This window comes from Manacus candei, unplaced genomic scaffold (genome assembly GCF_025592945.1).
Source record: "Manacus candei isolate 608988 ecotype Guabito, Panama unplaced genomic scaffold, ASM2559294v1 h1tg000049l, whole genome shotgun sequence".
NCBI lineage: Eukaryota > Metazoa > Chordata > Aves > Passeriformes > Pipridae > Manacus > Manacus candei.
In genome coordinates, this window is record NW_026138097.1 from 19,338,445 (window position 1) to 19,593,654 (window position 255,210).

A 255,210-nucleotide genomic window follows, 5' to 3' on the forward strand; every position below is an offset into this window, starting at 1 on the left:
TAGAGTAAATTGACTTCCCCCCCCCCTCCAGAATTTCTACTCTCAAAGACAGCTCAGAGATGAGAAGACTTCTAGGAAAGGATTTGAAATGGAGACAACTCTTGTCCCAGTACAACAAGAGTCAGAGAAGAAAGCTTTAAATTGAGCACAAAACAGTCTTTGATTTCAAAGTTTTAATTTCTAGCTGGCATGGGACCAATAAAAGCAATCATTTCCTCTTTAGATTTTGTTTTCTACTAATTGAATGTCTGCTCTTGTAAAGCATGTTAGTGAGTGGCACACAGCGCTGGCTGCAACCCAGCTAGCTGAGCTCCTGAGTTTATCCACTTGGTAAAACACATAATTATGTGCATTGTGTTCACGGAGCCCAAGGTCCCACTGACTTTGACAGCTGATAAGATCTCATTTTAAGACCATCAGCATCTGTTCATAAGTTATTATTCCTCCCATTCAGATTTCAGTTACGTTATTTGCTGTGGCTGTTTATCCTTGTTGGCTAAGGATTTCAAAGCAGCTTCAGGGATTTAGATACATTTTCCATTTTGTGTCCATATTTACATTTCCTTGAAGAACCCCAGTTACCCTATTTATAGACCCTTGTTAAGCTCCATGGGCAAAGCAACCTCATGGACTTTGGACACAAAATTTATACGTTTCACTTAAGGATTGGTCAATGGGTGAAACAGGCTAAAATATGTATTCAAAGAGCACAGGAATAATATATTCTGTGTATATAGTGGCCTGAAAACAGGAATACAGGTTTGAACCAGGGCATCAGTGACCTAATTTAGACATTAGGAAGAATTACTTAGTGATAGAGAAGTAACATATTAAGACTATATTGCCATGGGATGCTGAAGTGTTTCCATCTTCAAAAGGAGCATGGCCAGCTTCTTTTGAAGCTGAAGGAAGGTGATTCTACCCCTGTACTCCACTCTGGTGAGACCCCACCTAGAGCATCCAGCTTTCGGGTCACCAGCACAGGAAGGACATGGACATGTTGGAGCGAGTCCAGAGGAGGGCCACCGAGTCTATTAGAGGGATGGAACACCTCTCCTATGAGGAAAGGCTGAGAGAGTTGGGGTTGTTCAGCCTGGAGAAGGCTTTGGGGTGACCTAATTGTGGCCTTTCAGTACCTGAAGGGAGTCTACAGGAAAGATGGAGAGAGACTTTTTACCAAGAGCATGCAGTGACAGGACAAGGGGGAATGAAATCAAACATAAAGAGGACAGGTTTAGTTTAGATATTAGGGAGAAATTCTTCACTGTGAGGGTGATGAGACATGGGATCTGGTTGCCCAGAGAAGCTGTGGATGCCCCATCCCTGAAAGTGTTCAAGGCCAGGTTGGATGGAGCTCTGAGCAACCTGGCCTAGTGGAAGGTGTCCCTGCCCACAGCACCGGGATTGGAACCAGATGATCTTTAAGGTCCCTTCCAACTCAAACCTTTCTACGGTTCTGTGGTTTTAAGGGCAGGTTAGGTTGTATGGTATTTCATGTGCAGCCGTGCCTCCTTCCAGGCTGGCTCTTCAGGATCCCTCTGGCTTTGTGGCTCTGCAGTCTCGCACTGCTCGTAGGGAGAGCGTTACCCGGGGCCCAAGTGAGGACTGCTGAGGGCGGTGGGGGCGTGAGGTAGCGCGTCAGAGCGGAGGGCTGCCGGTCGGGGCTGGCTGCCTGCGCCTCGCCTCGCTCGCCGTACAGCAAGCAGGCTCTCCCTCCTCGCTCTCCTGTTGGGAGGCCAGGAGAGGCCGTGCCCGGCGGGGACAGCAGCCCTCAGAGACAGCGGCTGGCGGCGAAACGCGCCTTCCCCTCCCGCCCTGCTCCGGGCGGGCCCCGCCGCCGTCCCCTCAGGGCACGGCTGCCCTGCGGCGCCACCGCGCGGCCCCGGGCGGCACAGGCGGGGCGGGGACGCGGCCGCGGCGCCGCCGGAGGGACCGCCGGGCTGGCCGACCCCAGCCTTGGATGTAGAGGTGTACACATCCAAACGTGGGCACGTATGCATGGCTGCTAAAGGCGTTACGTGTGCCTGCCCGATAGCAAACAGCGATCTGCTTATTCCCGTGCGGCGCTGTCAGCATCTTCTCCGATCTCTCGCGCTGTCAGGGATCCATAAGCTATCACGCGTGATGCTGGCACCGCTCAGGAGAGCCGGCATTCTTGGTGCACACTGGCGGCACGGAATAACACACCACGCTGGGACTCCTAAGTTTCCATTTTGATCACATTGCTCAAACATGATAATGACTCACCCACCATACCGAAAACCGTGACCTTTGTATTAGCACCAAAAAAGGAATGATAAGCTTAGGACAGGGAAAGAATACTAGAGAAAAGGGGAAAAAAAGCACATAAAATCCCCAAACCCAAGCATGTCTTTACTCTTTGAAGCATAGTCAGCTGCTGTTATTCAGATGCAGGCTAAAGAAGTTGTGGCTGTGATTGGGTTTGTTTGGCACGAACTCCAAGGGAATCAAGTCAGTGGCTCTGCAGTCCCTGAAGCAGGCATATTCTGGTCACAATAAAGCAGGGTGGGCTTTATAATAAAGCAAAATAAATGGGCTTTTTGTGCCCACTCATCCAGTAAAGGAACCATGTGAGATTTTTCAATTTGGAAAGAGACTCCATCTTTGATTTAGAGCAATCCTACCCTTCAGTCATCCCCAGAAACAAAAAGTAACAGAATCACAGAATATGTTGTGTTGGAAGGGACCCAAAAGGATCACCAAGTCCAACTCCTGGCCCTGCACAGGACCATCCCCAAGAATAACACCATGTGCCTGAGAGTATCGTCCAAATGCTTCTTGAACTCTGTCAGGCTTGGTGCTGTGACCACTTCCCTGGGAAGCCTGTTCCACTGCCCAACCACTCTCTGGGTGGAGAACCTTTTTCTGGTATCTAACCTAAACTTATGCTGTGAGGAACAAAATGCTGGCATTGAAGAGTGCTTACTGTCAAAGTAACGCAAACATGGAGATACAAAAGGAAACAAATCTTCAAGACTTTTAAAAATTGTTAATGGGACAGAATTCTTTATTGTGTTTTTCCATCTCCTCCCAAGGAAGAACAAAACCACTAAGCTAATTTCTAGTATTTTTGATCAACAGAGCACCAGTTGGAACAGTTACTACAATGCAGATAAAAGTGTAGTGTAGTGGCCATGAATGGGACCTGACAACATGACTTTGAAGAGAACAGACTCAAAGCATATCAACATTTAAATATAGTAGGCCAGCCTGACTGACAAAACCTAGGCACTCTAGTGGATTTTTTTATGTCTCTATCATACTTGGAGCATCCTTTCAGACAAAAGGGACAAAACCCTTGCAATGAATTTTTTGTAAGTGTGTAAGTGAAGAGAGTGAACTGGACAGGTTTCTAATGTATCCCTGAAGTGTTGCACATCCAGCAGACAAGTTGGATCCATGGAGTGAGGATGAAAAGAACAGGGGGTTCAGGAAACATTTATGAGTAGCCTGCTGAGATGATCATTAGAGCTGCTTGCATCCATCCCATTCTCCAATACATTAAAAAGGGTGTTCTCAGAAGGAAATGCATCCGTGCACCAGTGGGCAGCTGCATTTTTAAGTAGAAACCCCTGTTAAAGAAAATTTTTCTGTGTTATAGTATGAGCTCTACCATCTGTTGTCTAGCTCATTTATCACCAGCTAAGTTTGCAAAAAACCCAATGAGGAACTGAAATGGTGCAAAAGGCAAATGTCCTCGGGGAGACTGTTTTGTAATTCCCACAGGGAGCAAGAACATTTGTGCTTTAGCAGCACCTACAGCACGAAAAAGATAAATGAATATTAGAACTGAACAAAACCAGAGAGAATAAAGAAAGTAAGCTGCTTCATAAAGGCTATGTAATAGAGAACTGTAATGGCAAGCCTGCATGCTGAGAAACACCTTCTAAATCCTCATTTAAGATGCTTCAAATAATTGAGACTTTGTATAAATAGCTTTCCATTAAAATTCAGTGAAGATCAATAGGAACAGTCTATTAGGCCAGTAGTTTCTGCATTTGAAATGGTTTGTCCTTATGTGCTGCCTATGGCCAATTTCAGTCCATTTTGTATACAATGATTTTTTCTGAGAGACACACACACAGACCTGATTTCACATGCTGGAAACCCTGGATCAATTGCTGGCTGCTTCTTCCTTCCCCTATGGGAAAGAGAGGACCCAGGTCTCACTGGTAACACTTGGTGCAGGCCACTGGAAACAACAAAGCCTCCAGGATTCTGCTGCCCACCTTGCCTCCTCCAGAGGGGCAGGAGTCATATCCAGCAGCGGCAAGTTGCTGTCTTCTCCCCACATTTCCACAAGGCAGTGAGAACGGGGAGCACAGCCCTTACAGCCTCAGCTCCTCGCTCCAGCTCCAGCCTTGCTTCTCACCCTCCCCTTCCTACAGGCGAGAGGTTGGAAGGCCCATCCCCAGGCACAAGGTAAAGTTTTTAGACCTACAGCCAGACAAAGGCACAATAGCGGGGAACTGCGCGAAACGTTGGGGGTTTCTGTCATTTTAGAAACCAACTGGGGAAATGGCTCTATTAGAAAAAAGCTTCCAAGCTTTTGAGGAAAGACAAAAGATGGAAGACGAGGAGGGCTTATACTCCAAGTAAAAGAGCAACTTGAGGACATGGGCAAGAGGGCAGGTCAGCTAAGTGCCTTCAGGTCAAAATCAGAGGTGTCACCATCAAGGGATTGTGGTGGAACTTGTGGTAGGTGTCTGCTATAGAGGACCTGACAGGTCAAGAGAAACAACAGATAAAATCTTCTTCAAACCAATTGAAGACTGACAGTGGCAGCCTTGGTTGCACTGATAAGATTACCCTACGGAGTGTGAAGAAGGTGTGTAGAAGAATAAAGCCCCAGACCTTCATAGGAGGAGATTTCATCTTGCTCAGGGAGCTGTTAGAAGGTATCCCAGAAGAGTCTGTCTTGGAAGCCAAAGGTGACCAGCAGCATTAGGAGACTTTCAGAGACAGCATTCTCCAAGCACAAGAGCAGTCCATCCACCTAAGCAGGAAAAGGAGCAGGCACAGCAAGAAACCAGCTTGGTTGAACAGTGGGATACTGAGAGAACTGAGGTGCAAAAAAAGGAACATGAGAGTGATAGAAAGGGGAACAGGCTTCCAAAGCAGAATACAGAAATACCACTTAGGCATGCAGAAATGCAGAGAGTAAAGCCCAGCCATAGCCCAAACTGGCAAAAGATGTCAAGAACAGCAAGAAAGTACTAACATACTGCATGTATGTTAGCAAGCAGAAGGACAAGAAAAAGGTAGGTCCACTGTTAAATAGGGTTGGCAAGTTGAGGGGAGACAGAGGGAGACCTGAAGATTTTCCTTCATCCCTTCTTTGCCTTGATCTTCATGAGGAAGGTCATCCTCCCAAGTCTCTATGGAAGCAATGATGGAGCAAATAATAAATTGTTGACAGTGGAAGAAGGCTGAGTAGCTGAGGTATGTGTTGGCTTCTCCCAGTTGCCTTCTCCTTCATGCCTGGAAATAGCTTCCAAGAGTTCCATAATTTTTCAAGGTACTCAAGTGAGGTTGACTAATCTGTAATTTCCCAAATATTTCTTTTTCCTCTTTTTGTAGATGGGTGTAATATTTGTCCTTTTTCAGTCAGTTGTGACTTTTTCTGAACTCCATGACCTGTCAAAAGATGTTAAAGTGTGCAGTGATGTTGGCAAACCCTCTCAATAGCCTCACATGCATTCTGTCAAGTCCCATTGACTTTTATATGACCTGCTTGTACAGGTGGTCCCAAAAACTCCTGAGCTCCTTTGCTTTCCTTGGAAACCTTTCTAACACTTTCCCGTGAAGCTGAAATCAGGAGCAATTTCACACGTGGTCATCTGCATATATTGTATAGAAATGTGAGACCGTCAACAGAAATATGATGCAACAGACCTGCCAACTTTGATGTAAGTAAAAACTGGTGCAATGTCCGAGGATCAATGAAGTGGTCAGGCAAGCTAAGGAATGAACCAGAAGGGCTGTGGTAATCCTCAGCCAAAGCAAAGAAACCATAAGCCAGGTAGCCAAAAGAAAAAGAAGAAAGAAAAAAGAATGTTAGAAAGTGTTGGATCGGACACTCTGGCATGCTTGTCTACTGCATCATGGTTCCTTAATGCTATGCTGTCACTGCCTTGTTCATAAGCCAGAGAGAATTGTAATAAAACGGTTTTACCCTAAGTTCATGCTCATGTACGCTCACATTTTACAACACAACAGGTGTTGGACAATGTGAAAAGTGTGCTGGAGGGTCTGAAGGCAAGACTGGAACAAACCTTGCTGCAGAAAGGACACAATCAACTTGGAGGTCACAACCAACTTTGATGCTCACCAGAAAGACAAAACAAGCAACCACAGTAACAAAGTGAGAGCAATGGGAAACGCAGGCATATGCGAGGGTCTGCCAAGGTGCTGGCAGAAGTGTATTCTCCAATCATTGTAGATTATTTTTAAGGCTGGAGGGGGTGTGGGGTGGTGAGGGAGCACTGTTGCCTAATTTGAATGGAGGTATCTATAAAACTATAGCTCTATTAAATACCTGATTAGCACAAAGACATTCTTCAGCAGGGTTCTGTTTTATGATAGACACAGAGGTGTAATTGCTCAGATGCCATCAATATAATAAAAGGAAGGGAACTTGAATGGACAAGTGGAAATGACATTTTAGTCATGCTACTCCCAGGTATGCTGTAAGCCTTGCAGAGTTATTTCCAGTCTCTGTGTGAACATGTAGCAAAGTACACAGATTAACAGCAGTTACTATCTATATTGATCTTTAATGCCATAGTGTGTTCCATGGGGATAAGAAGGACTTGTCCAGTGCCCTCGAGCAAAAGACTGTTCCTGTTTTCCCATGGCTATGTGCAGAATTACTGCTGTCCTTCCAGGTCTGAAGTGGCTGTTTCAAGAACACCTAATATATTCACCATGGATAAGGCATGTGACTCCTCAGAGTAAAAGACTTGGAAAAATGCATGCTGTGCAGGAGGAAGTTTCAGCTGGAATCAGTGCCTAGTTCTCAGCAGTAAAGCATTACCACACGAGATCTATGAGAGCTCCTATTTGGTTCTGTGCATGAGTGGAATGTGCATTGTGGCACATACCGTGGATGGGAAGCACTTCTTGTTAAAACAATTCTACATACAAAAAATGTTACAAAAGCCTAACCAGGGATGTATTTATATTAATATTTTGCTCTTTTTTTTTTAATAGGCACAGGCATATAATAATGTCTTTTATTTTCCCCATTAATTGAAATAAAATCTTCACTTTTTCTCAAATAAATCTTTCAGATTTTTATTATCATTAATTATGTGTATTACAATAGCAGCCAGAAGCCTCCAAATTAGTGCCCAATGCATAGGTCCCTGTTGTACAAACAGATGTTAAAACCAGCCCCAGTTCCAAACTGATGAAAAAAGAAATCACAAGGATAAAGAAGTCCCTTTGGGATCCATGTCTAAGCAGTCAGGCAGAGACCCAGGGAGTATGCAGCATGCTGATGGCTGTGATATTGTTTCTTCACTTTTGAGTAGACTCTGGAGGAAGAAAAAGAATTGGACCTCTTGGCGCATCACATTTTCCATACAGGACCTTTTCTTCATGCTTGCTGATGATCCCAGTTTCAATCCTTGCTCAGTAGGAACCTGAAATTCAGTGAGTAAAAAATGTGTCCTCATTGAGGACACGTAGTAAATTCCCATTGTCTCCTCTCAAACCGGGATTTTGAGCTCTCTGGTCTCTGGTGGCGGATACAAACCAAAGGAAGAAAGAAGCTCCAGAGGGAGGAGAGACTTTCAGACAGGTAGTTTACCCAGAGATGAGCACAAGAATTCAGTCCCACCTGCCCTGTAAATGGGGCTGGTTGAATGCTTTCCAGCAGGACTGATGTCCTGGAGAATGCTTTCCAGGAAAATACAACTGAAAAAATTAAGATGAAGTGGGAAAATAGCTGCACCACCTTGCCTGAAGGTGGTTCTGCTGCCCTTGTCCCTGTTACACCAGTGCCTAGGGGATAGAGAGTTACTCCAGAGGAGGCTAGAAAGAGATTATAAAAGATCCAGCAGGAAAGACAAAAGAATACCACAGATAAGAGAGCCTCAGCCACAGGCCTTCAGAGAAGCAGAGGTAGCTTGGGCCATCACTGAATCTACCTGCCTGGCTAAGTCTAAGCTAGGGTAGTCTAGTTTTATGAAGGCCACACAGACTGGTTGCTCATGCACGCTTTTTGTCAGCCACCCAAGAGAGAGTCTTACCTTTATAATGAACTTTACATTCCAGGTATATAAGCAATGCAGAATTATTCTCCTGAGGGGTGAAGGTGGCTAAGTGCATCTTTTTGTTTTATGCATGAGAAGTTCATCATGACAGTGGTCACCTTGTCAGCTTTATAGGTACTCTTCCCTCATAGAGCAAATAGAGCAGCTATACAGTGAACCTCAGCTTTTAAACCTTCCTGGGGAGGAGTTCTCCCTACCAGAGACCTTTTCCACCAGGGAAGCCAAAACTACACTAGGTAAGAGATCCCTTTGCTGTCTGGCAGGAAACACAGCACTTGCCTTCCTGAAGGCTCAGGCTGCACATAGGTTCCTGCAGTGCTCATATATGCAGCATAATGTCAGAACATTTCCTCTTGTCAGAAAATCATTAAAAATCTTATACTTTTCTCTTGAGAGTTCCTTGAGACTCTGTTCCCTTCACCTTTTTCTCCACAGTGGCTGCTGGAGGAGGCTTAAGGATACTGGACCTGAACCAAAGCCGACTGAGTAGCTGACACTCCCTTCTAAACACAACTACTATTATTCTTTAATGCCAAACCTTTGGTCCCATTGCTCATTAGCTCTCAGTGTGACAGTGGCTACACTATGACTTCAGCTCATACAGGCCAAGTTCTGGCAATAGCTTCATGCTACCTAAATAAGTCTCTTCTTATTAATGAAAATATCAGAGGGAATGACAAAATTGTTTGAGCAGATGAAGGAACATGTGTTTGACCCTGATCAAATTCTCCATCTTTGGGTAACTCCTCCCTCTTCTGTCACTGAGGAAATACACACAGCTGGTTATCACAGACCCTTCCTACACCTGGTACCAGCAATGTGTCTTAAATATAGCAATGTTATTCCTGAAGCAGCATACCAGGCACGCATCACTCTCATCTCCAGAGGTTTGAACTCCACTGACAAAGTGCAATAAGGCAGAGGTGAATCAGGGTCACTATAAATGCTCTTTGCTTGAGATTAATCTGATACGCTTTTAAGGCATATCAGCTCTATTTTGCCTGTTATCATCTGCTTGTGGCAGCATCACACACACCTATTTATACCCACATGTTAATAAAGGGCAGATCAGGATCTTGGCTCTGGCACTGGTTTGAGACTGGAGCATCTGCTTCCTTGGGGAAAGATGGAAAGGGCTGATGTCACCAGCCAGATCACCACAGGGAGGCAAAGGCTGGCAGTGGCACCACAGCTTCCTTCCACCACCAGAGGCCCAAGACCCAACAAAATGGGTACAGCTTAGTTGCAAAAAGAAAACCCCAAGGCAGCGCTCAGGGTCCCCATGAGTCTGGTCCTCTGCCATGTTGTTCCCTCTCTGGGAGCACCCTGCACACCCGACCAGCAGTGTTCTCCTCCTCACAGAGTCCCTAGACCAAAGGATCTTAACTCCCTTTTGCCGCTTGCCAGGGAGAGGTGCCAGGGAATGAGGGTCAGGCAGGGAGCCCATCGCCCCATGGGGGAGAGGAGAAAGCTCTGCTGCTGCTTCTGCGATGTGCGGGCAGAGCGCCCAGCTTCACGTGTGCGCCTGTCCCCATCCGTCACCTCCTCAGTGAGAGCACCACCACCACTGGCATGTATGTCACAAGGGTCCTTTCCAGCTGTAAAATTTCCCAAGAGACACCAGGGGCAGCAACAGTCTCCCAGTCTGTCACGACACCTGGGATTTTGGCAGTGCGGCGGCAGCCCCACGCCCCGTCAGGGGCTGCCTGTCAGCGCCCTGGCCCGCAGTGAGGACACCGTTTCCCTTCAGTTCAACACCTTCTCCGAGAAGTGTCCCAGCTTCCCCTCCTCCTGCACGGGCTGTGAGGCTTGTCCACAGCAGGACGGGCCACGCTCCTGGGCCAGGGCTACACCAGGCCACCGTGGCCCCCCACTCCCTGGGGCTGGGCAGGCACCCTGCAGCTCTGCACACTTCTCCTTGTAGTGCTGGGCATTGCCGGCAAAAGTCTCGCAGCGGCTAAGGTTTTCTTCCTGCACGGGGCTACCCACGTTCTCCTCGTTCGGCCCAGAGGCCGTTGTCCCCTCCTGAGAGTTTTGGCTAAGGTAGACAACGATGATGTCGCCCTTGAAATTCATTACTTGTCCACTTGAGATAAAGGTGGAGTTACTGTTTCCAGTCACATTTCCTGGGGAAGGAGAGGGGAGAAAAGAAGACAGTCATGATTAATATTTTCCCCTCACAAGGTGGATGCTTGGCGCAGTGAACTTAATCTGCTGTGGTAGCTTTCCTCTTGTTCCACTGTTTTTTCCCCCGTGACATGAGGATGCTCTTAGAATCAATGCCTTCCATTGGGCCTTTTAATTATTTCCATTTTTGTCTCCTCAGGACAAAGACTGTCATATAAAGGAGCCTGTCTGGAAGGCTCGGAAATATTTTCTCTCTGAGCTGTGATCTGGGAAGCAAGAGAGAGTGGGAGGATCTCATGTTCCCTGTGCTGCCTGATGCACAGTCTGTGTCCAACTTACCTGTGGTTTGTGGTGTAATTATTTCTAATTATGAGATTTATTAGAGTCCCAGAAATCACACTGTTTAACAGAGGGGAAATAAAACCCCAATCAATCGCACAATGTGGGCTAGGTAGTAGGCTTACTGAAATACTGAAAGGCTTAGCGTCAGATCACACAGTCACACAGTGCCCAAATGACATGGAGCTTATATGATTATCTTATATTGTCCTGATCCTCTATGTAGGTACACTCTGATACTCACCTAGCACCCTCATGGATTTACCTGGATATATACCAATCCAAGTGAAGAGACTGAGTCTATATTATAGTAAACTAACAGAGTTATAGTTTCAGTCAGTCTGCCTGCGATTAGAGATTTTTCAGTATAAATTCAATCTTTCTGCTATTCAAGAGATGGGTCACTGATTCAAGTGACAGCAGGACCAGGCTCCAGGAATTAATAAACTCTCCACAGAGCAGAAAGAAAATAACTGGGAACAAACTTTCAACGTCAAACTAACAAGTTTGTTAAAGTTTGAAAATTAAAAAAACCAAAGGAACCAAGTAAACAAAATCTTCCTAGCCTGGGAACACTCTTCCTAACAAATGTTTTTCCGGCTGTGCTTCACTTAATCATGACTTGACTAGTCTGAGACCTTTTAGATGTTTTGTGCCTTTCCTCATTATATTCCTCAACACTTCAGACGTTCCCATTTTCATTGCAGCTAAGCGTAGCCCAGCCCAGTAAAATGCTGTTTTCCCAGTGGCCACGGGTGATGTTTGCACATCAGCAATGGACACTGGGCTCCAGCTGTGCAGAATTAGGACCTGTGCCTGCTCACAACTGAGTCTGGGTAGCACTTGGGCATCTCTCTAATTGGCCCCCCTAAGCAATCTTATTTCTTTCAGCTAAACCACTGCATTGCAAGCTCTCTGCTTTCTTTCCAAGTGTTGTTGATTAACAAGAGGTGTCCATAAGAGTTTTCTCTCCGGGAGTTTTTCTGTGCCGGTTGTTCCCCCTATGTTCAATTCAGTTTGGCTGTTTGCCATCAACAAAACTCTTGGGCATAATGGGAGTACAAAAATAACTGTTTGTCTTTAAACAGATTGCCTGTCACTAGCAAAAGGTGCTGTGAAGTTTACGAGTGCTCAGTACAAGATCAAGAATACAGAAATATATGTGGCAGTGGGGAGGGAAATAAAAAAAAAAAAGGTAGATTAACACATAACTTTTAGTTGAATGTGGCTGGCAAATCTTCAGTGCTTTCTGAAGACACCATGCTGAAACAAAAGAATATTTGAGGCCCAAAAGCACACAAAATGGACACATGAGTTTCCTGGACTGTACTAAGTGAAGTGGTTCCAACCTGAAAAGCTTAAGGGACACCTTCAGAGTAAAAGTGTCATTCTCTGCAGTGTTGCAGCCTTTTGATCTCTTCAGACTATCTGATGATATTAGTTACAATGACAGATTAATCTTTGTGGTAATTGTTCACTAAGAACTGGGACAACAGAGGTGAATAATTTTCTCTGAGACATTTGATGTCCTCTAGGTGGTAAGAACTGTTTGTTGCTGCCAAACCAGGCTGGTTTGGGATCTGGAAGTGAAAGGCTCTGCAAAACCATCTCTTACTGTGAGTCACCTAAGTCTTCCCGCACTCATGCGTTATGCTGTAGCCCTACACAGGACTTGAGGTGGGCATGAACCGACTCTTCACGTTCTGACTGCCTCCAGGCTTGTGAGGTTTGAAAGCGTGCTTGAAGGCTTACCTCTATCTCTTTACCTCTATCTACCTCAGTGGTGACCCCTGTAAATGGCACCTGTGCAAAGGTTCACTTTGGTCCTCTAGGGTTGTTTCACAGGAGGGACAGAGTTTGATGTTTCTGTTGTCATTTTAAGTGTTAGAGAACTAAAACCAAAACGTCATAGAATTTCGTCCCCATTTTCCATCGACCCTCTTTTGTATCATTCTGTCTTAGCAGGACTGTGTGCAAAGCCTGGTGGCTTCAGTTGCTTTGAGAAGCTTTACAGAAAGTTATTTTACAAGCACATTTATTCCATCTAGGCATTTCACAAGGCCTGGCAAAATGACCGATGCTGATGCAGCTCCACGTGCAGGCCCAGTGTGGTTGGGGTGCTCTGGTGTGGAATCTATGGCTAAGCCCTGTCCCAGTCCTTTTGCAACCACGTGTTGCCAGCAGGGCATAGCCATTCTGTGGACAGAAAAATTACTCAGCCAGCAAGCCACATTACCTACAGATTAACTAGCCCACATTCTGATACTGCCCACAGCTCAGTCAGTACCTTCCTACAGTCGTACCTAAAAAATGGCGGATTAGGAACACAGTATCTGTGCTCAGGTTTCACCAGATGGCACTAGAGCATGTACATATCTGAAAGCACAAACACAATTAAAATCCTATATAAAGAATTACGCTGCAGATCTAAGATGGCACTTTCTAGCATGTCGCTTAAATTCAAGCTCTCCCGTTTGCTCTATTGTCTTAATATTTTCCTTAATATTTTCTCTTTTTCTTTGTGTCAGATTTAGAAAGAAAAGCAGTATCAAATACAACTTTACTTTCAGTTTTATCTCAAGAGTCACCTTCCAACAATAACAAAAAAGATAATTTGTGTTCTCTTTATTTCTGCTGCATTTTGTACAGACCAGACAGCAACCACACAGTTTTAGGATTTCAGGAAACTGAAGCAGCAGAAAGAGTTTTTGCTCTTCAGAAGATGAACATTACACACTTTCAGACTCCCATATGGCATGCATGTTGAGAGAGGAAGGACCTTCAAGTGTGTTGTTTTGGGGCTTTGGCAGACTAACAAGAATGTCTCTGTAAGAAACTTTAAGGCACGACATGGTTTTAAAGAAGGACATCTTACAACTGCTGTGGGTATTACAGTAATACTTGGATGTCCTACTCAAAACTAAAGTCTCATTATGCTTGGCAGTGCATTGATAGAAATAAAAATAGAATATCTGACTTTAAGATTTATAATCTAAAATGACTAATAAGACATGACAGGTAGATTGCAGACTTTTATACCGAAAAAAAGTCTGAGGGAAGAAGGTTTCATCCAGAGAAGGCTCATAACTTCCCTTCTGCTGGTTTTGTTTTGGTGATTTTTTTCCCCTGTTTTCATTTGACAATTTTGATATATTTACTCGATAAATTGGTAGACAGTTAGCAAGCTGGCAGCAGTGTTTCAGAGTTGTTTAGGGGACAAAGCACGTGTGTATGGAGAAACAGTGCCTGTGTGAAACTATTTTTATGTGAATGCTTATATCCTAGTGAATTAAAATGAAAGAGCTAAAAGCAGAAAATTGTACATTATCTTTCACACCAGGTGCAGCCACCAGGTTACAGCTCCACCTGGAGTTTCACTGACCACTGGATTTAATCTATTAGCAAAAACATGCATGCAGACTGTTGAATGAAAAATATCTGTCTGAGCATTATGCACCCTTCCTTGACTCAGCCTCTACATCCCTATATTGTCTTATTTCTAAGTTTCCTCCAACACCCACACCTGCTAACAGAGCTGCCTGACCTCTGCAATGACAGCCAGAAGATGGGTTCTGCATTGCTGGTTAGATCAGGGCAGGACAATGGTCCCTCGCTGGGTTCATACTATTTGCAGAATTCACCATAAACCAAGTGGCCTTACTATTTCAGGTTTGTTTTTAAGATCAGCTTCAGTGCAATTAAGTGAAAAGGCATCATTTTATTTTTATCCTAAATCAGATCCTCTGAATTCTACTGATCTAGCACAGAGAATAATCCTACACAGCGGTGTACGGGTCAAGCCTAATGGGCTTACCAGATGCTGGAGGGAGGTCTGAAGTGCTGCTGTTTGTCCCTGAAGTGCTTCTGTGTGTCCCTGAAGTGCTTCTGTTTGTGTTTTGGTACTTCTTGTTGGTACTATCTGAAGATGCATCTTCCAAACCATGATCATTTCCTAAAGTGCTCTGACCAGCAGAGAGAAAATTCAAACCACAGGTGCACTGTGCACAGGAGCCAGTTTCTGGGGAGGTGAAGGTACTGTCAGCCACAGCACAACGAGGTTTGTTCCACTTTTGTGGAGATTCCCTGTATGAAATGCCACACCTCACACAGATCTTCTCTGAGTCACAGTTTGTTGCAAAGCCATCTGTCTCTTTGTTGCCCGTTTCCTTCAGGCAACTGTGGGCATGTTGGCAAGATTTCTGAAGAAGCTGGTCCTTGGCAATGTGTGCCCCATCTGTGTTGGATGGAGGGAGAAATTCTTGAGAGACTGATACGTCCTCTGTGCTCCCAATCCCTGAAAAGATGTCATTCTCCCCTGCCTCCATTGGTTCTGAAAATGATGACACGGTTTTACTGGCAGTCTGACTTAGTAAAGATAAATAATCAGTGTTATTGAGATCCTTATCTGTGTATTCATCTTCCGTGGGAACTGGTGGGAAATGGTAATCATCAGTCTCACTTCCCACAGAAAAATCTCCTGCCTCACATGGCTCTGTGTTGGGGCTCCCATCCCTGCATGGAGTGGGACCACTGGTGCAGCTTGAGTTTCCAGGGACAGGAGAGCCAGAGGGGCCCAGGAGACATGTGCCTTCAGAGATCTGGGGTACAGCAGCATTTGTGATGTTCACAGTAACAAACGCACCTCTAGGGGGCTCCTGAAAGAAATTCAAAGTAAAAAGGTCTTCAGTAAAGAGATCAGCAGAAAGTTATTTTCTAGACAAAGAAGGAAAAGGCAGATCATGGTTTTTCCTCTGTGTGGAGCTGCTGAGGTTGAGCAGCACTGCTATATTTGAGTGTAATTCTATTCTGCTGTGAAACTGTGACTAGTGAAGCTGGGTTCAGTGGGTGAGCTGGTAGTCCAGGGAGGGGGGCAATAACATTAAATTTTGTGAGACCACCATTCCTAGTTCTTATGAGGTCACTTAAGAAGAGTTAATAAGTCTAGAACAATTGTTGAATTCTGCTGTTCCTTATGGACCATCAGTAAGACCCATCTAACTACTGCTCATTAGATTTTGGAAACCCCCATGTGTCTGAAGAGCTGTTGGTCTGTGATGGTCTTATTGAGGGCTGAATCTTTAATATCATGATTGAAGAAAGAACCTGGGTTGATTCAGAAGGCCTGAGACAAGCTAAAACAAAAGAAGTCACACAGACGAGGTTGCTTTAACCCACAGAGTTAGGACAACAAATGCAAAGGCCCGTGACATCATGTTGTCAGTACTTGTCAAAGTAAAGCTGTATTTTTGGTTGCAGCTCCAAAAAAGGGATTGGGAAGTACTTCAAGGGTTTCCTTCAGTTCATGCCAGTTTTGCTTTAAAGACAAGTATTTGGGAACTGACACCTTTAATTTTTAGCGTCTCTTCAGCTCTTCCAGGATAGAAGAGAGAGCGTAAATGCTGCCAGCCACTAATTGCTGTTGATTCACTCCTCTGTCCCAGAGGATCTGAGCAGCTGCCAAGGCAGAAGTTTGCATGAACACTAATGAGACAGAAAAGGAACTGCCTGCTCGAAGAGGTGGGTTTGTTTGATATGGAGTTGTTTATTTTTTTAGCAGTGGAATTTGACTCTTTCAACAGCTAAGCTAAGCAGAGCTCCTAGAAGGGGTGGTGGGGAGAGTGTGCACGTTAAACACCTCAGTCCATACCCATGGTGTGAAGCAGGCTGTGCACATCAGCTTGGACCGGTGCCACCATCCGAGTGTTTCGGGATGGGATCTGGTGTTCTTCCAGAGCGAAAGCCTGGCATTCTTGGCATTGCCCCTAATCCAGGTTTCTTGCCTGTGATCACTCTGGTATGTAACAAGGGGTAAACTCAGCTGAAGCTTTTCCTGCTCTTAGGATTTAGAAAGGCTCTCTCCTAGGCAGAGTCTCCGGTGTTCAGCAAATGGTGGGCTCATGTTTAACTTTCTCCTAATAAATATTTAACAATCACAGAGACTCTTACCTCTGTTAAAACTGGCTGAAACCAGAGAGCAGGTTCAGAAGCTATTTGTGAACAGTGATTTCATATGCCTCATATTTACAGAAAACCAGACTAAAAAAGCCAAACCTGAAAGCATTTTTTGAGGAACTCAAAACTTGTTTTCTAGCCAAACATTACCATGGAGTCTACTTCAGAAGGGGTGTCAGGAATGCCATGAGCAAAACATAAAACAAAGAGAAAATGACAGTGCCTTTGACTTTACCTTTGTTCCTTTTATTTGGCTGCACACTTCATTAGCCCAGTTCTGTAGATCTACTGTAGGGAAAACAAAAAGAGTAGCTGTAACATATAGCAGGCACTGAAGTTAACCACAGACCTAAACACCCACAGTCATTCACAATCCACAATATCATATTAAATAAAACCAGTAAGCTGTTTTTACTGACTGTTAAAGTGTCCCAGCATCGGTCTAGCTGAGGATTCATTGTAACTGGAACAGGGATAATTTCTGTGGAACAAATGTTTCCAAGCTCCTAAAATAGACCACGGTTAAACTGTGTTCCACATCAAATGGGGTTTCTTTCCTGGTCATATGTCACACCAAGCTATGACTGGCCCAACAAGGACCCGCTCACAGCGGTATGGTCTATTTCAAGAGAAGTCACATGGATGGCCCAAAGGCCCTTCCCAGACAGGAGTGAGAAGCCTGGAGAGAAGAGGGTAAGCCACTGAAACCACAGCATGGCAAGCTCAAATACAGCATACTCTACTTAATCAGGGTATGTTTAATGGGGAAATTAATTCCAATTTCCTTGGAGTATCTCCCAAAGAAAAGCTTTAAGTCCAACATATTTTATGGCAACAGCTGCCACTAATAGAGTTAGCAATTCTGGTATTCTGTTTACACATTTAGGAGACTTTGTAGGGCTCAGGTCTCACATACATGTGAAGCTTACACTGGTTTTGTATGTCTGAAGATAGATCAGCTTTGTAGCCACTGCCAGTTCCCAGCAATGACTTTGTTCCTCTGATGTTGAAACTGCACGTTTACTGCCAGTATCCCCCCAAAAGCAGGTAGATCTTCTTCTTGAGCCTGCAATTCTCCCAGGCTTAGGTTAGCAGAATTCACCATGCAAAGGCAATGAGGGACTGTCACTGCAGAGCAGCAGGGCAACAGAAATGTCAAAGAAATTGCGTTCCCCCCTAACCTGCTCTACACAGTATTTGGTTTGTGAGGAGAGTCACCATTTCCTCCAGCCTGTTCCAGAAATTCCAGATTTAGCACAACCCATGTTTAGAGTGGCAGAGGCAGCCTATTTCTAAAACACAGGCTGAAATATACTTTACAAGAAGGGATTTCTGTCTTCCCTTCCACTGTTCCCAAAACATTTTAGAAGTTGTTAGCTCTTGGGAAAGGAGGTGATGGAAAGCTTTCCATCTTTAGGGGGAAAAAATAAAAAATGAACGTAACATTAGAGGTATGTCCTTCACTAAGGAGACCAAGGGCTTAACACAGAGTTGAGTAACTACTGAAAGTATTTCCACTCAATTAATAATAAACTCAGTATCCCACTGCTATCCAGTATGCCCTTGCTAGAATTTTCCTATTTTTTCTACTTTTACTGTTTATGCTATTTCCTTCTAGTATTTCTTCCTTATCTTATCAGAACTTTGGCCTCCAGCTAGAAACATTGCCTCCATTGTGTTTTCAAATACACATAAGGCCTTTGTCTTGAAATCCATATTTTAACCTGTCCAGATGTAGGTTTTTAAGTAGGAGGAGAAGAAGACAGGAGGTAGTGAAAGCCCCTATGTCTGTCCCTGACTCTCTTTGGCCAAGGAGTCTGCTGTGCCATGTGGTGTGGAGCAGCCATGCTGCCCTGAAAGCCTCCAGCACCACCCCTCCTCCTTCCACACCATGGTCGTGCCCACCTCCAGGGTGGTCACCCCATGGGTCAAGAGTAATACACTGCAATACACTGCCAGTAATATGCTGTAATACACTGTCTGCCTAGAGGAAGGGAATTTGAAGCCTGGCTTTGTGCTAGGTAAAGCATATCCATATGGACAGCCATGGAAATAGCACAAAACTTCTAGTATAATTCCTGAGCTTCTTAATCTAGGGGCTACGCATGAAATCGGAGTACACAGAGAGCCATAGCTGTGTCATTAGCTATCACGTACCTGTTAGCTTTTTCCCTCTATTCTTGTAGTACACAATGAAGACAACGATGCCAATTAGTGTCACAAAAAACAAGATGACAATCAACACATATAAGATCTTGTTTGTTCCTGCAGGATGTAAAAAAGACAGTGCCATCAACATGGAGCTTGGACTCAGCAGTATAACAAACTTGGCTCATTTCACCTGCTTTTCTAGGGGAGGGGTTTTTTTTTCCTTTCTATTTGATTTTTAGTTTCTGTAATAAGAACAGCTCCCTTACTGAAGGTCCCTGGTCCCAAGACATTTCCATAAAAACCAGAGCCTTGGTGTCTCAGAGAGGTGTGATTCGGTCTCTATGCCCCCCTGAATGTTGCCTTGCAAGCTGCCAGCAGACCATGGGCTGTGCTTGATCTCACTCAGGGAATAGGGGACATACATCTTAGAGACTATAGAATTCAGCTGGAAAACTCTGTCCTTTATCTCAGGTTATGATGAATCACTGCATGCCAGGCAAGCAGCCTCCCGGGTACCATACCTATGCTGGAGAAGGAAAAGGGCAGTGGGCAAGAAGGGCTTATCTGAGAGGGATTGAGCTGAGACTGTATCCATTGCTATAAAATAAGCATGGACACGAGCTGCTGGTCTTTATACAGATAATGTGTGTATGGCAATCAGCAGGCTGAAAAAATGAATGAGCTGTAAATGTGATGGAGGTCATAGGTATAACAGCAATGCTGCTTGCCATGCAGTTTTAGTGGGAGGTGTGAAACTCAGCTTAGTAGTGGACACAGGCCTTAGAGCCACCAGGCTTAAAGCAATTTTTAAGGGTGGGATTTTCCAAGAGCTCTGTCTTGGTCTACAGCTGCTCTCTCTAGGGTCACCCACAATGGGAATGGATTTAAGCCAGCCAAAACCTCTAGTAATAATATCCCTCCTCCTCCCTTCTACTTCTGAACAGATAACCTGTACAAGGACACACACCGTCTTCTGATGGCTCAGACATCTTCCGTTCTGTGCAAACTGCATCAGACTTGTCAGTCCCGGACATGATTTCTGTCATTCCTAAAGCTGTACAGCTAAAAAAGAAAGATAAAGAGGCTACATTCTCTAGAGGAAGCTTAATGTGGCTCCTAGCCTTATGCAGAGAAGTGCTGTCTATTGTAATGTACAACATTTCTCTACCCTTAAGAACATCAGGTATTTTCTTTATTTTCAGCTGTGCCAGCTCAGTGGTTACATTGTAACTGCTCTCTTGCTGCCCTCTAAGGAGAATTCAAGCTTCAGCATGAGGATGTTTCCACTGCTGTACAGCCAACAGAGATGCTCTGTGTAATCTGCGGGCAGCCTGGAACACCCCACTGAGAAATGCTTTCACCCAGGCTTCTCCCTGCCTTCTGGCTGGTGTGGCCCTTTTACAAGATACAGGGACTTACTTGGTCCAGGGTTTACACTCGTCGGTGGATGAAGACACCTTTGAGAAGTAGCCTCTGGGGCACGGTATGCACAATGTGTCCTTGTCTTGTTGCACTGTGTGTGGTAAAGGAAGAAAAATTTCATAGTTGAGTTTCTATGAATTCCTTTCAAGCGAGAGGAAGGTGACTATGCTCCCCATCCTCTTGCTCCATTCTCCCCCCGGCAATTCTCCTGAAAACTTTCCTGAAGAGTGGATCTTAGGTTACATTAGAGCAGCAATAGCAGTCACATGTCAGCAGTGAAAAGTACGCTTGTCTCATCTGAGCTCTTCTCTACAAGATCAAAATGAGAAATGACCAGGAGCCATTCTCAGTTTTTGTAGAAAAACACACAGCTGTTACATCCTTCCCCTTCTGATAATTCCCTCATGTCAATGCTACGCCACAGACAGTGATGCTGACTGGTATTGTCACCTCTATAAAGTCACCATAAACAAAATGCTATATCAGGATTTGTTAGGCTGGAACAGCAACTGTGCTCTAGGCCCGGGCTGCACTTCTTCCTCCATTACTCTATTATGTGCTGCTCTTTTGGGGTTCCTTAGGCTTGGTGCAGGTGTTCCCAGTGTTCACTACACCTCTGAGCTTGACTGTGTACTTTCCACCCACAAAACACTTGCATCCTGTTTTCAATCAGACTTAAGAGTGAAGGAAATGCCTGTAATAAATCTTTGCATTACTAGCCATCTAAAACAGAATACAGGCTAAAACAGAATACTTGTGCTATCTGAAACGTGTTAATCACTATTAACTTGCTTATAACATCATAAAATGGCAAAGAAAAGTCATTGGACAAAACCAGATTGCAAATCCAGCCTCAGGAACAACCCCCAAAGAGTGCTTCTCTTAATACCGGAGCAATGCATGACCTAGTGACTCACAGTCAAGACACCTCAGTAAACATTAGAAGTTTACTGAACACCTTGCAACTACTGCCATGTCCACATGATTGCTTGCAAAAGTCACTTGATCCAAGATAGTATTTAAGCTACAGAGGTAGAAGCCTTCAAAATGTAAATAGTCCAGGAAGGTTATATGCAGTAGTAATGACAACTCAGGTGTGCATCTTCTGTTGACAGTCATCTGAGAATCTAAAGTAACCTCTTTAATGTCAGAACCCATGCAATTCTGGCATCATCCAGTAGGCCTGAGCTGGACATTTCACTTCATACATTCCCTTTCTGTATCTTACCAGGAGGCTTGACTCCGAGTCCTGGAGCACACATGGTATTTCGCTGACAGCAGTCGCAGTCTTCATCCCAGTGGTAGCCCACTGTACAAGCACACTGCCGTTGGAATGTGCTGTTCCCTGGGTTCACTTCTCTCAAAGCTTTCCCTAAAAGAGAAAGTAGATGGGAGTAAAAATCTGTCTGATAATAAGCCTCAAGTTTCTGAGCCTCCTGTTCTACCTATTTGCTTTGCTTGAATGCGAGATGCAACACCATTCACTTTAGAGGAAATGCTGTCTTTCAGGACGCATGGGAGACCCTTCATCAGCACGGAGGTCCTCACCAATTGCACTCCTGAACAATACTCCTTGTAGCTGCTGTAGAAAATAAATGGAGCTTTTGCAAGGATGAGACAAACACATTAGGGGAAGTAAATGCACAGAATGCTGGGCAAAAGGACAGCCTTTAAGATCAACTCGCAGGAGGCAACGGCCCAAGTGCAGATAACCACTATCAGCAGCACAGACTATGGTCATGGTGCTCAGCACAGCACAGAATCTCTGCTGCCTGGGCACCTCACTTTCCACCAGGGTCTTCTGCAAGCCCAGCCTCCAGTGTTGGGTACCGGAACAAAGCAACTTCCCTAGATCCACTTTCCCACCTTCATGCTTCACGAATTTGGATTAAAGGTTCTGCAGTATGAACAGCTCACCTTGATCACATATTTTATGTAGTAAGCATTTATCTTCTTCATTCCAGACATCCATATACTCATTTGGGCCACACGGCTGGCACACGCTATCAGAAGTACCAGTGCATCTAGCAGACAAATACTTTCCTGTGATTGAGAAAAGGACAAGCAGGTCACCCAGAAGTTGCACAAAGCTGTCTAAGCTGTTTAGAGAAAAATAACAGGTTGGACTAACACTGAAGTACTGCTGTGAACAATCCCTGCACTTTTTCAGTTTGTCAATCTGGCCCCAATTAGTGTGGCACTGAAACATTCATGAAGTTGATGGCCTGGGAGCAGTCCTACCTACATGCTGCTTTCTGTCTCCTGCAGTGGTTAAGTGCTATCTCAACAAAATAGCTGCTGTGGCTTTTGCTGAGGCCAGCAGGACCACTCCTGCACTAGAAAGCACTGGTAAGCCTGAAATCATGCACCTGCAAGGGTATGCCAATAGATCAGCGGAGTCAAAAGAGCCAGCCACCTCACTGACCCATAGAGCAGTTTCTAGGCAGCTTTTCAGCTGTGCAGCTGGTACAGCCCAGTCAGTGCTCACATACCTGGCTCACACTTTGTGCAGCACCGTCCAGAGTATTCATAGTGTTGTTCGCTTTCACATGGCGGAGTGATTTGTAGTGACAGCTGGAGCAGAGAAGGAAAGAGAGGACATGAGAACCAGTACACCTGGAGAACTTCAGACCTACCTAGTCACAGTGCTGGCAGAGAGAAGGAAAACTTTTCTTCTGTGTGGCATTTTGGATAGCTAAGCAGTAAAAGTTACCCAACATTTATGACTTCAAAGGTGCTTTGTAGACATGCTAAGAATATGTACTTCACGCTGTACACACAGGGATTTGGAATAGAGCCAGCTGACAAATAAATAACACCTCTTGCAATTTGTTGTGAACTTTTGGCCTGCTATATAAGGTTTTCTAACAGGACTCCATTATTTGAAATCTATGACTTTAAAACAATTGTAAAGGAAAAAAAATGGCATAGAGATACTTCTGTAGTCTCTTTCACAGAAATGACCTCAGATCAAACAAGACCTGTGCAACTGACAGTTTTAATGCAGAGCATTAAGGAACCAAGCAAGGTGAATGATTTATACTCTCAGAAAAGAAGAAACACCCAGCTTCCCACTGGAATCCACAATACTCCTGGCTAGAAAATACTGGACTTGAATTTTGCAGCTTTTTATGTCTCCACTGTGTCCTGCAGAGGTGGTCTCACAGAACTGAGGCAGCCATCCAGAAAGGTGATCCAATTAAGCCAACAGCTTTTTGCGTCTCAAAAAACCAAAACAAAACCAACACAAACAACCCCTCCCCAAACCACCTGAAACTGGTACATGAGAGGGCATCTGCAATCTTGTCTCCAGCCCTCACTGGCCATTGCATCCCCTCCCTGCTCTCAGCTGCCTGTACACACTCTGGTCCCACCCACAGCCCAGCTCCCTCAGCCAGGCTTAGGGGCATAGCTTGTGGTGGGGATCCTGGCCAGCCAAGCACTTGCTGACCCTACTTTGGCTTCCCAGAGTCCTCCAGGCAAACCCAACACCTTACAACCAACTGTTGATCTTGCAATAGATAAAGTGATTTAAAATCTAGCCCATAGCAAGGAATCCTTCATTATTGGATACATTTGATAAAATCTCATTTAATTGGAGAAAGTTGCAATAAAGCTCCTATTGCTGTTTAGAGGGAACTTTTGCCATCTAATAGCACATAACAGCCCTGTGCCTACTGATAGTGGTTTCCATTCCTCTACTTACCATTCTCCCCTTGTTACCTCCAAGTCTTTACATCTCCTCTTTCCTCTTTCCTAATTTAAGCAATAGCAATCTCTTTAAAGAGAAAATAGTTTTCCATAAGCACTTTGTCCTCTTCTAATGCTGGGAAGGGTCTGGTAAATTAAAGATGACCAAAAAAAGTTTGAAATTTTTCTTTAAAAAACTACCTTTTGGCTTGGAGTTTGAGCCATGGGTTGGTGCATGATTTGTATTTATCAAAACAGTGCTAGCTATGTTTGGAACAGAAAAAGTAGCACAAGTCAGAGGTCTTGAGTTTTCATATTTTGAAGTTTATAAACAACTTACAGCTTTTTTATATACAATTACAACAATCCCAGGTCAAATTAAGAGTCTAGTCTTGCAAGAAATTTTCTGTTACCTCATAATTTCCTTCTCTCTTTCTTTACATTCATCAGCAGTACCTTGCCTGTGATTAGATTATGCATTTTTGGAATAAACATTGCATTCCATGTTTACACAGCAAAAGATAATGATCAGCTCTGGCAAGGTAAGAGGTGATCTAGGAAAAGGAACGCTGGGCCAGCCTGGCAGATAAACAGTGACATCACTTAAGTGTCCCTGGGGAAATGACAAAAACACTCCTGTACTCAACAGCTTAATTTCTGTAATGTAATTTAGGCATTATCTGCTAAAACACCAAGCTGTCCAGCAAGGGGTTCAGGTGATGTTGCAGGACCAAGCAGCAGAAAGAAAGTCTTGAGCAAATGATTCCCTACCCAGCCATGCGCAAAGGCAACAAAAATGATGAGACTAACAGCAGGTCCAGTCATTCTCTTTTTGTCACAGAACGTCCTCTTCTTCCTCATTTGCCACAGTTTAATAGTTCCTCTTTTAGACGAAAAGACTAAAAAATTACTGAAGTGTCAAACAAGGGCGAAGTCATCCTTTTTAGGGAAGGATATGCAAATCTGCTAAAGAGCATTCAGTTAAAGGGTCTGGAGTAATTTCTGAGAATCACAACTCAGCCTGAGGAGAAGCAGCAGAGCCTTGGTGCCAAAGTGAAGGGAGCTGAGTAATTGCTTGGACACCTTTCGGAAATTGTTTCATACACCCATGCTTTATCATATAATGTGGGCTATTGTTACGGTATAGTTCACAGCTCCAGCTGCAGAAATCTATTCCGTATGTCAATAAAAAGTCTCTTCTGTAATTGTGTCCTCCCCATTTTCACTCAAGCCAATGAATTCACAGAGCTGCAATATTCCCTCTTTTGATTTATGCCCAATGGCAGAAAGACAAGGCTCTCAGCACCCATGAGCGAGCGCAGCCTCCTTGCGAAGGTGAGGGATTTTGGACTGGTATGGACTGGCTGGACCTGCTGAGCATGAAAGCTGGAGGAAGAGAGGACAGGAAAGGAGATCAAAGCAACCTGGAGTTTTCTTAGGGTGGGAGCCAAACTTGGGCCTTTTTGCTAACACAGTCCCATTGATGTCAGGCTATCCCTTTTTTGTCCTTCTGCCAGGGGGCTGTATGTGTCTGTCCCAAACTGTACATCAACTTCCTTTGGGGGCTGAGAAGTGCTTGTGCTGCTGGCAGCACCATGACCTAATGCTTCGCCATCACCAGCACATTCCTGCCACTGTGTCCTTCTGAGACAGGGAAGTGTAATTAATTTTGCAGATGAGGAACTTGCACCCAGAGGCCAGTTGGCTTTACAGAGGTGACAGGAAACCAAACCATGTCTCCCAAGACTCAAGTTTGCTCCGTAACCCCTGGAACATCCTTCCTATCATCAGATGCTGGCCTGTGGGTCAGAGTGATTTGGACACCATCAAGCTCTTATCTAGGGATAGAACAGGCCTCAATGAATAAGAAGGTGCCAACCTCCTCTGAAGTGCTTAAAATGAGACAAACCCCAGCCTGGCTATTCCTTTAATGGTCTCGCTATTGATGAAATTGCCCATTAAATCCCAACACCACATGCAAATAAGCGCTTCAAAAAGCTCTAGGTATCCTATGTAAATCTAATTTGTCACTTCAAAAGTGTGCAAAGCACACAGATTTACCCCAGTTCCTAAGAAAGAGAGAGCTTTCCTGTTTGATTAACATTATCTCAGAACATGTATATCTGACAGGGAAATAGTCAAGGGCAAAAAGACAAACCTCCTCCAGGTTTGGTGGATCCAGTCCAGTAAAGCACACAAACACCTGCTTACCTTTAAGCTCATGGGTAGCACTATTGACTTCATGGGAAAAACAGGCATTCTCATGTCAAGGTTTGCAGAAAGATTGTATTTTGGCATTGAGCTGCAGGCAGCTTTTTCAGCTTCGGTTTTTCTTGCCTATTTGTTGAAAAGCATGCTAAGCAAGAGTGTGTCTGTGCTTTTAGGGCTGGAGAACATTGATGACAGCGCTAAAATCACTCGTGTTACTTGGACCTTAAAAAAACCCTCCACACAGGTGCTTCTAAAGGGGGAACCAGCCACATTCAGATTCCTGTCCTCAGGCTTAAGGGAATATTTATTCTTTGTGCCGTTGAGCAATCAGAGGGCAGCAGAAGTTGTGTGTCATGGATGCTAAAACTACTTCTTGCTCTTCACATTTCAGAAAAGATACAGTTGCATGGGCCTCTTTCCTTTAAAAGAAAAAAAATCTGGAAGAACAAGGTCGGGGGTTTCCACAGTCTTTTTCCCATGACACTTTTGAACAAGAACCTGAGACCTCAATGAGGATTGCTCATTAATGTTAATCTTAGTTTGGCAAAAATTGAGATGTAAAAAGACACGTCATGGGGTAACTATTTTTTAAGATGACACCTTCTTGCTCAGTGTAGTTGTTTCTGGAGGGTATTCAACTCATCTGTCATCATTTCACTGAGCAAAGCACATTTTTTTCTCCATTTATTATCTCAGCATCAAAGTACCCGTGGGAGAGAGAACTACAATCTGTCCCACCTTGCACACACCACTTGTTCTTTATACTTTGGAGCCCAGGTTTATTCAAACCACTTGCTTTTGAGGTCCTCAGTCTTGCCTGCTGTAGAACTAAAAAATTCCTGTGGATTTAGAGCAAAGGCTTTATTTGCCTTTGTCAAGAGGACTGAGCTTTGAGCAACATTTCCTGAACTGAAGTAGCCCCTGCAAGCACGGCACCCTGGTATCCAGCTAAGATGGCCTCTGCAGTCATCTGCTGCTGCTGCTTCAAATATGAGCCACTCTTCCAGGTACCGACTGTGTGCCTACACCCTTCCAGCTTCCTACCTGATTTGGGTCAGCAGTATCACCGACCAAACTCCAGATTTCTTCAGCCTATCACCAGTTTTAGGGGTTTGCCTAAAAAATTGCTTAAGGATAAAAACAGAATCTGGTTCTTGATGGGTGCTGTTCTGCGGCTGGTGCTCCCGGGCACTCTGTTGAGGTGCGTAATAGTACCGTGCACAATGAATGACTCTGGAAAATTTTTAAATTGTGGGTTTAGGGGGCAAACAAGGAGTCCTATTTTAAAGACTTAACTGTAATCACATTATATGCAAGAGTTCCTTCATAGACAGTCTTCACTGTTGATAAAAATTACATCAAAGCAGCACACAAGTCACAGCTTTGCAATTCCAGTTATTTGCTTGCAGGCCTGTAATTCATCACAAAAATCTCAGATTGTGAATGAAATGCTTTTGGTGATGTCAACTTTCCAGTGACCAGTAAACCACATCAGAGAACTACCACCACGTGGTAGAACAGAGCCGGGAAATGGCAACAGCTAAAACTAAATATTATTTCATTCTTAAAAATAGACTCTTGAAACCCTGCTAGAGCCTGAATACCTAAAGAGTCCAGAAAGAGTGTGAGGGATAAAACCGATAATGAAGAGGTAAAGAGAAAACTAATGTGAGACCAGGACATGGGCAAATGGTGGTAAAAGCCACTGACTACTCCCCTTGTCCCTCTGTTTTAGCGTGCGACAAAAAGCAAACACCTGAACAACTGGTGTTGCTCCACCGATGGGAAGGACCATTCATGAATCTCAAACCCACCAGAGCTATTTCTAGCCAGCAGGCTACGTGAAGGAGAAGTGCTGCACTGACCACTCTCAGCGAGGCGGTGGGGTATGGCAGACAGGAACCTCAGGTATATCAGATGGGAGACGATGGAGGCGGGAGATGGCAGGGCTGAAACGGCTACCAGCTGAACCTGTGAATCAGCCAGCTTGCTTCTGTGGACAGAAGACTTGTCATCACGTGCATGACATTTGTCATTCAGAGACCAAGTCACCTTCACATGACAGCCAGAGGGGTACACTTAACATTTTCAATGACTGGGCAGTCTGTAGTGCCTGCATGTTGCCCGCACTTTGGTGCAAAACCTCAGGCTTTAACCTACGTGCCCCCACTGCCACAGCAATTCAAAGACTAACAGCTACTAGGTAGAATATTTTGAAGATGAATCAGAGAGTAAGAACCCAAAAGATAACCAAATCAAAACATTTAACAAAACGTCTTGACAGCAAGACAAACAGTCCATAACAAGCAGAAACAGATTGCAGAATAATGACGCTATCAAAGCTAATACCCAGATGTGCTTGTGACAAAGGCAAATCTCTTCTAGATTGAACAGGTGCAACAGCAGCACTCCAAAGGAAAGCTTAGCAGCCTCACTGTTCCAGGTACAGTCTCAATGACTCACCATGAGTAACTCTACACCCATTCATGCTTAATTAAAATAATAAAAAAGACACTAAAGACACAATGATTTAGACACATGTGCCTCTTGCATTTTAGTTCAGTGCATCATTTTTCTATGCTTCATCAACTGAAGCTGAGATTTAGTGGAAGAAATGACCATTAGAGATTTCTTGGGCTTGATGCCAAATTAGGAGTTCAATGGGGACTTTCTATGCTTCATATCTATATGTTTATCTTCCCTTTCTTTCTACATGTCCACAGAGAGGAGCATAATGTATTAATCTCTTATGGGGTGAGGCGGGATCCCACAGTCATAGTTGAGCTGCCATGGAGAATGAGAAAGCTTGTAGAGAAGAGGGGAAGCTTGCTTTCACCTCCTGATGCTCTGCTTTGGCTTCCTTCTGGATTTTAGCATTGCCCAGGGAACAAATGCTGAATATTCTGCAGGCAGAAACATGAAGGACAGTGGTAGGGCTGCAGCCCTTGCTTCAGATGATGGCTGCATAGAGGGATGTAATATGTAACACCCACAGACTGTTCTGCTTTGGTGTGAGAGTAAGGATTGCATGATTGTATCTGCACCTTCTCCATCACGAAGGAATTGCTGCCTTCATTAAAGAGCTCAAGACTCAGCTGAGAATTGATTAATCCACTCTTTAGGTGTCATCAGGAGGAACCAGCTCTGCCAGTGACTGTGGCCCAGTCAAGTCAGTGGGAATATTCCTTCCTGATCTGAAGAGGCTCTGGCTCGTTTCCATAAGCAGCCTGTTTTACTACATGTGGTATTGCAGGGAAGAGGTTTTTTTCCCAGTGAGATCAGCTTCAAGGAACCATCTCTTTCTTGCTACTGAAAAATGAAAAGTTACTGAAGGACATGCTGCTCATAAGGCTGTAACAAAATAACATACTCAAAATAGATTTCCTTGTGTGCTACATAGTTTTAGGACTTCATATGAACCTAGTAGCACATTTTTCCCTATCTCTATTTCTGCATTCCAGATTAATGCGTTGCCTAACAAAACTTCACAGTATTTTTATTTCCATACAAGACTTTTTTTCTTTTCCCTCTACTTTGACCACTGACTAAATATATTCTGCACCCATCTGCAGTCACAAATGTTGTTCTTTGTCATTCTTGAACAGACCCTATATACTTTCTTTTTCTTTTGGAGTAGCCACAAAGTGGTAAGGGTGAATGACCTCATTTTTTTTTTCCCTCCTTGGCTAATTGGCTCTTGCAGGGTGGATTAAACTGGACAGCTTGGCTCTTTTACCAAAATGCAGCCTTTCCTGGTCACTTTTATCTAGATTTTAAGAGAGAGGCAGCCAGAGGGTTCTGCAGAGGTGAAAGGTAGCTCCTGGTCTCAGCTCTCTGCCTGCCCACTGTGTTGTCATCCTCTGTCACAGCCCCTGCTACAGTCTCTCCTTCTGGGACATTGAGGGGAGGCACCACAAACACATTTGGCCAAGTGGTATGGGGAATGTGCCTCTGCCATGGGGATGCTGGTGGGCTCATAGGCAGAAATGTATCCAGAGAACAAGGGTTGGATGCTGTAGCCTACGCAATGGCACTCAGCCAGGCTGAAATATCCACTCCCTTCCCAGGCCTGCGCAGGCAGACCTCCCTGTGACTTTGGTGGGAAATGGATGGGGTGCTATCCTGCGGTGATTAATGACTCTTTGGCTTTGTTTGCAGCCATGACATCCTAAGCACTGCACAAACACCAAAGAAAGCCAAGCCTTCGGCCCAGAGAACTCACACCCTGAAAAGGCAAACAAAAAAGGTAACCATGGGAAGCACTGTGCAGAGCAGCCTAGGTGGCTGCACAGGTATGGGACAAAAACCAGGATGTCCTGGAGTGCCAGGGTGATGTCAGCATCACTCCTCTTGTGCAGCACTGAGCCTTCCACAAGGCACTCAACTGCAAATGTGATAGCACACTGTGGTGACACACAGACAAGGAATAATCAGGAAACCTGCACTTCCCCAGTGCTGACACATGATGTCAAAGTTTGCTCCCACAGGGCAGACACAGCAGCAGACTGCCCTGAGTGCCAGTGCAGCCTGCAGAGCCAGATTCCCACCTGTAGCCCACCTTGCCGCTTCCAGCCATTGCTTGTAGAGTTTTTCTTTTATTCCATGAACTTTGGACCATTTTCAAAGGGTAAGTCATAAAAAGTGGCAAGTTCATGCAGGTAGCCTCTTGTGTTGTACAGACCAAGGCCTACCCAAGTCCAGAGTACAACCTGGTTAAACATCACTGAATTTTTATATTGCATTTATAACACACAAATATTTGCCTTTGCGCTTTGCATCACCAGTAGTGAGCCGTTCTCAGAGCAGCTGCTTCTCTGTGCAAGCAATGCTAACCAAGGCATCCTTAAACCAGGGGTTCGTGGCTGCAGCAGCGGCCAGAGCCATCTGGCAAGTTGAGTTTCCATGGAAAGGAAGGGGACAGTCTGTGTAAGTAGCACAGCTGCAGTTCAGGACATGAGGAACCAGCCATCTCTGTTCCCCTCTTCTCCCCACTGCCCACCTCCAGTAAGCTCAACCAGCACCTGAAGCAATCACCTCTTCCAAGTGTCCAGCAGCCTTTGCACTGCAGAACATACCCTGGCAGATCACGGGACAGGATGAAAGCAGGCCTGGATTCTGTGGTCACAGCACGTGGTGGCAGGAACCCTCCTCGCTCTGGTCACCACAAAAGACTTCCTGGAGACCTGGTCATACTGAGAGGAAGGGGGCAGGGAGAAGCAGGAGGACAGCCTTGCAGCAAGGATTACCTTTTTGGTGCATCTACGCATGTACCTGGTACAGGAGGGTCTTTCACCACTTTAACTCTGAGGGACAGATGGATAAACATAGTGAAGTGACTCAGATATGATTCCTCTAAATAATGTTAAGGTATAAATGCCAGAGGACACCACTTTGAGGTTTCCACGATTTTATACACTGTAGTTATGTACTCATCCTTTTTACCATCTGTACTGGTTCTTGCACAGCTGTCAAATTACATCCCGCTTTTCTGAGCTTGAGGGCAATAGACAGTAACGGGCAGTAGAATCAGATCCTTAGGGCCAAAGTTAATCTCTCTGCTTGACCTGCCTTTTTTTACCTCTTTTGGCACAGTATGAAGAAAGCCCTGTGCCCTAAATGACATAGGTCAGTACCCTCGAGATGTCTGACAAGCTTTGAGTTCTACTGACTTGTTAAATGTGGTAAGGGTTTGTTTTGGTACTGTTGGTGGGAAAGAAGAAATTACATCAGGCAGATGACGCTCAACATGAAAAAAGAAGTGGGAGAGGTTTCTTTAATTATGGATTGATGCAGTTTTATATGCATTATATTCCTTTCATACGAGGCGCTGTAAGATTTTTCATACATTCTGGGGTAAACTGCGAAGCAACTAAAAACTTTTCAGTGCTCCTCATAGGAACCATTCCCACAATGGAATTTTGAACTAATTGAATTATGGTAGCTTTGAAGCCCATGCTGCTAACAACAGAATAAATCCAGGAGTTTAGATTAGATATTGTAGATGTTTTGCTCTACTGAATGATTCCTTTGGCCCTGATCAGAGCAGGAATAATGAACCAGGAGAGCTCATGACATAACACAGTGTAGTCACTGTTACACTCTTTTTCCCTCTCTTATCATACAGACAGTGCATTTTAGGAAAGTGAAAGAAAAATCTGTATTTTGGACAAAATTTTTCTATATTACAAAGAATTCCAGATGCTTGCAATGAGTAAACTTTCCCTATAAAGTAAATATTACAGAGTAGTGGAAGAACCCATCCCATTGCCACAAGAGGGGAGAAGAATCTGCAGTGCAACTGGTTTATTGCATACTTGCAAATGCACATTCTCACAGACTTTGACTCCCACCTGATGGTAACACTGATGCTCTTTACTGGGGTTAAGCAAGGAAAGAAATGTGGCTATTCTGTACAAAGAAGTTGAGATGATCATGCCTCAGAAAGCAAAATACCTCCTACAGGCACCCAAACCAAAATCACTTGGAAAGATGATCTTGTGGCTGAAGCACAAGATAAGCAGGAGGGCGGAGTTCTGCTCCCAGAAGTTCTGCTCCATGCTCTGTGTGTGACCTACAGCAAGTCACGAATTCTCTGTTCCCATTTCCTCTTTGGTGAAAATGATGATGATGATGATGTCCATTCTCAGCAGAATTATGAGTGAGTACTCATGAACTTACATTTCCAAGTGCTTCTCATTCTTTGCAGGAAATACATTACAAATATCACTGTCCTAGCACTATTCCACTATATTATTGAGTCTAAACTAATACAAGTGCATCAGAAAAACCTCAGCCCTACCACGGATATTCTCACAATTTGTTCCATCAGAAAACAGCACTCTTCTAAGAAACCACTGTTAAATCAGTCAAACAAAGGAGAACCTGAAAGGCTAGCTGGGAGCAGCACCTCTCCAGGCTTGCCTTACTCTCACATTCTTGACTTGTAGGTTCTGCTCACTGTCGCAGGTAGAATGTTAAATTAACAATTAATATTTTAATCTTTGACAAATTGTGGCTTATCCTTATTCTTACACTACAACTTTCCTGGAGTGTCCTACAATTTTGTACTGTTACTTGTCCAGTAGCAACTTGAAAGTTTCACCCTGTACGACCACTTACAGACTCAGAATTAAGCATGTGTTGGATACAGTGGAAAGACTTTACACATCAGCCCAAAATAAATACAAGTTCCTTGTTTTGTGTCCTGCAAAAGGCTATGAATCAAGAGGTGAGAAATAATGAGGAGTTCCTCCTGGTTTCTACATGCTGGGAACTATAGCATGGAAATCCAAATTTTCAAGGTTTGGTCAAGAGCTGAGTAGGTTCCAGGAAATGAGCAGACGCCAAAGGGAAAAACTGCACTAAACCAAAATGACTCCAGAAGGAAGCAAGCATGTAATAGGTAGTGACCTGAAGCAAAGGTAAGAAGAACATTGAGGTCTGCTCTTCATGCTGCATTGAACAGTCCTGAACACCAGGACAGGAAAAAAGAGACAGACACAGAGGATACCAAGGAACAGGGCAAACCACCTGAAAGCTGTGATGAAAAATCACTTTTGAAATTTGCAGGCTCATTCATATACATATGGAGGACACCTGGAAAGCAGCAATTTAAGGGAAGCCTAAGAGTGAGGGTGGACAAAATGAAACGTATGTTTTAGAAGGGGAAAAAAAGGCCTGTGTGGTTTTAGGCAACATATTTAGGACCAGGGATCCAGAGGAAAGGCTCTCAGGACTATGTGGTCAGACACTAAATTGTAAGCTGTAGAGAGCAGAGGGTTTTTTGTTTTGGTTTGGGTTTTTTATCTTCTTTTTCTTGAAGCTGCACCTTACTCTCAGGGAACCCAGCCATGGTCCAGTTACAGTACTATGCTGAGGGGAGCACTTAAAATTACATAACTTATCAAGAATAATGAGATAGAGAAACACTAGAAGTTCAGATGAAAGAAATACAAATGGTAGTGAGACTGCCAAACATTGATTAATGGAGGAAAGTGCGATAGCATGGGATTTGTAAACAGCCTGCCAGTCTAGAAGGGTCTAAATAACTCGAAGGGAGAGGAATAATTTTAAGCTGTATAATTAGAAAAAGCAAAGCAAGATTCTGCAAAATCAAACCTCTGGAGGAAACCCGACGTATGCCATTCACAAGGCTCAGCAACAGCTGGCTGTGGAAAAAAGTCTTTCCGAAAGCCAGGGAAGACCAGCAACGATCCCAAGTGTAAAACACGCTGACCATCAGACACCTGGCATTGCACGAAGCTGCAACAAGAGCACGCTCTGTCTGCAAAAAACCGCAGAGCTCAGATCTTTCCCCTTCAGAGGAAAGGGCTGTCCTTTTGGGGCAGCTAACTCGCCATGGGGATTTGGCTCCCGGCTCTGTCACGAGCAGCACGTGAATAACTCCAAGTGAGTTATGTAGGGGGCACGAACCTCAGCCTCCCACCCGTGGGCCCGGGGTCACGACGCCGTCCCATCTCCCGCGGCCGCCCGGGGGCCGCCAACATTCGGGGCGCCGGGACGGTCAGAGCGCCAGGGGCTCTGTACCCCAGTGGGGGCGGCTGAAAAGCTGTATCTGGCCTGGGAAGACCGTACGCACTCGTCCCCCGTCTGAGGGACAAGTGTGCTCCCGCTCTCTCGAATAAATCTGTTCGGTAGGGTGGAGTCTGCCTTATTTTTACTCTACATGCAAATTATACCCCTCAACAACCTCGCTGCAAATATTTTCTGGTTTCTCACACCCTGCCCTGGGCAGAAGCAGGCTCTTTTCCCTGCAGATCCTCTGGCTTCCTTTGGAACTTTGGGTTCAGACTACTTTGATTTTAAAGAAGCGAGAAAAGCTTGTGAGACAGGATGAGTTGCTGGGATAAAACCAAAACCAAAACCCAAACAACCAGAGGGGAAAAAAGGCAGGCGAAGCTGTTCTGCTAAATCCCGCTCTCCCAGTGCCTTGAGCTCCGACCTCGTCGTCTCCTCCAAGAAAACCTCTCCGTGTGAGATGCGACACCCACTTTCCCCCTCCGCCGGCTCGCAGCCTTACCTGTTTGCCAGAGGCAGCGAGGCAAAGGAGAAGGAGCCAGCAGCCTGATGGGACGGGCATGTCTGGCTGTCCGTCTCTGCCTCCTCCCGTGGCTCCTTTTCCTGCCACCGAAGAGAAACTAGATCCTTCCAGCCAAGCCCCCGCGCCCCGGCAGCAGAGCGAGGCACATTTGAGCTAACTACTTCTCCTTCTTCCTTTCCTTCCTCTCAGCTACACGAGGGGAGAAGAGAGAAGAAGAAGAGAAAGAAAAAAAAAAGGCGCCTGGCTGTAGTTCCCACAGCATTTCCTCAGACTTGACATGCAGGGTTGTTTTTTTTTTCCCTCTTTTTGTCCCTCCCTTTCCTTTCTCCACCCCCTTTTACAAGAAGTGTAGTCACTATATCCATGGCCCTCCTCCTGCCGGTGGCGACTGCTTTCCCGGTCAGTCCTTCTCGGCAGGGCCACCCATCCACCTGCCCTCGCCCCCTGCTCTGTGCCCTCCCCTTCCAGCTCTCCTCTTACCCAGCACCTTCCCTCGCTGGCATCTGCCCTGGAATTGCTGCCTTCTCCTCACCACCCCTGGATATTGCCTGGCACTGTCAGAGGACATCTTGAGCCTCAGGCCGCCTCCCACCTCGCCCCCTGATCCATCCAGGCACAACCGCCCTCCTGCTCCCAGCATTGAGGAAAGCCTCCTTTCGCATCCCCTATCCCATCTCTTTGCCCATGCAGCAGCCTCGGCGTTCTGGCACAGCTCGAGGCCCCCCCCCCTACTCCTCCATGTACTTTACTTTGGCTGACGGCGGGAATTGGTGGACGCGAGTGTTGCCAGAGGGGAAGAAAAGCGGAAGATGGGCTTTGGGAGCTCTCCCAAAACAGTCCACACAGTGCACAGGGTCCGTCCCTGCGACCTGACTCGGAACAGTGCAGACTGCCCTCCTGACCCCCCAAAATTCCATCGCCATCACCACCAACCCTGCAGCAACTACCTTGCCAGCTGCAGCTGGTGGCTGCCGGGAACAGCCTACGATGCCCCTCCTCTCACAAGGGGAGCAGGAGTCCTCTGTGGTGAGGCAGGACAGGGCAGCACTGACTTACAGGGGCTGAGGATCCAGCAGAGCTGACTGTGTCAATACAAAACCTTCCTCGCTGCCCTGTGCTCACATGCTGTGAAATAAGTTGGTAGCATGATTATGACTTAGGCAAAGAAGGAAGTTGTTCTTTCACTTATGTGTTTAGTTAACTCTTGATCAGGAAAGAAAAAAGAGCTATTTATAAGTTTCTCTGTGTTTTCAAATAAATAAATACATTCAAGCACAAAAGATGAAGAGAATATTAACAAAACATCTTTCCTTGGTGGTGCTGTGGTCTGATTTCTGCTCAGAGGAGCGATACACTCAGGACAGAAAGGGCTGCTGGATTTCTCTCTTGTAGCTAGTGTGGAGGGCCTGCCTGCACAGCAAAATTAAGCTATGACCTTCACTTCACCTCTACATAGTTTCCAGAGGCCATAAAGCTTTTATAATCTTCCTAAAGTTCCTTTCAAGACTTGACACACTCACTGTCCTCTGCATTGGGCCCTGCCCGATCTGTGCTCAACCAGGTCTTGGTGCCCACATTCCCCTGCTGGTCTCTGGCACAATGTGGCTGTTTGGTGCTGGTTACCCCTATGTGTGATGCTCCACAGTGGGCTGTGGGGCAAAAGTACACTGCATGATGTGCCTGGCTTAGGGCCAGAGGCTGCTCCTGATGCCCTCGCTATCTGGAGATGAATGGGCAAGGGTCATGCTGATGAGTTTTAGCAAGCCATAGAGCTTGCAATTGCAGCATCAGAGCACTGTCAACCTGCCAAAGGAGTTGGGATCTCACCACGCTTGGGCTGGACAGGCTACAGCTCTGGCACCAAGCAGAAATTGAGTTGGCAATGAGGGGTACGAGGGATGACCACGGCACCTGACTTGCACGGTACGCAACAAATGCAAAGCCAACTTTATGGGGGGGCTTTGCAAGGGGGTAAAGTGCATGCCCAGCTGCTGGCAGTGGTGTTATTCTCTGTTGGTCCTGGAGGGAGCCCAGTGAGATGGAGGGGCAGCACTGGGGCGAGATCCTTCTGCCAGAGCCACATCCACACATTGCTGAAAACTCGCAGCCCTGTGCCAGCCAGGACATTTTAAAATGTTTGTATTTATGGTACAAGGAAATGTTGGTTTGTTTTTTTTTTAAACAGAAGTCTGTTAATTCTCTTCCCCTTTTCACATTTAGCACAGCACTGAAGCTATAGGCTCTGTTTATTTACCAGCTGCTCATTGTAACCACAGATTTACAAGAGCAAACTCACACTCTCATGAGCAATTAGATGTGTTACTGGCTCGCTTTGAAGGTGTAAAGGGTTTGAAGGCATTGAGTAAAGCCAAGCCCTGTGCAGCTCAGAGGAGCTCCAGACTACTCAGTATTGCATGTTAGCTTGATTACTTTTGCATTCTCACCCCTGATCCTGCCTGAAGTATTTCTTGTTCAGTCTGAAGTTTCTCTCATTTTCTACCACTATGTGAATACAGCCTCTTTTTGAAAGCACAGACATTTTCCTCTGAGTTAAATTTTATGCTTCTGAGCCAAAACCCACAGAAGCCACTACTGGGTGCTTTACAGTCTTAATTATGGATTGCAGTAGGTTGTTAGAAACTAAAATCTGAATGCTAGAAAATATGAACTAGGGAATGTATAGCACTGTCAATTCAGATTTATCACGTATTCATTCTATGTAGCACAAATAAAAGCAAAAAATTTACACCAAAACTGGTTTGTCAGTCTTTTCTAGAATTTCTTTTTTTTTTAATATTACAGAACATTAGTTTTTCAGCTACCTTTGCAAAGCACCTATTTTGAATAAAACCAAAATGCTTGAAATATTAAAGCTTCAAATGTAACGGTGATATTCGAGTGCCTCTTGTTTCTGTTCACCACTATGGCACGCAGGCCTAAACTGGAACTAGCCTTTGTGAAGCTGTTGTTAAAGAAGAGAGATGGAAAACCATGTGCAGCCTTAGAGGTGTGACAGAACCAAAATAATACCTTGGATAATTTCAGGATCCCTTCTTTGGCAAAGCCTGCCATGGAAAACAAACCGGGAGCCCGGCTGACCGCTTAGCAGGCCAACATGGATCTCTTCTTACCTCCTTCCTAGAGAGAGAAGGGTGGGTATTGCATGATAAATACTATTTTAAAAGAAGCACATCAATGTAATACTGCAAGTTTTGTAGCTGTTTGAAAATGCAACTCTTTCAGCATTAGTTCAAAAATGCCTCTTTTACAGGAGCTTACATAAATGGCAACTAACTCCCAATCAATCCCTGAATTTGACTCCCATCTTTTCAAAATGTTCAATCCAAAAAGCAAGCAAAGGTAAGGAATGGTTTGGTGGATACACCAGTCAACTAGGCATCTGAGCAGCACCCGTAGAGTCATGTCCATGTTCCCAGCTGTTCCTTCACTTTATCCATGCCATTGAACTCCCCTTCCCCGTGCACGGACACCAACCCCTCGTGATGCCCCATTTTCCCAGGAGGGAGAACTAGGAGGCTGCATGTTAAACCTGGGTAGAGAAGCAACACTGAAAGGCACATGGCTGCACCCCAGGATGCCTTTTCACATATGCAGGAAGGCTGTGAAGGAGCTTCCATTTCCTTGCCTCTCACATGCTGTTGAGGGATGGGGGATGAAATGAAAGGTTTTGATCAGTCAAGATCATTGTTTTTCTTTCACTACATGTCACAAACATTGTTTGGGGTTTCAAGCTCTGGACTAAATACAAGCTTTGTGAATACAAGCACCTGCCTCTCAGCAGGAGGAAGCCAGTGCATGTGCAAAGTCAGAGATCTAGGAAAGGTCCCTCTAAATCTTCCCGGGGGGGGGGATGCCATGGGTGACAGTGGGTCACAGTGCAGTTTCTAGAGTACCATGCACAGAGCCTGTCATGGGGCCAGGGAGAAAGGCTGCCTCCAGCTGCCTTATCACCTGCCACAGGGAGGTGCCACCCAATCTGTGGCCTAGAGAAAAAAAAAACAGAAAAATATCTGCACATTCTAGCACAGAGGGCTCTAGTTTTGTTCGAGACCTCCAGCTATTAAAATAAATCCATTTAAAAAATATAACTCTATTAATAAAAAACCCCAAACCATACACAAAACCATGCTGTCAACTTGAAACTATTTTCTTCCTGTGAAAAGCAAGTTTCCGCAGCAGACTTTTGCCCAGTCTCCTTGAAATTTTCAAATGCACAAATATTTTCCATGACAGAGCAACCATAATAAAGCTCCTTGGTCACAGTGGTGTGGTTTACACAACACACCTTTTACAATCCCACAAAAATGTAGCAGTGATAAATACATATAAAAACCCCTCAACTCTGTAGCATTCAAAAGAAAAAATCTCAAAACCAGCCACCGCTAGTACGTTAAATATTTGACGTACGTGCAAGCAGACACTGAACTGATAGGTTGTCACCAGCCACTGTGGTAATAACAATGCCTGCATAATTCTGGAAGCAAATATAATGTCATGGTGAATTTTTAACTTTGAATATTTGTTCGTGTTTATAAGAGATACCTGATGACCTCCTAGACTTGAGCCATATATTCATCCTGAGGACAAGAGCAATACTGGCACGGAAACTGAGGAGCTTGCTCTGCCCAGGATACACCTTAAGTTCTGTCCAGCCTGGAGGTGAGTCTTTACGGCTGGCAAACACCCACCAATCCCTCAGTGGGAGGACTGAGACCCAAATTAATTTGCAACACCCCATTACCAACTCCACAGAGTCACCCTGTCATTTTATCCAACAGCACACTTAACCATCTTGAACTTCTTTCAAAACTCACCAGAACATTGAGATGACTCATACTTAGATCAATAGAGTGCATTCATCTGTTAGCAAAGGATCAAATCTAAATGAACCCTTATTGCCTTTTAAAGGCTACGGCTGCTTCTTCCCCATCGCCACTTCCCTCTCCACTTGCACAATATTTAAAGGGGAGGTGCAACGTGCCTGACAGAACAACACACACATGATCCCACAAGGCACACGCTTTGCTACAGTCACTTCAGCAGGACTCCACCATACTGCCTCCACCTCCAAGAGAAGCTGAAGGGGTCTCTCAGGTGTTGGGGAATGGGAAATATCTCTGTGAAAGTGCAGGGTAAAGAGCAGCAGCACAAGACCACAATCACAGTTATTTTGGGAATGGCAATATTCATATACACTGCCAACAGCCCTATTTCCAAACAGACTATTTAAACGGTAGAATAAACAACCATCTGCCTCTGTGGGATGGTAAAGTTGGAGAGTAGGGTGCAGACTAGCCTGATATATGGTGACCGAGGGACGCAGTGACAAGCACGTGCAACACCATTGCTGGGAAAGGAACCAGACAGACCGTGCTGTGGTGTTGCCCCTTCACACCAACTGGTGAGTCACCTTTTCAAGTCACTGACTTCTACAGTAGAAGTGCTCATGTTTAAAGTTTCTAGGAAATTGAAATTTTCAGTCTAAGGAAGTCTTTCACCACATTGGAAGTGCGATGGACATTCAAGCTCAGCACATAGTCCAGATGCCTCCAAAGACAGAGGCTGTTTACCACTGACTTGCCTATTAGCAGAATCATCCTTTCCTACAGCTTCCCTATATGGATGAAACCTGACCAGCATTAAACCTAAAGGTAGAACGCCTTAGAAACAGCTTCTCTGGAAAAAACAATTACTTATACATGGTTACTCACCAAAACCAGTTAAAACACAATGCATTAGCATACATTACTAACAACCAGAACCTGAGCAGCCCACTTACTCAACAACCACACTCCTCTGTGCCTTTGTTGACCAGTTTCATAGACTAACCCAAATTAGCTACATATCTGAGTGTATTTGCTAGAAACATTAGCCAAATGCACTCAGAAAAACACCAAACTAGTTTCCTTTAAATCTTGTTGCCTGCATCCCATAATTCATCAGCATTTACAGCTGATGCATGAAATTCCATGATTCCACCTCAGATCAGTGCCATGCCAATCAGCTTGCCATATCAGCTACATCAATGACTTTCTGCTTCATGAACATTTGCTGGTGCTTTGTGGTTTACTTAAGTACCAATAATTACTTAAAACATTTTGAATTCACGATACCCACCATTATAAATGCACTGAAATGTAGGGCCATTGACCCCTTGAACATGGAGCCATTTACACTGCCAATAGAAATATTCCACGCTTCCGCTTTTCAGCACCTTTTTGGATCACCTTATCATCCACATGTAGCAATGAATTCCCACAATATATTACAAGAGCTCCTCCTTGTTCTTCACAACAGATGTTTTTCATGGATAATTTTTACCTTTCAATCCATAACTTCCTTGGGTTTTCTAGCCCTGTATCCACTCAAATATTGCTTTTAGTTCTCCTAACAAGAATATACTTTTATATACAGCAATAGCAGCATTTTTTTTCTTCTTGGTGCACAAGGGGAGTGGGAAGAATGACAGAAGACTGAGCTCCCTTTATTCAGCTTGATTAGAAGATGGGAAAAGAGCAATTTGCCTAATTTGTCATTTTAGAAAACAATCTCTTTCAGAACAAAATATAGGCATATAGATCAGTCAGCCTTATCTTTAATACTTAGATCAGGCAGCCAGGTACCTTCAGCCCACTGACTGCCTTTGCTTAAGAACACAAGAGTCAATATTTTAAATAAAGACACTGAAATTTCACTGAGGCAGCATGAGACCTTCAACATACTTCCTACTTCAAGTCAATAAGTTGAAGAACTTCAGGCAATGCAAATAAAGCCAACATTTTGTTTTTTTTACAAAACCTTTCTCAGGCAAAGTCATAAGCAATTGAAGATAACACTTTGGGGATGGATTGCTTTCCATGCTGCATAGCCAACTGCATTCTTTTAACAAAGCATTTTCTCCCAAAAGGTTCACATAACTTGTTTTCAATAATAATGGAAGAGGGAGAAAAAGTTAATTTAAAATATTCTGTTAATTCTTTTCTGTAAAGAGATCTCTCTTTCCCTTCCCAATTCTGAATGCTATAGTGCCATATCTAGGAGTAAAAAAAAGAAAAAAACCCAAATATCGCCAAACCCCACACAGAACAACTTCTTGCAATCTCCTTGAAAATTTTTCAATATCTGGCGAACTAATAAACATTTTAAAAAACTCCTGCAGCCAACATACACTAAGAGACTTGAAATTTAGGAGGCAAACCTGCTGAAGAGAACCTGCATTTTAAGTTTGCTGCCTAGACAGTAGTTTTTTCACCTCACTGGCTATTGTTCTGGTCTTCCTAGAATCCTCACTCAAATTCCTACAACTGGTATGAAGTAGAACACTGGCTAGCAGAAGCTACATTTTGCAAGGGGCTGGAGAGACTGGACCTAGTTGGGTGAAGAGGCTACATTTATACTAACAAATTAAAGAGTCTCATGCCACAATCATCCATAGTTAAACTGCTGTCACAGTTTTTTGACTTGCACTGATTCGCAAGTTTTCCAAACACTGGATGAAATTCAGTGTAGGTGAGCAGCAATTCTCACAGGCAGGTGGTCTGCTATGGAAAGTATATGTTTAACCATAGAGCAGTCATTTTGGTCTCATGACTACAAAGCTGTCTCTGGCACTGCAACTGCTGGAACAGATAGAAGAGAGAAAGAGGAAAAAAAAAAAAGAAGAAAAAAAAACTGTGGCACAGGAGACACAGGAGAGGAGGAGACCCTGCATGAAAATGGCAGTAAAGCCACACATCTAGAACTCAGGCACACAGAAATAGGAAATTTAGCAGGTTCAGTGCTATGCAAAAAGAGTTAAGACTAAAGAATTTCTGCACATTAGACCTCTCTTCTGTAACAGCTCTTTTGTTACAATAATCTTTGTTGCAGAAGACTAGAAGTAACAAGACAAGGCAGGTATACAAAACTTTTTATTGACAACAGAACAATAGAGAGGAACGTCACCACTTCCCATTCCTCAGGAATGTCTCCATTTCACAGTCAGTCTGCTAAAAGTATACTTTCATGGTAACAAGCAACACAAAGGCATGGAGCTGTCTGTAACCTCAAGAAAAATGTTTTATCAGTGCAGTGTAAAGGGACCGACAGTGTGCAGGTGTGCAGGCCCTGTCACAACACAAACATGGCAGGCAACAGTATATGCAGAGCCAACAGGCACAGACACAAAGCAGTCAGAGGCCTCAAGTTATCTCCATTATTTCCATCTAAGGGCAATACCTGACGTGCTGTTCCATCCGTGTTCTGTTCCAGAAGTGAATATGTTACTCCCTCACTCCTTTTGCTTCTCCTGTCCTCAAAGATGTTAATACTTCCAGCTGAATGGTACCATGTCAGAGAATGCCCGAGCTTTTATATTTTGCTACCTCATACCAGTTCATGCATGCACTTGAGTTTACTTTCAGAAGCTTACATTGACATAAAGAAGCGGGGGGGGGGGAAGTGCTGCAAAAAAGAAAAGTATTTAGTTGTTAATTCTTCCTTGTTAACAAAAATATTTGGTAGTTGTTGAATATACTCCTTGTAATGTTGTTTTCAAAAAGTACGTATGCAGTCTACTTAACATTTTAAGGAAACTGCACATCAAACTATCTCAACGTAATTTCGAATACTCAGAAATTAAATTTGAACCAAAATTCAATCTATACAACAAAATATCTCAGTTTTCAAAGTACACAGAACTGCACACTTAGTGCAAGATGAAAGCAGTCTCTCTTCTGTATTAAGCTTCCTCTGCCTGCAGAACTGTACCGGGGACCCTGTGTAGTAGCTTATACGTTTATTAACATTTATTATTTTAACATGTTTTTCCTTTACTTAATGGATGTGCCTCTGGATGTATAGACTGGTTGTTAAAGTGCTTTAACATAAAACAAAAACCCAACACAAGAAAACATCCCTCAAAAAACCATAAGAGATGAGAGAATTTTATCTGAAGGACTTTGTACAGCATTTACAATGTCAGCATAAAGCATCTGAAACATGAGCATTCCCTGCAGACTGATGCAGTGCAAGCAGTCTCATACATTAGATACTGCAATTCCTCTGGATTCAAGATGCACAATACTTACAAAAACAACCCTAGAAGCAGAGACAAATGCTGGTGGCTCTTCCTCTTCTTTTTAGAAACATAATTAAAAAATCTGCATTACTCTCTCATAATTTAAATACATAAGTAATCTCCACTTTTATTACTTCATGACAATGACTTCAAATTTACATTATTTTAAGTACCGTCAGAATAGCTCCATGTATAATACAGATATTTGCTGATATCCTGTCAGAAAATAAAAAAACCAAAACCTTCCACTATATAAAAAAAATAATGCTGGAAAGACAAGAACACAGAACAGGGACTCGGTACAGACTATGATTTCAGTTTTATATCAACCACAGTTAACCCAAAATTAACAGATACACAGCGATATTCAAAAGCAGTGCAAATATCTTTGGAGGTTAGAATAAAATTATACTACAAGAACATAAGACAGAAGAAATTAAAAGGCAAGTACTTCAAGTACAGGAACCAGTCTCTGTGAGGTCCATCTTAGTGTTAGCTGGGAGTTCCTCTTCCCATCTTACTTCTTCCTCTGGAACACATTAGCCAACATTGCACCTGATGTAGTCAGCTGGCCCATTTTGTTCAAAAACTTGGTCTTTGTATCTTCACTCACCAGACTCGCTGCAATTGACATTGAGCTAGGAAAATAAAAAATTTAGTGACATAAGACTACAAAGAAAAAAGAACATTATGCTGTTATTTATTAAACAACTAAAGTGTCTTTGCATTTTAGAGGTTTCAACATAAAAGACCAGACCATGAAGAACTGAAAAAATCATCACCACCTAGTGCAAATATACACTGTTAAATCGATTTTAATGTCCTCACAGTCCTTGTGAAAATGGTAAAATATTTTTGTCCACACTACTTTTTGGTACCTTTGGATGTCCCCACATTAGCATTTATTACGTATTCAGCAATTGCTCTAGTGACAAATACCTCTGTGAAAGATTGGTTTTACCTTCTCAGCAGAAATGTCAATCCTTAACTTTTTTTTAGTATAAGTATGACAGTACTGGTTCAGACATGGACCTACCTAGTCTGAGTATCCTGCCTCCAACAGTGACCACTAGCAGACATGTACAGAAGAGTAGAAGCAAGGCATGTACAAAACAAGCGACCTCTTGTCTTAATTTTTAACTGTCTTGTTTTCCAACTATTTCCAACCTGAGCAGAGTTTAAAACTGGGTGTAGATTGTCAATCTAGTAACTTCCAATAAAGCTTTATTTTTATTGATCAGCTTTCCTTTGATCTCCTTGTAAATGTCTTGTAAACCCCACCCTGAGTTATACTGGGTCAGCCCCTCGCTGGGTAAGGAGCATTCTCCTTCTGATTGTTGTGAATGTGGCTCCTACTACCCGTGCTTGAATGTTCCTGCTTCATACATACTAGATAGGACAATGAAGAGTCCACAGGTTTGCCACAAACTGGACTGGAAGGAGCAACCCAATCAGTGCTGAAGCTACAACATGCTACAACTTTGAACATGTTAAGAAATTATCCAAATGCTGTGAAATTAAGATTTTTGTTTTTAATTTACAACATATCAGTGAGCTCAACTTCAGATATATATAACTTACACATATATATATATATAAGCATAGTAGGAGTAATCTGTCTCAAGACAGAACAAATGTACAATAGCAGGAATACTAATAAATATTCCATACTTCCCATATTTGTAGGAAAACGTTTCCCATTTTAACAACATTAGATAGGGCCAATTTTAAAAACATTTCCAATTAAATTCTCCCTTGTAAGCTCAGCGTGGACTCTGCATTTCAAAATTATACATAAGACCACAAAATATGTCTTACTGGTATAAGCCAGATTCCAGGAACAGACTTTTCAGTTTGCAAGGTTATAAACAGTTCTGTTAGACACAGCTGCATCAAGGCAGGTCAAGTTGAAGTTAACTGCTTCAACAGAACTTGAATGATTTCTTCAAAGTGAGCAGGGATGCGCTTAGTACTTTTTCCCATTTCATACCACAAAAAAAGGTGCTTAGTGATAATGAATTCTGGTTCTTTTTAAAGTACCTTAAAAAACAAAAGGAAGCTTCTCACTAAAGCTGTACTGTAGATTTACAGATAGTTTAATTATAAACTTTTTAAGTCAAATATTTCTTTCAGGCACAATCAATATCTTTGGCTTGATTATACACCTCCCATCAAGTAATGAATCACCTATTTCCAGCTGATAAAACTTAGCAGGTAAATTACTGCTACTGTAAGATGCAATTTCCTTTGATTTCATGATAAAACAAGGCCATATAAATTACGTAAATAACAGTTTAGACTCGCTATCAGCTGGTTAAGGACAAGAAGCTATTCCTGACTGACGTATCCTAGAGTTGTGTGTAACTAGGAAAAATTATTTGGAAAATACTATACCTTCCAAGCATAAGCAGCACTGAGAAAATAAAACTGCCCACTTCAGAAAAGAAAGCCCATCAGCTGGTAACAAACCTGTAGTTTTCAAACAAACTGTGCTTTCATTATTCTAATATTCCTGAATAAGTTTGAGGAAACCCAGGAAATGTACTATTGACATTCAAAACAGTTTTGGGGGAATATCAGCCATCTGCTGTCAAAAATAAAAATTTAACAACTGGAGCGTCTAGGACTTCGTGTTTTCTATTACTATGTTACTGCAAATATAAATATAATCCACAGCACTCAGCAGACTTAAAATATGCCACCAAAGTACTTCTATTACTATGCAAATTGAACATTTAAACATATCAATAAAAATAATATGAAATCAAGTAATTTGAGTCTCACATCTTCAAAAAGTAATCAGAGATCCAAATAAGGCAGTAGCATATCTTGTTTGAAACAACTGGTCCTATAGAGAAGTCCTTGCATTTATTAATTATTTAAAAACCAAAGCAAAACCCAACCCACAAACAAAAAAAATGTGTAAATGTCAAATTTTTGACCAGTGTCTAGATGAATTACATGCTACATAGAGTTCTGCCTGTTTTATGGGAAAGCTCTAGGCCAAAACAAACATTCATGCTGGGCATTTTATAAAAATCAGCTTGTAACGTAAGTTCTTAGCCATGACTGAAATACCTTGTTGATTGCTAAAGAAAATGCTTAACAGAAGTGGCTCTCCAATATATAAAAATGCTAAGTTTAATCTTCTTTAAAAACTATTTCTTTGACCCCATATTATTTGACAAACCTTTTCTAACAGCAAGGGGGAAAGACAAGATTATCAGCAGCATCTTATGATTGCTTTTGTATCTGTTTTTATTTCTGTGCATGCATTCTCATGCTGTTAACAAAACCCAGTAATTTATATCCCAGTTGCATTTAAATCCTTTGTCAAATATATAATTGTCACTGAAATTAGGAACTGAAATTAGCAAGGGCTTAGGGAAAAAAAGGAGATATTTATGTATATGAAAAGGTCATTTCTTCAGTGGTAAAATATTTCTTGTTAATTTTGTACAGTAAAAGATCAGACCATAGTCTGATTTTTAGTAAAAAAGGGGAAGGCTAATTAAGGAAGAGAGGAACACACTGCAAAGACTTATCCTTTTCAAAACTTAAGTTTTCAGCAGTTGCATCCTAAAAGAAAATATACTAGATGTTGTATCAGGTTTGCATTTACTGGTTTCTGCAATGGCTTAATAGGACTAACTGTGATTTCAAAGTATTTACTACCAGCAATCCCTGAAATATCTTATTTGATGCATGAGAGACTGACCCTTTTTCCACACCACATTTCTTCTGTTCAATTCTTGTACAGCTTTCCTATTTTGGTAATTCTCAAACTACCAGTTGCTTCCAGGACCATGCCTGAGCTCTTTCAAGAAGTAAATTCTATCCACTTGTTACAGATATGGAAGTGTGACACAAACAAGCTTCAGTAACTCCCTCAATTCCCATGGCAAAGTATTGGGATTGAGGACAGATTTTCTCTTAAGATACCTACTGTTTCTTCTCAAACTCTTCCTGGCAACACCACTAAGGATTTATTAAGTTATATAATTATCCATGAGAAGTTACCTGTCAGGACGCCATTCCAAGCAACAAGCATGCAAAAGAGCACATACAACTCATCATAATGACACTAGGCTTTCCAAATCTCCATGTCCAGTGTGGGTCTGTTAGCTACCTTTCTTTTCAGGAAATTCACACAGGTAGCCCAATTTATACACTGGAGAAGCTGTTTTTGTGTTTACTAGTCACAGGCAAGCAAGGTCAGCAGCCTGGAGCAAGCCATTCTCAGGACCAGAACAATTCCCTCAGCCTGCAGGCTGCCCCCACCCAGGGTGGCAAGGTGTGTACCACATACCTTGCTCTAAGCACTTAGGCCAGACACCTCCTGCTTTCTCAGATTCAGGACAGAAATTTAAATACTGCTTTAAATGGATAAAAAATTAGGGACAAAGTAACACGGGAAAACAAGAAAGTCATTGCTATTGATACAAATAAATATTTCTTGTCCTGTCTTTTTCACTGGAGACAGAAACAACCACAAACTGTGTTAAAGTTCCTAAAATCTGTTTTCAAATACAGAATATGTCAGTATGGGATTTCTGGTCACAAACCTTGGACACCATTATGGAATACATTCTGCAGAACATTACTCTGGAGACATATAAAAAAAAGGAAGTGGAAGTCTTACCCTTGTGGTTCTTGGACGGTCTTGTTTTCCACTTTCTGTTCACACTCTTTTATCATGGAGCTCAAAATAACCTAAGGAAGAGAGATACATGACATTTGACATTTTTCCTTTTACGTTAACACTTCTTACGAAATGTACTCTGCAACTAATTCTGACATTAGCGGAACTGTTTGAAAAGTTTTTTTGTTCTCCAGTTACCTGATGTCTTGTGGCTAGAAACAACAAAAATGTTCAAAATACCTTAAGGAAGTAAATGTTTTTGAAACAGTTACAGGAGTTCCAGATGCCCTCCTGTTTCCCCTCATTTTCTGAAATAAAGTGAACTTGCTTCTATGACATACCATATCTTCATGAACATTATGCATGAAAGAAAAAGGAAGGGAAAAAAAAAGTATGATGGCATCCCGAGACAACACCTTAATGGAAAGGAATTGCTAAAGCAAACTTGGTATCCTTCCACTGGTGTCTTCCAGGGTTCCTATGAATCATGGCTTTTTTCCTTTATTTAAGCAACTGTAGTGTTAAAGGTTTCTGCAAAGTATTTAAGACTGAAAACACCTCCACACTGACATTTTCACATTTCTCCAAAAATAAGGAATGATTCCCAGGAGTAGGCTTTAAAAAAAAAAAAATACAGTTCATGGGACAGGTATATGGCTCCCTGCCCTGCTTACACAGTACTTAATGTGTACACACACATTAAGACAAAAAGCATTTGAAACACTTAGGCAAAACAGTTAGGCAAATGTGCATAATGCAAAATGTGAAACTATAAATATATATATGTATATGTACATGTATATATACACACACACACTGCATAAGTGGAAACTTACGCTGCTCACAGCTCAGGAGAAAGCGAAGCAATTTTTTTTGAGACACTAAACTTAAAATCTCAAAGCTACAAGCAATATAAATTAGTAGTGTCTTACCAAACCATAATATATACAATAAAGGAAAAAACCCCAATTTCAATCTTTAAAATATGGATCAGTCACTAATGGTTACTACCAGCTGGTAACTGTTTTTAAATGTATTTATACACATTAAGAAGCTGGTTTCTGTCAAGTTGCTTTGGACATCTGCAGCACAACCTTTAATTACACTGGTAAGAAGTGGCCTGGTCTACAGATCTGTGCCACCCCTCACTCTATTTCTCCAAAAATATTACTCCAGCATTTGAAACGTTTTAGGTAGCAGGTGTTATATACACTTGAATGTTTCAGAGAGCAGCATTCGAAAAGGACTACAACTCTTACTGCTAAATCTGCCGTCCTTCATTTGCATAAAACATTATACAAGGTACTTAAACTCAGTAGTACAGAGATACAAGACAAATACATTCAGAACTCCTGTGAAAAAGCAAGGTTTTTGTTCTGTATCAAAAAATCACCTGAAATTTATAAGCACAGTGGCCATAATTTTGGTTACTTAGCATTTCTACCTGTGCACTGGAGCTTTTCTACATTTTTGTACATCTATCTGAATGAAGATGTTCCAAACATCAACATCAAATATGAAGTCTTGATCGAAGGGGAGAAAAATTCACCAGGGACTCAGAATCATTTCAGTAACATGATGGAGTTGCTGGCCATTGCACACCTACTTCTGGGAAGGCTTTGTTAATTTTTGGATGAAGTGGAGCAATTCTTTCCTCTTTCCCAAATCAATTTATCTTAAAGTTCAGGGCAAAACAGAGGAAAGATATAAATATAATATCATATGGCAATTCTACATTATGGCTTTGCACATACTGCTCTGACCTGTTCCCTTGGGTTCTCTTTGTTTGATCCTAGGACTGATTATGAAATCATGTAGACCTCCTTTAAGAGAGAGATTTTAGAGTTGTAACTCTATATTTAAAGACATTTAAGAGATATAACATGTTTAAGTATTATAAACAATACTGCAGTATATGGACTAAATATTTTGATCAAGTACTGACCATATCTCATTATCATGCAACTCACAATCCAGTTATTTTGAAAATAAATAGAAGGCAAGTGGAGAAGAGGGAAGAAGGGACTTAACATTGAACTAGAGATGCTGGTAAAGTACCTGAAATGTTTGCACAAGGTGAAATGTTTCTTTTAAAGATGAGAAGGTCTGGCCTAAATGCCCAACTTACTCTTTTGTTTATATGAAAAAAGGAAAGCAAGTATGAGGGATAAGTGGTAAATGTTGCCCGACAGGATCACAAGCCAATTCCACAAATGTTACCTTTCCAAGATAAGCATAAACTCTGTACTGATGTTAGAGCCATAAAAACTAAGGCTCTGTAAATGAGAAAACCATAGAATCAGCTAGGTTGGAAAAGACCTCTGAAATGATCAAGGGTTGGACTTGATGCACTACCACCACAGTTAATAGACCATGGCACTAAGTGCCACATCCAGTCTTACCTTAAAACCTCCAGGGACAGAGAATCCACCACTTCCCTGGGCAGCCCATTCCAATGCCTCATTACCCTCTCCGTAAAGAATTAATTCCTAATATCTAACCTAAACCTCCCCTGGCAGAGCTTAAGACCATGCCCTCTTGTCTTACTGAGAGCTGCCTGGGAGAAGAGACCAACCCCCACCTGGCTACAACCTCCGTTCAGGGAGTTGTGGAGAGTGATGAGGTCTCCCCTGAGCCTCCCCTTCTCCAGGCTAAACAACTCCAGCTCCCTCAGCCTCTCCTCATAGGACTGGGGCTCGAGTCTCTTCACCAGCCTTGCTGCTCTTCTCTGGACCTGCTCCAGCACCTCAATATCCTTCCTGAACTGAGGGGCCCAGAACTGGACACAGCACTCCAGGTGTGGCCTCACCAGCGCTGAGTACAGGGAAGAATCACTTCCCTGGACCTGTTGGCCACACTGTTCCTGATCCAGACCAGGATGCCATTGGCCTTCTTGGCCACCTGGGCACACTGCTGACTCCTGTTCAGCTTCCTGTCAATCCAAACTCCCAGGTCCCTTTCTGCCTGGCTGCTCTCCAGCCACTCTGTGCCCAGCCTCTAACCCTGCATGGGGTTGTTGTGGCCAAAGTGCAGGACCCAGCACCTGAACCTCATCCTGCTGGAATCAGACCATCTCTCCAGCTTGTCCAGGTCCCTCTGAAGAGCCTTCCTGCCTTCCAGCAGATCAACACTCCCCCTCAACTTGGTATCATCTGCAAATTTGCTAATGGTACACTCAATCCCCTCATCCAGATCATCAGTAGAGACTGGGCCCAACACTGATCCCTGGGGGACACCACTAGTGACCGGCCGCCAACTGGATGCAGCTCCATTCACCACCACTCTCTGGGCCCGGCCCTCCAGCCAGTTCCTAACCCAGCAGAGAGTGCCCCTGTCCAAGCTGTGGGCTGCCAGCTTTTTCAGGAGCATGCTATAGTAGACAGTATCAAAGGCTTTGATGAAGTCCAGGTAGACACATCCACAGCCTTCCCCTCATCCATCAGGAGGGTCACCTGGTCATAAAAGGAGATCAGGTTGATCAGACAGGACCTGCCCTTCCTAAACCCATGTTGGCTGGGTTTGATCCCTTGTCCATCCTGTAGGTGCTGTGTGATTGCACTTAGGATGATCTGCTCCATAACCTTGCCAGGCACTGAGGTCAGGCTGACAGGACTCTAGTTTCCTGGGTCCTACTTCCAGTCCTTTTTGTGGATTGGTGTGACATTCGCCAACTTCCAATCATCTGTATTTTTTTAAGTCATATAACCATTCGAATCGTGAATAACACCAGAGTAACCAAAATACTGAGAAAAGGGTTAATTCTGTTTATGCAAATATCTAACTATTTGAGATAGTAAATGGCATTTATTTCAGAAAACTATTTTAAGACAGAAGGCTTCCAAGACAGACACTAGAACTAACCAGGCCTCAAAGCCTCTACCACAGTGCAAATATTTTTAATTTTATATTTCTCTCCAGTTAAAAAAACAAAGCACTTGGCATCATGCCTGAAGCCACTTAATCACAGTGATGCAAAATGTAGTAATGGAGGATTGAGAGTTGTCTTTCCTTATTGATTTATTTTTAATCCTATTCAAGTCCTCAGTTCCTTCTCTGACTAACAAGACAAACTCAGTCAAATAAGCTCTTTTGTTCTAATTCAGGGCATCTTTTGAACTGACTATGGCCTTAAACCTTAGAAGTTGCATTAACTACAAAAATGAAGTAAGTAGTATTTGTATCAGTTATCCCATTAGTGAAGGAAAATTAAACTTTTGCCTACTGCAGCTTTCAGATATATTCTTAAGACTTCCCAAACCACAATACATCTCCCAGGTCTCTCTGAACACAGTATCTATCACTGCCACATCTCCAGTGCTGCCTGTGGTAAAGAAGCACAATTCTGTTGCCTTTGACTGATGCTCAGTTTACTACTGTTCCTCCTGACTCACCCTTCTGAAGTCAGATTCTTTCCTTTTAGGTCGGAAAGTTCCTCAAATAATAATATACAGAAATTAAAAGAATGAGACTATTAGATTAAAAATGTAACTGGAAGAAGGAACTTTGTTACTGAATATAAGGACTTAGGACTCCTAGAGAATACAGTCATTTCAAGTAAGTCACTTTTGCAAACATAAGGAAAATAAAATTAATTTTCTCATGTACAATGTAATCCATGAAAGTGCAGTATTAACCTTCAAAGACCACAACAATGTTCCTTTGTACATTCTGATTAAATCTTTTTCTTCATCTCTTGAAATGTTTATCCTGCTAAGGTTTCCTCCAACATGCAACTAAACTATGTCTCTTGTTTTCAGCTACTGACTTAACATCTATGTGTTTCAATCAGATACTATTCATCTTCTTCAAGTATTTACAAAAAGTGCATATACCAAGATTACAAGTTTCTCAAGTTGGCTTCTCATTGTAATTCTTCTAGTTTGCTGCTTTCTGTAAGCTCCTCCTACCAGAGAAAATCATGTTTGCTTCTGTGTTGTCCTATCTGCTTATTTTAATCTGCTTTTTACAATTTACAGAATCACAGAGGGGTTGAGGTTGGAAGGGGCATCTGGAGATCATCTGGTCCAAGCCCTTGCTCAAGCAAGGCCACCTGGAGCCAGCTGCCTGTGGCACGGAGACTCCACTACCTGTTTGGTCAATCTGTGCCAGTGCTCGGTCACTCTCACAGTAAAAAAATCCTCTGCCAATGCCTCTGGTCCTGTCACTGGGCACCACTGAGAAGAACCTGGCTCAGCCCTCTTTGGACCCTCAGGTGTTTGTCTATATGCTGATGCCCCTGAGCATTCTCTTCTGTAGGCTGAGCAGTCCCAGCTCTCTCTGCCTCTCCTCCAGTCCGGTCATCATCTTCGTGGCCCTTCACTGGACTCTCCCCAGTAGATCCATGCTTCTGTACTGGGGAGCCCAGAACTGGACATAGTACTCCAGATATGAAGTACATTCCATGTATTTCAGGACTATACTTTCCTCATTTTTGATTTCTTTCCTAAACTCCACCAACTTTCATCTGTATTTCTTTGGATATATTGTAGCCATTCATTTTAGTGTATCCTTGTTTTGATGAAAAAGAAAGATGGTAAAAACATTAATTTTTCTTCAGTCTACAAAGATCTGTTTCAACATGAATTTCTGACAGTTGAATATTTCTCTGCAGAGATCTTCAGTTTAGAAATAAATGTAAAAAGCTTTTACTGTTTTTTAAATAATGTGACCTACTCCTTATAAAAAAACCCCTATGTTTTGATACACTTATGAGCAGTTCTCCTTAAATTCTGGTTTTAAATACCATTACATTTTAACTTTTTCTGCCACCTGCATCTCATACTCAGTAAACAGCTGCTCACCTCATGCTCCGGTGAGAGATGTTCCATGTCAGTTCGTAAACACTTCAGTCCTGGTAAAAAGTGATTGACCATTAAATCCTCTGAAATAACTAAAAACCAGGTTATTAAGGTATTATAAGGATTGAATTCTGAAATTATACAAGTTTTTGTCTGTCTTCCGATAATGTCATTCTGTGGAACACATAGACAGCAGCAAAACTAAGAAAATTTCATGATTAATAAAAAGCAAAAAGGATCTTAAACATATTTAACATCATATATTTCACACATCCATACCATTCATTTAGTATTGTTTCTTAATTTACTGGTCAAGATCAAGGGCTTTGATTTCGTAGCTTTGTTCTATTAAAAGTATCTATCAGTTCCACTGTATTGGGTTGGGCTGAGAGTGAGTTCACTTTCCCATAGGAGCTCTCACAGTCCTGTGCTTTACGCTGGTACCTGAAAGGCGTTGATAACACACCAGTGTTTTGGCTACTGCTGAGCACCACTGGCACAGCACCAGTGCTGTCTCTCCAACATTCCGCCCCTGACCAGCAGGCTGTGGGTTAGCAAGACCTTTAGAGGGGACACAGCCAGGACAGCTGACCCAAACTGACCAGAGGGATATTCCATACCATATGATGTCTGCTCAGATACAAAAGCTATGAGAAAGTAGAAGGGTCTGTGAGAGGCATTTGTTATTATGATGTTACTCTGCCAGAGCAACTGCTATGTGTGCTGAAGCTCTGCTTCCCGGGAAGTGGCCAGACATTGTTTGCTGGAGGAAAGCAGAGAATAAATTTTCAGTTTTCCTTTGTTTCCATGTATGGCTTTTGTTTATTAAACTGCCTTTATCTTGACCCATGAGTTTTTTCTCCATTTTATTTCCCCCCCACCTTCCCCCCCATCCTCCTGAGGAGGAGAGTAGTAGAATGGCTTGGTTGGCATCTGGTGTCCAACTAACCCACCAAATTTACCATCTGTGAAAACCTCTTCCTTATGCTGAATAGATCATGTTTTACCTCACATATTCAAAGACAAACTTAACTTATTTCTCAAGTATTAAACTTCCACCACCACCACAGAAGTAACAGCTAAAGTTCCCCCCAAAAAAGGATACAACAACAGGAAAGAGCACTGTAGGATTCAAACAGGTGGGTAGCGATATCCAGTCTCTTCGAATCCACAGACTGCTGGTTGTTGACCAAGGCTAACTTGTGCAAGTGTGGAATAACAACTGGAAAAGTAAATACGGGAATAAGTGTTTGAAATTGCTTTCCACAGACTTGTTTAGCATTAAACAGTTGCTATGTGGCAATTGCAGACACCTGTGTGCCTGCAGGCACACACAACAGTGTGGAAAAAGAACTGCAAATAATTGCTTTTGATGGCACTGCCCTTGCAGATTTAACTGATCAACTCAAACTTGAAATAAAGATTGTGGTAGCACCACTTGAAATAAAAATGTATCTCAGAGTACCTTTGAAATAGTAACAACTCATAGGAAAAAAAAAATCAATATAATCAGCATACCTATTAGCTTTTGGACAGAAAGAGCAAGACTGCATCTTCTCACAGATGCAACTTACATTCATCTCTAAATCTGGGCTCAGCATTAGGTCCAACTCTTCCAAATGTCTTTATGATTTCTGTATGTAAAGAATGTTGGTCTTGATATTGAGGGTCTTCCAGGAAAGATGCCAGCTGCATTTTTACTCTCTCCAGAAGCTTAAATATTCCCAGAGAAACAGAAAGAACACAAAAGAATGAAGATGTTAGAAATTGTTATGGTCAATTCAGAGTATGTTTATAATCTTCCATATTTCAGATGACAAATGTTGGACTTTCTTCTAATTTACTTTTTTTTTTTTCCTAACAGGATGTTCCAAACTCTTCAATGCAGCTTTATGCCTTAAAGACTGTTAACAGGGTTTTAATCTGATTTATCTTTTAACTACAGAGAGGTGCTTCCATAGAGCTGGTCTTTCCTCCTGAGGTTTCCTTGGGTTTGACACTCCCATTTTTTACCTATTAAAATTTCCCACTTGCTATTAATAACTATGGAGTTTTCTTGTTTAATTAGAACTTCATTAATGAGATTTTTTATAATGTAGCTCAATTAATAGGCTGAAAAATTTTCTGCAGAGGACAGAGATGCAAAAGTAACCATTATAAAATCAATGGAATTAAAAAGATTTCTTCAACTAAAGGTTAGAAAAATGGAAAATAAAATTACGTAAGTACTTTATTTGCGTTCATAGTTGAAAAAATAATATTTTATGATACATTTAGGAAGGTGCTATCACCTCTGTACTCTAAGGTTTGTTTTAATTAGTGCAATGGATACAGTAATTTCTGTGTGGTAACAAAACAATATTCTTCCCAACTGATTATAGGCATGCATTCCAAGCTACAAAATTCTAACTTTTCCATCTTCTGAGTGCTTGTGAGTCATCACTGACTTGACTCACATTACTCACATTTCCTCAAACACATTCTTTTAGAATATGTTGAAATTACGGGAAGAATGCAAGCTCTGCAAAAAGCTGCAAAGATTTTAAGAAGAAATTCAATTGTACAGTTGTTATATAAAATAAAATCCAGCATTTCTACTGCTTACAGCAGAATCCTGGGTGTCTTCAGAATTCTGATCTATTACCAAAGTCTCATCATTTAAAAAGAAGGAGGAATTGCATCTCTACATTATCCTCAAGGATTATTTTGGTAATGTCACTATGTCTTTTAGTGCCATCTTGAACATCAAGCAGATATGACTGGAACTACAAGAGACTTGTCCTCTCTTCTGAAATAGTTGGGAGCCAAGCAGGATATCCGAAAGCATCTAAAATGGTAGAATATACTTATGTGGAGGTAACTGACTTCCATCATGTCTTTTTGGTTAGCATTTTAAAATAAAGCTTTTTTATTTGGAAATAATGGAGTTAGATTTCACAACCATACCAGACAATGTTTTAACAAACATTTTGAGCATGGGATTTCCCATCTTCTAGCACAGGCCTCCCCTTTACTTATCCATCTCTCTTTGTTTATGTTTGGTTTGATATTTAGAAGGGAATGTTTTTATTAGTTAAGAATTTGTTTCCAAAAGAACAATAAAAAAAAAAAGGCTGTTGCAAAACCGGAAAGCATTTTGGAAGAGAATATGACAAAAAAGGAAATAATTTATAAGCTGCCCTTTCTTTTACTCTGGATTTATAAAAAAATTATCCATCTACTATGCTACAAAACCAGCAGCCTGACAACAGGTGTTTTACCTCTCTCTGAGTAACAGTTTCCATGATGGTCCCAAAAGCAGGAATTGTAGCAATCCTTACTGAACTACAATGGAAGAATAGAGTCTTTACAATGCATTCAACATTAAGAACAAAATTAATAAAAGCAAAATTAAAAAATTAGAACTTTTAAGTTACACATTAGTTTCTAGCAATGACACACACAAAAAAGAAAGCAGGCCAGGAAAAAGACAGACAGGATTAACTCAAGGTCTCAATCTGAAACTCACAATTCAGGATCACTGGACAAGGTAACAAGGGCCGGAGCAACCCGCTTGTCAACTAATGCTTCACTCATGCCTCGAAGAGTCAGCTGTAAACCAGTCAACATGCAATAAAAAACGGTTTGGTAAACTTGAAGAACTGGGTTAGCTGTGACTGAGGATGGGCAGGTAGACTCTTGGGGTTGTTCTTGGTTTAGTCACCCACACAAGACATTAAAGCGACTAAGACTCTATTCATGCTGTAGCATTTGTTAGTAACAACCTGTTAGTGAGATTAGCAAAAGCATCCCTCCTTAGCCTGAAAGAAATATCACATCAGAATGTCCAGGAAATGAAGTACCACAGTTGTCTATCAGAAATGAGGTATGGCCAAAACTACTTGGCATTTCATTAATGCAGGTGACACTTAATTTAGCAGTAGTAAAGCTGATAGCATTACAAAATATAGTAATATCCAGCTTTCTGCTAGAAATGATTTAAGCAATTTGAAAACTGAGAATATGATTAAATATAAAAACCCATAAAAATATATTAAACGGATCTAAGTTTTCTATTTAAATTTTATTCAGCAGTTTTATCCAGTTTAGTTCTAGGCATTGCAGTAAAACTTTTTATTTAAAAATAAGTGATTTAAAGGTTACATTTGCTTAAAAGTAATCCAATTTTTGTTCAGCTAGACTAAGAAACATAACTGATGGTTATTTCTTTTCAAGTATTAAGAGGGATGCTATGTATATAAGATAGTCAGGGAACTTACATTTCAGGGTCACTGGAGAGAGTAATGAGAGCAGGAACAACTCTCTGAGCTACCAGAGTTTCATGAACCCCCTTCACCAACAGCTGAATGGTCGGAGCAGGGGGATATCACAGGCGATGCACGGAAAGAGCGAGCACAGTATCATGGGAAGAAGAGTGGCACAACCAAGAGAGAGAAAGAAAAAACACAAAAAGCGAACCAAAATTAGAAGCTAAGCAAATACTGCTACACTAGTGCTTCATAAATGCAAAGGCATGAAGAAAGCTGAGGTGGTCTGGCAATCAGCACAAACATGACAAATTCAACAATACAATGTTTTCTCTATTTTCAGATATTTTAAAACTTGAACTCACAGCTTGAGCAATATAATGTAATTGAGTATTATAATTCAAATACTAATTATGTATTATAATTATAAATAAAATTATGTATAACTAAATTCTAAACCAATGCCAATCTGAGTTTGACAATTTATTCTAAATGCTGCTCCTAACTCAATACAATGGCATTTATCATAGTAGGTGGCTGTCACATGCAAAACAGATGTCTTGAGTAGGCCAAATGCGTAGTAGTTTTCCCACACTGACTGATACCTTTCACACCTTTTACAATGTGACAAACAGCACCTTCCCAGATGCCAAAAAGCTTTCCTGAAAGTCATTCAGGACTACTTTATATTTAACCACCATCCAAGCAGTATATATGCTGGTCTATGCAGGTAGGAAATGGAAAATCCTTGAAATATCCATGAAACGTACTTCATCAAGTCTTTTTGCAAACTAAGGAATAGATGTATTTTTTGCAATACATCCCGAATTTTAAAAACTTGAAATCGCAGTGGAATTTATTATCCATGAACATGAGAAAGTCGTTTGAATTCAGATGTTCCCAGGTGATCTGTTTTACATTACGTATGTAGCTATACATCAGCATTTACTGTATATGCTGCAGATGCCCTTTACATGTTTTCTACATACGAAAAGCTGCTAATTTTCAAAAATGACAAGCTGCACACTTTCTCCAGATATTCAACAAAACAGAGTGGTTTTGTCTTCATTAATAAAAAGAGGAAAGCCTAGATATTTCCATTTTGAATCTCATGTAAGGAAGTCTGCATGTATTTGCTGGTTTTAGGAGATAAACATAAAAAGCTAATCAGTAAGTTCATGTGAGAAATTTGAAATGTCTTTTTAATATTTAGCCATATTCTAACTACTCACATTACATAATAAGCACAAATTAAATTCTAAGTTTTTCCCCCAGCAGTGCAACAAGAGATCCACAGAGCATGGGGAAAGCAGTGGCTGTCAGTATATCAGTACTAAAATCAGGCAATATTTACACCCTCTAACTAGAGAAGATTTTATATTCTATTTGTTTGAGCATTCCTGCTTTACCAACTCTGAATATCAATTGAAGAAAGTTGTGAAAGATTGGAAGGAACCTGACTTTCCGGAAGCTTCTATACAAAGCAGTCATTTTTATTTAGCAATATTTGTGTGTGCATGTATGTGCATGCATGCAAGTGTGCACACAGACACGGAATACAGTGTGGCCTTAAGGTAGTAACTAGGGAAGGAAGAATGGGGAAAAGCTGTATAAGAACATATGCATTATTGCTGCAAAGCACCTGGAGGGAAAAATTTGCAGCTTCCTATACTTGTTACTCAGAAAGTATTAGGAATATCAGTTCAACTACAGCATTTTAACATTAATACATTTCACAATGAGTTAACACTGGTGACAACTTAAAGTGCTGATCTGTTGAGTTCATGGGCTACTCTTCGAACAGCTGTTAAGGACATAGCTCACTGGTTATGATGATCTTACTCTCAGATACAGATTTAACAATTTTCCATTTATTAAAAGAGAGAATGCTTCCTATTTTCAATCTTGGGCAAATAGGGACTCAAGTTTTCTTTACCAATCTTCATTTTGAGAAAGACCTAGCAGTGCTTTGAATAAAAAATGCTTGGGATTTGTGTAATTAGCAAACAATTTAGAATGATCTCAGCTTCATTACTATGTGGTCTACCACACTTCTAAGTATGGTAAAGCACAGTAAACAGAAAATAAAACATGCTTTATAACACAAGTGTCATTCTGAAGATAAGTGGTCCTAGTCTTGAACCTAAACAGACCAATAAAGCTTATATATAACTCAACTATGCACTTCATGTTCAAATCAGCAGCAATCAAATCCGTTTGCATCAATATTCAAACAGGAAACTACTGACTGAAAACATTAATATATAGAAGCGACAGAAACAGCTGGATGGACAAAGCCATGTTAGCAGCATGTAAGGTTGGAGGGAGACAGACGATGTAAATTTTTATCCTGTTTTAATTCCTCTAGATCATTAGTCATACATACTACACCTTAAAAATGGCAGCACAAAGCTGCCTGCCACCAAAGGAGTGAAGCAGTAGAATGGCTCCAAATCACTTCGGTGTCCTTCCAATCTTTAATGGACTGTAATGGTTGGGTAATGCAGATGGGCCTGTGGTTTCTGTGCTGCTCAGAATCTTTATTGTTCCCATACAGCTGTCCTGCAGGTCACATACTCTTTATCTTATTACCTAATTGCTGGCCTTTGCCATTCAGCAGCCTCTGAGGTGTCAGATTCCTTGAATGAGGAATCTTCCAATAGTAAAACCAACTATTACCACTTTACACAGATGACGTCCCAAATTTATGTACTGCCATGTATAAATATGTATGCTATGGCTATCAATAAAGTGACAATATGCTACTATTTTCGAGTGTCTAAAATAAAGCTGCCTGTGCTTTAGTAAAAATTGAAGTATGCTAGGAAACTATAAATCTAATAGAATGTATAGATCGCCTAAAAATAATCAACATGCAATTGAATTTGAAAAGAAACTGCAATCAAGGCAACAGCCTGTTGTAACTGAGGTCTTTCATATTTGGCTAACGCGTATTAAGAAAAGAACCCCTTGTTATTACAAATATGATACAAGAAATATTTTTGTTAGATTAAAAATACTCAAACATATTTTAAGGGTGTCCAAAAATCATCATCTTCTTTTTAAAGGGAGAAGAGGGGGAAAAAAGGTCTCAGGATAGTGCTTACTGTGGCTGTTTACTGTCTTATCTGCTATGAGTTCCAGAGTTGCAGTAAAGAATGCTAATGGATAAATTAAGTGCTCTTTTTTCAGAGGCAGACTTGAGATTTCTTTTTGCAAATGGATACAAAATGGCAGGTTCAGCTAGAGGTCCACTGCAGAGCTATTGAAATGAGTCAAATGTAGAAGAAACACAATAAAAAAAAAGAGTAATGCTGATTAGAAAAATGTGTTTCTAGCATGCAAAGGAAAAAAGTTTCTCTTTATTCAGCAAGTGGAGTATGTCTGAGTATGTCCTAGGGTTTTTGCATGAGCCTTTTAAAATGAACATGTGATGAAACAAAGGCATAAAGTGGAAATAAAAGCAAACTTATTAGCTATATGTATCAGTCTTTATTCTGACCAAAATTTACAGATGTTAGGGGAAAGATGGAGCTGTCATTATGAGGCGTGTAAAGTAACTGTAGATTATTTTAAATTATTTTCATTTTTACAAAAAATACAGAATTGGTTACATGTATGTCTTCACCACCTTATCTGGTACCAATGAAAACTAGTTTGAATTACAATACAAGTGTATTGTATGAATATACACAAAACCTACTGAAAAGGATAACTGTGAGTTAGATACTCATGATGGGTTGAGTAGTAGAAGTTAAAACTCAGAGATGCTTGATATGTTTAACTACGTACCTAGAGAGACGTGCTGTTGAACAGAAAACAGATACAGAAACAACTGCATGACAACCTTCTGCTCCATCACACAGTACACAGCTTATTTGTTTGTAATTATTAAGAATTACAACATTGTCTGAACCCCTGTTTTTAAAAGTAAACTCTAATTTTAAAGAGGTGCAAAAAAAGTTTGGATAACACTTACCTCAAACATTCTAGCAGCTGTACATCGAACAAGAGCAGAAGTATGGACAACTCCATACCATAAAACAGTTAAAAGCAGCTCATGATAAGCTGGGTTTGCACTAAAAGAAAATAGTTGGGCAATCAATCAAACAAAAATACTTCCAAACCCTGTTCTTTACCTGCAAAATGTAGTCTTAAGAATCCATTGTTCAACAAATCTAAAACTCCACCATTTATCCTTTCTGAAGGAAACAAAACATCTATCTCATTTTGAAGGACAAGCAACATGTTGCAGTCCAGAAAATATGTTGCATGTTCAAATAATTAAAAACCCCTACAACGTTAAGAACATAATTTTCAATAAATTATGATATTGAATGCAAATACATGAAAATAGTATGGTAAATACAAAATTAATTTCTATTGTATTCTCAATTAGTGATTTTTGTGGAAATTTTGTGTTTCCTTTTTACACGTCAGAATTACTTTTATCACTACATTTTTAATCCAGAGATTGCATTTGCACCAAGAAAAAAAAAAGCAAGTATACCCTTTATTCACCCAAAGCACTACAGTTATTAACATTACAGCCAGATTACCAGCTTTTAATAAAAGCTTCTAATGTATTTAGATCTAGTCAATACCAAGGTGTACTCTTTACCCTAGTTCCACAAAGGAAGCTTTCAGGCTATCAAGAGGAGCATGGGATAGTGAAAGCATGGTCATTACATCTTCTAGGAATCCAACTAACAGCTTGCGGTCTTCTTCCTGAAAGAAGAGAGTACAATGATGAATGTAGTAGAAGTGTTGTGATGACAACCTACAGGTACCAAAGAGACAAACTATGAATGAGAACAAACCAGATAAGCATCTAACGATTTCCTTAGGAACTTCAAGAATGTGGTTAAAAAACAAGAACCTTTCAAAGCAAACACTGAAGAGAAGGTATTTCATTAACTATGCCATATTTGTGCTTGAATTGCCCATATTGTTTTACTAAAGAAAGTTTTTAAGAACAGTATTTAAGCACACTTATTACTCCTGAAAGTTTCTAATTGCTCACAGTCCACTAAAAATTTGTAAGATAATGAAGAATTTTTTTTTTTCCTGTAAGATATGTCTATGCCAATCTGTAACTGCTGGTTGCTGGAGGATTAGGTAATCTTATTTATAGTGTGTTTATTTTAGTACTAGGTAACACTAACATTTTAAGACTCCAACTAGGCCCAATGTGGCAATTTACCTGCTTATCTGTTTTGCGAAATAATGTTTGCAGGGTTCATAGTTAAGTGGTCAAGAACCCATTTAAGGAATAACATTAATAGTGTTGATAGAGGGACATGGCAGCACGTGATCTAAATGTACATCACCACCTCACTGGAAAACTTTGCTTTTAAATGTGTTTACAGCTGCCCATTCATCTACCTATCTTAAAGCACAAGAACATTAAGTTTTCAGAGAAAACAGTAAGGTTTGTTGTTTTTTAAATAAATTTTACACACTATTATACATTTAATGAAGAAACAGAAAAACAAACTTACCTGAATATAACATGTAAGGACCCCTGTTGCATAGATGGGAACTGTGGCTTTTGTTAGCACTCCATTACCTGCTGTGGAATCTAATGAAACATAGTGAAAAATTTAGGTTTTACACATACATATGAGGGTGTATATAATGTGTATAATACATATACTATATACAGTATGCTTATATGTGTGTTTTTAAGTATTACAGATTTCATCACTTTTTTTATATAACCATAGAGAATTTATATACATGTATGCATATATACACACACATGCTAAAATAATGCTTAAGTGGTATTTGGATTTGATTCTTATTTTGTACCTTACACACATTCTACAACTTCAGTGTTCCATTCATATTAAGATTAGATTTTTCAACATTTCACAAAGATGACAAATTTGAGAACTGTGCTCTGAAAATGTTATTTGAACAAGAGATTGACATTTTTTTTGAAGTTGCAGTTAAGTTGAACTCATTTGAGTAAAAAGCTACTTACCTATGTTTTCCTCAGACAGTCTTAAGATTTCCTGGAACTGTGGTTTTACCTATGCAAAGGATGATGAATCTCATGTAAGAAAACCTGTTACCAGTGTCTATTAACTTAAAAAAAATATAAGAATTGAAAAATGAAACAAAAAAAATCCCCCCTCCCCCAAAAAAAGAACAACTCCCCCCCAAACCACAAAAAGGACTTTTGATGGTACAGAAAGAACAAAAATCTTTAAAAAGCATAGCCAGTTTTGGCAAAAATTGACAGTATGATATAAGAGAGGAAAAATTTCTAGTGAGTACCCACAACACAAGTAGCAGTATTTAGTACTTGTGACACAAAAAGTTGAAGTATGTAAAACAAAAAAAAAGTTTACGTTTTGTATCTTTGCTATCAATGACGGACTCTCTTCCAAATACAGCTATGATAATCAGTATCAGAACAATTTTATAGAAGCAATAGTTTTACAAATAACTTACAGAAAGGGCTTTCAAAGACCAGAGACTTTTTTTAATCTCCTCTCTGGAAGCAGCATGTAATGCTAACACACTTGTATAATTTTATCTTTAGGTAATCCTCTCATGTTTTATGATTTCCTTTTAATATATTTTTTTCATTATATTCAGAAGTTATTTTATGGAGAAAAATTATGTAATTCCCTGATAAAAATGTTTAGATGTCACCTACAGAAAATATTTCAGGTTGGGAAAGCATCAATTTTAAATATTCAATTAAGTACAGACTGGAGTACTTATGTACATCACAAACTGCTGCTGCTCTGAAGAAAGAAAATTGTTAAATCACCAAAATTACGATGATCTCTCCCACTCTCTCTGTCATTCACAAAGCAATATGAAGAATACAGTTTAAAAAACCGAATCATTCCTTGTTGGGCAAGATGAGGCAGCCATTCCAAAATGACTAAAACCAGAAAACGGAAATAGAACTTCAAAAATACCAGGTTTAAATGTACTTATGGAAAAGCATCAGTGTGACTTGAAAATATAAATGGTCACATAAGGTGTGAGTATTCAGACATACCATAAATATAGAGAACATATATTATCAAGGTACTCTGTATGTAGAATATTTAAGGTAATATCTTACCTTAGTGTTTGTAAAAATTTTCCCAAATGTCCTACAAAGTCTCCAGAAAAATCTAGAGAACTCATGGACACAGGCAGTTGATGCTACATTGATCTTGCCAACTATTTCTATAAGCTGTGGTAGCCTAAAAATCAGGAAACAAAAGGATATTAAACACTACTCTGATCTTTTGTTTCTCTCCAGTTACATTTGTATAGATTTACTGTTTATATTAATAAATACATGCACATACAGAGTACTACTGGTTCTAATAAAATTAACTACTTGTTCCATACAATTCCTGACCCATGAAGAAAGTAAGGGTTCAGGTGCCAGAAAAGTCTGACCTACATTTTCAAACACCTGTTACTATCATAAGATAGTCGGAATACAACAGTCTTCAGTTCAACAGAGAATCGACTATACCAGGAAAAAAAAAGAAAAAACCCAACCTTATCAGAGCAAGTAGCTACCTACATATTCTGTTAGATTGTTGATATTTTTTGAATAAAATCAAAGCCAATTCAGCATGAAAATTAAAATGCCTGAAATAAATCCAATGTTTTCCTCTTCGATAATTCTCAAAGACAATCACACTTAGTACTCTCTTATTCAGTAATTGTTAAACATGGTCATGCTTAAGAACTATTAATTTTGATACATTTTAAAATTAGGAATCCTAAGATACAAATTAACTCACAGTTGATTGACTACCCATAGCAGAGACTCCCAGCCTGTGGTACCCTCATGTTCTAGCTGATAGTCATAGAGTTGCAACAACACCGCTAACTGCTCGCGGCTCCCAATGATGATGGCCACATCCTGAAGCGGCGATATGGGTCGGGGGAATCTAGTGACTGTAACAGCAGAGAACAAGCAATCGTGAACAAAAGAAGACGATAACACCATGGAGGTGATGTCTGAAATGAGAGCCAAGAAAGCAGGAAAATCATTAGGTGTCTTCTGTATAAGGTTATCAATTTGTTTTTTAAAAAATTAGTGAGTTAAAATAATCTCTGAAGAGATTAGGTAACTCTCACTTAACACGAAGAAATGTTGATACAGGGAGATTATGCAATTATCATTGCCAGCATGGCTTCACCAAGGTCAAATCTTTCCTGAGCAACTTAGTGGCCTTCTGTGATGGAGTGACCACATCTGTGAACAAGGGAGGTTGTAAAGCCTTTGACAGTCTCCTGTAACATCCTTCTCTCTAAACTGTAGAGACATGAATTTGATGGATAGACTTTTCAGTGAATGAGGAACCGACAGGATGGTTAAATCCAGAGGGGAGTGGTCAACAGCTCAGTGCCCAGATAAACATCAGCAACAAGTGGTGTCCCTCATGCATCCATAATGGGACCAGTACTGTTCAATATCTACACCAATGACATGGACAGTGGGATCAACTGCACCCTCAGCAAGTTTGCAGGTGACATGTAGCTGTGTGCTGCAGCTGACATATCTGAGGGATGGGATGACATCCAGAGGGACCAGGACAAGCTTGAGACGTGGGTGAGACGTGGGCCCATGGGAACCTCATGAGGTTCAACAAGGCCAAGTAAAAGGTGCTGCACCTGGGTCAGGGCAACTCCCTGTACCTATACAGGCTGGGGGATATGAAGGGATTGAAAGTAGACTCTGGTTCAACTTCACCATGAGGCCATTGATTAATAGAATGGTTTGATTTGGAAGGGACCCTAAAGATGATCTAGTTCCAGCCCCCCTACCATGGGCAGGGACACCTTCCACTAGACAAGGTTGCTCAAAACTCCACCCAACCTGGTCTTGAGCACTTCACTTCTTCAGAAACCTTTAGGAAGTACAGTTAAAAATTGCTTTGCATTCTCAAAGTTTCTTATAAGAAGTAGAGAAGAATACAGAGATTGAATAAAAATTTTTGGTGATAATCAAGTCTCTCAAGCATAGTAAGAGGTGGAAAAAGGAAGCATTACTTAAGGATTTGCTAAGGGAGATCAATATGAAAAAAATCCATATCAGAAATTAATCATTTACCTTCTATTTGTGGTACTTCTCCCTGAAGTTTAGCCTTGCTTGTGAAAGGTGCATTCTGTAGCACCAGTGCAAACAGTGAAGGAATCAATGACTGCAGAGCAGACAGATACATGTGAAGCTTATGTTCATCCAAGCCATGTTCTCCTTCCTGAAACAAACAGGACATTTACTCAAAGTTGTCAGTTTGGATGATGTATTCATTGGCAAGAAATCAACACATCTGCGATGAGCTTCTACACAAAGACACTAATTATATAGTAATTTAGCCTAACCACAAACTTACTTTGTCTCATCATCCAAATCCCCTTGTCACCCTTAAGTCACCTCTACTCAAAAGATTCAGGCAATACATTTAGCAGTTCATGCTGATAAACAGATTGATATTTTGAAAGAACATTTTTTAGCACATTCTGGAAATGTGGAACCTTTGTCTCAGAGACCAAGGCACCTAAACTGAATAAACCAGTCGCCTGCACTGAGAAAGCAAGCATCTTGTTTCAGTCTGTTAGACAGTTATGAGGTACCCAATTTTTCTAGAACTTTTGAGATATCTACCAAATCAAGTGTGCAAACTGGATCATAATTGCAAATGACCTAACTAAGCCATTCAATTCTTCTTTGTTTGCTAATTTAATAAAAATTGCACTTTATTAAAAACTATAAAATTTAAATATTGGGCAAATGCTATTAGGCTATAAAGAAGAAGAGTATTAAAGAACAATATGTTTAGTTTTGGAGGGGTTGGTGGTTTTTCTTTTCTTTTTCCTCCTTCTTCCAGTGGACAAGTAAAAGAGTTACAACAAGCATGTCCAGAAAAATTTTCACTCATAGAACATTAAGCACCAACTATTTCAATTTTTGTATTTTTTTTAAAAAGTCTGCATATTTAATAAGAATATATAGAAAATTCTCCAATGTAGAAACAGCTGAACACATACCCTGAGCAATTTTTCAATTTTATTAAGCAGTGTAGGTATAAGATGGAACTGTAGATTTCCCAGTTCTGTTGTCCAGGCAGCATAAGCGGGTAAAAATACCTGATGTGTTGCACTAACCACACGTTCTGAAGGGTCTCCTAGAGCTGAAAGCAGCAATTCAAAGCCCTGGCAAAAGACAATGAAGAATGTACTTATTTCCCTAAAATTTATGTACACATTTTACCACTCTGCCTTCAAAAACTCGGAAGACAGAAGTACTTTATTTTCACTTCTGTGAAACATTATTAGGCAGCATTAAGTTGAACTACAGGTAGGCTTTGTTGTAGCAAATGAATTTGCTAGCAAGTGATGATATCAAAGTGCCTAACAGTATCAGGTGGGCAGTGAAATGGTATGTTCTTAAAGGTAAATTATGAATTATTAGAGAAGCTTTCGTATAAGGCTTACACCTGAAGTTTTAATGCTACCTGTAGTTTTTCTGTTTGGTCTTGGTGAAACAGTAAAATCGACATTCATATATTCATAATTTTTAAAAGTATCTGGAAAGATTTAATAAAAATACAGGAAATATGCATCCCCCTACTCATGAAGTATCTATAGAAAAAATTTTATACATACAGAACCCAAAACAAATTATACCTGTTGATATTTGTCTGGATCATCAATATAGCCCATAATGATGCCCAGGCTTTTGATCACAGCTTCTCGTACCAGATCTGCCTTATCTTCCATTAGCATTTGTTGCAGCATGGAAAGTACTAACGAACTACGAATTTCTTTCTGTTTTTAAATGAAAAACATATTTGTTAAATCCAATGAAACAAGAAATGTGGGTTTGTATCAATTTTTATAAATAATTTGCATTTCTGTTAGTGCTCACAAACAAAATCCCTTCCTCCAACCATAGATCCCTTTATGAATATTACATGTTCAGTTTTCACAAAAGAAGATGAACGAATATAAAATGTCAGTAGCTTCATTAGAGTGCCTTTTGTCCTACTAAGCACAGAACTCAAGTCCTTTAACTTGTATGGAACCAAAGATAACTAAAGCAATAAAACTACTACAGATTTAGACTTAAAACAGAATCTGTAATCACTGCATTACTAAATTGAAGAAGTGGCATTTTAATTTAGTTCTGAAGCTTCAAATTCTAGTTTGCCACTGACTTGTTCTTCTAACTGGCAGCACTCTTATTGTAACACTCCACAGTGTCTGAAGAACTCTATTATTGGGTGTCAGTTCTTTTTTTCACAGATTGTTTCCTTAATTGGTCAACTATCTTTTCTTAATTTTTACTGAAACAAGTATTTTGAAACAAGTATTTTTTCAGAACATACTGTTTTTAGAAACATTTTATACCTAGATTAATCTGTATTTCTTCATAATAAGCTATCTCCTTCTTAGTGTGATTTACTGAATCTCACATGTGTACATAAAGTAGAAGACAATGTGACTGTCTATGCACAACATACACACTTGTGAACATTTAAAATTATACAGGATGTTTACATTATGGAACAGATTTTCACCTTGCTTTTACTAGCGAGGTATTTGATGTCTATTAATACTTACTGGAAGGTAGGGTGCAAGAGCTCCACAGGATTCTGCTACCAGTAGCCGTCGCTCTGGGTATTTGTGGTTGATCTGGTAAAGACAAGCAGATTGGCTGTTTGCTTTGCAGTAACCCGTATTCAAATGTGGTTAGAACGCACTGCAACGGAGGAATGTGCCTGCGCGTCTTCAATAAACAGTGATGAATAAAGAGAAGGTGGAAAGCAGTGTATGGAATGAAGAATATGCATAACTCCTGATCTGGAATGTCATGAAATATTTTGTATTATGTAGCCCTTCAGGAGAGACGTTCCTCTAAGAACTACACAAGTGCCCTCTAGTGCTCTGAGCCAACCAGTGTAGAAGAGCTGCCTAGGTCTCACTGAACAATCAGGGTCAAAAGAAGGCACACATATTAAGCCAAAAAGCATTTGTATGCTGTTGAAATTCTGCTCTCAAGTCCTTCATAAAAATGTGGCTGAAAACAACTCTTACTGCTGAGAACCTCTGGATCCCATGCTACCTGCCCTTTCCACTCAAAAGTTGCTTGAAAATTCTGCCTTACAAATTTATATTGACACTTTGGAACCAAGTTTGCATCCTGGTAGAGTCAGATTTAAGAACCAGTGTAATGGCTGAACAATGAAACACAAAAAACTTTGCATATTAAAAATTTCATGGTAAAATGGTGAGAGGGAAATGTGAATATTTTGATGCTGTCAGATAAAATAGGATATGCAGCATGTGGTGCAACTATTTCTCTCTTGCTATGCAGTGTATAGCCTTGGTAAGACAACCATGTTACCACAGAGAAAACCGAGGTACTCGCTGCCTTCTTTGTCTCTGTCTTTCCTGGGAAGAATTGCTTTTAGTAGTCTGAGGTCCCTAAACCCCATGCCAAATTCTGGAGCACGAAAGATCTTTGGTAGAGAATTATCAGGTTAGGAAATATTCAAAGAAATTGGACATATGCTAGTCTGTTGCCCTGATGGGGATGCACTCATGAACACTCAGAGAGCTGGCTGATGTCATTCCAAGACCGCTCTTGACAATCAACAAAATGTTGTGGCAATGGGGGAGGTTCCTGAGGACTGGAAGAAAGTAAATGTCACTGCTACCTTCAGGAAGGGCAAGACAGAGGATCCAGTGAAACACAGGCGAGCCTGCGTCACATCAGTTCCTGGGAAAGTGTTGGAGCAATTCATCTTGGAAAGCATTTCCAAACATACGAAGGGCAAGAAGGGGGCTGGAAATAGCCAGTATATATTTATATAGGAAAAACCACACATGACCAACCTGACAGCTTTCTGAGATGACTGGCACAATGAACAAGGTGAGAGCAGTGAAAAGGTAGAAAATGATGCGTATACTTGAGTTCCTTCTACAAACTCAAGACCTGTGACAATGAGATTCAGCTGGCATTTGCTGAAGAAAATAATGACCTGGTTCCAACTTTGGCAAACTGCATTAAATAAATGCACTATGACACATGACTTGGCAGCTTGATATGCTGTACTGTTACAGTTGGACTCGTTTCTATTTTGCATCAGCAATTCGCAAGGAATGGATGACAAAGATGTGCTCTTACTGAGGTGAGACTGATTTTTTTAAGCACAATCTAAATTTCATGAGGACTAAGAAAACAAAATGTCGCTTATTTTATGTTCAACTTCTATTGTCATGAGAGCTTCATTTAAACAACAGATAGATCAGTCATACATACAAGCACAACTGCTGCATATAATACATACTTCTACTGTCAGAAAGCATTAAGGCCATTAAAGCTTGGACTTTATTGTGAGACACAGATTGCTGTGTTATGCAAGAAACAGTAGAAAATTACCAGACCAGAAAGACTGTGCCATCAAAGCAAGCATTACCACTCCGTCACGGCTTAGTTATTTGTTGTCTTTTGGTCAATGATGAACTCCCTTTTCTTCATTATAGAGGAAAAGTGCCATACATTTTCACCTGAACTCATGTTACTCTGTTTCTATGCCTCAGATGAAACAGTAAAAGCATTTCAGTTTGGTTGTTCAGTTATTTCTTTTAATTTATAGTATCTGTGGAAAAAGTCACTGTGATTCTAGAAGTCACATGTAAACTTCAGGCTGATCTCACAGGAGTAAAATCATGCCCATCTACAGGAGACTTACTTATGACTACTTTAATCTTTGATTTTTAAGAATTTAAACTAGCTGAAGTGTGGACACTACTCCAGGGATTTAACACAACACTAAAGAATCAGCAAATGAAATCTTTGAATGAAAACGGACTTCCAGCAGTCTGGAAATCACAGTCCAAATTATAAAGATACCTACCTAGCAATAGGTTAGGCAACATTGATGATGCATATGTGTATATCTACATTTCAATATAACAAACTTATTCTGGTATATGCAAGTAACTAGAATCTCTAGATAGTCTTTAACATGTTTTGCACATTTAAGTTTTTTTTAATGCTATATAGAAGTATATATAATGAGGACAACAACATCCAAATATCTTTCTGAAAAATACTTTGAACTGCCATTCATTGAAAAACAAAACCAAAACAACCTCCTAAAACAAACACCTATGAATTTTTAACTAATTTTCCAGTGCAAAGCACAAAATAATCAGTTACCTGCTCCCAACACTGTGGTAAAAGTTCAGCTTCTACACGTGTTGGTCCAACATGTCGGGCAAACGCCACACATCCAGTTAGTATCATCTGTCTGAAAACATAAATTTAAAGCTTTAATTTGTTTATAAAGTTCTATAATATATGAAATACATTCTTTAAGTTAAGAAAAGCAGATGCTGACAGGCAAATGGTAGTTGTCTATAGTCAAGATTTCACACCATATACACTGACTTAAAAGTCTAAATCTTAAATTGAAAGCCACCATTGTCCTTGCTCATTGCAAGGCAGGGATTTGCCCAGATGACCTTCAAACATCCCTTCCAATCCAAGCTTTTCTATGATTCTACCTTGTTTTGTATTTAAGAGGCCTTTTCCAGAATCTTGCAGATCCCAAACTCCACAAACCAGAACCTGAGAATCTCCGAAAACTTCTGTTTTCCTGTGTCTGAGATAGGGAGTCTCTGACTGAATCTCTCATTTAATTCTTAGTACTGAATACTATCATGCATCATGCAGTAAAAGGATCTAAATTACTTAATACTGTGTGCACACTGAAGTGCACATACTGGTTTTATTTAGTAGCATTTGCGAGATTTAATGGACTTTGTTCAAAGCGAGTAATTTAATTCTTTTGACATGGTTTTGCAATATTCTAACATGCAAGTTACTGTCATCTCTCCTAAAACACTGGACTTCACTCTTGTGAGAAGTCTTCTGAAGCCCACTACAAAATGGAAGCAATTAATCAACCAGTAGTATCTATGATCACCTGTTATTTGTATTCATATTCTTAGATTTTTTTATCTTTCTTCAAAGTTTGCAAGAAATTGCCATTGTTCTATCAAATTCATAGGCAGAGATATATTTAAAATGTCAGTAAGATTGTACTTATCTGTAATTTGTGGTACTTTAACTTATTTAATGAGTGTTTATCTTGCTAAGATTTTTTTACTTCTATTTCTCCTGTTAGTAGGATTGGAAAAATACCAACTTTGCATGCAATTCAACAGTTCTATTTACTTTTAGTACCTACATGAACTCTTAAATAACCAGTTTCAAATCACAACGCATAGACACAAGACACTCTTTTTATCACCTCCACAGTAAGATTAGGACACACTTATTATTACTTTGTGCAATCAAGTCAGAATGAACTTGTTACCATTTTAGTGTGGTGTCTAAACTCCTAAATATTTACTGTAGCTAACAGTATCCCCTTAAGGTTGAAAGGCAGAGATTCTGCTGGTTATTTCTTTAATAATTACAGAATATAGTCCATCAAAAAAAGACTCATTCACTTTCAGAATCTTTTTAGGAGGAAGAGTCTATAAAAAAAGATTTTTTTTTATCCCAGCATTCCTTAGGCCAACAATTAGAGCAAGCTCTTTGGTTTTGTGTTGTGGATCTTCGAGGGTTTTACCTCTCTACAATGTACGAAGAACTAGACCTTTGATCAAGATAAAAAGGATGAGGGAAAATGGAAATGAAATCATCCGATAAAACTCGAGAAAACAACATCTAATATGTGATAGCAATATGGAGACAAAAGCCTGTGGTAATTCTGAGTTCTACAGCAACCAAAATAGGCATTCAAACTACTATCTTTGGCTCTATACACTTCACCTAATCACAGAATGGGGAAGCAAAATATGCATTTTTAAGATATTAAAAAAAGATAATGGCAGAATACAGTCATCACTTGAAATCTTCTGCATTAGAAATGTGTTAAAATATATTTCTTTCTCAAATCAAACATTCTCAAAAGTGTTCCATGAAATCTCAAAATTAACTGGGATTTCCTTTTGCCTTGCCTATAAAGAAGTGAACTTCAAGAGCTTTCAAAAATATTAAAAGATAATGTTTGAAATATTTTACTGCAAGCATCTTAAAAGTATATGACAATAGCCTGTATTCCAGGGAAAGGCTGTAAGGATCTCAGCTACACGTGATTGAAACAAAAAATGTTAATATTAGCTGTTAAAAATACTGCAGTCCAGACTGGATATGAGAATAACTTCCAGGTTATGGACTTCTGATCCCTTAGGCAGGAATATGAAGAAAATCAGTGTGATTCAGCAGACATCAGTTTGCTTAATTGGTGCAGAAAACAATGTGAAATCAAGAATCAAACCAGAGGAACAAGGTAGAAGATACAGTAGAGCAGATATTATCTAGTATTTCTAAACTCTTTCTAGATGTTTTTAAAAGTGAATGTGTGCATTGGGAAATAGTTCAGTCTTATACTACAGAGTTCAGAGTTCTTTTGTCTCTTCTAAAGGCTATATTAAGAAATTACTTACTAGAGTTTTCCTTAATATGTCAGCACGTTATGTGTGTTCTGTAAGAAGTGGTATCATACGGCCAACAAAACATCAGAGTAGATATGATAAGCTTAATGTATTTTAGGTTCTTTTTGTTAAGAGTGCTGTTTCTGGATACATTACATAATAATCTTCAAGAGTTCACAGTCTGAACTATGTTTTAACCTTGTCCTAAAAGGCCTGAACATCAGTCTAACTTCTTCACAGCTCCTTAGCTTCCGAAACTAACATAATTGTACAAAAAGTAGTTTAGGTAAAGCTAACACATATTTGTTCCTTTGCAGAAGAAAATTCAATAGACATTCTGAAAAGTTGAATGGTACATTAATGATCAAAGCCTTGAGGACAAAAGTGGTCTTGTTAAATATAATGTTAGTATACAAGACTACAGCAATATGCTACACATCAAAAAGCCTTTCACATGGGCAAGAAGTATAATACAGGCTTTCCACATAATGGTTTATATACTTTAGATATTTGACCTTGTAAAGTAAATTACTTCTTTTAATGGTTTCATTCTTAGAAATGCAATATCACATATCAGTTTCTTGCATTTAGCAAATTAAAAATGTCAACTTATCAACCGCTACATTAATGTATAATGTAGGCCTGTGCAGTATAGCAGAAGGTAAACAAATAACACGAGATAACTAACACCAATTGTTCTGGGGACTAAATCTGAATGTTAAATTCACATGGCACAAGACTCTTAAAACATCATTTAAATGTATTTAAATAAAAACCAAGCATGCATAATACACTTCCATTACATAAGTATAAAAAACCCCCTGAAATTCTTAGTAAGTATTTTCTATCTCATTTCTATTCAGAGTGTCTTTTACTTGAATGGAATTTTAACTGTTCTTTCATCAGCTATTATGGCACCTCTAAAAGAGATTATGATGTTTATGTGTGTAAATGTATATTATGTTTTGTCCTGGAGTTTATGGCAGAATATTCTTCCCAAATTTCTGAAGAAAACAAGTTTTCTTATATACAAATCTTTAATTCACAACAAAGAATTAACAAGTTCAAGGAAAAAAGTTTGGATTTTATTCTTTCTTAGCTGCTGGAAAAGACACACCTAATGCACCTAAACAGGTATATGAAAAACCTACTTGACAGGCAATCAATCCTGTAACAAAAAAGACTCCAAGTGAGATGTAATTTCTTTTCCCCCTCAATCACAAATTAATTTTAGCTTCTCAATCCACATGGAACATTCGAAACAACTTAGACAGATATTTCAGAAGTAGATTTCTAACGAATCTGTAGCAGAACAAGGACTGCATCTTTTTGTAATTTCAATCCGCATGGTGCCACTATGCCACAAGTTGCTTTTATTTATTTAAGCTTTTTTTTGTCTCCAAAGCCATGGCTTTCAGTTATCCCTAATCTGTAAATTTTACTATGGGAATGGTTTAGAAAGATACTAGAACTGTTTTGGAGAATCTTCAAAAGAAATGCTTCCCATCTACTTCATAAAGTCTATTTTGTCTGAAGACAGACTAGAGCAACAATAGATACAGATGCTTTAGAAAACATCTCTAACGAAAATAATGGAAGAGCTACAGGTCAAACATGAAAAATCTTTCCACAGTTAGAGAGGGAAACATACCAGTTAAGAGTACTGTCTTTCAACCTTAAGGATATTCTCATCAAGATCGGTACAAAGTCAGATTTCCTGAGTACTAAGGAACAATTAATTTTATAGAATAAAAAGTATACGTTTTTTTAGAGTCTTAACCAAAATAAAACAAAGTTCTTAACACTTGTCAGACCTAAACCACTGCTGCAGTCTTCTGAATTTTTTATTGCTACCATAGTGAACCATAAATAGAAAGAGTACTATTTTCTCATGCTGTTTTCCCACATAAACATGGTAGTTACTTTACAAACATATAGATCACTAGGTCATGTTAAGACAGAGGTTTAAAAAAAAAAAAAAGTTGCTTTGATTTCTCTATCAACCATTGCTAAGAACTATGATCTTAAAGTTCATTTTAACAAAAGAGTTTCAAAAGAGTTTCAGTTCAACTTCAAACAAAAAAAGGAACTGAAATGTTACACTGCAGCTTACAAGCACATTCTTACATTTCAGTAACTAGAAAGTATAGGTCATGGAAATGGAAAGTCCTGATGTTTGCATAAATTTGTCAACACTGTACAAGCAAAATACCATCTTAAATGAAACTTGCCTAAAATCACCCAATAATACCCAACTTCTATTATTTCTGTTAATCTGACAGAGAAAAAAGTTCCTCCTTGTCCCGTAACACACAAACGCAAACACACCTTTGCTCATCATCTGGTCGTTTGATCAAATTGAACAGTATGTGTAGAAGTTGATCTCTCTCTTTGGGTTCAGGATGGAGGCAGGCTGTACACAGTATGAGTGGGATCAATTCCTAAAAGATTGTGGGTAGGGGAAAACCAAACAAAGTAAAAATGCTTTGGGCATATATTCATTAATGGCAAAAGAAACTAAGAAGACAAATCTAGTCATATAACATCAAAACAGTTTGAAAGGATGTTTTAGAGTCTTGATCTCTTATTAAGTGACCTGAAAAAAGTGAAGGTCTACAAAAGTTAGAACTATTTTCCTGCTAGGAAAAATCAGGGGAGAACCAGCACATAAAATGAAAAGCTCTGCAAATATTACAATTAACATATGCAGGTCATCTGTAACCAGAAGTAGAGGACAGTCATGATTTCATTGTCTTCACTACCCACTGAACTGAAGCAAGCTCCACAGACATCTATGGAACAAAGCTCCTATGGAAAAATGCCATGGAGTTAAAGATTACAATTTCCAATTAGGTATGCACACAGTTTTGTGCACAAGTTTGAGCAAGCATTGAGAAACACACATTGGTAAAGGTGACTGCAGACAGATATCCCCTATTTTGTGTTGACTGAGACCTATCAGATTTTTTTGAAGGTTTGTTGATGGGGTTTTTTTCCATAAAGAGGCAATATCTAAAGCTGAATTTTCTTTTTAGAGTGATCAAAAATCCCTTAAGGAACAAACTACAAAGAAAATACTGTGTAAAACATTAATTGACAGAATATATAAGGATGTTCACAATAGCTTAGACCTCCTCCTTTCTAAATAAGCCTTCAAAGCTCATGGTATTCATTCCCAGAAGAAACAAATGTTTCTAAAACATGGTCTGGAAGTTCCTTTCCTTGATCTTGTTGATATGAGCCTTTATTCCAACTGAATTTGGAAGCCACACAGTTTCTAGGTGATTTAATATCTTAGGGACAGAAATATCAGACTGGGAGGTCAGGGGAAAAGAACAAGACGGCCCAGGTGTCTGCAAAAAAAACCCCAAACAAACGTGGACAGGTAATCTGGACACTTCCTTGCACATGTGCCATGTACTTTTGAGCCATTCTCACCGGAGAAGCTTTCTGTGAATTAATAAACCGTGACAAACAAGCAGGTGATAGCGGGAAACACATCTAATGCTACTAGGAGAGATTATACAAAATCTGGGAAAATCTGTGGTTATTTGTAATGACTTTGAAAGGAGGTACAAATTTCTTCTTACAGACATTCACAGTGACCTAGTTACAATGTTCTTGAGAGTAAGCCTGTTAAACAAGGTGGACATGTGTAAACACCAGTAGCAACACCCTCACTGCACAACTTGTCTTTTCCTAAACAGCAAGTCCTATGTTGAAACAATACTCTATTTTAGAACAGTGTCTAAGATAGTCAACTCCTGACAAACTTCTTCATTTTACAAGAATTCTACACAATGTGCTATCTTCCACCCCTGAAGCTGACCAAGACACAATCTATTTTAACATTATGTGATTCTGGTACATATTTTGGCAATATTTAACTCAATAATGGTACAGATTAGGGAATTTATGACGGAGGAATGAATGTGGAAATATCCTACCCGCTGCTTAAAAAAATAATCTAAAAGGATAGAAAGAGAAATGAGAATTAAATTTGAGCAATTTGGACATTTCTATTTCTTAATACTTTTAAGTGAGTCAGTTTTGGGTGTTGTTTTTAAGTAAGTGTAGCATAACGCAAAGTAACATGAACTGAAAACCTGCATTAAAGAAACACTGCATGAAGAACTAAACTTTCTTCAGCTGAAAGCTCCTTTCCCTGCAGAATTTGCATGTTAGATGTTATTTTTTTGGATACTTAAAATTCAGTTTTTGCCCATTTAAAATTCTGAGAAGTCAGGGGGTTAATCTATTTACTTTTTTCTTGTACTTCACAGAAGAATTTTTTCTCCTGCAAATACTGCTTTAATTCAAAAAGATTTGTAAGAATATTACAAAAATAACACACCCACCCACCACACTACTTATACATTAAGCTAAGATCTTTTAATTATGAAATCATATTGCAATTTGCAGATACCCAACAAAATTCCTAACTTTACCATAAAGAATAAAGCTCATTGAAAAAAACTTTTAAAAAGGAACCTTCTGTTACTTTAGTGAGATCTAACTTTCTGAAATCTGCCCTAACTTCACACTGCCCAACTGCTCTTGCAAGTATCTTAAGCACTCCTATGAAAACCCTTTTTTAAAATGAATATACCCCATGAAATGGGACATATATGGGGGTTTTGTTTCATCTGATGAAACCATCACATTGACTTCACTTTCTCAGTATGTTCAAATATCTACTTAAAAATCTCAACTGCTCACTCAGAACTATTACTAGATTTCAAAACGGTGCCATGAGCTGCCTTTTTTTAAAGTTTCTTATGGAATTTAAGGAAGTTTAAGTTGCCTTCTTCCAGCTGAGTCTGCATGAAAGGAAAAAAACCTCAGAATATTCACCTAGAAACTACTACCTTGTGTCTGAAAAGCTAATGAGTAACCTAACACCATTGACACGGGGCAGATACAAGGCTGGTTCTTTACCTTGCAGAAAGCTGGTTATTATAGCTGACGGAATTAGCTGTATTTTCTTGTCCATTGGTCACATTCTCTCATGCATACTATGGGAGAAGAGAGTGTTCTCTGCATCGCTGCATCAGTGCTTCTACAGTTCCTTCTATTAAGGGGAGTGGAGAAATAGTGAGAAGTCTTGAACAGTGTTTTTTGTACTCCCTTATAGACCTAATGGATGGGAAGGTACAACTGCAGGTGAAGGGGACTTTCCATGGGACAAAAAGAAAAAAACTGCTTTCACAGATGGACAAAACAGATCAAGTGAAGTCTCTCAAAGACTTATAAGGGGCAGATTCTCCTTGGGATATGCAGTACAATGACGAACAAAGACCAACCTACAGCTCAGTTTGAGCTCATTCCTTCCTGCTGCTAAGGGTCATGTGTTAGATGTAGATTTGTTTAACAAATCTCAGATTTTTCATTCTCAAAACCAGCAGAGAATTTCTGTAGAAAGTAGTAATTTTTCAACAGGACACAGTAGTACCAGCATTTGGCTGTTCAAATTCAAGAGGAAAGTTCATGATATGGTTATAGAGACTTAAAATATTTATTAATAATCAAGGAGAGGACTTCCAATGCTTTTTGAAACACTCTGCCTTCCTTGGGAAGGAATACCACTTGTGTTACAGTCATAAAGCAAGAACGTAAGTTTCAAAAAAACCCAACAACGCTCCCTCTATTTAATTTGGGATCCTTCCTAAACATTCTGTTCATCCCCAAGTCCCTCTTTTCCCTTTTGCCTCCGAGTTTGGAATGTGAGTTTGGAAAATTCATGTTGGTAGTTCATATTAGTGTTAGTCAACAGGAGTGACTAGTGACTTCAGTGACTATACTAGAAGAAGTGGTACCAGAACTTTGATATGCTTTTCTCATTAGATTCCAAGCAGACTGACATTATAACATTGTCAGCACTTGCAACTTGATGAAATAAGACATCGTGTCAAAGGTTTCACCTCTACTACTGAAAGGACAAATTCATATCTGAAGCAGTTTATATCTGTAAGGTACCCAGATGTATAACAGAGAGAAAAAAGTTATTTTTACTGTGAGGTAACCTACAAACAGGTGAATGACAGACAATGCTATGAAAGTGGTCTAATGCACTGCACAGGAGAACTGAAACAACCTGTCTTCTCTCTGTTCTACTTCTGTGTAACTATTCACATAGGTCTCTCCAAAGAAAACCCCACATTTTTCTAACCATAGTATCTCTGAATGTTTTCCTAACGTATAACAACATGTTCTGTTATCTTCAAAGAGGATTCACTATTTGAGTTGATTAAAGTTCTCAATAAAGACAACATTTACATGGGCATATGGAGTAGCTCTTCATTATGGACAAAAGAAAGCGGTTTTTTAATAGTAAGTAGTATCACCTAAGCTATATGCAAGACAGTTCCTCCTGCATATGAAAAGTATTACAACAAAGTATTAAAGTCTGGGATTTTTTAAAGTGTATCGTATAGCAACCATCTTAGAAGGTAGCAAGGAATTTTCTGTCTGTGTTTTTTCCATCATTATAACTATTTTTTGCTAAGCATTCCAACAAGTCTTCCGCATCATAGTTTCACTCATTAAATACTGTCTTCTTGTTTGAGTGTTCCTTAGCAAATAATTATCTCAAAGAATAAATTTAATTAGTGTTAAGTGTCAAGACTGGTTACTTCAATAGGTTAGAATAAAAATATTTTATTATTTCAAATATTAATGTAATAATATTGCAAATAGGTGACAATGTATAAACCAGGATGACATTATGATCTATTTTTTTAATGTGTTCCTTTAATAGTAAATGCTTATATTGTAAACCAATGCCATGTAACTTAGCCTCTGACAACAAGTTAATAAAATAATCTTATTGGCAGCAACTGAAATACCTGCAGTTACTAACAAACTACTGATATGGACTGTCTTGTGCAAGACTGTATTTGAAGTTAAGAATTCACCTTTTGAGTTTTAAAGTGAAAAAATATTTAATCATAACATCAGTGCATGACTCAGAATATTGAGCTATTAATCTTATAAATATTAAAATCACAACTCTAATTGCCTTTCATGAGATGAGACTATTACTCCAGGGTCGAAATCAAGCCTATCATAGATCCCAAAGGGATGGTTTTACACAATAATCAATGCAGGTAAGGGTGTGAAAAAACTTTAAACTTCTTTGTCTATATGTACTGTTTATTTGGAAACCTGCATATAAAAGTTAGTGATACAACTAGTAACAATTAGCAATTCAGTTCCTAAACATCACATTCAACTCCTTGCATCCATGAATTATGTTAGGTTTAAAGACAGTGTTGAAAGACTTTCAGACTAGAGATAAAAAGGATACTCTATGACACTGAGCTATTTCATTCTTAGAAAACTACACCACCCCCTCACATCCAAGAGAAGGGAATTAAGGGACTTAATTTTTACTTTATGTCTGATGTTAGTGGAGCACTCCCATCCCCAGAAAAAAAAAAAACCCTGCAAACCAAAACTAACACGCCATGTAAGCCAAAAAAGGACCAGCAAACAGGCTGCGGTCAACACTATTCCTGTTTTTCAGACACACAGTTTTATAGAAGCCTACCACAATCTAAATTTTACAGAGTAAAAGAAAATATTGTAATATTGTTAATTTAAATTTCTCTGTTCTCCCATATTCTGTGAAATAGAAACAGTCATGTAGAAGATACTAATGGTGGACAAGTTTCATGCCCAGGACTAACACTGGAATAATAGGTGAGATAAAGGATGTAAGTAGTTAAAAGTTAAGTGTTTCTTGATTAAGAACAGGAGTAACAAAATATTAAGCCAAAAAGTATACTCTGGCCCAAACTCCATTAAAGGACTGCATACTGCATACTGCAGAGTGTTGAAGTTGTACATACAAACAGGATTACTTCTGTTTTCTGACAAAAAACATTGACTTTTACACCTTATAAAGGGTAAGAAATAGTATTGCACTGATTAGTTATCCCAAAAATTTTAAAAGATTGCTTTTCTCTAATTACAGTTTCGCCAAAGGAATTATTATGGTATACCTCTTGACAGATTTTGGTGGCTGATTTTACTTTTAGGTTTTTTACACCTTAAAATGTGTTTTACGTTTAAGCGGTAAAAAACAATTGAGAAAGCCGTTTACAATGTAGTTAAATTTCAGGCCATTATCCTGTGTTATTGATTTTACCCAGTTGAACCACTTTTTTAGAAACAACTAAAATGATCCCCTCAGTCACCCTACTCAATACTGTGTCTTTCCTTCTTTCTTACCTTCCACTGGAACCTAAAGTACAGACATGAAAGTTGCACCAATACAGAAGAATAAGAAATAATTTCAGAAATGTGTCAACTGTAGTATCTACTGGAACACTTACTACCAAGTTAGGTGGGCTGCTACTGACCTTAAGATGGCAAAAAGCATAGGAAAAATGGCTTCTGAATCTCTGCTAAGGGATAATAACTACTGAGAGGTTGTCAACCTCAGCAAACTCAGTTTCTCCAAAATAAAGATGCATAACGCAACATTTTCAGCTTAAGATTTTGCAACCAATTTCAACATAATGGATGCTTAAAGAACAAAGGTATTTCAAGGAGTCATCAAAAAATGATGTTTAACTCTCACGCCTAATGCACTGCCAGTGTAAGATCTTAAATACTACCACTCATCTTTTCAGAGCAGACTGGCAATCACTTTGCATTATAATCTGAACTCGTTACACGTGTCTCCAATTAGTGATCTTTAGGTATATTTTTACATCAATTCTCTGTAACATTGTGTAAAACTTGCATTATAACATTGGTTTTGGACAAGACTCAAAGTTATAACTTGCTGAAGAGAGCCTAGTTCTTAGGTTAGCTTTTCATAATATCAATATTAATAAATACTAACAGATAGTCTACCCAATTTTTCCTTCAAATTCCATGACTACATCTGAAAGAACATTACAATAGTTATAGCAAGGGGTGGCAAGTAAAACCAGGTATTTTTACAGCAAATTTCAATAGTTGGAAAATTAAGCATCCCATGCAATTCAGTTACCCAATTCTCACTTGTGGTTTTTCAAGTAAACTGAAACAGACAATTCATTTAAGGCAAAAATACATGTAATCATATGTAACTTCAACTGTAAAACTAAATAAGAAGGAAATAGGCTAAAAGGTCCCACAAATATTAAATGCATTACACAGATTATGCTACAAGCTTTGAAAAGAAGCTAAAATACCACATCCTGCCAAGCAGAAGGAAGGAAAGGAATAAATAAGAAATCAGAAATTAAGCACTGATCCATGAACATTCACAGAATTATTCTGAAAGACTATTAACAGAACCATTTCCAGAGCATCCAGTTAACATCCTCACTCCCTCAGCAAAAAAAAAGCCTTTTATGAACTTTCAAAACATGGCACATGTCTGAGGTTCACCATGTCAACCACCAATAATTACTTGTATGGTATAAAATTTTAGATTACAGGATCAGTACAAATTTCTTGAGGATTTTTCAAAGCCTTACAATGAATTTATGCAAACACACTACGAAGGCTACCATACTGTAGGTCCTGTCAACAAGGACTAAAACTTGCTCAACAAGCTATGTTACTTCAAACCCTTTATTTCAGTGTCAACTATAAGGCCACTGAATTTTTGTTTGATATGTTTTTTTGTTTTGTTTTTTTTTTTTCCACACATATGGGTAATGTGCAATATTTACAACAAAGCACACAAAACCAGTCACTTTTTTCCCCATCTTCAATCCCAGTCTTCCTTTCCTATGCTATGCAAGAATGACTATGCAAACCACCATCTTTAGTTACATTCAAAATACACATTACATTTTCATAATTTTTAGTTAGTTTCATTATAAAAGTAAGGAAAACATATGAGCAAGATTGTAAGAAAATGACCAAAGGACTATTCTTGATGAACCTTATCTTGGCTGATACATGGAGCTTCTAGAAAAAGACATTAAAATATTTTTTTTGTTCAAGTATATAGTGCTGCAAAAGAACCCAAACATCAATCCTTATTAAAATTAATAGTCAAAACAAACCAAATTTAATGTTTGAACTTATAGCCTCTGCTCTTTGTAATGCATATTAACATGATCTTCTCTAACAAAAATATCTGTGCTACCACAAAAGGATGGACCTACAGTAACAGTCTTGCTGAACACTAATGGGTGCCTTAAGCAGAGGAAGAAGTATTAGGATACCATGCAGGTTTACTGAACTCACCTGACAGAGGTGCAAAACCATTTTCTAGGAGCAGAGATGCATGCACAAAAGTAAGAACATGATTGCAAGTAACAGACTTTCACGAAATGACATACAACATCTTCAAAATGAACAAGAAAACATCCAGATAAAAATAAAATGTAAAATTTCAGGGTTCCTCACCTCTCGCTTTGCAAGTAGCACATTAGGAACAATGTGAGGCAGGCAGCGTCCCAACATTAACATGACACTTTTTTCACTGTCTGCAATCCGAGATACCTAGAAAACCAAGTTGTTTGTTTGCTTTTTTTAAAAGAAGCACAGAGACAGAAAAATATCCTTTCAGAGGACTAAGGGTTACAGCAGGCTGACCACTTACCAGAAAAATACTTCAATTACTCCCACATATTAAGCTGTAAGTTTTTGATCTATCAGTAACTTCAAAAGCATGAATCCACTGCTAGAGACTCAAACCTTCCCAGTAATTACATATCTATCACTAGATTCCATATTTAAGCTGAAATCTGAAATCACATCCTTATTTCTTAAGTTTCATGCACATAGATTCACCTCTCCATCTATGCTCATGTCTTGTTTCAAAGCAATTATTGATTGTTTAACTACTGCTACCATGCAAAATAGAGGCTCTTTTAGTTTACGTCAACTGGGAAATATACCTCTGATCCCAAACGGCTGTCTGCTGACATCCGACAGAAAGACAGTAGTGCTTGATGGAAAGCTGGTGACAATTTCCTGAAACATCATCAAAAAGGGAGTGGGGAAAAAAAAGCATAAATCAGAAAGTTGATAAAACAAGTCCTTTCATTCTTGTTTACTCGGCTAGGCAAAATGACGCTCGGAAAGCATGTTTTAAGTGAAGCATAATACAGAAGTTTTTGTTTAAAATCATTGTTGACTTTCAAGGTGTTTAGTTTGTAGCAAGACAAAAAACCCGTGTGTCCTAATTAAGAAGTTACTTTTAGTTCCGAAAAATGTAACATCTTTCAAACTGCTGCACAGACAAATATAGGACTAAAGCATGAAGAAAAGGAAGCTTTAGCAATACAAGAGGAAGCACACAATTATGCAAACAGAGGGGTGTGGGCACAGAAATCACAAGAAACAGTATTTTTTCTATTTTTGCCTAATGCTCTGATTCTGCACATTGCATAAAAGCATTTGAGTAGTCAGTCAACTTACAAGCTTCAGCATTATATAGAGATTGCTCAACCACCACTTTGGGATTGAAATGTTGGATTCAAAAGCATAGTCAGAAACTCACAATTAAATTTAAATTGCTATCTAAGCCCTCATACAATGTGTATCTGTAGAAGCACTGCCTCATGGCCACACACAGCACCAGCCAATGCAGCCGAGCTACTCAAAGCGTTAAGCATACATATAAAATCTGATAACAGTCTCAAAACACCCTTGTCCCAAGAGGATAATTTGGCAAAAATGTTCTCAGAAAACTGTTACTGACCATTACACTACACAGGCAAAGCAGCATCAGCATCCTATTTTTCCTCATAATAACAACTTCCTCTGCCTTATCTGAGGTCTGTACTTAGATGCTAATCTAATGCTGCTATATTTAAAGAGGAAAATCAACATTTGTCTTCCAAAACACATACAAAAAGTATCTCACTCTGTATCATCATCTGCTGTTTGAATCCTCTAATGACACTATATCAGCTTAAGAAAGGAGGCACAATTCCTATTTCTTATGTGGAAACTGGTATCATCTTTGAACTCTTAAAAATGCACCTGAGTGCACAAAATCCTACACACATCTAATTATGTCTATGGACATATATTTTTATCTAATAGATTGAAATATAACACTATAGTAAATACATTTTACCTTTGCTAACCAAAAAAATCACATTAAGAATCAAAGTTCCTACTTATAACTGTTTAATCCAGGAGGATACACATAAATACACCAGTTTTCCTCCTCTTACTATTTAGAAAATACGATCAGATTTTAAATTTACTACTTAGAATCAAGTTTCTTGACAGTACAGGGTTTTAAACCATATTTTAAATTTCAATGAAGGAAGTATGTTTTACTTCTAGTCAGCTTGGTTTTGTGCAAGGTTCATTTTAGAAAAGTTACTAAACTACTTAAATGCTAGCCAGTTGTAAAGAACTTCTGTTAAACAATAAGTTAGTCCCTATTCTGTAAAATATTCTTGACTGACAGATTTACAGGCTCTACTAAAGGCTTTACAGTTTTTTTACACTGGAAGAACAGGAGCAAGCCTTGCACTTGATGGCTATGCTGGACAGAAACAATGAAAGACCCAAGCCTCTTGCATACAAGTCAGTGGAAAGTCTCTTCAAGACGTCACTAGTGAAGATGTTCAAATATATGAAACTATGATGAATACAAAACCCAAGCATTACTATTCTATTCCGTATAACACCACCACAAGAGTGAATTTACTCAAAAAGCCAGGACTGCTAATATACAGACACCACCTTGTATTTGGTGCAAATTACCAAACACCTTAAATTAGTTGAATAAATACATGTGGTGTAGTCTATTTAAACTGCTGCTACTGCTTTCTACTGCAATCTGTTAGATGAGGCATTTTTCCAATGATGGCCATGTCCTCATTTGCCATCATGCACGCACAGCTGCTCTAAGTGCAGTCACACAAAGCAGGCTCACTTGCTCTTCTATTCTCTCTTCCCATCTGGGCAAGATTTATGCCAAGAATCCACTCTCTAGATACAGTAGTAACAATCTTGCCTTTTAGGATAGAGACTTAGTTTTTAATCTCTCTTAATACATTCTGAATAAATTGTTGTAATTGTCTCCTACAAATAACCACCCTTGGGTTGAAATCAATAAATATCCAGCACTTTTATTGTGCTGCTTCTTCCACAGATCTCAAAATACTTAACAAATAATGTATTTTTTAGTGAAAAATATTACTGTGTTATTAAAAACCTAGTGCATAATCCGGGAAAAAAATTTAGTACTACATACTGTTCTATAAAATTTTGTATCAAATATGGTTTCCTTTGACCCTTCGTTGAGGTGTTAAGCCCAAAGCAGAGTACAAAAATAGCTACATATTACACAGGCATTACTTATTTCTGCAGTGAACTGCATTTGAGGGGACTTCTGAAGTTAACTCAATGGGGATTCATGGCTTCATTGAACCACTTTTCAAATAAATCCATGTGCTGTTATATTTAAAACAGCTGTGAGCAGCGAAACAAATGCTGTTCTTCTAGACTCTACTGTCATAAATCCCACTGGAAATATGCAGTTCCTTCCTCAGTCAGTGATTTAATCCTATTTTGATACACATCCTCACTATCCCCAAACCATCAATCTAATATTCATGCACTTAATGCCACCCAGCACTCACCGTTACTCTGAGCAAACAAACTTGCAACAAGCCACAAATGAAAGTAGGCAGACAAGTATTTAGCAATCCATGTACAACAGATCTAAGTCTTGATTATTACCTAATCTAAATATTCAGCTAAGATACGAGAGAAATTTAAAAAGAAAACAAACTCTGGAAAGCTTAAATCAAACCACTGACCATTCTTCAGAAAAATCTAAGCTGTTTTATTTTCCTGTTAAACACCAGTATACTCAACTAAAAGAGAAGAAATTTGTCATGAGACTCTAAAGGACTGTATTAAAAAATCAGAACTCATTCCTCCTGTCCACTTCTAAAGTTGATATCCCTGAAAAAGTGCCCCGACCCTAGAAGTCAGTGCAAGAAGTTCAGAAAATCCAGAGAAAGCAGGATACTTAAGAGTTTACAAGAAAAGGTAATTACTAGCAGGGGTAGCAACTCCATTTTATAGGTATTCTTTTTCTTGCCTCCCAACAGCTTGCATTTATATTCCATCTGCAGAGAATGTCACACAGATTTCTACTTGGTATTTTCAGACAGAAGATATTTCTAGAAGCATATTACAGTATCAACACCAGCAAAAGAATGCTACATGAACTGACAAAATACAAAGCAAGATAGCTGCCTGCTTCCCTAGCAACAGCAACAATAAGATTGTAAGGTGATCTACTTGCACATCTTTGTCCACAATGGTAGTATTAAAAGCTGTACATACCCTCCTTAATTCTGTGGTACATGTTACTCCCGATGGCTACACAGTGGTTTATTCTACCACTTAACAAACAATTCACTTCCTCTCTTCACTATAAAAAGACTTTTATAGATTGGAGAGGCTTTCTCAAGAACTCTTAGACACACAAACTCAGTCTCCAAGGAATAACACCACATGAATACCTTATTTTAGTTAAAAGAATCATAGCTACCCAGTGAAGACTTGCCCCAAAATCAAACCTCAAAAAAGCAGAGTGCCATCAGATACCCTTTCTGATAATTCAAAAAATATATAAATAAAAATGTACTGCTCTCTTAGATACTCTGAGTTATACACATCTACATAGAAATAACAAAAATTTTTTTCAAACAACTCTTCAAGCAGAACAGAAGATAATCATGAAATTATAACTTAAAAGAGAATCTTGTTTTCCCATTCACTATTCTGATTTTATCTATTGCTGCAGCAAACAGGACTGGTTTTAGAAACAAGCAGAAGGCAAAAAGAAACGCTGAAACTTAATACTGAAACTGTAGGTTTGCCATGTGTACTCCCTCCTAAAAAGATTAGGAACAATATAAAAATATCAGTACTGTATCCTAGAGGTATGGTAAGTATTTTACTTGCATTCAAAACACACATGATCTATTCATGTGGCAGAATTTTACTGTTAGAAAAACATCTACTATCTTTACAAGAATTTTTAATTATAGCATGCCAGTTTACAACCTATCACTAACCTATTAGGTTTATCAAAGTGGACTGCAGTTTTAGATGATGGAGCACGTGAGGACAGTTTCTCTGTCTCTTTACAGGACACAGAATTTAGCATATCGTCTTTAGAAGTCCTTGAGTCCACTTCAGCAGATAAAGCAAGGTTTGTTTCCTCGGTGTTTCCATGTTTATTGTCATTCTCAGAGCTCTTGATATCCAAGTACCGTCCATTGTCCTCTGAGACCGTGAGAGGCACTTGTTTTAAAGGATGGGGAGCTACACCATAAACTGTTGACACAGCAAAGTTTTCATTCTTGAGAAGATCTATTTCACTGGAAAAGGAAAGGTAAATGAAATATTTCTGTAGCTTTCATAAGAATGCTGTTCAAATCACAAGACTGAAGCACAGAAATAAGGACAACGTACTGGAAAGAGCTCCCTCAACTCCAGTATGTGCACATCACAGTACTAAGGAGTTACAAAGCTAAGAGAAAAGAAAACCTATGCAAAATACATCAGATTATGTTTCAAAAAAATAAAGAAGTTACATTGAAAGAACAAAATTGATTACAAAATTAAATTATATGGGCAATAATAGATATAATCAGTTTGAAGTTTCTCCCTTTTTCTAATGAAATACCATGTATTGAAAAGGAAAGACTGCCCTGCCCTGAAGAATTCCTAGTAATTTCATACCTGTAAGTTGTATGTTTCCATATATGTGCTAGAAAAACACTGAGAAGTTATCCAACATTTATCAGCAGTTGAGTAGATTGGTAAGTACATACCTCTCAAGTCTTTGGATTTGTTCCATCAAAGACCATTTCTCACTGTTTAACACACTGATTTGATCTTCTAATTTTTGCACTATTAAACATTGCTAAATACAAGATAGAAAAAAAAGAGTTTAGTGCAATAAAGTAATATTGCAAACAGATGTAACATTTCTTCTGTACAGTCTTACTTCTATTGACTGTGGCGTTGTTTCAAATACAGGGACGGTCCCAAGTATAGGAGTATCAGCCTCTAACTCATCGTCTTCTACACCAACTGATGCATCCACCACATCTTTTGCAGTAACATGATGGTTTCCAAAGTCACGGTAGAGTTGTAACAGGTCAGGAGGTTTTGGAATGTTCAATCCTACATCATCCCAAAGTTCAAAATCCTTCAAAGGAATTAAAAAAAACTAAAGCATACAAAATACTTCCTTTTATTTTTGTTTCTCTTCCTCATTTGACCACAGGCCATACAACAGCAAAATAATTACATCAAGACTGCATTGTAGTAGAGCAGATGAAAGCTTAAATCAAATAGCAAGAAACAATAGCAGAGAAAGGATCCACTTCATGAAGCAATGCACTTTCATCCTAAAGGCAGCTCTAGGTAACATACTAAAGACAGGACCTTTCAAAACCACACAGATTACAATTTATCTTTTTTCTAGGACATGAACACTTTTTAGAATCAGAAACAACATTGCTCAAATTCTAGCAGAAGTCAGTGCAGCTGATAGAAGGTTTTCTACTGATAGAGGTATTGGTTTTGTTCCCATGTCAGCCACAAGTACAGGTGTAATTTCCCAGAGGCAGACTGTTACAGTACTGCAGAATCATTTAGAACATTAGACATAAAAGCAATCATCTTAGCTATGTTTGGAAAGATCTAAGATAACACCTTATGACAGAGAGTTTCTTCAGTGCTGTATTAAACGACACAGGGTCATTAAGTACACTCACATATATGCCCAGATCACAAACAACGAGTAAATTGTATATCCTGCACAAATCAACTGAGTATGATTTAAGGAAAAGATTATGTTCAAGATCCAGATCTGTCACATCAGAATCCAAGAAAGTATACAGGTACCCATAACTCACAGTAATTTGCTTCTTGTTTTGATTCCTTTAAAGAACACACTGTTTCCTTCCTATAATTTTTGGGAAAATACCCACAAACTGCTGTGTTTTCAAACCAAGTTTTATATATGAGAATGCTAACTAACATATTTAACTTTAAGAGTAATCATATATATATGAAGTGAACTACATGCTCAGGAGAAGTCATTGTAATTAACCTGAGTTTATGACAAGATCAGAATATGGCAAGCAAGCACGTAAAAAAAAAAACCCAATCACAAGCAAACTTTACCTGATCATGATTTTCATCTGAAAATGTTATTGATGTAAGCTTGTAACTATTCTTCAATAAAAATTCATTAACTAGGAAGTTTAGAGCTCTTTTCTCAAGAGGTCTGATTGGCTCCTGGAAAAAAAGAAAACAATACACTACATCTTTGGTTCATCTTTATTCCCGTCATAAAGTCCATGCAAAGCTCAGTTATCACCAGCCACCTACCTGAATTTCAGGACTTGATTTATAATTTTTTCGTTCCTGCAAAGGAACTTCATTTTCTGGGGAGGAAAAAAAAGTAACTGAATTTTACTCTCTCATAGAGGATGAGCTCAGCTACTTCTACATTGTTCAAAGTAGAGACTTAAGAAAAGGTTTATGTACACCACCTGCAGCCTGAGTCAGGTTGGCTCGAAGGGCCTGTATGGTCTCCTTGGCTTTCCGTAGTTCAAACTCCAGGACTGGACAGGGATTTGGATTAAACATACACAGGCATCCAACCAAGGCAAGGGAAACAAAAATAAAATATAAAAAGCAAGGATGGGTGTGAAAAAAAATATACTGTTTGTATTAAACAGAAAGCATGCAATCTTTATGGAACTTATGAACACATGCAGCAGAGTTGGTCTGAAAGCAAACTGGTGAAGGTTTTCCATAGTTTCATTGGCCTTAAGTTAGCTAAATCAAAATTTCAAGCTGTCTGACAAGGACTCGCTGTAGGGTTTTGGGATAGTATTTGGGAGTTGATCTTGTCAAATGTTTTGATTTCTTGGGGCAAGGGGAGTATACAGGCAATCAGAGCACAGATCTAAAGGAAGCAAATAGGTGCTGTCAGCAGAGGAAGCTGTCTCCATGTAGCAAAGCTTAAACCATGAAGTGAATGTACTGTCCCATTGAGACTACAGACTTCTGGAAAAAATTACACACTGAAATTTTAGTAGTTTAAAGGGGAGATTTTAAAACATACTTTATTTTACTGCACAAAACAGAGTAGTTTTAAATCTCTATTTAAAAATAGAAGAGTCTTAGGAATACCCTAGAGTTGATTAAGATTTTGCGTTCAATTGAACACATTGAAGAGATGCACAACCAAAAAAAAAAGCAAAAAAAGCAGCTCTTCTACAGTACTTATAAAGAAACCTGAAACAAAAAAAGCCTTTGCTCCATTATTCTTAAAAGTTTATAGTGATTCCAGACTCTACAACACTTTAAAAGATCTAGAGTCAGTTTTAGAGTCAAAAATATGTAATTCTAGCGGCTGCTATCACCTACTTCTCCTCTCCACTCCCCTGGTCACTGTTATGTGCTTCTCATGTTCCAGTGTTTCCTCCAAAAAGGGCCAGTGGTGCTTTGCTTGCACTGGGGTTTCATGTGTTTTGATGTTGAGGTCATGTATGGTGGCTTAAATTTTAAAACCCTGTACTTTTGCAAAACATAGAGCAAATGTTCCTTTAATAGCCATTTACAATTAGACCATCTAAGGGAACCTATTTAAGGAATTACCAGATAAATACATGCATTTAATTAATTCTCAGATTAATCTAATCACACTCAAAATATACAGTTACCAGAAAGAAGGACTCTTATACTTAACTAGAAAAGATGAGCACAAGACAGCTACAATACTGAACTGTTAGACAGCCTATTCAGAATATTTTAATGTCTACCTTATTCCCATGCAAAAAAAATCCATTGTAGCTGCTTTTAATAAGAAAATATCAATGATACCTTTAATCACTGCCTGGAAACAATTTAACACGGACTTTTGAAATATGTACATAGAGGACAATGCATTGCAGAATCACTGCATTGGCTCTAGATTGCATGAAATGCTACTGAAGGTTGCAAATAAAAATGTTTCCTCTTTCGAGCATCTGTTGCTAAGACTTCTGATAATTAGCACGCATGGAAAAAAGATTCACTCAGTTTGCAAATTATCCATAAAAACTGAAGGAGTAACTACAGTACACCACATTTGCTACATGAAAATAACTAGTTTGATGCACAGAATTTTACTGCAGCAATACAAAAGCGCAACTGAGGATACAATGAATAAAATATGTAAAATCTCTCTAGTATTCAGCAATGCTGATCTGCAAATACTTCTGTGCAACAAAGTTAGAAAATGCTCTCATAGTTAAGTACCTAATTTTAGCACTTCCTTGCATTTGAGTTACTTATTCACAGTTACAATTCTAAGTTGTAAACTACTAATTTGTTAGTTTTTGAAAATTGTAAAGAACTCAAATTGAGTAATTTTTCTGACAGAAATGACTATGTGTTAACATTTTACTCTTGTAAAATATTTTCAAAGACCAGAACAGTTGCAGATCAGGAGTGCCCTGCACTAGAATGATATAAATAATAAAAAAAGTTAGAAAAACAACACAAACTATAAAAACTCAGGAAATCCCATTAAGGAAAATAGGAATAAGACATGTCTGAAGGCGTGGAAAGCCAAAAAACTCATGTCAGACAAACCCATGTCAGACGGCAAGAATTAATTTTTAGTGAACTGTGATGATGCTGAAAATTCTTAGAAGCCATCAGGATTTTACCCATTCAACCTTAAAAGTAGATGACTCTGCTGCATGTTTTTCTGTTACACAGATTCTAGACATGGTATATTTGAGAAGTTGTCACTTTGCAGCTACACAGTTCTACTACAACACAGCATTGTTACAGTTGTACCTCATCTAGCCTTACTAATGCCACCATTATAATTGCCACCGTACAAACCTGGATGATTTCGAGTCGGTCACAAATTTAGCTTCTATTTGAAGAACTTTGTTTGTATTTTTGTTATATAAGCATAAATACTTGTAAGTATCTATAACATAATTTCAATCAAATGTTAAATTATGATAAAAAGGTCTTTATTTTAGAAGTTATACTGAAATGTGATCTTCTACCAAAATCTGTAATGATTTTTAACTCAGCACGTGTACTAATGAAATCAACACCGGAAATCCCTTAAATAAAAAGGCAACTTCTAACCCCGTTCTTTGTAACCATTATCAAGTACTGACTTTTAACATAATAATCTGATCTGTCTCCCCCTCTCCTTCTGTTAGGAAGCTGTCGTACCTTAGAGAAGTTACACCTTCAAAAGCATTGATAAAGCCAGCTAAAGTTTAACTTCATGCTCAAGTGAGCTGATAACATGTAGAACTCATTGCACCTGGTGAAGGAGCAGACACTCCTCAAATGATACACCAAAGCTTTGCTGCAGATAACTTAGGAAAGAACCCAAGTGACACCCCTCTACATCAGGAAAGCAGAGAACAGAAATTTGGAGCCTTGAGCTCAGTTTATCTTCCTGCCAGGAAAGGGCATTTCTGAACAATCTGGCTTGCCTTAGGGGAGACAAATTGAAATGGATCTCTTGCTTCTTATTTATAAAAGAACTCTAATCACTACATCTACCATTCTGAAAAAAAATTAGACTTACTCAAAAAGTGAATCTTTCAAGTGAGCAACCAGGCATTAGATAAAGTTTTTCAGATTAGCCATTTTTACATGATTCAGTTTTCAAGAAGCTAACCTAACACACCTTAAAAGAGAAGTGCATATCAGGAGTAGCTTGTCTGCTGAGCTTTGACATTTAAAAGTGAAGTTTCCTCAAGGATCTTATTCTATTCACTCATATTTGTTAATGACTTCATAAGTTTTTGGATCATAGGTTGAGAAGACAGCTATAAAAAACAATCTGAGATTTGGGATGGAACAAGTTGAAATCTACATGAACAGCAGTCTTGTGGGGCCAAGGCCAAAAAGCTGAAGAATTAAACAGTATTTCTAAATTTTTTTCAATACTAGCTTTTGTATAAGTAGTATTATTTCCAATTAAACCAGAATTTTACGTTTCACTTATGAAATATCTTGTTAGACTTTTGCATACTTCACTATGAAGTATTTCAGACAACAGGAGAAAGGTAGTTTTGTGTTGTGAAGCCACAAGACGGCATTCAGACATTTTCTTTTAAAAGTAGTTCTCCTCTGAAGTATCAAGGGCCCCTGTGCTTACCTAGTTTTCCTCAAACTTTCATACTGTTACAAGCTTTGTTGTTGGTTCCTTAACTGTTATTTTGAGATCTTCCTCCTTGCAAAGTAAATGTAGAACTCCAGATGTCCTAAATCATGCCCTTTAAAACATGTATGATATCCCATTACATTTATGGATTTGTATACACATTTTGAGTCAATCAGAAAAAAATTTAAATTCTCTGACAATAGTTAGCAATGAAGCCACTATCACAAACGTACTTAAGGTGTCCAAAGTCCCCCTTTCCTGAAACAAGCACTAAGAAGAAAAGCAACCTTATTTACAGTTGTTGTGAAACACTTCAGGACATAACACAAATAGACCTGAACCAGAAAGTTGCATTACAGCATGAGATATGACTACCACACTACAAAGCTTAAGACCAGCATGAGAGTTCATGAGCAAGATAATGGAGAACTTGTTGCCATAGTGGGAAGCCAACACTTGACTCGGCAACCTCATTAATGCTTTTGAGTTAATGAGACAGGACCAGATACAGAGAAAACCTCAACTACAGCAGACTTTTCTTCAGGTTCAACCCTTGGAGACAATCAACCTGGAACGAAATTTAAGAGGCTTACAACTGCTTCACAGGGCCTGAGACAGGAAATGGGAAGACAAAACCCGTTTTCAGGATAAACAAACTGTACACACAGTGTTCGCACATGACTGTTGTATTACAGATGCCTTTTGAGTTCTGGTTTTTTGGTTTTTGTTTGTCTGTTTTTTAAGATTTTCCTCTGATTTTGATTGTGCACAAGTAACAGTAATCATTAAAAAAAGAAAATAAAAAGGTCTATAAAAAGCAGAAACTGTGAACCCAAGTCTAGATAAATGAAATTCTCAAAAATAATCCAGTGGTTTTTGAGCTTGTCTCTTCCCTTCAAATCCTGACACAGACAGTATTTCATTCTGCTAATCAGAGATACATAGTCTAGCCAGAAATCGATGCTAACATCGGGAGATCTGAGAGCATAATTGATTGAAATGGAATTTGACTATGAGAATTAACTTTATTATCATGAAAAACAAAACCTGTTTTTAAAACTATCAGATTCTTAGAATAGTAGGTGTGAAAGGTAAGTTAGCAATAATAAGGATTCTGAATTATGGAAAGTAGGGGTTTTAGATCACAAGCATACTTGTGCACATGGTCAATTTAAGATGTGGCAGAAGATTCACTTCCTTAGACTGAATGTCAGATGACCTATTTAAAGCAAATGCTGTGAGTATTTGACTTCAAGTTAGGTATATTCTTATTCCACAGGAAGGGAATAGGTTTTCCATTCCCTTGTTGTTTTATGAAAATTAGTATTTGGAGGAGGTTTTTTAACCCTAATAAATCCTTCAGTACTGAGTTTATCTTAGCAGCATTTCAAGCACTGAATACATGAGTTCAGATTCAAGACTTATCAATCTTAGAGAACGAGTTATTTCCATCTAGTAAATTGTAAACTGTAAGGATGTAAGTATTTTTTTTGAACTCTTAGTGGATTACAAATGTATTATCCAAATTGTTAGAAAGCTCTCATTTTCATTAGGATTGGATAGATAATGAAGAATGTTTTCGAAAGTGCAGTTAGTTTTCTCATGCTTATCTACATCCTCAACTTGCATCTTTTTAGTCAAGCTCATAATATCACAGAAGAGACTCACTTCGCTTCCTTCGATCACACTTCCCAAAAGAAAAGTTTACACCAACTCTTCAAAACGTGTTTACTTCTATGCCAAATTTTGATTCTAATGCCAGATGGAATGAACTGGGCTAACAGTTTTGAAATACTGAAATAAATTTTAAAGTCCTTTTGACTTGGAACCAGTTTATGGGTTACATTTAGTGACTGATGTGCATTTATGTCCTATCTTTCATTTGACTAGTGAATTGATATGGAAATCCTGCATTCTGTCCAAACTGTAAAAAACAAAGATAGCAGCATGAGAAGGGCGCTTACAAAAAGAAACTACTCAAACCCCACTCTGAGAACTATCAAAAGGAAAATATGGCTATTAGATCATGGCCTCAAGCTTTCACAACAGATTACAATGTTATCTCCTAATCATCAAAGCTCTTCACAGTAAAGAAAGAATTTGAGAAGAAATAAGCAAAATGGACTTCCATTTAAGTTTCAAACTGCATTTGCAGCTAAGAACTACTTCAAAAGCAGAAGTTATAAGCCAGAGTTTGTTCTAAGAAGGCACTAGATATGCAAAGTTTTTGAAACCTCTGCTGTCATAATTTTTTCATGTGCAAATTAAATACTTATCCATTTTCTGAAGTTTATTTCTCAGAAAGATTGCTTTAAACAGAACTGAGGCAAAATATTTTAAGCAATTATGACTGAACCAGAATTTTAAGTAGAAATAGGATATTTTGGAAAACTTTGAGTCTTCATGAATATCCAGAAATAATATTCCAGTCTTGCTTTGTTCAAATTCTTATGATGTTTTTTGAAAACTCTGGGAAAAACATCTCCAAAGGGACATAGAAATGTAACGTAAATATCCAGACATATAATTTCTTTGTCGATTACATATGACAGCAGCCAATCAACTATACTGTAATTGTCCAAAATATTGATCTATTGTAGGATTACTTAATTAAATTTAATATTTATTTTTAGGGTATATTCATTTCATACTGGGAGCAATCATTATTTTGTTATTAATGTTCCATCAGAAGATTAATGGTTCTACTGGATGTCAATTCTGACTGGGAATATACTTTCTATAAGCACATCTAATCCAATTCAGGTACTAAAGACAGCACTAAGCACAGATCAAACTAGCTCTCTCCATAATACTATTGACAAGTAATACTGTCTAGAAACAGGAAAATCTACTAAGATGATGAAAATAAATAAAGTATTGGAAATTTGCTTGTTTCTTCCTTGTATTCCAGGACACAATTCACAAGCACTTGGGTTCCTAAAGCAATTTGCTTAGAAGATTAGTTGTCTATTTACAGCTATTGCCTCCTTGAAACAGACTACTTATATTGAAAAAGAGAGTAATTAGATAGTAATAAAAATCTGGAAGTTTCCATATAAATTGAAGAACACTAAGTCCCTATAGTTCTAGACCAGAGCACCAAATACCTGAAGTTGCTTCATGTTCATGAATTTAATCCAGTCCTTTAACTCAGTAACGCTGACTAGGTAAGAAAAATTAGATTTTCCTACCACTTTTGTTTCTTCTCTCTGGTTCAATACTGGTTGCCATTTCAGACTAACTGAGGGAGAAAAATTTCTGAGTCAAGATCCTTTTCAGAAGTGTTTCATCAGCCTTTTTGTTGCTTAAGAACATGACAGTGCTTCTGCTAGGAAGCTGGTGGTTCAGAGTACAGACAACAGCATGGAACAGAGACATAGCAGCTTGTATTATTTCAGGTTTCATAAAGCTTGACTATGTGAGCAGAAGTCCCAGCATCGACAACCTTCATGTACTTGTGATATTAAACAGCATTAAGTGACAAGAAGTAAACAGAGTTCTGCAGCAGTTTCTAGAGAGTTTTATTGGGTTTCTCTACAGAAGCCATGAATAACTTAACATCTGAACTTAGAAAAAAACCTGGACTAGAGAAATACGGTTCAAATGCAAAAGAGATTACTAAAATAATCTCAAATATAGAGAGAAGGTTCTGCCTTTGGTGAGATAAAAGATCCTGAAATTAAAAGTGCCAGAGGCCCCTAAGTTCAGAACAAGAGGCAAATAAAGCCACTTCCTTAAACCATTCTTACACAATCAAAGAATCAAATGGGAGAGAAAAGCACTACAGTTAAGATTTGTAGCAAAAAAGATTTACGGAACTAAGTAAATCCCAAATTTGCTCTGGGTTTGGAAATGCTTATTTGACTGATCTACATGAAAGCTATATTTAAGAGATGACTCGAAAGAAATTTTTATATCAGAAATCTATCATCCACGTAGTAGTCACAGAATACTATGTAGAATATTTTAGCATATGTTTCAGCTAGAGAGTAGTAGTCAGTAGACAATATCAAGATACAGTTCTATTGTCAAAAGCTGGTATATATTTAAGTATACTGCTTATTTCTACCCTAGCAATATCTGGAATCGTACAGAAGTACACCTGACTGAATATTTAGTTATTGTAGTAGAAATGTCTAAAACATGATATCATCAAGTGACTAGTTAAACCATTACAGTGAAGTCTTGTCATCTTCAGAAATGTTAATTTAAATACACTTATGCTAGAAACAAGTCCAACAGTAAAATTAACATTCTAAGATTCCTAAATCATACAGAAAACTTACCTGCTACTCTTTCATCTGTTTCCCTATTGCCATCATCAGAGTATCTTGCAAAATCTAAGGAATCAAGAGTACTGATGCTTCCAGCGCGATCTTAAAGGGGAGGAAAGAAAAAAAAAGATATCAGAAATAACCCTGAAGAGTTGCCTGTCTTTGACAGAGAAAGACAAAACACATTATAAATTGAAGGCTAAATAAGTTCTGCAAGACTGAATTTTACTGCATTTTCTAAAAGTGTCTCTAAGTAAAGACTACGTCAGAAAATTTGAACAAAAAATACAGCATTGCAACAAGTTCACTGAACAGCCTGTAAGAAATTCACTTTTTCTCCCCCTAAAAGGTGGTGTTTCTACCTTGTACACAGCAGGTGAGGAGCACTGTAGTGTAGCGCTTCCCCTTTCACACAAGGGCCAGGGACCTTGGCTTGGACATGCAGGTGAGCACTCACAAGAAACCAAAGAGGTACAAAGTGTTGTGCCACAGGTTCCAAGCAGTTCTGTTCCCATTCTACAGAAATTTTTAACTGCCCCAAATACACTACTTCGTTTTCCCATTTTTTGTATTTTGAGGCATGTTACCATGACCAAATACTTTTCTACATCTCCTGATCTGGCCACTAACTTCACTATATACCCACTTAATCAACGCTTACCAAGAAACATATTACCTAAGAAAAGCAAAGGAAGTACAGTTCATGCTACTGCAGGCATAACGTTCACATTCTAGAATTAAATTCTTAATTTAAAAAAAGAAAAATGAAAACATTCAAGAAATTCAGTAACAAACACAAGGTTTTGATCTGATCCTGACATTTTTCATTTCAGGGGAAGGAGAAAGAAAAATGATCAAGCAAAATGTAATTTTGATAATTTCAAGTCTGTTGATGCACACATTCACCTTTTTATCAGAAAAATGCATAAAATACTCAGTAACAGAACTCAAAATAAACTGAACATGTTCCTAACACAATTGAACATGCAGAAATTATATTAAGTACCTTAACATCTTTCCCCTCCCTTTGAAATTAATTTTTATGTAGCACTTCAGAAATAAATTTAATTACATTAGAGCTGTTGTCACATTAACAAAGAACAAACTCCATAGAGCTGTCAAGAAAACCTCCTAACTGTCAGTGGAAATAGAAGTAATTTCATCACTTGTCAGTCAAATTTTGTCATGACTAACATCTCTAAGTATTTAACCTCTCCTCTCATTCTGCATTATGTAAAAGAAGTTTTTTGAAGGATTATTTTTTTTATTAATTAGTTTCTTTTGTATATTTATGTCTAAGTTGTCTCATAAGGTCTTGTGACATCCTCTCTACATACAGACCAGCACTGGACTGAAAAAAGAACACCTGGATTAAGACTGATTAAAGCATCTACACTGAAAAGCTAGAGAGAACACTAAATTTGCCAACTCTAGCTGAGTGACACGGTACCAAACCAAAAGTGCCTGGCAACCCTAACTTGTTTGTTCCACGGACATAAAGTATATGACAGTATATAGTTTATATCTAATAACAGGGGTTTTTTTCCTATTACTATGCTTTCTCATCCAACTAAGGACTGTTGCTCCTCAATGATGTCTATTCAGTAATTGGTTTTAACCCTTATTTTTCATATGCAGATTCTGGTCTTTTCTACTGCATTTTTTCAAGACATTATTCTGATTTAATAATTCTCTCCAGGTTGTTCTATAGCACTTAGCAGCACAGTACAAACTCTTCTTTTTACGGCATCTTTGCAAAATGGACTGTTTTGAAAATAAACCAGTGGGGAACCACATTGAGTGGTTAAGTCAAAAGTAAACATGAACTTTGCATGCACAGCATGAAAGTCTTGAGAGCTGACTTTCAAAACACCCAACACCTTGATCAGTATGTATGGCTCCAAATTATTTCTTTGGGAGCTGCAAGATAATTTTTTGAAATCCAATTCAAGTCTTGAGTTAAAGAAAAAGAGATCCCAATGAAAAACTGATATTTAAGAAAAGTGAACCAGTCTCATATAGTATTGCTATGGCAAAAACAGAAATACAACTGTTTCCTCCTACAGTCTTGCCATGTTTGCAAGGTAACAATCAGAGAAACAATGCTCAAATTTTCAGGTAAAGTCAACCACATCATCATTACTGAAGCATCTAAAGCCATAGGTAACACTACCTTTTTTTCCTATGACTAATGGCCCACTTTTGAGGCAAGGGCTCTCTCCTGAAAAGTGATAAAACAAATCCAGCTATAAAATACAAATGTACTTGCCAAAGCAGCCAGAAAGTTCTTGAAAAAACCTCCAAAAAACAGGTGTCTAGAAAAATGCATGGGGCAATCACAATCTTTGTCAGGATGTATGAAATGGAAGCTGTTTAAGATGATACCAGTGGCTATGAATCCAACAATTTGCCGTATCAATTCGTTCTACAGCTTTAACAGTCCTAGAGAAACTGAACACCAAGGGTTTTTCACCATTTTAACACTCAGAAACAGCCTTATGCACCACATCTACATGCACAGCAGCAATTTGTAAGGTTGAATGTTCACCATTTAGGTTTCTCTTTATCACTATAGTGTTCACAATAACAGCAAACATTTGACACTTTTCATACAGGCTGATGTTACAAAGATTCAGATTGATTAAACAAAATGAAAGTCTGCTGAGGAACACCAGCCTCATGGCCTGTTTTCTGCTACGATCATTGCTCTCTCCCAGTAATGCTGATCCTCCTTCCTGTTACAAAAAAGCATAGCCCAGCTATCATCACCCCCCCAAGCATGCTGTCATTACTAGAACAAGCCAATTTGGGTGCTAGAAGTCATTATGTCCAGTGTTCAATCTGAAGATAAGGTTTAAAATGAAAAATGTCTTTATGTATTCCATTGGTGGAACCTGAATCTACACAGAGAACTACCTACAGCTATCCAAACAAACAGCTGAAGGAAATGAAACACTAACAAAGACAACCTATACACACATACAGGTTGAATGGTATCTTCTCAATTGAGTGTCCCACTAGATGATATATACTGCCAAATTTCAAGTTGTGAAATTATAACTTCCACAATGCAATGCCAACTAAATGGTCAGCTTGTAATGTATATGTAACATCTTATAATGCAGCTACACTTTTACCACTGCTTTGCTATAGGATACTGCCTTTAAAATAAGTGGTGTGGTTAAAGAAGTGCTTCTTCATGGCAAGAGGCCACCAGCGCTGAAGCACTTCAGCTGAGACACCTCCTGGGCAAAGGGGCTCCACAGGCATTAATGAACCATCAGTGCTAAGGCTATACCCTGCCAAGCCCCAGTGCAGGGAAAGCCCAGTCACAGCCACAGCTCCCACTGAGGCAGGTGCTTCAAGCAGTAGGAAAGGAAGCAATGCAGGAGCAGCTCCCTCTGCCTTCAGTGCTGGCACAGCTACTCATTTCTGCCTCCCACCACAGCCAGGCTGGGTGAGGTCCAAATGGCAGCTCCACCTCCTCATGCTCACACTGCAAAGCTTGTAGTGCCACATAGTCCTTGCCTGCCCTGGCTACTTCAAAGCTTCTGCCCGAGACAGCTGCGGTGGAGTCAGGGCTCAGGAAAGATCAGGCAGCAAAGGCGCCCTGCTGCTTCTTTCAAATGCCATGGCAGCACTAGTGACCTTCTGGAAGTAGGCAAGATGAATTTTGGGGCTGTAATTGCACAACAAAATGAAGCACCTCAAGGAAGAGCCAAGCATCACACAGGAACTCGCACCAGCGGGTTTACACAGCAAAGAGGGATTTATGATACTATGGTATCAGAGAACATGGGAGAACAAGGTGAGAAGGGAAAGCTAAACGAGACGAGAGAAAATATGACCCAGACCTGTCAGATCTATCATTATCAGTAGGGCCATAGCACACAGGTGCTGCCAGGCAGGGCAGTGCTGAGCAGTGCCCAAAGCTGAACAGCAGCAGGCCGGTCCCATCGCTGCACCTACCCAAAATGTCTCTGTGGGGTAACTCTATGAGGCCTCACTCCTAACCAATGTCTTTGTAGGCAGTCATCAGCTGAGGTTTAGCTCCTACAACTAATGCCATCATCCAGAAAATCACACAATAACATCTTATAATCTCAAATTTTACACTTCCATAAAGGATGCACCTGCTCAGCAAAGGATCAGAGGGTGGAAAAGGTACCTCCCTGATGCCAACTCAAGAGCCTTGTTTGCCAGGAAAATGGGAAGGGCTGTTTGAATGAGTGGAATTGGCAAGGGAAGGGCTATGCTCAGTCACGTAGCTCACCTGAGGAATGTGAAACATCACCATTTATCTGAAGTACTGACAATGGTACTCCACAGACTGAGTGGATGTATTTCAACCACAGTGTTCAGAAAAGAGTACTATTTTCTGAACTGAAAAGAGAAACTTAAAAAGGAAAAAAAAATTAATTTTTTAGAAGAAAACAACACATTTCTTCACTTTATTTTTTAATAAAAAATAAAAATCTTAGGTTTAAGTTACTTGGCCAATAATATCAAAGCATAATCTTTCTCCTGAAAAGGAGAAGTACACTTGGGCCGAATTGTGTTTCTTTCCCAGAAGGAAATCCAATGTGACACAGCAGTGGGAACTCATTTTGCTGTCTTGAGGTGTGCATTCTTACCAACAGTCCCCTGTGCATGGATTTTAGACTTCTTTCTCTGAATTAAAACACTTTTCAAGCAGCAATTAATTTTTGCTAAAAGCTTTCCTAGTGAATAGCGACAAAATAATTGCTGTCAGCTTCATGTTTCAGAAATGGTAAAGCAAAGTAACAAGAACAGTTTTGACAAGGAGGTATCAACACCTGCAGAACATGGATCACCTCAATACGGGACAAGAAAGTGCCATGGGTGTGTAGAGGAAAAGTGAAATAGGCTTAGGCTTTTCATAGTACGTACTAGTGAAAAGCCAGGAGAGAGACTGGGATAGTAAAGGAGAGCCTGTGTATAGTTCTTGTCTCCTACCTTTACCAGTGGAATAGGATGAACAAAGTCAGAATGCCAAGATTCATATTGGATACTCTAAGCTAAGAAGTTTTTTTTAATCCATTTGTTTAAAAATGCAATGTTTTTACTTTCATTTGTGAACTTAAAAATCAGGTTCAACACCACACTTTGCTTATTAACTTCTACAATCGTTTAAAATATTGCTTCACTCCAGAGGAATTTCACTTCTTTTCTTATTCCCAGAACTGTCACTAGTACGAAAAGTAGATTTTTGCTGACAGCTCGTGTTCCCTAGGCATATCCAGCTGTCACTGAAAATAGAGCATAACTATAGAAGTAGGAAAATATAAGATCTTGAAGTGATACATCCCCTTCTACTGACTTACACAATATGAAAAAAGTTAAGTTTCATTCACTCTGATGGTAAAATGAGATTATTTTTACCAGCTTACCTAAAGGGACACCAAGAGGGATCACATTAGCCATATTTTCATATTAGCCATATTTTCACAGTACATTAATAAAACAGAAGTTGCATTCTTCTACAAAACCACATTACATAATCTTTACATGAGCATTTACATTGTAAATCATCTAAAAACATAGACAAACTAAGTGATATTATTTATTGACAGGAAGGCTCAAGAAAAAATATTTTAAAAACTAAACTAACGTTTTACAAGCAATTTGAATTTATTTTGCAAACATCCAAATCGATTTTTAAAACTACTAGTTGATAAAGCAGCCAAGAAGCTGTCATATTTCCTCTAAGATTACAGGAAATCATATCACCATATACTAACAATCAACCAAACGGAACATATGAAGAGCAAGAACTCCATCTTTTTCCTTGAAATTAAAAGATAAGTCATGATACTATGCCTGTATAAGACAGATTCACTCTGCATCTCTAATGAAATGTTCACTTGTACTGAAAAATATCTATAACCCTGAAACCAGACTGTTGCCATATTTTAAAGTGCTGTGCAAAATAGCTGGCTAACCGCATTTTAAGGTGATCAGAGAAATAACTGGCTATCGGAAATTGGGGTTTGATTCACATACATATGGAACTAAAAGTGAATCCTTCCCAGTCAAGATCAGAGCAGCCTCGCACTGGATATTGCATATACTAGGAAAATACATTTCTCAGTTTAAGCCAAGTTTTACATGAATTACATGGTTATACATGGGATGAAACAGCTGTAGGTAAACAGCTCACACATATCACAGGAAGATACAACCTTTTTTTTGAGATATTAAAAGTCCAAAGTTAATTAGTCTGGATTATAATTTACACCTATCACGCTATGACAAAGCCATCATCTGGACTCCAATGTCCATCCTCATACATCACTATTTGGAGGAAAAAAACTAAATACCACTTTGCATTTAAAAAAACCAAACCAAACAAAGAACACTCTTTGAAGACCTACCTGATCACCTCATACAGTTCCATTTGTCATTTACTGTAGCATTACCAAATAAGAACATACAACATACCACAGGCTTAGAAAAAACTGTTATGGAACACTGCTCACTATACTGCATACTACAAAGGATTTATATAGAGAATTCTGCATACTCATCCAAGCAGAGCTCTGCTTCCAGGAACATGGAATTTTTAGTTCTCTTTTTTTTTTTTTTTTAGTTTAGTGTTTTAGCATTGGCATTAGAAGTATCACACGAGCAACCTAATCCACTAGTAGTAATTTTATTTTATATTAATACACTCTCTTCATTAAATTGAATTTTCCCTACACAGGATTTCACTATGGAGAAACTAACAAGTCTTCTCAGTTCAGTGTCAGATACAACCCTACTTAAAAGGCACCTCAGGTTAATGCCTTCCAGCTTCATCTGAATAAAACCAGATGTTGAAAGTTACATAAGTGAACGACTGAGGCCATCAAAAATTATTCCTTAACATCATCATCTTGATGGCTATTTCTAGAAAAGAAAAAACCCAATAGAATTCCAGGATGCACTTCTCTGCAGCAGTAGAAATAAGTTGCACTTCATACTTGAATTGGTCACTGACAATTTGTTTTGTAGAACAAAATTTTTAAAATAGGGAACTGCTAAGGTTTAGTTTTACTATGAATTTTAAAAAAATACAACAGGATAATTTAACCAACAAATATGATACAACTTAATATATGGCAGTAAATTAGACTCCAATGTTATGATCACAATACAAATACAGTTGTTGGGGATTTTATAAATGTCAGAAAACCATGCAATTACAGCTATATGTGAAAGAATTAAAGCAAAAATTTCTAATTCTGAGATACTCTTTCAGCTCTATGAAAAGTGAGAAGCTATAAAAGCCCCCTACTGCAATGTTTTGCAACTTACAACACATGGACTCTTCTTAAGACAAGCTTAAAAGAATCATGTAGTTCCATGTAACTTCAGAAAACATATAGAAGTTTTTCCTGATGAGTTGTGCTATTGCTTTGAATTAAGATCGCACTCCTTCCAATATAAAACCCTTCCTGCATGGAAGAACTGGTGGAAAATTCTCCATCCAAAAGAAAATTATGTCATAAAGAGATGAAAGCTGAAACTTTAAGGGGTCTGCAAATCAAAGGCTGGAAAAAAACTTCATATACATCTGGAAAGGACAACAGTATCTATATTTTATGGAGTACAGATTACCTTTACATTTAGGATGCCCAACCTAACTTTTAAATCCAAAAAGAGATACAGGCATATCAGCAAGTACTCTGATGACAGATCCCAATTGAGAAGTTTCTATGGAAACTACTCAGGTCTGCCACTTTTTTCCTTTTCCTCTATGCTACAAGTACAATGATAGAACTGTTCACTCCTAAGGAAATGTAGATGTATTAATATGTATTTTAGATCTGCTTCTGTTGACGGTAAAGAGGTCTGCAAACTAGGTATTTTACCTACCTTAAATATTCCAGACCTAGAGAAATTAGCCCCTACGGCCATGCAACAGATGGCCTACTCTCTTCTAGAGATACTGATCTAGAAAAGCGTGTCCTTGAATAACTTGCATTTTCCACTGTCCTGCACAATATCACAGGCAAAAACCAGCAGAAGCCAAGGAAACTGGGAACAGAGGCTATTTGAGAGAAAGAATAAACTTCCTCTTGTATTTATTGGTACATGCTTAAGCTTCCTATTAATACTGAACTCCACATACACATATGTGGATAAACCAAATGGCAAGAGAGATACGATTCACAGATGTGGGATAATGCAAAAACCTGAACAGTTTTAATGGTATTCTTTCTACATTAAATCAAAGAATCAAGACATCATGAACTCTTCAGCAAATGATCATCACTCCACAGTTTGTATTTGTTGCTACATTATATACCAACTGAAATATGTATGTTGTGCAATGCATATGAATAAATGAATTAAACTATTTAATTGCCCACAAATTATAGTTAAAATTTCTTTAAGCCTTACTGAATTTCATAAGACAACTCTTGAGTAATATTACTTTGAGAAGTCTTAAATGACTGCTGAGTTTAAAACTTCTGGTATGTTTCAACTTGTTCCTAGCTTACCAGTGCTGGATCAGTCAGCAAAGCAAACTTGATCCATGGCAGCAGATACCTGATCTAGCATAAAACCTTTACAGTAGAAACAGACTTACACAACAATTTTTTAAACCAATTTGAGTCTGCAGAGTAAATTTTACCAGACAAAGACATTCCACATTGCTATGGTAACTCTGGGATGGAATGAAGAACCTTGAAGTAATTCATTGCATCAGGCACTAAATTGCAAGCAGCTAACCTACCAACCTTGCTTTGCAACTGCAAGTGCCTCTTTTGCTCTCTCCCACATGTTCTTATTCAATAAGACCTGCAGAATTTCAAAGGTGGTATGCTCTGAAAAGACTTCAGACCTTTATCAAATGAAAGGGAAACTTAGTTAAGTAAAGCTACCAGAATAAAATTAACTTTCGAGCTGTCAGTGCAATCCACTTACAAATTACCTAGAACAGACATTCCATACTAGTCCATGATGGGCAATCCAGATTGAAAACAGATGATCAATACACTTATCTACTTCATATTAATAACAAGATATAAAAATTCATGGAACGTATATGAGGGTAAACCCCCTAAAGCTACTCGGAGAAAACTAATCTATGCTTGCTGGCCAAGGACAGGAAAAAAAACCAAAACAGCAAAACCCAAACAAACAAAAAACCCCAACCACCAGATATGTAAAACAAACACTTTGTAGATACATTGCAGTAAAGAACTATAAGCCTCACTACCACGACAGACACATTGCAGAACCTCAACAGAAAGATGAAATTATAAGTAGAACATAGATAGATCTTGCACCCTAGCACAGAAATAACACACTCACTGAACTGGGTTAAGATACAGGTCCACCTGGGCTGATCTCGTGGAGAGCCATACCAAAACCAGGATGCTGTTAGGGGGAGGCTTACTGCATAGACATTCTCAGACAGCATCCAAATTCAGAGTCTGAAATAATTAAGCTGGCCCTGCACAAAACCATTTGAATGTTGCTGCAGTGAACACTGAGGTCCAGAGGGATACAACCTTGGGGAAAGCATCAATCCCAGCCTGACTCCCTACACATGTGCTGCAGTGTGCTTGAGCTACCAGAGCTTCCCAAAACAGAACAGCTAAGGGAGAAGCATGGCACGGAGGTAGGTCTTCCAGCTCATGACCTCAGCTGGCTTCAGCAGAAATCAGAAAGCATCAACAGCATCAAATTAACTCCATTGCTTGATGCTGCAGAACGGCATTTTCTAAAATGTATCCGTTAACTTGCATTACAAAGATTTTTCCATTCTCCACAGTAACCCAGCTTTCTGTTATACTCTCTGACATGAAGCAAAATCATACCAATCTAGTCCTCAAATGGTTGCCCTTGTTGAGGGGCAACCATTTATAGTTTAAGTGTATAGATAATATCTATACTTTACCATCTACACTTTAAGGGTATAGATAATATCTATCTTCATTCACAAGCATTGTATTCCCTCAGTTTTCTTCATATTTAAATCCTAGTACGTTCTCCTTTGCCTACTTTCTACATTATCTCAGGACAGTCGTAAATTTTCCAGTTAAGTTTTAACATGTGTCCACATGGGTTCTACAGAAAATTTAAAAAAGAATAGAAATTAGCAACTAGACACCAAAGCCTCTCTGTTCAGTCTGAAGAAGAGCAGGCTCGGGGGAATTTCACAATGTGTATAAATAACTGAAGGGAAGGCGCAAAGAGGATGGAGTCAGGCTCCTCTCAGTGGTGACCTGTGACTACAGGCAATAGGAACAAAATCAAATACAGGAGGTTCCTCCAGAACATCAGGAAATACTTCTTCTACTGTAAGGGTGACTGAGCACTGGCATAATTGCCCAGAGGGGTGAGTCTTAAAAGCCACCAGGATGTGATCCCGGGAAAGCAGTGGCTCTGCTTGAGCAGGCTGGACCAGATGATTGCCAGAGGTCCCTTCCCATCCCAACCATGCTGGCATTCTGTGATTATTTTTGCCTTGATTTCTCTTACTCTAACAGGTTTTTTCAACTGACAAAACAGCTGATAGTTTTATCTCTCCTCTAACATCAAACTAAGATGAAAAAGTACTTGTTACATAAATAAGAAATTTTTGTTCTGTGACTTTTTATCTAACAGTATTTCCTTCAATTCAACAACAAAGTAATCAGTTGCATCACCATCATGGTACAATATACTGCAGGAAGGGAGGAAGAAAATTGCCTCTCCCCTATGGTGCACTGGGGGAAATAGGTCACTATTTCTCAAAGGCTTTTTCAGCTTTGTCCGTCTTTAAAACACAAACATTTTTAAAAAATATTTATCCCACAAACTCAATATACTTAGTGCCACATCTCAGGCATGCACATCACAAATAACAATATAAGGCCTACAACTTGTACTGAATCATTCAATGTTTTAGCCTATACTACAGGAGATTTCAACCCAGTTTCTCAAACTTGCATCTTTACAATACACTAGAATCCCAAATACAAGTAATACATTGAGGACAAAGAGTCGTAACTTTGAACTCAACAGCATAAGATTTTAGGAGTTATCTTTAAATACTAATAGAAAAGAGACTTGTGATGCTATATTTTAAAGAGCTCCATAGATTCAAATTACCTACATCAGATTTTGTAACAAATCTTAATTTAGTTGGAAAGTGTAAGAACTTCCTGAAAAAGATTATTTTTTCTGTATTTTCATTAATTTTGTGTTCATAGAACAAAGAAGTCCAGTATTTACAAGTTTTAAATTGGCAGAGGTGAGCTGCACACAGATGGGCTTCCAACATAGCTGGCATCAATACTTACTTGATACTGACTTACAAAATACCAGACAAATCTTTTTATATCAGGTAATAAAACTGGCATAAAATTTTCAGCAAGCATTCTCTCACTGAACAGAGTTTATGAGTCACATCTTCAGTCAAGAAAAAGGTAATTCTCAGAGGAAAATAAGGCACAGGAAATTCGATACAGCTTATACGGAACTGAAATTATGTATGGGAGAACTTAGACAAGTTGTCAGTGGTTGGTTCTGAAATCCAAAGCTCTAGCTCATCTTAATTCCCTTTCTCTCCCCCACTCAAAAAAATCTCTCCTTTCCCTAACAGCAAAACTATCAGAAGGATGGTGTGCTGCTTCAGCATAAATCCTGCTCATTAGGCTGAAGCTTTCAGCCAAAGGATGGTTAAACGCACACAGAACTGAACTAGCTACAAGTGCCTATAGATAGAGGGTTCACTTCTGCCTTCTCCAACATTGAAAAGTAACAGGAATTCTGGCACGGGAACAGAAAGCCAGGGCTAAAGCGATTAAATTCCCCATAGCATAGGTGTGAAGATCCTAAAAGAACAAAACCATGCACTGAGTTACAATAGGGTAAAATACAACATAATCATAGTCACTTGCTACTCAGCTGAGAACTTGATACTTGCCTGCCCAGTACTAGTGGCTTCTGGTCTGTCTTCCTTTGCCCATCATTGTCATGCTTATCTCATGCTACCTTATCTTGTTACTTCTTCGTGTAGTTATACACTTTTGGGACTAACCTGTCTCCTGAACAATCTACCATTACATCCCAAGTCACCTCAACACAGATATCAGCCAAAGCTTAAACTTCTCCATCAGGAACAGCTTCCAGCAGACCTGGTTTCACTCATTTGACAAGTCCAACAACTGCAAAAGCCTTAACCTAAGCAGCTCGTAAGCTATGAAGCGCATGTCACTGAAAACTTGTCAGAAATACCAGAGTCAGTAAAACGGAGGGGAGCTTAAAGCAGTCGCAACTGGAGAAAGTTCAACTGGCTTCTCTATCAGTAAAGCCAACATCAGAGCACTACAAAATCTCTGGTTTCATCCAGGCATTACTGTCTTTGGCAGGTCTGCAGGGAACTCGGCTTCCCTTTCCTTCAGTGTTACACAGAAACCTCTACTCTATCAACAGTTTTCTCTACTTCATTTGAAGAGACAACATTCAGTCTTTCCCATCTGTCGATACTAGCAGCTCTGAGTACCTATTTATCTGCACCTTTCCATCCTGTCCTTACTCAGGGGAGCACCTTTTCCAAATCAGACAGTAAAACCACTGTCTTATCCACAAGTTGTCAGTCTACATCCTGGTATCCGCAGAGATAGACAACAGGACTAGAGATATTTGCTTGCTTTCATAAAGTAACAAGCAAAAGACTTGAGCTGACAACAACAAAACACCTAACAACTAGTCATTAGAACAACAAAACTTATTTGTCATCTTCCTAATTTCCTTCTTATTCAGACTGCCATTTAAGCTGAGGTATTTATGAAGTGCTTTGAGGTAGCCCTGTTCTGCTGTATTTTCATTCAGAGCACAAATCTGGTGGAACACTGATGACAAAGTCTCTCACAAAATTACAATGTCTGTGACTCAGGATTGAGAGCTGTTACCAAGACACCTTCTTCTCACAGAAGTATAATCAATATGCTCTTCCCACGTGGATTTTTCCACTAGGATCCATTTGAATTTCAATGGCTACAAGGAAAAACAGAGTGATACTTCACAATATGAAAAGAAAAAAAAAAAAACCCAACCAAAACCCCAAGAACTGCAATTTGTAAACAAAGCCAGGAGCTTACTATGAAGAAGCAGTAATACTTAATATTTTTGTGCTCACAGATTTGCTTAATGTAACTGAAATCAAATCCCCAAAAAGTTATAAAAATTTTATTTTGGCAATAATTAAAAACAAATAATTTTCTGAAAACCACAAATGTAACATAAGTGTTTAAACCTCTTCTTTATGATTTTCATTAAAGCTAATTCAAATTTCAGGAATGTTGAGCTTTTGTAGCCATAAAGAAAAAAATAAATTGCAAATTTTAAGATTAAAGCTAGTTCTAACAGTGTAAGCTGCATCCCTTTTGGAAAGGGTATTCATCAGGTACAGTAACCAAAGGGCATCATATCAATCATATTACAAAAAAAAAAAAAGTTTCTTCATCCACTATCTCAAGCTTGAATTACTGTCATGGGTATATGGAAAAACATATGATTTACAGGAACTGGGATGAGACATTTGAGCCACAGTTTTATTTCTAAATTTCAAGTGTCTCAATTTGTACCGTACCTCCTCCAGCAAAAATGATAGGGACAAAAATTTAAATTTAATGTGTAGGTGCTAACTAAGGCCTTTAAAAGGCTTTACAGTAAAAAGGAGGGACTTCCAAAACATACCACTCACTGAGTAGCACTAGAAAAGCGGTTATCAAAATGGTCAGCAGATGTGGAGCTACTGCTATTGAAATCAGTGGAAGAAGCTCTCACAGAAGTTTGGGAAGATCTAGAAGAGACACGGGACATGAAGGATGACCATATGCAAGTAATGTACATCTAAAGGAATAGTGTTAATGCCTTCACAGCATGAATTTGCTTAAACTAGAAGAGCAAAGTTCCTACAGACGAGATTTTTCATTACAATATATCTTAATCTCTTTGCAGCTGTGACATTGCTGCTGCTGGAAAAGGGTGCTTTTGCAAAAAAAGAAAAAACAAAAAAAGAAATCCTAGTCATCTGACTGTCATTTGCTGTTGCAACCAAGCACTCTGAAGCATGGTTCAAAGACAAAACAGCTTCTAAGTCACTAGCTGACCACATGATGCTGGTTGTCTACATCCAACGCCACTTCATTAAAATCTCTTCATAGCAGTCTGTGAAGATGAAGAGAAGAAAAAAACCCACCAAAATAAATTCCAGCATGCACTCATAGTTTACATTGTCTAAAAGCATTCTGAAAAGTGCCAATGAACACTTGTACTGAAATTCTCCCATTCTGTACAGCAACACACAGTACAAAAGCTTTCCACTGCTCAGTGGAAATCCTCAGGCAGCATTCCAAACATACTTCACATTCAGTAAGAATTGCCAGTCGCACTTCTTTTTCATCCACTCAAATTATGAAAAATCTCAGTATAAAGCCACAGAAATTCATCTAACTTGGGAGCTGGGAGGAGCAGGTACAAAGCTAGCACTGAGAAGAAATTCTGATTTTAGAAATCAATAGAAATCAATAAACTTTTTTTAATGATACTATGATTTATTTTCAGTGAGGCATAAAATTCACATGACCTTGAAATGGCAATCATGTCAACCTGCACTACTTTCTGCATCAATAGCTTCTATTAAGAAAGCTATTGGTTTATTTTCAAATCCCTTTGGCATATTAAGGCAAGAGAAGGTACATGCATGACTCTGTGATGCATTCTCTGCAAGTCTCCCTGTGAGGATCCACAAACGCAGGTACAACAGACTGGGTCTCTCAACAAAACTGAACATTTTGACTAACCTAGGAACCTATTCAGACTTACTCTTAGATCTAAACTGCAGCACAGTCATCTACCTAAATCAAGTAATACCAGATGCTTAAGAAGGAAGTGAGGGAACTCTTTCAAAGGCTATGATTTTCAGCCCATCAGAGTCTTCTGCAGTCTACTTTTTAGTATTTGGAAAATGGCATAACTTCAGAGGCATGAGACTACAAGCTTTTGTGGAATCAGCATCAGTCTGAACAGCACTGTCACAATTTCTAGCTCAGTGCTAGACTCCTAACTGCAAGAAAGTCTGATGGCACTAAGTTAAAAATCTACTTGAGCTATACAAAAATATTTTTTCATTTGTTCTGCATCTGTCATCTTTCAATGTCACTCAGTGTGAACTGCTTTTTGAATCACTGTTGCGACAAAAAAAATCCTTTGAAAAGCAAACCTAACCTGCTGTAGATATCAGATTTCAAAATACTTACACTTAACCTTTAGCATAAAGTCTAGTGTGATATTTAACTTTAGCACACTTCAGTATTATTAAACTTGTCCAGAACAAGTGTTAGTCCCTCCTTCTCTCTCTCTCTCCTGCCTCCTCCCTCCTTTTTTTAATAGGGACATCCCACAGACATCTATCAATTAGCAGGTCAGCAAAATAATAATTAAGATGTTTTCACATAAATGCCCATTGGTCTAAGACTGCAAGAGGTCATTTTTTCGCATGCATAACAACACAGTTACACAGGCTACTGTTTTTCTAATTCTACTGGAGTATGCGCAGTATCAGTAACTGGAAAGAACATATTATGGTTACAAAGAAAAGAGAATGTTTAATCAATCAGGTGAATTGCCTGGAATCCCCAAGGAAGCAGCTTGGGGATGAAAGAGAAATTTACATCAGTTCAAAGCCTTGAAGCACAAGTTTTTCCAACATTCACTAATCATATCATGAAGAAGACCACAGTGAAGCTCTCAGCTGGACAAAGACAAGTATGAAATTCTAATTATTCATAAACAAGATAAGCAGAATATAAACAACACAGTAGGAATTTTTTAAAAAAGCCATTGATTTTTTTAAAGATCTTGAAATGCATTAACAAGTTGAAAATTTAGATGTTTCTGATTATCCCAGCCATCAAGATACTATTAGTTATTTCCAAATTTTAAGTGTAACTGCATGTCTTTGCAGCGTTAGGAACTTTTAAAGGAAACAAAAATACAGGACTATTTACAAAATGCCTTTAGGTATCTTAGAATACACATAAGTACATCTTTAACCTGTCTGCTGCCCACAACTCCTATCATTTCAAAACCTTCCCACGAGTTTATTAAGTCCTCAAAGGTCAGATGGCTGGGCAGCTTCTCTCTCTCAAAAGCCACTTCCACAGGCTGCCTCCTTTTTAGAACTCTACATTTTTTGACAGCAACATTGACAAGACACACAAGCAATTTTATCCTAAGCCATGTGGTCTACTATTAACACTCAAACGCTTTTATGGTCAGCTATGTGTTCGTCCCAATATCTGCATTGCTTTTGCTCCCTAAAGTTGTACTAACCAAATTCATTTACCGCTCCCCATCTCCAAATCCCAACATGGTGATCCAAAGACTGGAGGCACTTGGTAAACATGGCAGCATTAATTACAGGAAACACCGTATTAGTTTTGCAAGATCTGTGAAACTCAGATCTCTCTTTGGACGCATCAGCAGAAATAACATGCTGGCACCCGTTTTTATATCTCACACCCCATTTTTGACAGGTTTTAGACTTCAAATGCAGCAGTCACGGCTTAACAGCCCCCTCCTTCTCCTAGCGCCGTATGACTTATGTCTTGGCAATAGGCACTAAAGACACCGCTAAGAATCAAGGCTGAAATTACCATCCCTTAGCATTTCTTCCACATTTAGCAAACACTCGTGACGTTCACGGGCATACGGTACTCTAATTAAACCACGCCTGCGGGACCAGGGTAACGCCGGTTCTGGCAGCCCACCTCCTCACCCCCGGGCCGGCCCGCTCCTACAGCCTCCCCCAAACCCAGCTTACAGGGAGCAAGGAATGACTAGAAGGAGAAGCGATGCCAAACGCCTTTCCCGGCCGCCCAGCGGCACCGACAGCCATCCCCGCTCGGCCCCGTGCGCCCGCCGAGAGCCCCCCGCCCCCGAGCCGGGGTCACTTACTGAGCTGCCCGGCCCCGGGCTCCCTGCCGCCGGCTCCCCCGAGCCCGCTACCGCTGCCCAGGCTGCCCAGGGCCCCGCCGGCGGGCGGCGTGCCGCTCTGCCGCTCGAAGTTGCCCGGGTTGGAGAAGAAGTCGCGGAGCCGCGGCAACTCCCGGCCGCTCTCCAGCAGCTCCGTGTGCAGTTCCAGCGCTGTCAGCAGGAGCTGGTCCCGCAGCAGCTGCGCCGCTATCGCGTCCATCGGCACCCGCGGCGGCTCCCCCGCCCCCGTGGCGGCATCGCCCGGCGCCGCCGCTCGCAGCCCCGGCAGCTCCTCGGGGCTCCCCGCCGCCTCCGCCGGCGGCTGCGGGTACGCGGGCCCGCCCGGCTCGGTGCTGCTGCTGCTGCCGCCGCCGGCCCGCGCCTCCTCGGGCTCGTCCTCCTCGGAGTCGCTGAGGAAGGGGTTCACGCTGCCGCCCCCGCCCGCCGCCGCCGCCGCCATCTTACAGCCCGACGCGGCGCGACCGCTGCCGGGGTGATGCCGCGGCAAAGCCTGCGCGGGGCCGCCGCCGCCGCCGCCCCTCCTGGTGGGGCTGGGGCCGGGGCCGAGGCCGCTGCCGCTCCCCTGTGATGGTAGTGATGATGATGATGGTGGTGGTGGTGGTGGTGATGCTACTGCTGCTGCTGCTGCGGGCGCTGCCGCCACCGGCGGCCGCAGCGACTCCCCCCCGCCCGCCGCCTCCTCGGCCGCCTCCCACCAGCCCACTGCCGCTTCCGGATCGCAGCCTTCGCGAGAGCCCTCGCGGCCAACCGCGAGCGGCGCCCCGGCGGCCGGACCCGCCCCCTCCGCTGTGGGCGGGGCCCGAGGAGCGGGAGGGGCGGTGCCGAAGGGAGACGTAAAAATCAAGGGGCGGGGCTAAAAGGGAGGGGCGGGGCTTTCGGGCCACCTCCGAGTCGGGGCGTTGCCATTATAAGGGGCGGGGCCTCGTGACAGTTCTCGTTGGGGCGGGGTCGGAGGCGTGGCCCAGGGTCGGGCGGAAGCGGAAGTGTCCTGTGTTCCCGGCGGGGGAGAGCAGTGAGTGTTGGCGCCTGCGCGCTCCGCGGTTCCCCCGGGGAAGGGGCGGTGGATGCCCCGCTCGTCCCGGGGCCAGATCCTCGGGCACGGGGGTGAGCACGGGCTGTGTCTCACGGCCTCTGGAGAGCTTTGGCCGCTCCGCAGGCAGCACGGCGGCCGCACAGCCTGTTGCTGGGACGGGAGGGGTGCGGGACTCGGCTTGGCCCCGTGCCGGAGTTGTGTTGGCCGGGACAGCGTGGGGCTTCCCGGGGAAAGCAACGCCCTGCGAGGGCCCCCTGGCAGCTGCTTGGACATTGGAATGGGCCCAGGGAGGTGGTGGACTCACCGTCCCTGGAGGTGTTTAGGGAAGGACTGGATGTAGGACTTCGTGCCATGGGCTAGTTGACGTGATGGTGTTTGGTCATCGATTGGACTCGAAGATCTGAGAGGTCTTTTCTGACCTAATTGATTCAGTGGGTGTGTGAGCCGTCGCCCAGCGTCAGATGTGCCTCATGGGCCTGGGGTTAGGGAGGCCATTACTACTCAGGAGCACAGGTGGATAGTAAGTTTATGGCCTTTGGAAGAAGAGTCTGGCAACTTCGGAGTACTACAGGGATGTTGTGAGGTTATGCAGGGAGAAAATTAGAAGGGCCAGAACCCAATGAGAACTTAACTTGGCTACTGTTGTAAAAGACAACAAAACCTGTTTACATCTGTCACAAAAGGAGGACTAAGGAGGCTCTTCATCCTTTATGGGATGGAAGGGGAGACAGATGAGGAAAAGGCTGATGTACAGAATGCCTTCTTTACCTCAGTCTTTAATAATAAAGCCAGTTATCCTCAGGATACACAGACCCTTGAGGCAGAAAACAGGAACAGGCAGTAGAATCCTCCAGTAATCCAGGAGGAAATGTTTACTGACCTGCTACATTGCTTAGATACTCACAAGTCTATGGGCCCAGATGCGATCCACCCAAGGGTACTGAGGGATATGGCAGAAGAGCTCACCAAGTCACTCTGAATAATTTGTCACAGTCCTGACTAAGTGGACAAGTCCCAGGTGACTGGAGGTTGGCAAATGTGATGCCCATCTACAAGAAGGGCCAGAAGGAGTATCTGGGGAACTACAGGTGTGCCAGTCTGACCTTGGTGCCAGGGAGGGTCATGGAGCAGATCATCTTGGGTGCCATCACATGGCACATACAGGACAACCAGGGGATCAGGCCCAGCCAGCATGGATTTAGGAAAGGCAGATCTTGCTTGACCAGCCTGATCCCCTTTTATGACCAGGTGAACCTGCCTAGTGGATGAGGGAAGAACTTTGGATGTTGTCTACCTGGACTTTACTGAAGTCTTTGACCCTGTCTCTCATATGCTCTTGGAGAAACTGGCTGCTCATGGCTGGGACAGGTGCACTGTTCACTGTGTAAAAAACTGTCTGGATGACTGGGCCCAGAGAGTGGTCATGAATGGAGCTAAATCCCTGTGGTGGCGAGTCACAAGTGAAGTTCCTGAGGCCTTGGTTTTGAGGCCAGTCCTGTTTAATATCTTTATTGATGATCTGGGTGAGGAGATCAAGGGCACCCTCAGTCAGTTCACAGCTGACCCAAGTTGGGTGGGAGTGTTGATCTGCTGGAGGGTAGGAGGGCTCTGCAGAGGGATCTGGACAGGCTGGATCAATGGTCCAAGACAATTGTATGAGGTTCAACAAGGCCAAGTGCCAGGTCCTGCACTTGGGTCACAACAACCCCACAGAGCACTACAGGTGGAGGGACAGAGTGACTGGAAAGCTGCCCAGTGGAAAAGGACGTGGGGGTGCTAGTAGACAGCGGCTGAACATGAGCCAGCGATGTGGCCAAGAAGGCCAATGGCATCCTGGCTTGTATCAGAAATAGTGTGGCCAGCAGGACCAGGGCGGTGATCATCCCGTTGTACTTGGTGCTGGTGAGGCCGCATCTCAAGTCCTGTATTCAGTTCTGGGCCCCTCACTGCAAGAAAGACATTGAGGTACTGGAGCATGTCCAGAGAAGGGCAACAGAGCTGGTGAAGGATCTGGAGCACAAGTCTGATGAGGAGTGGCTGAGGAAGCTGGGGGTGTTTAGCCAGGAAAAAGAGTTTCAGGAAAGAGCTTATTGCTCTCTACAGCTACCTGAGAGGAGGTTGTAGCAAGGTGTGGGTTGGCCTCTTCTCCCGGGTAACAAGCAATAGGAGGAAAGGAAATGACTTCAAGCTGTGCCATTGAATTTTTTCATAACATCCATTAGACAGGATATTAGTAAAAGTTTATTGACTGAAAAGGTGGTTAGGCATTTAAGCAGGCTGCCCAGGGAAGTGGTGGGATCGCCATCCATGGAAGCATTCAGAAGATGTGTGAATGTGGCACTTAGGAACATGGTTTAGCAGTGGACTTGGCAGTGTGGAATTAATGGTTGGACTTGACGATCTTAGAGGTCTTTTCCAACCTTAGAGGCTCTATGATTCTATGAAGTCGTGCATCTGGAAGTGTGAAGTTCCCACTCTTGAAAAGATGATGTGGTTACTTTGTGTGTTGCCTGGTGAGAAACTGGAAGTCAGAGTGTAGCTACAGGTAATGTTTGCTGCTGAAGGAAATTCAGCTCATGAAAAACAATTCAGAACAAGGCCAGCATTGGTTTCTGGTTTGTTTCTTAAAAATAATGTTCCATTCCCACTAATGGGAGCTCTGTGTAAAGCTGATTCACTAGGAGTTACTTACTGGGGCTGAACTCTTGGTAGTAGAATAGTGGGAACGTTTTGCAGCAATATGGAGACCGAAAAGCACTGTTGAGTGCTGACTGCAAACTATTCCAATCATGCAGTGGTGTGCCATAAAACACCAGTGCTTTCCTTCTGGTTCAGATTTGCAGAATTTTTTCATAAATAGCATGATCAATTTTGTGTCCTGTCCCACAATAAACTTCGCATTTTGTCACTACCTTATTGTTTTATGTTGTTGATATACAGAAAGAGCGTTGACCAGCGGAGCAGGAACTGGTTGTAGCATAAAGTAAAATGGTGCTGTGTTGAAATTCGAGCGGGATCACAGTAAGAACAAAAACATTTTACTGTTGCTGCTCCGGTGGAATGAGGAACCCTTGAAGAAACCTTCTGCTTTTTCATTTCCGCTCTGGAGAGCTAAAGCGTGTTAAAAGCCGAGTCCGGTGTTGTGCCTCTTCCTTTGGGATGGAGGGAAAGCCCTGCCGGTGTCCTGCAGCGGCCTCTGGTGGCGGTGGATGGTGATCGCATGTAATTCGATTACAGGGAAGGGGCAGTGGTTACCGTGGGGGGAGTCCAAACGCTCAGTTCTGCTTTTCTTATAAGAAACTCATTTCTGCCGACTTCAGTGTGCTGCTACAGTAAGGACTAACTTTTTTTTCACTCTTCCTCACCGAAAATAATGTAAAAGCCTTCCACTGTTTCAGTACTTCGGAAGAGACTTGTTTGGGTTTATGAAACAACCAAAATATTTACACATGACACTCAGTTGTTCCAAAATAATTTACGGATGGCTGGGACAAATCTAACATAGCTAAAATGTGTATTCCAGAGTGTAAGTAGGAAAATGTACTTTTAACAACTTGCTTTGAACAGTTTCTTAGGTACCAAAGGGCTATTATTTTGAGAAACCTGAGAATAAAACCTATTAGTGTAGTACCTTGGAGGATGTCTGAGACAGAATAAGATGGATGAGTTCTGGAAACAGAGCATTATATAGGTCTACTTGAGGCAGACAACTGCAAATTAATTTTTTCTTAATTTATTCAGTAGTCATTCTGAGAAAAGCACATTGTTCATCAAGCTGATTTGTCTCTTACTGGAGTTGGTGTTTCCTTCTAACTTTCAAAGGATTTGAGTTCTGTGTCTGAAGAACAGCGTACCTAGATACATCATGGAAAACTGAGTATCCAAAATACAAGGGATTTATAGGAAAATATCTTAAGAGGTTTTTGGAAGAGGTGGTATATAAGCAATTTTTTCAGTCTGTGCATGTTGGGTTTTTTTTTAATGAATTTTTAAAGTTATGGTTCCTGAGATGGAAAGCAAGTAGAAAAAAATCAGCCTTTACTGTGTTGATTTTGATAGGAGTGTTAAATCTTGAGCTAATGGTTCAAAGTTTGATGAACTTAAACATGACCAGTTTCAGGTTCCCTCTGCTATTTGATGGGGTCATGGGTGTGTAAAGTGTGCTTTTTTTCTGTGCTACTGTGGTGCAGTGTCAGCTGCTCTCATGTGAGTGAACACACAGTTTAAGTCAAGCTATAAGGGGTTTTCTGTTTCAGTTTCTACAGGCAAGATTAATTTCTTTTAAAGTAATTCATTCTGTTAGGTACATATTGGTTTATTTCTGTGCTGAATACTTGAAATATATGAAATAATGTGTTGTAATGAATCCTACAGTGAAGTAGGGTAGCTTTTTTTTGTCTGATTTGGATCTCAATCAAGGCACGGGGAACAAAATAATGGAGGAAAATCTGAAGCAAATCTGATTTCTACTTTAAAATAATGCTGATCTGTGTGTTCTGCCAACTCTTGCTCAAGTTTTCTTCTAAAACTGAGCTTCCTGAAAGAATCTTTGTCTATACAAGTTTATTTAAGAGTAACTTTTACCCCCTTTCAAAAGAAACTTAAAGGAAGTTATGATTTTTATCTTTGCCTTCAGACATTAAAAATGAGCTTTGGTGCCTTGTAAACTCTCTAAGCTCAAAAATATTTTGATATTCTGCAGGATCTGAATAATGCAAATGTTGAGCTCATAATGTTGGTAACTTGTGCTTTAGGACCTCTGCCATTTCTCTGAAACTGTATCTGTCTGTTCCAGTTTTAAGGGTTTGTTTCTTAATGAGAGTAACCTATATCAGTAGCTAATAGTTACTTGTGGGTTATACACAAATGTAGCTTTACCCTGACAAACTGACTTTAAAAAGTGTTTGTTAAATTGGGATTTTAAGTAGAAGTAGTACAGCAATGTGAGGGGGCTCTCAGAAATATTTTCAGCCTCACCAAAAATGTGATAATGACCCATGAAATCAGATAAGAACCTGAATTAAACAAAACAAACTCCCCAAATCACTTTAAAATCAAGTTTGGCTGTGTTTTTCTATCTCCGAAACTGCTGTTTTGAAGCACTGCTGTGAACAGTGAATATTTGGAAGCCAACCTTCAAAACCAGAGTGAGCAAACACACTCAGAGCCTAACAGTTATTTTAGAAAACTTGTTCAAGCTTCATTATGCACGTATTTATGTTTTTGTGAGAATGAACAGATGGAAAAAATGCTGTTATGGTTGAGTGAGGAGACATAAATTGCAAATCAAAATGGGACCTTTTATGACATCATAAACACTTGAATGTTGAATTGCTTGGGCTTCACTCACCTTAGCCTGAAAGATGGAGTATGTGGTCTGAAATGTAGGCTGCCCAGAAAGCTCTTGCAGAGGGTAACAGACCTCTCTGAGATGTTGTGCTTTACCCTGCCTCACGGTGGTGAAGGACACTGTAGCTGGGGAAGGGAGATAGTGCACCAAGAGAAGTAGGAAATCAGTCACTATAAAGTTGATCTTGAGTTCTAGGGTCCAAAGGTACTAAGTTCAAATGACAAGCTGCTTTGCCTGAATTTGTTAAGGTGTCTTTTATTGAAACTTTGTGGAAGTCAAGACTTGACATTGAAAAGGTCTTATTGACCTTCCTATCACAGCAGAAACATGGGCCAACTTGCAGCAATGCTGCTATGCGAGCCCCATGCCACTGCTCTGTGCTTTTGGGGGTTGTCTGCTTCACATTATTCCTCTTCAATTTAGTACTTTCACAGTTTTGAAAAAAAAAAAATCCACCTATTTTTTTTATATGGCCTGCTGACTACAACTAGTGTGAGATGCAGGCTTCAGAGAATGAAGGAATCTGAGGACATGCTTTGAACATGCTGAGTTAGCACTGTTGGGAGGAGATGCAGTCCTGTCCTGGTGCCAACATAGAGGTTTGTTTTGGGAATTTGGGGAACTAAACTACAGCAAAGTCATCTTTACTCTTCCTTCCTTTTTTTTTTTCCTTTATGTTACTTTCAGTTGAATTCATTCTCTAGAATGCTTGACTACAAAGTTGTACAGATGGCTGTGCCAGGACCAAGGAAGCAGGCAGGAGCAGAAGAGGACAGGACAGCTGTCTGCAGCTGTACTGGCTTGGTTTTCCTTGCAGTATTTGTGACTGTGACGACCTCTTGTTCTTTTAACTGTTACTCCCATGACAGCCATTTTTGTGTAAAATACCTGATAAAACATATTTGCCTTGCTGGTCCTAAGTATTTTTGAAAATATGCTTTTAGTTACAAGCAGATTTCTATAAATGGTAGTGTAGAAGTGAAGAACCGATACACAGATAATGGATTTTTTTCTGTCACCTCAAGACTAGCTGCTTGTGTCCTTCCTGAGAGCAGATACTAAGATAGGTGGACTTCATGTTCTTGACATGAAGCTGGTTTTGGTACCTGTCTCACAATAGAATTGTCATCTCTTTGGAATCTTCTCTCTATCAGATCCACACCCCTCTTTTGCCAGTAGAGGAATCAGGCAACTACAAATGATTCTCCATTTTTGGAGGGTGGGGGGGAGATGTGGAGTAGAACCAGAGAGATATTGCCTACCTGTGTTCTCTAGGCTTCTAGGTCTCTCTCTAGCAGTTTTTGTCTTGCTCTCTAGGCTTTTTTTTTTTTTTTTTGTCCTACAATAAATCTACTGCCGTTCATTTGCCAAAACAGTTTGAGTGCTGCTTTAAATCAGCAAAGAGGCAGAATACTGATTGTTTTCAGGAATAATTTCCTGGCTCTAGTAATTATTAGAGTGAGTCAGCAGTAGAAAAGTAAAGGTGTCTTATACAAATGAAAAATGGCTTGGATTTGTCATAAAAACAAATGTAAGCTCACAGGGTTTCAGCAGAGAGTGCTTACAAGTTGATATATCATAAATGCTAATGAATGTTAATTACTTGGTTAGTAGAGGTTGATGTAGGAGCAAATAGAACTTTGTTCTAAAGTGAATATTAGGGTTTAAGGCTGCAGTAACTTGTAAGTTGTGTCTTATGGGAGCTTAGGAAAACACTTCCTATGTGAACAGCTTGCAACCATGGCTGCTGGTGGAAGAGTTAAAAGGAGGTGACTCCTTTGCTTAAAGATTTCTTGCTCGACCTCAAGATATCCTTGGACAAATATTGTATATACTTACATTACTGCTTGAGTACTTGAATGCTCTTTTGAAGTGGGTATAATCCATCCTTTTTAGCTCTTTTCTGCACGTTACAACTTGACTATTGCTATTCTATTTAATAGTTTATTTCGCTTGGTAATTAAAGGAATTGGAATTTTTTTTTTTTTTATCCCCTATTTCTTTATGTCGAAGAGGTACTTCCTGACAGCCTGTTTCGACGTTGGGATTTCCCAGGCACTGGGTCTGCCGTGGTGCCCGGAGCGATGCAGGACCATGGAGAGCGCCGGGCTGCGGGGGCTGCGGGCCCCGGGGGGCAGCGGCCACCGCCCCCTCCGCCCTTACACAGCCCCGAGCTGTGCCCATCCTGGGCTGTGGCATGTAATGCGTCTGCGATTGGGATTGCTTTCCTGCTGTGCCTTCACCTCAGGCCTTAAACGAGTTTTTGTTCTCAGTGGGAAACTTAACTTGCCTCTCTCTGTGTCAGCTTTGTTGTGAGCTGAAGTCTGGCAGGTATAGGTACATATAAAACAAAAATCATGCTAGCCAATTGAATAGTATTCAGCTATATACATTAGAACGCAAAAGTTCCAAAGTCCTTCTATTAAAAAAAAGAAAAGAAGCTTTTGAAAGGGTGGGAGTCTACAAATTGATTATTTGACTTCTGTATGCCTTTTATGAAAGTATTAGTGTATGCTTAGAAGGTTTCTTGTGGCCCTTTTTTTTTTCTTCTTTCAAACTGAAGCTATTGGCAAATTGACATTCAGAGGCTTATGTATAAGATTCAACAGATGTGGCTTGCTTCTACTTGACATGATTCATTTTGATTTGTAATGGTTTATATCAATAAGCAAATGTGACTTAATAAAGGAAAAACAGCTTCTGTCAGCTTTTTTAAACCCTTCTTATTCAGACTAGCTTCTGTGGAACATACTTTAAGCACTGTTTGGGGTGTTTTTTGTTCAAGAGTGGGGTTTTTTCTCTGTATGTATGCATAATATATTTGCAAACTGATTTTTGCAAAGCAATGCAGCTGAAAGTTGTTCTTTTTTCCATCCTCTTCCCTGTATGCTCTACATTAATATTTGTTGTATGACTTTAGAAAGTTTGACCCTTGCCCCTTTTATTGTTAAAGGGCAGAACTCTCCTGCTTGTATTGGCACTTGTGCTTTATTTCATAGTTTTATTGCAAATGTCTTTAAAAATATCTCAGGGGGCCTTCAGCCTTGGTTTGTCAGGGAGGGCTCCAATGAGACAGCAAGACTGCTGTGGCAAGCTATCATCCATGTACTTGTTTTCTCTTAAGTGCTGCTTGTCCCTTGACCCTGGCACCTGTGAAAATTGGTGGGATGGGTTCTGTTAAACACTCTCAGGCTGATGTTCTTTCTCCAAGAGTGTGCCATAAAACCTTTAATATGAAAGATCTGTCTACAAAATCTACAAACAGGGTAAGAAAAAGACAGTGACGGGAAAATTTTTTTTTTCCCCCACGAGAATAGAAAAAGCTGAGAAAATCTGCTACTTTTGGTAGCACAAAAAGGAATTAAACAGTCCATATTGAGATGAAAATACAGTGTTAAGGTGTAGAACAGTAGTGCTTGAAGAAGACTTGCTGGTAGAGTATTGCTGAATGACTCGGAAATCAAGCAATATGCAGGAGGATTTGCAAATACCTCCTGAGAACAAGCATAGGCCCCCCAAGTACTGTTACCCGGTGAAATAGCTAATTCACAGCAAGATCACTTAGAGTTTCTTGTTGTTGGGTTTTGCTTTTTCCGAGTTCTGAATTACTAGCTGCCTGCATACTGAGCAGATGTAATTTTACTGTATTTCTACTTTTAGTTCTGTCTCCACTTGGCTAACAAGTGGTACCAAAGGCTGATGCTCTTGTTTTCTCTTTCATACCTCAAAGTAGTCATAATTTCTTAAAGAAGTGCCCTTGTTCTCTTTATCAATTCTGTCCCATTGGCAGTGTTGTTCTCAGGTGTGGGGTTTTTTGCCTGGGAGACTTGTGGATACAATTTCCCATGTTTAAGGATAATTCAGAGAAAATGGCATAGGCTGACATTGGGGTGACTGATTTGCAGTATTTTCAAGTACTAGGACACGATGTTTTATTGGTGCTTTGCAGGCCCTAGTCAAATGGAAAGTTTTGGCAAAAAAGACTTTTCTAGGCAGGCATAGTAATTTTGATTATCAAGTGATGTTAAAAGAAAATTAAATATTCTTTGAGCTCTTTGCCTCAGGTTTGGATGTGCTTTACTGAACCATATTTAAAATTTAAAACAGATGTCATTTGTTATTATAATCTCTAAAATGCTCAGTGAAGATGTTGAACGTAAAATAATTTTAAAGAGATGGTGTGAATTACAAAAGCTACTTTAGTGCCAAAGCAAGTGGAAATACTGTAGTTGCAGTTTCATTGTCTGGCAGAGCATGTTGTGATTCAATAGAGAAAGAAAATGAAATTTTGGAGAAGAAGAAAAGGGACTTTATCATTTTCCCTCTTCATAGTATGATTGCACAATGAAGTCAAGATGAGAATTTTGGGTTTCCTACGTTTAGGAGGTGTGTAAAGATGTGAGAGAGAGTTGCTCAGAGACTGGCTGGCAAGTCTCTTGTATAAATTACGGTCAGTGTCTTATATGGTCTTGTATAAATTACGGTCTTGTGCAGTCAATAGGTGTGTATGCTGTGACAGAAGGAAGGACTTGGTTGCATTTCTTGACTAGTATAACTCTTTAAAAATCTTAATTAGTGAAAGCATAGGGTAGGGCCTGCTAACACCGTCTTAGATGTTGTATAGCTGCCGAATCATGCACGATACTGTCAGTTAGACCACACAACTTCCACTTTCCTCCTCTGCCCTAAGGAGAAGCATAATTTTTTATGTGTGGACGAATTGTGCAGTCACCACTTTGACAGTTTAAATTACAAAATAAACAACCCTGTTTAGTTGAAAAGTATATTAGTCAGACAGAAACACAGCAGCCATTCCTGTCTATTGCTCTTTGCTGTAAAAGATGCTTACCAAGGCCATTGATGCTTATTGAAAATGCGTTTCCAATGGATTTTCTTCATCTTAATCAACAGACTTGACAGTATTAGTGAAGCATGGTTCCTCTAAAAGAAATGACTAATGTATCTTGAGCTCCCTGTCTTGACACTTTATTGTCCTTAACAAAATATTCCTGCCAGTGGGGCATGTTCCATGAAGTATTTTGTGTATGTTTTATTGCGTATTTGGAGAAAGAAAAATATAAAAGGGAAATGTTACATTTCTTATGAAGAACTATATTGTATTGCAGTACAAGTCTGGTTTTCTTTGCTGAGAGATTATAACTTCAGAGAGGATGCATCTTAGATGTAGATTACTTAGGGAAACCGTGTGCTGCATTTAATTATGTCAGCCTTCCTGTTCAGCGCTGAGGGACCTGATCCAGCCTGGGGCTGTGGATGTAGTTTCTATGGTGTGAGTCAAAAAGAAGGTTAAAAAAAAAAAGTCTTAACAGCAAGTTACAGATCAACTTGAAAAGAGGGAAAAGCTCGTGTGAAGAAATAACCTGCCTACTTCTTGTCTGATGGTTGGGCTTAGGTGGCTCATTGCAGCTGTCTTGCTCCCCTGCCACCATCACAGTCTGGGTGTTTTAGTCCTTCCACTGACCCAGCTGTTGGTGAGGCACTCACAGCTGATAGGATTTTGGATGTTGTTTTGATAGGTGCAAATACAAAGACAGAAAGAGTCCCTTCGTCCTCTCTGCCACCAATTGGGAGCTGAACTTTCTCTCTGAGAGAATTCAGTATGATGGCAGGGTAGCACCAAAAAACCCTTCTCTAACCTGTGTATCACTTTATTCTGGAAAAGTAATTAATTGCAGTCAGAAGGTCCTTGCTGCTTTTCTTTCTTTCATCTCCTAGACTCTAAGAAGGGTGTTCTGGTTCTGCCTTGCTGTCTCTCGGTTCGATTGCTCCCCTGTGTCTTCTCGCTCTCCTCTCTGCTCGTGTTCAACATCCAATAAAGTGAGAAACTCTGAAGTCTGCTGAAGCCCCCGGCTTCACCAGGGCAGTGCTGATTTTCTACTTGATCTGTTCCTGTGAACAACTCACGTTTAACAGGCAATGAGAAGCTTAGTGGATCTTTAATACTTTCCTGTTAAGAATCTGAAAAGGGCCTTCATTTAAGAATCCACACCAACTTTGTGTTGTTGACTCCAAATTGTTTGAACAAAAGCTATTTTATTGGAATAGTTTAAGTTCTGATATACTGGAGGTTGGACAGAATCATTATTGGCTCTGTATTTGGTTTAAGATCTGGTGACAGAAGGTGAAAAATACAGAAAGAAAAGAATAAATCTGAGTCTGATATATAGCTTACTAGTTGGGCTGAATCTAAAGAGGAGGTGATTTGGCTGCCTGTATTAGGATTCTAGGATTCTGTTATAGCAAATGATGTATTTGGATGGACAGTAAGAAATGGCATGTGACAAATAGGTAGCAATGTGCTCTTTTTACCTACAAGACTAGGAGCTTCTCTGTCTCCTCTTGGTGTGATAGGCAATGGCTTACCAGAATTAAGTAGAATAATGCAGTTAAAATTTGAGCAAAGTTTGTGTTTTGCTTTGTGAAAATAAGGACTAAAGGTAGGTAGTGGACTAAATCATTTGCTAAGGGATTACCTGAGAAAATATCACAGAACACAAAAATATTGAGATATCCTTGGCTTAAGTTTTCTTGACAGAAAGATGTAAGATATATTTTCAAGTGACAGTTTGTTTATCCACATTTTGAATGGTTAGGCACCTGAGGGCAGAGATATTTTGGCACTAGTAATTAATGCATCTGGCTCCTCATCCTCAAAATTGTGTGTGTTTAATACATCTCTATTTTTCTTCTCTTGACAGGCTTTGGCTTTTGCTTTTCCTTATAAGCTAGTGCTTAATCCACTTTTCCCTTTTATCCTGGTTATTTTTTCCTTGTGAGGAAGAAATTGTTATTGAAATCGTTATCCTTGTTATTTCTATGCCTTGTGAGCTTTCTGCCTTAAACAGTCAAGCACTGGACTGTATGGAGAAATTTGCTCATTATGACCTCTGTAACAGAGGGAGGAGAAAGTCAAAGGACTTTCTTCTGTTGTGTATTATCCCATAGAAACTGGGTTTTATTTCTGTATCTCATGTGAGACACAGAGTAATAGTATATAGATAAGCATGTTTCCTGGTGGGACAGATACATACACAGTGGTAGCTCTGCTTTCTCTGTACCAAGATGGTTTGAGGAATGTCTGAGCACCCAATTTTTGCTGAGTTAGCTGCTTCCCAGCCAGAAAAACATGCCAGAAGGCCACTGGGCCCCAAGGAGTTTGATGCCAATGCTTCCTTCCATTTGCAGCTCCTGATGATGCTGACAGGCCTGTCAGAACACCTATGAGATCCTGTTCAGCTTCTGGATTCCATGCTGGACTGGCAGGCTCAGACTGCATTTCAAACTAGCCCGTCAAATGCTGATGCAAAAGCACAAAGGTGGAAGAAAAAGGTGCCTGGTCTTGGGTGTTTGTCCTACAGGGATAGAATGGCTGCTTTGGTTTGGAAGTCCCAGAGGAACCTGGGCAGTGATAAAGAACTTCCTTTTCCATTGAAAACCACATACTGGAGATATTTTGTTCTTCTCTGGTACTTTTGATGTCTGAAGAGGATATATTTCACGAAACAACTGTCTTAAATGAACTTGAAGCACTTTGGGCTGGCAAGGACCAAGTTTGGTTGTAACTTGATCAAGATAAAAGGGTGTAGAAGGTCGCTGGTGCCTCTCTACCCAGAGATGAGTGTTCCTTTGGAACACCTTAGTGACTTAGTAGTTTGAAAGCCAGACTTCCATTCGAAAAGGGTGTGAGGTGCCATTCTGACATTCAACTGAATGCAATTAGGAGCTTTCCAAGCCCTTTATATCTGTGGGAAAGTATTTGTAAGCCTGAAGATAGAATACTTTTCACAATGTTATGTCACAGTGATAACACACAAAGTCATGTATTAAAGGAACAATGTAAGCTAACCTTAGAGGCAGAAGGAGCAGCTGTGAGGGATGTGGCAAAAGCAGGGCTCTGGGAGCTGCTTGTCTGGAAACCATATGATGGTGGTGAGCAGTTGGATATGCTGGGCCCAGATGAATAGTCTAGTGTAATGTAGTCAAACTGGTTGCAAAAGAAAGTATTCTTTTTTTTTTTTTTAATTAATTTCATGGATACTATAGTCTAAGACAGCATTAAATTTGAATTGTGTTGACTGCACTCTTTTTGCTGCAAGCAAGGACTGAGGCTTGGGGAGAGTTAAAGCAAAGAGAAATAACTAGTGCAGAAAACAGATTATGTTACTAATACTTTAATTAGAAGAACATAGAATATGTTAAGCTATAGAACTGTAGCACTGGGAGTATGCAACAAGTACCTGATAGAATTTACTGTTTTGTTTAGTAGGGTGTTTAATATCATCAGTTTAAGGCGTGAGTAGTTTGGATTCTCTTGTCAAGCACAACTACATCAAAAGAAAAAACCCTATGGAAAATAAAACTGATTGAATAAAATGAAGTCTGGCATTGAACTTAGTGGTATTTCTGTGATTATAATTTCATATATTTAAATTGATGCAGGAACCCTGAATACTTGAAAATAAACAAACTGATATTTACAAGTCTCTCTTGGAATCTCACTTGTAGACATAGAAGCATGTAAGTTCCTGATTAACAAAAAGTTTTTGTTTGATCGCTTAAATGTAACTACTGAATATCTCTTTGAAATGTTGTATTAAGTTATCTCAATTTTGTTATGTGGTTTTCTCTCCAAATCTCTCAAATGAGAAATTACTATAGTAGTATTTCGAATTAGGGTTGGAGTTGTTGCATCTGTGTTTCAGTAAGGAAAATGGGTGGAATTAGAAGTTATAGTTAAGTCGTATACAGATCTGAACTTTCTTTTGAATAGTAAGTAATATTATATATTAACTTTCAAGTCATTAGTAGTATGTTTCTTTTTTCCTCTGGCTTTCTTGGCCTTTTAAAAAATTTCATTGTAATAAGAATCTTTCAGAGTTTTGGTCAGAGTTCAGGTTATTTGGTATTGAAGCCTTTTATCCTTATTTGATAAGAGTAATAGTCTTACCATATGGTGGCTGCCTGTCTCTGTTCAGCTACTGGAATTCTGTAAGTAACAAGATAAACTTAATATGAATATTGACATTTAGAAACACTAACTAGATTTTTAACAAAGTGTTTCTTTTAAAGAGAGGTGTGTATTTACATAGTTAATCTGAACCTTCCAGGCTGTTAGGAACATCTGTTTCTAAATTGATGAGTGGAGGTGTTGTTTTGTAGAGGTCGATAATTAGCTGATATTTAAATAACTAAGTTAGCAGCTTGGACAGCACTAATAGTACTTTGTCAGAACTAAGCCTCATTCCAGCTTAGATCCCACACTTACCTGAGCCAATATACATATTTACCTGCAGTAGGCATCACTTGAACTGCACAGTACACTTGGCAAACGTGCATTTCCAGCATACCTGTTATTCTAAGCGTATTTGTATCCCTAACCTGACATCAGAGGGTGACAGGGCAGAAAAAAAACATTCAAAAAGGGAATATAATTATCCTTGAAACATAATTCTGCAACTGTTGTGATTTTGTCACCTGTTTTAGAAGAGGAATAGCATTCTGTGCTCAGCACAGTGTCTTTGTTCTTTTAAAAGAAGGGTTCTGTTTCTACGCAGAATATAACAAACTCAGATTTGATAGCAAACTTGGGGAAAAAAAGCAGTATTGGATGGATGTTTGCTATAGGATGGCTTTCTCTAGCTGTCTGGCTTCTGGCTTGCATTTGCCAGACTTCAACTCTGTTGTGCAACTAGCCAGTAGAGGGTAGTATGTTCATGGAGACTTTGTGTTGTCTTGAGTCTTCTGTCACTGATGTAAGTCACAAAACAGACTGGTTTGATTCAGTGGTCTTTTGAAGCCATCTAATAAACCAGTAAAAACCAGGTGAGTTGCTGAGACATGATGGCTCTCTGAAAGTCTGAATTAGTCATGCAGTGGCTTTTGACTGGGGGAAAAAGCTTGTTGGAAACAGAAACTGATTATGGATCATGGGTGATGGCTGTGATTGTTGTATTGCCATTCTATAACAACTGAAATAAATACTGATTCTAATAAGTCTTCTCATTTGCCTCACTTTATTTTTCTCACTTTCTCTTAGTGTTGGACTTTGCCTTTGCCAGCCGGCTGTTGCCATGGATATACCAGTCTTCATACTTGCTGCTCTCCTTGTGCATTGTGTGTTCTTGGTCTCCATTTTTGACATCTACTTCAGCTCTCCCCTGGTCCATGGAATGACCCCTCAGCAGACTCCACTACCACCTCCAGCAAAACGTCTTGTACTCTTTGTTGCTGATGGTCTGCGAGCAGATTCACTCTATGAATTGAATAGCAATGGCACACCCCAGGCACCTTACCTGCGGTAAGTCCATCTGAAAACTCTACTGATCCACGAGATTTCGCTTCTGAAGGCAACTCTATGTAATGTCAAAAAGAGAACAAGAAGAACGACGGCAACTATGGTAGCTTGAATACTGCCTTCCCTCTGCCTTTGAAGTGACAAACTTTCAAGAGTTACACTCTGCATGAGTTTGGCTTGGTGTCCCTTGTCAGGAAAGCTGCTAAAGCAGTAACAGTGTAAATTGAGTCAGTATTGTCCCCTGCACACTACAGATAGCCAGTAACTGAGAGGAGCGTGAACTTTCTCCATTCACATCAGCATGGTATCAATTCTGAAGCCTGACAGGCGTTAATTTAACTGCTTCCTGGATGTTCAGTTTAAGAGTAGTAGTTCATTAACGTGCTTGTCTTCTAACTCTAAGCTTTTTAAGGAGTGATTAAGTGATGTCCTGAATGGATCTAACAGCAGGCTGCCACCTCCTCTTTGTTCCACCCTTCCTGCGTGCCTGACCTTGGTGCCTCTCCTGTGCTCCCTAGTGTGTCTGATTGCTTAAGGGGGTGATTTGGTTTAAGGTTGTGAAAAATAAATCCTGCCAAAAAGTCATAGCCTCACGTGCTTAGAACCAATTTTCATTAACTTTCCCAGTTTCCTTGTATCAAGATAATTAATTGGTTATAAGACAATTAATTTCTTAGACTAAAAAAACCAAGACATTTGTGTAATAGCACTGGTCTGGCTTGAATATCAGAACAAACCCAAGTAATCAAACATCTGAAGCTGTTAGGGCTTTCGCAGTCCACTACTGCAAAAGCAGTAAAGAAATCTGAGGGGTCCTTGCTACAGTGCTTGCCAGCTTATGTGAGCTTACTTATACCTGCTTCTGCTGCTGTTACTGTTTTTATAAGGTGCTCTTTGCCACTGGCAGATGTCTGACACATCAGACTTGTCTTTTAGCAGTGGACTTTACACTTACCTCAGAGCAGTTTCTTTTCTTAGCAGTAAAACTGTTGGTCTTTTCCAGCATCAGCCAACACCATCAAGGTACGAATGGTGTAATGTCCCCATCAGTAGGAGCAATGGTGGGTAGTGGCCAGGAAAGAGTTATAGTGTGTATTTTCGCCATTGAATGGTTTGAGTTTTTAAGTTTAAAATTCAGCATTAGCATGCCTATCTAGAAAAAAGTTAAACCATGTGTTGGCTTGTCTAATGCTGGAAAGTTGGCACTTTTGTTGTCTCTGCTTCACCTTGTTTTTTTAGTTAGAGACTTTCTCTTTCAAAACCTGTAGAAATAAAACATTGTCACCGGTGCTGAAGGTAACATGGGTGAATGGAGGGGAAGAACTGTCTTGTAACAAGATGCTGACAGGTCACTGAGTGGAAGAAAATGCCAATAGAGGTTTGAAGTGCCATCTATATTTTTCTTGTCTCTCCTTCTGCACAGAAGTACCTGAGTGTGAATGTGTTTGTGTGAGAGAGGATGAAAAGAAAAAAACATGTGGCATGTCGCACTTTCTGAAATGTGGTGGACCAGGCAGCCCAGAGCATACCTTCAGATCCATTGCATGAGCTGCCACAATTTTGAAGCAAGAGGCCCGGTGTTTTGTCACCAAACCTTTGAGCTACACAACTTCCATAAGTTAACTTTGTAAACAAGTTGACAAGATCAGATGTTGGTTTCTGGAAGTGTTTCCTTTTTTATTCTGCCAAGTTATTACTGTCTGAGCATTCCTTTTCCAATAATATTAACTCAAAGTATATGCAATTTAATATCAAGTTTACTTTTTTTGCACATTCATTGCTAAGTGTTCAGTCCCTTATCCACTTTATAGTAGTAGGCAACATAACATCCAGATTACTAATCTTATCCAGGTGGAGCACTTGGGGAGCTACTGTGTTGTTAATGCAGAAATATTTTCTTTAAAGGAGCAAGAACCCCTCTTGTAGCAATGTGCTATAAATAGAAGCAAAATTTTATTAGGTACATGAAATTAAAAATAAATATCCATTAGGCTTGAAGCAGATTGCTAGATGATATATGCCAAGTATCTACTCTTTTACAAATATTCTTGAAAAATCTGTTTTTCAGCAGTGTTGTGGTAGCTGTGAGCAATAGTAGGTGATCTGAATTGCTGTGGTGGTGATTTCAGGGAAGATATTTTCTTCCTTGCCTGTCATGTTTCAGCCATATTACTATATCATATTAATATCAATCATTGTTATTATGGGTAGCTAATGTTTATACTGCCAAGGAAATTAATTTTTTTTAGTGGTTCTTCTGAGTAAAAGGCTTTGAAATTATTCAAAATAGCTAAATGAATTCTGAACAGGTAAATTATGATATCTGGCTATATTTTTATCTATCTATTTATCTATCTATCTATCTATCTATACTTTTGCTTGATATACATTATTGTTGACTTGAGATCCTGAAGTCAATCCTGTTGTTGACAACAGTCCCACAAAAGCAAAGATAGAGGATTACTTTCCAATTCAATAGAAATCAAATTCTATTTAAAACAATTTCCTACCTGTTGTGACCATGAAGTATGAGAATAGCTGCACATGTTTTATTTTTGTCTTAAATCTTCCATGAATACTAGTGCAATACATCCTAGTCAGTCTTCAGTGAGAATAAACTGGAAACCACTTCAAGTAATACTTAAATTCTGTTTTTAAATTAGTACTTTTTTCAGTCCAACTTACCTTAAAACCTAGCTGAGATGAGAGCTAGAAATAACATGTCAGAGTGCTATGTCTCTGTGTGCTTTTGTATTTCTCACTAGTATTTGGGCTATTCCACGCAGTTCTGTGAGCTTTCAAGTAGGCCATGAGAATGTGGGGTCTAAAATGATTTTTAAAAAAAGCACAACAAGTAAACCATGAATGCTGCAAACTTAGAGTAGAGCCTGAAATTTTAGGCTGTAAGTCAATTCTTGCTTCATTAGTGAGAAATATATTTACAGCTGAGTATAGAGATCTTGTAACTAACAGTCGTATAAAATCTCTGTTAAAAACAAAGTTAGAAAGCATGAAATTAGAATTTATTTGGACTAAAACACATCTGATAAAAATATAGACAATTTTGTATCTTATATCATGAATAACAACAGTACAATTTTCCAGTAATTTGACTGTTAAAAACTGCTTTGAATTTGTTCAGAAGATTCTACTGTTTTATCCTAAAAATCAGTATAAGGAGTGTGCGGGTGTGTTTTGTTTTTTTTCTCCCCGTGCTCCAACAGTAAGCTGAATCTTTCTCTTCATCCAGAAGATGGAGACAAGAAAGCAGCATATGGTAATGCTCACCACTTGCTTTCTGGCAGGCCCCAGCTGTTCATTTCTTCAGCAGACAGGAACAGTTTATGAGGTTGTTTCTTACGGTTAGGTTTTGTCCCTGTTTTCTTTGCTTTTTGTCTCTTGTAACTATTGTTTGTGCATAAACCCTAGACAATTTGATGTATTTCTCTATGTGTGGTGAGAAGGTATTCTCCTTCACTGTGATGTAATTACAAAAGATAAAAGGTTTACTTAAATTTGCTTCTTGTTGCCAAAATTATTTGCACCTTAAATTTGCATGTGGTTCAAATTCTCTTCATGCTGGCTTCTGATATTCAGCACAGAAAAAGGCAGACATGGTCACAAGAACTAATTATAATTGAGCATATTTAATGAGTAAGATAAGATTTAACTAGACACTTTCTAGCTAAATGGAAATAACAAAAAAAGTAGCAGCGGGCAGAAACAATCTGTTGGGGGGGAAGCAAGCTAAAGTGAAAAACAGCAGAAAAAAATAGTATGTTAATTTGAAGTGTATTACAACACCAGCTAAACTCATCTGTTTGCAGTGCTGATGGGCCACAATAGTAATGTTCTCTGTGGGGTGTCATAATATAGAACTATTTGCAGGTTAATGTTCTGCTTGTTTTACTGCGCAGCAGGTGGTAGTGAAAATCTGGTTTAGTCTGTGTTCTGGGGGGTTTTTTTGGGGGGGGGTGTTTGTTTTTTTTTTTTTTTTTTGTGCATTTCCTGTCTCCCATCTACCTGTACTCTTTTTATTTGCAATTTGTTGGGCTTTCAAGAAGTCATGAGCATTAACTGCCTCGTATCCTTTTTTCAGGGGTATTCTAGAGAATAATGGCAGCTGGGGAATCTCTCATACCCGAGTCCCAACAGAATCCAGACCAGGGCACGTTGCACTTATAGCTGGATTTTATGAAGATGTCAGTGCTGTTGCTAAAGGTATGCTTGTCCTAAAGCTTTGAACACTGTCCTCTGAGATAAGGTGTTTCAGTGATGTGCTAGGCTTCTAGATGATTATTAATGCATAGTGGTTTATATACCAAGATTATGTGGAAAATAGTAATTTTGGATGGATTTTCCATTCTTAATATTGAAAAGCTGTGAAAATAGCTTACCTATGTTAATATTTTGTAACATGGTAAAATTTAGCACCCTGAGCCTAAAAGCAGAAGTATTTTATGGCCTCACCTCTTCATGTAACAGAGATTTTAATTATCATTTGGGATAACAGGAGGTGGCTAAGTAGGTGTTGAAACAAGTAATGTACTGTAGTGTCTTAGCTGAACTATTGCTGTCTTGAGTTGGAGAATCAGGAGGAAAATAAAGCAAAAGCCCCAAGCATGTATTTTGTCCAGAGCTGGCTGTCACTGCGTGCTTGGGGCTTAATTATGGGGAATAACATTTTGTGTTACTGACTTGGTCTTTTGTGTGGTCCTCTGCCTTCCCTCAGGCTTCCAGGCATGAACACTGCTAATACTGTGTGTTGGTTTTGGACAGGGGAGGTGAGAGGAGTTACTTGGTTTTATCCATGTTCCTAATCAAAAGCTTCTTCCTTCTGACAACTGCTACAAATCCAGGATTGGCAGGAATTGTTGAGAGATCTATGTATTTCTGCCAGCTGCCTTTTTGTGGAAACAGAAGATGTTGGAGGTTGTATTGTGATGAATGTGTGACTGCTGGAAATATGAAATGAGTGTGTAATTTATTGCCTGAAATGCCAAAAACTGAGTTCAGACAACAGGGGATGTAGAATTCAGGAGAATTTTAGCTGTTTAGAAGGTAAATCATCTGTGTGTTTTGCCTGTTTGAATCCCTGAATAATGAGATTGGCTTAGGTTTTCATCTCACTTCTTAATGAAGGGGAGACTAATTACAATAGAGGTTGAAATGGAGTTAAAACTAAGATTCACAAATTGGAGTTCATTGTGCAATAATATAAAGGAAAGTTATTAAAAATAACCCAAGCAACATTTTGCATGGACTATCAGTCTTGTCAATGAGATCTTCTGGCAACCACATTTAAATCCAGGTGTATTTGTTTAACAGGATGGAAGGAGAATCCAGTGGAATTTGACTCTGTTTTCAATGAAAGTAAATATACCTGGAGCTGGGGAAGCCCAGATATTTTGCCAATGTTTGCAAAAGGTAAGGCTTAAATTTTCCAAATCTTTAACACATAGTTATCAGGTAGTAAAATAGAGACACTTAAAAATTTTGAGTTAGAGAACAAGGTGAATGACATATTTCCAGTTTGTATATTTGTATATACCCTATACTTGGTTTCTAGTTTGTGAATTTGTGAGTTTGAGAGGGTGGAGGAAAAGAAGCAGGCTTTTAATGAGGATATCTCTATTTATTAGTCATCTGTTTAAATAGGCCTTACCTAGTTCTGTCAGCATACTAAAAGAAGCATGCCTTAAATTATAAGGACCTAGTATTTTTTTTCTTTGGTTGAGGTTTAAAGCTCTTGATTGCAAGCGTGCAGCTGGGGATTTTCTTCCTACGCATGCAGCTCCCACTGATTTGGGAGATAGAACTGCAACCATGCTTTTTGAGTGTCTGAGCTGTGAAGAAGCTTATTGTGAGTTCTCCTGCTTCTACTCTGAACAATAATATGTGAATGGAAGAACTGCATGCAAGCAGGAACTTGCTGAAGCTGAGGTCTTCTGCTCATGGTATGCAGTACATTCAAGTCTTGTCAACCCGGTGCAATTGGTCTTTGAGTGTGTAGAGATTGCTGAGTAACACGTCAAACAACTAAAGGTTTAATGTTGTTGTAACGAGGGCAGATACACCCTTTTGTGTACTCTCAGAATAAACAGACTGAAGTGAAAAGGAGACGAGCTAAAGGCATATGCTGCAGTTCTGTTCTAAGTATTGGTATTGACAAATGAGAAAAATGGGATAGGCAGAATAGGAGTGGAATATAATATTGGTTTAGAAAAAATGTATGTCATATTTCTCATGATGATTCTTGAACTTTTTCTGAACTCATGTCTCTTCCCTTTCTCATCCTGATATTCCCCCCACATCCCTCTTTTCTGTTCTTTGCTTGAGCCTCATAAATTTATGGTTTGCTGTAAAAATATCTCCTGATAATTTCCCATGACCTCAGATTACAGCTTGTATTTGGAAATCATGTCGTGGCAGCTGGGGAGAAGGGAAAGGTAGTTGCCCTTGCACAGATTATTTATATTTTTGGGGATATGTTCTTGGGAAAATATTTGAGGAATTCAAGAGTTTCCCAGAGCCTTGTCTTTCTACTGGTTTTGTTTGAGTAAGAGGAGCAACTTTGATGTTATCTGTAGAGATGTGCAAGGATAATACTCTCAATAAGGCTTGTTCTGAGTGGTATCAACAATGGAGTTTCCTTTTACAGGGGGTAGGGAAATCCCCCAAAGTTGGCAAAGGTTTAGTGCAGCAATGTATCTGAGAAGTAGTAGCTGTGTGGGAAAATGAATCATAGTTTATCATGATAGAGAGATAGATTAACTTCTTTTAGTTAGAAAAAGATATTTTTCTTCTTCCAAGGAGGAAGAGTTTTAGAATACAGAAGGAAGTGGGATTAAGTGTTTATTCTTTAACTTTACTTTTACAAAAAGCCAAGAGGGACATAGGGGAGCATAGCTTAATTTCTCTCCTTCTTTTCATGTTGCAAATTAATGAGGTCACAGCACTCTTCTTGTGTGTATTTTATCATGCTAAAATGTTCAGAATTTCATTAACTATTTCACCACTTCCATTGGATGATGAATAAAGACTATATAACACTTGCTGCTTTTTGGGAAGGACAGAAAAATCTTTTGTTTCCTGTCATTGTCTGTATTCCCTAGATACTTTTCTTGTAATAAATCTTTCAAGGAAATGATTGAGGATTCTATAGAGAAGGTAAATAAAATACTCACAGATCTTTTTCAATATCAGAATAGATATACATGAAATCTTAAAGTCTTAATCCTGTGTGATTAGTGTTTTATTCTGAGACAGTGTTTTAAGTGCCTTGTATCTTTAGCAGGATTAAAAGGTGTTTGTTTCTAATAGTTAAACTCATTTAAGATATGCAAGTTCAGTGTGCTAATTTTAACCTTATTTTCTATGATGCTTTTCGATTATACCCTTGAAATTATCTGAAAATAATGTGCTTTGAAAAAGCCTATTTTTCTTCCACAATGCTCCTTAAAATGTTGAGTTTCTCTTCTAGACTTGCCAGAATTTGAAGTTTGACCTGAAAGGTCCAGTCCTGTACTTTTGTCATGGTTCTGGGTTGGAGTATAATCTAGAGTATTAAATGTCACACGGAAAAAGGAGCTGCTTCCCTTAAGGGAAGTAGATACTAGTCTGTTGCACCCACAGTGCCATTTGTTCCACAGGTTCCCTTTCTCTTTCTTGGAAGCTTCCAGAAACTCTAGAGTCATTGTTTAAATTGAGTATGAAGAGGGGTATCAAGACCATGGGGACAACTGGGACAAACCATTGTTGGGGTTATTCTGGACAGACAGACATCTCGGTCTCCTGTTTTAGTTCCTTGTTGCTAAACAACACAAAATTTCTCACATTCCTCATGTGGCTGTGTTTGATGACAGCTCTCTGATGCCCACACTCTGTCCAGCTCAGTGTCTGACTGTCCTTGTGCATTCATTCTTCCTTCCCCTCTTTTGTACCTGCAAAATTTGCTAGCAAAGTCTCCTGCTGGTCTGGACTCTGATCCATGAAAAGCTTGTCAGACACAGAACTGCCTTACTGTAAATCTAAGTAAGGTGTGATAATTTGATCCATGATCCAAATATTTGGATATTGATGCTGAGGATGAGATAAAGTGTCGGACAAGGGAGCAAAAAGGTGGTAACTGGTTTGAGAGTTTCTGGCAACTTCAGTTATTTCCTGTAGTGTAATAGTTTAATCAAATCCAGTAGAGCTCTATGCTTGCTTTTAAAGGATGTTTTCATCCCTGGCTTCCTTCTGCTTCTCTATCCCATCTTTGCTTCCTCATCCTCAGACTTAAAGAGAAGTGTTGGTGTACTGTCACCTGGCACCTCTCAAATAACAGAAACAAAATAGTATCTTCTAACATTTTGCGTAGTAGGATTTCTTATTTAAAAAAAAAAAACAAACAAACAAAAGAAAGGTATATTTTATAAGCTATGCAGACACTCCAAAACTTTCTTAGTACGGCTTTATTTTGCTACCGTTTCTCTTTATAGCAGTGCTGAGTTGGGTGGGTTGATTTGTTTTGCTCTGGTAGAAATTAGAAATGGGTAAGTGGTAGATGTATTCCTTCACTTGGTCTGCAAACTATGTCCTGTCATTAGGCTTCTTTGATGTGGCACTTCTCAAAGAAGGTCTTCTCGGGTTTGCTGTGATATTGTGGAAAAACACTACAGCATTCTACCCTCTTAGATAGTGTTGGACAGGACTTATTTCTTCTTTTGATCTCATTTATCCACCAATCGGAACTTCTGAATTCACTTTTTAATGCCTGGCAGTATTTTCTTCCTTTTCTTTCAGACTGAGAACTACAGCAAGTGTTCTGTGTTATAAGTAGTTTTAACATCTCCTGGGGCGCAGGGGAGAGCTGCGCCAGAAAGTCTATGCCAGCTTTTATCTTCCTGGCTTGAAATACCTGCATCCCTTTGGGTGGGTTTGCGCATAATCTTGGCTAAGCAGCTCCCTTATACTGAGATGTTAGTTCATTCACAAGCCTGGAAGCTTACACAGTGGCATTATATAATTGTGACATCCAGCAAATCAGTTATATTCTTGCTGGTCATCAACCAATTGAAGAACATTTCACCCTCTGGGAGTTTACACTGTCACGGTATAAATGGCATCCCTGAGCTGTAACAGCTCTGCTGTTCACTGAGTTATTTAATTAAACTTCACCTAGCTTCAGATCTTCATAGGACTCCTAAAGTTTACTTTCTTCTAGGTCTCCCCCTCCAACCCCCTCTGCCTTTCTCTGCTTTACTCCCTTCACAGTGAGTAGGGAATGAAATCAGCTTGTCCAGATGCTTTGTTTGCACATCACTGGCCCTCGTGTTGTACTTTGTGAGTGAATATAGTTCAGTAGTTCTCCATTTTCTATTTTGGATGCATGTTTTGAAGATGCAGACTTTGAAAATTATCTTCCCGAAGTTGTCCACTGGGCTTTTGATAGCTAGAATTGATATACAGGAACCCTTCTGATGCCTTTATTATATGTGATATCTGATGTTTTCCTGTGTAAAAGACCTCATAGATAGGGCATTGTCTTGTATGATTCAGTTGAAAAACCAAAGCTGAATATATTTTTCTCAGTCTCCTCACAAAACACATGTTTAAATGAAGTTCTAAATATGTATCTTCTTTGATTAGAAGTTTCCTGGTGAAATTCTTTGTTTCAAAATGAAATGCTGTTTAATTTGCTTGTACTGGGATTTGTTTTAATACTATCTGCCTTTCCATACTTTATTTCCTCACCTGAGCATACTGGATAACATTGTTCCTCATTCCTCTGAGATGCTGATAACCTAATGAGTTAAAATGGTATCCAGGTTTCAGAAAACCATAAATTATGGGAAAGTTTAAAATAAGGATTATCATTCCTGATAAGTTTCTACTTCTGTGCATGAAAGTATTTTTGACTATGAAAAGAGAAAAAAACCTTTTCTCTTATCTCGTATGCCACCTATATTGTTTTTGCAGGTGCTACTGGAGATCACGTTTATACATTTTGTTACGCAGCAGAAAGTGAGGACTTTGGAGCACAAGATGCAGCCAAGCTTGACATATGGGTTTTTGATCATGTTAAGGTAAGCAGACAATCTTTTTATGCTAGCTGTTTATAAAAAGCACATGTTAGCTTTGTCTTAGAACATGTAAACCTTAACACAGAACTGAAAAGGAAGACATTTTTGGAAGATGTATCACATGGGGTCATAAGTACATATTACTTGAATCAACTTTCATGACTAGTGTAATGGGTGCTTAGAGGAAGCATTTGTCATTCTGTGCTGATTAAAAATCTAACACTAATAAAAGCACCCTTTAAAAACATTCTTGGCTTTTCTTTGTATTGTTTGCCTATAATCTGAAAGCCATGGAGTATTACAGACCCTTTAAGATCTTGAATGCTATTAGTCAAGGATTTTATAACAGGTGTTACAGCATGGCAGAAGTCGTAAGTCTTCTTCATGATAAAGAAATAGACAATATTATTGGCTTAATGTTTGTCAGGCTTGCACCCTGACTGTAATTGTTCAATGTGGCTTCTTCTGATACATGTAGCTGGCTTCTGATTATCTGCTGTGGTTCACACTGCTGTGGCAGATGAGTCAGAGGAGTCACAGTTAGTTTGGGGGGGAGAAAGGGGGAAGCAGGGGCAGCTTAGGCCCTGGAGCAGTATAATTTGTTGATGTGGTGCTCTGCTCAGCTGACTTGGGTCAGTGCTGGTTCATGACTGTTGTTTTCTCTGACTCTGTCACTGTAAGTATTAATAGTCCAAGACACATAATTTCTGAGTATTCGTTAGTTTCTATATTCCTGTTATTCCATGCTACCTCCCTTGTTCTGGATTAAGAAATGCTGATAGTGGGCACTGGTGTATGAATACCTGTATCAGTGAAGCAATTGAGTGAGTTATTTTCTGGATCTCATAACAATGTTAGTGGAGCTTAAGACTTCAAGCTTCTTCCACAAGATCTCTGGGCAGTATGCATTGGTATTAGTTAACCAGCATAAATCAAATCAAACAAAAAATTAAACCAAATAAATCAATAAACCAAATCAGCATCTATTTAGGAAGCCAAGCATGGTTCTGCTTTAAACAAGGGACATAGGGTGGAAAAAATTCATTATAGTTTGCTAATTCTCAAAGGATGTGATTTCCTGAGTTTGCAGGTGAAAAGATGTTTTTTCTAATGCCATCCTTTCCCTGAATGTGCACTTTGTGCCATGTTGTGTGTTGTAATGCATATGAATAATAATACAAATCAAATTGGGCTTTCAGTTACACTTGAATAGCTGTTGTCATGAAGTTGCACCCTGCTGTCATTTGGAGCTGCATAAGTATGTGAGGGTGGTGCTGCCTTTTGCTTCAGAACACCTAATGGCATTTCTCCTTTCAAACTCTAATGATGTGTTTAATATATATGTCATTACTGATTACTTTTTCCTCGGAACCAGCACCATTATTTTAAAGACATATTTTGCCCGTCTAAATTTCATACTGTGAATGGATAGGACTTGATTGACTGGCACAAACCACACATTCCATTAATCATGTCTCCAATAACGCATCAACGATTGCTTCAGAAGTGTGAAACTCGAGGCTTACTGAAACCAAGGTCACTCTGTTATTACAGGCAAACAACTTCCAGCTGTGCTAATGAGGTTACATATAAGTAGGAGCGGCAATACTCTTGGCCTACTCTTTTTATTCCTCCTTTGAGTTTTGTATCAAGGATTTAACAACATATTGTTTAATTCATATGTTGGCCAAGGTGGTCCCTGGATTTCTGCCTCTTTAGTAAGTAAAAGATGGTAACGTGCTCCTTCTCTACTGTGTAGTCTACAGGTCCCAAGTGTCATGAGGGCCACTCGTGCCTTCCTCTTCCCCCAAAAAAGGTGGGGATAAAATGAAAAATGGCTAACTGATGTTTGGGGTGCTAGTGCTGGCACTTTGAAATTGCTTGTTCTCTTAAAAAAACCCCTAACTAATAGTAACTTGGTCAGAAGATGGGTAACTCTCACTCGTTTTTATTTGTATGGCTCAGAAGCAGATTGCTTAAATCATGAGTGGAAGAAAAATTTATGATACTTGATAGTTCCTGTCATGTCTGCTCATGATCAAGGTGCTCCTAACCCTTTCTTGGGACAGAAAATTTAGCACAGACTAGGCTGTGGGCTTATTATCAGCAGCTGAATTAAAACTCAATAATTTTAATGTGCAACAATAGCTTGGAGTTCCAGATGGGCATGGAGTTGATTGACTGCGGTTTTTTTCTGGGTTTTGGGTTGGCTTCTTTGGGGTTTGATTTAGTTTTTTTAGAAGCTTTCCAAATAATTACGGGACTGAATATGATCTAGTGTGATGTGACCTGATGATTCTCAATTAAATAACCTTTACCTAAATCATACTCTGAGTCTGTGCTAAGAAAAATTAAGGAGCAAAATATTGGGAGTGTAGATTAACTAATGGGAAAAAAAAAGTCTTCCTAATGCATTTTTGATTTTTTGAAGTATTTTGTGGAAAACAGTTTTATAAGATTGAACTCTTTTTTAGGGTAAAAGGTTGAAAATTCCAGGAACTTGGTCTTGGAGATGAGTCCCAGTAATGGCCTAACCGCAATTTATTATGCTCCAGATACTCAGTTGGTGTCTTTTGACTTGAATGGACATGTAGATACAGATGACAAATATTTGGGGTTCTTTTCTTTTATTCCTTTCTCATTTTGAAAACAGTACTTCATTCTTGCTTTGACCCCTTTCTGCTGGAAGAAGGCCATCCAAGCCTTCAGACTGTCCCTTCCGTGCAGGGTGGCGGCCAGAGTCCAGAACTGAATTATGTTAAACTTTGAAGCTCTGCAGACAGTGCCATGACCTGATGTTTGTGCCAGTGGATTTCAATACAGATAGCTCTGCTCTAATTAGCAGTACAATGGTTGAATGATTTATTTTAAATACGTAGGCGTCTTGTGCATGATCATGCTCAGCAGATCCAAACCTGGCATATGTTTATCCTGCCTTTGTACATTTTACATCTGCAAATGGGCATAACTATTTAAACTCTCCCATTAACACAAATCAACATGCACAACTTTAAGCAACCAATTAAATTAAGTTGTCCTAGATTATGTATGAAGGAGCTGTGTGAAAAAAAAGTTTGTTTGGTCTCTCTCTTTGAACATGCATGCAGTCAGCAACAGTTTATCAGCCATATTAAAGGATCATGCTTCCATGGAAACTCTGTTTGAGGGAACAAAAGGTCCCCAACAACTTAGATGTTTAACATCTGTAAGTTCATATTCTATTCAGACATCTGTAAGTCATGTATTTGTTAGACTGCTAGGTAGTCTTTTTTTCTTCTTTACTTTCTCCCATCTGAGGAGGGAGATGATTAGATAAAGATTTCACATAGTTATAACCAAACTTCTGTTGTAATGTTTTAATGGGTGTTACATTATAATTAAGTTCACATCTTGCTGTAAATGTTTTAATGGGAAACTTATTGCTGATCTTATTAAACTGCATATCAGTTGTAGCCAGTGCATTATTTTGTTGTTAATTGACAGAAAATCATAGAAAAGTTGCCAGAACTATATAAAAATAAGTTTGGAAGAAAGCTGTAGTAATCATCGAGTCCAACTCCCGGCATGAAGGTGGTTCTCTTAGAGCGAACTGCTCAGGTCTTGCCCAATCAAGTTTTGAGCATCTTCAAGGACAAACCTTTTGAGAAGCTGTTCCAATGTCTGGATACACTTATGGTTTAAAAAAATAATTTTAAAGAGTCTCTTTGTCTTTCTGGAATTTCCCACATTTCAAATTGCGAGCTTTACCTTGTCCCATTTTTGAGGCCCTCTGACCAGTCTGGTTCAGTCTTCCCTTCACCCTCACAGTAGATGGTTGTAAGAGAAAAATGGAATCTCTCCTTAGGTGCTTTTTCTTGAGACTGGAGAAACTAAGTGCTCTTGGCCTTTTAGTTGTTTACTGCCCTCTCTGAAACTTCTTGGTGAGATTTGGCTTAAATATAAATGGAGGTAATATTACTGAATAGAGCAAATAAAAAGGAAGAAAAAAAAAGAGAAAGTTAAAGTTAACATAATGGTGGGTTGGGTGGGTTGGAAACTAGTGTAGAGTGGTGATAGGACTCAAGTTTTCTGAACACTGAGAACCAAAAAGAAGAGACATTTCATAGGCTACAAGAAGACAAAAAGATGGTTCTGGACAAACAGTTCAGCAACCTCCTGAGCAAGGTGAAGTGGTTTTTGCCCCTACTGTTCAGTATCCTGCTTACCAACTCACCACCTTTATCAGCCTAAGATCACTCCTTGTGGTGAGCTTCCTGTTTGGTTTTGGTTTGTTTAGTCAGTAAACCATTTTTAAAAAAGCTCCATGGGATAAAGTTTTCTATTTGTTCTGGGAAAAGGTGCCACATCTTAGGTTACACTTATCTTCTGTTTACCGTCTTCTTTTTAGTTAGCCAGAGTTTGGGCAAGCTCTTCTGACTGCTGCTGCTCTGGATTACAAGGTGGCTTAGGCTAGGGGAGTGGAGTGGTTTTGGTATGTCATGGGGACTAGTCTGGTGGGAGAGAGGAAACTCAGGCCTTGCCTTCCTCTGAATGGTTTCTTTCGCGCAGTCATTCTGTGATAGAAAAATATGTGCCTTCAAATATTGATCTACCATTTAGGATTTAATTTTTGTAGTTTCCTGTCTGTCTGTTTTGATATGTTGTTTCCTCTCATTTAATTAAAAATAAGAAAACAGAATTATACTGTATCCTGCAAATTACTGATGTGCTCTGGAAAACTTCTTCAATCTGTCGTCAAATATGTGTAGGTGAACGAATTTCTGTGGGAAATGGAAATTTTAAAAATAATTATATTGCTATTTAATGTAATCAGATTTTGTTCTTGTGTCTTTATTTAAAATATCTCTGGACTTTGGTCATGATTTTGTTTGGACAGGAGCTGAAGCTGAGAGTGTGCAAATGTTAGTCCATGCAGCTCGTGTATATTCAGGGAGTTAAAAAGGTGAAATTGCATACTGCCATGGTTTCCTGACTTAGCTTACTATGATACTATCACTGCCAGCTGAGTCTTCCTCTGGGTACAATGACTTTTGTTTACACAAGGTGTGAGCTTTGGTTTTTAAGAGCTCCACTGCTATCACAAGTGTGTGGTGGGCTACCCTGTTCTTTGGTGGCAGAAATGGTTCCCTGGCTATACAGCATTTTCCCTGGACTCTTGCATGAAATTTGAAAACACTCTCATTTATATTAGTGTACTGCAAGGTTCTCTAGATGCTCTTTGGACTAAAACCCTACCCAACTTTCTTTCCTTGGGCAGTGTTATTACTAAGGAGCTGATGTTGGAATAGCTGTCTGCCTGCATTTTGCATTGCTGTAATATAGCTGGTCTAACACAGAATAGCTGTGTCAAGACTCATTCCATCTGAGGGGAGAATCCTCCCCTGGCATCTGCCTCAGGGATGCATAAGTAGGACATGTGCAAGGCAGATGTATGTTCTGTACTTCATGTATTTACAAAACATGTCATGTTTCGTTCTGTTATTTTAGTTTCTGCAAACAAGTTGTAGCTTGGTATCTCAGTTCTGCAATACCTGCTTTCAAAGTGAGAATGTTTGAGACCTTTGCTTCCAGTGTAAATGCAGTAAATTAATGGAAATGTAAAGCTATAAGTGATGCTCAGGAATGGTTCTTGTTGTGTTTATACAGGAGGCAAAGAAGGGATGATATGCAATTAGCTGGTATTTCTGCCTTCACAAACTCAAAAAAACCCCACAAACAAAGCTGACAAAACCAAAACTAAAAAAAAACCCACAAGAAAAAGATCCCCCAAAACAACAAAAGACACCTCAACTTGAGTGTTGCCTTAGATAAGCTGAAATTGTGGACCAGCTATACTGATAGCTGTTATCTTCCAAGAAGTAAATTGGGAAGTCATTATTTTTTCTCTTTTTTTTAAACTCTAATAACTACTAGTATTTCTACATGAAAACAGCTGTGTTTTAATTTTAATAAGCTGCCTATCTTTTTCCATTTTACTCAGATTAATGTATTAATGGCTTATTCCATGCAGAGCTTCTTTAATTCTTCCAGAAGTAATCAAACATTGTTCTCTGCACTGAATGAGGAGAAAGTGGTTCTGTTCCTGCATTTGCTAGGCATAGACACAAATGGACATGCTCATCGGCCAAACTCAAGGTAATTGAGATATTAAGCATATCTTTCTTATTAGTTTTAAATGCAAGCAGTAACTTCTTTAATGGTGTTATATATCAAACCAGAAACAAGACTGATAGTGTTGTGGGTCATATGTGTCACCATGATTACCTGTGTTCTGAATTTTCTGGGTTATTTTGTTTTTTGAGGTCCCATCTGTAGAAGTCACAAATTATTACTATATATGGTATACCTGGTTATACTCCTCTACTCGAGTCTGATTTTTAGCAGATTATCTTAGTTATAGCCAACACATAGTCTAGAGGATATGTAGGAAATGGCAGTTTTAAACATAAAATGGATACAGTTTTCAGATTTCCCATTGCTGAAATTATATAGTTGAGTTTACAGGCAACAGTAAGCTCAACTATAATGGCTGCAAATTCCAACATTATGCTTTGGCTTTCCTTATGACTCTTGAACCAAGAAGAGTTTAGATTAACAATTCTCATCACCAATTTGTTTTGAAGTGCATTATTTGAGAACTTTCTTTTCACTTCTTCATGTGCTTTGAATGTAGGATTTTATGTCTTTCTCTTGATCCTTGCATACTTTCAAAATTCATTCTCTGATTCCCTACATCATTCCAAAGTTCATATTTGCTGTATCTCTCATGTTCATTTGTTATGATTTTTTTGAAGACAGAGTTTTAAAACTGACTTTAGCAACAACAGCAAAAAGAAAACTAGTTGCCTGAAAATTAATCATGGCCACTCCTTCTAAAAATATGAAGATTTTTTTATTTAGCCTCTATTCCACAAAACCCTAGGAGCTGTCCTGATCTATGAATCATCTCAAAACAGTGCCTGCATGGCAAGATCTTTCTTTGCTATTTAGTTACCGTCTTAAGGTAATTTTTGCAACTTACAATTTAAGGTGTTTGAGTTTTCCAGAATTTCTTAGTTTTGTTATTCTCCTTAACTTGCCTGATAGCTGGGAGTGATAAAATTATAGTCTTAAGTCAAGGACAGGTCATATTTGAAATATAAATCCATTTGAAACTGTGGTTTTGGGAGCCTTCAAACTGTGCTATGACAACTTAATATCTCACATAAGACTCAGAGGAGGAGAGATTTTACACCTAGGAAGCCTTTTGTTAGCTTGAGGATCTGTAGAGGATAAAGCTGTCTATAATAAAAGGACTGGGCATTATGACCATGGATAACTTGCTTTATGCCAAGTGTGAGAGCCCCCTTGAATCTAACATTTTTTCTTGTTTTTCAAGGGAATACAAGGAGAATATTAAAAAAGTTGATGAGGGTGTGAAAGAAATTGCTTCAATAATTGACCATTTCTATGGAAATGATGGAAAAACTGCATTTATTTTAACTTCTGACCATGGAATGACAGATTGGGGTGAGTCTTTTTAAATGCTGAGTCGGCTGAGATTTTGGGCATCTGGAGTGTGATTAGAGTTCTGTCCCATTAGGAGCTTTGAAGCCCCTGCTTTAATTTGATATCCTAATTGTTTCTTATGTATCAAGAAATGCAAATTGCTGTGACAGCTGTGTTCCATTTCTGGATAGAAAAAAGTAAGGTAAAGCTTAACTCCCTCAGTGGCTGCTAGTAGGGATAGAAAGACCTGAATACCTCCTCTGCAGAGAACTAACCCAAGCAGGAGAAGACTGTTATTTGGCTGCCAGAAGCAAAGTTGGTCTTGTTCCAGCCCATGTGGGAGATACAGTTTTCACTTTGGTGCTTTGAAACACCTGGAAAAGGTGGGAAATCTGTCCAGATGCTGGTGGAAAACTTGACAGGGGGGAGGGAACGGGGAGGGAAGAAAATCTTTTTGCTTATTTTGGCCTTTTAAGTGCAGCAGAAAGGATGGAATGGACTGCTGTATGATCTTTCTAGATGAGACTGGTGCTGGAGACTAGATGGAGGAGCTGAGGGTACAGAGAGGAAAGTGAGGCAGGGGTCAACCATGCAGATACCCACAAAGGGCACTTGTGAAACACCTGGCCACAGTGGCCAAATGCCCTGAGGCAATTTTGGCATAACTAGATTAAGGGCAGATGAGAAGAGTTTAAGATGGTGAGCTCATTTAGACTTTATTTTTCTTTTTTTGTTTTTTTTTTCCCAGAATCTTAAAAACACTCCTGTCCTTGTGTGCAGCCAGTGAAAGTGCTAAGTCTCTCTTCCAATGTGCATGTTTGTAACTATTGTGATATTTTTGAACCAAGACGGCTTCAGGCATGGTTGTGGGAAAATGCAACATCTTACTCTGTGTCTGAAATCCTAAACTTTTTCAATTGAAAGGATGCAGACTTTTTCTGTCATCAGAGGTGACAAAAATATTTGTATATTTATTCATAATCAGCCTAATTACTGCTCATTTGAAAAATAGTCCATTTTGTATATTTACTGCTCAACTTACTGTTGAGCTGACTGCCACTTGCAAAAAAATTTTAATTCTGCTATATTTTCTTTCTGTTTCAAGTAATCATTTAATAATTTTTTTATGAGGAAGGTGTGTACATATATTTTGTGTATATGTGATCATAGGGACCTCAGGAAGTCCAACCACCTACTCAAAGCAGGATTAGCTTTGGGATCAGACACAGATGCTAGGCTTTATTCAGCAGATCCTTTAAAACCTTGAAGGGATGGAGCCTATGCAACCCCTTTGGGCAGCCTGGTCTGCTGCTTGCCTGCCCTCATGGAGCGGGAAAGGTATTCTTTATCTGCAATCTGAACTTCTTTTGTTTAAACTTATGCCTGTTCTCTCCCATCCTCCCACAATGCACCACAGTGGCACCCTGGCTCCATCCTCTCTCAAACCTTCTCACAGTGGGGTACAGGCAAGATGCTCAGTTGTGTCCTCCCCAAAGCCATTACTTCTCTAGGCTGAACAAGTCCCAGTCCCTCAGCCTTTCCTCACAGGGCAAGTGCTCCTCACTGAGACCCTTCTAGGTGATGTATGTCTTCCTGTACCAAAGGAGCCCAAAACTGTCTAGATGTGGTCTCACAGGTACTTAATAGAGAAGGATAACCCCTTCTCTCTACCGTGCTCCTGTTAACACAGCCTGGGGTGCTGCTGGCCTTCCTCACTGCCAGAGTTTGCTGTAGGGGCGTTCTCATTTTGTACTGGATCCTTTGAAATGGGAATAAAAGGTGATAGGCGTAAGTCTTCAGGCTTTGAGAACCACTGGTCTGTCATAGTTTTCTCTCATCTCTTCCTGCCTCCAAGATAAAGCCTGATCCTCTGTCAGAAGTGTTAGTAACTTTAAAGCTGACTTTAGTGAGTCCGAGAGCAAACACAGAGATGCTGCTCAGGCTCATAGCAAGCAGTCTGAAGGCTAGTTCAGTAGCTTTTATTTGAGCTTGTAGTATACCAACTGCTGCAACCTTTCAGTGGTTATTTGCAGAATGGGATGTGCACCAGTTTTAAAACAAATTAAACATTAGAATGTCGGGGGGACCTTTTAGGGTAAAGAACACATTCTGGATTAGACATGATGAAGAATCTGTGGTTGCTGGCAAAGACCAATGAAGTCACTTGCTTTCTCTGTCTGACTCCATGATTTTGCTTTAAGCTGATGGCAGGTGGAACTGCTGACCACCAAGGTAGGCAGTTCCATACCCACCCTCACCTTACCCACTTCTTCCTGCTACCATCCTGGTACAAGTAGTACTGTGTGATACGCTGGATCAGAGAACAGAGAACTAAACAGCACCCTTTCGCTCCCTTTCTCATGGGCAGGTCCATTTGGAGGGTGCTGAGGGCTGGAACAGGGAACAGACCCAGATGAAAATAATTATTTTTCTTCCCCTCTTATAATTCAGATCAGGCTGAAACCTGGTTCTTATAAAAAGGAGAGAATGTATACAGCTGCCTGTCTCAGCTGTATCTGTCTTAAAGTATTCATAGAGGCAGAGTCTCAGTAAAATACTGATGGAGCTGGTGACTTGGCTAAAATGTAAGCTTACCAAAATTTCACTTTCCTCCTGCAACAGAAAGAAATAACTCATGCCTGGAAGATGGAGGATGTGCTCTCTCCATCAGCTCTTTTCCCAAATTCTGCAAAGAAGAGCAGTTGTTACTGCTTTTAAGCCCAGAGAGTGCCCTCCAAGGGATTTATGAACATCAGGAATCTGATTCCCAGACCTGTGTGTTCTTAAGCTTAGGGCTGTTTAAAGAAAGCAAAATTGGTTCTTCAGCTCTGCCAAAATGATTGTTTTAAGGACAGAATGGGGTATGAAATTGGGAATAACCTTGAGGCTGTACAACAGTGTGCTTTCTCTCTCCTTTGTATTTATTAAATATATATTTGTACACACAGGGAAGAGCATGTGTCTATGCAAATACAAGGAAAATGTATAATCTTGTAGACCATGCAGTGACCAACATAGGGTTTGCATAACAACGTTATTCCCTTTGAGGCTGGATTATCTCAGTGCTGTGGTACCTCACCCACTGGGTTTAATGACCAGCGTTCCTTTCAAGGTTGTGTGGCTCCTGCTTCTGTGCAACTGCTGCTGAGGTGTCATAGTTTTCAAGCTTCCTCCTTTTGGCTGCTGATACATTAATCTGGAGGGAATCAATTTCCCCAGGGAAGGAAATCATGTTTTATCAATTTTTAAGGAGTCTGCTCCTAGGCTTTAAAACCTTAAAAATGAACTTGTATCACAGTGGAAAGGATGACAGTTGCAATGCATATTGCTTCCTGATTTTGAAAAGGAAGTCTAATTCTTATTTAGGAACCAGAGATCAGTTCTATATGATTTTTTTTTTCCACACATGCCTAATTTTACTGAAATAAACCAATCATGGTTTTGGTGGGATGCTCAGGATAGTCATATGCACGTGTTTTGGGCAGGTAACTCCTCTATACCTTGAGGCTTTCAAATACTATGGCTTTAGTTTCTATATCTTAACAATTTGGGGATTTTAATATACAAAGTTCTATCTCTATAGATAGACTTAGTAGTTATTATAATGACTTAACTGGTACTGATTTCTCAACTTGCAACTTGAATTTAGTTGCTTTATTGTAACTTTAGTGTTAGTGGCATAAAAATAAGCTATGAAGCTGGAATAGATTTTCTGTAACAGGATTTTAGTATGTCTACTGTAACAAGAACTTAGTACATGTGTGTATTTTTTGTTGCATGTAGATTTTGTTTGGTTTTATGGCGCATGTCTTAAAGTTTATACTTTATTTATATTTGGTGTGTCTTAGGATCCCATGGAGCTGGTCATCCTTCAGAAACTTTAACACCACTGATTGTGTGGGGTGCTGGAATAAATTATCCACAGAAAGTTACATCCCAGTTCTTTGAAGACAATTTTTTGAAAGGTAGGTAAAATATAAAACTGACAGGGCATGCTGAAGCAGGATACTGCAAAATTGGATAGATAATATCAGAGTCAGTTTTCTTTTCTAATCATAGAATTGAAGACTTTCTCTCTCTGGGGACAGGAGACTATTCATGTTTGTGAAATTTAGTTCCAGAGGAGACTTAATTCTTAGGAAGACTCCCAGAGGTTAAAAGCTATTTGTACAGAAACATGATAAGTTGACAGGTTCAAAGACTTTTCTAGCTTCACAGTACAACCCTAGGGACTTTCCAGGGGCTGTTTTGTCTCACTTGCATCCTTGTAACTCTTGTGGAAATGTAAACAATTTTTCTCAATGAAAAACTAGGACTCTTTACTGGTAGTTTTCCCCTTTGTAATTTATTTAGGAATAATTAAAAAAAATTAAGTTTTATTATTTAAAATATATAATGCAATAAATATTGGCTTACTGAAATATCAATGGATTTAGAGAACCATGTGTGATTAAATTGTGCAAGCTCTTCCTCTTTCATGTGCCCCATTCTTGTAACCTGCTCTGTTTCTTAAGATGCTTTGAGTCTCGGGTTATTAATCACAATCAATAAGGTAATGACTTTTTATTTTATTGAATTGCTTGTCAAGCTACATTAGAGAAAACAGGTAAAAATTACTTCAACTCTGAGGTTTTAAGTCCGCCCTGCTCTTGAGAAGGTATTTGGTAACAGATTAAGCAAATGGGACTTATCAGATATAGACTATGCTAACATTTCACTCTTTGTGATTAACTGCTGCTATAAAAGTATGACACCTCTGATAAAATTAAAAATGAGTTGTGGCAAAAAAATAGAAAACAGAATAAACCAACCGATCTTGATGTCTGTGATGGCTGATCTGCTTGACTTTTAAGGACACTTGACATCTAAGGGTTGATCTGTAATAGTTGAATTTTACATCTGTCAGTTTCCTTGGTTCTCGGCATTTGACTTAAAGTTGATGAAAATGGTGTGAGAGCATTTCAAAAAAGATGAGTATTGAGCTGACTTCCAGGTGCACAATAGGGAAATGTTAGGAAATTTCTATTTTCTTAAAGGAGGGCATTGGTCTGCACCCTACTGTGCCTGCTTCATATTTTCCTTCTGATGGTTAAAAACAAACAAACAAAAAACAAACCAAACAACCAGACAAAAAACCAAGCACACCAAAGCAAACATCATAAACTCCTCTCTTTGTTGTGGACTTGCTCTGCAGCTTCCCAGCTGTCAATCATATTGTTGGTCTGTTTAGACACTATCTTTACAGATTCTTAATTGCCATGGATGATCTCTATTGGAGATTTGAGTCTCTCTGACTGTCTTGGGAGTTTGAATCTCTATGTGAGTAGCAAGAATCAATTATCACTTAAAAAGTGACTGTTCTCTCTATGGTTGTACATTATAGCTTAAAGTAGGTTGCATAGCTTAGAAGTAAAGAAAAATTGTTGAAATGGAACTTGGCACTTTCAGAGGTCAATACAGTTCAGCTACTCCATTAAGTTACAATACCAGATATTTTCACAAAGCTAACATGTGAAAGAAAAGATGCTTAAAAGAGTGCTCTTGAAATGTTCTTTGAATCTGCCTTTCCTGCTCTACACAAATGCAAGTGAGACTGTGTACAGGGAAGGAGAGTGTCCTCAAGACTGCTGTGACACTGGTGAATGCAGATATCAGGCTTACATTTGTAGTTGCATGCGCCAATGTTCAAATTCTTGCATCTATTGACAATTCTTCCTAATTTATCTGAGTTAAGAGTTCCTGGAAATATTGACAGAATATTTCTAATGCTGACAAACTTCTTATGCTCTGTTCAGTGCAAGCATACTGTGGGCAGCTCAGTGAATTGTCTCTCTTCTCATTATTGCCATTGAGAGTTTGTACCACCAAAGGCAGTGCCAACAGGCAGGACGTAGTCTGTCCAGTTTGTCATAGAAGGATGAATGTGCTCCTTGGATGGCCAGAAGGGCACAGAGTCTGCTCTGGGATGACAACCTTCTCCTCATCAGTTCCTTCACCTGTGCTCTGCCTTCCCTCAGGCCTGGTCAGGCAATCCTCTTGGAAAGATTTGTTATGGCAGCCCTGCATCCTGTGGGCGACGTGTAATATTACCCATTTGGCCATTGGTTTGAGCCTTCTTCAGAAAGAAAGAGAATACAGAGCTGCTCTTCAGCTCCTCATGGACTAATGGTTGGCCCTGGGGTGCAAGTCCAGAGAAGCTTGTAAGTGAAAGCACAGTCTTCTGCAGCTGGACAGCAGCAGAGCTGCAGCCACAGCTGAGGAAGTTCAAGTGCACCCCTCCACTGTTTTTGCTTCTGTGAAGTCTTTTGTGAGATTTTCTTCAATTCATGTAGCCTCATCCTCAACCTCTTGAACTGGTGCTTCCCTGCCCTGAGGCAAAAAAACCCTTTATCAGTTGGTTGGAAAACTGAGCACTGTATAAGAAACCTAGACAGTGAGCTGGAATTGTAAAACAGTGTGGGCAGCACATACAGCCAAGGCACTTCACTCCTGGAAGTACAGCCCAGACTGACCGGTCTGCAGGTTCACGGTATTTCTGTCCCAGTTCACGGTATTTCCTGGGCTCAATGTCCTACAGCTCCTGGTCCAATGCAGATGTTTTCAACTCTGCCTTTGGAAACATCTGAGTAGGGGAAGTGGAGATGAAAAAGCTTTTGACAAAGCTAGATGTTTTCTTTAGCAGAACTACAGTTTCTTCCTACCTTAAGCACATTTTGTGTGTGCATGTACAGTTTTTCAACATTTTTCTTTGGAAAATCTTATTTAAAGGAAAGCAAGCAATGCATTTATATAATAGAAATATGAGTGAGGGTCTGTTTCTAGAAATATAACCCCATTTCCCTTTTCTAGGAAGCAAAAGGAAGCAAACTTGTTCATTTTGGTGTGAATTTAGCACAATTCATGATTAATGCTGCTAATACCTTTTCTGTGTTGCCATAGGAACTTGCTGTAGCTGTATGTCTCACTACTGTTAGGGTACATGGCTGCTCTTCAGGGAGTTTTTGGGATCAAATAACAGTGGACCTATACTGAGATCCCCAAAGCTAGCAGTGGTATGAACTAATTGCTGAAAATAAGTTTGGTATATGCAATACTGTAAATGTATGAAAGAAAAAAACCAAAACCAGATCTTGCTAAACTCTGTTTTTAAATAATTCTCCACCCCCAAAGAAATTAGGGAATTTTCTCTTTATTTCCTTAGAGGCCAGCGGAGAGCAGGAAAATACACTTTTGAACCAGCTTTTTGTGTGATGCACCACAGCTTTAGGGTCTAATATGTTTGCACCACACTGTACCAGTACATTTGGGACCTTGAGTTAACCTTTTTTATAAACTACTGAAGAGATTTAACAGCCCGTCTCCTAAACCTCTTTTAGTTGGCACAGGAGGTAATACATCACTGTATTGAGAGAAAAAAACCAAAACCCTTGGCCTTCCTTCAACTGATCTAGGTCACAGATTTGCAAGCAGCAATTTATCCTACTGTATAAAAGAAAATGTGAACTGAAATGAATGCATTTTGTTGTTTCTGCCTGTTGAGTTCCATCTGTAACCTTCTTGAGCTAGGATCCTAAAGTCAAATTATATTTTTTTTTAGTACCAACAATTTACAGAAAATGGCAACAAGACATTAAATGTCAATGGAATTACCCCTTTCAAATCTGTGTAGATTAGCTGTTCATGTACTCTGTTATTTCTTGCAGAATGGAAGCTGGAGAACTTGAAGAGGCTTGATGTCAATCAGGTATCAAACATACCGAATTTAATAGTTCATAAATTTTCACCTTAAATGATTGATTTTGTGTGATTTAAGCTAATTTAATTTGAATACATGATCACACTGATATACAATTTCCCTAGAATGTGTTACTTTAAGAGTTGCAGGAACTGCACTCATACTGAACATAATGAGGATAAGTTTAAACTGCTTCTTGACACATGTGGCAGCAATATACAACTTCTCCTGAAGATACATTATTGCACCATTTTAGTTAAGTGATGGTACCCTTTGTAGAAAGGGTGCAGTACAATGTAACAGGTCCTCCTCAAACTCGTTGCCAGTTACCCAGAAGTAACTTGAACAGCATCTAGCAGGCTTGCAGAGTGGGAAGTAACTTGTGATGCTTTCCCTCTACTTTTTGTTTGGAAAATGCTCTGGAGCAGAACTTAAGCCTCCTTGGTATCTCCTATGAAGATGTCTAGCGAAATACAAAAAAGCGTGATCTGATAACGATTTTTCCCAAGTTTGTGAGCATCTGCCATGTGCTTTTTCCTACACTTGTTAGCCATGTGTATGTTTGGTTTATTTTTTCAGACCCATCTATTCAATGTCTGTATTTTGTCACTTTTTTTCAGATGTTACTGTTATTATTGAATCAAAACCATTTCTTGCTATAGTGTTAAACTGTGTTATTTTTCAATAGGATCTGTGATTATGGCCCAGGCACTTTGCAGTTGAGACAGTTAGTACTGTAAAGGAAGAAAAAAAGGTGGACAACTTATCCTTTGATACTAAATCAGCCAAGCTTTTTAAAATCTGGTTCTTCTTACTTCCTGTTGTCCTATGTAAACCGATACATGAATAACAGATTCCAAATCTGCTCAAACAAAGGAAATAAACTCATACTAGAAGGTTCAAGTTGGCAGTGTTCTGGATCAACTGCTTTCAGCAAAGCCATGGTATAAAACTAGAGACCAGTCTTCCTCTCAAGGTTGATAGGAGTTATGTCTGTGTTATTTTGAGACTGTATAGAAGAGTCTTGAGTGTTGCTTTGTCCTAGATAATGGAGTTCCCAAAGACAGAGCTTTTATCCTGTAGTATATGTGGAACTATGGGTAAAAATAGCACAGTAGACTTCTGACTACCATTACACTACATGTATATTGTTATCTACAAATGATGGTTCGGAGTCTGCACAGTAGATCCAAGGCTGGAGTAGTGCCCTGTTTTCAGTGTAGTTTCTTCAGATTTATGCTGAAGAAACAAAGAATTTTGGGCCTAGTTTTATATTAAAGGAAAATATAAACCTAGTGAGAGGGAGTGTTTATCATCATGAGTAGAATGTAATGGTAACTTATTTTATGAGATGCCTTGGTGTAGATTGAAGAGCCTTTCTGAGGGCTGACTGGACACAAATAAAAGTGCAGACACACTCTCTGAAGGGGAGAAAGTGAGTAATCAGCACTGTGGAAGCATGGGATAAGGAGTGTTGTGAAAAGCACTATATCCAGTGTACTGCTTAGAACTGTAAATATGAAATTAGTTCTTTCCATCATATAAATAGTCATAAAAATGTTATGCCTCTCTGAGTGCAGTGAAGGAGGTGCTGGATTCCTGTAAATAAATACTGGGGGAGGGGTTATATTTGCTTTTTATACCAGAAGTATTTTTGAAGGTTTATTGGTAGTGGAGCCTCACATTTTGAACCTAATCATGCCGTGACTTCTGGAAACTGCAAAAAAAAGAAAACCTACAAAGGAGAGTTGCGTGTTATAACTTTGCAGTATTACACCATTTTCTTTTGCAAATGCAGATATGTTAAAATTAAACTGAATTTATTAGCTCCAGAGGCTGAAATTGTATTAAAATAGGAATGCTTCTGCTTGCACAGGCTGATATTGCACCGTTGATGGCTTCCCTTATCGGTGTACCTTTTCCCCTGAATTCTGTGGTAAGAAGTACAAATGTTTTTACATATTATAAAAATCTGTTTACCATAGAGGAAGAAGTGTTGGGGCCAAGTCTCGAGGCATATGAAGGGCGAGATTGTAGATCTGTAAAAGTGCTACAGGATATGAAGACTGCTTGTAGTCTTAGGTTTATGTGTGTATCTTCAGTTTAGAGTACAACCTCAATCTTTTTATATATTGTATAGGGCTATCAATTGGAAAGGCAGCTGATCCTTTTGTCATCTGCAACTTTATACTCTTGAGTTGCATAAAGGTTTTTTATTATTTTGTTTTTAGGGTGGTAAAAATGTGATATGGCTTGAATAACACGATTTTCATCATGAAAGTGGAGCCTGTAAACAAGCTTGTTCCTGCAATTTAATGTTTAATTATTTCTTGATTAAACTTGAGTATTTTCTTCAGATGATGTCTTGTACCTCTAATTTAGTGAACAGTGAGATGGCTTGGCTTTTTCTTTTAATTTCTTTCATGTGTTATTACACAGTCCAAAAGTTGCCTCATAAATATCTAATCGACAATTAGCATTTCATTGGTGTGCTTTCACGCTGCTAGTTTCACATTTAACACACCTATTTGCAGCACATTTTTTGAAATATTTCTTCTGGAGACTCTGCCCCAGTTTCTGTTGCCCTGTTCTGCACTCATTGCTGGCTGTGCCCAGCATAGAGTGGCAGGGGAACTGCTCACCTTCCTATCACAGGTACTGGGTTGAGTCAGGCCCGGGCTGACTTCCTTCCAGGCTTTGGATAGAGGACTTTTAGGTATTTCATAAATGGCCTCTGATTAGAGGTCAAGGTTATATTATTTTATCATATATTGTTTAATAACAATTTCTGTTATTTATGTCTTTTGCATTCCTGTAAAAGCTGTTTTAAACGTTCCCTGTCATTTTGCAAAACTATGTGAGAAGAGTATTTTCAGTGGAATTACATTAGTTATTTCAGCAGTAATTTGTTCTATTCTTACTGCTCATTTGGCCAGCAATTCAGTCAGAGAAATTCCTGGTTTTTCATTTAAATTTTTATTTTTCTTCCTCAGGGAACTCTGCCTTTGGAATATCTGAACAATAGTGCTCATTTCAAAGCAGAGAGCATGTTTACCAACGCTGTTCAAATTCTTGAGCAATTTAAGGTACTAAACAAATTAAAAAAAATACTTATTTGAATAATAGTTGTTGCTACATGTAAAATAATTATAGGACATACCCTCTATATAGTATGCTGAATTCAAAGGAATAAAATTGAATGCATATACTGGGTGATGTTGATTGACTAGCTCTGAGCTATATCTGAAGGAGTTGGAAAGACTTTAATAAACGACCTTTATTAAGATTCAAGAAAAAAGTTATTCATTCTCTTTACAAAATAAAAAATGCTGATGTTTATTGATGTTGATATAAACCTGCTTGCACTATGGAGGTAGAATCTGAGTCCTGGTACCTGAGAAGGTACCTTTGCAACGAGGGCTAGGAGACAAGGCTCTAAGTCAGGATCAGTACACAAACAGGTCAAAAAGGTAATAGACTCCTGTCCATTAAAGAAATGAAATTAGTGGTCTAATTAACTTTTAGCTAATGCTGCTGTATCTGTTGTTTTGCTTTGTAAGTGTTCATTTCTGGCTTCTCTGTCTTGCTTCATTTAATATTGGATATTATATTTAGGAGGACATTTGAGTGGTCCAAACAAAAAAGGTTCTGTTTCGCTAGACAGTGGAATAAGAAACTGTCCAAAATCCCAAAATCACAGTTTTGGCGAGGCATAGAAATGCTCTGAGGGAAAATCATCCTCTCCGTAGATAGGAAACTGAGACACACAAGAACTGTTACCCTGTCAAGAAAACCACGTGATGATAGTGGAACAATAAACTAGCATGAGATGACCTGCAAGAGTTTAACACCTTCAACAGCTTCTGTCCCTTGAATGCTGGGTTCTCAAAAGTGTGGATCCTAGGGGGCAGTATCAGCAGCAGAGTCACTTTCAAATTTATGGTTGGAAGCTGCTATGAAACAGGGGAAGTGCTGGACTGGATGTGAAGGTGAAGCATGCTGATATCACCTCCACGGTTGAAAGACCTCTGCTTTAAGAATTAAGGATGTAACTCACGTCTTTTTCAGTTAAGTTGTTGTCTTGGACATTATTTAAAGAAAGAAGTAGTTCTACTTCTCCTTTCCTTTAAGTTTATTTTTAGTCTGTCGTTTTTTAGTGCTAGATTATCTTTTTTTTTTTTCTTAGCTTGTTTCTGGCATTGTTTTGCAATGATCCTGTATGAATTTCCTCTGTGTTTTTCTGCTGAAGTAGTGCACTGGCTTAGGCATGCCAATTGGGTTTTCGCTTTTCCTGTGGTGGACTGACCCAACCAGAATTTGTACTCCCTGGAGAAGATGGTGCCTTAAGTGGATAGGATGAGATGTGTGGGTTGCTACTTCAAGCTGTCAGGTTTTGGGAGCAGTGTGCTTAGGAAACTCCTGTCTGCGCATTATACCAACTGTCAGACTTGAGTCAGGCTGCTGCAGAAGGCTTTAAAGATGTTTTGGAGATCCTTGGGCAAAGTGGCTCTGATGGCATCAAAACCTGTTTTATCCATGTGCAGGTTAACTGATTTAACAGCACTGCTTTGGCAGTGTTTGCTGCAGTGTACTAGTTCCTGTCTGACATAAATAATACTAGTTTCATCCAGGGAGGTTGTCACTGAAACCTGGTAGCACTTCTAGCCATGTCTTCTTTTTATCCTGCAAACTGTAGAAGTCCTTCTGAGAAAATCAGTAGCTGGTGCATTGTTTATTTTATTTACTTCAGAGCAGGTCTGAGTTTCCAGGAACTCAGAGGAGTTGCGCATGCTGGAGTGTAACACCTAGTTTCCTGGACAGTATATTCACAGTGTAATTTCATTCCTTTTCCAAAGTCTTAGAAATTTCTGTGATTTTTTTTTAGTTTACCTCCTGATACAATTTTTAATTTTGCTGCAACTTGCATGTAATGGTTTAATGCTCTTTTATGCAGGTTAAGATGAGTCAGAAAAAGGAAAATACACTGTCATTTCTGTTCACACCGTTCAAGTAAGTGTCTGTAAAAGCTATATATATTTTATCCGACTGTTTGTTGTATCACTCATTTTGGTATTTCAGTGAGATGAAAGAACAAATTCAGTCTCGAATCTTTTTTTAAAATGATACTATCCGTATAGGGTTAGAATATGCAATTTGTTCTTGTTTTTATGTATATCTAAAAGTTGATCTAAGAATTGTTTCTTCTGTGATTTAAATTCTAATTAAAAATAAAAAAAATGCATTCCATCCAGAAAAAAACCTCAAAATCTTTAGAGTTGGTGTTGCCTAGTGTCAGTGTTTCCAGGGCTGTGAGGGAGTCTTTGTAGTGCTTTGTGTATCTGCGAACTCTGTGTTCTAGTGTATGGAACAGTTACCGACCCCCTTACCCTTCTGCCTTATCCAATTAAAGCTGCTTTTTCCTTTCTCCTCTAAAGGTTTTTAAAAGCTTTGCCTTTGGGTGCATGTGATAGTGTTCACTTCTGCTGTTGGTTTGTGGAGTGCTCAAAAAATGCTTTGTCACCGAGAGCAGCTGTTTTCCTTTGGGAAATAAAACTGATGTTAATTAAGATCTTTAAATCATAGCAGCAGTAAAAAGTACTTGAGTCGCTTCCTGTGAAGTATGTTTATTGCTAAAGATGATTGCTGTCTGTTTGAACAGACATTTACTGTGTTATTTTATACCGCTAGCTTCCTCAAAGAGAAAGTTCAAGGCAATCTCTGAGATATGAGTCAAGTCAATCTTTGGCACATAATGAATCTTTTAGATCAAATTCTGATTAAGAATGGCAGTTGCATTATCAAAGAATTTACTGATCTATATGAAATAAAACGCCATATGGAAAGGATGGTCGGTCATCTTTGATTCTGTGGGGATGACTATTAGTTTGATTTCACAGCTCTTTAAATTTTACCTTTCCTCGAGAAATAAGACTGATTCTATAAAATGGGATGTGCTTTTCTTAATGCTATATTTATCTCTAAAGGAACTAAGTATTACTGATTGTCTTATGGACTGGTGACTTTTCTTTTTTATGATATGTTGGATTGTTTTAAGTGGAAATGCCAGACACATTTATCACTTTGAAAATGCGACTAAAACTTGGTATGAAAAAGTTATTTGGTATGGTCTATTGCAAAAATAAATTTATTTTCTTTAGATATTCTTAAAACTTTTCTGAATCAATATCTGGATTAATGGTCCTTCCAAGAATGGTTTTTATATGACACCAAAATAATTCCTTCAGTGTGTGAATGTCACAGATGGAGTGATGCACCTCACTCATAAGAGAGAAGTAGCAACATGTTTATTGATATAAAACACGATTTAGGAAATTTTGATAGCAAATGCGACAGCTGTTAACAAAATTCAGTGGCAAGGTACACTTGATTATTTAGTGAATGGAGGACAGGGTCAGACAAAACTGTAACGGAGACCCTCCTGTTGAGTTGTGAGGTTCAGAAAGGACACTCTGGCGTTCTAAACTCCTTCTTAGAGGGAGTTTAGGTGTGGCTGAGTCCAGACTTAGTCCCAGTCTTGGTCAGTGGTTTATGTCTAAAGGATTATATGTGCTCAAACAGTCCTTTATATTATTTAGCTAAGATTTCCAAGTTAGCATGCTAATAATCACTTGCTGAGAATCTATTGTGGCAAGGAATCTCTCAGCTTCAAGAAGGAACCTAGAGGCATCTCTACTCAAGGGGGGATCCTCTTGTGCAGGAGAGCTCAACAGGTCCTGGACTGTCCACTAGTTATGGAGTAATTTGGTTGACTTATAGTCATACTTGTGTACCAGCTGTATTTCGGTTGGTGCAGCCCTCCAACCAGCCCTCTGCTGTTGAGCAAGATTTATAGCCCTTAGCAGCTACCATGTTGTTACCTGTTTCCCCCAAATCCAACTTGAGCCAGATGCAACCATCACGGCTGCCAGTGGTGGCTGTTGCTTAAGCAGAAGGCAGGGAGCCCACTGCCACAGTGAATTACTTAGCGGGAGGTGCCTATGCTTGCAAGGTGTATCGGTAAAGACTTTCTTTGAAACGCAGCTGTGAGTATCTGCTGATTTTGCAAGGCAAGGTGCACAACCTGTTCCCAAGGGAGCAGAATGGTACCCATTGCTGATATTGAATACTTATCTGCAGTTCCAGTTAGATATATGAAAGGATTTACTGTCTGAAATTTGTTTCCTTCCCCCTTCTTTTTTCTCCCTACCTTTTTTTTCCCAACTATGAAAGACATATTTTCGAAAACTATTTGCTTAGCAAAATCAGAGGCTTTTCTTATCAGATTTTGGATAGGAAAGGCACCATGCCTTGACCTTTATGTGTAAGAAAAGGAGGTGCCAAGTTACCAGATGCTTTGAAGGAAGAGAGAGGACAAATCTGAAGACTGCTGACAGAGGAAAACTGATGTCCAGGATAGTGAACTATCTTAGCTTTGTGACCATTTGATGTACCTTAAGGCAACTGCTGAGCTGGCACATCTCAAAGAAGAGTGTGCCAAGGGGCCAGATGATACCGTTGCAAAAACATTCCCAAGGTTGGCATCTTTAATCTGTGGAAGTAATCCTTCAGGAAGTATCAGAAGGACAGTGTAGTGAGGTGGGCAAATGGGGCATCAATATTGCCCTAAAATCCTCTTAAACAATTAATACAATTTGATTATCACAACAGGTACAGGAGATTTAACAAGTAAGTTGCACAACAGCACAGGAGTTCTTTTACGTATTCCCAGTGTATACAGTGCTTTCAGGAAGGGCTGTACTTCCAGCTGTTCCAGTTGTGATGTCTCACAGTAAGATGGCAAGAGCAGTAGTTAAAGAACCAAAATATACAAAAAAATCCAAGAGATGAGGAGCTAAATTTTAATCAGTGCTTGCTTTCCACTAGATGTGCTTTTTTATTGAATGTCTTTAAATTGATATCAATAAGAGCTGAGGGGTTTTTTTAACAGGAAATAACTTAAGTTTCTTATTTAACATCAAGTTTGTATCTTCTCATATGTGAAAAATCTCGTAGCACTTGATGCTGCATTTTTCAGGTAACCTAATTGTCTGAATACTACATTTTAATCATCCAAAATACTTATTTTTGTGTGTATAATCCAGCTATAACTTACATATTTATATAAAGAGTCACTGCATTTTTAATGTGCAGTGTGCAGCTAATGAATAAAAATGTACCCCTCTCTCTCACTGTATGAAAATGTAACTCTTTCCCTTTCTTCTACCCTGTAGTATAAATTAAGATATAACTCTCTTAAATATTTGGATGGATTTGGTGCAAGGAAGTATCAATCATGTAGAGACTGAGTCTTTCCACATAATTGCACGTCATGTATGTTGTCATAGTGATAGGAAAGGAAATAGAGTGTAGAGTGTCTTTGAAGATTATAGAAACTTAAAAAAAATACCTTTCTTTTCTTCCTTTCTCTGGTGACTGGAGTTACAGCACTACATTGTTGCCTCTGTCTGATGGCCTTTCAAAACTTTAATAATAGATATTTCTACAAAATTGACATTTGGATCAAAGTGAAGCAAGTGATTTTTTTTTTCCCCACCGTTGGGCGAGGCAGAGTTCCTTAAGATGTCAGTACATCCTTTGAAACATCCTATTCTTGCTTTGTTTAAATGAATTGCATTTATTTAAATAACTGGTAGTATGTAAGATATCCGTGATATGTGTGATAATGCATTGCAAGAACAAACGTTAAGGAATGAATGTCAAGAGAAAAGGCTGAAACTATTGAAGTAGGGAAGGATATTCTACTAGTGATTGCTCTCCCTGTCCATTTGTCTGAATACTTTGTGTCTTCAGAGGACCATTGATTTAGCAGAAGCACTGATTTATCTGCAGAGCCCCTTTATCCTGTGGTCAAGAGTGAGGGGCAGCAGCTTCTATCAATTTTTAGTGAACCCTGAAAAGGCAGCCAGCCTTTTCCTTTCTCCACTTTGTCCCTATTGTTTTATCAGGTGTGAATATAGACATAAGCTTGCTGCTGGGACTGCTGGCACAAACAGCCCAGTACGGGCATCTTTAGCCTGTTGGTGTCAGGGAGGTAGACTGGCAGCCCTCTCCCTTCCACCCTTGGCTTTAGGAACCTGTGCATCTACGTGTGAACAAAAAACAGAACTGCAGTGCTGTAGAGACAAAGGGATCGAATGAAAACAATGGTTTTTTATTATTTAAAAACCCCCTACTGATTAAATAGTATATGTATTGTCTCTCTAGGGAGAAATCAATGCTCGTGCTGTAAAATGCATGCTCTTTGGCAAAAATGTCAGCTGCTCTTTCACTGAATGGGCTGTGTCTGAAGCACTCTATTAAATGCTGCTCAGAGAGGAGGCAGTCCTCTTAGAAAGCAGGCATCCTGCTCTGGTCTTGAGTTTCAGCAGCACACTCAGGAGCTTTTAGTTTGTACATGAAAAGCTTACTGGTAGCAGCTTCTGTTCAAGAGGACCAGACATAATGGGATTTACTATCAAGTAGGGAATAGGTAAGGTCTTTAGAGGGGGTTAAAGGTTAGTGTATAAGATAAAATGCCATGAGATTAATGTATATTTCTCTATTTTCTTGGACTATAAATCCCTTTGGCCTTTTCTTGGAACTTGTGAGGCTTCATGCAGTGAGGGTGAGGGAGGACATACAGGCAGGTGGTAGGATGGGGTGGGCAGAGAATGTTCTGCTCTGGGGCATGAGGTAAGGGAGACTGTGCAAGGTTCTTTCTGGATCTCAGAAAGAAAGGCCCAGTAACAAACAGCTAAATAAAATAGCTGTTTTAATAAGAAAATAAATGGAAGAATACAGATAGCAAGTAATTCATACACCCCTTCAGATGCTGGGTACCCTTTGTTAGTGCAGCATCAGGTGGATTTTCTGGTGGTGCTGCACAGATGCTGGCCTTGGAGAAGTTCCCTGTTTTGGTCATTCAGGCTACTATATGATTTTCTATTAAGAAATCAATTCTGGTAGTCATTTCTACTGTCAGACAGAATGGAGGTTCACGTGAGAACTCCTTGCAGCACTTCTAGATAAACATGAGGGCGGGCAGGCAGTATAATCTCTGGTATGGAGTGGGAGATGCCTGCAGGCTCCTCAGTTATTGCCAGCTATTGGGTTTGTCCTGTGGCGAAGATATTTGAGCACCACAGGCCTGGACCTACTTAGGGTAACCGTCATGTGGATCACTGACTCCTTGATGTATGGTGGTCTCCTGGTCAGGATCAGTATGGATGGTCTCCCAGACTTTTGTTTCGGTGGCCATGGGGCCCTGCTAGTAGGTACTTACCCAAACACAGCCTTCTTTGGCTGCAACTGGTTGAAAAATGGTCACTAGAGTTTAGGACTGGCATATAGGATTGTGGAGCAGAAGAGGACCTGTGGCATAACACTACCTAGTCACAACACTGCAGATGTCTAGATCCAGTTCATTGTCATAAATCATTGATATAAATCATCATGCATCTTGCAGATGTGAGGGCTGACTTACAGCATTGGTAGGGTGTTGTTATTTAGAGTTAGCACACGTCCCTTCCTTGTAGTACTAAAATAGAAGAGACTTTAAAAGTGGTACATTTCCTTTACTCCAAGGAGCTTCCACCTCACCTAGGAAGCAGTTTTCCTTTCCTTTCCTTTCCTTGCAACATCATGTCCTGCTGTGGGTTTTTGGACAAACCTGCTGTCCCTCGAAGATCCCTGCATCCAGCTTCTCAGTTCCACTTTGAGGGAGCCAAAGGGACAGTTTTGGAGCGTGGCCTCCTTGCTCCTGGGCTCTGGTTGTCTGAAATTCTTGTCATAGTAGTTTACATGCAAAATATGCTGTCTGCAGCCTAGTTACCTTAATTGCTTCTCTGTTGTGATTTGGCAGCTGGCAGCTAACTTGTCTGCTCCTTTTTCTCTCATCTCTGCTATCGAAAGGATTTACATAAATATCCCAAGGCACTTTGCTGTTGAATATGCAAATATGCTACATCAGGGATGCTGATTTGTGGACATTAAAAAGCTATTTTAATTCCTGGGACTTGACAGTCCAGGATTAGACCATTAGCAGTCAGACCACTTGCTAGGGCTTCACTGATGTCCTGCTGTTTCCTCCTGTGCATGTTTGTAAATCTGAATACAAAAGCATACATGTATTGGTGGGTTTTTGCAGCGTGTCAGTAAAGATGCTTTTTGCTACCTTTGGCCTGTGGAAGTGTGTGTGTCCTCCCTTCATTTCATTATGCTTTAAAGAACAAAAACCTCAGAACTTAAAAACAGAAGCTTCTTACTGACTTTCTTACTCATTTTCTTTCTTTTGGAGTGCCAGTGGTGCTTTTTAATGCTTCTTAAAACAAAAAAAAGGTTGCAAAAATAACTGATTAGAACCCTACAGCTAGACTGTCTGACTTAAAATATAACACAGTAGTCAGAAAATCCAGAAACACAAAAACCTGCTTGAAATTTAGACACTCCTGGCAGTGAAACAGCAGGAGCAAAGAGAGTAGATCAAGTTGGAAGAGGGAATATTGAGGGTCTTGGGGCCTAAAAAGCTGTAATAAACCCATTAGTGTAGGTTATGTTGAGCAACTTTTCTTTAAAAAAGCACAGCTTTGGCACACTGAAAATGGGGCTGTAATTTTTTTGTCTGTAATCAACATGCATCTTGCTTCTGAATTATGAAAATTGGGTTTTGTTAGGACTTGCCTGTTTTAGCAGCTTACCTGAAAATATTTTAGTAAACAAGTAAGATTAAGGCCATTTAAGCAGATTAAGGATCACTGAGTTACCCACCCAGTCATTTAATCTTTGAAACTTCACTCTCTGATCAAAAGTAAAACATATGCAAAGGACTGTCTCTATATCTCATAGTATGTGCTTTCAGTCTGTCTTTGGCAGATACAGTAGAACAGTTCTTTCTTTTGAAAAGGCACATCTGAAGAACTGGAATTGAACACATTTTGAAAATGGAAAAATTCAGTTTCTGGCCATTAAAATTCACGTAAATAGGTAATTTGATGAGGCCAAAGAACTGGAACACATTCTTTTTTCCTGATCATTGCCCCTAGTAGCATCATGTACTCTGTACCATGCAGCAAGTTCAACAGAAAGTAAATATCATGGTTCCAGACTTTGATTTTTGAAATACTTATTCAGTCAATTTTTCCACATTTCCCTGAATGAACTCAAGACTTTACATCACTTCCCATGCACTGTTTTTCTTATTGTTCTCTGCTGTTGATGAAGTAGGAAGGTTTTATATTATGCTTTTTATTCTGCTCCTGAAAGACTGTGCACTGTACTTTCAAAAGAAACAATTGAATGATAAAATGAGGCTCATTTGTCTCTGCAATCATGGGTTGCTAATAGGGGACAAATTTGATATGGAGCAGGAATAAGCGTGCAGTCAGGTTTCTCCTACATTAATAGTGTTGAGTGCAAGATCTGTGTCTACTTTCCCATTACCCGTGTGATGCTTTCTGAGCTGCCATCTCTGTTGTGCACTGGGAGTGTTTTAAGGGAGCTTTCACGGGAGACTGACTTTGGTTTTTGAAGCCTGTTCCTACACTGGCTCGGCTACTTGTATAACTTTTGAATAGCAGCCTTGCAAAAAACATCGGGCCAGTCTTACGTCCACACTTTCAAGATGACATTTTGCCAGCAGTGGGAGTGTGGATCAAAGCAGTAATAGTGGGCCCTGTAAGTACTGTTTCAGCTGCTTGCAGAACTGACGGATTGGAAGCCATCTCTCCTCCATGGTATGGCCCTCTCACTGACGGATGAGTGGCAACAGAGTTTGAACCTGGTTCTGTTTCTGACAATTTTCTCCCATGGTGAGAGCAGAGATGCACTGGTGCCTGCCCCCAGCAGTATCAGAGTGGCAGAGGACAGGTGTGGGTGGCAGAGGCCTCAGCCGCTCTACAGAATGGATGGTGCCAGTGGAGATGGGCAACATTAACCTGGGCAATTTATTTCAGGTTGAAAGTCACTATGATACCAGGGATCTTCCTTCTGGAGAAGAGGACAAGAACCTGTAATTACTCAGCATTTTGGCAGAAGAGGTTGCTGGAGTTGTTTGGACAGTAGCACTCTAATGGCTCTTTTGCTGCCAACAATTTTGGAGTTAGAAATTTCATAGCAAAGCAAGTGAGAAGCTCTGATTTACGTGGTGTTCAGAAGAAGGCAACCCATACAAAATTCTAGTATGCTTTATTCAGAAGGCCTTGCTCCATCATGGGGCTATCACAAGGTTCAAGGGGTGTATATCCATAGCTTTTAGCTTTTTTAGTTTTGTATCAACAGGAGTTGGTCCTTTTCTCCCCATCCCCCAGACAGCCAATATGAAAAGTTTGAAGGCTGAAGTCTGCTGAGCAGCTACTTCTGATTTGCTGCTGGATATGGATCACAGAAATGTGACCACTATATCTTCTGCAAATCTTGCCACTCCTAAAGAGTTGTAGGATGCACAGTAGTTTTTTTTTTTCTGATAGGGAAGAGTGAGAAGGCAGTGGTAGAAGGGTGTAGATGTGTATGAACTGAACTGATATTTAGGTACATGGAGCTTGTGTGTATATGTAGTAAATATATGTAGTGAAACAGCTGAAATAAATTTGTTTTCATTTGACGGTGAACTAGGCAGAGATCTCAGTCTTTATCTTTGTATATGTCATCTACAGGTCTATGATGCTTCCTTGACTTTCATTATTAAATCTGCAGCATCTTAAGTGTTAAACTACTACAGATCCTAAGGGATTACTCTTTATAGCAGAATTCTGGAAAATTTACTATGCATTAAAATGACTATAAATCATTACCCAAATAACCAATTATAATAAAATTAACAAACTAGCAGTGGTGGATACAGATGTATTTGCAAGACATCTTCCTTTGTTCTGAGTTCTTTTATTTAGTGGTTTGACTGCAGCGTGCTACCTATGCCTTTGGGGATGGTAATTTCTGTAGTGTGATGATAAACAAGACTCGTTGGCCAAAGAGAGATCCCCTTGACATTGCTATGGTGAATGTACTTTGTCACAGTCTTGTTGAGAAGTGCTGTCAAGTAGCTTAGCTTATATGAAGCATGAATGATGTGTTGGAAAGATTAATTTTGTCAGGTATACCTATGACAAGGGTAGCTAACATCTCAGAAGGGAGACTTACAAGCCACTTGCATGATTAGGCCAATCATTTTGTTTTGTAATTAATTATGTTTATTCATGGATGAAGCTGTGATTTCTGTCTGGAACTAGAATTAATCTCTAATAGCCATAATGGAAAATAAAATTACTCTTCTAGAACAACCATGGTTTTCTGTAAGAATGTAGACTTAAATCTTTAGAATCCTGATGATATTGTGAATGTGTATGTTAATAGCATGCATGACCATGGAATTCTTGGTTTTTTTCTCAGAGAACTTCACTTTACAGTGAATGTGTTTTGCAATACTTTCAAGAAAAGAATAGGAGGATGGAATTGAATCTACTGAGTGGATTATCTTTGTGTGTATCTCTTAATAGGACAGGTATTTTTGTGTTATGGAAAAAGACTTTTGATTTTACTGGTCAAGTCTATTCATCTTGAATTTGGTAGAATTGGATTTTGGTGATGGGTAACTGGGAAAAGTGTGTATACACATACCTTTTTTTTTCCTTCTAGGGTTCAAAATCTTTCTAATAATGATCAATAAATTAACTTCATTACTACTAATATTAATTACATGGACATGTGCATTAAGTGATTTTGAAAATACATTGACATACTGCTAGTGCCTCTGGGATGTTGCATGCTCAAACATGGGGAAATGATTCTGATCAGTTTATTCTTTTCTAACACTATCTGTATTCTATTGGAAACCTTTTAAATAGTTTAAGTTAAAATTAAGTGGTGCTAAGCATAGTTCAAGCTTTTACTTCTCAGATTTAAATTTTCCTTGTGGTTTTGTTTTTCCTTTGTGAGTCTTGTAGGCTTTATAGAATCACCATTTCTAAAGTCCATGGCTTTCTTCTATAGGCAACTTTCCACTTCTGTTCATGGCTCGTCTTTGTCTGTTTTTGCTTTCTGCTACATCTAGCAAGGGGCTTCTTTTAAATCTCTTATCTGCTTTGTAGCTTCAGGAAGCAAATCAGTGTTCTCAATGGATGCTTATGCTGAGCAATACTTATTCTTTAATTAAGGGATAATCAGCATATTTGCTAACTCTTCTTTATAGGCTGGTGTAAGATACAAAAGTTCCCTAATCACTTTTTTGCCTTTTTCCTTAATACAGAGGAAAACTATCTTAAGATAATGATCAGACCTTGCATATTCATAGAAATTAATAAATTTTACAAAACCAGTTGTTAGACAATTGTAAGATCAGCCTCCTGAAAAGCGTATCTATGGAAATAAGCTAAAATGTGTGGTATGATGTTAGCTATTGAAAATTAACAATGCCCCTGCTAATGGTAGCCCCATTTGACAAAATAATTGTTCTGTGTTTGACTTACTTGAAACTTTAGTGTTTAAAAATCCCATTTATTCTGTTACACCATTCGTGTACAGACATCCCAGGTGCTATCCTCTTAAGAAGGAATAGGTGAAGACTATTGTTCGTTAATAATATAATGATTCATTGAGAGTGAAAAGATAATAAGGGAGTTATAGCTAAATGACTAAAGATATAAAGTAAAATACAATTTTACTTTATAAGGAGCTTGCATCGAATATGACAAGGATAAAATTCACAGAAAATAGTATGTGTAAGACAATAAAAATTAGACGGGGAACATAGGAACATCTTGGATGTATATTTAAGTCCTGAATAAAGCACCTGAATATTTATTCCAGATTTTCTTTTAAATCCTTACCTAAAAGCTGTCTTTTTTTTTTTCTCTCCTATTAATCTTCACACATGGTGAAAAGTCCCACCTCCGTTTGGTGTTTTGCCCCCTTTCCCCTACCAAACAACTTGGCAAAATTTGAGGGCCACAAGTTTCCTTGAGGCAGTATTTGGATCTGGTTTGCCTACTTTAAGAATTGATTCCAACTGTAGCCCTCAGGCTGTGGAGCTGTAATGTTGGCTTCCATTGGGTCATGAAGGTGCAGAAACAACCAATATTCACTTTGCTATTTTTCAACTCCGGTTTCTAAAATCCTCTGTTCTACCCCCAAAGTTAAGGTGATCAAACTCTTGCCATCACTTTGTCATCATCTTTTCCTCCCTTTTTCCTTTTCCATGGGACCTCTGTCTTCCTACTTGTTCATAGATACCATCCTTCAATTCTTTTCTAGCTTGAAAAGAGAAAAACATTTTTTTAATACAGTTACTCTTCTCAATACTAAGATTCATTGCTGCTCCTATTATCTAGTGTTTTGGAAGATTCCTGCACAATACTGCTGTGCTCTGAACTTAAGGAAAGAGCATCAAAATATACTAGGATGTTATTAATTATAACAATTCAGATTGTTCAGGCACAGAATACTTGCAATATATTTCATGGCTCAAAAGGTGGTATGTATGTATTGTTGATTACATATCAGCTGATGCTGGGCTACAGGCAAAAGAGGTTTACAAGTGTTTGGGAGCTGCAGGAATGAGCATTTCCATGCAGCAGCTGTGTAAGATCAAGACCTGCCCCTGTGGTTCAGCTGAGTGGGAGTGACCCAGGGCTGGTCCTGATTTGGCATTGCCTGAAACATGAAGTTGGTGATGGTGTATGCGGCATGTGAAGGAGCTTGTGCGAGGGAGGGAGGTGTGCAGCTGGGTCATCGTATGCTGGGGGTGCTGGGGAGGTGGTGCTGTGCCACGGTGATGTTGTGGAAAGTGTGCAAAACTGCTGTGTGTGTTCATTAGCTGTCAGAAAGCTGTGACCCAGGATAGTTTGTTGTGGTGGCCTAGAGCACCAGTGATTGTGCTTTGGCTTATAAGTTACCCAGGGCAAGCCTGGGATCCTCTGGCCTGCTCCTCTTCTTAACTTGGAAAGAAAATGGTACAGGAGAAACTGGTCCTTCCCCTTTCCTTTGGTGGAGTTTGATTGACTGGCTTGTTTGTCCTTGTTGCTACTTTCTGTAGCAGAGGAATTGTAGCAATTACTTAGGTTGATGATCAAATCCATTAAAATCAAAGAGATTTTTATCACTGACCTCAGTGTAGCCAGGTGACTGTGTTATCCCCTGCTCTTGGGACTCTGCTAATAGCTCCCTGTGTAACAGGAGACAAGCTTATAACTTTTCAAAGAGAAGATTGTTATGCATCATCTACTGTTAGTGTGGAACCTGAGCAAATCATCCTATGCTGTCAGGCTTACAAACTGCCTACAATATTTTCAAATCAGTTAAACTGCTTAGTTCTTGGATGTGCTATGCTTCTTGTCCAGGGCAACGGTCAATAATAATGCACAAGGGAGATAATTTTTGGCAGTATTAGATGGGATAAGCTACATAAAAGAAATGTCTCTTAATGCAAAAATCTTGAGATAGGTTAAACAGAAGCCATATTGACATGTGTAGGAATAGATGTAGAGGAATAGATTAGTCGCAATTACCTATTTGCCTCTAATGAAGTTCAGAATATTTTCGTTATGTTTCATTCCAGAGTAATTTTTTTATTGCAAAGTTTTTTTTTCTGCTCATGAAAAGAAGAGATGTTAATATCTCTTTATATTGTTGTACAGACCACTTTCTGAATCTGAACAAATAAACTTTTTAAAGAAAATAAGATTATATATTCAGCAGCAGAAGTACAATGAAGCGGTAAGTCTGTTTTTGTTATATGTAAATATTTAGATTTGTTTAAATTGAAATGAACTGAGAAATAAAACTCTTTCGTCTCCTATGATGCGTGTCTCATTAACACAAAAAAATTTCACTTTAAGTCTCAAAAATTTTGCATTTGGATACTAGTTCTAATCAATAATACTGACTTGCTGTATTTTTTCTCATACTTCTTAAACTATTACCATTCCATAGTATTCTGACACACCATATATTTTTGTTTTCCACTGTATAAAAGGGTAAATTGAGAGAGAAACTGAAGAATGTAATTCATGTTCACACTTCTTAGACTGCCAGTTGCATGAAAAAAAAGTGATATTTTGCTCCATCATAGGTCTTGGGGTTTTTTTTTGTTCTTTTACCTGAACCAGCTGTTCTTAGTTTTAATTTCACGTTTTCAGTTTGTCAGACTGGGAACCATATAGGAAATCATGCTTTCCAGTTCCAGTATTACTTTCCTAAGCATTTGCTTCCACTCACTGTTTGACAGGGTACTTGATGGGTGCAGTTCACCAGTGCTTGTATTCTGATGTTTACAGAAATAATTTGTAGAGTTAAATGATACCAAGAAGTCTTTCATTTTAACAGGTTTAGTTTGGTCATTGACTTCTGTGTTAAAAAGTACGTGAAAAAATTGAATATATAAGATTGCATTTAACCTGCCAGATGCATGGAAGAATAATTCCATTATGTATTAAGGTTCAGTTCTTTTTCCCTAATATGATTCTTGGGGCAATAAATTACTATTTTATGCACAGGACAGCTAAATCTATTTTATACCTTATGCCTTTTTATTTATTTTGTTGCAAATTGGAAACAGTTCAGTTTAAATAAATGGATCTATTTTGCTGTTGGAGCGAGTTTTCTTTTTGGTTTCCTAATACTTCTACTTGGCTGTCACGTCTACTTGTAGGAGACATTTTGTACCTTTCAGGAGTAGAACCTGCGATTTTGTGTTGTTGGTTATATGTAAGTTTTAGCCCTTGTTCGCTTGAATGCCCCAGGTGTTCAAGTTGACTCTTGATCACTGGTACATGAGACTTGCACTTGTACCCTGGTTGTCCTTAGCATCCTGTATTGCAATGCAGGAAGGTCAGTGCATTACCAGAAGCTGGGATGTGAATGATTCTTTGCCTCAGCTCTGTAGCTTTTTACACTGCAAATATACAGTCATAATTGTATCCTCTAGAATGCTGTCACTTGGGGTGAGTTTGCCCATTGGCAGACTTGTGATCTCTTCGGTTGTGGCCATACCTTTTTCTGTTGATTGTTGTTGTTAAGTCCCAACTGAATACCTGCACATATAAAGAAGCATCATCATGTATGTTCAACTTCTTATTCTACTCCTCCTTACGGATCTTTTAACCGCTAGGGAATCCTCTGTGACCACAAATAACACAGATGAGCTTCCCATCTTTGGGTAAATAAGAGGAGTCAACACATCTGAATGACACTCATGGTGGGAAAACCCATTGTTTTTATCATGATGTCTCCCTATTGGAGATACTGAGTAAGGGGGCCTGTGATTAGAGTAGATACAACCCTTCTTGTGTCCAGATGATTTACGTCCTGAGAACCCTAAGCAGCTGCTTTGTGAATGAAGCTGGGACTCCAGTGTAGTCTCTGAACCCCAGGAAGGAGGTGTTTAAGGCTGTGGAGAGTGACCATGTTTCAGCTGCATCTGTAATCTTCCTCCTGCATAAATGTGCCTTCAGAAGCACATGACTGTTTTTCAAGGGACTAACTTATTATGGAATATATATAGTCAAATGCTTATGGGGAAACCAGTGACATGCTTGGTAGTAGGTGGTGTTCAAGGTGTGCTCTCTGTGTAACTTTCACCATCTAACTGCTGTCATGGCCAGGGAGGATGGCTAAGGAGCCAAGCGATGGCTGATTTTATGTCCAACAGGAGTCCAAAAGAGTGCGTTCTCCAGCACCTGGTGCTGGCCAAAACACTGTAACTGAGTGTGGAGAGGACATGAGCACCAAGAGTGCTGGAGCTGCCTGAGCTCCAGTTGCTGTCAATTAGGTTGATCTGTGGAATGGGGAACTTACACTTATAAACTGTTGCTTATATGTTTGGTCCACCTCCAGGTATCCTTGTGCAAAACCCTGATTAACCTTGCTTTGGAAGGCTTGTCTTATTACCATACTTATGATAGATTATTCCTGGGTCTAAGTATTGCAATGAGTTTTGTGGGCTGGACAACTTACGTGATTTTGGTGATTATCAAGACCCATACCAATTTGACCAAGACTGTTCCAACTAATAATAAGGTAGGTTGAAAACATATAATTATTTTTTTCTATCAGTTTTCAGCATTATATCTGTGCTCAGTGACTCTGTGTGGGACAAACTGCACACCTTACACTTCTTCTGACTTCATGTGAAAAGTGGCAAGCTGTTGAGTTTCCCAGCTGCTGTAATCCTGTGTAGTGTTACTGTTTGGTCCATTTATTAGGATCAGTACTCCTAAGCCATGCAAGTCTGAATATGCAATACTGTGCTTCCTCAGTTTCTTCCTTCCTACGGGTTTGCATTTTACTAGATGCTAACGCAACTGTAAGCAAACGTAGTGGTTTAAACTGGTAAAGGATCTGTCTTGAATCAGGAGCCAATTTTCAGCATTAATTTTAGTAAAGTCAGCATTCTGTTGTAATAGTACTCTTTTGGAAGAATGGTCTTCCAGTTTGATTTTTGTTCTTTACTGTAAAAAAAATTTGCATGTAAATTATGGTTATTCCTGTCCTCTTTGGCAATTTTAAATCAGTTTTCAGAAACTGTGCAATCCAATCATGACATTTTTAAAATATATAACCCATTTTAATAAGTGAGTTGTGGTTTCACAGAGCAACCTACTCTCTTGCTCTTTATGATTTGCAAGGGTGCAGCAGAAGACATCAAAGATGAAGGAAGGTCTTTTTGACGAGGTTATTATGGTTTGATTTTTCACAAAGTAGAAAATCATAGGAAATTAATTTACTTTCAGTCATTCATCAGGAAAAAAGATACTTCAAAAAGGTGAACAGGCAAAAAGCTGGCATTTCACTAGAGAAGGATTAAAGCCCTAAATGGGGAAGGGAAGTTCTCCCAAACTTCAAGAATTTGTTTCAGAATAAAAGGAATTGTTTCATTTGGTAAGGTGAATGAGAATGAGCACTCAGTATCTTTACTGCCTTCAACACATTACTCTGAGAAAATTCCTATCATGCTATCTTGAGGTTTCTACTACTGGCTGAAATGAGATAGCCTTGGCCTTTAATGAAAATGATCAAACAGAATTAAAATGGAAAATATTAATAAGTGCTGTACAGCATGATTTAGGTTTTCTTTCATCAAATAACTGAGAGGAAATAATCCAAGATGCATGTTATGTTAGATATGAACAAAATGATTACAATAAATAGACTGAGGATCAGGCATATTAATAACTACATTAAGGAAAGTTTTGCATTTTTAGTTTTACATAGATTTTCATTTGGTATATTGATTTTATTTGTGGAAGGCATATTTTATGCTAGTAACACTGGCAGGAAAAAAAATAGGCTTCTTAGTTCTTTGTCTATAGAATTTCTCTTTCCTCACTTTTCTGGAGAAACCTTTTTTAGTGTTTAGTGTTAACCACAGTGTAAGGCTAATGCTTCATATATGGAAGTTATTTGGTTTATAGCTCATATTGGAGCTACTTAAAGAATTTTGCTGAGAAACTAATCTACTATTGACGAAGAGTCTCCTGCAAAGCACAGCCTTATAAAATCAAGGAGCCTCTGAATAATGAAACTGTATATCCTGTATATATCATCTTTAAAAGTTTTTCGTTTCTTATGCTGCATATGAAAGAAACTTCTTTTGGTGTAGTAGTGCTGTTTTGCTTAGCAAGAAGCATAGCCTTTTGATCTATTTTAAACATCCACAGAAAATGCAAATCTGGTTTCCATTTTCAATGCATGACCGACTCTATTGTACTCTGTAATATTTATATCCCTATATGGACTAAAATGTTGATTGTATGTGCTTACTCATTCAGTGATAAATTATATTGTGTGCCTATCATGTATACATATTCATTCTGTCTACATGTCAGCAAATGTACAATTTAAAACTCATAAAGCAAAATTGCACTGTCAGCTTTCCATAAGACATATCTTTTCTTAATTTAATGGCATATCTTAGGAGAAATTCTATTTTAAAAATCATTTAGAATTTACATTTACTGTCAGTTTAGATCAAGGCAGTTGTATGTCACAAGGAGGGTGTGGGAGAAAAGATGTTAATCCGTCTATGTGAACTGGTAATTGATTTTTCTTTTCAGCATATTTAGCTTGGTTGTTTGTCTGTCTACATAACTCTTCAAAGAAACTAGCATTTCTGTAGAAGAAAAGAGTGTCTTTGTCATTACCTACACAGTACACGAAGACTGCTCGGTCACTAAATCAGTCTTTGCTATATCAAGTTGCATTACGTACAGACAAAATTGTTTATTTAAAACTTGTACATAATCTAATTCTTCTCATGTCTGAATGTCCCTGAATAAGGAAGAGCAGTTCAATGACCAGATAAAAGGCAGATGCAGTGTGACTTTTTAATGCTCGTCTTTGCACAAACAAGAGATTGCTGCTATCTGATGATCGAGAACTGACCTACCAATCTTAGATAACTAATTTTAAAAATTTCCTTTTACTTTTTGATGTTCCTCCTTACAGTACTCTCAATCTGAGAATGTATTTCTTTGAGTACATAACGTTCTGATCCCACATCTGATTTATTTTTTTTTTAAGAAAAGCCCAAAGCAGGAGTTTCAAGTTAGGATTAAGTATATTAACAGTTATAGCTATGCTACCTTTCAGTGCTATGCAGTGCTAGTCCACTGTTGTATTTTGAAATTGTGGGTTCTTTGAGTAAGGCAGTTTCTCCTGTGGAAGGCTGGTCACAAGCCTCCTTCAGTAGCTGTTCCTAGATCCTGAATAGTTGTGGGTTTTTCCGGTAGGAGTTAATGCTTTGTATTTTAATTTAATTAGTTCTCTTACAAATGTCTCAAGTAGGAGAAGGAAACATCCTGATGGAATTTTCATTAAACCCTTTGACCGTAATGCTATGAACTTGAACTCCAAAGGCTGAACTCCAAGTCTGTTTTTAGAATCTAAACTTGAGAGTTCTTTTTTCCAAGACCCTTAGCATCTCTGACTGCAGATGGATTTCAAGTCTCCATGGAACATAAATAACATTGCATATATTGGGCTTCCAGTTTGTACAGATTTGCTTTTCCTGTGCAGATTTTACTGGAGGACCTTATGAAGAGATGTATTTAGAATTACATCTTCAAATCCTGCTGTTGGTTGGGTTTTTTTTTAATTTGGCTGACAACTTTGTTCAGAGCTGTGTACATAGCCACATGACAGCTTGTGTGGCTGTGTTAAAATAGCATTTGTTTTACTGTGTAACTAAAAAAATGGAAAATCGTGTGTAGTTTAAAATATATTATTGCTGTTTCAAGAATGTTTGTCCAACCATTTGTTTTTCAGAAATCTACTGTTCTCTTCTATGGTTTTGCCTTTGCTGGAATGATAATAGCTTTTTTCCTGTTGATTCAAACATGTCCTTGGACATACTATGTATACTGTCTCTTGCCAGTACCAGTATGGTATGCAGTTGTGAGAGAGTAAGTAAAGAATGCAATTTATGACTACTGTTTTACAAGACCAGGTCTGGGCTCCCTTATTGTTGAGAGTTAAATTTTTCCCATAACTTTGGGGAAAAAGTTAGATACAATTCTATTAAACTTCCTGAAATGTTTCCTAAGCCATTCCAAAGGACTCTGGTTTATATTTCAGTTGACATCGAGTAGTTTCCAAACTGACTGATACAGCTGCCAATTCTAGAAGATGCCTTTTCTATTATAAAAAATAAATTAAAGTATTTCCAAGACAAAATGTTTGTAGTACTCTTGTAACTCTAGTAAAAGAGTGCTAAAATCTTGGGCAAATACCTGTAGCAGCTGAGTTATTTTGTAAAATGGAACTGGTTGTTCCTTTTCTTCAGCAATTTTGAAATAGTCTGATCCTGCAAAGTGTCAAGTGTGCTGAACTCCAGCTGCTCTTGGAGAACCTGTTCCAGTCATGTTGAGGAATGTGCTCCCATATTGAAACAAATTTGTCTTCTTTGGGTCTCCTTTTACTCCAAACCCAAAAATACTTGTTACCTTCTGATTCCTATTACTTTCCTGATCTACTGGCAATTTGTAGATACCACTTCAGTATTATTCAGAGAAAATGAGACCAACTGCAGTTAGATAATGAGCTGTCTCATAAAACACTGGAAAAGCTAACAGGGAATTTTTTTTCTCTCTCTAAACCTTCTGAATGTTTCATCAGTTATGACAGACATTAAGCAAAACATAACCAAAAATATTCATAAACTCAGAGTGAATTTGGATGGAGAATAATCTGAAGCTTGTCCAAATACTGACAAAGATGTGCCAGAAATGGGAGGAAAAGAGCAGGAGGGTTTTATTTTTGATTTTGTATCAAGTAAAGCTGGACAGAAGGATCCTCTGACCATCACCCACTCCGTTTCTAAACAGCAGGCATGACCAACAATATCTGTAACTTCTTTTGTGCTCTGACCCCTTCCTTGCCCTTCAGAGGTAAAATTTATGTTATTTCTGTTTTTTAAAAAATAAATATTGTCTTGTTCCATCATTTTTAACAGAATTCCTGTTATTCAAGACCTGGCCACAAATGTCTTATCGCTTCGTATTGGTCAGTCTATAGGATTCCTCTTGGTTTGTATACTGGGAATTGAAATACTAGTAAGTATTTGATCCATATGTATCAACAGGGTATCTCATTTCTAGCATTCCAACTCTTTGAGAAATGAATGTCCCTGATTTTCAGTCTTCTGTTGGATTTTTTTTTTTTTTTAATTAGGTCTTCAGCTTTTTCTACCGCTCTGCACTTACTGTTGGTCTTCTTGTTTTTGCTGGCTGGCCAGTGATCACACAGCTCTGGGTTCAAGCAAAGGTACTGTATTGCTTTGCTTAAGCAGAGCATTTGAAACTGTGAACTGATGAATTACATCTTAGGATGTTGGAACTGGTCTCTTTGGAATGCTGCTTTAGGTTCCTGTTCAATTTATGCTTTTATTCTGATCCTGTCATGAGCAGCATGTAGCAAAGCAAGGAAATTTAATATGATCTGGAGAGGTCTGTAATACAACATAGATAATAAGACTGCTTAAGAATTTTGGGGTAGCTATGAATTAGCTATCAGTTTTCTGTTGTTAATAACAAAAAAATGCTTGACTTGATCATATGAAGTGCACATCATTTATCAAACTGTCACAATAACAATAATGTTGACATGTGCAATTGGTCACCATTTAAGTAATATGATCATTTATTAAAAAAAGAAAAAAAATTGAGGATAACTGAAAAACGCTTGTCAATTCATCATTGTCTGCAGTCAGCTTGCACACATTGTTCCTCACAGCCAGCTTTCTGTACTGTTTTTCCCAGGGAAAAAGCTCCATTTTCTTAGATATGGATGAGAAGTGGCACAATCTTTAAGATATTTAATTTTATTTAATTTCTTCCATTAGTTTATTCAATCATCTCTTTTTTCATGGGATACCTAAAACCTAGGGTTCTAGGGTGAAAAAAAAAAAAGGAGTCAAGTTGCTAAGTCTTGTTCTGCAGGAACTGTCGAAGTGGAGGCTTGGATTTGTTTACTTACAATTTTTGTTACAGTTGAGTAATCAAGTAACTTGTCTTAAAGCTGGGTATGCACAGAAGATGTTTTGCAGCACTGAAATTTCCTTTCAGGAATGCCAGTTTGACTTGAGCTTGAAAACTTTAAATGATCTAGCTCTTAATGTTTTTATTTAACTAAAATACCTGGGATAATGGTTTGAGTTTTTTTCCTCCTGGCAAAGGGTTTAGAGAACTGCTTAGATGATTATAGTGGTTAAATCAAATGGCACACAGATTCAAAGACTGGAAAATGTTACCATATTCTCAGAGTATTCTCTCTCAATGCTGATTAGTTAACTGCTGCAATCTTCTGAGGACATTAGTTTTATGTCTTTCTTCTGTTAGGTCACTCATCAGATTTCTGGCTCCTGCAATGTGTGTGAAGGCCACACTTTGAGAAAGTGCTTACAAGTGTAAACTTAGCTTAATTATCATTGTCTTTGATGGGATTTTGACAGCTGTGTAAATGAGATTCTTTTCTGTATTAAATTGAAGTGCTGTAATATCAATGATCCCTTTTTTAGTTAATTTTACTCTTGAGAGATGCGGGGGTTTTTGCTTGTGGGAGATGCAAGTAGCCATTAGTAGTTCACTGAATATTTCTTTATGATTAGACCATTGTCTGTTCACATGATCTCAAAAAAATCCCATTTGTTTTTCTTTTTTTTTAGACAAGAGCATTGATCTGGACTCTTCTGTGTGTGCTCCTTGCAATATTTCCATTAATGCCTATTGTAGGAAGAGAACCAAACATTCCTCTGGTGTAAGAATCTCATTTTGTTCTTTAAACTTTTTATTTCCCTCTTCGATATTCAAAATTGAGGCTGTCTTTTGATATGTGTGAGGAATTGTATTATTGAAAGCTGTCTGAGACAGGCGTTGAAATTCAGAATTTAAATAACATGACTATAGAGACCTCTGTTACTCACTAAGGTGAATGAGAATAGACTTAATTCTTTTGCCACATCCATTTGGTCTTTGTGTTAATCTGTAATTTCTTGTCAAGGGAAACATTTCTCACAACACAAAAATTTGCACATTTTACATGAAAATAAAGGTCCTCATTAAAGGAGGAGCTTCACTGGGGTGCAAACCTGGTAAATAGCGCTGACATGAATAAGAGCATTTAGCCAAAAGCAATTTATTTTTGATACCATCTTTCTGAATTTGTCCGTCTAATTTTGAATAATCTATCTTTGAATAACACTCTGTACCTAATGAGATATTCAGGGAAATAGAACAAACAGGATAGGCAGAGCTCTCTTCTTCCTCAGTGTCTCCTTTGTCTCTTCTTTTTCCACTTCTACTTCTCTGTTTTGACTTTTCCTTTATGGTGTTGCTTGTCTGATTTTTAACAGTTATTGATTTACATTTTCTTCTAGTGCATCTTTGTCATCTCTCCTTCTCCTCTTGTGAGCTACTCTTTGATCATACATACTCTCATATCTGGATGCAATCCGGGTAGTTGGTCTGAAGGGTTAGGCTTGTGGTGTCATTGTATTTACTGTCGATAGAGACTTGAATTGAATGGACTGCAATGGCTCCTGCTGTCTGCAGAAGATACTGTGCCCCACCAGAGCCAGGGTACCTGATCCTCAGTGAAATATGGGATTTGAGTAGTAATATATGATTACAGGTAGAGTTATGAGCCCAGATATTTCCAAGATTATTGACATTCTGCCTAATTTTTTTCACTGTGTTTTAAATCCATCTGTTGAAAACCCTTCTTAGTCTCGATCCTTGGGCACATTACAAATATTCAAGACAGATTTGCTTTGGCTGTATTACAGCTTCTCAACTGTATATACACATATATGTATTTCTGCTGGTCCAAACTGAGGTTTTGCTATTCTTTAAAACATTTGTGCACAGCTTAGAAATCACAATAGAATTAAATTACCTTCAGATCTTCCTCCCTGACATTTCTCTATATTCACCTTGCCCAGGCTTTCTATTTTTTCTTCTAATGAAACATTGCACCTCTGAAACACTTTGTGCTTGTCTGAATCTTTTCAAGGGAGTTTTGAAGCTGAAAAAGCTTGAAGCAACAATTAAAAATATATGTATATGTGACACTTCTAGATGTTGAAGATAAGTTGATTCTGGGAGAGAAGATACAGGAGGGAGAAATCAGAGTGCCAGTGAGAAACAGGTGCATCTGTTCTTGAGCAGTGGCACTATATGTCAGGTTAGAGCTTCTCAGTACATTAATAAAACTTGTATGGTAGGAACAGGGAGCTCCTGACTCAGCTCAGTCATAAAAAAGAAGTATATAGGAGGTGGAAGCAGGGTCAAATGATCCAGTAGGAACCTAGAGACACTGTCTGAGTATGCAGGATAGTTTAGGAAAGCCAAAGCTCTCCTGGGGTTGAATCTGGTGTGGGAAGTAAAGTGCAACAAGGCAGTGTACAGCAGCAAAAAAAAGACTTTTGATTATATTTGCTGGAATTTTATTGTTCTTTTGTTTGCTTTTGCAGAATAGCAGCTGGTTTGCTGACCCTCTTGATCTCTTGCTTCTCATTGGCAAATAAGTACAGAAATAATGAAGATCTGAAAGTATATTTTTATCAGGTCAGTTGCTACTTTTCAGTAATTCTCAAATTTTTACATGCAAATTTTTACTTACTTTCTAAGAGCATGTTCCTATCAAGGCCACAATTTTCAAGAAGAAAGTTATTGTTTCTAAGAGTTTCCCCCTTGACTATTTCAAGAGAACCATGTGCACGTGTGTAATTACCATCATGCTGTGTTCCCAAAAGCCCATCCTGTGTGTATTTATATTGATTGATATATAGATGTGTGTACATATTTTGATGCTTTGCTTGGAGAGTTTGAGAGTTTGTCCTGTCTTTGATCTGTGTACGTAAGTTCTAGCGACCTTTGCAGTAGTTGCATGTGCACACTAAGGACAGGCTTACTGGTTCAGGGGGCTGAACCAGTTCCAGTTTTTTGCTGTAGAATAACAGTGTGAGACTGATACTAAGCTGGCTTTCCATTGGTTAAGTCTTTCAGATGAAAAATAAGATTTTTATTTCTTTATAGCTTCATTGAATAAGTAGATTTTTTCAGAGTAGCTGCTAATTAAGTTCTAGAGAGCTTTAACATTCTAATAATAGCTTACATGCCTACTGTCCTCTTTTTTTTTTTTTCCTTTTCTACTCATTACAAGATAATGGTTTTATTTCAGGACCAGCTTTATTAGTTATGACTTTGTGTGTCCTGGAGTTTCTTATTGAGCTAAGCTATGCATTCATTATATCAGTGATTTAGGTATAGAGCTCAAATTGGTTGAAAGGAGGAGGGGAAACAGTAATGAATAGTTAAAATGCCTTTACCTGAGCATGAAGGCATGTAAAATGTGGTAGTGTTTTCTCTGAAATTTCACAGCTTACATGCAGAAAAGATATGTCAGTTCTTTTCCTAAGCATTTAGAACATATATTTCCAGTGTAGAATCGTCAATGGATTTCTCACCAGAGTGCCTGAAAACAGCTTGCACTGGATGAAGGAGGGAGGGAGCAGCTGGTTGGGCAGCTAGCTAACTCAACTCAGCACACAACTGCTGCAACATCTCGTGTGGTGTAACTTCGTGGAGGAGCTCAAAAGTTAAGATGATGAAGAAATAGATCTGTAGTAAAAAAGTAATGCCAGAGTACTCTTAGGCAAACTTAGAGAATCAGGAAATTCACTCACAGAGGCCTGAGGTACTTAAGTAGATGAAAATGTTCCACCTTCTTGTTCAGAAAGTAATGTCTTAATTTTTCTCCCAACATTTAAGAAGATCATAAAGTTCCTCAAATTGCCCCTCAATCGGAAGATACTTTACAACAGTGACATCTAATTACTAGTCTCTATTAGACTTTTGTTTCAGCACCTTACTTGGGAATGGAAAACATGGGCTCCACCATTCACACTTTGGGTAAGGAAAGGACTGAGAGGTGAGAAAAGGACATTACAGAGGCATTATACATGTTTCTAAATAAATACCTTGTTTTGAGTTTAGGTTGCATTTAGTTGCTTTGAAACATACAGGAATATGAAAGGAAAATGCTTGTCGGAATTGAAGTATTTCTAGGCAACAGAATTCCTTCATTCTCCTTGTATGTTTTCCTTTGAGTTGGACTTCTCAGTGGGAACAGGAAGGGGTAATTTTTAAAATGCTTGTTTAGAGCATTTGGAAATCTCGAGTTTTGATTTAAAACTCCCAGACGGTTTTAAGAGTGAGATGAGTCCTCTAGTCAAAGGAAACATACCTATTTTGCAGTGACAGACAGTAATCAGGGCACTGACATGCATATCCATAAGTGCACTCAATCAGGTTCTTGCTTTGCATCTGCCAAGGGGTTTTGTAAAAGTAGGTTTTTGCAGCTCCCCCACAGGTGGTGTTTGGAGGCAGTCATTGAAGGTTATGCTTTCCTCTCATAATATTGTTCCTTCCTAGAGAGGAAACTAAGATTGTTTCTTTGATGTTTCTTCATTTTGGGGAATGAGAAGATAGATGAATTCACTGTAGGTCTTTCTTCTCTGTGTTCCACTTTTTTCCAAGTATTGACTGAAGCAGAAGATGCAGTGTCCCTTACTCCTATGGTTTTTCTTGGGGATTTCCTTGACTGCTCTGCTAACACCTTTTATAGGTTCAGCTCTGACTAAAAGCCTTTGAATTACACAGTGGAAAAGGAATGGCTGGGGAGTCTAGCTGGTTTTGTGTATTTTTTCCATTTAGCAAAATGGAAGTTCTATTTTTCTGGCCAAACTTTTTTGCTGCTTTGATCAGGATCCCATGACTTCTTTTTGGCTTTGTTTGTTGGAGGTTTTTTGTTTGGTTTGTTTTGGTTTTTTGTTTTGGTTTGTTTTGGTTTTTAATAATTTTTCTCTTTGTTTTGGTGGTGTCTGTGTGCAAGAACCCTCTTTTAAATCTTTCATTTTACCTCACCTCAATTTTTTGCATCTGCTGATTGGGGATGAGATGCATTTTCTTACAAGAAATAAGATAATATTTCATAAAGGCTCAAGTAGTTCTTATTTGCCTGAGTTGTTCTTCACAAATTATTTTGGAATTACATCTGAATAAAGACACTTCCCTTTTCAGTTGTCTTCCTATTTCAATCACACAAAGAAAGGGATTCAGCATAGCCTAGGCTTTTTGTCATGCTATGATGAACTTTTTCTCTTCTGAAGAAAACTTTGTTCTTTTTTGTCCAAGTGAGCTTCCTTTTTCATCTGGGAATTAGCCTGTAGTGAAAATATCATGCCTTGTAAGGAACAAAGCTTGTTCCATTACAGTAATTGCTCTGCTTTTGGTCAAAAAGAAACCTGAGCTGGCAGATACCATCAGAGTAGGTGAAAAACCTGCCAGTTTGTGGGTAGTCCTTCATAGAAAAGATAATTCCCTCTGATGTGGTCCTGAACTGTGTTATTTTTGTGTTGGTTTCTCCATGGATGGGACAGAGTGTACACCTTAACAAACACCTGTATGAATCTAAGAGGCCACTTACAAGCTGCTCATTTATTCACTTTTTTTGTGCATACACACTGTAGATTTTCAACATAGATATTAGCCTTAAAGTAACAAAAAAGTCTTAGGCAACAAAACAGCATGATCAAAAAGATTTTTCATTAAAACTATCTAAATATGTAAATAGAGACATTTTTAAAGTAAAAATACTTGAGTATTGAGTAACTTCATAGGGTTACATTTACATTTCTGTTACAAAAACTTCAGTTATGTTTAGACCTAATTTTGAAGTTTTGATACATGTCACTGCTGGAGGTAGAAGGTACTAGTTACACCCTCACCATTTTTGAAAACTGCCAAGAGTTTGTCAGCTTTTCTTTTGAGATCATTAAAGAGGGAATAACATTTTTTTACTGAATTTTCTTTACTCTGGCAAGAAATTGCCTTTTGGTTAATTATCCTTCTGTCTTCTAGTGAAGTGGGTGTCGGTCTCTTCGCCCAAGTAACAAGTGATAGGACAAGAGGAAACGGCCTTAAGTCGCACCATGGGAGACTTAGATTGAATATTAGGAAAAAATTGTTCGCAGAAAGGGTTGTCAGGCATTGGAACAGGCTGCCTGGGGAAGTGGAGAAGTCTCCATTCCTGGAGGTATTTAAAAGACATGTAAATGTGGCACTTAGGGACATAGTTTAGTGGTGGAGTTGGCAGTGCTGTTCTTTGGGCTCACTGATTTAAACCTAAGGTAACGTAAACAATTCTTTGATTCTATGATCTCTGAGAGGTCACCAAGGCTTCAGGAATGATGAAAACAGGAGTCATTCATAATCCATCAGTAGGCTACTGCAGTGCTACTGTACAACTTAATTTTTTTGTTGGAGAGAGCACCAGTTTCTCTCTGCCAGCAGTTTCATGGGTGATGTCCAGTTTTTGCTGCACTACTGAAAACACTGCTGTTTCCATTGCTTGATAATGTTGGACCAAGTTATTATTCCTAGGAGGCTTGAACTTCATGTGTGTCCAAGGTGATCAGTTTATTAGTTTTCTCCTCTAAATTAGAATTATAGAATCATTTTGGTTGGAAAAAACCTGTAAGATTGAGTCCAACCATTAACCTAATGCTGCCAAGATCACCCCTAAACCATGTCCCTAAGTATAACATATACACATCTTTTGAATAGGGGGAGAAGTAAACAGAAGAAATCCATGTCATATTGTTGGAACCAGGGGAAGGAAGGGTCTTTTCAACCCACCTTGTACCCAGCTAATGATGCTGGTTCTTCTACCATTATGCCTGTGGGTTGTTTCCATGATATATGCTTAGGAAAACTCCCAGACAGAGCTGCTGACGGTATCGGGACTGCAGGTGTCATCCTTGGTTTCCCCATTCTAGCTGTGACCTACGGATGAGTGTGTCTCAGAGACCTGCTCTTAAGCTGTTCAAAAATAATCTCTGAGCTTCAGAGAAGGTTGTGAAGGATGAAGGAAGACAGTTTCTTAGCTGTTTGTTAACTGTTTCTGTCTCCATGTTGCTTCTACTCTGTTCGACAGAGATGTTGGTAAAAGCCAAGACTAATTTGAACATTATTTAAACTGTTTACACAGGATTCTTGAAAGCAGATGCAGAGCCCTTCTGTGGACACTGGTATAGATTTGCAGCAGTACACTGTGTTTACTAATGTGCCCAGGTCATCACAAGTCTTCCAAGGCACAAGATATGTTATGGGTCATGACACAAAGTGAGTGCAAAGTGACTGCACCAGTGTCTAGGGGGATAGCGGAGGGATTACCCGAGCTTGTGACACTAAAAGAACTTGAAAAGATGTATCAAAGGCCTGAATACAGCAAAAGTATCCAAAATTAATATCAGAGGACTAAAGAGTCCATTTCCTTGTGCTTTTGGATGCCTACTGTTTTGACCTTGGTTATTGATGTCACAGAGAAATACAAGGTACGTGTTCTTGTGGCCTCAAATTAAATAGAAGCAGCAGATATTGAGCACCTGTGAGACTGGCCAAAAATGAATGCTGACTGCTAAGTGTATCCTCTGGGCTGATACCTAGGTATCACTTCGTCTAGCAGAAAAATAGCAACTATTCATACGGCAAAAAGTGATGGATGTGAACACTGGGTAGTTGCTGCACACTGAAAAAGCCACAACAGCAATTACATCTTGTAATGCAGTTTTAAAGCACATGTTTGTGAAGTACTGTGCATGCTTGATTTGCCTTTTAGTGGAACTGCAGAGTTGTGAATAAATAGCAGTAATTGAAAACTTGGCTCAAGCATTTTCTTGCATAATTGTCACCTTTCAAAAGTAACTGACTCATGAAGTAATTTTCCTAAGGTTTTTTGCATGTACTTGGTGACTGAATGGTGTCTCTTGAATTAGTCAAGGAAAAAACCCTCTTCAGCTTCCCTGCTTCTCCAGGGCACAGGGCTCAAACAATTTAATTGGAGGGGGGAAAAGAAGCTTCTTTCCGTCCCTTAATCCAATCTCTTCTGCTGCTGCTTCTCTTCTTACTGGAGCAGTTTTGCCCATGCAAAGCTCTTACCTTGAGTACCCTTCCCCTTTGCCCTGTACCTGATACTGCAGCAGAGCCAGAGGTTCTACTTGTTCTTGGTGGTGGTTGTTTGAGGACAAGTGCACCTTTAAAAGCTGGGGGCATATGTTTGCTGTGGTTTGCATGAGTGTTTAAGTAGTTACTCTTGACAAAGAGCATGTCATGTCAAATCAGTGATCCAGGGTCCTTGTGTATGCTATTTTAAAGTAGCACAAATAAATAATAATAAGCATACTAATAAAAAATAAACTAGAAGGAAGTTTTAAAAAGCTCATAATTGCAAATTATAAAGAGTTAAAAATTCTTAACACTACATATCAGACTTCCTGTTTTTAAGGTGATCCAGAAGAGGTGTTTATGCAACTCTAAAGCATATTTATGTATTTAGTATGGGATGGAAGAGATCCATACATTAATGTTGTGTTTCATTTCTTCTTTCTAGATGTTGAGTATTGCTCTTTCAACATATGTTGTGAGCAGTACCCATGACAGTCTTAAGAAAAAACTGGGATTGCCTGTATTGAATCAAATTATTAGCTGGATGATTCTAGGTAAGAAAATCTTCCCTCTCAAACTTCTGTCTGACAGTTTGCAGAGTCTAGGGTTGGATGGGGGATGATGTTGCTTTTTCATTACCATTTTACTTTCCTTTATTTGACTCCCAGTAGTTCCTCTGTGTGTTTGCTTTCCTAAGTGAGTTTTTTTGAGGAATGTGTTAGTCTTCTAAAATTTTACTCCTTTGTATGTTTGTGATAAATTGCAAATACCTTTGATTTACAAGTAGCTTTATCTTTTGAGTATACAGAATATCTTGAAGACCCCTTTTAGAGATGGAATGGTATAAATTCCCTTTTTGTTTCACTTGGAGCATAAGCATATTTTCGTTGGGAGATAAGGGTGATCTGAGATGTTCTACAAGCAATCCAGTTAAGCATAGGGAAATGAGGAAAGATTGTTGCTGTATTTCAAGGCAAACTTGAAGTTGCAGCTGCTGGGAGAGACTCTTGAGGTGTGGAAGTGGTTTTGAGAGCTGCCTTGAAAAATACCTGTGAAATAATGATGCTAGTGTGTGATTGATATCTGTTAGAGCCTAGTTATTAAAGAAAAAAGCAACTCACAAGTCCATGGATTTTTCACCTCTCCATAGTAATCTTACTATGATTAAACAGAGCAAATGTAATTGTCACTGGGGTTGTGGAATACAGTAAAGCAATATCTTTCATATTTCAGCTATAAAATAATTTCTGTAGGGCTCCAGTAGAAAATGCTAAGCATAGTTTACCCTTAGTGATCTGAAATATGGAATTTGTTTTAGAGCTAAATGTATCCCATGCACAGTTTGATAGCAGCTCTTTGCTAGAAGTCAAGATCAGGAATTTAAACATAACTTAATTAAAGAATTATGACCCACGTTGTCTAGTTGCTGGATGTCTTGTATGCTCCTGTACTGGTGACATTGTTTTAACTTAAGCAGATCTTGTCAGTTTTAGCAATCCTGCTTCTGTTTGAGCAAACGGATTCAAGATTAATTCCAGTGATTGTGATCAGTGTGTGTATAGACAACGCTTCCTTAGTAGTGTGATTTTCTTTGGAGCATTTTCCTTTCCATCATGCTTTCCTAACCCTTTGAAGCCTGCTAAGCTAAATGGGGATCTCTGTGTGGATGAATTTCTTGCAGTTGTAAAGTCAATGAAATCAATGAAGTCCTGCTTGGCTTACTGGAGCAGGAATTGAACATAAAGGTTATATTTCTCTTCTGTGTAAGGATGAAAGAGAAACATTTTTCATCTAAGAGATGATTCAGTCAGAGAGGTTTGGAGTTATGAGAAAAAAGTATATTAGATATTCTCTTTGCTGTGGGTGATGATAAAAATAAAACTTAACAGTGAAGTAAACTGTAGGTACCAAACAGTCTACTTGCTGCCGCAGTAGTATTGAATATTTTAGCAAAGTCTTTCATACTGGAAGTAATCTTTCTAACTGAATATGATATACAAGGCAGGAGCTTTGTGTACTTGCTGAAATTGCTTTCCATAATTAAACACAGAAGTAAGCAGGTAAAACACTAAGCCATCCAACATGTCCTCAACACTCCTCTTGGAGAGAAGTGCCTTGACATTGCCATAACCACAACTAGCACCTGCCTTGTTCCTAGTGTGTACCACAAATTAAGGTACCAAAGTCAACTGTAGCTTTTCCAAGGTTGATGGTATTACAGGTGGTCAAACTCCTCTTCATCTTTTTGCTTACTTGTGGAAGAATAGCACTGTTACTTACTGAACTCTGATTTTACAACTCTCTGTGTATTTATAGAACCAGAAACACAGTTATCAGTATTTATTCATAATAATACTGATATTATTATCATGTCAGTATGATAATAAGACTTTTTGCCCCCTTCCCAGCTATTCGTTCTGATTAATATGAAGCCTATTTTGTTTAAATTTTAACTTAGATCTAAAATTAATTATTTTTAAGAAAGAATGGTATTTGGAGAATCAGGCAAATGATTCATGATAGATGGGTTCCTGCAGATCTGTGTCCAACTGGCTTTAGCTGTTACACCATATGATTCATGTAGTGTATGTTAACCACTAACATAGAGGTAAAACGGTAACGTATAAAGTTAATCCAGCTGCTATCCATGTTCTTCAGAACCATCTTTGTATTAGCAATATTTCTAAATTTATATTATATCTTAAAATTTTCATCAGTGGGAAACCTATATGTCTTTTTCTGGTTAATATCTGATGTGTCACATCAGAGATGGAAGGGAAAGGCTAATTATCACCTACCAGCCACTCATCTGTTCTCATCTATGATTGCACTCAGAGAGTGTTGCACGTCTGATATGTTGAGTGTCATTCACAGAGGCCAGTTGCCATGCTGAATTTACTTCCAGTTGTTCTGACTTGCAGTGAGGTCCCTGGAGTTCCTCCTTGAGTCAGGCCTTCTGGAACATCCTTGAAGTCACTTATTCTGTAATTGTAGCAGTGGCCAAGGCTGAAAGCCAGGAAATAAAACATACTGACCCACAGGATTTAGAAACCGCCTCATTTCTCTTTCATTGATTTGTTTACTGTAAATACTCATGTATACTTTGATTATAATAGTAAGGGAGCACTTTCCATATATTATAGTTTTATTCTGTTCCTTAGAGTGATTATTAATTATGACTTACTGTTGATGAAATCTTTGAATGATTCAATAATGTGAGGGTACTATACTGCAATGAAGAATCACATGAACGTTATTTGTCAGCATACTTCCTTATAAACATACAATTCTCATATAAAAAAAGATCATGTTTAAAGATTAAATCACAGCAATGCTTTTCCTTCTCCCTTTCCTTAAAGCACTGGCCACTTTTCCTCTGTTTTTCTTCCTCTTTAGTTGCTGTTGCAGTGTCCCATTTCCTCTCTTCCCAGTTGTCCTCACCTCTTGCAAACTGTTAGTCCCTATTCTGATCTGCAGAGGTTTCCCAGCTAGAGGAGTCTCTTTAGGGGCAGCATGGACTCTGCTAACAAGTGTTGACTGGGCAACTGAGCCATGGGCTGCACTAAGGAGTGACATGCTACTCTTAAGACCTCACATCTGCATTAGAGAAATGCATTATAAGTTGAAGGCAAGAGGTGTGAGTCATGACAGATATGTCCCTTGTAGGTCTTTAAATACTCCTGTTTTAAAACTTTCAAGTAGAGAAGCTAATAAGTTGATGGTTTCTGTATCTTTATTACCAGTATTTTCAGTTGCATCTCAGAATGTGGCAGGTTTCCTAATCTAATTACAAGGAATAGAAGGCCAGATTGGATGGGACTCTGAGCAATCTGGTCTAGTGGAAGGTGTCCCTGCCCGTGGGGGGTTGGAACTAGATGGTTTTTAAAGTCCTTTACAACCTAAGCTGTTCTATGACTGTAATCCAACGGAGCAGTGGCTCTGTCACTGCAGTTTTCAAGCTGCCAGAAGTCCTCAGGGCCATGGTAAGGGGCTCTCAGAGGAGTATTAAACAGTCAAGTTTGACTGGTTTTTAGGGTAGTACTTCTGCATTTTCTTACAGACCTATTAATATCAGTTCATGAGAATTATAAAGGCTGTGAGGTAGAAAGACAGGGAATTAAAATTATAGAGAACTAAAATTCCTTTTGATAAATGTGAAACGTTCCAAACATTGGTTTTTCTTTAGCTAAAGTGACTTCTGAAAATAGGGGATCATATATGACCTGTATTGAATTTCTGTACATGAAATGTCAAGATTTGAAGAATATTACTTTGCTACCAAGGAGGAAATGTTCTGCATGTTGTGACTGACAGATCTCTTCTTATTGTTGCAGTTTCTTCCCCAGTGTTGCTGTTACTGAGCCCCACGTTTCTCTTTCAGCGACTGTTCAGCATATTGCTCTCCCTGATGTCCACCTACCTGCTCCTCAGCACAGGGTACTTCACTCTTACTCTGTTTGGATTGGTTTTACATATAAAATCCAGGGCTGTATGTGAAGCTGCTTCATCTCATGCACAGTTCTGTTAGAGGTGTAACATTTGCTTCCAACTGTAGTCTCACCATTTATCTCCTTGTTTAGTTTACTAAATAAAATTTCTGGGGAACTTCCATATTCCTGCTTGTATTATAAACACTAGTTTGTTGACATTCCTTTCAACTAGACAAAGCAGTGGCTAGAAGGATATGTATTCAAGCCATCTTGCAGTAAAATAAGAAAGTCTGTTTTAGTTTATGTCCTTTGTTGTTTTGACATGTGCTTTTCTGCTTGCAAACAAAAGGAAATAGCTTCTCTCCTGGCTGCTCAGCACTGGTGTCTAGTTATGGCTTAAATGATGTGGGACAGGAAACAGGTAGTCCCAAAATGAGGGAAAATTTTATTCTGAGAGATTTTTGTGGAAATAATTTTTTTTCAAAGGGATGCTTGTTCCTATAAAGACTAGGTCTTGCTTCTTTTTGGATAAAAGTCAACTTCTCTGATGTTTTAAATGAAGAAAACACTATGTCAGCCCACCCTTTCTTTTCTTTCAGACTTGGTAGCTCTTAAGAGCATAATTAATGGGGAGTATAGTAACCATTCTTTCTGCTTTCCCTCCCACTTATCCTCTGGATTTAATTACACTGGAAAATTAAGTGGAATTAAATATCTTGCAGCAGACATTTTGCAATAGCTGCCTCCTGTGGATACTCTCATTTTGGTTGAAGCATCTCTTTTTTTCTTTTATCTTCTGCCTCCCCTTCCTCCCACTTCCCCATTAAGATTTTGATCCTAATGTTACTCCTGACTGCACACACATTCTTACACTCAACTTCTTAGCCTATGCTGGCTACCGGATAAAGCATGAATGTTGTTCCCTCTGAAGCTGGCAATCACCCTCTTTGTATTTTAGCCCTGCACCAGACCACGTAAACATTGACAGTTCTGGCAGTTCTCTGCTGTCTTCCTACAGTGTCCAAATAGACCAGAAAATTTTGGAATAAGCCTTAAGAAAGAAAACAAAAGCCAAAGTACTTGGTGCCAAAAGTATCCAGTGTTTCTCTCCTCAGGGTGCTCTTATACCATGTACTGATAACACCTCTCTGCACGTCTCTAGGTGCAGTCAGTGGAAGTATTGAAGCCAACTGAAGAGCATGGTTACATACAACCAGTTGTCACTGACTCAGTTGAAGGCATTTAATTCGTAGGCATTATGAGGATTGTAGGTACTTCTGTTTACTGACAACCCAGCTGTTGTTGTCTTTCTGTTTTAATTATCAGAATGACAAGATGTTAAACATGAATATCTATTCAAAATTTTTTGTTCCAGCTTGAAACTGCTCTGTAGCTGCACTAGTGGGGAGCCCAACAGGAACAATACTAAGATTAACTGCGATGATTTTCTTGTTTTCAGATAAACAAGTGTGTGTCTAAGGAGAAAAAAAATAAAAAGGAAAACATTTACAATCTTGTCAGTATTATTATCATAGTCAGTGTTAGTATTACAATTTTATCCTCAAAGAAAAAATTGAGATGTACCATGAAGTTCAACAGAGATGTAGAGGGCAAGGAGAAACTAAATATTATCCGATTACGATCTACACCACTATGTTATCTGTGGGTTTTAATGTCTCACGTAAGTGCACTCATACTTTGCTATTTGAGTGCTGTAGGAGCCAGAAGTACTCCTCTGAGATTGAGAGTGGAGCTAGGACAGCTTAGTGGCCATGGTTATAGTGTGACTTGGGGCTGCTGTTGTGAAGGATTGGTATATAGTGCTATAGCAGTATATTTCAGTTCGGTTAAATGTAATACTCTTTTTAGTATACACATGCCTCTTTCCTTGGAACCTCTCTCCTCAACAGAGTACTATCTTTTAGTATACAGATGCCTCTCTCTTCTCTCAGAACTAAACTGAGATCACCAGAATGAGTTTGTATGATTAGGTCCTAAAGAGATACAATGTAGAGTTGCTGTCTAAGTGGGATGTAACCCCTCGGTTCCAAGTAGCTCTTGTTACAAAATTTTCCATTTTGCAGAAAATGAATGTCAAATGTGATTCTTTTTCTTCTACTTCTTTTTAACTTTATTCCAGTTTTGTTAGAATTAAAAAGGGTGCTCATACAATGTTGCGGCAGCCATCAAATAAGAAAATGGGTGCAAAACACAACAAAGCTGAAGCACCCTCTATTTCTCATACTTTTACTGTTTAATTATTGTATGACCTTAAAATTCAACCAACCGTGGGTACTCAGAAATGGGGAGAGAAGGGAGAGAGTACCACTAGGTCTTGGTATAGTCTTTGTGTGAAGAAAAAAGAAAAGAAACATGTCAGCATTTGATGTTTAGTTGTTAGTGACTGCATTTACTATGATTATTACGTTACTCTTCAGATATGAAGCTCTTTTTCCACTGGTGCTATTTGGTTTGATGTTTGTGTGGATAAATATGGAGCAAGAAGCACTGCAGCGCTATGGTCTTTCACTCAAACCAAAGGTAAGAGCTCTTGATAGATATATCAGGTTAAGTAACAGCTTTATCTTTTTTTTTTTCTTTTGAGAATGAAATAAATATTCTGAGTGGTTTTCAGACAGCAACACTTTGCATTTCTTTAAGTTTGGGAAACCCTTATCAGCTGTTTCATGTGACCTTGTAAGGAAGATTTGTACTTTATGTTATTGAAAATACTGCACATAAGAGCCATTTCTAGGAATGCAGGAAGACAGTTTGACTTAGTAAGATATAGTGGTATGTTTTGTAGGCTACAAAGCTCTGTTCATCAAGTATAGTGCTAATTCAGCATAAGGTACAGTAACTCTTTAGAGTAAGTACAATGTGACTGTACTTTTTTTATTCTGGTCACAGAGTCACGAGTGAGAGGCTGAAAAAAAATAATTTGATTTCTGAGAAGACACATAAGAAATATTAGAAATCTTCATTTGACTTTCTTCTACTCTTTGTTCAGGGACGGAGATTTTTCTCTGTTTAGACAAACAAGGAGCTGGAGACTAGCCTGGAACTAGCACCTTCTCAGATTTACTTGGAGAGGGAGTTTTGTAATCAACACAACTTCTTTCACCTTAAAACTCAGTATATTGTCAACAATTTGCAGAGCCCATGCTGCTCATGCTGCAACTTAACTCTTAGGTTAGGTCAAGGGTTTAACAAACTGTGGCTATACCATTGTTTTGGTTAGATCCATGTGCTTGTTGCAGTTGTTTGGGTCCTTGGAGCCAGATAGGTGTGGAGCAGAGCTCTCTCCCACTCCTCCCGAATGAGCCCTCCTTGGTGCAGCTCACAGACAACCTGGTTACAGATGCATGGGAGTGGCCAGAGTCACTCGAAGAGAAGTGTTGTTACACATCTTTCCTTCCTTTTGCAGCTCATGATAATTAGGGAGATTAGAAGATTATTTTGCAATTGAAATCTGAGCCAAGTCAATCATCGGAATGAACCTGACACATACTGTGGTTTTGTAGTGCTCTTACAGGGAAGACAGTTTTGAAATTTGAGAGAGAGCAGGTTTTACCAATTCAAGGCTGAATATCAGAAATAAAAACAGGAATCACTTTTTATTTATGCTACATTTAGCTAGGATGATGAGTGTGAGCGTGTTTTGTGGCATCTTAAGTGATAGGGATGGAATCTGAATGTAAAAATGTACATTTAGCATGATGCCATGATTGCAACTAAAGGTGTCTGGGATCTCTGGGATGTACTTTCTCTTCCATTCTAGAACCCCACTCTATCTTTTGCATCTTGTAAAAAGACATCTGTGATGTTGGTCTGGTGTTCTCTTTGTTGTAAAATAAAATTCTATTAAAACAGTATTAAACAGTGATGAATGCTTTATTAATCAAATGGAAATGAAAAGAACATAGGTATGCTGTAATTTTTTATGTTATCACTTCCTGTATGTCAACATTCACTTAAAACTTTTGGTTTCAAGTGAAAGGAACAAAAATACTTACCCATGCTTCATGTTTTAGGTTAGAAAAAATCATCAGCCTGTTAATATATGCTGCAAAGTAAATCTTGTATTATTAGAGAATCTGGCTCAGTTCTCTGATGATGTGAGATTATTTTTAATTAAAACGTTGTCTGTGTTGAATGCCTATTACTTGATTTTTTTCTTTTCCCTAGTGAAAAACAGTTCACTGACCTCTTAAATTCCATGAAGATAACTTCTCTTCAGGTCAAATGATATTGTGCTGAGAACTGAGTAAAGGAGATGGAGAATATTTTAGTATTTTCATTCACAAAAGAAGTCAAATGAGGATAATTGCAGTCTTTTATTTCTGTAGGTCTTTATCTACATGCTCATGTGAGCAGTGGAAGTGTGTGTGTGTAGGAGGAATATTTATGATGATAAGTCTAAAGCATAGAAGTTCATTTTTAGTGTAGATAACAGGGGAAGCTCCACTGTTCATTTGATCATCTCACTTGTACAGTCTTTCTGGCAGATTCATTAATTCATTAAAGTATAATGAAAATATGGGAAAGGTTTTCAGTCCTCATTATAATACTCTAATAACAGATGATAGGGAAGTAGGTTTCCTTCTCATTCATTTCAGTAAAAATATGGTGGCTCTATCAAAGTCCATTAGTTGATATTCAGTATGGATTTCTTCTGCTCTCTTTCCAGCTTGCTGTTTTCAACTTTGCCTATGCTGTGGATATAACTCAGTTTCGAGAGCTCCACCTAGATGATGTCCGGAGGTCCTTCTTTTTTGTATCCTTTTGCTGGTTGCTGCATTCTAGGGAAAAGATGGGTTTGTTTCAAAGAGACCTGTAATCAAAATCTGTAGCCTGGTAGTCATTGGAAACAGAAGCTGGTAAAGATGATTTGACTCATTTTGCTCAAAAGGCAATGATCTTGTACATTATACTTTTTCATCAAGTAGTTAAAAATGCACTGTTTTGGAATCTGGTTCCTTGCCCACTTATAACCATTACACCTGAGGTAAACTTTCTTCTAAGGAATTCTGTTTTCAGTTTGCTTTTGTTTTATTACATTTTGGCTGGAGGGAACTCATTCACCTTCATGAATCAGTTGAAAAAGGTGATATTAAAGTTATTCTCATTTTTAGCGTATGGCAGTGTGTTAGGAAGCAACTGTTAGGAAGCAGGCATGGGCCATGGCCAAGCAGATGAAACAAGAAAGTTCCTGCAGGCTCTTACTAAAACACATTCACAAAATCTGGCCTAGAATTATTTATATTGCAAGTGGTTTCTGCTGTTAGAGGTGATATGGGCTTAGGAGGGAAGAGCTGTTCATTCACTAACATAGTTAGTTTACATTACTGTAGCTGAAACTGCAGCTGATATTTTTTTAATACTGTACAGACTTGATAGCATTGTAATTTTTCTCTTTCGTCATGGGACTGCAGTTAAGTGAGAGCTATTTGGCAGCGAGTATGATCAGTGGACAAGTAGGAGAGAAACTGAGCCAGTCTAGAACATAGGGGTTTCTAGTGCAGGTGGATTATTGTGGTTGCAGAGGGAGTTGTTTCAATAGTGGTTCTTGCAAAAACAGACCTTACAGTTTGTCAAATAACCAAATCTGAGAGAGTGTATCACAGACGCAGAGTCCACACTGTTTGACTTTGGAACTATGCTGTTGAACACTGGGAACCTGCAGCAGAGAAAGTATAACAGAAACCACTTTAAGAAGGCAGTTTAGTGCTAAGAAAGAAAGCAAAACAGTTTGCTAGATGCTGGATGTTTGTCTTTGCTTTAGAGTATACCTGAAAAAAGCAGAGACATCTTGCAGTAAATTTATCAGTTTCATTTGCTATTTTAACAAAAAATAAACTTCTAGTAAAGCTATTGCTGTCTGTCAAATGCTAAAAATTAGCCAAAACAAAAAATCAAGCAATCCAATTGTATTTTTTAAAGGTCCAGGATAGTACTACTTTAACACTTGAATGTTACTCTGCTGGTTTTGGCTGAGATAAAGTTAATTTTCTTCATAATAGCTAGTGTGAGGCTATGTTTTGGATTTGTGCAGAGAATACTGTTGATAATACAGTTTTTACACAGAGTCAAGGCCTTTTCCGCTCCTCACACTGCCCCACCAGTGAGCACTACTTTAATTTAAAACACCTGAATGTATTTTGTTCAGCTCCTGAAAAGATAAACAATGTGCAAATCTCCTTTGCAGAGACCAGATATGATGCACTCCTGCTCAAAAGATGTTCTGGCTTTTTTAATTTAAGTGTTCTTTAATGTTCAGAAATAGAGGTATTAGAGGAGAAACCTTTTCTGCTAGAGCAGTCATACTGCAACTGTGACCCTGCAAACCGTGTGTCTTAGGATGAACTCAAGGTTCCTATATAGGGCCCAGTAGTCAGCATTTGCTGAGAGAATGTATAGCCTGGTCTTAGGGAGGAAGATTCAGATTGCTCATGCTTAGCATTTTGATTAGACCTATGTGCCACTGGTATTTTTTTGTTTGTTTTATTGCAGACCTGTTCTCCATATAAATCTTAGCTGACAGAACTGTACTATTCTGTTAGACTGCTGTGTTACTAATCTTGAAGTTATGTGATACTCTTGGGAAGCATAATTTCTTCAGCTATGCTGACCTAATCCTTCCAAAATATGGCATGAGGAATCCCAACAATTCTACTGAACAGTTGGTAGCAAATTGTTTATGGAGAGACTTAAATGATCCAGTGCAGGAGCTATAACAGAGCGAAAGGGCCAGAGGGAGGCCTGGCAGCAGCAGCCATCCTCACTGACTAACCTTATGCAAAAAAGCAGTTAAAAACTGTCCTTCAGCTGAAGCTGTGTGAGCTGTAATGGGCTCCAATGAGCTCAGGAGGTAGAAAAATGTCTTCCATGGGCTCATATAGCAGTAAGTGTTGCATCTAGATGAAAAGGATAGGGTTTATCAGAAAACTTCCAGCTATACAGATATTACCGGATTCGTCCTCCCTCCCTCAAGTAAGGAAAGAAATGGGTGTCCTGTGTTGCAATAGGTAGACTCAGCATAACCTTTGGACAGCAAATCCATGGGAAGGATAGCATAGGAACCTTTAGTCTTGTTTAAGAGCCAACTACCTCTTCCACAGTCAGTTCTTCAATAAAGCCATCTCTTTTGGTGTGCAGAACACATGCATATGTCATTACTTTCTGCAAAAGCACGAGTGTTTGAATGCACAGTTGAGTTTGTGGTCCAGATATTTCCTATTTTGCCAGGTAGGGGCCCAAAAAGCCAGCTGCAGCTTTCTTACAGAGGCCACAAGACAGGCTCTAAACCCTTACCCAGGCAGTCCCTGTCTTTTAAAATTGACATAGTCATTTGTGAAATCTAGGGTAGAGCTAGACAATACTTGGGATTTCTTAATGCAGTATAAAGCTGTCATAGTGGGTCAGCTTCTTGTAATTTCATGATAGATTTTGAAAGTAAATTGGAATGAAGGAGGGGGAATGATGGTTTTATTTTATTGTAGCCATTTCTGTGGTGTATTGTCCTTAAATACATTTAGGTTTTCTTCATAGTAACAGCCTTTTTTGGCACTGGAAACATAGCTTCTATTAACAGGTAAATTTTGTTCATTGATTTGAGACACAGGATACAAAAAATTCTTCCTGCAGTTGACGTACTAAATATAAATTTAGTTAGCAAAATCAGGGCAGCAGAGTTAAAGCAATAGTCAGTGGATTGGTGATTATTTTGCTTCTGCTCTCTGTGACATGTTCCCGAAGAGCTTGAGCTTTTTGGTTATGAAATTGTCTCAATTCCATTAGAAGTTACTGACAGCATGAAGAGAGAGAGCTTGCTTGCTCACAAACAGCATGGCACCTCAAAAAACACAAGTAGAGAAAAATTGTAGAGAAAGAAAATTGAGGCTGGCAGTCCCTGCTAATTTAATATTTCAACAAGAGAAGAGAAAGCTGGAAACCTTGTTTAAGACAAATGTATATACACCCAGTGTGTTACAGGGTAACTAAATGCTCTATTTTTTAATGGAAAATGCCACTTCAAAGATATGTGATGTCTTTTTCATGTTTCTTTAGTTTCGATCCTGCTTCTGTCTATTGTTTCTTGACTGTGTTCAGTCCCTTCATGATGGGAAGCTTGCTTGTACTGAAGGTTAGTAATCTTACCTTAGTGAAATTATCTTAAAGAACTGTTGAATAAATAATGTATAATGTTGTTACTTTGCAATTCACAAAAACACGTATGTGTATTTGAGCTTCATTGATGTGTAAAGCTTTCAGCCTTTGTAGTGTTTCTAAAAATAGATCATTCTATTTCCCAAAAGAGAGAAGCTAAAGTGTGTGGATGTATATTTTAACAGCATTAGGTCACTATATTGTATCAAAATGGAAATCTCAAAGTTGAAAAGACTTGATTCGTTTTAAAAATTATAATCTTTTCCTTTAGCATAATATCTACAGAAATGTTGAGATTATAAATATATTATTAGCTTTAAATATATTACATTAAGTACAGGCTTTGAATGTTCTACTGATTAGGTTGTCATTTTACAATGGATATTATTTTTTATATTTTTAAATAATCTGTCAAAGATTGGATTGCATGCACTTCTTGTTTGCAGGCAAGGTGTGGGAGTTCTTTGCTAGCATTTGAATAAAGAGTTTACCAGAAGGGTGAAGGGAAACACTGACTTTTTGGGTTATTGCTAAAATAAGCAATATTTCTTGCCTCTGCCTTTCTGCTGTTTCTGTCCTGGAGAAAGCAGACTTAAATTACAGGTATACTGCATGTTATATGGCAGGACACCAATAATGCAAACCTTCTGGATGCAAGAAATCAGGTTTTAGCAATGTGTTGATATTGCCAACTTAAGGATTGCAAGTCAGCTTTGTAAAGAGCAAAAGGCACTGTTCATGTTTCTAACTTGTTTTTTTCTTAATTTACTGAACCATTTACATTTGTTTGACTTGGCTTTGGAGGGGCAGTGTGATCCTTGTCTTACTGAATGCATTCTATATTTAGACTTTTTTGTGGTTGAGATGAGATGAGATTGTCCTATTACACTTGGAGTTCTGTCACATGAGATACTGAATCTAAATAGTTGTGACTTCTAGTCTTGTTGCAGTATTTATCACTAGTGCTAAAATGGATAAATGAAGTGAGGATCATTAATGTGTTTTAATTATAGTTTTTCATTTACTGGAAGTGTTTCCTGCAAAATTATTTTCTACCCTGTCTAGCCTATATTTTATTTTCATGACATAGACATTCTGTGATAATTTGAAAAGCAGGAAAATATTTCCACAACCTGCCCGGGTTGTTTTGTAAATATTACTATAAGCCAACATGTTGCTTGTGTATTAAACAGGTTGTGATCCCATTTGTTCTGGTATCATGTGCTTTCGAAGCTGTTCAAGTCACAACACAGCTGTCTTCTAAGAGGTACAGTAAGTGCTATATTTCTGCATTAGTAAGTGTTTCAAATCTATTTTATAAGAATTCAGGACTGTCAAATCTGAATCTGAATTTAAAAACCCCAAAAACTTTTAGATCACATTGTTACTTTTATTTGTTATTATGGTTTGGGGTTTTGTTTAGTGATTTTTGCAAGCTCAGGAGTTGTTTTCTTAGTAATAAATGAGTATAAATGGAAGTGTTCACCCTGTCTGAAACAATCAGATATTTAATATTCTTTGTTGACAATACACAGAAAGAGCACTTTTTCCTCCATAATGTAAAAGAATGAGCAGAATTTAAAGTCTAATTTTTATTTTATATTGCATCTCTGCCTATAGTATAATATTTTTAAATAGCCCATTTATAAAGTAACCACTTTATAGATTTGTAGCACTGACCTCACCACAAATAGCATTTAAGAAAAAGCAAAAAAAAAAGGCCAGATGTCCTTTCATTGCACTTCAGTGCTTCCCAGATGTGTTCAGTATTACATATTTTTTGCAGTAGGACCAGATGGCTGCCAGTCCTTTCCTCATCTCTAAAGACTTTGCAGAGACCATGTGAGATGGGTGCCCAGCCTCACAGAGGGCTGTATCCAGACTTGAAATATTGTCATGCTTTTCACTATCTAGATTTTTATTTTCTGTGTTAGCCCTCCTTACCCCTTTCAGTGGACCCAGTGCACATGACTGAATCCTCTGTTCATCATGTGTTATTATGGATAGTGCTGAGGTGGAGGAGGTCTCTGTCAGCCGTGTGATTTTCAGCTTGTCACCATGTGATGTTGTGTGGGACTGACTAAAAGTCCTGCTGTCAGTGGCAGAAGGACCACAGGGACTTTCTCCTTCATATTGCTCAGCAAGAGAAAGCTGCCCTCACGTACTGTGATGCTCTCTGCCTTTATGTTTGTTTTCATCCTGCCTGTGCCTTGTCTGTTTTCTCCTTTGTACAACATCACTCTGTACTAATGAGAGATGGGGTAGTCTGAAATGTGACTTCTTGTGGGAGTGGCAGCACGAGGTTCACCATCTCTTTTACCTGCTGTGTGTGCACTGTACTTGGGCTATCCTTGGACCCCCAAGGAAGGGTGTTCATCCTCATCAGTAAGGCTTATACAAAAGGGACTGGGGTTGCTCAGACAACCAGCTAGTGATTTCCATTTCTAGGGCTTGAGCAGCATAAAGGTCAGCATTTCCTAACTTGTGAATGCTTGCCTTGGCAGCGCTGGTGATATTGCAAACTTTTATGGAATGTTAATCTGTGTGTGTGAGAGGGGAAATAATACCAGCTTCGTAAACCAGAGGACATGAGTATGTCTGTGCTGCTTTATGAGGCTGTGGTTGTTACTCTGTCTGGTGTTTGTGCCAGCTTCATTTAGCTGCGCTCAGGTAACAATAGCAGTGATACTACCACAGCACCAGCCTGGGAACAAGCAGAAACCGCAAGACATGCCCAGGATCCCTGGAGGGGTTGTGCTCTGATTGTCAGTGCTACCCCTGCTAGATAAATTAAGCCATCACAGGGAACAATCTTGTCTTTGCAGTGTATAAACATGCCCTGAGATTAGCATTGTCCTTCTGTTGTGAAAGGCTTCCTGCAGTTCAGAAAGGCAAAAAGTAGATTTTTATTATTTGGACAAATTGCTCCTAAACTCCCTGTTTACAGATTAATTTCCTTTCTTTGGGGAATGCTCTGTCCCAATATGTTCTTGGAGCTTGCCTGTGAAAATAGCCCTCTAGCTGAGTGCCTCCTAGGCACTGTAAGATTGCAACATCCTATCTGAGCCATAAGTAGGGGAACAGAAGCCTTTCTGTGTGTCCGAGAATGCAGCTGGTTTGTTGCATCCTGATTTGCTAATGAAGCACAACTGACACAGGCAGTATCAGAAACTTCCTCATCTAGAGGCATTGGTATGGGTGTCCCCCCAGTACATGCTCATGCAATGCTGCAGCAGGACATTTTCCTGAAAAAAACCCTTTGTGGTTTTATGAGGGTAGTACTGATTAAATATCTGTATTCTATTTAAAGGGTTTTTTTGTTAATGGGTCAGCTGTTTGCAACATTGTTTCAGTGTCATTAACTTAGAAACCAGTTTTAACCAGTTACAGCAATTGCTTTCACGTAATTTACGATTTACATAGTTTAATGAAAAGAAGATTAGGTTAATGGGGGGGAAAAACTAGCTCTGCGTCCTCCCTTCTGGTTTGTTTTACTGGCCACAGCCTACTTCCTGGGAGTAACCTACCACCTGACAGAGAGGCCCAGGGGTTTGGGAGCATGCCACCAAAATGCTGGGTGTTCCCAGAGCAGCTTATGGGCACCCAGAGATCTGGAAGGGCGCAAAGCTCCTCCTTTAGCAGTCTCTTTCCCAGCAGGGTGTTGTCAGGGTGGGACTGATCAACTCAGGTGTCTGTCTGCCTGTGCCAAACAGCTTTGCTCACTCTTGGGTACATTGTGAAGCTTCTAAATCAGCTCTATTTGGTCTAACTAGCACAGAGTTTCCTGCATGAGGAATAGGCAGGTGCTGTTTGTAAAGATACTCTTTTCTCCAAAAAATTACTCAAGTTAGGCTTCTTTGTTGCAAAATTGAAACTCTGTTAATTTGAAATGCCTTTTTCAGGCAGGGTGGGATTATAAATGCCACATGTCCTAGTCATGTATTTTAACTGTTCTCTAATACTTTGAAATAGACCCAAGTGTTTGAAAGGCAAGTGCAAGAAATCCTATCTTACTTTACTTTCTTTGTGGGGGTTTTAATAAGCTTTTTTAACATCCGTGGCCATAAATAAAGGTCAGTGGTCTGATTTTGTTTTTGGTTTTTTTTTCTTTGCAGCCTTTTCCTCATTGTTCTTGTGATTTCAGACATTATGGCTTTGGTAAGTTGTTGTTGCACATTCTGTTCCAATAAGATCAAGAAGCAGAGGGTTCTCCTAATTCCGTCAAGAGAGATCTGAATTTGTTTCAGACTTCAAAGTTCCTGTAAGTAGGGCAGAGAATTGGATTGAAATCCTAGCATAACTTAGAGATAAAACTCTTCCAATCACTGCTCTTCAAATTTCATGTAATTAATGCATCTGAAGAAGCAGTGTTCTCATAATAATAGGAGACAAAAATGAAGTAATAAGTTACCAATCTGAGTTTTTCGTATACTTTACAGTCAAATTCCTAGGAAAAATTTAAATAAGAATATCAGTTTTAGCTGTGGGCATGGTTTAGTTAATTTTTCAGGAATTTGCAACCTTTTACCCACACCAGCTTCCCTTGAAAAAGAGAAATGCATTACCCACCAACTCTGTTAAAATTGTCAGAATCCAAGAGATCAGCAACATCCAAAAAGACACTTCGTGCCCTTTGTTAGGAAATGCTATCTTCAAAAAGCTTGCATCTGCAAATCAAGCTAGCTAAAACAATCCAAAGCTGAACAATACCCCAACATAATTTTTGCAGATGAAAAGTATGCTTTTGTTGTCCACTCAAACTGTCTTCATTTCAACAAGCAGTGCCACTAGCTATCACAAGGTAAACAGAAACCTTTTCAAACCAGCAGGTAGAACTGGTGTTGTCACTTCATACACGCTGTTTTCATTTTGTCCCTTCGAGTGAGCTTTCCTGATCTTATATCCTAGTACAGTGAGATCTGTGAATATCACCTGATAGGAAAAACAGTGAGTAAAAATCCAATAATTACTAATTTGTCTGTAGAGTGAGAAATGAAGAAGGTATAGTTACATCTAGTTTCAAATAAGTCTGTATGACTAATCTGATTTTGGATAATTACCACAGGAAAAGGATTAAAATACCATTAAACCACATTCATAACATTTCACTAATAAAATCAGTATAACTAAATCAAAAGAAACCTGCAGGTATTTACTGGTGTGTAGCAAGCCCAGTTTATCCAGGTCTTACATCTCACATCTTCTTCTATTTCGGTTTAAGTATTTTAAAACAATTAACAAGTATGTACTTGGTATACAAAAAACAACAAAAAAAAAACATATAAAGAAGAGAGGAAATTGCAGGACAAAAAAAAGAGAATGGAGTTTGTGATCTTGAATCAACGTGGCCACCAGCTAGAATTAAGGGAAGTCACTAATAGACAAGTACTGTCTTCTCTCAACATTATTTCCACTTTACAGGTGGGGAACTGCCAGAGTTGCCTGAAGAAATTTGTGTTGAAATTCCATGAAAACTTTTAGGCACTATACATTTGAGATCTTGTTATTTCAAACAATAAGGCGGCTTGGCTTTTCTTATTGGAAAAGTTCTGGTATTATTGTTTCTTACAAACCCAGCTAGACAGAACTTATTGCTTCTTTAGATGTTTTTGTTTGATAGCATGTTAAATCTATTTCTTGTTCCTAGATTATTCTTTACTATGGTCCAAATGAACATTCCTTGAAATGTTTTGCCCTTATTTTACTTGAAGAATTAGAAATTTGGAGTAAACAACCTTAAACATTGGGATTTAATTTTCTGCTTTGAATTGTGCAGTGTTTATGTACTAATCAAAGTTGTTTTATTTCTTAGCATTTTTTCTTTCTGGTGAAAGATTATGGAAGCTGGCTGGATATTGGAACAAGGTACAGTACCTTTTTTGCCTCCAGTGCATTTTAAAGGCTCATAGGTTCATATTGTTGTTTATCTACTCATAACTCTTGTAATTTTTTCCAATTATTCTCCTTAATCTAATGATTCAGGTATGTTTCACTTACTTGAAACACATGTGCATGCATATGTATACATATCTCAAGCTAAAACTTGTGTCTGAAAATCTGTGCCAGAGCAACACAAAATAATGAATCTAACATGGCAAGAAATACAGTTAGTAGGATTTGTTTCATTGCTAAGAGTTCATTACACAAAAAATATTATAACTACTGTTTTTCATTTTAATTAGTTGTAATCACTGTTAAAATAACAATTTATCAAAGTTGTTAATTATCTTGTGTCTAGTTAAGCCTCCTTATACAGTCCACTGTGAATTCATGAACCTTGTGTAAATATGTTGGTGGCTACCAAGGCCCATGCATTTATCCTCCCTCTGCTCAGGGAAAAGTTGAACTTCAGCATTTAAACACAGAAATCACAGGTAAAGTAACAGAATTTGTTTTGCATTATGAGTCATATTGGCCTCCACAGCATACATCGTGGGGCAGGTTTTCAACTGTGGAGTCTTGTTTATGAATAGTCCACAAATAATAAACACCAGGAATACACATTTCAGGTTTACCTTCCCTGAGTTGTGGAAATAGATAATATGCCATAATAAGCTTAGCGGGGAATGTGTCGTTACTAATCCAGCCAATCTGGTCACTTGACACTGTTATTTAAACAGAAGTTGAATAGTGACCCATTGTTAATATTCTGTTTAGTCTACTTTGCTGAGCCCCCACATTCCCAGCAGCAGGTGCATGCATGGACACACACGTGCACACGTATTCTACCTGTTTTCTTTCAAGGTTCCAATTCCTGCTTAGAGCTACCTTTTGAAGGTTCCTAGGTGGCAGAGATACAGTTGGATCAAATAATGAAAATGATGCTTTAACGTCACGCTTCCTTGCTATGGTCAGGTTATAGTAAATCAGATGGCCTCATCCTTTGGTTTTAATTCTTATGCAGATTAATAAGGATATTAAAGACCTCAGAAAATTTCTGTTCTGCTGGGTAAGAAGCTTGCTAAGTAGGAGTTAGCAGCAGAAATATAAATTGTTACAAGTACTCAAAAGCTTCCTCTCTGATACATGGCCTTCATAGTGTAGAGCTTTACAACAGTGATGCATTGTTTGATCCATTTCAGCTGGAAGTTTGCCTTATTCTGAAGAGTTTAGGAGAGCTTGTTATGCACCACTATAATTCTGCCTCTCCGCGTGTGTGTTTTGATCACTGAAGAAAGCACAGAAAAAGGCCTTTCAGAAAAGTAATTTGTGATTAATTTTTAACGTGGCAATGCATAATGTTCAGGCAGTCTCTGTCATTACTTCACTTTTGAGTGCTTGACTCTACCACCTATGTTATTTTATTGTAGTCTCTTTATATTTGTTTTGTATGTATGTGTGTACAGGCACATAAGATAAAAATAATGAGATTGCATAAGAAAAGAGGTGAAACCATAGAGACAGTGCTGAAATGGTCCTTGTTTTATATAGCATGAGTGTCACTGATAGTCAGAATGGCCAAAACGACAGAGATATCAGACGTAGTCCAGGTGTAAGGTGATCAGGAAGCTGTTTATTGCTCTCAAGTGTTTCTTTTATACTCTTTGTACGCTATCGTACCACAACACAATTGGTCAAAAGTCTCTAGCATAAGGCACTGTACATATTCTCACTGGAGAAACAGAAGACACTGTGCTTATTGTCATTGGTGACCTGAGGACACTGTGCACACTTGTCATTGGTGATATTGAAGACACTGTGCACACTGTCATTGGTGATATTATGCACATTTTGACTGGTGACCTTTGTTCTGGGCTGCATTATGTTTGTTCCGTCCAACATTACAGTAAATATTTCCTTAAAGTTGTTTAAATTCCTCGTCACTAATTGCCAGGCTGCTGACAGGTTCTCTGTCAACCCCGACACATGAGCATTATTTTCGCACCAGAACTTTTTCCTCTGAGCAGATTTCTAATGTGTGATCCTCAGGCCTTGGCAAAATTAGCAAGCAACAGCAGAAGCTTTTTTTTGTTTATTCCTGAAAGGGAAGATGAGCTTTGCGGGGGTTTGGGCAATTCCCAAAAACAGTGGGAGTGAGATACTAACGTGGCTTTTTCCTGTCCTCCTGTTGCAAGTGCAGTGACAACTCTGTGACAATCTGCAGTGTTGTCTGTTGCTGCTTTGACAGCAAGGTCTGAAAATATCCTGTCTTAGTTGAAATTTTACATGTTGCCAAAATTTTCCTGAGAAGGCTGAGTCAGTTAAGGAAATGATGGTTCTTTTTTTTTTTTCACCTCCAACTGTTTGTATCTGAACAAAACCTGTATAGGATTTCTCAGAACAAAGAATAGGAGCACTCTTAGGGACACCTGCTCTTATGTTTTCTTTTTTTTAGGGGGGGGCAGGGGCTTTGTTTGTTTTGTGACACTGATACAAAGTGTGTGTGAGCAAAAATATCTGAATTTGTGTTTCATTACTGGTTACCACATCACTGAAATCACAAGTGGAAAAGCAACAATGTAATTGCCCAGTGGCTGTTCATTCCTCTGAAGTCTGTTAGAGTTCAGGGGTATATGTGCCACATTTGTAAAGCTTCTGATGTATGTTTCCATACTCATTCTTTTTTGTGGTCATGGCTTTCTATGGATTTTCTAATTACCACACTTTAAAACTTTTGTATTTCCTCTCTCTTACCAAGAATATACAAGTTCAGTAGGAGACTCTCATTAAGCAATACTTGTCTTTTCCAATACCCAAGTTTTATTTGGAAGGGCTGGTTTTAAATCCCCTTCGATAAAAAGACCTTTACTCCTTTTTTTAAGCTGATGTTTTGTTTCCTAGTGGATCTCATTGTTTGTAAGTCAGGTTTGTTTACTGAACTGACATTTCCTTTTTTTTAAACATTTCACCCCTAACTCCTGACTTCTATGTCTAGTTCTACCATGTCTTAACTACATGACATGTCATTTTACTATGCCTCATATTTGTATTAACAATGTGATGTCTTTATTCTCCTGATTGAATTCACCATGCCACCTAAGTATTGTCTTTGAATGGAAGCAGATTTCTACCTTTTCCATTCTTCCAGTTCATTAATGAAATGCTGAGCAACAACAGATCCAACATACAGTCCTGTATTACCACATTCAGCAAGTTATCAACTGATTCCCTCCTTGCAGTACATTATCAATTGCCATAAATATTTATGGCTTCCTAGAAAATTTTAAAGCCTCTTTTCTTAGTGGCCGTACCAAAATCAGTGCAAACTTGTCTTTCAGAGAGTGCTTTTCATTGTTTTGGTGTAATGACAGGATAATAATCTTGCAGTGAATGTGGAACTCAAAGCAACGGCTTACGCAAGCTTCTGAGGCCTGCTACCCTTTACCTCTATATCTCGAGGTAACCTAAATTGCATCATATGCAATGTCACTAAAATAATTTCTCTGCGGCTTAAGAGGTATATTTATCTGTCTCTATCTATAGATCTCCAGAGAGAGAGAGAAATAGCCTTTAAAGCCTACTATGTCTTTACAGTATGTGCAATTTGTAAATATCTTTACAGTCTGATAGTCAAGATAAACCTTAAAGGTTCTTTATATGGCTATTAAATAGCTTTATACAGACACGTACTGTACTGCTCCCTCTTTTTATAACAGTTGCTGGAAGATAAAATTATGATCTTAACTGTTCTTCTGCAGTCTTGAAGGTCCGGGGGCACAGATAAGTACGAGACTGGGTTTATAGGCTTTAGGGATAATGGAATTGATTTCAGGGTTAGGGTGCTGGAGTTTCTTGGTCTGACTATTAAAACAAAAATGATGGGCTTTATGATTTGTTTTTTGTGAAACAGAGGAGAGAGGGTGTGGAATCCTGGTTGTAAATGCAAGAGACTTAAAATTCAGAATCCAAATCTAGAGTTGTAGGGTGTGCTTGGGAACAGTCCCACCGTTCAAAATAGCATGTCATGGAGAAATAATATTTTTGGACTCTTCTGGAGAGTGTTCTTCACTTCTTGCACAAGTCATTTTTGTTTTACTTGTTTTGTTTCTAGTTTTTTAAGTGCTATGGTAACTTACTCCATCTTCTTGTCTTTCCAGCCTCTAATCAGGTGTGTCATCTTAGGAATTAGCCTGTCTTGAGAGAAAGCCAAGTTTTGGAACAAGATTGATTCCGGCCCCCCAACCCCTCAAATTTTTGGCTATCTTAGACTCTTCTTGTCTTTGATTAGTACTTCTCACCAATATACACTGTCACAAAAAAAACCAGGAGATGGTAGTACCTCATATGTTCTCCTTGTGGTTCCTTGCCACTGAAACAGGTGTCTTCCTCCCTGATAAAGAATATTCCTACCACTAGCTTTGTCTGTTGACACTGATCCATATGTAGAGCACTCACCTTTCCATTGAACAGCATGGCCTTACCATAGATCATCCATGATTGCCTACACCTGCTACCTCTACCATCTCATTTACAAGTGTTGCCTCACTGTGCCCCATTATGCTATTCTCTTATATCTGTTTATGTTTCTTCTTCCTCCACATGGATCTAACTTGCCTGGAGCCTAGAATCTCACTCCCTTTTCTCATTGGCTCAGGTTTCATTTCTGATGCAGAAAGCTTGTTTTGAGAATTACCTTCTTCACTGTGACTACAGATCCAGTCAAGGATGCAGTTCTGAATTGTATAGGGATCAAGATTTTGACACTGCTGTTTGGCATATACTCGTAAGAGTCTTGCTTTGTTTGTTTACCTACAGCATTACCTCAGACTAAAATGTAATTTACCAGACAGAACTGCCCACAGGCACCACAGTACCAGTTGCTGATAACCCCAGAGATGCTGACTATTTGTAATTACATGACAAGTAGATTGAAATTGTTTTTAATTGTGCTCTATGGCAATATATATATATATTTATTCTGAACAACTGATATCTTAATAAAGGAGCATAACTATTCAACCTTTTGCAGAATAGGAAGGGAGAAGTGTGTGCAACACACTCTTCTTTGCAAAGGTATCCAGTCCTTCAACTAACAGGTAGCTAAGAAGAGTTTGTGGAGACCTTTGCCTTTGAGAAAGCCCGTCTCTATGCCCCCCCAAATCACTGATAAGCACTCACATCTGAAAGAGCTCCTTTTGGGTCAGACAGGACCTGTCTAGGGTCTTGACAGATGCCTGTCTAGGGACCATGCTGATGCCAAACATGGTCCTCTGGTGGCTGTCTTGGGGTATCTGTAGGAATAAAGGCAGGGCCTTCATTTGGGTTGTCATTTTCAGATTTCTCATTCAAGCTTTCTTTGAAAGTTAGAAGGAATGCGACCTTGCTGCTTACGTGAAAAACTAGAATTCTGGAGCCAGGTGAGAAGGAAGGCTGAGTTTTTACCAGTAATGCATGAGACACTAAACCATCCAGCTATTTATTGGAGTAGCTGTTCCTTTAAGAACTATGCAAACTCATGTACCTGTGGTGCTTGTAGAGTCCCCAAGGGCACATGAAGCCATGAAGGTAACTGCAACAAGGGTTTGAATTTCAGCTGTCAACATCTCCTTTCCCATGGAGAGCTGAAACTGAAGCTGTAACACACACAGATGGTCTTGCAAGGGCAACTCTTGAGGGAGTTGCGTTATCTTGTTGTAGATGTGCTGTGTACTACAAAGTCTGAAGTGCACTGCCCAGGTGACAGTAGGCTTCCTGCCTGACTTCATGCATGATCTCACTGTGTCTTCTTACACCTTCCCCACAGAAACGGGACAGGAGCTTGGCTCTCATAGACATGCTGCTCTGCTTAGCTAGAATTGCAAGAAGCAGATGCTTGTAGGAAAGATGTTTTCTGTCTGATATGTTAAACCTCGAGTTGTTCACATTACTGAATATTTTCACTTGTGCTGCATGCAGGTGGGAGTTTACATGGATGCAAGTTTTTGAGGTGGATTTTGCTCACTGAGGTCTGAGCCCATTTATGCCAGTGGATTTTTCTAATTGCTTTCTTAAAATTATAAATTTTTAGCAAGGTATTTGTGAGAAGGTTTAGTCAGACTTAACTGAAACGGAAAAATCCTATAGCATCGGTAAAGTCTGGTTTTGTGTTCTCCGTACGCTTTGGTCCTTTAGTTACTGGTACTCTGGCTGTAGAAGAGCTTGTGCTCATTAGTGAACTTTTTGGATTACTTTTACTCTCTCGCAGTGGTTAGTGGCCCAGCTTCGTTAAGAGCTGGTGCTTCTCCACTTCACAGAGCTAAATTGTGCTAGGCTAGTGCCAGAGTTGCTACAGTCTCAGGGTTGTGAGGATTGATAGCATCGACATTATGAGCTTTACTGCTCTTCTGTGGCTAAACTCTCAAACTGAATGAGTCCTCTGGCAGAAATTCCAGATCATTAAGCCAGCAAGTGTTCCTTGCAATCCTTTTTTGTGACTAAACTCAGACTTCATCGAGTCTGAAGTTACTCTGCTTGTCCTAAAGAGCCATCTACTTTGAAATTGTGGGTATAGGTGCATCAGGAGGTATGAGTATCTCTCATGTCAGAATGCCAGTATCTTCATTAGTCCCAGAAAAAAACAAAGCAGCACTGGATGCATGATGAAGACAAGTGCAGAGGTGTTTCATCTGCAGCTCTAGCCTGGAATGTCACTGGCTTTGGAAAAATTCTGGTTTCTTAATGACTAGTGGTTTACATTAACAGCAGCTCGATTGAGATGTTACAGAATCACAGGATGGTTGAGGTGGGAAGGTAACACTGGAGGTCATCTAGTCCAACCTCCCTGGTCAAGCATGATCCCCCAGAGCATGTTACTCAGGATTGTGTCCAGATGGCTTTTGAGTATCTCCAGGGAAGGAGACTCCAAAACCCCTCTGGGCAGCCTGTTCCAGCTCTCAGTCACCTGCACAATAAAGAAGTTCTTCCTCATATTCAGGTGGAACTTCCTGTGTTCTAGTTTTTGCCTGTTGCTTCTTGTTCTGTTGCTTGGCACCATGGAGGAGAGCCTGGCTTCATCCTTTTGACATCTTTTTTGAGGAGGCAGCTGCCCTGTCATCCACGTCATTGGTGAATAAGTGAAATAATACTGGGCCCAGTATTGAATCTTGGGAGACACCGCTAGTGACAGCCTCCTACTAGACCCTGTGCCAATTGATTGCAACCCTCAGGGATCGGCTTTTCAGCCAGTTCTCAATCCACTTCACTGTCCACTCATCCTGTATGCACTTCCTGAGTTTGCCTTTGAGGATATCAAGGGAGACAGTGTCAAAAGCCTTGAAGTCCAGGTGGATTGTATCCACTGCTCTCTCCTCATCTATCTCCAGTTAGTGTCCCGTCATAGAAGGCAATCAGGTTGGTTAAGCATGATTTCCCTTTGGAAATCCCTTCCCATCCTGACCATACCTGATCACCTTCTTGTCTTCCACATGCTTAGCGATGACCTCCAGGTTGAGCCATTCCATCACCTTTCCAGGAATGGAGGCAAGGCTGACTGGTCTGTGGCTCCCTGGTCCTCCTTCTTGCCATTTTTGAAGACTGGGGTGACTTTGGCTTTTTTCAGTCTTCTGGCACCTCTCCAATTGCTCACCTCTACCGTGAGCTTTCAAAGATGATTGAGAGTAGCCTGGCACTTTCTTCAGTTCCTTCAGCACTTGTGGATGCATCCCATCAGGACTCATAGACTTGTGGATGTCAGACTTTAAAATAGTCTCTAACCCAATGCTCCCACACCAAGGGAAAGTCTGCCTTTCTGCAGACCTGCTCCCTGATCTCCTGGGTCAGGGATTCCCGAGAGCTAGCCTTAGCAGTGAAGACTGAAGGAAGGAAAACATTCAGTATCTCAGCCTTCTCTGCAACCTCTGTTGCAAGGGTCTCTGTTCCATTCAGTAGCAGATCCACATTTTTCATAGTTTTCCTTTTGTTACTGGTGTCTTTGAAGAAGCCCTTCTTGTTATTCTTGACATCCTTAGCCAGATTTATTTCCAAATGGGCCTTGAACCCATTGAACATAGGATGCTGAATATCCTAGGTCAAATCTCAGTCTGACCCTGAATAGCCCATCTGTAACACTAGGGAATATCAGGTAACAGAATTTGAGCAAGTGGAGAACAAGCTCTTTGCTCATTAGACTTTTAATCATTAGTGACTTAAGGATTTTCTAACCCAGAAGCTGCATTTTCATGTTGTGTTTATTAGCCACTCTTGAACTCACCTCTTTAATCTCTTTGAAAACATATGTTACCACAGCAGAGAATTCTACAGTTTTCAGAATGGTGAGGGAAAAAGTAGTGTGGGGGGGTGTTGTGGGTTTTTTTTGGTTGTTTTGTTTGTTTGTTTTTTGTTTTTCTTACAGCTTCTTGTCACCGGAATAGTTTTTTCTCTAGAAAATTGCAGTTCAGCTATCATAAATATCTGAGTTGTCTTACTACCAAGGAATGTCTACCTGATGGCAAGTTCTTCCTAGATTCTGTGTTACAGTTGACAGCAAATGGAAGTTTTGCAATTGTTTCAGTCACATAACTTGAATTACCTACTTGAATAAAAATGACACCTGACACCTCTTACTCACTTGATATATGCTCAGTTGTGGTTTCTGGTGTCCCCACCATTTTATTTTGTCACAGACTTTGGTTTTGACATGATAGTGCTGCTCTAATACTTGTCTTGTAGGAGCAGCATATATAATGACATCCTAGGTCAATAATTAGGCCTAGTTAAAATGAAAAAAAAATATTTAGAGGGTTGTTTATGTCAGGATTTTTTTTTTTAACTCTGCAAATTTGTATTTTTCTCTCACTTTTTTTATCTGTCTCCTCCTTGCAGCATTAGCCACTATGTGCTGGTGATGTCTCTGACCATATTTATGATGTTGATGAATGGACTGGCACAGCTGTTAACCACACAGAGACTTGAACTTCCCAGAAGGACTAAGCACCATTCCACGTGATAAAGCGATAAGTGTTCCCACCTTGCTCAAATCCTCAGGCTTCCTCTGAACCAGTCTCCACCTCCAGGATGTAAATATGACTTAATGGACTAGAGTGCCAAAATCCCATTCAGGGATCAGAGTGCTCTGTTGATACAGATTAAATGCTGTGACGTGACTGAAATTTGCATTTGAGAATTGCCATTTAGACATCAACGGGGATAAAAAAGCCTCTGGTTTATTCTCCAAGTGTACATATTTCTTGAAAATAAAAACAGCAACAAAATTCTTTTTTAAAATAAATAGACAACTGTTTTTTGTAGTTGGTTTGTTTCGAGTATTTTGGTAGTTATAGCTTGTCTGCCAGGTGTTTGTCCCACGCATGCTCTCATTAAGAGTCTGCAAAGTTCTAGCTTCATTTCATGCCTCGCGTAAGCATCTCGCTGACTAAGGCATAAATGAAATCATTCTGGGCAGATCACTGATTTGTGTGTAACTGATGTGGCATATCCATTTCAATACCTCTGAACCTGGCTGTGCTTTCTGTGACTGTGTCAGCGTGTGTATGTGAGATGTTGAGGCAGGTTAAGGCTGGTGTGCTGTGAGGCTGTTGATGTAAGACAACAGCTTTTAAAAGCTAATCTCACTGTGAATTGCTGCCACTGCCTGTGCTCTCCTGCTGCCTCCTGCGCTTGGGCAGGCTGAGCAATATGCCACTCAGGTGGCTGATTCAAATGAAAAGGAACCTGATTAAAGGACAGTAAATAGCATTTGAATTCCCTGGTCCAGTTCATGACAGGGTAGGCAGGAAGGTTTAGGGCTGATTGTTTCTGTGGCAGCCCAGAGTTAGGTCAGCATAAAGAGGTCATGAAACCAGCTGGAGTTGCTGGTTTGCAGAGAGTGATGCCACATGGAGGCTTTTTTCTTTGTTTCCGTGTTTTCCTTTCCACTTGTGTTCTGCTCCTGATTACAAGCGTCGGTAATGGCTGCACCGTGAATCAAATGCAGACACAAATCCCCTGGCTGTACACTGATTACAAGTGAGAGCAAAGAGCCAGGATGCTTCGAGGCTTTGCTGTTGTGAGCGCTCCTGGGGACTGAGTAACTGTAAATCCATTGCATGAAGCTTTTGAGATACACTTGTAACCTTGTAGCCCTTAGAACAGCAAGCATCAGCTTCCCTACCACTAACCTTGGTTGATTATGTATCGCAAACTGCAGTACCCACCTACACCTCAGTGTTTCATCATTCCCTGAAGTCATCTGTTGTGAGAATGATACAAGCATTATATCTACTGAAGCAAAAATTGTATTTCCTGTTAGGTGTCCTGCTTTGAAACAGCTTTTTCCATCTACACCATCACTAAAAGAGCTTTTGAAGCAGATCCCTTTGCACAGTGGAGGAAGCAAGGGAAAGAAAAGGTGTTGTTCATTCTGGCCCAATCTATGATTGTATCACTAAAAATTGTGCTATGTAATATCCCTGTGTCACACTCCCAATTTGCAGCCAGGCCTTCCTATCTGGGAGCTCATACATATGAGACATGATGCTGGCAGCCAAGGCTAGATCTGCATCATGAGGGCTGCTCCAATGCTCTTTCCAGCCATCTGGCATTTAGCCATGGTCACGTGTCTGTTTAACACTCTGGAAACTAGTCATCCCTCTGCAGGAAGTTTGGCTGAGAGAAACCAGTCACAAACCTCCATCTGCTTGTTGAGTACTAGGGAAAAAAATCGCATCAAGGGCCTGCAGTCATCCGTGCAGCTTCGGAGTGCCTCTTGAGAGTGTCTGAGCACTGGTCAGGGAGTAATTTTTTCCACTAGGTAGTGGTCCAGTGGTCCTACTGGGCATGTTGCTAGCACAACTGACCTCATTTGTGGAAGATATTTTGCATTTGTTACAGGCTCTACCTGCTGATCTCACACCGGAAGGTGGGCATGTGCCCACTGCTGGTAGTAGTGCCATACAACCAAGGCAAGGAGCAACATAAGCAGGTGGAAAGCTGCCACTACAGTAAAGCTTATGTGTAGGCATGAGAATCTGCCACATTTGTTCTTGGATCCAGTAAGTATCCTTTACAGAGAGCTATCCTCACCTCAGCCCCACTCTGCAAGTATCTACAGTGTACTCTATCACTGCAGCGTACTGCATCGTCAGCTCTATGAACTGATGTATTGACACCTCCGTCTCCACTGCTGTCACTTCAGTACACACAGCTATAAGCCGCTGACCATCCCAATCTCCATTGCTGGAGTGATTTCTTCGCAGAAGATGGGAGCAGCCAAACAGCTGGCCATTGAAGAAACTGATTGAAAAAGTAGCAATGTGGGACTTATAGGGCTGCCACTCCCAAGGCACATCTCCTGCAAGATGTCAAAACTGCTTGTTATCTATGACAAGACCAAGTGAATGCCCTATCTATTAAGAGAAAGCACTGGAGGTACACACTGCTGGCTCTGCAGGCTCCCCAGGAGAACACATGGGAGCTCAAGCCTGATGTCTTTTCTCACCTCAGGGGGCTGGTAATAAAACAGCATCTCAGCCCACTGTGTCTAGTGCTGCTCATCTGTGGTAGTAGGGATAATCTATATACTCTAGTATACAGGCAAGGAAATGGATATGCAAAATACAACCTGCATCAATTACTCTTTCTGTTTTGTGGTTTCCATAGTGCACTTTTGTACAAAATAGGTGTTGTTTCTTACATCCATTCTTGTAAGAGGAGAAAGAGGACAATGAGCACAGTGTAATATTTGGAACACACACGTCGTTTTTCCCCCGTGCTGCTCTGCAGAGATCTGGTCTTGTTTGCCATTTGCTCTGGTTCGACCATGGTGGTAGCAACCTTAGCTGACCTTTCCCTTTCCCCCGCTGGTTCCTTGCATCTCTGTGCCATTTGTGAATTTGGTTTCTATCCGAGGCTGCAGGAGTGCTGGAGAGCAGCTCTCATGGAGAGGCAGGATTGGCTGTGCTATTCTCACGTCTCCCCAGGGGAGGCTCTTGCTGGAGTCTTGGCCTGCACTTTTGGGTTAACTCCAGCACAGGGAGGTGTCAAAAATTCTCCCACTCAGCTACTTTACAAAGCCCCATGGGGTGTATGACAAAGTCAACTCTTTCTTCCCACAGATGCATGTTCCTCTCCAGAAACAAATGTCATCAGCAATAAAAAGTCCTCCCCAACCGTAGCAGCTAAGGTAGGGAATAAAATTTTTGCTCAGCTGAGTTTAAGCTTTCTTTTGTTCTACTTGTGGGTCTTTGAGCGTTATCCCTCCTCATGGGATTCAGACAGGACTCAGACCAAAGAAAGGGGCATTCTGAGCCACAAGAACCTTCCAGATCAGACTGTGTGTTTTCAAGGACATGAAGACAGAATTACCCCCAGTCTTCTTTGCCTGCATTCTTTCACCTGTAGCAGAGCTGCAGACTCTCTGACTCCTAGAGCAGATGAGGCTCCAGAGAGTGAAAACTTAAGGGAGGAAAAGAAAGGTAGATTGAAATTGTTATTTTTGCCTAGGATTGCACAATTTCATTTTTTTTTAACTAAAAACCTTTGCAAGAAGCTTCTATCTTCTCGCTTTCAGATCCATAGACCCCTGAAGAGATAACCATAAACGTGGAGTGCCCATCAGGTGGTGTAATATGAGAGAAGCTGTACTGAAGCACAGCTAATACAAAGATCTTTTAGTCTTCAGCTCTAGGAATTGTTCTTCACTATTGTGCTATCAAGGCTGTACATGGCAACCTTTTGATATCTGTCCAGGGAGTGATCCGTTTCTTCAGATAGGATGAAGCCTAGATTGTATCAAGACCTCTTATGATTCAAACTAAATGACTTCCCCTTCCCCCTCACAGAGTAAATCAGATTTTACAAGCTTTGGCAATTTCAGTGCTGCCATATCTGTTAGTTGTAAGTCTGCTACAGTCTTCGCATTCTTGAATGAGAACAAAGATGTGAATGAACATTCATGGTCTTACCCAAACCTTAAACTGCAGTGTCTGGTTTGGCCAAGTCATAATACAAATGCTATTTCAGCTCCTACCACCCCAGCTAATCTGTAAGATTGTGATGCTTATTGCTTTTCAAAATTGTCCATGTGAATCCTGCAGTCCCTTTTCCTGTGGCTTTGGAGTGTTCAGAGTACTTTTCCCAGATGCCTTTGGCAAAAAGGCGTGGAGGGTACCATGCTTGCTTCTGCATCCTGATAGATGTGGGGTGCTCTGAACAGGAGCTAGCTGAAGACATTATTTTGGGGAGCTGTGGTTGGAGTAGAGAAGGGAGAACATCTCTGTCTTGCACCTGCTCTGGGGTGTGCTGTGTGTCACAGTAGTGGGGCAGCTCCAGATGCCCCCTTCTCCATCATCCAATGGCTTCAACCTGCCTGAAGGCAAGAAACTTTCTTCTCTTGTGTGTCGTCCTTGGCCAACTGCTTTGTGAGCTGCCAGGCTGCGGAAGGTTTGGGAACCTGTCTTGCAGTGCTGCCATAAGTGTGGGACAGTCCCAGATCAGTCCTGATCATCCATGAGAAAGGGCTTGTGGTGAGCTGGAATTGACTGTCATAACAGCTGGTGGTCACCAAACTTTACAGTTCTCACTGGTCTCTCTTGGACTAGTTATATTTATAAGGATGTGCAGGGTTGAATCCAGTTCATCAGCTTAAAGAAGCTCTGAATTCAGCTGCTTCCTGCAAGGGCTCCCTCCTCACCCTAGGGCAAGGGCACAGTTTTTTAGCATTTGAGGACTGAAAAGGAGAAGGAGAAGGCTTGAAATCATGGCACTCACCCTCTTCCCATAACCTTTAAAATCAAACTTGTTGATATTTTCTTCATTTGTTTATTTATTGACTCTATGCTTGGCAGCAAGCTTCATAACTTTCTGACTTTGAAGGTGGATAAGATGGAAATAGATGAAAATACACCTTGTTTTGTGTGCATTTTATTTTCCATTTGAGTTGTAAGAGTTTTTCCTTTAATGTTACATAAGGTGAAGCTGACATACAGGTTTACCTTTCACTCAGGGCAATACCACTGGCAAACCTGTTAATGGCTGAGTATCGTCCAGTGCTTTCTCAAGACAGGGAGAGAAAGCACCACACTAAGATCCCACAGCCATCAATGCTTGCGATGGGACACGACCAGTGATGGAGCCCACTTCTGCTCTGAATTTCTTGCTATCTGCACCCTGCTTCTCGGGGTATCACCTTGGCCACAAGGCAGTCCTTCCTGACCTGAATTGTCCTGTGACCTGGTGTACAGGCCACCAAGTCCTGCATATGCCCGGTGCTTGGGCCAGTGGCTGAGCAAGGGATGGGATAGGGCAGAGTCAGGCCTGGGGAATTTCAATTTAAATCACTGCAAAACAGTCACACCCAGGTCCAATGTTTTTACCTCACAGCAAGAAGGGGGGAGAAACATGAGAAAGCCATGTCCGCTAACATGGCTCTTCACCGTTCCCACTGCCTCCTCTTTCTTCTCGAGGGGTTAGCAGTGTTGCTCCAGCTGTACCTGCCCAAGCCCATCCCAAGCTTCAGCAACCACAAGCTGATCCAAAGGGCATGTGTCCAGTAACAAACGTTGCAGAACTGAACCACTGGCATTTAGGGCTGGGGTAATCTCTGACCAAGACCTCGGCTCCTCTAATTAAACTTAGCTTACTGCTCTTGCAGAAATGCTGAAGGACAAGGCATTCTCAGTGCAGTTCTCATATTGACTTTTGTGGAGTAACCTTTATATATCTCAATAGATGTGGCCTTTTGGTGCTGGACATCATTATTCTGCCTTCTTGGCATGTGAGACAGTGTAAGACAAAAACTGCAGAGTAATTTCAACACAGGCTGAAATTTGGTGGTGTGAGTCCTGGTGAGCACACAAGCAGAGACAGGCTCTGAAAATACTGCAATTTTATTTTTGTATCAATTTCCATATTAAGTTAAGAGACATTAGAACTTATTGTACAAAGCACTGCTATCCAGAGCTATATTTAGCTGCTCAGATGTTTGTGTCTCCATCTCACTAGATCTCCAGAAGTGACTGGATATTTTCCATCATGGGCTTTGAGTAGGAAGCTTGTTATATTTGACCTACTATGAAAGGAAAATATCTGTTATGCCACCGTGCATTTTTTTCATACAAGTGGTATCTTTCTGTGTCTCTTCTAATCTACATTTACACATTATATTTCCTTTAAAATGCTACAAATTTATTTGCTTTAATGTAACTTGGTAATTAACTGATAGTTACAGACAAAAGCAGAAGTGAGTATGCGTGTCATTTTGAAAGAATTACATCATGCAGGAAAACATCCTAGTATTTGGGATGATGGCCAAATCTCCATGCAGGACCTGAACTGAACACAGGCCTTCTGAAATCTTTTCTGAGCCTCCTCCGTTTCCTGGGGCTTTATTTCCCTGCCAATCCCAAAACAGCCATGCAGTGAACCCTGCCTAAGATTTTCTTCCCAAGCGTGGCTTTCGGTCGTTCCCCTCAAGGATCCCTCCTACCCTTGCTCCTCCAGAGGCTTGTGTCCTGTGTGACCCAGGACCTGACCTGCCAGTCCAAGTCTGCAGCAGAAGCTTGGGAACATTTGCAGAGTCAGCACCTGATCCCAGGGCAGTTCAAGGGACGAGTTTTGTCCTGTTCAGTAGTTCATGATGGCAGCCAGTGTATCATGAGGGAGCCTGTTTCCCTAGTTGGCTGCTTTTTTGTTTGTTTTTTTGTTTGGAGGGGGGATTTTTTATACTTAAAGCTTGAGGTTTGGTTTTGTTTTTTTTCAATTAATGATTGTGAGACCAGGTGTTTACATTAATTTGTTTTAATATGATTCAATCTGAACAGTGTTCGAGCTTCCTCTTAGAAAAAGTAGCTGACTGCAGGGGTTTTTTTTCAGGCAGTTTGCTTGACAGAGAATAAATTTTTACAAAAAGTTGCTCTAAAGAGGAAGGGATCAGACTCTCATTTTCCCTTCCCAGTATTCATTTCTTCCAAAAGCACCTGACACCTGGGGAAAAGCAGCCTTTTCATTAGTGGGTGCATAGAAGGCCTCACAGGCAGGAGCACAGAATAACTGGCTCTGCAATCTATAGAACTGCAACTAATTGTATTTTAAGGCCCTGTTTCAGTGAGGCACCATTGCTGTTTATCGTTCCAATACAATATATAGGAACTGAATAGCAGCAACTGTATTTTCTCCCCTTGTGGCAATTTTAATTCTTTGTGAAAAATGATGGAAGCTGTGAGCTTTCTGAATACAAAGCAACAGGGCACAGGTAAGTGGAGGTGACATTCCCCTCTACTTCACAGCAATTAACCTCAGGAGGGAAAGAAAAATTAAAATGGTCACTGGTGTTTGGGAGAATTACCTTGTGATACACTGCAAATACCCTTGTAGGTAGTTATGTACCTTAATCTGTGCCAAAGTTACGCAAACATGCTTATGGTAGGTTTGACAGCTTGCTCCCTTTCTCACTCTCAGAGTGGGGTAGAAGATGGATAGATGTACATGCTTCTAAAGGCAAAATGCATGATAGTTGTCAGGTTAGAGCTAAATGGCATTATTTATTTGCTTATTTTGCAAGTCTGTGAATGCATCTGACTATTAAGAAGAGGAACACGGTAATGATTCTGTTTAATTAAGGGAGAAGTAACTTTCTTGCCAGTTCTAAGTGCTTCTTGATCTATCTGAGGTGTCGCAGGACTGGAGAACTCCTGCAAAGGGCTGAGAAAGCATTATTTGTGCTCGGTGCACAGAGCTTTATGAAAGCAATTTACATATTTGCACACTGAAGCATAACTACCAGAACATAAGCAGGGTGATAAATGATTAACTATAAAAGATTGACGGTTTGGGCAAATATCCAGCAGAGCACTTAAGCATGTGCTTAACTTCAAACAACCTCGCCCTGCTGACGGTGTCAGGTTCTCTCTTAAGTTCAAGAAATCGCTCATGCACTTTAGTTAAACATGTGCTTAAGTGACCTGGAGGACCAGAGTCTGGCTAAGCAGGCTTATAAAGAGGAAAAACTTTCTTGTATAATGCTTAAATTGGGATGGCAGCTGTAAGCAGGACTGTAAACAGATCAGAGCTCATCACAGATGGAGCATCCCCAGCTCCTACTGATGAAGTGGGAGTTGTCAGTTGCCTAGCATTTCTCAGACATAGGGCAAAAATAGAGGTATTCCAGCAAAAGACTGGTCTGCTCATCTCAGACCAGTTTTTTGTTCTGTGCATTTTGTTCTGGTTTGGTTTTAATTTTGGGGAACATAAACATATTAAATATTTTATTGTTGTTCTGTGAAAATCACACTCTGCTTTGGCCAAATATTGCTTTCACTAAATGGTTTAATTGGAAATAGAATTAGGCAAAACCCCCCCCTCCAATCCCCAACCTCCCAACAGTGTTTTCATTTTCCAGTAATTTGAAACTCTTCTCCAGCATTCATCTCGCACTGGCCTCGTGCTACTCACTGGGAATGCTGTTAGTAACTTCATCACAAACCACTTTTTCACAGTGTATTTGGAAGTTCCTGAAGCTGAAGCTCCATAGCACAAGTGTTAAGCAAGAGCTAAAAGTCCAAATCAGGGTCTTTCTGATGAAGTTGGTTTTGATCTCCATGTAACAATGCAGGAATATTTTCATGTACCTGAGTGAAATTTAGCAAACTAGAACTACAAATGAAGTCCAGTGCTTTCTCTTTTCAGCAATTCTAAAGGAGAATATTTGGGCTTTTATCCCTGTCAGAGTGATATGCTCCTTGGGTTACCCCTTCCATCTTCAACAGATACCTGGAGAAGAACGGCTACAGTACATTTATCAGGCATTCTTTCAAGCATGTAATCTTCACAATGATCCTTGTGGGCTTTTACATCACCACAGAGCAGTACATGCTACTGCTGCATGTTCTTTCCATTTTGGGAAGCTTTTTGACTCCATGATTTTATTATTATTTTATTTTACCTCTGCTGATCTCATCTCTCTTAAAATATGTCTGAAGTTCTTTGTGGTTGGGTGAGGCTTAATTAAAGTGCGTCAATGTGATGGTGTCTTTCATTCAGGAGACATGTAGGAAGGTGATAAGCTCCTTTTCTGGAACAAACATTAATCAATTCAGTGCCCAAAACACTGGCTCAATAACTAACAAGGAACAGAAAAAGGACAATTTTGTTAGGGCCCAAATTGAGATCTAAGTAATAACGTAACATTACTGGAGTGAGTATTTTCCTGAGTAGCCAGGAGCAAGCACGAAAAATAGGATCTAGAAAGTCTTGAAGACAGAAAAGAAGTTAAAAATACAATTTGGAGAGAATGGCTGAAAATTGTCATTATAAGTTTGAGTGCAGGCTAGAAAATGGTAAAGAAATTATCTCTGATTTGATTCAGACTGTCTTCAAGGCTTTTGTATTTCTTTTTTTCTTTTCAAAATCAAGAGGTCTGCATAAAATAGCCTGAATCCCTAAGCATTTTCTCCTCCTAATGGAAATAATTTGAAGGACACTGAACTATGATCAAATAGCATGAGACACAACTACAATTAAAGAAGCCATATTTTTGTAGTGGGGGGGGGGGGGAGCTGGAGCTTTCTCCATATATGTTTAAAGCAACAAAACAGATTTTATGCTTCTGTAATGCATGGACCTTGGATATAAGCCAACAACTGCAAAATCCACAGGAATTTCCCAAAGCCCTTGGAAGCCAATGGATTGAAAGGTCAACTGTAGATCGATCAACAGTCAAAATGCTCTCTCAAGAGCATAAGTTAAAGGCTGGTTATTACAAAATTCAAATGCTTACATTTACGGCGGATTGGGGGAGAATGGGGGAGACCTCCAGGCCTTAGGATGCTGGCCCCATTACCTGCGAGGTGAATGCCCTTCCCCCCACCCCTGCACGTGGTCCGGTGACCCCGCAAGGAGCACACACAGACCACCTGGGAGGGACGGACGAAAGAGGAAGTTTATTGTGGGGTTGGGGTTTATAAGGCTTTCAGGAGGGTCAAAGGGGGCCAATCACAAGTTCAGGGTCACACAGAAAAAAACATCAGGTAAAGGGTCAACAGCCAGTAGGAAGGGGTTAACAAAGGACCAATGAGAAACACCTCAGGACACCTTCCCAGGACACCTTGTGTGGGAGACAATAGCTTCACAGGGGGTGTCTGGAAGAGGGAGACAGTGACACTGCAGAAAATACACAAACATGTTGAAACATGTTTAAACTACAGTAAAAACTTCTGTTTCCATAAGGTTAGAGCTGTTTTCCTCACCAGTCCATCTCTGACAGGACTTTTTCCATCCTGCACATGGCAAATCCATTGCCACATCCATTTTTTTTAAGTCTACTATCATTCCTTTTTTAAAGCCAGGTTTTATATAATGGACCTATTTGCCAACTGTGGCTTTCTGGAGTGTTATTACAGGTGCCAAATTGCTGCAGCTTTTCCAGGTAATGATTGAGGTGACAAGCTAACTGTCTTCTCATATGCATCCTGCCCTATTCCCTTCAGCCAGATCCTCCAATTCCCTTGATCTCAGATTTGAAATCCCAACTTTTATTCAAAAGTCTTTGTGTATTGGTCAACTCATGGGTGTGAGCAGAAGCAACACCTGGTTGGCTGTGAAGAGAGAAAAATCACTAACATTAATTTTCTTAACCAATCCTGATTTCTTGGGAAGAAGGTATATCGAGGTGGTTTTTATCTCTGGCAAATTAACTTGAGAGTTGGTGAGGGATGTGGAGGAGGAGCCGACAACTCTTCTGTTACTGTTATTGAATGATTTGGCTTTGCTTCTCTTACTACAGGAAACTATATATATATTTAGTCTTTTTTTTCTGTCCTTTTCCTGTGGACTCAGACAATTGAGAAATCAGTAAATCGCTTAAATTCATACCAGGAGAGGCAAGTTTATTGTATTCTGGTTTGAACTGTTCCTTTGTGTTTTGTCTCGCCTGCAAAATCTTACTTGTTTCTCAAATGCAGGATAAGTAGACAGTATATAAGTCAAAAAATATGTGATAATAAATGTTTAACTGCAGTTTTCCATTCCATATGCTGAAAGTAAGAAAACAGGGGGGAAATAGACATGTTAATGATGTCCTATCATTATCATATTCTCTTAAGCTAACATGGGAAGATGATACATAATTACCTGGACAGAGACTAAGTATATTGGCTTCAGCTATTCCTCAGCTGGAGCTGTTTTTCAGTCTGTGAGCACAAAAAGCTTTAAGGGATAATGCATAAAAGTGCTATTATCTTTGGAAAAAGCAATATTCAGCTAGCTTGGCCATTATGTAGGTGAAAGCACAATGAGTACATTTGCATGAGATTAGTTAAATCATCTGAGCAGAATGTCCCCCCTCTCTGTTTCACCCCATCCTCAGATGCTGGGGAATTTGGAAGCCAAAGTAGCAAAGAATTTGTAAGACCATATGAGCACTTCCATTATTTTTGTCTCCTGAAAAAAGAGGCACAAAAAGGTGGGAAGAGACTGGCTAGTCATGGGAAATGCTAGTGGGGAAATTGGCAGCTCTGGGTTATGTCACGGTGTACAACCTCAGGTAGCTTGATAAAGTGTCTGGGATCACCTTTTTGCACTTGATTTAATTTTGAACAAAATGTCATGACACCAAAATTCCCACTGCAATCCACAGTATTCAGTATGAGGGCCAGTACTTCCCCTGTGAAATGGGAATTTTTAGAGAGGATGACCCACCCACAGTTTACCCCTTCTCTGAAAGGTTAACAGCCTATCTGCTTATGAGGGGCAATTTCCTGTCACTCCCTTTGTACTTGCATCAGAAATCTGATCTCTGTTGGGGTTTCTGGGAACCTCAGTGAGCCAAATAATATCCCCCTCCAGCATGAACTTAAGTGCCATTTCCCAAGTTTTGATTGCCTGCTGCCAATAAGGTACAATATTACTTACTGGAGCCAAAACAGACTAGCCCTTCTGGCGTAGCACTAGTGATGGATGGGGTCCTTTTTCCTGGGCTGGATTTGTGTGGTTCCAAAGCCTTTGTAGGCAATTTAGAGAATGTGTCCCCAGGATGTTGTGCTTTGGAAAACAGGCATAGGGATTGGAGCATGTTAGCTCAGCTGCGGTTTTATTGGCAATATGGGACATGAAATAACACAAAGTTCTCAGTTGACCATAGAAATGACTAAATAGAAGTACTTTACCGCTTAGGGAGTGTTACATTCTTGTCATGTCTCAGCATTTTCAGATACAACAGATGAAACAAATTAAATGATGCAAACACTAAAAGAATGCATTTTTAGCCCCATCTTTGTTACCTTGCCTGAAAATAAGTAAACACAAGTAATTAGAAGATGTATCTCAAAGACATAGTAGGTTGGGTGGGACTTTTGCCTTATGTTGTACATGTAATATGAATGTGTGCGCATCTGTAGGTGACCTATAAGCCATATCTGCTGCGCTTGTTACCTCGTGGGTCTTACAGGGTAGGAGAAACCACATGACTGCACATCCCTTATTTGCATTCCAGTTGTATATAGCTTTGGCAATTTGTTTATGCAACTGAATGTATGCAATCATCAATAACAGTCTGCAATAAGTCCCAATTAATGTTGCCGCAGGAATCGTCCTTCATGTTTGTGCTGGCTGAGATTTAACCACTCAACATTAATGATGCATTAATGTTGTTTTCTGGTTTTGGTTTTGAGTTTTTTTTAATGCTGTGTTTGCAGTATAAAGTCCACCATTTATTTTGTTCTCTTTGCTCAGCAGGGACACTTTTTCCACTGACTCTTTATGAGTCTTCTTCATGAGCACAAAAGCCATTTATCTTTATTAGTTGTATATTTTGCTCATCACCTCTCTTACATTTACGAATTAAATATTTATTGATTTTTTTTCCAAAGAAGAATACTCCACTGCTCAGTAAGAACAATTACCACCAGCTATGCACAGACAACTGTAAGCAAAACAAACCTGCTTTACTTTTGTAAGTCATGTCAGAAGTGACAGGAACTGAATCTGTCTTTTATAGAGATCCTTGTGGAGTTGAGGTTTTTTTCAAGAAATCTGTAAAATGGGCTGTGAAAGAAGGGCTTGCATCTGTTTGTTTGCGTAGTTTCTTTTTTTTTGCTTTGTGATACAGAAACAAAACTGAAGGAATTTTTTCTTCTCTTCCGCACTTTTTGCTTGTGATCCCATTGATAGACTAAGGGAACTGAGGGCTATTCATTCTGTCTGATATCATATGAAACCTATTCAATTATAACTGAAAGCAATTAGCTTACTCTTAATTTTTCATCAGTTAATTTTAAGGCTCAAAGTACCAGATATTACTGCATCAAGCCTACAGCTATAACTGGAAGTTACTGCAGAAGGTTGTGCAACCCTGCACAGAAAAGGGTGTGTTCCTGTGGCATACAGGACAAATCTCCATCACCTCTGAAAATATGGAGGTCGTTTTCAACCTAGATAATGTGCCTTCCAGCTGCAGCCAAGGAATTTGATGCTGAGTTCTGTCTAAAGCATGAAAACCCCCCATCAAAGAAAGCAATCATGGAAAATAACTCTAAAACTTGTTTCTCCTCCCCAGCAATATCCTGTATTGTTTGAGGTTATGTCCCATGAGCAGATGATCTGGCAGACTCTGGGAAGGCTGTGCCTGTGCCCTCTTCTCTGCTGCCTGGCCATGTTCCCTGGGTGCCCAGGCAGGGGACAGCTGGACAAGTAGTATTCGTTGACCCACTGGCCGGTTGTGCCCAGTCTTGGCCATGTGCTTTTCCCTGGGATGTCTTATTCTCCTGGACTGCTATATCTTGTCAGCCTTGTGGAAGTTCAATTATTTTTGAGACTTACACCTCTGTGACTCCTTTGAATTCAGCTGAAATTGGCTGAGAGACAGAGGCAGAGAAGTCTTCTCTCCTGAGGACATGGGGTAGTAACTCTTGCCTCCTGCTGACCATCCTTCTCCACTCTCCCTTATTGCAGCCCTTGGCAGTTGGAGATTAAAGACAACTTATGCCCTCTGGTAGAAATCATCTAGGTGGATCACCCATTTTCTGGCAAATACTGCCTCTAGGGAGGCAGCTCTCTGCACCTTGTGATCCAAATGGGCTGAAACTAACTCCCTTCCGCTATTCACTGCTGATGCCCCTTGAAGCTGGCAAGCTGCCCAGAAGACCTGAGCTTTGGCTTTTTTTTTCAGGCTTGGTGTAGTTTGGGAAAGAAAGGAAGCTTCTGAGACCCTCAGATGGGAGCTGTTATCCACTGGCCCCTCTTGAGTGGACATGCAGCTGGAATGTCTTTTTTTCAACTTCTTTTTTTCAGCTATGCTGGCACCAGTGGGATCATATAAGAACAAAGAAATGTGGGAAAAGGCCCTTTTGCCCAACTTCCATTGAGGAATGCCTTGGTTTAACACTAGTGGAGCCAGAGAACTCAAATGGCTTCAGACTAGATGCATTTTTCAGTAGACTCCCATAAAACCACTATTTTTTTTGCCAGCTCTTGGGGGTTTGCTTTTCTTTTTAAAGGAATAGAAACACGGAGAGGAAAAAGCCTTTCCTCAGCAGCACTGTTGACAAAGTTGCAATTTTCATTATCTGCACTTTTCTTCCGCGGCAGCAATAATGTCACCTCCCTCCATCTCCTCAGGGGTCTTGTGACACATCAGTCAAATGCCCACAGCAAGATTGCCACGAAATGGCTTTTGACAGGAAGGGCAGCTTGTGCCCCGCAGCTATGACGGCTGTTATGGTGACAGTGTGAGGACAGCACAGGGGCAAGCGCTGAGGCAGCATCAGGCCTTGCCTCCTGCTCTTCAAAACACTCTCTAGTCTGCTTTTCTTGTAGGACTTTCCCCCTTTTGCTTCTGATGGATTAATTTCTCTCTGCAGCCCTATGTTTGCCGTTGTTTCTTTGCAGCGAAACCCCTCTGTAGTGATCCACTGAAAGGCAGCAAAACTGAAGGTAATTTTCTCTGTGTCTTGGCCGAGGAGGTTTGGGTTAACGCTTTCTTGCCAGGCACAAACCACACAGGCCATCCAAAGCTAGGCTCTAATTAGTCATCTTCCTACAACTTAAGCTCTACTGATATTGCGTCTTCATTTTACTATTTCTGTGGTGGGTAAATCCTTTCTTTGTGAAATGCTTTCCTCTAGCTAAGGAGGTGACCATGCCACTGGGATAAATACTACTGAGGGCCAGGAACCACAGTGCCAGGAGGTCCAGCTGGAAGCACTGCTGCCCTTGGATGTTAACAACCCTGGCAACCCTGGCTGGTATGGTAAGGTGAGCAACGCTCATTGAAATATGCATGTCCTGTCTCTCTGTCCTTCCCTACTGGTGTTTCTAGTGTGAAGTGTTGCAGTGGGAAGACCTCATCCCTTGGCTGCCAGGGTGCTGGGATGCTCTCAGGTATGCAGAGGGAGGAGGTTAGCTCCATGTCCTTTGCTGCTACATTCCCCATCAGGGCAAAACCAGGGTGCTCTGGGGACAATTTTGTCCCAAGGGGCCTGTGCTCACCGGGGAGAGCCCAGGGCTCTGCAGCAGCTTCCTTACTGCCTAGTGAAAAAGGCCCAGCTCTGCCTGACAGTGAGTGATACATTCTCCTGTGGCATCAATCCAGGAGCAGCTTCACCCATGTCAGGTTTGTGATGAAAGATACTCTTCCTTGCCACCTCCTCCTCCCCAGGACTGCCTCGTTGAAAACTGTGGCTGGCTTTCAAAAGCTGGCTGTTAAAAGAGATAACAATGTGCCTGTCTACGAAAGCCAGCCATCCTGGGTGAGCTCATGAGAAAATCTGATCTAACCTGCCTGTTGGAACAGTATTTATAAACACTGCTACCCAAGGATTAGGCAGCCCAACCAGGCTGCACTGATGTAGTCAGTAAAAGCAGCTGTTTATATTTCAAACTTTCTGATGTACCACAGTTTTATAAAAAAAGTCAGAAGGTCACAGGTTTTTTTTTTTTTTTGTGAAGCCTCGAGAAGAGCAAGAATTACTTCAAAACACTGCTGCATCCGTTTATTTAAACATTTCAGGATCTTGACGTTATGTCCCCATCCCCCATCTCAAATCTTATCAAATATCAAGTTTTGTCTTCGGAGCTATAAAGAAAACCAGAATGCATTCTACAGACCAGCGGCTCGCTGGATGCAAATTCCCACAGTTGCACCCAGGGTGGGGGTACTGAGCTGATTTTCATGAGCTGATGAGCTTTAACTGATGCCCTGCTGCATGTAGGACTGGGTTTTTCAATCAGGTCTGGCCCAAATACAGCTGCGTTTACGCCTCTTAGGTTGTGAGCCACTCAAACAGCGAGGCCCCGGGCAATGGATTTCAGGTAATCCGTTTAGGATGATGGGAAGTAGCTAGGGAATGAGGGTTTGCTTACTGGGCTCGAGATAGGATTGCTGGGGTCCTCCTGTTGTTCCCCTCCTGATGGTTCCATTGTTTCTCCTCCTGTCCTGGGCTCTCGCTGTATCCGGGGCTTGGTATGTGGCTTTTATGTCGAGGCAGAAGTGCCTTCAGCGTATCTGTAGTGTGCCCAGGGTTCACCCCACCCCCTTTTGAACATCAGAGGCACTCCCATGCCCAGTTGCTGTTGAAAGAGCTTTCCTCCTCTCTGCCTTAGCAGCTAAGCGGAGGTCTGCACTGCTGCATTTGTGATACCCTAGGAATGTTTTTTTTTTGGTTATTGTTTGTTGTTAAAGCACAGTAATCCTCTGATTCCACCCCCCCTGTGTTTTATGTTACTCGACAGTCAGCACTTTTACTAGATGAGATTGAAGGATAAAGGATGTTTACTTAGGCCTAGGGGTGTGTGGTACTAGAATGAAGTAAACAAAATAAAAGAATTATTAGTGTTGTACTAAGCTTTAAGTATATTTTTTGCTATTTCTTCAACCCAGCTAGCTTTTTGGGGTAGTTCTTTATCTGCTGCCACTGACGTTAGAATATTCTAGTATCTCTTCCTCTGATTTTAAAGGTGGCTTCGAGAGAAACTGTTCTGGTTGCTATGTTCTTTCATAGAAAGAAATTTTCTCTTCCTCCTGTATGCTTGCCCCTTGGTGCTTGGGATTTATCCCTGGGACCTGGCTCTGTAAGGACTTGCATCGCTTCTGTCTTCCCCCACCCCCGCTTCAGGTTACTGAATTTCCTTTTCTTCTGTACAAGTAATTACCTCATTCCTGGCTTCAGGCTGTATGCCTTTGCTTAGGAAAACGGCCGCGCTGTGACTCTAGCATTTCTCATGCTGTATCATTTATAACAATAGAAACGCCGGTTAGGATTTATAATTGATAGCTCGCCACAAACTTTGCATACAGCCTAAATGCATAAACATGACCAAAGGGTGATCTGAGGACGTGATTCTCAACATGATGTGATGCTTGGCTCCCACTTTGTTAGTTTTTTTGGGACTCCCACCCCAAGCAGCTGCAGAAGAGATGCTTTAATTCCCGTAGCTGATGAACGGCAAATCCCATACCTGTTGCCCTTCCCTTTCTGTCAGCATGTTGCTGTTTTTGCAGCAATTTTTCTACATCAGTGTCTTTGGCAGATGCAAGCCCAAAGAAGAGAGGGACCTCCAGTGCCTGGCTGGTAGCCTTGAGGAGAGGTTTCTCCAACTCTGCTGTATTCAGGGCTTGGTGGTTCCCTGCCAAGACAAGGGCGTTTTGCCACCATCAAAGAGAGGGCATGGGCTAACAGGTTCTTCTGAGCAGGAAGGAGCTTGGTGTATTTGTCAAGCCTATTTCTCCTTAGGCTTTACACACAGGTGGGCGTGAGTATGCACACCTGGTGTATAACTCCCTGTCTCTCACACCCCTCACCCCATAGGACTTGCCTAATTGTCCCATGGATGTGACCCTATGGATGGATAAAGGATGGTTTGGAAAAACACTTTTAACTGAAAGGCAAGGCCAAAGAGGAAATATTTTGCTGAAAAGTGATTTCTATCTAAAGAAGTAGCCCTTCCTTGCCTAGTTTCTATATTTAAATTTTTATCATATTAAACAGTACTTTAGCAGGAAAGTCTCTGTGCAGACATCTGTGCAGGAATCAGAGTTTCAACAGAAGGTAACTTTTAATATGACTTAGCAATTTTAAAAAAAAAAAGACTCCAATTAATTTTCTTTTTACTCAAAAATACTCTCTGTCACTTGCTGAGTGCATCTGGCAAATTTCAAGCTGGCAGTTCTGTACAGCAAAGCTATGCTGGGGCTAAATCGGACTTTACATTAGAAAGTAACTGCTCTCCTTCTGTTCTTTTTCTACTGCATCTTTACAATGGATGTCAGTCCATGAATTTAATTGTCAAGATGGGTCTGAAGGATTCATTTGTCATATCCCTACATATACGCATGTTTGATCTTCTCGAGTAGGGATGAATTTGCAGCCAAGGCTTGATTCATAGATGATAAAGCAGCTTTGAACTTCTTGTTGAAGCCCTTCTAAAAATAATCCACAGGATTAAAGACCTCTGTCAGAAAGTCAACTAAATGGTAAAGTTAATAATCTCTGCCAGTGCTCCAGGCATAGGTTGTCACCTAACAAACAATTGGGGTTTCTGGACCTTTAAGAGCAAACATCTACAGTACAGCTCATGGATCAGTAATACTATGATGCAATTTAGCAACATTTTAGAAGCATGGGGGATGGGAAGGGAAGTCAATCCAAATGCCTTCTCCTTACTTGAGGAAAAGGGCACTCAGAATGAACTCTTTCATCAGCCTGGAGGTTTTCGGTTGACTGTGTTAAAACGGCAGAGCAATAGGGTTTTTTGTAACAGTTATATGATAATACTTTCCTTTATGAGGGTAATCCTATTTAAATGTTTCTAATTTATAATTAAGTTTCTAATTTATAATTAAGCTAATTCACTAGAAAAAAGTGCTAATTTTCACTAGAAATCATACCACCCTCCAGCCCCATAATCTACCAATGCATTTACAGTGATAAAATGAACTGTTACCTTCTTATGACTGAACAAATCTGTGCATGCTGGAGCATGGAGACAGGCTCGTCCTGGGTGGAGGGTTCCTCAACAATGGGCAACTCCTTTCTCTGTCACTGCAAATTAAAAGGGTTCAAGAGCTGTGAGAAGGCACAGGCTCTCTGTGAGAACAGGGTGCCAGTATAGGATGGGCTGCAAAGCTTCTCTGGAGCCCCTGCTTCTCTGTGATGTGCAAATGGAACAGAGGGCCCTGATGCTCTGCTGTGGGGGACTAAGGCTGGGCAGGTGGGTGGTAACCCAAACATGGTTTTGCTGCTTGTTTGCTCAGGTTCAGAACAGGCACCCAGAAGCTCGGGATGGCTCAAAGACTCCCTGCTATGCAGCACCTTGGGGTTGGAGAGGAAGAGACAGAGCAGGGCTGAATCCTGGCAGGAACACTGCAGTGGGCACCCAACCACCAGGCTGCTGTGGGAGTGGGGACCACAGCAAATGAGGCCCCTTGCTGGCTGCTGTCATGCCCTGCACTGGCACTGGGGAGAACCCTGATTTGGAAAGCTGCAGTGATAACGTACGGAACTCCTTTCCCTTAAATCAAAAAAACCTGGACAAACAAGTGTAAAATCAGCTCTAAGTTCAGAAGAGAAATGAAAATTGGAAAATGCATTCAAAACTTTCACAAATTTGATATTTCTTCATTCCTGCTATTAAGAAAAGAAATGGAACTCAGTTTTTTTGGTACTGTGATCTGAAGGGAATATTTCCCAGAAGAACTGGGAGGAGGATTCTGAAAAAAGGTTTCACTTTTAGTTTTTCTCTGGTTGCTCATCTTAGCATGAGGTTTTCAGTTGAAGAAAATATGCAGTTTGTAATCTTCTGGTGTGGTTTTTTTTTTGTTTGTTTGTTTTCGTGTTTGGGTTTTTTCCCCTGCAAAAACAGTTTTAATGAAGGGACAAATTTATTATAACACTTGATTGCTAAAAATCATCACTGTCTTTTAATGTTGCATCTTGATACAAATGTGAAAACACAAAAGATTTTGGGGCTGAACTTGATGTTCTGCACTATTTTCTCTATCCTCCTCTCCCCCTCTTCCCTTCCAGAATCACTGATGCATTTCTAATAGGAAAAATGCAAAGTGTGCAAGTTGTCTCGGCACTGTGGCTCAACATCTTGTCATGTTGCACTATTACGCTGACTTTTCTGCACAGGGAGAGTGCATGAAAATATCCTAGAAGCACTGTTCTGGTTCAGGCAACCACAAAAGCAATTCTATTTTTTATTGGCTGTGGGAAAAGAGATTCTGCAGAGATGGACATCTCGGAGCTAATCAGCTGGTTTGACTTAAAGGGGGTTGTATGGAGGAAAGCCAGCGGCATACTGCAGACCTAACTGTGCTCAGACTTATCTGTCCTTTCTTTTGTCTGCTTTTTGGAAGCAGAAAGGAAAGAGAAGGAATTGTAGAATTCTGCTTCCAGAATCTGGGTGTATTGAGTTGTTCATAATTATCTTATAAAATGGAAGGGGATGAAATAAGGAAACTTGACCCAATTATTTTCAAGGCTTCTGAGGGATGAATTTAATTATTTTGATACTTTGTGATTTTGCCCACTGAAGTATGAAGTCCTTCAGCTACATGTGTCTGTCCATGTGTTTTTATTTTAGGATATTTATAGAGTTCCACTATCGTGGTAGATGTGCCTTTCTCAATCCATAGTTCAACACATGTCTCTGAACTAGTATTGGTGATGAACCCCCTCTTTACACAAAGGGAACTGAGACAAAGCATATGTAGTTGTTGAATTCAGATGGAGTTTGTTCCTCATTTAAAGAAGAATGTTTCTTTTGGTGTATGTTGAATTATCATGCCTAATCTATTTGCCCAAGTCTTGAATATCCTCAGCACAATTATTCAGAACATTAAACCATTAAACCCTATCTCAGATGATGCAGCCAATGCTCTAGTGCTTATAGCTCCCGCCTGCCTCATACCCCACTATGTCCTGTGACAGCCTTAACAGTCTATCATGGATAAGAAATGGGACCCAGCCTTTTCCAGAAACAAAGAGTCCTCAGCCAAAGCAGATAAAAAGGCTCAGTAAGGAAGCAAAGACTTTTCATCTCCACTTTTTCACTTGATTACAGAAGGGTTCATAACAGACCTAAGGTTAATTTCTTTGATTAGAGCAGCAGTTTCCCAACTTTTTCTCATTGGCTGTGGGTTTTGTAGCAGAGCTGTATGAAAACAAGGGTACTTTCTCTGTTCTACTTAATAAGACCAACAGCAAATCACCAACCTGTTAATTTGCTGGTTTGCTCACATGATGTGTGCCCATAGAAAATCCTACCTTAGGTCAAAATAAAACTGAATAGGAAAGCCATGTGACTGCTAAGAGAGAAAAAGGCCATGCTGAACAATGCAGTTGTGTGTTAGGAAACACTTGTTAGGGTTGATTGGAAAAGCTAATGGTGATATATCTTTTTCACCAGGTTTGGATCAGGCTTTTACAGAAAAGCATTCAGGCTCATTCTGTGGTAGCTTTATGTGTAAGAGATCTGTAATTTGATGATTGTGATGGAGGGATGCCTCAAGGGACTTTACTTAGGCAGGAGCAGCAGTCTGGTCACACTCAGAGCAGGAGCCTGGGGTGATTCTTTCAGGGACTGTTCCCTACTCTGCTCTCAAACCTTGCCTCAGCAGTTCTGATACTGCGAAGATTAGATTCCCTTAAACATTTGCATGGTCACAATTGTTCCAAGTGTTGATGTTCACACACTTTGTTTCACTATTAAAGTCTATACGTGATCAGTCAGCCCTCCTGTATCTATAAGGCAGACAGAAAAGACCTCTGAAGGTCTTCTTGCCTCTCTGCTGAAAAGCATTTGGGCTCAGGCGTGTCAACACTGTCTCACTGGAGGTCTTCGGGCTTCCCAGGCCTGATTGATCGTCAGAAGTGAATCCCTCCCCCCAGAGACCCACGGTTCAGGAGGGAGCTGGATGCTTTAGGCAGGGCTCTGGATCATGCCTCAGCACCCCATGCCGCACCCTTGGAGATCTGTTGTACCAGGGAGTGTGGCCTGGATCCAGCAGACTTGTCAAGCTGCTGGGCATCGGCTGACCCTGGGTACCTGGGGGATCTTGCTGTGCCAGTGGTAGGAGGGTGCCAAGGGAACACTCATCTGCCAGCTTGGCTGGCTAGCCTGGGCTCCCTGCTACACAGAAGTGCATCTCCTCCTGGAGCTGAGCTGCTTTGGAACAAGTCTTTACTGTGTTACTGTGTTGAGGCAGAGAAGTTTCCCAAAGCTTGAGCTGAGCTCATAGAACCAATTTCAACTCACACCCATGCTAGTCTACAACTAAGATAAGCATCCCTGTTTAGCTTAAAGTTGCCTCTCAATAATTTATTCCCTACTATCACAGAAACATAGAATGCTTTGGGTTGGAAGGGACTTTAGAGATCATCTACTTCCAACCCCTCTACCATGGGCAGGGACATCTTCCACTGGACAAGGCTGTTCAAGCCCTGTCCAACCTGGCCTTGAACACCTCCAGGGATGGGGCATCCACAGCATCTCTGGGCAACCTGTTCCAATGCCTCACCACTCTCATAGTGAACAATTTCTAATATCTAATCTAAATCTCCCCTCTTCCAGTTAAAAGCCATTACCCCCTGTCCTATCACTATACATGTCCATGTTTTAATACCGGCGTTGGTGTGTCCGCATAAGCATACACTGCCTTGCTGCACTTCTTGTTTAACACTGCATAAAGATAGGAAGGTCTGAGCCTTCATCCCTGTATTTTGCCTATAATACAGAAAGGCGGGGCAGGTGGTCGGATTATTTGCTTTTTCAGTGAGGAAAAGCCTACATCATTAGCTGAGGTCACAATGGCTCTGCTAGGGTGACATCAAGCCATCTGTCTAAAGGTAGCACAGTGCTTCTGTGGGGCAGAGGTCCTTGGCCCAAAGAGGCTCATAATGCCTGTCTGCCCTGCCCTCACTTTGTAAACTGAAAATTTTCTGCATATCAAGTCTGGTAGCTATTCCTCTGAAATATTTCATGGCCTAATAGGTAAAGTTTGTCCCTTCAGATACAGCCATAAAACCCAGAAAACATGGCTTTTTGGATGCTGAAGTGATGTAGTTGGCCCACAGTATGAAAGTGGATTACAACCTGGTGTTGGCAAACCATTTTGAAACTCTGCAAGGAGCACCCTAGATTCATAATTCATAGGATTTAAGGCCAAAAGGGACTATTAGATCATCCAGTCTGACCTGTATAATGCAGGTCATAGCATTTTGCTGAGTAATTTCTACTTCAACCCTATAACTTCTGTTTGAGCTACAGTGTACCTTATAGAGGAACATGCACTTCTAATTAAATTAAGCCAGAAATTAAGATTTTTTAAAAATTATTATTATTCAGTGGTAGTTCGGCCTAACAGCTAATTACTCTCAATGGTTAGTGATCGTTAAAATTAATTTTATTTTCTTTTTTAGCCAAGTTTCCAGCCCTTAGATCTTGCTACATTTTTATCTCCTATAACAAAGAGACGTTTACTATCAGAAATATCTTTTTCAAGTCAGTTTTTGCTATCCTAAAGTTCAGGATCTTGATCACCTCAACTGGACATAATGAAAAGAAGAGAACCTCTGTGATCCTTAAATGGATCACACTGTTTTTCTGTACATTTAATATGCCTGCAGAACGGACTTGGTATTTGTGAAAATTAACAAAGCAAATCTCTTCTAATGCATTAGCAAACGTGGCTCAAAGCCTGTTCTTCACTCAGGCAGAGGAATTGTCTCCTGCCTTGGAAAAAAACCTCAGCTGAAATAAAAATTTATATTAGAGCAATGCAAAGCATTTCATCAGACTTCAGACACAGTTGAACGTAGCCTTGGGCCAAAGGCTGAGTAAGTTCATGAACCACAACTCGTGTTGGCAAAAATTCAGCTGTGAGAAATGCTGCTTCTCCTTCTCCCACAACGACTTGCACCTTTTGCCACGCTCCTCAGAGCCACACATGCAGAGAGGACATGGAGGGAGAGAAAAGCAGGAGGAAGCAGCTTACATCTCCTGTCACCACTCATTTTTGCTGAGGAGGATTTGGTTGCCGTTCCCTACTTCTCCCTCAGTGTGAGGGGATGTAGGATGGCATGAGAGTGTCTGAGATGTCCCTGATTCAGAGTGCCTTTTATTGTCCTTAAAGGAGTTTCTGGGCTGTTGGATATTAAGCCTGCCCAGAGGAAAAGTAAATTAGGAGAAAACTCCCATCTCATCTGATAATGTTTGAAGGAGTGGAATACTTTTGCTAGAACCAGGCATCTCCACCAGAAATTCTCTGCTAAATACTCTGGTAAAGTGTTCCTGACATAAGGGCACTTTGTAAGAATCTTCTAAACAAAATCCCAAATCTTCGTTCACTAAGCCTAACCATGATGAAACAAAATATATAATGACTGTAAAATCATGTTACTGCATCTCACAACTTCTGTTTTTAAATCATAAAATGGAGCTGCTTGCTGCAGCTATGCTGAAAACATTGAGTGCAGTTCTCAGTTCAAGAGAATCTCTGTTGAGGTGGTTGGCATGGCTGGTTAGTCACCACAGTGAGAAATCAACTGTGAGGAAGAGCTGTGTGATTAGGAAGTTTGGGATTTCTTTTTTTTTTTTTTAATACAGAAAGAAAATTTGAAAACAATAAGGGTTATCCAGAGATGCCATCATCTCTGATAGTTGTGCAAAAGATGCTCTATACCTACATAACTACTTTGATCATAAATTGTTAAGGGGTTGGAACGGACCTTAGAGATCATCTAGTCCCAACCCCCGCTGCCACATGCAGGGACACCTTTCACTAGAACAGTTGCTCAAGGCCTTGCCCAACCTGGCTTTGAGCACTGCCAGGGTTGGGGCATCCACAGCATCCCTGGGCAACCTGTTCCAGTGTCTCACTCCCCTCACAGTAAAGAATTCCTTCCTAATATCTGACCTAAATTTCCTCTCTTTCAATTTGTACCCATTACTCCTTGTCCTACCTCTACAGTTCCTTGCAAACAGTCTCTCTCTGGTTTCCCTGTAGGCTGTTTTCAGATACTGGAAGGCTGCTAGGAGGTCTCCACACAACCTTCTCTTCTCCAGTCTGAACAGCCCCAACTTTCTCAGTCTGCCTTCATAGGGGAGGTTCACCAGTCCTCTTATCAGCTTTGTGGCCTCGTCTGGACTTACTTCAACAGTTCCATGTCCTTATTTTGGGGGCACCACAACTGCATAGGGTACCCCAGGTGGGGTCTCACAAGAGCAGAGTAGAGGGGCAGAATCACCTCCTTCAACCTCTTGACCAAACTCCTTTTGATGCAGCCCGGGATTTGGTTTGGCTTTCTGGGCTGTGAGCACACACTGCCAGCTCAGCTCCCTTTTTCCAGTCACTGGGAATTTCACTTGACAGCCATGGATAGTGGCTTAGCGACTTTGTCTACCAGCTCCCTCAGGACCCATGGATGAATCTCATCAGGTCTGATGGACTTATGCACATTCATGTTTAGATTTCTTCCTATAGATAGTTATGAATATTCCTCTCAGCTTTCTATTTTGGCTAAATGCTCTAACATTCCTCTATTTTCCAAATTCTTCGGCTATGCCTGTACTGAAGAAACATGCTCTGATACATTGGTGTCTGCAGTGTGTAGTGCAATAAGAAGCTGGTCAGGAGTGTAGCACCTGTGTGTTCCTGGGTTAGCACCAACACTTGACCAGCTACATCAAGGTTTCCACCAGTGAGAGAGACACCATTGCGCTTCCAGTCCTCATGTCCTACTGTTCCCATTCCATGGGGCCAAGGGGTAGCAAGTGATCTGTTAAAAGAATCCCCTTTACTTAGCACCTGTCAGTCCTAGAGTAGAGAAGTCCTTGATGGCTCTTTTGGACATTGTCATCATTCTCTCATCTGGAGCTTTGTTGACAGGCAGCTCTTGGCAACTTGGGTTTTTTTGTTGTTGTTGTTCTGGCTTAGTCTTTGCTGCCTGGTATATAGCCCTTCTGAAAGAAACCGGACAGAATTTGGAGAGCAAAGAAGGTGCATACAGGTGATATTGGAACTCCTAGGCATGATGCAAGGTACAGAGGAAAGCTAACAGCATGTTTGATTGAAAAGCTCATGCCATAATTTTGTGAAAAGACACTGTAAAGGAGATATGCCTCTCTTATTGGCTACTTGTTCCTGCCTTCTTCTTTGTTTTAGCACAAAAGTTGATGTAGCTGGAGATTAGGGTGCTTATCTGGTTGCAAATAAACCATCAAACTGCTACATCTTGGCTGCAAATTGCGAACAATCTGTACAGAGCTTGCTATAAAGGTGCAAAACCTTGTGTCAGATTCTGACATCTTGCCATGACAAAGCAGCCAGTTGTTGCCTATTCCCCCAGCTATGTTTCTGTTCCTGGTGACTGCCTTCAGGAAAGCAAGCCAAGGTATCGAGTCCATAAATGTTTTGATAAACCAGACTGATCCCTTGCCAAGCCATCCGATTTTATTGGGTTTTATCTCCACATTTCTTTTAGAGCCAATTTCTATTGTATGTCCAATGAAACAGTAGTGCTACTATCTGCTGTGGTGACTCTTCCCTGTGCATTGACTAGCATGTTGGCAGCTGAATGATGGCCTCGGACTGCTGCGTGAAAGACCCAACGGTGGCAATGCTTGCAGGAGTGTAACAGATGCTTTGATGTTGCTAAAATGGAGGGCTAGACTATAATGCTTGCAAACATAAGTGCCATTGATTTCATAGAGATGGCTAACCTGTAGTCACTGCTCTGATCTGAATGCTTCATAGTATTACATTAGGCCTTTCCCTTATCCCACTTGTAACAATTTCTTTGCAATGAAGAACAATTGCATTGCATTTCTTTGCAATGTGTAGCACTTCTAGAAGGGTATTTTATGTGGATATTTGTTCTCTATAAGTATATAAAGAGATATCCATCTAGATGTGTAATAAACACCCCATAAAGCAGCTTGTCTCTACATGGAGATTTGCAGCTGTGTTTACGTAGCCTGATACTGCAATATCCATATATCATCCCTTCCTCAAGGAAGTCTTGCTTCTCTTTTATCTCTTCTTGCCTTTTAAAGGCTCTGAGTTAGAATTTGCTTTGCTTCCACATGACCAAAGCTTACCATCACGACCTTGCGTCTGCTTCTTAGCAGATGCTGTGGAAACATGACAGCATAATAAAGTGTTGTGCTAAGTTGATCCAAGTGCACTTGGAAGAGGTAGACTTGAACTTAAGCACCACTGCTGGGAATGTGACGTGAATTAATGAATACGTAGGTCAAATTTAGACCTTGTTATCTTCATACCAGCAGGCTGTGAGTCTCACAGTCTCCTTGGCTGGAACCATGCTTGTATGCGACCATAAACATGCTCTTCCCCAAACCTCTCCAAAGATGCTAACAAATTAGCAAATGAGCTGTTCCTTTTGTGCCTTGCTAGTTTCACTTGTTATTAAGGAATGGGTTCTGCAAAATTCATCTGTGGAAAGCAATGCCTCATCTCTACAGCATCTTGATGCTGCAGGCACTGAGCTGGGCCCTTTCAAAGGAATTTCCACCTTCTGGTTTGATTTGCTGGGGTTTCCCGAACTTGTTCTAGGGTCTTGCCCAGGCAGAGCTACCTTGTTGCTAAGTCCTGCTCTCTTGCAGGATGCCTAAGTAGGGATTAATTTGTTCCTTTGTTATAAATCTCGCAGGGCCAGTGGAGCCTATCATCATACATGTCCCTAGGAACACCTAACATCATTAAACTACATAGGCATGTATGTGTATGCATGCACAAACTTACACAGAAATGCAAACACGCACTTCCCTAATACTAGAAATTTCCTGTAGGTAGTAGGAAACTCCACAGTTTACATTTACTGCTCATTATTACAAGTTGCATTGCAGTGGCAGTAGGTAGAAGGCCTAATCTCCTTGTGCTCGGCATCTTCTACACATGGTGACCAAAACAGTTCCTCTCCAAGAAGCTGGTACAGAGTTGCTTCCACACGGCGTTTGTGGAAGGTCATGTCTCCTCTGCTTTGCTGCTGCCCATTTTCCTGGCTGCAGCAAGGCAGAGGAGGTATGAGGATGGAGGGCAGGAGCCCCAGTGGAGACTGCTGTGCTGCAGAGCTGATTGTCCCTTCTGGCAGCTGGTCTGCAGTGTGATGGTAGCCATCTGGACATCTCCCATCTCATGCGTGGCTCCTGGGGAGTGCAATGTGAGCCACAGACAAGGCTAAAGCTCTGCCTGGTTTAGGCAGTGGTGATTTCCAGCAGATCTAAGTGGAGCACGAGAGCAGGATCTCTACTCTTCTTCCCAGTCATGACCCCCTGAGCTATAAAACCGTGAGTCATGCAGACTCTAGGGCTCCTTGGACTGAAGGATAAAAAAGCAATTGAGCTTGGTGTGCGAGATTTTGCTACCTTTGTATCGCACATGCACACTTGATATCCAGGCCTGAGGCTTTCAATGAGTGGAATAGAAAAGCCTTGTTTATTTGCCAGCAATTCTCCAGTGCAGAGATACACTGTATGCTTCCTCTAGAGATCTCAGGATATTTTACAAGTGTCGTTAGTCTCGTTTTCACAGATGGAGATGCTGCTATGAAGGGAGGGGGTGCTTTCCTCGCAGGTCAGTAGGATGACTTCATGAAGCTGTCTAGAAGGAGAGGGCCGTTGCTGAGATTTAAATCCACAACAATCTTATGCAGATTGAAAACATAACTTTGCATTAGCCTAATGTAAGTAGCTCTTCCATATGTTTGGTCTACTCATCCAGCATGTTTTCAGTGATGTTTATCATACAGTTAACAGTAAGGAATATTTGTAGAAAAATGCATGAAAAACAGCACTGCCCTCCTTGCCCAGGTCTTGGATGAACCTTTCCCATTCCCCAGAATTGCTCATCTGTCCTAGGAATTTAACCATGATTTCTCATTCTGTTCAGGAAATGCCCTGTCGAAAACAATTGTCCATCAAAGTGATTTATAACTCATAGTACAGTTTACAGGGGTCCACTCTCAAAATGCTTTATTCCAGATGCTCATGCTTGACACTCATACTTCTAGAATTGATAGACTTGTATTTCATAGTAGTTCCTAGTATGAGCTGCAGGTGAAGGTGTGGATTTCTGGATTGGCCTCAAAGTGACATTATGAAAAGGGAGCGCACTGGAGAAGCAGCTTCCACCATAACCCTTGTAGGCTGTCCTTGCTGGCAGTACGGGGTTGCCTTCAAAGTGGAGGAGTCCTTAACAGTGATATTTTGCAGTGTGGGCAGAATGCCTCAGTTGTTCAGTGTAAGGAATTTATGGCTGCTCTCAAATCTCTGTATGACTGTATCTCTCAGAATATGTATGCTGCTCAGGTTTCACAGTCTTTCTCATTCTTGCTGAGACATTGTAGGATTGTTGCTCCCACTTTCTCCACAAAGAGTCTTTCAAAAGACAACCAAACAGTGTGTAAGTCACATGAAATTTTGCAGAAAATTTACACCAAGGATTACCAGCAAAATTTTTCTCCTGTGCTTCCTAACTTTAGAACAAATTTATAGAATCATCGTAGAATGTTTTGGGCTGGACTTTAAAGGTCATCTAGTTCTGGCCCCTCTGCCATGGGCATGGACACCTTTCACTATATGCCCTTGTCAGAAGTCCTCTGACTTTCTTGTAGGCCCCATTTAGGTACTTGAAGGTGCTTTAAGGTCTCCCTGGAGCATTTTTTTCTCCGGGCTGAACAGCCACAATTCTCTCAGCCTTTCTACATAGAAGAAGTTCTTCACCTCTCTCATCATCTTCATGCCCCTCCTCTGGATTTGGTCCAACAGATCCATGTCCTCCTTATATTGAGGGCCCCAGAGCTGGACTTGACACTCTAGATGAGGTCTCATAAGAGCAGAGCAGAGGGGAAGAATCAATCCCTCACCCTGCTGGTAATGCTATTGTCAGCATAGCACAAATTTTAAAGTTGGTAGAGTTTTGTCGTTGTTGTTTTTTTAATGGTTTTTCAGTCCTTGTTTTAAGTCAGATGCTGTTGTGACCATTTACCCACATGACAGGACAGGACTGTGTAATCGTGTACTTGCATATGCCTTTGGACTACTTTCTGTAATAGTAAGGTGTTTTTTTCTGTGCATTGATCAGGTAGACATTCTTTTTTCACCCCTTTTTCGTGTCCTCTTCCTCCCTGACCTTCTGCCACCTGCTCAGCAGACCTGTGTGACTTCCTTCCCACTCCAGGGTGTGCTGCAGTGACCTGCCAGCTAATCGCCCTGAACTTGCTCACACTGCTGGGACCTGACTTGCAGATTCCAGCCATCTTTACTTGAGGAATGGCAGCCTGGCAGCCTTCCAATCTGCCTGTTGGATCTGGGCCAGCTATTTATTGTGAAACTTTTTCTCCTCTTGGACTTAGCAGTAATTTTCATCCCCCTGGGGGATTTGTCTAGTACCACGTAGAGAAATCCAATGAAAAGCTCTGGGAATTTGCTCTGTGCTCAGCAACACATAGTTGCTACTGACTCAAATCCTGTTTCTTCTACAGCAATATATGGTATACTGTAAAACCAATAAAAGGTACTTTTACTTGTGACTGCAAATATATTGGTGGTCAGGAAAACAAGCTGCATATGCTGGGAATTGAGACAGGGTCCAGATTTGATTCTCAGTAAGAACTGCTAGAAGAAATGTGGAAGAACAATAATTTTACTCCCTGCTTCACTTTTGGACCAAGATTTGAACTTATTTCTATCCTTTGCATTGCTGAGACATCTTTCCTTTATGTGAATATATTAAAATGAACCAAACAAGCTGAGTTTCTCTGTTTTTCACACTAGCCTCCTGTTGCTGCACCCTGTGCAAATGCTGTCCCCACAAAACAGAACCACACTGCACACTCTATGCCTACTCTTTTTGCTAGCACAAATGGCTTCAGAGGGGCTCCTCACAGAATAGTCACCAAGGAAATGGTAGCTCATGCCTTAGATGCGTGTCAGTTAAGTAAGTGCCTGTACACTAGCTTACAACCAGCACTGTTTCCTTTGCAAAGGAACAAACATCCATCTCAATATAGGTCTTATGACAGAAGAAACAAGTGTATGAGTTGTTCTGCAGCATGGAAGCTGCTGCTGCTGCTGATCTGTGTCACCCCGCACAAAAGTTGCCACTTGTTCATATATAATTTAATGTGGAATGTGGGAAATCTGTCTAAGGGAAAATGCAAAACTCTGAAGGCAGCAGGTCAGCTGGAAAAACACCTTCCTTCAACATTCCCTGATGGCCATGTAAAGAGGTGACCCACAACTGGGAAGGCGGATGGCCTAACAACTTTACTGCACTAACATTTTGCCTTTGCAAATGCTCACTAGGTTGGAAATAAGGATTCACTCAGTTCCCACTGCCCTCTGTATTCAGTCCCTGTAGTGAATTGCCAGGCAGTTTTGGGGGACTGGGGGAGGATATATGGTCTCCTACCTAACAGAGACCAAAGATCTAAGGGTCAAAGCCAGCCACGGAGCTGCCATGTACCCGTCCTGAGCCAGAGGCTTGCTGAGAGCCTGCAGGAATGATTGTCAGCTGCAGCTCTGGGAAGTACCAAGCTGGAAATTTTTTAGGGTGTCCATGGTCATCTCAGTCCCACTCAGGTATCACAGTGCTTAAGAAGTAGTGAATTTGCTGGGTTACTGCAAGACTGTTCTCAGTCTTGCCCTGAAAGCTGCTTGCAGGGAAGAGGGTTGATACACCTCTGCTCTTTCTCTTCCTGAATTGTAGCTGTGGGCATAGGAAGGGAACTGGGAATCACTGCAGTGCCATCGTTCTTGAGCGTATCTTGCCATGATCTTGGACCTTCTTAAATGAAAGGTAGCAATTACCCCTTCCATTACCCTTGATAATGCTTTATTAGTAATTGCAGTGATTATCTATAATTGACAGTGTTAATAGTGTGCGGTGATTGGCAAGGTTCAGCTTACACTTGATTTCTGCCTTGAGTGGGGGAGGAAAAGGCTGTTTAGTTTGTCACTGCTGTCCTCCGTAATGACGCGTTTCACATCAACTAAACACACAGCTTAGGACCAAGTGGTTGTATTTAGGATGTTGGACTAAATTTTACCTTTCCAAATTAAGTCTAATGTTCACCATAAACCAATTCCAGATTATGAAGGACTTTCAGAAATATCTAGGATCACCAGGGAACCTGCTGTATTCTTCAATCATGCTTTGAAGTGAATTGTGTTCAAGAACACACTCATCACTAACTGTGAGCTGAATTAACACCTAAGTACCAGAAAACTTGCCTCATCTGCACGGGGGAGGACTTGGTTCCTTGGTTTGTCATTTTTATAGAACCAGCCCCAATGTCACCATAAACTGAGATTTCACTTTCAGAAAGCCTAGGCAGAGAATGAGGTAGGGCAGCTGTACAAGAGAAGAACTGGCAATTTATCACTGTGCAGAACTGCAGAAATCCTGCCCCAAAAGAGGGCTCCATAGATTTGTTTCCTGATAGAAGACAGTTCGCCCTCTTGGCCCCCAAATAATATGGGAATTGAAAGAATTATTTACCAAAGGTGTTTCTGGATCAAAGCCCTGCTACAGCCTAAGTTCAGTGAGTTTCCGGTTCAGATCTTGATTCTCACTCTTGCATTTCTCCTCTGGACTGAACCTGCTCCTTCGAAGCTGCTGGAGATATGAGTATGTTAAAAGGAGGGTTTATTTTCAGGGGAGAAATGAACATAAAAGCTATGGAAAGGAATGTGGAAAATTGCATGGAGGGAGATGCACTTTATCACATGCCTTTGCAGTCCATATCTTCAGGGCGTATTAGTTCCCATGTATAAAATACAAATTTAGGACTCAGACATAGCATATATGATGCATATGTACCTAATGGTCTTTCATAAAGTCCGACAGGCACTTTTCCTGTATACGAAACCATACACTTTCCAAAGCTCTGTTCTCCAGATTTCCCTCCCAGGTTATTGGAACAAGGTGATCTTCTGTGGTTACTAATCCCAAGTGGGTGACCTGATTGTTTATGGGATCGAGAAAGACCCAACAGACTGATGACTACTGGAGTGGGACCTGGGAGCAGCTAATTTAAAGCCACTTTAAACTAACTTTTGTTTTCTGCCTGAGCTGGCCCAGAGAACTGGGGACAGTTGTACCCAGCCTGGTGCATCCTGACAGTAAAACTCTACATCCTGCTGGGACTGGAAACAACGCAAAGCCATTCTCTCAGGAAACAGCTTCATGCAGCCATGATGTAAACAATAAATTGCACATCAGTTTTGAGCAGGCACCACTGGCTGGAAAGATTTTTTTATTTTAAATCTTTTGCCGGTGTTTATAGTGTGGACATGACTTACTGCAAATGAAGAAAATGTAAAGAAGTTGAATTCAACATGATTGTATTTGCTGATCTTTTTGCATGGTTCCTTCTAATTAATTTGGGAGCTATTCTGTGAAATTTGGCTTCCTTTTTCTTTTCTAGCTGCTAGTTTTACTTTCAGGACCTAGGACAAAAGGAAAATTTTAAAGTATTTTCCTTTATATAGTGTTTTTTAAGTTTGAGAAAAGAACCACAGTCATTAGTAGTATTTTTGCTTTAGTGTATATTTGTGGATGCATTTATTGTTTGTGTAACATTTGTATTTTCAATGAAGTTTGTTCCTCTGGTGTCTCTTTCATCCTGTTTAGTCAAAGCTGGTTTATTTTCTGGATTATTCTTGTGGTTGTACAAGTGTCTATGGTCTGACATTTGAAAATGTCCTTTACCTGGGCATGTATACTATGATTTCACACAGCCATGGGTAGTTCTCCATTGACTGGATTGGTCCAAGACCCTTAAGGGAGGCTTGAGCAATTTTAAGAAGTGATGAGGATCACCCTTTTGAAAAGCCAGCCTTTTGTTTAAGGATTGATCAAATCAGATGCTGGGGAACTAATGAATCCCTTGTGCTTACATCTCAAAACCCCTGGCTTTCCACAAGTGACATGTGGTTGTCCCTAACAATAGACAGATAAAACCTGAGTTAATGGTGTAAGAGGCAATTTGGCTTACAGTTATGTGCATTTTATTTAGATAATTGTAGGACCTGCAATATGCTCACTAAGAAATGTGAAGACAACTTAGATTTACAGGCATGACTTATGTTCATGCAAAGAAAAATTTGGGGGTATGTTGTTTAAGTTCCTGAGAACGACCACATGAGTCAGAAGCTGAACACCAAAGTAGCTTATGAAGGATCTCAAAAGGGAAAACAAATGTCCCAAGGTCATCCTCACAAAGGAGATAAAAAAATGGGAGACTCTGCCAGCAGGGTGAGGAGGCTTGACTTTTAAGGCTATCATCTCCCTGGTTTTGGAAAGGGTGGCTTTGGGTCAGACAGGGTGA

The 255,210-nt window shown here is 39.7% G+C and overlaps 3 protein-coding genes across 13 annotated transcripts; 1 reads left to right on the forward strand and 2 right to left on the reverse strand.

The window, feature by feature from the left end:
- Window positions 1–7,295: 7,295 nt before the first annotated feature.
- TNFRSF11A (TNF receptor superfamily member 11a) lies at window positions 7,296–38,327 on the reverse strand. 3 transcript variants are annotated; one of them, XM_051799373.1, is made up of 11 exons: window positions 38,284–38,327; window positions 35,233–35,442; window positions 22,784–22,865; window positions 22,209–22,334; window positions 21,520–21,663; window positions 20,289–20,382; window positions 19,837–19,931; window positions 18,876–18,983; window positions 16,954–17,006; window positions 14,581–15,421; window positions 7,296–10,426 (listed from the first exon to the last, which is right to left on the reverse strand). In XM_051799373.1, exons 2-11 carry the CDS (start codon window positions 35,290–35,292, stop codon window positions 10,047–10,049), a joined length of 1,983 nt encoding a protein of 660 aa, XP_051655333.1. In that variant the 5' UTR covers window positions 35,293–35,442; window positions 38,284–38,327; the 3' UTR covers window positions 7,296–10,046. The 3 variants fall into 3 exon arrangements, with proteins under 3 accessions (XP_051655333.1, XP_051655334.1, XP_051655332.1); XM_051799374.1 differs by lacking the exon at window positions 38,284–38,327 and having other exon boundaries at window positions 16,954–17,003; window positions 35,233–35,595; XM_051799372.1 differs by lacking the exon at window positions 38,284–38,327 and having other exon boundaries at window positions 35,233–35,593.
- A 6,227-nt stretch (window positions 38,328–44,554) lies between these two features.
- Window positions 44,555–118,638, reverse strand: RELCH (RAB11 binding and LisH domain, coiled-coil and HEAT repeat containing). 4 transcript variants are annotated; one of them, XM_051799358.1, is made up of 29 exons: window positions 117,898–118,638; window positions 100,945–101,034; window positions 93,015–93,086; window positions 92,851–92,906; window positions 92,644–92,757; window positions 91,457–91,660; window positions 91,281–91,372; window positions 90,519–90,824; window positions 86,358–86,433; window positions 85,864–85,959; window positions 77,836–77,948; window positions 73,220–73,310; window positions 70,615–70,686; window positions 69,679–69,819; window positions 69,040–69,204; window positions 68,102–68,249; window positions 66,786–66,942; window positions 66,107–66,230; window positions 65,006–65,054; window positions 64,521–64,600; window positions 63,641–63,747; window positions 62,999–63,098; window positions 58,281–58,363; window positions 58,033–58,096; window positions 56,347–56,485; window positions 55,878–55,994; window positions 54,776–54,864; window positions 48,975–49,045; window positions 44,555–44,970 (listed from the first exon to the last, which is right to left on the reverse strand). In XM_051799358.1, the coding sequence occupies exons 1-29, from the start codon at window positions 118,373–118,375 to the stop codon at window positions 44,850–44,852; spliced, it is 3,615 nt and encodes a 1,204-aa protein (XP_051655318.1). In that variant the 5' UTR covers window positions 118,376–118,638; the 3' UTR covers window positions 44,555–44,849. The 4 variants fall into 4 exon arrangements, with proteins under 4 accessions (XP_051655318.1, XP_051655316.1, XP_051655315.1 ...); XM_051799356.1 differs by lacking the exon at window positions 58,281–58,363 and adding an exon at window positions 59,032–59,114; XM_051799355.1 differs by lacking the exon at window positions 58,281–58,363 and adding an exon at window positions 59,032–59,114 and having other exon boundaries at window positions 66,786–67,005.
- Window positions 118,639–118,907: 269 nt separating this feature from the next.
- On the forward strand, window positions 118,908–221,168 carry PIGN (phosphatidylinositol glycan anchor biosynthesis class N). Of its 6 annotated transcripts, XM_051799371.1 has the most exons (30): window positions 119,004–119,040; window positions 132,780–132,857; window positions 134,377–134,637; window positions 138,734–138,855; window positions 139,963–140,061; window positions 144,598–144,704; window positions 150,712–150,836; window positions 152,080–152,210; window positions 156,038–156,154; window positions 159,893–159,933; window positions 161,801–161,860; window positions 162,918–163,010; window positions 164,879–164,934; window positions 177,549–177,627; window positions 179,746–179,928; window positions 183,175–183,311; window positions 184,361–184,460; window positions 184,579–184,671; window positions 186,071–186,162; window positions 187,877–187,970; window positions 193,858–193,966; window positions 197,747–197,849; window positions 200,281–200,383; window positions 202,533–202,619; window positions 205,381–205,436; window positions 205,913–205,988; window positions 207,205–207,278; window positions 210,127–210,169; window positions 211,824–211,876; window positions 220,751–221,168. In XM_051799371.1, exons 3-30 carry the CDS (start codon window positions 134,411–134,413, stop codon window positions 220,872–220,874), a joined length of 2,784 nt encoding a protein of 927 aa, XP_051655331.1. In that variant the 5' UTR covers window positions 119,004–119,040; window positions 132,780–132,857; window positions 134,377–134,410; the 3' UTR covers window positions 220,875–221,168. The 6 variants fall into 6 exon arrangements, 3 of the variants coding, with proteins under 3 accessions (XP_051655330.1, XP_051655329.1, XP_051655331.1); XM_051799370.1 differs by lacking the exons at window positions 119,004–119,040; window positions 132,780–132,857 and adding an exon at window positions 118,908–118,948; XR_007906621.1 differs by lacking the exon at window positions 132,780–132,857 and having other exon boundaries at window positions 118,911–119,040; window positions 207,205–207,283; window positions 220,751–220,835.
- The last annotated feature ends 34,042 nt before the right edge of the window (window positions 221,169–255,210 follow it).

What these genes read in the sequence shown, in the direction of transcription:
- TNFRSF11A (XM_051799373.1), bottom strand. Translation starts at nt 35,292, where the DNA reads ATGCCCGTCCCATCAGGCTGCTGGCTCCTTCTCCTTTGCCTCGCTGCC. An exon ending in TCGCTGCCTCTGGCAAACAG is followed by an intron (nt 22,866 to 35,232) that starts GTAAGGCTGCGA and finishes TCTCTGCTCCAG; the next exon opens with CTGTCACTACAAATCACTCC. An exon ending in ACTCGGAGTCAAGCCTCCTG is followed by an intron (nt 20,383 to 21,519) that starts GTAAGATACAGA and finishes TACCACACACAG; the next exon opens with TGCAACAAGACAAGGACACA.
- RELCH (XM_051799355.1), bottom strand. Translation starts at nt 118,375, where the DNA reads ATGGCGGCGGCGGCGGCGGGCGGGGGCGGCAGCGTGAACCCCTTCCTC. An exon ending in CTCTCCAGTGACCCTGAAAT is followed by an intron (nt 58,097 to 59,031) that starts GTAAGTTCCCTG and finishes CTTCCATTGTAG; the next exon opens with TTCAGTAAGGATTGCTACAA. An exon ending in ATCTCTCACCGGAGCATGAG is followed by an intron (nt 49,046 to 54,775) that starts GTGAGCAGCTGT and finishes TCTCTTCCTTAG; the next exon opens with GTTATTTTGAGCTCCATGAT.
- PIGN (XM_051799370.1), top strand. Translation starts at nt 134,411, where the DNA reads ATGGATATACCAGTCTTCATACTTGCTGCTCTCCTTGTGCATTGTGTG. An exon ending in AAATTCTTGAGCAATTTAAG is followed by an intron (nt 163,011 to 164,878) that starts GTACTAAACAAA and finishes TCTTTTATGCAG; the next exon opens with GTTAAGATGAGTCAGAAAAA. An exon ending in TCCGGAGGTCCTTCTTTTTT is followed by an intron (nt 202,620 to 205,380) that starts GTATCCTTTTGC and finishes AAATACATTTAG; the next exon opens with GTTTTCTTCATAGTAACAGC.